The sequence below is a fragment of the Lagenorhynchus albirostris genome, chromosome 8 (assembly GCF_949774975.1).
Source record: "Lagenorhynchus albirostris chromosome 8, mLagAlb1.1, whole genome shotgun sequence".
In the NCBI taxonomy this organism is placed as follows: Eukaryota; Metazoa; Chordata; class Mammalia; order Artiodactyla; family Delphinidae; genus Lagenorhynchus; species Lagenorhynchus albirostris.
This window is the reverse complement of record NC_083102.1, coordinates 11874514-12106889: the sequence shown is the minus strand read 5'-3', so window position 1 is coordinate 12106889 and position 232376 is coordinate 11874514. Positions and strand designations below refer to the sequence as shown.

Below are 232376 nucleotides of genomic sequence, written 5' to 3'. Positions count from 1 at the left end.
ACCAAATGCCATCCGTGACTCATGTGAACCGTATTGTTGCATGTATTAAAACTCCAGCAGATTAGAAAAAATAGTGACTCTGGGAGGCACAGACCCCCAGGAGGCCAGGCCACTGCTGGGCCGCGACACAGACTCTCTTGGAAGATGGGTCTGCAGCCTCACCCTGCTCTAATTCCCTTCTCCATCTATGGAGTGTCCTGACACCAACTTAAATATTGTGCAGCCCCAGGTCCTGAAAGAGTAAAGTTTTGTTGCTAGACCCCTCTGTGTCTCCATAGCTCTGTCTATAACATGCTGAGGTTGTAGCCACGGTAGGTGTGGGTCTTTTAAATCTCATTTCCCAGATAATTGGTTACCAAAACTCGAGGCCTCTTATCAATGTTAAAAAGTATGAGAACTTGTGATTTGAATCTCAGTTGATTACTAAGGATAGGAGATTAAAGACCAATAAAAGCCACTATATGTTTTTATCGGAAGTTTACAATTGCAATAATAGAGGCTAACTCATTAAGCGATTAGTCTCTGCCAAGTTTTACTCTCAGAAATGTTCATGTATGAATCCACTTACTCCTATGAAATGGCTTTCATCATTATCTTCGTCTTACAGAGGAAGAAACCGAAGTCCAAGTTCACACTGCCAGTAAGTGGCAGCACTGTGTGTTGCTGGGAAAATACAATTAAAAACAAAATCCCCTCCCAACTCAGAAAATCTCTCCACAAAGGTAGAAGAGAAAGAAAACAGTTTTATTATTGAATAATCATTAAGTCAGAATGTGATACACACCACAAGCATTTTGTTAAGAGATTGCAGAGACAAAAAGAAATTTCGGCCTATCGTACAGACCAGCAGATCAAACCCACTACACACGTGTTCTCAAGATAAGCAATAACTAGTCCCCGAATGAGAGGACTCGACAGGACCTTTTGTTAATCCACAGTTCACGCTGAAGTCACTTGGTAATTGGGCTGTCTATCTGTGTTTGCAAATTGGCTTTACCAAAGGAGAGATAAACATGTTATATCTTTATGATGAAATCATTTTGCAACTCGGTGCCAGCCGTCTGCTCTAGACTAAGTTAAGCTCATCTTCCTTGATGTTTATATTCCGAAGAGATGGTTGCAGGCCCTTGAGAAAGATATTCCTGGGTCTTAATGCTGGCAAGAGGTGATTTAGCTTTTAAGAGTGTATGCATTTCAAAGAGACAGAGAAAGAACTTACAAGTTTTCTACAGTAAATGCTCTAAGAAAATGGAGGGGAGGGAAGTCTCTTCAACAGGAGAACTGAGCCTCTTCCATTTGGTTTGTATTTGCTTTTACAGAGGAAAACACAGGTCACTGGAGATGAGTGTCCATTGCCGACTGCCCAACACTGACCTGCAGCAGCCTCTATGCCTATGAGAAGATGTCTTTGTTCAATCTGCAAGTGTGGCTTCATTGCAATGAGTTATTTTAATTCCTTGCAAAAACGTGAGGCACGGATTCAGCATGGAATCTCTGCGAAGCAGCTAAGAGGGTGCAGGGCCAGGCACCTTCACTAAGGCCCCCAGTGAGCCCTGGGAGTGTGTACGAGTGAGTGCGTGTTGGTGTGCCGAAACAGGAAACTCCAGTTTGAGGTTTGAGCCTCAGTGAGAAGATAAGATCTTGAGTTTCCTGGAAAAGCCGCTCCCTTTTGAGTGTCGGGCCCAGAGAGTCTCAGACACCAGTCGCCACCTTACAGGCCAAGATGAGCTCTCCTGCCTAGGCTGTCCCTGTCCCGTGGTCCCCTGTCCCACTGCCCTGCCGGAGAGGCCCAGGAATGGCCCTGTTTCCCATCCTGTGGGGCTGGGTTCTCATGGGTGCAGTGAGTACAGGTCAGAGGCCAGGCAGAGACAGCCACTCGGTGGCTTGAGGGAGGGAAAAAGGGACTGGGTCACTGGGGCCCCTGTGGGTACAGAAGGTTTTGCTCCCTGATCCCAGATCTGCGTATCTCCTCGCCCTGTGAGAGTGCCCGTCCTGTTCCCAGCAGCCTCCTCTCCGCCTTACTCATAGGACCCCCTCTTCAGGCTTCGGCTATAACTAGTTATTTCTGGCAGTGACCTTTAGCTACCTTTACTACCCCCAGGACCTTTAGCCTGGCCTGCTTGTGTGTTTCAGATGCCGACACAAGCTTCGTGGAGCAAAGCCCCAGGTGGGTCCTGGTACCTCGCGGACAGGCTGAAACACTGCGCTGCATCCTGAGGAATTCCCAGTACCCCTGGATGAGCTGGTACCAACAGGATCTCCAGGGGCAGCTACAGTTGCTGGCCGAACTGCGGAGTTCTGGGGATGAGAAGGTCATATCCCTTCCTGGAGCAGATTACCGGGCCACGCAGGTCGGTGAAAGAGAGCTGAGCCTACATGTGGCCAATGTGACCCAGGGCAGAACCCTATTCTGCACCTGCAGTAAAGACACAGTGAGACATCCTTCTTGGGCAAATGAATAAAAACCACCCCTGGTTCCCAACCACAGACCCAATGTCCTCCTCTGCCCTGACGGTCCCCCAGCCTGCTTCCTCCCCACCCAGAGACTCCCTTCTGGCCTCTTTACTACAAGCAGACCTCCCCTGCCACTTTCCCACTGCGCTTCAGAGACACTCGGCCAAATGAGCACAGCAATCGACCCGTGGGCTCTGCAGGGCTGGGGGCAGCCTTGACTCTGCCACTTGGGGCTTTGGGGAAGACCTCATCTCACTGAAACTTAGTTTCTGTGTCTGCAAAGTACAGACAGTAACTCTACCCAACTCAGAAGGTTGCTGCTAGGATTAACAACGCAATTCAGGTGAAGCCTTTAGGAAAATACAGAGGCACGTAGGAAGCATTTAATCACTGTTAGCTATTTTCTCCACAGTATGCGTGTATAAAAGGCATATTGCGGGCTTCCCTGGTGGTGCAGTGGTTGAGAGTCCGCCTGCCGATGCAGGGGACGTGGGTTCGTGCCCCGGTCCAGGAAGATCCCACATGCCGCGGGGCGGCTGGGCCCGTGAGCCATGGCCGCTGAGCCTGCGCGTCCGGAGCCTGTGCTCCGCAACGGGAGAGGCCACAACAGTGAGAGGCCCGCGTACCACAAAAAAAAAAAAAAAAAAGCATATTGCATTTCAATACCAGTATCAGTGCCCAGAGGGGTGCTGAAAAGAAACCCAGAGAAATTCTGGGAGCTCAGAAAAGGAGTAGAGTGAATATCTCAACGTATGACCCCCCACTCACACCCCTGGAATAAATAAGCACACGTTTTTTCCAATTAGATCCACGTTCTCCGCACTCAGCACTGCCTAAATTTCTCACACCTCAAGCTCAAGTCGATCTTTCTAAAATTAAGATCCACAGAGAAGGCCTGACCTAGAAAGGACCAGCGTCTGGGTTCCATAGTGGAGGACTTACCAAATATTGACCTAAAAGCCGTGGCTCAGAACTGGGTCTGCAGCCTGAGGAAGGGCACACATGGAGTGAGGGCAGAACAAGGAGACTCAGCCCCAGACAAATGGCCGGGAACCAGCGGGAGAGGCGTTATGAGAGAGAACCCCATCCTGAGACCCCTGCAGAGATGGGAGACCGGACCGCAGCTAATCCACTCTGCTTCCAGCTCAGCTAATCCACTCTGCTTCCAGCTCGGAGCTTCTCCATCCTAGACGGTGTGGACCACGTGAGCAGGTAACTGGGGTGCAGGGTGGGAGTGAGTGAATAAGGAGGCATTTCAAAGGCAGCCCCGTCTCTGATGGCGGGGTCGGGGGGGCGTGTGGTTTGCGGTGCAGAGCTGCAAGCACTTGCTCTTTCCTCAGTGCTTGTGGGCAGTGAGAAGTTTTTTCCATCAGGGAGCGCCATCTGCCCACGGATCTCCACGACCTGCACCAAGGGCATGACAGCAGCCATAGGTGTTGGTCTTCTCTCAGCCCCTTTCAGGTGTGGTGGTGAACACCTGCCCAGCTGTAGAGGACAAGGACAGGGATGAAGAGGAGGTCGAGAGCCTGGCCCAGAGCCCTGGGGGCATCTGGAGACCTGTGTTCTCTCATTTCTCCAGGAAGGGTACCTCTGTTTGAGAATATCACTGGGAGGTCCGCCGTCAGAGGCCATCGAGAGGCGGTTTAATACAGAGGAAATGGTAGGGCAGGGAGGCCCTGGGCCACCGGCTCTTAAAGGAAAGCTGGGGCCCTCTGCTGGCAGTTCTTAAAACAACTACAGCCAAGCATCTGGCTGGAGTGATGGAAAGGACCATTGCTCCGATGGGTTCCCTTCAACCTCAATCCCTGAGAGCTCTCTGGCGACTTCCTGGATGCAATTCTGCTCTCTCAGACCCTGAGCTATGCCTTAATACTATTGCCTGTATCCTTGATTCCATGGTGATGAAACTAGCCGTCGCAGAATGGCAGATGGTAGGGGTTCAAACGATGCTTTTTGACTGAATGGATAATGTTATTCCCTGGTTACTCAGATAGGAAATATTGATCAATGTCCTGTGAGTCTCCCGTCTTCAGGTTGATAAGTGATTTGTCCGTTTCTTTGCAAAGTATATTTAATTTCATTTTCTCCTTCAATACTTTAAAATGCTCTATTAGGCAAGTACATACCACCATTTTTTTAAAATAGGGAAATGGATGCTCAAGAGTTTGTATGACTTGCCTGATGTCACATAGCTAATAGTAGTAGAACCAGGTCTCAACAAACAGGAATTCTGTTTCTACCTCTAGGACTCTCAACACCTCTCTCTGCATAATGAATGCATCACTACTGGGATGGGGGAGGTGTTACCTGGCCGGCATCTTTGCCCCCCTCCGGAAAGCCGATGCACGTAACATGGCTAGTGATGTGGGAATTCCCTGGTGGTCCAGTGGTTAGGACTCGGTGCTCTCACTGCTGGGGCACAGGGTTCAAACCCTGGTTGGGGGCAATAAAAAACATTGCTGTGATGCCATCGGGAGAGGCCGTTTGGCAAACATGGTCAGAGAACGCAGGGAAGTCTACACACCACGTGGAGTAGGTCAGCTGAGTGGCCCGAGAAGAAGAGTGAGGAAAGGGCCAAGCTAGTCACCCTGGATGCAGGATCAGACTGGAATAGACAGAATTGTACTGATTAAATCTAATCACTTGGAGGGAAAAGCAGTGTATTTTCTGTTCGTGTAAACCAGCTTCTGCCCCGTAGTTGTCTTCACGGTTTGGATTAGTCTGAAGATCGTGGAATTGAAGGACTGGCACGTGAATACAGTCACCAACGACAGCTGTCTACTTGTTCTCCTTTGTCTCAGTCACTCTCTCAATCAGTCAATCAATGTATAAAAATGCCTGCTCAGTTGTCAGTATTTTACTAGGTAGGGTGTGACTTTCAAGAAATATGAGGCATGTTTCCTCTTTGCTTCCTCCAAATTTTACCCCTCTTATTTCCTTCCTTATTCTTTCATTTAGAAGGTCCTCAGAGAGCAGAAAGCATGAGCTCAAAATTTCGCTTGTAGTTCCGAGCGGCAAAGAAAGGAGTTATATATCTTTGTGTAACATCTTGGTTGTAATTCAGACTCCTGAGCCCCAAGCAGAAACACAGCTAGTATTTAAGACCCATATGCCATCGTTTCAGGGCCCCTGAGTAGGGGAGGAAGAGGGGGTCTAATGTGAAGGTAGGGGGGATTAAATACAGGCGGGCTTGAGGAGAGGGGAGTTGATAATGAGTTAATAATTGTTAGGGTTTCAGGATTCACGCAAGGGTCCCTTGAGCTTAGGCATACACACAGAGTGCCCTGGTGGGAGCTTGTTGATGATAAACTGGAGTGAGCTGGATAAACTGGGTTTGGGATGAATCCTGACATGTTTGGACATGAAAATAGTTTTCATTCTTTTTTTTTTTAAGATTTTTTTTGATGTGGACCATTGTTTTAAAGTCTTTATTGAATTCGTTACAATATTGCTTCTGTTTTATGTTTTGGTTTTTTTGGCGGCGAGGCATGTGGGATCTTAGCTCCCTGACCAGGGATCAAACCCGTACCCTCTGCATTGGAAGGCGAAGTCTTTACCACTGGACCACCAGGGAAGTCCCAGCAAATAAGTTGAATTCTAATTGAAGAAAGAAGCACAGGTGTAAAGAAATGGTGACAGATTCCCAGTCATCCCTTGGTAAAGGCTTCAGTGGAATTATGAGCTCTTGAGTGCCTACCATGTGCAAAGTATTATGCTACATGCCTTACATAAGTTATTTATTCCCAACAATCCAGAAAAGTATTATGGGTCGCATTTGAGAGATAAATACACTAAGGCAAGAGAGGTTAAATTACTTAATTACTTGCCCAAGGACACACAGCTAGTAGCTGTTGAAGCTCGGATTAAATACCAGCTTGGATCCCAAATCCACACTCTCTCAACTACACTAACCCTAGGTCACTCTTTGGGGGAATCTATAAATTAAATGAACTTGCAGTGGTGGGGCAGATGGTAGAAGTCAAAGAGGGGGGATGGGGTTGACAATAACAGGAGGGATTCAGCTAAGCTAACGCCAAAGCATACTGAAGTGAGGGTTGAAGGGCAACCAGGCAGGCTGTCAGGGCCAGGTGGCCGGTAGAGGCGTGGCAGGCCAGGGAAACTTAAGTGTATGGCAGGCACTTAGCAGCAGGACGTTCTGACAGCAAGAAGCTGGCCTCTTACGGGTTTCTAGCACCACCTGGGGAGAGTAAGGCAGAGTCCAAGCTTATAGGAGCCAGAGAATCAGACAAGGTTGTCAAGTCAAAGACAGCATTAATGCAACTGGGATACAAAGGGTGACTTTACTGCAGGAACAGAACAGAAGCCCAGTCATTAGAATTGGGCCTGTTAAGGTAGAAAAATGTAATAGCAAGTTTGGGTTGGTGATGAGTCACTTGAATAAGGAGGATGTTTAAACTCCTTTCACGAAGGACAGCATTGGACCCCGGTCTTGGGCTGCTGTTGTAGATGGAGCTCTACGGATTATAGATGTGCCAATTAAATTGATCAGGGTAGGGGTTTGGGGCTTCAGAGAGGCAGGGACGAGCCAGTATAGACTGGGGGAAAGACAAGGGGAAGACATTTGTCTCTATGGCATATTGGTTTAATTTTGGTCAGAGTAGCTGCCAGAAAGCCCAAAGTAAGATAATCAAGCTGCCTAGTGCTGTGTGAGTTTTCAAAGGGCCTGGGAGTGATGGCCTTGGGGTTTCTTGTTAGTGTCCAACCCTGGCCCAGCTTCTCAAAGCCCCATCTTTAGCTTCCGCTGGGCAATTTGATTCTATTCCAATTGTTTGAGCCAATGACTTTAAACCAGGGCTTTTTTTTTTTTTCCCACCCTCGTTCCCTATTGAACAGAGCTCACTTTATGGTTTCTCAGATCCTCCCATCCTTGAAGTAAATACACAAAGGAAGAAATTCTAAATTAAGTTCTAAGACGTCTTGAAAGTCTCATCAGTGCAGTAGCTGGTGTTCATTTCTGTGCACAAGAACAAGCTCCAGCCTAACCTTCACCTAGTTTTTGTGAGACCCTATCCATTCACATTTCACTTTGGGGATCTTTTCAGCCTTGAGAATGGTGGTTTGGGGCGTATCACCAATCCTGACGTATTGTTAGCATTTGAGGAGGCTATAAGGAGGGACACCCCCATTTTCTTTACATAAATTCTGAACGAATTGAGAGAGATAAAGGAGTAGGGCAGATGAAGAGGGAAATTCCTAGCAATGTTACTTATGGAGCTGATAGAGAATGCGGCTTAGATATATGACAACAGGATGCCCAGTGCTGCAACTTAAAATGAGGAAGACTCATCCCGCCCTTCAGGATACTGAGGGGTAGCCTCCGTCCTATTTTCTGTTAAAAACACAAAATGCAAATGAACAGAGAAGCCTTGAAGAAGAACGTTGTAGGTGTCACATTTTCTCCTCCTTCAGTGTCATTTATCTCCTGCTAAAGAACCTTTTACATTTTCATGTAACTTGCTAAAGGAACATAGACAACATCAAGTTATTAATTTCACCTGCTCCTCTAACTCAAAATGGAAATGAATGATATTACATGATGATGTTTTGGGGCCTTGAAGAGGATTCTCTCAAGGGTTCTCCATAAAAACGGGATCCCCGGGAATGAAATTGACAGGAAGTTCAAGTTCTTATTTGATTTACATAATCAAAAAACCAACCAAAAAACCACACCAACAGATCTGATAACAGTGGACCGATGTGAGTCAATGTGCGAAAGTATCACAGCCTCCTCTCTCGCTCACAGACCTGTTAGTTATATTAACTGTTTCGATGCCCCTTGAGCGGAAGGGAGCTGGAGAATGGACTCTATTCTAACACTGAGAGGCTTCGAGCTTATATAAAAGTGACCAGTGTCTATTTGCCTGGCAACTTGTGCTCCACGGACAAGAACATAGCTTAATTTTTTGAGGGAACCTGAATGAGTTCTAATTGGTGGTGGGGGGAAGACATGGTCCGTGCCAACCTCTGATCAGAGTGGGGCTTATAAAAATTGAGCGATTCATGGATTTTTTTTTTTTAACCTAAGTCTTTCCTAGAGCAATTCAATGGGGCTCTGGATTTATTTCCTTATTTCCTATGTGTACTGTTGCTGGGGGAGGTGCACTTTTTAATCTACAACTGGTAGAATTGCTACAACTATGACAATCTCTCCCTGGCCTGTGACCGGAGGGCTTTCGTTGTAGAAAACGCTAAGAGGAAGTTGACAGAAACTTCCTTTAGTAAATCTAATGCATGAGCACATTGCCGAGATCAGTACTACCAACACAGGCTTGAACTGCGCTGGGTGGTAATTTCTATTATAATCCCATTCAGTTCTTCAGCTTGGCCCAAGTCAAAAGAGTAGTGGGGAATGATAGTGTTCGATTATTGGGTAATCAGGTGGTAATGCCAATTATAGTTACTGTTCCATACGTAGCCTCCTTACCAGAGCAAATAAATACAGTCCTTCATTCTTGGTATGCAGCTATTCACCTAGCAAGTGCATTTATGTTGTTGTTGTTTAATGGCTTTATTGAAATATAATTGTCATATGATAAACTGCATATATTTAAAACGTACAATTTGATGAGTTTGAAAGGTTTGTTAAACATGTGATTAAATTGTCACCACAACCAAGATAATGAACATATGTATCACGCGTAGAAATGTTTCCCTTTGCGTTACCTCTCCCTCACTCCACTTTCTGCATCCTTGCCTACACTAGACCACTGCCTTCAGTCACTGTAGATCTGTGTGCATGTAGATAAAACTGGAGTCATACTGTACGTATTCATTTTGTCTGGCTTATTTCACTCAGCTTAATTATTTTGAGGTTATCCATGTTGATAGTTGTATCGAACGTTCATTCGTTTATATTGCTGTGAAGTATTCTATTGTATGGCTATACCACAACTTTTTTTATTTAACATTTTTTATTTATTTATGTTTACCCATTTATGATCATGGCAAGTGCATTTTTGTACGTTGTCTTTGAGAAGTTCAGAATTACTTAGCTTTCATTTGGCAGAAACATCAGTATATATTTCACCTCCAGAGCAATCATGATTGCTCTGGCCCTGTACCTGAATGTAATCTTTAAGGGACTTGGCAGTCTCAAAGGGTACCATACTGGTCTGCTGTATTGATGATATCCTGGCGATAGGACCAGACAGCAAGTAGCAAGTTTCCCAGATGTCTTGGGAAAACAGATGTATGGTAATGAGTAGGTGATGCAACAAGTAAAAATAGAATCACCTGCTTCTGCAGTGAAGCTTGTGGGTGTATGATTGGTTCCTCCACTGAAATGAACGCATTGTTGAAACTTGTGCTCTCTACCATTAAGAGTGATGTCCGAAGGTCTCTAAATTTTATGAGCAACATATATCTCATTGGGATATCATGCTCTGAGCCATTTAATGAGTGATCTAAAAAGTTGCTAGTTTAGGGAGAGACTAAGTCAGAAAAGATTCTCCAGCCTGCACAAGTTGAAGTACAATTGGTTCTGTTTCTTGGGTTTAAACTCTGTAGCTCCAATAGTGCTAACAGTATTTTTAGCAACCTAGATGAAGTGTATGACAAAGCCTAATAAGAAAATCAACACAGAGATCCCTAAACTAGGTAGCAAAGTCACGGTAGCTTTTTGAGAAATAGCTTCTGGTTTGCTACTAGGGTCAGGTGGAGATTAAATGCCAGACTGCCGACCACCTGTTGACCATGATACTTGCTCTAGGTGGGGCTACCTTCCTCTCCTTGTCATTAACTTGGATATGCTCAGTAGCATTACATTCTCAATTAGAAACGTAAATGGAACAGAGGTAAATCAGGCACTGAGTGTCCAAATTAGTTGCATAAGCAATTGCTCTGGGCAACCTTTCCTCAATCCACACTTACGACCTCAAAGAGATTTCTCCCTGAACAGTTCGCTGAGGGTGAAAAGACTTCACCTTGATTATGCATAACTTTGGTTGATATATTGGTCCAATTGCACGTGTACTGTTGTGATATTAAAACCCTTCAGAGGGATGCCATGAAGGAAAAAGGAGAATTGAATTCTTCTCAGGAGACAAAAGTTCAGTCAACATATCTGGTTCTCTTTCTTGAGGTCAAGATTTATTTGAATTTCTTAGGAGTGGCTGGTGGTCTGCCCTGGTAGGCACTCAGAAAGAGCAAGATGGGGGAGGGGATAAGTTATTTGAGGAAGAATTATGTACAAGCGTTTTTCAAGGTCAGCTTGGAGCAGGAAAATGTGTCCCATGAGAATTCTCACCAAAATGCTCTCACTGCAGAAGACTTTAACGATCAGATAGACAAGCCGGTCTATTCTGAAGTCCTTCCTCATTGTTCTGAGTGGTTTTTAAATGGCTCTACAAACAAAGTGAGCAATGGAACCAAACGGAGTGTATGCAGAGACTTCTTGCAAAGACCCAGTTTGCCAGTGTCAGTGACCAATCTCACCCTTAATATAATGATGACATATCACTGGTACCTCAGGTCTCCCACCAGCCATGTGGTGGGAGATGAGTTCCTTTTTGTCATAGAGGGAGTAGCTATTTGTTCTCACTGCACATGACACATTCTATTTTTTTTTGGCTGTGCCACGTGGCTTGTGAGATCTTAGTTCCCCGACCAGGGATCAAACCCACACCCTCAGCAGTGAAAATACATTGTCCTAACTACTGGACCACCAGGGAATTCCCGACATATTCTAGATTTGGATTTTCTTTCTTTTGCCATCGTCACTCTCAGCACCACCATCCTTGAATCCCTTATATATTCCACAAAAATGGAATGTACTTTCCAACCAAGGAAGTTACCTTACAGTGGTAGCAGTGAGACAGTAGGCTGATGCCCATGGAATTCAGTGACCTTACCATCTGCTTCATCACCTGGGATCAGTTGGCTTTTTAAGATATCAGTATGATCTGTTGAAACTGTAGCACCATTTCAAATGGAAACATCTACAGAGGCTGAGGTGCTTTCCTCCAAAAACCATCTGTTTCTTCCAAAGCAAAAAAAAAAAATTCAACTAATAACATACATGAAGGTGAAGTGCTCACAATAGCACTGAATAATCCACACACAATGTTGCTGTTCAACACCACAAGCTAGGCTTTATTGACTTAGAGGTTTTAGAACCCTAGTGAGCACAAGATTTACTGCTGGAACTTCTGCTTCCTGAGAGGAGTTCTCTTCTTGCCTAGCTAGACCGTAAGGGTGTAATAGTCCACTGGTAATGGCCACAGACAGAACTCTCTAGAACTCGGTTTTGTTTTTGTGGTTTTGATCCTCAGTCAACTGACCAAAGGCCACTCCCCGTAGAAAACTATCAATTAAAACTCTCAGGTGGTAAATGGAGCTGCAGAGGTGAAATGAAAAGAAAAGGAAGGAAGAAAAAGGCAAGAGTGATAACTGGGGGAGAATGCAGTTCCCGGGGCAGCTGGCATAATAGAAAGAGCCCACGTGCAGGTATATTGGCAAAATCCATCCTGGACTCCCTGTTCATCTGCTATGTCCTAAGCCCCGGTTAACTTTTGTATTAACCTCTCAGAGCGCAAGTCCCTACTGAGAATCCTGCAAAATGAATGTCCAGAGTCTCTGTCTGGTGCTGAGAGTTGTGTGGGCAGGGAGAAACCAAGCGCCATTCCTCCAACAGCCCCCCTCCTTAGACCTTCTCCCTTCCCTGTGACTTCTGTGTAGCGCCATCCTTCTCAGACTTCCGTTTGCCGTGTGTAACTTGCCAAAAGCACATGCTATTGAGTTCTGTGCAAGTAGTAGGGGTTTTGTCGCCCAAGATGGCAATCGAGTGGCCTTTTTTTTTTTTCAATAAGTCAATGGTCGATTCGTTAGAGAGGACACAATTGCCACTCCATAAATTCCAACTGCCTAAGGGGTATGTAGTTTGCCATCATCATCATTAGGTGAGGAGGGAGGGCTGCCATGTATAATCACAGTACAGGTAGGTACCAGTCACCCACTCTGTGGGGCAGGAGTGAGACAGGTATGTGCGATGCAACTCAGGACACTGATTAGATTTAATTCTGAGGCTGGACTTGGGGACAGGTGGTGTCATATGGTCTAGAATTCCCATCATGAGAGCTCAGTTGTTCGGGACGGTATTTTCAATCCAGGGTATGTAGTTAATGATTCTGGTATAGATGCCAACATCGGCTCTCAAAACACATCCATCTACAAAAGTCAGGATTCCTTGAAGTACCCCATGGCACAGGGCAGGGGCAGCTGTGACTTCCTGCCAGGGAAAAGGAAACTGGGTTATCCTTCTGGCAAAGGACACAATAAAATGGGAAAATTAAGGCATGGAGAGTACATTACCTTGCAGGGCAGCCTCCTTCCTGGCACGATGCCCACGCACATCATACTATCTCTGATGTTGTAGGTTTTATAGGCTTCACGGCACTCAGTCTTGGAGATTACAGAGATATTGACATTCTGCAGTGAGTCAGGGTCCTTGTCTAGAGGAAAGAAATAAATAGAACTTGAAGAGTTATGAGGTACCAAACTTTCTTTTTTCCTTTCCCTCTTTTTCATCATATTTCATCTCCTGGTAGAAAGGAAGAGTTCAAACACTGAGAGAAATCACAGCTATGACCACTAAGACCATAGGAAATGATCAGATTAACAATTTCTCATGATACAAAGTGTCTATCTACTTATAAAAGAGATTAAATTCTTGGAAGTTAGATGTAAATATAAGACATTTCTGCGATGAAATGAAATAAATTACTTAAAACATTTCTGGCAATTCAAAGGTTTAAAAAGTGTCCTTTGAGTTGGAATCTTATTCATTCAATTTTATTTTACTTTTTGAGCTTCCATGCTTTTCATTTGTCCCATATTTTACATTAATCACTGTCTCCTTTCTAATTTTTTAAATTGAAATATATTGACGAGAAACACTTTATAAATTTAAGGTATGTAGCGTATTGATTTGACACATTTGAATACTGTAATATGATTGCCTTTGTGGCAACAGTTCACCTCTACCACCTCACATAATTATCATTTCTTTTTTGTGGTGGGAAAAATTAAGATCTAGTCCCTCAGCAAGTTTGATTATAATACAATATTGTTATTTATATTCACTATACTGTGTATTAGATTTCCAGAGCTTATTTATCTACTAGTTGCAGGTTTGTACCCTTAAACAAGGTCTCTCCTATTCTGAGAGTTTGAAGGAATTTAGTGAGCTATAAGCCTAATTTTTCATTTAAAATCACTCAAAAAGTGGTTTTCTTAAACCCATAAAACTAGGATTTGAAACTAAGTCTCTTCATTCCTAATTCAAGTTATTTCCTTTATATCAGTAGTTCACACATACTATGAACTGTGCAGACCCATAACAAAATGTTTCCAATCTGCAACAAAATGAGAAAAACAAGAGCAAAGTAGTATCTCCACAAATGTTAGTTTTCTTGCCAAAGATTCCTCTTTAGGAGGAAGTATTTTAGTTTAAGATTTTGTTTTTTTTAGTGGGTGTGTGTTTATTTGAGTGTCTTTATTTGAAAATAATATATTAATTCTTTAAAAGAAAATGATTGAGATTCTTTGCCTTATTTTCCAGCCCAGCAATAATTGTATAGCTCCACATTTCTTTTGGGAATTTTTTTTTGGAAATGCTTACTTAACTACCTCATGAGCCGGATCAAAATAAACTGCACTTTTTTGTAAGTTACATCTCTTTTTGACTCAAGTGACATACCCAGATGAATCAAACATACTGCTTAACAGTAGGACTTCGCCTATTTCCAAAACTCAAATTGTCTCTCAAAGGACAAGGAAATTCTACATTTTTTTAAATTGGAGTATAGTTGATTTACAATGTCGTGTTACTTTCTGCTGTACAGAAAAGTGAATCAGTTATATATACATATACACTCTTTTTTAGATTACTTTCCCATGTAGGTCATTGCAGAGTATTGAGTAGAGTTCCCTGTGCTATACAGTAGCTCCTTATTATTTGATATATAATAGTGTGTATATGTCGATCCGAATCTCCCAGTTTATCCCTTTCCCCCTTCCGGCCCCCCCGACCCCCGGTAACCATAGATTGTTTTCTACATCTGTGATTCTATTTCCGCTTTGTAAATAAGTTCATTTGTACTATTTTTTTTAGGTTCCACATATAAGCGATATCATATATTTGTCTTTCTCTGTCTGACTTCCTTCGCTCAGTATGACAATCTCTAGGTCCATCCATGTTGCTGCAAATGGCATTATTTAATTCTACTTTATGGCTGAGTAATGTTCCATTGTATATATGTACCACATCTTTATCCTTTCCTCTGTTTATGGACATTTAGGTTGCTTCCATGTCCTGGCTACTGTAAATAGTTCTGCAATGAACATTGGGGTGCATGTATCTTTTTGAATTATGGTTTTCTCTGGGTATATGCCCAGGAGGGGGATTGCTGGATCATATGGTAGCTCTATTTTTAGTTTTTATAAGGAACCTCCATACTGTTCTTCATAGTGGCTGTACCAATTTACATTCCCACCAACAGTGTAGAAGGGTTCCATTTTCTCTACACCCTCTCCAGCCTTTATTGTTTGTAGATTCTTTGATGATGGCTATTCTGACCAGTGTGAGGTGATACCTCATCGTAGTTTTTATTTGTATTTCTCTAATAATTAGTGACGTTGAGCATCTTTTCATATGCTTTTTGGCCATCTGTATGTCTTCTTTGGAGAAATGTCTATTTAGATCTTCCACCCATTTTTCGATTGGGTTGTTTGTTTTTATGTTATTGAGCTGCATGAGCTGTTTGTATATTTTGGAGATTATTCCCTCATCAGTCGCTTCGTTTGCAAATATTTTCTCCCATACTGAGTTAATGTATTTTGTTTTGTTTATGGTTTCCTTTGCTGTGCAAAAGCTTTTAAATTTAATTAGGTCCCATTTGTTTATTTTTATTACTCTAGGAGGTAGATCATAAAAGATCTTGCTTCGATTTATGTCTTAGAGTGTTCTGCCTGTGTTTTCCTCAAAGAGGTTTATAGTATCCGGTCTTACATTTAGGTATTTAATCCATTTTAAGTTTATTTTTGTGTATGGTGTTAGGGAGTGTTCTAATTTCATTCTTTCACATGCAGCTGTCCAGCACGACTTACTGAAGAGACTGTCTTTTCTTCGTTGTATATTCTTGCCTCCTTTGTCATAGATTAGTTGACCATAGGTGTGTGGGTTTATCTCTGGACTCTCTGTCCTGTTCTATTGATCTATGTTTCTGTTTTTGTGCCAGTACCATACTTTTTTGATGACTATAGCTTTGTAGTGTAGTCTGAAGTCAGGGAGCCTGATTCCTCCAGCTCCGTTTTTCTTGTTTTAGAGGATGTTATACTGGGTGATATAAGCCAGAAACAGTAAGACAAATACTATCTCACTTAAATGTGAAATCTAAAAATGCCAAATGCATAGAAACAGACAGTAGAATGCTGGTTACCAAGGACTAGGGGGTGGAGGATATAGGGGTATGTTGATGAAAGGATACAAACTTTCAGTTGTAAGATGAGTAAGTTCTGGAGGTTTAATGTAAAGCATGGTGACTAGAGTTAATATTGTTGTATGGTGTACTTGAAATTTTCTAAGAGAATAGATCTTTTTTTTTTAACATCTTTATTGGAGTATAATTGCTTTACAATGGTATGTTAGTTTCTGCTTTATAACAAAGCGAATCAGTTATACATATACATATATCCCCATATCTCTTCCCTCTTGTGTCTCTCTCCCTCCCACCCTCCCTATCCCACCCCTCTAGGTGGTCACAAAGCACTGAGCTGATCTCCCTGTGCTATGTGGCTGCTTCCCACTAGCTATCTATTTTACATTTGGTAGTGTATATATGTCCATGCCACTCTCTCACTTCATCCAAGCTTACCCTTCTCCCTCCCCGTGTCCTCAAGTCCATTCTCTAGTAGGTCTGCGTCTTTATTCCCATCTTGCCCCTAGGTTCTTCATGACCTTTTTTTTAGATTCCATATATATGTGTTAGCATACGGTATTTGTTTTTCTCTTTCTGACTTACTTCACTCTGTATGACAGACTCTAGGTCCATCCACCTCACTACAAATAACTCAATTTCATTTCTTTTTATGGCTGAGTAATATTCCATTGTATATATGTGCCACATCTTCTTTATCCATTCATCTGTCGATGGACACTTAAGTTGCTTCCATGTCCTGGCTATTGTAAATAGAGTTGCAATGAACATTGTGGTACATGACTCTTTTTGAATTATGGTTTTCTCAGGGTATATGCCCAGTAGTGGGATTGCTGGGTCGTATGGTAGTTCTATATTTACTTTTTGTTTTTTGTTTTTTGCGGTATGCGGTCCTCTCACTGTTGTGGCCTCTCCCGTTGCAGAGCACAGGCTCCGGACGCACAGGCTCAGCGGCCATGGCTCACGGGCCCAGCCGCTCCACGGCATGTGGGATCTTCCCGGACTGGGGCACGAACCCGTGTCCCCTGCATCGGCAGGTGGACTCTCAACCACTGCGCCACCAGGGAAGCCCTCAATAATTTTTGAATGAACAAATGGTGAGGATGTTGCTAAATTTCTCATCATGTTTACAGTTTATATGATAAAGAGATCAGGGGCCACAGCCTAAGTTTTTAGTGTCATTTTTGTTTTTAATTAATTCTGTTCAAGAACAAGAAAGATAGAGCTGTGGATCCAGTGTAGAAATCAAGAAGCTACTGCACTGAAGGGATGGAGGGACAGAGGAGCCTCAGTAGCTTTCAATGGTGTTTATGATCCATCTTGCATAAGGATTAACTTCTGTGAAGAATCCTTCACTTCCCAGGGTGACACTTCCTTTTGCCCAAGTCAAGATGCCATGCAACCTCCCACCGCAGATGGCTGGAGCTGCTGAGACTTCCTGCCAGAGAGTGGGAACAGGAGATCAATAGTGCTTGGTCCTCATGGAACAAGAATTAATTGCAAGAAGTGGCACATTATAGTAGCAGAAGCATCTCACAGCCTGAAATCATTTTTCTTGAGAGGTGACAAAGCTCTCTTCACATCCACGCAGGGCTCACCTCTCTTGGTTTGAATTTGACCAAACTGAGAGCAAGTAGGAGGAGAAAGGACAAATGGCTCTCCCCCCCCCCCCCCAAATCTCTCCCACTGTTAAAGGAAGGCAGGGGAATTGATCAGAAATCCAGAGACTGAGGAGAAAGAGTAGAAGGGCTCCAGGCCTCCTTGTTGGGCACCATTTGGTTTCCCATGGGCACCTCTCCTCGTCATGGACCCCTTGCTATCTTCCTGTCTGGGGAAGGGAAAGATACCTTATTTTCAGATAAGTTCTTTAGAGGTTGTCCCACACACATGATGTTTATTGCCATTCTTTCATCCTGCATATTCTGGCACTCATCGTGGGGGAGAGTATATTGGTTTATCCAAGTCAGCTTGTCAGGGTCACTAACTGTGGGGAAGAGAAATGAAGGCCAGGGTTACTCTCCTTATCACATCTACTCTTGTGATCAGCCTCTATTTTGTGAATACATTAATACCCGAGAATATTTATGGCAGGTATCAGACATTCCATCCTTCTTAGAGTCCCCTGTTCAGTATCTCTGTGTCAGAGCAGTGGATTCAGAGCATTATGTGAGCCTTACGTCAGATATCATCAGATCTATAATTCTCTCTGTAGCGTGCATAACTTAGAAAGCTTGAAAAACCCACAGGAAAATTATGAATGATTGTGAGAAGAGAGAGACACAAAGCCATTGTCCCCAAGAAACCTTCATTTTTGGCACCTACTTCATCATCTTTACATTTAACCATAAAGGTAGAAAACTACCTTTAATGTGTCTAAACATGCTTTTTTAGTGAGATAATTTATAAATGGATTATTTATAAGTGTATGTGAGTGTATATGTATAAATATACATATATATTTTCCCCTAAGAAGTAATATTGCCCATCTCACTAATAGCAATTGTTACTATACTGTTAACCTCAGGATGCAAGGAGTCTAACCAAGGCATTATATAATTTTAATCTCTGGTAGAGAGTAACAAGGAGGAAGGAAACAAAAAATTAACCAGAGATTGCTCAGGCTAAGCCTAGTGTTACTTACAGAGAAGGATTTTTCTTATATATATCCAATCTAACGTCTTAAAGCAGATTAGACCAGAAAATGTCAAGTCAGAAAAGAACAAGATGAGTTATGTTGTTTTAAGTTTTTGTGGAAATTGAACTGAAATACATAGAACAAGCTAGGTGAAAGTAACCTAGTTACTTGAAATAATGAACTCAATACATATTGGGAGGCAGGCACCAGAGAGCTTGTAGAATTCGTTTGTCACTATGATTCTGACATGCAGAGCCTATGGGATAAAACATTTATGTAGTTTTATTTTGTTTTCAAATGCTGTGTAATGAATTACTTTGTAAAATGTGATACAGTTACTTTGAATAAGACTTAAAATCTTCAATTTGTTCAGAAAATATGTTCACTTAGATTCCCTGGAATGTTGCTTCTAAATTGAAAATGAAGTTGCCAAATACTGAGAATACAAAAGCTCCCACTTTCTACTTTTGTTTTCATGAAACAGACTGATAGACAAAAGTCTCCCACTTTTTTTTTTTTTTTTTTTTTTTGGTACGCGGGCCTCTCACTGTTGTGGCCTCTCCCGTTGCGGAGCACAGGCTCCGGACGCGCAGGCTCAGCGGCCATGGCTCACGGGCCCAGCTGCTCCGCGGCATGTGGGACCCCCGGGACCGCGGCACGAACCCGTGTCCCCTGCATCGGCAGGCGGACTCTCAACCACTGCGCCACCAGGGAAGCCCCAGTCTCCCACTTTTTATTTTTACAGAACATATGAATTGTTCTGTAACTACCAGAGAAGGGTTTAAACCTGATTAACACCCATGACAATTTGCCTCAGTGAACAGGCTTTGGCAAGCCAATCAATCAATGCCACTTTTTAAAGTCAGCAAATCAGACTCGCCTCCAATAAACATGCTGAGTGCCAACCAATCAACAACAATCTCACGCGGGTAACCACGCCTCTACAGATGACGTCAATTTTCTTAAGACCCTGAAAGTCTTCTAAACCCTGTACGGAAAGCTTCCCACAAACTCCATATAAGCCTAGTACTCTGCTCCTTGAGACTGTTGTCTGCTCAGCATTGCTCTTCTATAATAAGCAATAAATTTAGCTTTATCAGTTCATTTCAGATATCAAGTGGTGGTTCCAGCATCCTTTGATAATACTGAAAGAGAGTATAATGGTAGTGTAAGGCCCTGCAGTAATCCCTCTAGGGTCAAGAGCATTACCTCATAGCAGCTATTTCCTTCAGGTATATCTGTCCACGTTCCCCAGCGCCAAAACCTTCTCAGGATGAAGAACACAGAGTCAAAAAACACTTACGGTTTTTATATTTACTCCAGGTCCAGGTTGGGATAAAGCAGGAATTATTAACTGGTAAGGGTTCCATGGCTATGGCTATGGTTCCCACTTGGTTGTTGAGTGCAGCAGCCTTAGACAGTTTTATCATCACCAAGTCATTGTTCAGAGATCCTGCGTTGAATTCAGGGTGGGGCACCACCATTGAGTAATTCCGTACCTGCTCTTTCTTATTTTTGATGTTGGGTTGATAAACTCCCAATCGGATTTTAACACTATGGAAGAAAGAAGGCAGGCAGTTGGAAAAGAACAGGGTCACAGAACGTCAGAATTGCAAGAAGTGTCAGAGGTGACCTCCTCCAATCATCTTAATTTTATCTCTTAGACCTAAGAACTCAAGTGACCGGCCTTGGTCTGTAAAATAGTAATAATAATAGTTTATAGGACTGTTGTGTTAGACTCAATGTATAGACATAAAACCTGACATGGTATCTGCCACCTAGAACATACTCAGTGCAATCTAGTTGTGATGATGGTGATGATGGTGGTGATGGTGGTGATGGTGATGATGGTGGTGATGGTGGTGATGGTGATGATGGTGGTGATGGTGGTGATGGTGGTGATGGTGATGATGGATGATCTGAATGAAGAGGTAACAGAGATGGCACCACAATGCATCATTGCCAAGGTTGTTGCCTGCGCTACACTGTCTCAAGCAACTCTTGAGCAAAGCGTATTGTACCCTTTGTTTCTGGATATTCTTAGGCCCTTCCCAGCTCCTCTTGGGCCCATATCATTGTATTTACCATGTGCTGCCTACATTCATTATAGATTCACAAGACTCTTAGTAGTCTATCAGGACTCCCATTTACCATCTTCCATTACATTTCCTGGACAAATTAAAAACCCACAGGCTTCTAGTGTCAGGAGTCCAGTCACGTAACAGGCACAGGAGCCACTGCCTACCAGAAACAGTTCATGCATTAGGCCTGGCTGAGAGAAGAACATCCAGTTCACCAGCTCCAGTTCTTGGAGGGGATGAACTGTCTTTATTTCCTTTGTATTTCTCGTTAACACACAGAGCACGGCTTCAATCTGGGTCTGAGTAAACTGTCTTGAACAACCAGATGGCTAAGAGTTCTGAGTTAGAAATGACCCTTATATACTCCTGAAACTCTGGCTAGGTCCCAATCATACAACAGTTTCTCACACACAGCAGAGACACTGAGGTTTGTAAGGGACAGCAGCATCTCGTGCAGAGCTCCTTTGCCCTTCTCCTGTTACCTGCATCGCATGGCTTCTGCTAACACTTGGACCTCAGCCTGTGAACACCCACCCCTACTCATTACACTCACTCAGCACTGGTCTCTCAGTTTGGCAAACACTCAATTATCTTTACTGCTTCAGAGACTCTGTACACTATTCCCTCTGCCAGGAATTTTCCCCAGGATTTATTCACTTGGTTACATCCCCCTCTTCCTGTTGGTCTCATCTCTTCAACTAGGCCTGACATGATCACCCTAAGCAAAGTAGATATCTTGCTTTATTCCTGTATTTTTCAGCTTGGCACTCTTTTTAATGTTTTATTTGGGGACATGTATTTGTTTGGGCTTACTTCCTCTACCAGAATGTGAGCTCCATGAGGGAAAACGAATTTCTGTCTTGTTCCCTTGCTGTTTTTTCAGTGCATTAAGCAGTCCCTAGAATATAGTAAATGTTCAATAAGTATGTTGAATGAATGAATATTATTTACTCTCTGTGAGAAAGAGTCTTCTGACAGCTTCCTCTTCATCTCCTCCTAAACCACCCAAGTGTGTATTATTTTCCCCGTTGGGAAGACGACCCTCTCTCTTCCTGGGGCTTCTAATTCCCTAGGATGCCATTAGAACTTGCTGGGATGCCTCATCAGACCTGATTTTGTTCGAATAGAACCCTCATGGCTCCCAAGAGCAAACGGATACTTACGGTAAGGGGCAGCGAGCAGTGGTCAGTAGCCACTCAGGGTGAATGAGAGACCCCACACAGGGTTCCGGGAAGGACTGAAGATAGACCATGTAAGGAATAGTAAAATCTTCTGCTACGTTCATCTTCTCAGTGTTAGAATCTTGGGCCGGAATGACTCCTAAAGAATCAGTGGGGTCACAGGTAGAAGGAGAGACAGGGCGAGAGGTGAGAGTTGACTAGTTTTTGCCACCTTAAGGTTTTCAAGGACAATGTCAAGGTCTTCAAGTTATTTTTAAATATTCTTTTAAATCAAAGGGCAATCATGCATGTCACCTGAGCTCTACACATGAAGAAAACTGACACATGTCTTTGCTTGAGATGGAGGTATATTAAAGTTCTATGAAACTAATGCAAAGGCTTATCTGAGGCTGATCAAAAACCCTGATGGGCAGTGCTGTGTATTATAAAAATGAAAAAAAAAGACTTACTACTTTAAAAATAATAGTTTAAATTAACTTTTGCCAGGAATGAAAGGAAAAAGTTAAATACTGCCTGACTTTGGTGGTGAAAGGAGTGGAAAAGCTTGGGATAGGGCCACAAGGCTCTCAGAGCCCCTGACCCAGCCCCCCTTCCTTTCGGGCACTCACTCCTCCAAAGTCCATCTGCCCAGAGAAAGGGAAGATGTGCTTTTCTGGTGTCTGTCCAGGAGACTCGGCAATCTAGGAAATCACACGCTCAAGAGTCCTGGGAGAGTGCAGGGGACTTCTAGTGACGTATCCTAACATGCTCACAGGCACCGGAGAAGCTCAGAGAGACTGCTGGTGGGGTGAGCTGTGCATCGAGAGTGGTTCCTTTCGTTTGCATCAACAGTTACTTGAAGGAAATGCCCACCAACTCCTCTCTCTTCAGTTGTGGCTAGCTACCTCCCTCTCTGACCCTCCCACACACCACCGCATCTCTGCCTAAGCAGCAACAAGACCCCAGACTCACCAGCTGCGCTCATGAGTGCAAAGATGAGATAGCACTTCATGGCAGGCTGGGATCTCGCCAGGAGCAGACAAGTCAGATCAAGCTGTCAGCTGTCTCAATCTTTAGTCCAAGCGTCCTTGGCAAGAACAGCCGGGGTGGGGGGGGGGAGAAAATATTAAGTTGGCGGGTAGGGGAGAAGCAAGGCTTTTACAGATGTCTTCAACGAGCCCTGATCAAAATCCAGTTACATAAGGCACACCTGAGATCTGTCTCTGATGTGGGTGAAAGGGAAAGGGGCAGACCAAGTCCAGCCCCTGGTGCCTCTTCTCTGACCCTAAAAATCTCAGGAGTACCTGCTGACATTCTCCTCCCTTCTCTGTGACACAGTCTCTTTGTTGTCCTCTCCTCCCTTTGTGACTGTGAACCTCTCTCCCTGCCCTCACTTGCCATCTCCCTTTTCCTCAAGAGTCCCTCTGCCCCTCTCAGAGACTCTTCAAACATTGGGGTATGAAATAGATTTAACAAATCACCCTCCCCTCACCATTTTAGTGACGAGGATGCCGTAGGCCTCGTGGAAGTTAACAGCCAAGTCAGGACTCGGAACGGTGTTTCCAGATTTCCCCTGATGTGTAGAACTATACCTGAGCCCTGTGTTCCCAGAAAACAGCAGTGGGTGAAAAATTCTTGGAAATTCTGTATTCTGAGAAATGGCTCATCACAAAGAATGACCCTTCCCCATATGAGTTTGAAAAGGCTCCGTCCACTCTCTCATGGCTCCCGTAAGACCTCGGATGACTCCTTTGTGGACGTGTGACAAGGTCAGCCACAGACCTTCCCGCCTTTGCCTGAACCACACGGACCCTCCAGCTCCCTATTCTTTCTCTCATCAATGATTAGCTGAGCTTAGAACTGTTTTCCCCCGCCCCAATCTAACTACAACTAGAGATAAACACTTCCTGTTCAGCTAACTGAGAATTCCCCTGATGGCAAAACAACCTCAACTGTTAATCTCCCCACCTGTAACTTGTCTACATCTCCCTACAAAAGTCTTAAGGCGAAAGCATCCTGCTGAGGCACTCTGATCTCCAGATCTGGGATGTTCTTGTTGCAATAATCTGAATAAAATCAGTCTCCCTACCTGTTCAGCTTCTGTGTTTGACACTTAGTACTCTTTTTAATGCACCCCACTCCTTCTTTTTATAAGTTAGCCTTAACTTTCTGACTGCCCCCCCGCCCCGAGATATGTAACAAATAGTGGTTTCAACCACGGATATTGGTCTATAGTTTCCTTGTGTTGTCTTTCTCTGGCTTTGGTATCAGGGTAATGCTGGCCTTGTAGAATGAGTTGGGAAGTGTTCTCCCTTCTTCAGCTTTTGGAGGAGTTTGAGCAGGGTTGGTGTTCATTCTTTGAATGTTTGTTAGAATTCTCCAGCTAAGCTGTCTGGTCCTGGGGTTTTCTGTGTTGAGAGGTTTTTGATTACTGACTCAATCTCTTTACTCATTATTGGTCTGTTCAGATTTTCTATTTATAAAGTGCTTAGAACAGCAAGTTCTAATGGTAAATAGTAAGTGCTATATAAATGCTTGTTAAATAAAATAACTATAACCTTAGGATCCCCATATTTTCCAGGCCTCTGGGGACACATTTTTATCTATGTCCAAATATTGTTTTAAGTCCTTAAATCTTTGTAACATTTCCATGTTTATTAATAGCAATGAGGAGCATAGACTCAGGAGTCAAGCTCCTATAGGTAGGGTTCAATTCCTGGCTTCAGGACTCTCTAGGGCCTTGTCCTGATAAAAACATTTAACCCCTTTAAGCCTCAGTATTCTAATTTATAAAATGGGAGGAATATTAGCACCTAATTCATAGGATGGACATCTTGTTCGCTTCCAGGTTTTGGCAATTATAAATACAGCTGCTATCAACACGCATGAGCAGGTTTTTGTGTGGAGATACATTTTCAGCTCCTTTGAGTAAATACCAAGGAGTGTGATTGCTGGATCGTATGGCAAGAGTATGTTTAGAAAGTTTCCACAGCTTAGATGGAATGTAAATTAAAAAGGGATTAGACTGAGCTACTCAGAAAAAATGGATATTTTTATGACTACATAAAGACTTTTCTAGTTGCATTTTTTCAACAAGGCAGACATTCTTACTTGACTTTTAAAAGTAAGGCTAAAATCATACCAAGATAGTAAATATCTTTATTTTTTAAAGGTCTTTTAAAATTTGATTTTAACACTAAATTTACTTGCCATAAAAGATAAATGATTAAACTAGTTTTCATTTAAATAATGAATTAAATAAGATTTCTAGGGAAAAAAAGGCTTCTATTTGTCTTATTAAAACAAATATTCTTAGATAAATTCATCTTGAGTATACCTTGAAAATTTTTGCTCGTTAATGGGAAAACTAACAGATTATGGAGTATACCAATCTGAAGTGAAGTTACTTCTATCCAGCTTATATATCCCATGTGAAAAAATATTTACATAAGTAGCTAAACTTCCAAGTGCAAATATTGCTTTATTTTACATAGCTATCAAAGGTCCTAACCATGAAGTTGACAGTTGAGAGCCGTCTGAGAGTTTTCAGAGCAAGTGATAAGTAAATTAAATCTATCTGTTACTGTAATGAGATATAGCAAGCAAAAAAACCTTTCCTAATCTCAGACTGTTACCTTTTTACATTGCCTTATTTTTGCTATGAAATATCATGTCTTCCTGGATTTTATTGAATCATGAATTAGGTATTTATTTGTAGTAGATATCGTTTGGTGAGAGATATCTCTTCTGACTACAAAATGGGTTTTTAAATCATAGTATGCTTTCACAGGTCTTTTGATGTTTTTCTTTTGATTATACTTTGGAAGCAGATCTTTGCTTTCCATTTACCCATTCTTTGATCCAGTTTTCTTTTCCTGTGGCATTTGCATTGATTAGCATTATATTCTCTAGTCTCTATTTATTTGTTTTCTGTTTACCCAATCAGAATGAATACACCATGAAGGCAAGGTTTTAACTGTTTTCTTCCCTGCTGTATCTTTAGTGAATAAAACACTGTTAGGCAGGTAATAGGCCCTCAATAAGTTAAGCGGTTGGATAAATGAATAGAATAGTTACATTGTCTCCACTGTACAACATACCAAGTTTATTTAATCCATCTGCTGTTAATGACTATTTGAGTTATTTCCGGATTTTCAGTGTGGTGTAGACAATACATCAGTAAGCATCCTTGATTACTTTGGTGGAGACTGTGGCTGCCTCCTTAAAATCTACAGCTCCTTTTCTTGATAGCTAACCTTATAATTACTCAGTTAACCAAATATATACCAAGTAGGCTGTGTTTATTGCAAAATGAAAAGATTACTCGTGCGTTGATGGTGTGCCATGTAACTTAATTATAAGTTCGACAGCATAATCCTCTTCAGTTATTGGCTCAGGGATGAGAGAGTGACCAAATTCAGTTAAGGAGACACAATATGTTTGACAGCAGCTTCTGGGGAAAAAGCTTCTTTCTCCCTATACACAGGCAAGGGAGACTATGGCTCCAACAGCTGTCTTGATCACAAGGCTTTATCCTTAGGATAAAGCTGACAGTGATGCAGAGGGCAAAGACAGAAATAAATTGGGTCCCCTGATGGCATTTTTGAATTGCTGAATCAAACCATTCTTGCAGTGCTCACTATTTCTAAGCTTCCACCAGTGCATTTTAAAGTACATGTTAAAGTATGAGTTGGACATTCTGTTCCTTGCAACTGAATGATTCCTAAATGATACACTCACACTTACACTTTTTTTTTTTTTTTTTTTTTTTTGCCGCACGCGGGCGTCTCACTGTTGTGGCCTCTCCCGTTGTGGAGCGGAGGCTCCGGACGCGCAGACTCAGTGGCCATGGCTCACGAGCCTAGCCGCTCCGTGGCATGTGGGATCTTCCCGGACCGGGGCACGAACCCGTGTGCCCTGCATCGGCAGGCGGACTCTCAACCACTGCGCCACCAGGGAAGCCCCACATTTTTGTTTTTATAAGCACATTTTAATAGGATAGGATTCTAGAAGTTTAGTTGCTGGGCCAAAGAGCATATAGATTTCACATTTTAATATAATTTCACAAATTGTAACAAGTCAGATTTTAAATAAGAGATAGAAAATGCCAAGATATGCTGAAAAGGGACTATTGGATGGCGTCCAGAAAAATGATTTATTTGCCTTTTCATACTTTACTCTGGGCCTGCCCTGATCTCTCATCTTTTATGTTATCTCACTTATCTTTTCAGGTCTCTGAATCGTCCCTCTACCTGAGGTGGTTAGGTGAGTAGGTGTATATCGGTGGTGGTGATGGGTGGGGTAGAAGAACGTTTCAGAGGGAACAGGGAAATCTTTAAACTCATTTGTCTCTGTAGAGAAGCCTGAGATGTTTATTTAAGGTAGATATAAGGTAACATTTAAAAACAACAAAAAAAGAGGAGTTATATGTGAAATTATTTTAGGCCATAAGCAAACATAAAAGCAATTCAATAACAACTAAGGAAATACACAGGACAGATTAGTTATAACTGAACACTTAAGAGCCCTGAATGCAAGGCTAAGGAATTTGGGCTCCATCCTAGTGGCATGATAAGGTAATATTAAGGGCTCAGGACTGCTCCGTACAAATGTGCCACCCAGAGGTATACAAAGGGATGGAAAATTGGTAATAGGGGAATGTATCTTCCCATACCTTCCTCTTCTGAGATACCGGTTATGGACTGCATACCTGTGTCCCTCACCACCAAAATTCGTATGTTCAAACCCTAACACCCAAGGAGATGGTATGAGGAGGTAGGGCCTTTGGAAAGTTTAGATGAGGTCATAAAGGTGGAGCCCCCATGATGGAATTAGTGCTCTTACAAGAGGGAGATGCTGTTACCTAACACAAGTCTGTGTGCCTGACACAATGAGGCCAAACAGTACCAAAACATCAGAGTTTGGAGCAGAGAAAGGTTTATTGCAGGGCCATGCAAGGAAATAGGTGGCTCATACCTTAAAAACCCTAAACTCCCTGAAAGCTTTCAGCAAAGCCCTTTTATAGGAAAGCTGAGGGAGCAGCGTGGCTAGTTGTTGCAGATTTCTTGCTGTCAGATCCTTTGTTCTTGAGGTCAGGTCGCTGTCAGGTCACGATGTTCCTGTAAACCTCCACCAAAACAAATGTTGTTCTCTGTTCTGACAAGAAAGTGCAAGGTCCCAAGGCTCGACTTTCGCCCTCTGAGGTCCAGGCTCTGGCTAAGAAGAGGGGGTCCCCGCACAGGAGGGTTACCCTGCCCGGGAGTGCTCGTCCAGCACCCAGGCCCCGCCGAAGACGTAGTTCTCCGCTGACGATGCCCTCAGGGCCAGGTCCCCAGACTCTGCCCAGCTGTCATCACTGAGGGAGCCAGGCACCCAGGACCCAGCCAGTGCTCAGGCTCCTCAGGCCACCCAAAGTGGGGCTGGGGAGCAGGTCCTGTGGACCCATGCAGACTGCTGCGGCCATTAGGTCGCAGAGGCAGGGAGCGGGGAGAGGCTCCCCCCGCCTCAAGGCCTGCGCCCGGCCAGTGGGCTGCCGTGGCGAGGGCTCTGGAGCTCTGCAGGACACAGCACCCAGCCTGTCCCCGAGGCCCCCCCAGCGCACCTGCTGGCCCTTGATACACCTCTTACCATACGCCCTGCCCGCCGCGAGGACCACGACATGGCCAACCATTGGCCAAGGGCGACCCCCAGCCGCCAGGGTCTCCTGCTTCTGATCTCGCAGTAACAGTTGCTCAGTAACAGGGTAACGGCCGCGTGCTATTGGCTGCACGCCTGCCCCGCCCCTATTACAATACTAGAGTCAGTTCTCTCAGCCATGAGAGGATACAGCAAGAAGGCAGCTGTCTACAAGCCAGAAGGGGGCCCCCACTATCTCCTGTGTCACCTTGATCTTGGACTTTCCAGTCTCAAAAACCGTGAGTAATTAATGTCTATTGCTTAAGCCACGCAATCTGTGGTTTTCTGGTTACAGAGCACCAACTGACTAAGGTAATACCCATCCTTCACAGTATCACGTTATCCTACTGGGACTACAAACATTTTTACCTTTCAGAACTCCTCGACCTATTCCAATGCTGTTATGCTCAGACCATATTGTATCTTTCATCCTTGATTCATACCAAATACACATAGGAATCATGTACTGGGACCTGTACTCCTAATCCTCCTCTAGATGATCCAAGGAAATGAAAAGTTGCAGGGAACAACATTGAAGAACTAAAGCGGGGTGTCTGTGCTGCCTCTCTGGATAGGGCGGAAGAGAACAGAGAGCACCACCCGTATAGTCAAGACTTTTATGATCTCAGGGTAACAGATCAATTTTCCACAAAACTTATCTGCATTTGCACCTTTTTTTGCTTACAGTTCAAAATAGTACCTACGTTGAGCTGGGGTTTGGGCGGTCTAGTGTGGGACGGGGTACAGATTACCGGCAGAAATCATGCATGCCGTAGCGTAAAATTCCAGATGGAAAACAAGAGTATCTTGGAGAATAAAAGAAATAGGTAGATGAAACCTTGGAAATACAGGATCTGTACTTTTTAAAACATTCTCCATGTAGCCTTTCCCCTAGTCTAGCCTCACAGAGTTTCAGGTAGATTAGAGACAAAGGGAGAGCACAGGGTCACACAGCAGCAGCAAAGCGATGGGATAAGAATGGCTGGGGCTTCACTTCAGCCGCAGAGTGAACTAGTTGAGTGACTTTAGGCAGTTGATTTTAACCTTCTGCATTTTAGTGTCATTATCTGTGTAAAAATATAGTGGTAACAGTGATGGCTAACCTTATTAATCTTTATAGCCCAAACATCCACATGGAGTCTGGTGATGTAGGTGAGCAGTAATTTACTTATTTTTTTATTTTTTTGCGGTACGCGGGCCTCTCACTGTTGTGGCCTCTCCCGTTGCAGAGCACAGGCTCCGGACGCGCAGGCTCAGCGGCCATGGCTCACAGGCCTAGCCGCTCCACGGCATGTGGGATCTTCCCGGACCGGGGCATGAACCTGCGTCCCCTGCATCGGCAGGCGGACTCTCAACCACTGCGCCACCAGGGAAGCCCAGTAATTTATTTTGATGAGGCTGAATGAATGACTAAATAACCTTTCAAATTCCATCTTCATGTAATAGTTCAACTCTATATCCACCCTCTTCTCAGTAGCCACATTGAAGAGAAAGTACACAAACCAAGTAAGGACACTTCTTGGATATATCTGGTACAGGAGAAAATGTTTTTATTTAGATACTGTTTTCAGGATGGGAGGAAGGTGAAGCTGACTAACATGGAGGGTCATGAAGAGATGACGCCGTTTAGTTGTCAGCGATAGTCTTCTTAATCCAGTTCACGTAGTTGCAGACCTTAGTGTAGACACCAGGTTTGCCTTTCAGAGCGCAGCCATAGCCCCAGGAGACAATGCCCTGGAGCTGTCCTTTGCAGACCACAGGGCCACCAGAGTCACCCTGGGCAAGAAGGAAGAGCCAGTTAGAACTCACAGCTGTGCCCAGATGGGAGAAAGGCTCAAAGGTGTTCCTCCTTTACCCGGGGACCACCTTCCCAGGCTGCTGACCCTCCATGAAGCCCTTCTCTTTCCCTGGAAAACCAACCCTCAGTCTCCATACTGGACCCCTATTCTTTCCCCTCCTTTGAACTCCCTCTTTCCTTAGTTGCAGGGCTGTAGTGCCAAGAAGAGGTGGACCGGGCAGTGCAATGCTGCCCATCTAGCCCTGCTCCTTTCAAAGTTTCCTTCTGCTCTAGCCCTCCTCAGAAGCCCGCCTGGACATGATCTTTTTTCATGTTTGCACATGATCTTCTGTGTATCTTTTCCCCTGATCCCTAACCATTAATATGGCAAAATGAATTTATCATTTATCCCAAATCTATCCCTCAGCCCTCATAATCAGCCCCAGGGACAGCTTTTCAATTGTCTGAGTTTCCGAAAAGAGATATGTGAAGCTGAGCTGGAAAGAGAAGGCGTGCAAAGCAACTAACCTGGCAAGAGTCCTTTCCGCCCTCCAGGAAGCCCAGGCACATCATGTTTTTGGAGATCTGTTCGGGATAGGCACTGTGGCAAACGCTGTCAGACAGGATGGGAGCTTTCAGACACTGCAGGAGCTCAGGGAAGTTGGCTGTTGGGCGTGAGAGTGGAAATGGAAGAGGATTACCCATCCAATCTGGGAAATTTCTTTGTCAGTATCTCTCCCCCCTCTTCCCAATATCCCCATTCCTTCTCTCAGATTGCAGGTAACTTCTATTTTGGAAGAACAAGTTATATCTGGAGGGTCTTCCAAACGGTTTTCATCAACAGATTGTTCTCTCTCTGACACTAGCATCAGTGACCATAGATCTCAAATCTAGAGACTTTATTTCTGAAGCGGGGCTATGCTTTGAAAAGTTCCAAATCTCTTAGTCTCTGTTCTGTGTACCTCCTCGCGTTTTGGTTCCCTGCAAATCACTAATCACATTTTAGTTGCATACCTGGCAACTTTACCGTAGTGCTTTTTTGTTGTGTTGTCAAGCAGAGGAATGTTACGCATTTCAATTAGTATATTCTAAGACTCCATAGAACCCCACTATTCTCTGGGAATCAGCCTTGAGTGAGAGCTCGGGCTAACTGACGCTGAACACGTTTTTCACCTCTAGGATTCTCAGACTTGGTGATTCTGTTCCAGGTGACACTTACAGCCACTGCTCTTGGTGTTGCCCCAGCCAGAGATGAGACACTGGGTACCAGCAGCTGCACAACGTGTTGGCAGAGGGATAGTGGCTACTTGATTGTTGAGAGTGGCAGGTGGGTCCAGTTTAATCAGCATGATGTCGTTATCCAAGGTCCTTTTGTTGAACTTGGGATGGACGATGATCTTGGCTGCTTTGATGAATTGCTCATTGCCCTCAAGGACTTCAATGTTGTGTGCTCCCAGGCCCACCTTCATTCGGCTGGATTAAAGGGTTACAAGTTCTCTAAGTCTCCAACGTGAGCTCCTTCCCATTCCATTACAGCCCAGTCTTGAGCATAAGCACAGACAGAAGCCCCCACATACACACACAGGTTAGTGTGCACTTAAGGTAGTCCTACCACCTACGGCACAGGTTAGAGGATTCCTTAGGTAGGTGTCACTCCAAGGCCAGACTCACAACCCAACATCTTGCTAGATTCATTAGGTGTAGGAATGGGAACCAAATGATGCCAGTCAAGCAGTGGGAGGTGAAAAGGCAACTGGTGTTGATTAATCTGGTTGGGATTATCAGTTATTGTAGGGAGTCATGGCAGGCCTCAGAGATATGGCAGAATATTAAGGGAATAGAATGAGTTGTGTTTATCTTTAGGTTGTACTGGAAATGTCCTGTGTTTTGTTACTTGCATATGCCATGTTTTTCCTGGTTGAGCTATAATGATTAGAGCTGTTAAGGTACTCTAGGTATATTTAATCACTCACTATTTTTCTTGCTATGTCTTTATTGCCCTCATTTGGAAGGCCATCAGGGAACTCTAAGGGTATCTTTTTGTGGGAAAATCCCTCAATGCATACAACGCCTGGGCCGGTCGGGGGGGGGGGATAATGAGGTCTTGAAATCTGAATGCTCCCCCCTCAAGCATAACTCTGTAGTTCTCCCTGATTGTGCTTTGGCAGGGCTGGGGATGACCTGACCTCAGAGAACAGGGCTGTGAGTATTGGTTACTTACGACTTGTAGCAGTGAGCCGCAGACACCACCCACTGGTCACTGATGAGGGAGCCCCCGCAGAAGTGGTAGCCGGAGTTCAGGGACACCTGGTAGGGGATAGAATGCGCTTCACAGGTGTAGCCCCCGACAATCTTGTCATCATCATCAGTGGGGAAAGCAACTGACAGAGAGAAGTTGGAGCTATTGTGGAATTTCTACTCGGAAGCAAGGTTTTGCAGATTAACCAGAAAAAACATAGGTCATGTTTTCTTGTCATACATAATCAGGAAACAGTGATTTTAATATAATTGTTTCCAAAATCTTATCGTTCTATACATTTAACACATGTGCTACTTACACTATTATAAGTATCTCATTTTTAATTTATGCTTTAAATTTGATCAATAGACTGATTTTTTTACATATGTCACACACACACACACACACACACACACACACACACACACAAATTAGAGACTCCTTACGTAATAAATGCCTTGAAGCCCACTACCTGAGAATATAAAGAATACTTTTTACACAGAAGCTTGTTTGCTAAGGAGACATTTAAGTATGCGTTCAATAAAGCTTTGCCGTCACCATGATTGTGTTTATTTGTAGAGTTCAGTATAGGATAAACACCACATGAGGTAACAGAAAGGAAACTTAAATACCACCTGAGAATGTTCTGGCCTGGAAAAAATGGGGAGTTTTGTACTTTTGTTTCCACAATCTCTTCTTGGTTCTCACCTAAAATGTTAACTAAATAATCTCATAGAACATTATAAGGTTTCTCTCTCTAATGTTTCCCCTCATCCCAATTATATTTCCAACATTTTTAATTTATTCAGCACTGTAAATTTTGGACCACTGATTTATTATGATTTCTAAGGACTCCAAATGTCTGGAATTATATGATATATGCCCTGTTGTTCATATATTTTAAAGTAATTTGAAATAGACTTTTTTGATATGTAAATATGTGTATTGAATTTATTTATAACAACCAAATTCGGGAAAATTCTGTAGTAAGTTTGAAGTGTACAATAGTATTGAATAGTATAAAAACAGAAATAGTCATTTCTCTATTTCTTTTCATGATTGCATGACATGTTGTTTTACATCAGAGAGATTTCATTAGTGAAGATGTGGTAAAACCAGCCCATAGCTTTTATTCACGAGAAATAGAGTGTCTTTTCCTGTTAAGATCTCTCTTAAGATGCCCTTTAGTACAGAGGAGACTCTGGCTGTGATACTCACAGCCTCTTCAAGGAGAACAAGATTAGTCTTTAGTCCCAATTATTAACTCCAAGTTCTTATAAAGATCAAAACAACATTCCCTTAACATTGACTATCTTTTCTTTTTCACTCTTACTTCATAGACTGTACCCGAAATTCAGGGCAGATTCTTCCTCTTAATACTTTCTACACTGATCACCCCTGCCTCGCATCATCTTCTCCAGCAAGTGAGATTTAGTTATCTACAGACATATGTACTGTACACTGTTGTTTCAACATCTTAAGCCTCTTAAGTACAGAGATTATATTCCGCATTCATTATTGTCTTCCAGAGTAGAAAGTGCATCCTTAAAAAAGTCATAGACACCTACTGATCACTTATTGATCAAGACTCACCAGCGACTCCCAAGAGAGCAAGAAAGATGAAGGTCGTCATGGTTGCTCCCCGGATCTGGACTAGGGACTATGCTGAAGGGTTTCCATCCACAGCTATTTATACCACCAGGTTTGTCATTGACACCCATGGCCACAGGTGCCGGAAATGTGCTTTCTTCACTGGAAAGTCACAAATCCAAATTTAGAATTCAATTCTGTGCCACATTGAAGATGATTCAGCATCCAATTTAAACATCCACTTTTGTCCACTTTTGCAGAGGTTATGGGAATGGAAAAAATGAACCCACCTGGTAGAAACTGTTCCCCATAATAGAAAAGTAAGTTGGAGTAAGGTCACAGATCAGGGCTGCAGGTGTCCTGATTCCCAGAGAAAAAATTTAGGTACTTGGTTGTCTCAAGCATGAACTTTTATGCTGAGGATTATCTTGAGAGCTATACCCTTGATGTAATTAACATTGCCTGTTTTCAGAATTATATAATTTGTCTTGTAGTAGCTCTGGCCTTGTATACCCATGTTAATGTTTCATTATTGATAGGAACACTTGTTCTCCTAAAAAAAGAAGAACATTTCTGATTTGAAACCACAATAGTTCAAAATAGGAAAGGGAAAGAATGAGAATAATTTATCCTTATCTGAACTTAGTATTTAATAGGCATATGCTAAATACTTAGCCTATTTGTTAAACTAGTAATTCTCAGAACAAGCCTACAAGATCCCTATTATAATTCCCATTTAACAGTTGGGAAAACTGAGGCTCACAAAAATATAAGGGACTTTACCAAAATCACAAAGCAAATCCATGGTAGGGTCAGGATTCCAGCCCCGGAAATCTGGCTTCACTGCCTGTGCTCTCAAGCACTACGTAACACTTCCCTAGTCAGTTCACCAAAGTCTGGACACCAAGATAATACTGAGTTCTTGGCCAGCGAAGAGACAATGGGAATTTATTGAGTGCTTACTATAATATGTATCAAACCCTGGGGGTGGGATTTTGATACATCTACTCATTCAGTCTTTACAAACAACTTTGTAAGTGTTGTGCTCTAATTTTTGCCCTTTTATAGATGGGGAGGTTGTGGCTTAGAGAAGGTAAGATTTTTTTTCTCAAATGTTCAGTACTATGAGGTGATCCATACAGAGTTCAAACACAAGCAACCTCACTTCAGAGCCCACGCCCTCCATTGTGATGACGTACACATAATACAGGAATGATGGAATAACATTTATATTTTAAGGCAGGACAAGAAAAGTTCAACATTACATTCTCTCTGTGTCAGGTAATTTTATGCCCTTTCCTTCAATGAGTCTGTTTTTCCTTTGCTTTGGCTTCTCTAGTCACTTTCCTGGTTAATACATCACCAGTCACTGAGGCTGTGCTGTGCTGGCTCTTGACCACTACAATGTGTAGGGAAATTTTACATAAGAACTTCTCCCCTTGAAACATGATATACTAAGAAACTTACGGAAAAACTGAAGTAAACAATCAGGGCAAATCGGTGTTAGTGAATAGAATGTTCTTCCCTGGTAAAGTGAATCCTGGAACCAGGCTGTTTTCCCTGAGAATCGGCTCAAGGGTTCCATTGGTCTGGGGGCATTTCTCTTCTAGCCACATGTGGTTCTCTCCACGTTTCATGTGCAGGGTCAGAAACCTTTTCTTTTTCTTGTAAAGGGCCAGATAGTAAATGTTTTAGGCTTTGCAGGCAATATATATGGTCTCTGTCACTACTACTCTACTCTTGTCCATGAGCAACTCTAAAGAGTACATGAATAAGTGAGTGCAGCCCTGTTTTTTTTTTGGGGGGGGGAGGGGTGTCTGGACTTTAATAGCCTCATGGATAAAATGAATACCCAGAGAAAATAATGGGGAAATGGGAGAAGTTAATCTTTGATCCACATATTAGAGTTTTGTTAAAGTGCCAACTTAATTCAGTTATGTCTCTGTCAGAATTCACTTCACATTTCTCTCTCTTCCCATTTGCAGCCATATCCTACCTCCATTCCTCAAGATTAGGCTGGTAAAGCAGGCATAATAAAAGGACAATTAAGGGCTTCCCTGGTGGTGCAGTGGTTGAGAGTCCGCCTGCCGATGCAGGGGACGCGGGTTCGTGCCCCGGTCCTGGAGGATCTCACGTGCCGCGGAGCGGCTGGGCCCGTGAGCCATGGCCGCTGGGCCTGCGCGTCTGGAGCCTGTGCTCCGCAATGGGAGAGGCCACGGCGGTGAGAGGCCCGCGTACCGCAAAATAAATAAATAAATAAACAATTAAGTTTTATCATAGAGGTTCTCAGGTATGTAACCTGAGACCCACAGCTGTCAGAACAGCATGCGCAAATGCCATCTTGAAATAATTTGGAAACTTGCCACTTCTGAATATGATAGTGAGTGGCTAGTGAGGCATTTATTGAGAGAAAACATTCTATTGGATTGGAAGGCAATGAGATTAGGAAGAGAAACAGAGACGGATGAAGGTGAAAATGATGCTGAAGGTCAAAATAGAGCATCATAAATGGAAAATGACAAGAAAGAGGGAAAAATTAGAGTACACACCCCACATTAATTTTTTGACAAAGACAGTTTTCTTTCAGATATTTATATCCCCACCAGGAAAACTTTTTGTGATCTGTCTCCAAGCTCCATCATCCCAACCTTCTTCAATGTAACCACCTTGCTTTTATGGGATACATTTCCTAAATCAAAGTACACAGATATCCAAAGAGTTCCATTACTAGGCTCAGAAATATTTTTCTATTATAGTTTTGGAAATTCGGGGATTAGGAAAAACCTAGTAAGCACCTTGAATAGCTCCTGGGACATAGGCTAGTGAGCAACCATTCACAAGTGCTGTAACCCTCAAAACTCTCAGTCATTGTCACTTTGCTACTTCATCCTTGTGAGTGACAGTCATCAAAGTATTTAGCAATCTTAGTAGAGAAGACAGGTTCACATAGGATAAGTCATGTCAAGCTGATCCCATTTTCTTTTGGGTGAGCTCGCTAGATTGAAGAATTTGGAAGAAATTGGGACTAGCATGTCTTGTTTTCAGCAAAGCACTTGACAATGTTTCCATGGTAGTTTTGCAGTTTCCATGGCATTTTTGCAGGTAAGGAGTTGATACATGCTCTTGTAGCTGTACTCCAAGGTAGATTCCCAGCTGATTAACAACTTTTCTCCAAAGTGCTGTCTCAGAGCCCATATGAAATGTAGCAAGAAGTCCCTGAGGTCTCTGATTTGAGATCACAGAAAGCCATGTAGCTGATTTGCTAGTGACCCAGAGCTGAGAAGAATCAACACCACAGGTGACTGAATCAAGGCACCAAAGATGTAACATCCAATGTAAAAATCTCCCTGGTTTGTCCAAGTAGTTCTCCAATCATTTTACTCTCTTAAGTGCTACTACCAGACTCAGCTTTGACCCACGATTTGATATAATGCCATTCCTAGACAAATGGAATTCAAGGAGATCAAGGCTAATGACAGAGCATCAAGTAACATTGGCCAATCATCACCCTGGGCTCTTGTCTCCTCTCTGCTCAAGCATCTTAGCTGTCACCATTTCCTTGTGACCAAGTCCTCATTTGATCACCACCTCCAATTAATGGGTTTCTTTTGTTCTCAGGTTTTTGTGTCAATACCCACTTAGTATCCTAACTCCTTAGAAAAGTGTTCAGCTTTACCAGTCTGAAGCCAAACTGTCACCCCCAAGCCCAACCTACTGCCTTCTTCCCATCCCTCTGAGGCTCACAGCCATCTTCATGGGGGGTAGGGGATGGGTCTATTCCTCTCAGTCCTGCCAAAGTAGCCCCAACCCACCTTTTGAGGTGTTGGCACAGGTCATAAAAGGGAAAGAGGGAATGTGAGCTGAAGAAACAAACAAGGGCAGGGATTCCTCAAGCACATCCCCCTCAGGACCAGGGAAGTGCACTGAGAAGACAGGAACCTGGGCAGGGAGACACCGGGTCCCATCCTGTCTGAGCTGAGGAGGGCTTCAGGCCCCTCTGCTGTGTGGTCCTTTGTCTCCTGGGAGCAGGTGGGACAGCTTTGTCTTTGAACTTCTAGCTTTTTTCATGGAGCTGCCTCAGGAGACTCTCTGAATGTGGTTTCTTAATTCCTCAGGCCCTATGGACACTGGAATTATATTGTTATTATAACTTTTGAATTTTGTTGCAAGATTTGATTTCCTTGTCATGAAGACAGCTAGATTTTGAGCTCCTGAAGCAAACATTTTGTGTTTACATCCCCAGTTTGTAACTCTGTCTCTGGAACGGAGTAGATACTTAAGCACCTCTTTGCCCCTCGGGCACTTGAGCCCCATCTACAATATCCCCACCAAAGGTCATCCAGCTTCTGTTGCAGAGAGGAGATCATGGTATCTCCTCAACCATCCAGTTAGAAAATTCTTCCCTGTGTTGAACCAGGAAACAGTCTATTTAAAGCTCTGACCATTTTTTCTTAGTCTTGTCCCTTGGGAAGATAGAACCAGGAGAGTCATAGTAAGAAAATAAGTGGTCACTAGAGGCCAAAACCAGCAGAAGATTGTGGGTTCTAGAATAGTATCTTGATAAGCCAGGGTTCCAGTCCGTTAGAGACTCCTTTACCTCTGTATATAGCAGGGACACATCTCAAAAGGCAATCTCAAAAGTTGTTTCACATTACTGGAGAAAGGCATGCCAGATAGTACTAGCTGAAGCTAGAGGCTAGCTTCATTTTAGACAACCTAGCAGAGCTATTTCTTAGAATAAATTGGTATAGGACTAGTTAGAGAGCTTAAAGATCTGGTTAAACTCCTCTCCTTCAAAAACCCTTTTCCAACTCTGGCAGACCCCAAATGATAACTGTTTTTTCTATATATTCTTTCAGTGCTGGTAAATACAGTTTATACCCCATTATTTTATTTATTTATTTATATTGAAATATAGTTGGTTTACAATATTATATTATTTTCAGGTGTACAGAATAATGCTTCAATATTTTATAGATTATACTGCATTTCAAGTTATTACAAAATAATGACTATAGTTAGATAAGCAACAAGGATATATGGTATACCCATTATTTTACGATCGGTGAAATATACAGTTATTTCTTCAGGTGCTTCATCTTGATATTGGCTCTGTTTTACTGTCTAGAATATTCACGTACACCAAAAACAAATCTGTATATTCTATGGTTTTTGTTTCTTATTGTTTTATTTCTCCTTTCCACACAGAACCCATTGCTATCAGGGCACTTCTATTGATTCGCATGGAATCAATATGGCTGTTTGGTGACCAGAACATAGCATGGGACCAGTCCTTGAAGAAGCTGAGACTTCAGTCAGGCTCTCAAATGATGAGAAGAAAGCATCTGGTTGTGGTTCTAAAGCCTGGGATCCTAGCAAGATGAACAGGTGGTGATTAGACTGTTTGCTCATCTGGGAGTGTTGGAAGGTAACCCCTAGGGAGGAAATAGTGAAAAGCATGTAGTGGGCTCTCAGGAATAGCTGTTGTTTCAGGCAAAAGGAGTACACCTTTAATATGTCATGCAAGACTGACAGGTAAGAAGGGGGGTTTTGATGGGAAGGAGAAAAAGAAAATAATTAAGATATGTATATTATCTTGATTGTGGGGATGGTATAGGTGTTTTCATATGTCCACACTCCTCAAATGGTACACATTAGATGTGTACAGTTCTTTTCATATCAATTATACCTCAATAAAGCTGTTAAAAATAAATAAAATAGGGACTTCCCTGGCGGTCCAGCGGTTAAGACTCTGCGCTTCCAATGCAGGGGACGTGGGTTCGATCTCTGGTCGGGGAACTAAGGTCCCACGTGCCGCTCGGTGCGGCCAAATAAATAAATAAAATAAAATTATGGAGGACAACATGCAGGAAATTTTAAAAAGGAATTGGAAAAAAAAAGATACAGCCTGTGACCTTAAAAAGAGAAAATTCAGTAGGGAAGACGAGTACCCACATGACAAAAATGTGTTATAATAGGAGGGGAAAAAAAAAAAAAGGGAAAATCTAGGACTTTTGGAACCAAGAAACTGGCATTGCTTCCTGGAGGACAGGGTGAAAAAAATGAGAAATGCAAGTTGTTCAAAGAAGTCCAGGTAAATTAAGTACACGTTCATTAGCTATAATCATCACCCTGTCTGGATCTGTCTAGAGCGTATGGGAAACAGACAAGGTCTGTGTGAGGTTCTGCAAATTATGCAATAAGCATCCTGTGAAGTGAAATATCTCTGTTGTCAGAGGACTGAACTGGTGCATTTCTTTGTATCTCTGCAGGAAGGAGCCCAGTGCAAGAAGACAGAGACCATGCCAAGCGAGGAGGGCATTCCTGAGTGAGTGGGGTGTTGGAGCCCAAGTAGGGTGAGGCCAGCAGGCTGGTGAAGCCCAGCAGATTGAGAAGGGCACCCACATGGGGAAGGGCATGCCTGTTGTGGGGTATCGGAAACTGGACTGCAGTAAGGAGGGTTCTGACGTGGGTAGACGCTCTGACACAGGGTCAGACCCAAGCAGAGTGAGAAGGACATTTACAAAGGAGCAAAGGTGGCCATTGCAATGGACAGCTGGGTACCTGCAAGGATCCAATATGTAAATCTATGAAGGATAACAGGAGCCAGGTTTCTCAGTATTGGATAAGGGGATTGCAAATATGGAAAGGCAGAACACTAGAATAAACCTTACAATATTGGAATTGGAAACAGAAGTATTTCTGTAAACTCATGGTTTTTCCATATGCATAGATAAATTTAGAATTAAAGATACATGTAAATGTGTGTACATGTATGTACATATATATATATATGCGTATTTTTCCGAACTCTGTCCACTGTGATGATCCTAAAGTAGTCACCCCCAAAGCCCAGATGTAGTGCCCATGTCTTATTTTCTAAATACCATTATCCAATGTATTATCTATGTATGGTGATAGATGGTAACTAGAATTATTGTGGTGATTATTTTGTAATGTATAGAAATATTGAATTGTTGTGTTATGCACCAAGAAATAATATAATGTTGTAGGTCAATTATACTTCAAACCAAACAGGCGAACAAACAAACAAACAAACTCATAGCAAAAGAGAGCAGAGGCAAGAGGTTGGGGAAGAGGGAATTGGATGAAAGTGGTCAAAAGGTACAAACTTCCAGTTATAACATGAACAAGTACTGGGCATGTCATGTACAACATGATGAATATAATTAACATTGCTCTGTGTTATGTATGAAAGTTAAGAGAGTAAATCCTAGAAGTTCTCATCACAAGGAAAGACAATTTTCTTCCATTTTGTATCTATGTGAAATGATGGATGTTCATTAAACTTATTGTGATAATCGTTCCATGATGTATGTAAATCACATAAGTATGCCGCACACCTTAAACTTACACAGTGCTGCATGTCAATTATACTCAATAAAACTGGAAGAAAAAACACACAAAAATAAATAAATACCATAATCCACTCAAAGGAACCAGGACTTTGCAGAAACAGCTGATACCAAGACGGAGACAGGGAAAGTACAAGATGAGACTTGAATGTCTTCTTGTGCCATGAAGGAAGGAAATACTCAAAGAATGATGGAGACCCTGACAGGAAGGAAGGTTTAAGAAGGGAAACAATTTCCCTATTTCCATATCTCCTTTGGATAATACTTGATACACACTGAAAAATTATTATTCTATACCTATCCTTTAAAATTAAAGAAAACAATAGTACCAAAAGCTCACCTCATGCCAGGCAAATTAACTTTTAGCATTTACATTTCAGCCTTGTATCCTAACTTCCATAAAGCCGCCAGTAAAAATACACTAACAGCAACCATACCACATTTGGAACACATTTTTTAAATGGTTAGATTGACTCATTACATATGGTCTCTTACTATTTTCCATTATATTCATTTATGCATTTGTTCATTAAATAAGCATGTATTAAGTACCTGCAAAGTGTTGAGTATAGTTAGATGAGCTGAGGACACTGGGAGGTCCTGGCACATCAGCCTGGTAAACGGCGGGGGGGAGTTTACCCTAACTGGCTCATGCTGTTTCAGACTTGGACAGAGGCTCGGAGGCCATTATTTCAGACTCTCCCCTCGTCCAGGTTTCATGGATGAAGAAATGAGAAGGTGAGAAGATGAAATGATTGAGCCATCTAAAAACCAATTATATTTTAACCCTCCTAAAATACACACTTTAAAACTCTCCAAACTATACATTATCTGAAAAGCCTGATTTATTGCTCCTATAAGTCTAGTAGCATTTTGAGGATGAGAACATTGTCTTTTTCACAAATGCTTGTTGAGCTAATTAAAATAGTCTATGTGCTCCATGAGGGTCTGTTTTACTCCCTTCTCTATTCCTAGTCCTTGAACAATACCTGGCATATATAGTACATGTTCAACAAACACTTATTGAAAAATATTTTTAAAAAAGAAGAATATGCTAAGCAAGTGTGTATATGGTGGTGGTAGTTGACGATGTTTCACCAGCACGTGATACGGTGCTTCAGATGTCTCCTTGCCTGTGTATTTCCCTGCCTTAAACGTCTCTGCTTCATCCCTACCCATCATCTCTGCTCTCAGTGCTCTATCAGGAGGACTGGGGTCCCATGACTGAGATGAGGTTAACGTGCCTCTTTGACCCCTATGAGGAGCTGTGACTTTACTGAAACTCCCGGCTAGAACGGAGCGGGGGTGGGGGTGGGGGGAGGGAAGGTGTGTGGACAGTTGAGAGCACTAAGGTCCATTGCACGTGGCACCTGCCCAACCTCAGTAGCAGTGTATCTGCTGTCCCTTTGGCTCGCAGCCCTCAGAGCCTTTTGTTTTGCCCCTGCATCTTCCTCTGTGTATATCTGCTCCATATTCAGGCTCAGCAACCCAAGGAGGTGAGATGCTCCCTGGGGATACAGGTTGCAGCGTATTCCTCTTGTATTCCCCTCAGCCCCCACTGAGGGGTGCTTCCTATCTAGTTAGCCCCGAATTCCTGGGTCTTAAAATGACATACAGCTGGTTCCAGGGACGGGCTCTGACGACCTGCGCAAGGCAGCCTGTCTGAGTTAAATCAGGATGAGGCTGGAAGGGGATGGTCCCGCATCCCCGAGAGGCAGCAGGGGAGGATATCTGCCCAAAGTGGTGGTGAAGGGATGTGTGTATGAGGGAGGAGGCGGCACTAGACAGTAGAAAAAGGGAGGGAAAACCCAGTTATTTGTTGGGCGTGGGGAGCTAATTGCAAACAAAGCAGCTGAGAAACCTCCTTGGGAAGCTGGGGCTTGGTGGCAGGTCTCCTCCTCTGCCCCTGCCTCTGTACACCCAGTCCTGACAAGACAGCCCCGACGCACCTCTGCAGGTGCTGGCGCAGGGCATGAGAGGGGGAGAGGGAATGTGAGCTGCAGAAACTAACGGGGCCGTGACTCCCCAAGCAAATCCCCTTCAGGACCAGGGAAACACACTCAGAGGACTGGGACCTGGCAGGGAGACACCGGGTCCCATCCTGTCTGAGCTGAGGAGGGCTCCAGGCCCCTCTGCTGTGTGGTCCTTTGTCTCCTTGGAGCAGGTGAGTCCTGGGAACAGGTGGGACAGCTTTGTCCTTGAACTTCAAGTTTTTTTTATGGAGCTGCCTCATGAGACTCTCTGAATGTGGTTCCCAGAGGCCCTTTGGACACTGGAATTACCCAGACCCCAAAACACCTGGTGACAGTGTTGGGGAGCAACGGGACCCTAAAGTGTGAACGACATCCGGGACGTAATTCTATATACTGCTATACACACAATGCTGAGAAGTCACTGGAGCTCCTGTTTTTCTAACAATAGGCCTCATCCAGATTGAGAAATCAGTCCAAGACGGGAGAGCCATGGGCTCCCAACCCTCTGACTGTAGGGCCCCCTAAGACCTCTTACTGCCTTTCTGTCTTGGTCCAGGACAGAAGAACTGAGTTTTCCATTTGGCCACAAGGGGGCACTGTGACTCTCCTGAGATTCAGGGAGAAGAGGGAGGTCGAGAGAACTCCCTGGATGGGAGAGGGTTGAGAGAGAGTCCGGGTTTGTTCACAACACAGGAGAATGTGGTTTGCGGAGGCTGTGAGTCCGTGCTGAAATGTTAGGGGTTAAACACAGACTATTGGCTTTGTGTTGATCTGCAGGGGTTTTTTTTTTCCCTTATTAACAGGAGGTACTTTTATTGTTTTTTAAACATCTTTATTGGAGTATAATTGCTTTATAACAAAGTGAATCAGTTATACATATACCTATGTTCCCATATCTCTTCCCTCTTGCGTCTCCCTCCCTCCCTCCCTCCCTATCCCACCCCTCTAGGTGGTCACAAAGCACCGAGCTGATCGCCCTGTGCTATGCGGCTGCTTCCCACTAGCTATCTATTTTACGTTTGAAAGTGTATATATGTCCATGCCACTCTCACTTTATCACAGCTTACCCTTCCCCCTCTCCATATCCTCAGGTCCATTCTCTAGTAGCTCTGTCTTTATTCCCGTCATGCCCCTAGGTTCTTCATGACCTTTTTTTTTTTCTTAGATTCTATATATATGTGTTAGCATACAATATTTGTTTTTCTCTTTCTGACTTACTTCACTCTGTATAACAGACTCTAGGTCCATCCACCTCACTACAAATAACTCAGTTTTGTTTCCTTTTATGGCTGAGTAATATTCCATTGTATATATGTGCCACATCTTCTTTATCCATTCATCTGTTGATGGACACTTAGGTTGCTTCCATGTCCTGGCTATTGTAAATAGAGTTGCAATGAACATTTTGGTACATGACTCTTTTTGAATTATGGGAGCCTTAGCATGTGGGTTCATTGTTACCGTGCTTGGTCTTTCCAGGGTCTCCGTGGGAATCACAGCATATGCACCAATGTCTCTCACTCTAACTGGGTCTGTATGCCAATGTCTTCCAGCTGAGTGTCCTCTGAAATCTCTGCTCAGTTCTATAGCCTTCCAGAACCTTCTAGAGTCCCACCCTGTGTAGACACAACTGGCCAAGAAAAAAGGTAATTTCCCTTCATGTATTCTTGGGGCTCCCATAACCCAAATCCCAGCTGTCTTGGAATCAGTTATGTCTTTTCTATATATCTTCGAGGAGCATATACTATTACTATTTGATAATGGGCAGTGTTTGAATTTACCTACATGTTTACCATTCCACTTCTTCACTATTTGTTCTTGCAATGCAGACTGTCCTTAGATCATTTTCTTTCTTTGGTCACATCCCTAATTCAGATAATTTAAACTCACCTTTCACCCCACTCCTTGCTTTGGGAAATGCTTATGTTAGCTAATGTTCTCAGGGCAATGGAGCTTTTCACTTTTACTCATTGTTTGGGGTTTTAGTTTAAATTCCATTGCTTTTTGTCATCTGTGAAATTTTGCATATGTACTGACAGCCTAACAATGCAATAACATTTTATTTATTCATATTTTTCTGTTTTCTTGTAGAAGGGCCAATCAGTGTCTTCTTACTACAGGGAATGGCCATCATAATAATGTTAATAGTAACAATGTTGGCCTTTTAACTAGGGTTAATTTTTGGTGCTTTTCTAAGAATGGAATATCTCCAACGGCAGTGGATTTAAGGTCCATCATATATGTAACCTGTTCAGGAGGAGAATATCCAACCCACTTTGCTCAAATTCTAACCCATATACCCTTACATTTTTTTGTTTCATGGGCCACAGTGAAAAATCTGATAAAATTTATTACATTAGAAAAATATTAGTATTTTCTTCCTGACCCAGCACATCCCTGGATTAAAAAACATTTCACTTATCAACTCTTGACTTTACACATGGATAAGTACCCTCCCTAGTCCCAACATAGATTTATATAGATTCTTGTTATTCCAACTTGGTAATAAATATCTAATATAACAATAAACAAATGTTATAGTTAGCAACTATAGATCATTTCATTTTTGTGTTTATTCATATCTTCAAATTTTCTAGAATGAAAACTCAATACTGGCATAACAGTATGTTTTAAGAAAACGGATGATATTCCAATAAGTAAGTGGACAAAAGGCATAAGCAATTTATAGTGTGAAGTAGGAAAGACTCATGGTGGATCACGCAAGCTAGTCCCAGATTGGAAAACTGTCTGTGGATCGGATGGGCCTGGTTTGGTTTCTAACATTTTGGAAATGCACGGGGCTTTGGAGATCATTTGCATTCAGTCCCCATGTTGTAATAGCTGAGGAAATATGCTATCACATTCATGAAGTGATTGAAATACTGGACACATTTCTCAAACTTCATATAAGCTACATTTGATTCCCTAGTGGTTGTCTGTGACTATACTGAATTACCCACGGCAGTAGAATTCTGGGGGTGAACGTGTTGAAGTTTTGTGCTTGTTCCTAGCTGTTGCTCGGTGAGTATTTGTTGAACAAATCAAGATGGTCTATAAGCTCCACAGGGGCTGGGGTAGTATCTGCAGGGCTGCATTTTGTTCATTCCTAAGAATCCAGAAGTAACCAATCTCCATTGAGTAAAAATTGAATGTCCTAGATAAGTGGATGAATGGTGTTGTTGCCGACTGTTTTGGTTGTTTCAGGTGCTCCTTTCTTCTTCATGATTTCCTGGAGTTTCTACCCATCACAGCTGCTCCGGGTCTGTGGAGTGAGTGAGGGATCTGGGCTGCCGACGCGGGCTGGTAAGAGGCCTGTGATCTGGGAAATGCGCAGCTTTGGCCACAAGGCGGCGCTGTGGCTCCACTGAGACCGCCGAGACTGGGGTGGGGGAGGGGCTGGGAGTGAGTAGAGGGAGGGCGTGAGGAGGGGAGCAGGGCATTGAGGCTTCATGCTTACATCAGTTGCGTGCATCGTTTGCAGACTTCTCAAAGATACTAAACTGAAGTCATTTTCAAATGGATTTCCGTTTGTCTTGCACCGGACGTCTTGCGCTCTTTTACTTGGGGCAACTTGTTTGCTTTAAGCCCAGCCAAGCCCTGCACCCTCAATACAGGGCCAGAGAGTGGCTTATTCCTTGTTATGGCCCCCTCTCAGCACTCTTCCCAATGTCTGGTTCCTGGCTGGCATCACAGTCGTGCCTTTTTTTTTTTTTTTTTTTTGCTGTACGCAGGCCTCTCACTGTTGTGGCCTCTCCCGTTGCGGAGCACAGGCTCCGGACGCGCAGGCTCAGCGGCCATGGCTCACGGTCCCAGCCTTTCCGTGGCATGTGGGATCTTCCCGGACCGGGGCACGAACCCGTGTCCCCTGCATCGGCAGGCGGACTCTCAACCACTGCGCCACCAGGGAAACCCCACAGTCGTGCCTTTTTAATGATGAGCACTGGTACAGAAAAGGACCACAGCCTTCCAATCTTCCTCCCTCCATGCAGCTGGGCAAAGGGGCTCCAGCCAGCTTAGACACTGAGGGAAAGGACGTTTTAAGTGTTGTCCTGCCTCGGACTGAGCAGGGGAGGAAGGAGATCTCTTCAAGGGGGTATGGTCTGTTGCTGAGAGGGGCTCTTGGAAGGGAGAGAGGACAGAGGGAGAATCTATATAATGAGGAGGGCAGCTAATAGCAAAAGAGCAACTGTCAGAGGACTATCTCAGCCCAGTCCATTCAAGTCCACCTTCTATAAAAATCTATGTAAGGCATAAAAGGGGAAGGAAGAAACATCGCTTGGGGCTGGGGAAACTGACAAGGACACTGATGTCACAGGCAAAAGCACCAACCAAGGCCAAGGAGACCAGAGGCCACCCCCCACCCCCGGGGCATCCTAGTTAGATGATCCCACTTCGACCCTGACACCGCCATGGGCTGCGGGCTGTTCTGCTGTGTGGTCCTCTGTCTTGTGGGAGCAGGTGAGTCGTGCGTTCACATGGGCTGCCCCCGGACCCCCAACAATTTCTCTGCAGCTGCATCAACACCTCCCCTTCTGGGCTTTGTCTGAATTTTGTCCCTTTCTCCCAGCAGCCTCTGCGGACACGGAAATAACTCAGATACCAAAATACCTAATCATGGAAACTAGAAATAAGAAATCTTTGAGATGTGAACAACGTCTGGGTCACAATGCTATGTACTGGTATAAACAGAGAGCTCAGAAGCCGCCGGAGCTCATGTTCGTCTACAACTACCAGGAACTTGCTGGCAATGAGACTGTTCCAAGTCGCTTCCGGCCTGAATGCCCAGACAGCTCCCGCATCTACCTGCACGTGGACACCCTGAAACTGGAAGACTCCGCCCTGTATCTCTGCGCCAGCAGCAAAGACACAGCCCTGCAGAGCCAACTCCTTCCTGTGCACAAACCTCCAGGGGCCAGCCAGGAAGCTAGGGGGCCAGCCAAGGCACCGTTTGCCACTTCCCATTAGACCCTAGACAGAAATCCCAGACCACAATACTGCCCGCAGGTTCATGGGGCACGGCAGGGCTCAGATCCCCACAGACGCCAGCAGTCTGTGCCGGGCTCGTCCTGACCAAGATTGTGCCTCTGGGTGAATAGAGGACAGACGTTCAAGTTTAAGTTGTCCCAAGGATTTTCCAATTGGCTGGCGCCCCTGGGAAGTCTTTCATGAGACACTTGACCTTCTGGCCGCCGCAGTACTACTAATCCTCCTTCTAAAAGGTGTCTTTCTCTGACTTCCCCTTCCATCCAAGTTAGACCCTGGATCTCAGCCCAGATCCCAGCTCCAACTATGCTCAGACCTTTTTCAAAGCACCTCATTCCCTCACCAGGGTCTCCAGCTGTTCCTGCCCCTGAGGACCACGGATCCCCCATCCCGCTGGGATTCCTATTCTCTGGTTCACTCCGCCGGCTGCGCGTTCAGGGGCTCAGCCGCTCGCTGGCTTCTCCTCCACTCCAGCCTTAACGCTTTCAGGCTTGCTCCTTTTTCCTCCTGTCTTTGTAACCCTAGCTCTTCGGGCCTTCGCCTCCTGTATGATCAGCCATAGAGTCCGACGGGCTTGGATTGTTGCTTACAGCAGGCAGTGAGGAGTGATGGGCTCCTGACATTTCAGAGCAGGACTTCGTCCCCAGGGCTGAACCCTGTATCTTCCGGCTCTGCTCCTTGTAATGGCTCTCTGGGCTGCACAACCCAGCAGCCAAGGGCTGACAAAGCCCTGCGTCCTGGAGGGTCAGCTGTCTGCATGTGCACCAAGGCTCCCTCCTCTCTCCTGCAGAGGATGCTCCAGGGACAGGGAGACCCCCCACAGAGCCTCAAACCATAATACCCAAGTCGACCCCTGTGGCGGCTCTCTATTCTACGTCTTTAGAGTGGGGGGTTTTTTTCACCCGAGTGTGACTCTGCCCTGTCAACTGGTTAAGAGATAAACACATCCCCATCTACTATTTCAATGCTTTATTTGTCGTGAAATAAACAAGCCTGCTGTAAAGTGGATGGTTTGGTTTAAGGTTTCATAGGGATCCTCTAAACGAATGCCTGCACGCCAGGACTCACACCCTACACGGGCCCAGAGGATAGGAAGGACGCCGCCCTGTGAGGAAGTGCGTTGCTGGGAGCTCGGCAGGTACCTGACTTCTGAGCTTCTTCTTTTCAGGAACCGAGGATTCCCTGTTGCCGAGGCTGTGGCCTCCCAGGGCTGAGCAGCACGGAGCTTTGGGGAATCAGAGAAGGACTTCCAGGCAAGGGTCCCAGGACTGGAGACCCCGCAAAGGACAGTAAGAGACCCAGCCTTTGGGAAACGGGTGTGAGAAAGATGTGTCTCTCTGTCCTCACCAAATCCATATTCTATAACCTGGCTCGTCTGTTCTCCGATTTCTCTTTTTCCCACCCAAGGCTAGACCCCGAGTCCCAGCCTGATCAAAGCGCCAAATCTGCACAGACGCTTGCTCTCCACCCCTCAGGCAGTCAGCGGGCCCCTGCGCCCCCCAGTTCAGAGCCAGCGTGCTGGGCTGGGTGCTTACTTTCTCGTCCACCCTCCTTCCCTTGCTCTGAAATGTCATTTTAGGTTTCAGGTCTCAACGTCTCACTAGATTTCCTCTCCACACTGACACTCGTAGGGTTATTTTTTGTTTTCGTTTGATCTCTTCACTCCCAACATTTTAGTCATCAGGCTCAGGATTGTGACACACAGAGTCCACGCCTCTGGACTGCGGCTCTGAATTGGCCATTAGAGAGGGGAGTGGGTCCCGCCTGTCTGTCTGGGTCTTCATACCTGGCCTCACTGTCCCGAAGCTTGTATTCTCCCAGGGTCCCTCTGCAACTGCAGTTTTTCACTCGGGGCGTGGGAGCCTGAACGCTCCAGGGCACACGGGGGCTGAGCCTTGGAGCACCCTGTGTCCACGTTGGCACGAGGCACTTGTGTGGGCACTCCTGAGTCTGTGGGTGCTGCCCAAGACTAGGACATCGTCACAGAGTCTCTTCGCTTGGGCTGCTAAAGACCTGATGCCCCCCTGGGGAGACCTCAGCCCTGCCCCGCCCCTGCCGTGGACCACAGGTTCTGCTGGGTGATCGTTTGTCTCCTGGGGGTATGTGGAAAACTCCCATCTCATTCCCTGGACCTAAGGCCAGTTCCAAACTTTTGCCTCATTCTCTTTCTGGACTCTGTCCTCCCACAGGACGCAGAGAATCTGGTGTCAGCCAAAGCCCTTGCCACTATGTCACAGGGATGGGATGGAATGTGACTCTGGGATGTGGTCCTGTGCCCTGTTGTTTGTATCTCTTCTGGTACCAACAGAGCCCAGGAAAGGGCATGGGGTTTCTGATGTCCATCCATAACAAAGTGTCTTCAGAGAAGGCAGACTTTTTGAAGGATCACTTCTCAGCTGAGATGCCTGATGACGTGTGCCTCACTCTGAAGACCCAGCCTGCACAGCTGGGGGACTCGGCCCTGTGCCTCTGTGCCGGGAGCTCAGCCACGGCCTTGCAGAGACGCTTCCTGCCCTTCCACCAACCCTACAGCTTCGCTGCTCTCCCCAGGCTCTCAGCCTCCCTGCCCTGCCCAAGGCGGGTGGGGAATGTGTGGTGGGACTGCAGCTGCTCCCCAGTAGCAGAGGTCAAAATTAACTTTAATTTGCAGAAAAGGAAATATTGCACAGGATATCTGGGGCTGTGGTATTTGGGAAAGGTTCCCAGACACCACAGAATGTGGCCGGGGACCCCAACGATGGGACAGGTGTAGCCAGTGAGTGACCTGGGGAGCCTACAGAGAAACCTGTGTATTCTCTTTTGGTCTCTGTGTTATTTCCTATTTAGCAAAACACGCCTTCCTTCCATCTCTGAGTGGAGATTGGCTTACTGGAGAGGAGGGGAGGGGTTTGCACGGGGATACCTAGGAGCCCCAACTGGGAACTTTCCAGAAGGTGAAGGATCTCAACGCCAGAGCCTAGTACCGGTAGGAGAGGGGTGTTCTGGGACAGTAAGCAGCTGAGGCAGAAGCACCTCAGGACCCTGCCAGCCAGGACAGAGAGGTTCTTTGGGGAACAGTGGTTGCCCCTGTGAATGTGATCTCATGCTCTTGGGCCAGCAGGGATCCAGGCCAACAAGAAGGTCACCACAGAGGACACACTGGGCAAGAGCAAACGCCCACAGAACTTCCCGTGCCCGCAACTGGCGTGAACTGCTCACTCTGGGCATGATGGGCGAAGATAGGACTGACTTCTCAGAGGCTAAGACCTGAGGGTTCCTGAACAACTGGCTGGAGGAATGATGCAGAGAATACTTCACAAGGGAGATACTGGATGTCCCATTAATAAGGCAGGTGGACCTCAAGTATTCAGTTAGAGACATAAATCGGTACTGTTGTGCTAGTGAATTAAGTATTTTATATTGGTTACACACTTTTCTTTCTTTCTTTCTCCCTCCCTCCCTCCCTGTCTCTCTCTCTCCCTTCCTTTCATTCTTTCTTTTTCTTTCTTCCCTCCCTCCTTTCCTTCCTTCCTTCCTTTCTTTCTTCTTTCTTTCTTCCTTTCTTCCTTCCTTCCTTTCTTTCTTTCTTTTTCTTTCTTCCCTCCCTCCCTCCCTCCTTTCCTTTCTTTCTTTCTTTCTCTCTCTCTCCCTCCCCCTTCCTTCCCTCCCTCCCTCCTTCCCTCCCCCCTTCCCCTTTCCTTCCTTCCTTCCCTCTTTCCTTTCAACAAAAGTTTCCTCACCCCAAGATATGGGAAGTATGGCTAGTGCATCGCAGGGACCCCATGTGTCTCAGAGGAAGAGTCAATCACAGGGTCATGTATGATGAGGGCTCAGCCTACCCTAAAGAAATCTCCTTCATGTTATGAAATCACCAGTTCCTCTAGAAAAGATGTACTGGGGCTACTAAGACAGAAACACCATAGAGAGAACATGCAAAATGAGGAGGAGATGTATAGTATCATATTGTTAGGGGAGTGAAAGTGGTGCTGTTAATAATTACCCTTGAACAACAAGGTGAGACCTATACTTACCCCACCTGTGTCGCAAACGTGGGCTTCATCTCAGAGTCCTGAACAGGAGGAGGCTTCAGGCTTGGGCAAACAGCTGTGGCTAATGGGAGACATGTCTGCTAAGAGCGGTGGTCATGGTGGCTCATGGGGTTTTGCTGGTGGATCTACCTAACAGGGTGGCCCAGAGTGAAGGGGCGCCTACCCTTCCTCCCTGAGGGACCACTAGTGGCTGAGCACGTGCCCCCCTTTTCCCCCCACATTCTGACCCCTGGAAGCAGCAGACAGGGCCGGTTTTCCAGGCAGCTGGGAAGAAACACAAGCCCCTGAGGCAACCTGAAAGACGGTGGCCTGAAGGGTCAACCCCTGCTGGGTTCAGCTTAAGGTGAGTCACAAACAATAAACAACCCTGGGGCTCCGTAGGAATTCATATGGAATCAAGCCGTTGGGTAATGTGGGTACTTAGGGCTCAGAGCTAGCACATTTTGTGTATTTGTGAATATGTGACCTTCCTGTGTAATGTAAAAAATTAATAAACAGAAGCCCCAATTAAACAGAGTTGGGAGACCAGGAGGTGGAGCTCTCCAGCCCTGTGATGGTAGCAGAGCCCAAGAGAAAGAAAAAGATTCCTCTTCTTTCCTGGCAACGACTCAGTCAGTGAAAAGCCTTGGACCCTTTTTTACTGCAGACCTCCCATCTTCCTTTTCCTGTCTGTAAAATGTGCAGGAACTTGCATGTGGCTTGCCATGGTTGCAGAAAAGCCGTGAGTCAGGTTTCTTCAATGTCTTACCAAGGGATATAGCCGGGGAGACAGACTCTGAGAGAGCTCTGAGAAACTGCTCTGAAAGGCATGGGCGGGGGGATGTGAGCGTATCTGTGATTTTGGCAAAGGGGACCTGCAACCAAGCTCACATCTCGGTAGAAGGCTGCTGCTGGTCACAAGGAACAGACACCTTAGTTCATCGTTTTAGTGCTTTTCTAAGTATGGGAAGATGCAAGAATCCAGGTTCTTGAAAATTTCTCCTGACAATATCTATCTGAAGGCCTGTTCTGCCAGTTTTCCCAGAGCACAGAGTGCCCCATTCCTGATCTTTGCTAGGAAGGTGAGTTTCAGTTGCTTCCGTTTGTGTTGGAAAAGAAGCAGAAGCGGGGGAAGGGACGTCAATATGGTGATTCGGAAGAGTCGTGATTAGTGCTGCCTTCAGCTGGGAAACCCCGCACGGGAAGCCGGGAAGGCTCCGGAGAGGATGCTGGTGAGACATCCAGGAAATTACCGGAACCTTTCCTGCCCCAGCTGACGCTGTAAACACTTCCAATTTATTAAGAGGAGGCACTGTGGTTCCACTGAACCGCAAGATGCTGTGGGGAGAGTCAGAAAGAGCTGCACGAAGTGAGGAGTTCAGAAAGCTTTGTACTTTTGTCGGGCAGATCGGTTGCCAGTCTTGAGCCACTGCGAGAATACGAGCATGTGGGAAATGCTTCAAAACTGGGAAGAAAAGTAGACAGGGAGGGAGTTTGAAGGAGCATACTGGGTACCCAGGGGCAAGTGTATACAGAGGAGTGATAGCCTCAAAGGAAGATCAGAGAAGCTAGGGCATGAGCGAAGTCCCCAAACCCAGTTTCACGGAGCATGGCCCTACTTCAGAAAAGAGAAAGAGACAGTGACTAATTTTGAGCCGCATAAGAGGGGATTCTGGGCTTGGAGGACCTGTAAGAGTTCTGATGTCCCAGGAAGACCTGGCTATCAGATCGTGAAGAGGCTCAGAGAGCCAGTTCTCACCTATGAACACCACTGGGCAGGGGGTCGCCCCTCCCTCCCTGACCTGCCCTGGGTGCCAGGCTTCTCTGATTTGTGGCCTCTTGTGTCTTGGGAGCAGGTAAGTCCAGAAAACAGGAGGGAAACTCCTGATGTGGGTTTCCCAATTCCAGATCCTTGTTATTCCCTTCATCTGCTTCCTTGTCTCTATCGTAGCTTACATATCCTTTCCTATCAAAACCCGTGGATGCTCAGGTCAGACAGATACCAGGATCCTTATGGAGATGGAAAAGAAACTATCTTTGAACAGTCTTAGACGATGCACCATTTTGCCTTGTGCTGGTATTGACAAGACTCGGGACTGGGACTTAGGCTGATCCGTTAGTCAGAAAGAGCAAACCTTACGGTCCCTGGAGTATCTGAAGGTTACTGGTCTCAAAAAGATACCGAGATGTTCCCCCCGACAATGGGGTCAGCCACCACAAGCCGGAAGTCTCCGCACTTCTGTGTCAGCTGGGATGCCACAGGGCTGCAGAGTCACAGGCACTCAGTTCTGAGAAGGAACAAGGTGGTTCTCCTTCAAGAGGCACCTGCACTAAACAGGGGAAAAACAGAAGCCCTTCCGCCACCACTCCCACCCCAGGCAAACAGAGAGTGAGAGTAAAGAAAATAACAGAAAACGCATGTTGGTGAGGTTGTGGAGATGTTGGAACCCTATTGCGTTGTTGTGGGAATATAAAATAGTGCAAACACTATGGAAAACTGTGGCAATTCCTCAAAATACTGAACATAGAATTACCATATGATCCAGAAATTCCACTCCTGGCTATATACCCAAAGGAGTTAAAGCAGGAATTCAAACAAATATTAGCACACCTGTGTTCATAGAAGCATTGTTTGCAATAGCCAAAAGGTGAAAACAACCTGTCCAACGAAGAGATAAATGGATAAAGCAAATGTGATATATACATCCAATGGAATACTATTCAGCCTTAGAAAGCAATGACTTTCTGATTCGTGTTACAACATGAATCAACCTTGAAAACGTTATGCTACGTGAAATAAGCTGGACATAAAAGGCCAAATTGTGTTTGTATCCATTTATATGAGGTACCTGGAGTAGTCAAATTCATACAGACAGAAAATGGAATAGAGGTTTCCAGGGTCTGGGGTGAGGGAGGGAATGAGGAGTTAGTATTTAACAGATAGAGTTTCATTTGGGGAAGATGAAAATGTTCTGGAGATGGAAAGTGGTGATGGTAGCACAATGTGAATGCCACTAAACTATAGACTTAAGATGGTAAGTTTTATGTTATATATATTTTATCACAATAATAAAACAAAAGAACAGCTTAAATTAAAATTTAGAAACAGACAGTCTTTGAATAGAGATGAGTTCCATTCAAAAAAAGAATTGGTTAACCATAATTTTGAATGCAGAAAAGTTAAATTTTAGTGTCTTAAAGAGATTATACCCTATTTCTTAGGGAGGAAAGTATTGTTGATGAGAATATTTTAATAGAAGTGCTAAGTGTGCAGGGTAAACTCCAAGGACACTGTTCAATATAATACAGGTAGAATAATTTGAGATTCTGGGAAGTCTTGGAAGGGAGTGCAATGGGTAAGGATGAGAGGCAAATGGTGAAAATCTGTGTTCCGCATCATCCGATTCCTTTACAGAACCACCCAAATCTTCATTAGACTCTACTAAACTCACGGGATCTTGATGTACATAATTTTGTTGAGGAAATCAAAAAGGTCTTAGCTTTATGGACAGGTAATGAGACAGGGTTAGAGAAGACCAGGAGAATACAAGTGTCCATGGGCATGGTCAGAGATCTCTGGAAGGGCTTTGAATTTCCATAGCTTTTGGAATTTATAACCTCTAAGAAATTTCACCTAGTTTTCAAAGAAGAGAGAGCTTCACAGATCTTATCTGGGTTATAAATGTATTAGCTGAAACCTTGTTTTTATAAAAACGGGGGAAAAAAATCCCCTGATGATAGGAGTCATTATTTTAAGAAAAGGGTAATATATATTAGTTCCTACTGGAAGGAAAACTTCGTGTTTACATGAAACATTGGCTTCTTTTACAGAATTCGAGAACATGAACATTCTTCCCCATAATACAGCACTTTGAAATGCTGATGTAAAATATACTAGGTGGGCTGCTGGTAAGATCTTCGATAAGTTGACCTTAAATTTTCTTATGTGGTAGACGTCTTCTATATTCTTGTTTATATCGCAGATCTTCACGTAGTATATTTGTCATGCTTGTTATAAATTCTTGGTTCATCGGGTTCAGTAATTCGCTTTCTGGGGATATATACTGTCCAGTTGGTTATCTTTTTTGTTTTCAGTCCTTTAATGGTATCACTTATCCTGCTATTGATTCCTGCAGTAAAAATGCAGGTAAGATTGTCTCAGAGCAAAGAAGAGGTCGGGTAAGAGCAGAGCTTCACTTATTTTTACCATCTTGCTGTCTCACTGCTCTTCTGGGCTCACCTCTCATCTTACTCATATTCCAGCCCCAAATAGACTCAGTCTTTCCAGAATATTCTCTTGGTTTTGGTGAGTCTCTAGTGTTCATGTTTGCTTCCTGCCTCATCAGGTTTCCCTGGAGAAGGAGCCAGGAGATGGCGCTAGTTCACAATTTTAGCAGGATGCAGCACTCAGTGCCCTCATATTTCACGCGTTGTTACAATATCGGCTGGGCTCCTCTTGTCTGAAATGTAATGGCTGTTTATCATGGGGTCTCAGGCATCTCTTAAGCAATCTTAGATGTTCTGTTTTTTTTCAAATATCAGTAGTTAAGAACTGATTGGCAATCTGGCAATTTTATCTAACTAAAGCCAAACCATGCCAAGTGTTCCTTAAAACTGAGAAACACACTTTGCTTAGTGTGATTTATAGTGATTGTTTATACTTCTATGATTTTGTGTAGAAACTTCTCCTTCTCTACCATTAGAAACTCCATAAGACACATCAGCTGCTATTGTGAAAGGTTTTGAGTTACGTATGCACAAAATTCAGAAAAAAAATTTAGTTATAGGACATTCCCATCTGGGCTTGAGATAATTTTATCTAGTTTATATCCATGGGGCATCACTCAGGGTGGAATTTTCCTCCACTGGGTGATCTTATAAGAGGTACTGGTAACTCTTGGCTCGTTGGCACAGCAACTAGTCATTGATGACATTGATACATCGCCCATCAGTGTCACATGCAGCTGGATCAGTGATCTCTTCTCAGTGGTATTTGATGGACTTGTTGCCTTTGGACTTTGAAGTAAAGAAATAGATTCCATTAGAATATCTATATTTACTCTATGTAATGCACTATGTAAAACTGAATAACAGGTAAGTCAAATGTAAATATGTAAAGAAACTTGGGTTGGAAGTAAACTAAAAGTCAGAAGTAGCAAATGGGAGATACTGGCTCTGGAATCGAGTCCTTCTCAGATTCTGTTTTCCCAAATCCTTCTGTTTATTTTGTTATCCTACATTAATCCAGACTGGCCTTTCCTTTCTAGCATACTAATTGCAAAAGGTTAGAATATTTTATTTCCCACACGGGCATCAAAGAAAAACCTAGAGAAATATAATTTATCTACACACATATTTATTCATAGATGGGCAAATGGGCATTATATTATTATCCATTAACAGAGGCAAAAAGAGGATTTCTAAAAGAGAGACATAGAAGATAAAGAAATTCTCCAGCAGTACAGAAACAGGGAGTATTATTTTCTTCATTCTGGGGTAAGCTGATTAGTGGGGACCTTGCAAAGAGACCTAAGTGGTCTGCTTTGAGCGAGCTGTCCTAGGTTATCTAAGGAAAAACAACTTTAGCATCTCACCTAACCTAGACCAGGTTTGTACCATTTCCCTCATCAAAAGCTTCTCAAAGTCAAAACATTTCCACCATGGCCACATTTCTTTTTTCTCTTAAAATACAAAATCACAAATCAGCTAGGGCCTGTGTGTGTGTGTGTCCTTTTAGGAAAAACAAAGCAAAAAGCCCCACAAAAAACAAACAAACAAAAAGTGCAATAGGCAAACAGTGAAATAGTTTCTAATTTAAACACATCCCATAATTATTACATCACGGCAAAGACAATGTCTTGGTTACCACCCATAGACCGCGTGGGGGCGCTGTGGAATTGCCAAACTCCAAAAGGTTCTGGGGCAGAGCAAGCTGACAGAGCTAGGTGCCTGGGACCAGGAGGGTTAAGAAACAGCTTTGTTTCGTGGCTTTATCCTCCGGAAGGCTTAATAGCATAGACACTAATTTACAGGTGTGCTGTCCCAGATGGGAGCCATGAACTTCACCTATGCAGTGATGAGGGAGTCTCTGAGGTTACAAGGGAAAGTGAAGGGTGTGGAGCTGGGAGGGGGCAGGTACAGGTAGAGAAACACCTGCCTCAAAGGAAAAGCAAAGGAGCTGTGGGGATGGGCACGTGGCCTACACCCAGCCTCGCTGAGGCCAGCTCAGTCCAGCCCCACATGTCACATAAGAGGCTTTGCAGGACAAAGCAGGGTTCCTGAATCAGCTGACCTGGAAAGGGAGGCCAGGCTCATGGGAACCAGCAGAGGCAATGACGTCAGAGCAGTGACATCACTGCCTAACCTCCGAGCAGAGAAAGGATGCCCAGAACTTCAGCTCTCAGAGAACCAGAGCTCTGAGCAAGGTGACACCTGCCCAGCTCTGCCCCTTCCTGCCATGGGCTCCAGCCTCCTCTGCTGTGTGGCTCTGTGTCTCCTGGCAGCAGGTCCATCCTTGGTAAAGGCGTGGCATCTCTGTTCTAAGCCTGACAGTGCCTGAATCCATTGGGGTCCATCGGGCTCTCTCCTGCATTCTTTCTCCAGCCCCAGTTCCTTCCCTCACAGGTGCAGTGGATTCTGGAGTCACCCAAACACCAAGACGCCTGATTAAAGCAAGAGGACACCAAGTGATACTAGGTGTTCCCCTATGTCTGGGCACCGCACTGCGTCTTGGTACCAACAGGCCCTGGGTCAGGGCCCCTAGTTCCTCTTTGAGTTTTATGAAAATATGCAGAGAGCAAAAGGAAACTTCCCGGGTCGATTCTCAGCACAACAGTCCTGTGATGCTCGCTCTGAGCTGAACGTGAGCTCCCTGTACCCGTGTACCAGCAGCTTAACACGGCCCTGCTGAGTCACCCGCGTTCTGTGCAAACCTCCCTGCCCCAGTGGGGGCAGCCTCAGAGGTGACAGATGCACGAGAGCTCAGAGATCGCAGTGGGAAAGGAAAATGACTGAGGGCGCTGGAAAGCAGCCACGGGCTCTTGTGCTGCTCAGAGGAGGGACCACAGAGGCCAAGAAGATATGTTCAGAGGCTGGGGCTACATCAGCAGGTTCCCTCCAACATGACCTTCTGGGCCTGACACTCGATGCTACCAGGGAGAGGAGAGTTTGTAACTTAATAGCCGGCGGGCTCTTTTTCAGGGAGAGAGAGTTCATTGGGGAGCAAAATTACTTGATAAATGTGTGATTCTAATAGAATCAGGGGTTTGCTTTATATAATTTAGGGAGAAGAAATGGAGATTTGGGGAAAGTCTAGGACAGAAAATATGGCTGAGATGCTTGAGAACAGAGCTAGAGCTACAAAATAAGCAAAAACTGTGTTATTTGTAACATGATCTCTTTCCTCCTTTCCTCTCCCAAGGTCTTCAATCACCAGAAAATACTAAGCCAGGCCTTATAACAACCAGCATCACCTGGGGGCTGGCCCAGGTGAGGTCATCACCACACAGATGATGTGATGATGGTGTGAGAAGCCTGGACATGATTCTGACTTGTCCCTTCTTGACCTCTTACCCCAGTCCCGCCTCCTCAGGGCGAAGACGGGTGCCTCCCGCCCAGAGATGAGGGCAGGCCTCCCCTGATTATAAACAGGCAAGGGCTCCCCACATCAATTCTGCTTCCCTGGAATCGCTTTTTAACACTTCACCACCCAGATTCTATTTGCTCCAGGGCATCAGGATGTGTGATACTCTGAGACCAAATATCCCTGTAAAATTCCCTGAAACACCGATGCCTTTTCAATCCTCTTCATCTGCCCTTGCTCTGCCCATGGCCTAGGGGGCCCTCTCTCCTCCTGAAGCAGGACCAGGCACTGCCCATCTTTCAAGCACTGGCTCGGACATGCCTTCCTCTTTGCTTTTTATCCTGACATTCACGGCTCTATACTATTGATTAGTTTGCTCAGGCTGCCAAATTAAAATACCACAGACTGTGTGGCTTAAACAACAGACATTTATTTTCTCACAGTTCTGGAGGCCTGAAGTCCAAGATCAAGGTGCCAGGGCTGGTTTCTGGTGAGAATTCTGTTTCCGGTTTGTAGACAGCTGCCTTCTCCCCATGTCTTCACGTGGCCTCTCTGTGCTTCACAGAGAAAGAGCTCTCTTGTGTCACCTCCTCTTCTTCTAAGGGCACCAGTCATGTTTTATTAGAGTCCCACCCTTATAATGTTATTTACCCTTAACTGCCTCCCTCAAAGCCCTAAGTCCAGACACATTCACAGTGGGGCTTAGGGCTTCAACATATGAATTTCGGGGAGACACAATTTCATCTGTAAAAACTACCTTGCTCCCTCTACTTTCATAGGAAAAGCTAAGTGTGTATATACTGGGGTTGGCCAAAAAGTTCATTTGGTGAATGAATACATTGTTCAATAGAATTCTTGGTGAAAATGAAAAATGTGTCTTTTATTTTTACCTAAAACTGAATGAACTTTATTTTTACTAATATATAATTGATACCCTTTGACACCTGTGAAATGAATTAAGTAATGCCCACTTATATATAGCTGCGTGGAATACTTTTTTCCCAGCACAACTCAGGCATTTATCCTAGTATATGAACAACTGGACCCAAGCCCAGGCTTCCAATTTGTGTGAACATTTTAACATTTTCTTTTCTGGGTATGTTTATGTCAGTGTTAAGTCTGATCATAATATTCCATATTTAGCCCTCTTCAGATCAAAGTACATTTGTTGATATAGTTCCCAGTGAGTATAGTGTAAAGTGTTAATGGAACGGTAACATAGAATTTAAAATATATATATATATGTAGTGGAATAACTGAGGACGTGGAAAGGAGACGTGACCCATGAGCCCCACACCCGCAGCAAACTGGGGGCTGGCGAATAAGCCAGAACTGCAAACAGTCCTGAATGCTTTGAGGCCCCCCCCCCCCGCCCCGGCAAACCGGGGGCCTGCGAAGAAGCATTGAGTGCTTTGGGCACTGATCCATGAGATGTCCTCAGTATAATCAGAATGGTGGGAACGCAAGGAAACGTCCTTGTACTGCTTCAGTATAATCAAAATAATGGTGGGAACTTTGTGCTGCTTTTGCGCTCAAGGACGAAGCCCGGCATGTCTTCAAGAAAGCCCATTGTTGCTTGTATAATCAATAGAAGCATATGTTGCTGCTTTGGCATTTCTGAAATGTTAAAAAAACAAGTCTTAAAATGTAAACCTAGATAATGCTTTAATAAAAGCTACCACAGCAGGACAGACGGCACTGTTCTGCCTGAGCGAGCGGCAGCCCTCTACTGCGGTGCTTCGGCACAATTCATCTCGTGCGATGAGCTTGCTTTCGGCCCTGACATGAGGTAAACTACAACTATATATATATATATATAGGTTTTATAGTTAAACGTGGGTTTGAATCCAAACTGCCCCTCTCTTGCAGTTTCCCTAATCTCTCTGAACTATAACAATTTCAGAATTTAGAGTTGGGATGTTTTCAATCTCTTCTTTGCATTTGTCTGTATAGTTGATTTACATTGTTGTGTTAGTTTCAGGTGTACAGCTCAGTGATTCACACACACACACACACACACACACACACACACACACACACATATATGTATATATACTTTTTCAGATTCATTTCCCTTACAGGTCATTACAAAATATCGATTATTGTTCCTTGTGCTATTCAGTAGGTCCTTGTTGTTTATCTCTTTTATTTATAGTAGTATGTACATGTTAATCCCAAACTCCTAATTCATCCCACCCCACCTTTCCCCTTTGGTAACCATGAGTTTTTTTCCTATGTCTGTGGGTCTATTTCTGTTTTGTAAAAGAGCTTATTTGTATCTTTTTTTCTGTAGATTCTACCTATAAGCAATATCATATGATATTTGTCTTTCTCTGTCTGTCTTACTTCATTACTATGGTAATCTCTAGGTCCAGCCATGTTGCTGAAAATGGCATTATTTATTCTTTTTTATGGCTGAGTAGATACCAGATCTTTATCCATTCATCTGCCCATGGACATTTAGGTTGCTTCCATATCTTGGCTAGTGTAAAAAGTGCCTTATGAACATTGGGGGTGCATGTATCTTTTCAAATGATAGTTTTGTCAGGATTTATGCCCAGGAATGGGATTGCAGGATTATACGGTAACTCTATCTTTAGATTTTGAGAAACCTCCATAATATTCTCATAGTGGCTGCACCAATTTACATTCCCACCAACAGCGGAGGAGGGTTCCTTTTTCTCCGCACCCTGTCCAGCATTTATTATTTGTAGACTTCCTGATGATAGTTATTCTGACCGATGTGAGGTGTTACCTCGTTATAGTTCTGATTTGCATTTCTCTGATAATTAGTGATGTCGAGCATATTTCATGTGCCTTTTGGCCATCTGTATGTCTTCTTTGGAGAAATGTCCAGTTAGGTCTTCCGATGACATGGTTGTTTATTTCGGGATTTTATGAGTTCAGAAATAAATGGGATAATATGCATAAAACATCTTTATAAAATGCACTACCTAGAATTTGGTAATAATTTAAATATAAAATCTGGAAACTACGGATCCGATTAGTCAGAAGGAGCTATGGAATCCATGTTTCCAGCCTGGTTTCACTTGAAATCATCAGAGTGTTTATTTTGATGCCCTATTATTCCACCTTAGCATACTGCCGTCATTGCAATGGTGCGGCAAGTATTTGCTTCTTAATGGAAATGGATCATACAATCTTTCACCTCCACAGGCTAAGAGTGGATTTGAAGATCAACCCTAATTTAGCCAGGCTGGGAAGGCAGTAGAACAGGGGTGTGTGTGTATGTGTGTGTGTGTGTGTGTGTGTGTGTGTGTGTGTGTGTAGTGGTTTGCAGGTGGGGTTATGGGGAATTTCTATTCCTGATTTAGACAGAAGCTGTAAATCCATGATACCGTGGACGGTTGGCCTCTCGTAGGCACTGTGGGCCCAGGGTACTCATGGCGCGGACGGGGTTGACAGTCACCCAGGAGAGGGCAGCTTAAGGGAACCTTGGCTACATGCCTGCATCAGGGGCCTGGTTGAGTTCACTGAGTGGGCCCAGGACAGGAGGAGCGAGCACGGCCTTCTCACTGCTCAGGGAAGTGGAGATGCATCTGGAGCCCCAGGATACGCCAAGCAGGAGTCTCTGGGAGACTGCAAAGGAAGCGGAAGGTGAAGGGGTGGGGATGGCTGGGGAGGACGGGGTGATTGTTATCAGGCAGGGGCAGGCAGAGGAGAACAAGTGTGTCGTGGGCACACGGGGCTGTGGCGATGGTACTCACCTCACACCCACCCTTTGCCGAGGGGCTGTGCAGGACAGGGAATGGCATAGAGTAGCTGGCCTGGGTCCTGCCAAGAGGTGCAGTGGACCAGGAGGCAGCCTGCAGAGACATCAGGGCAGTGACATCATGGGCGAATCTCCTACCAGGGAAACAGGAGGTTCAGCTCTTTGGACCACTCACCCCAGGACACCCGCCCTGAGCTAGGAGTTGTCTGGTTCCTGACGCTGCCGTGGACTCCAGGCTCCTCTGCTGTGTGACTCTTTGTCTCCTGGGAGCAGGTGAGTCCTGGGCACAGTGTGGAAGCTTCTGATATGCCTTCGCCATCCCGAGATACAAGCCGATGAGGGCTGCGCCAGGGGGCTTCCCAGCGCCCTGCCCTCAGCTTCCTTCTGTCTCCCCGCGACAGGCCCGCTGGATTCTGGAGTCACCTAGACCCCCAAATACGTGATCAAATCAAGACAACAGCAAGAGACACTGAGATGTTCCCCTGTCTCTGGACACCTCTCTGTGTCCTGGTACCAACAGGCCCTGGGCCAGGGCCATCAGTTCCCAGCTGAGTATCACAGAGGGGAAGAGAGAGGAGAAGGAAACATCCTAGATAGATTCTCAGGCCAACAGTTCAGTGACTCTAGCTCTGAGCCTGACTTGAGCTCCTTGGAGCTGACGGAGGCGGCCCTGTATCTCTGTACCAGCAGCCAAGACGCGGCCCTGCATGATCAGCTGCCTCTGGTACAAAAACCTTCCTGCCCCAGCTCAGGAGGTGGCCGTGAGGGCGTTGACTGCCAGCCAACCACTCCCAGGCCCTGGTAAAGCAGACAGCCTTTCGCAGGTATTATTTCTTTGATATGTATGAACGCTCCCAAAGAGCGTGCATAATAGATATTATTTTACCTGTTTGTATATCTGCGGAGAAGTGTCTTGCCCAGATCTCCTATTTCGTAACTGTCAGAGCAAGGAAGCAGACTCAAGTCTGTCCTCGACACCTGTGGTCCCTGCCCTATAGAACAGTCCCCCCATAGAACAAATATATATATATGTGTGTGTGTATATATATAGATATATGTATATATACATAATTTAAGGGAGTTGGCTCACATTTTTTTTAAGGCTGATAAGTCTAAAATCTGCAGCTGGGCTGGTGGTACTAGAGATCCAGGGAGAGCTGATGTTTAAGTTCAGAGGCTGTTAGGCAGAAGGAGCCGATGTTGCAGTGAAGGCCATCAGCTGGACAATTCTCTCTTACCTGGGAAGATTAGGCTTTCTGTTCTCTTCATGTCTTCAACTGATGGGATGTGGCCCACCTACATTATGGAAAGTCATCTGCTTTACTAGCTCAAATGTTAATCCAGTCTAATATTAAAGTCTACCTATTCACATGTTAATCTCTTCCAAAAACACCCTAACAGGAACACCCCAAATAGTGTTTAACTAAATACTTGTGGCCCAGCCAAGTTGACACATTACATTAGCCATCGCACCATCTTCCAAGGTTGCATAAAAATTTAGTAAGCGTGAAGTACCTGGCACATAACAGAACTCTGCATTTCTTGACTCCCTTTGCTACTCTCTGACAGCCTCTTCCACCGTTTCCCAGGGGCAAAGTTAGAGATGGACATATTTTGCCTGTAGTTGAGGACTTCAGAAGTCACAGAAAGGTGAATATTTATGCCCGATGATTCAGTACATGAAATTAACCAGAGCATGTAATACACATCCCTCATCAGGCATTTTTAAATCAACTTTATTGACGGATGAATTATAGTTAAGCCTTGAACAATGTGGAGTTTAGCAGAGGCTAGGGGCTCTGAGCCACCCCCAAGCCCACAGTCAAAAATTTACATATAACTTCACACTTGAATGTCCTTATCCACGGTTCTGCATCTGAAGATTCAACTAACTACAGATCCTGCAGTACTGTAGTATGTATTTATTAAAAAGTGGACCCACGCAGTTCACACCTGTGTTGTTCAAGGATCAACTGTATATACAATAATCATTACACACTTTATAATTGACAGGTCAATGGTTATGCTCAATATATACATATATACCCATGTAATATCTACCTTATTAAGATATAGAAACATTTCCATCTCCCAGAAAGTTCCTTCATGCCCCTTTCCCATGTCCCTGTCCATCCCTGAAAACCAAATAAATGATTTCTGTTACTATAGATTCGTTTTGCTCAGGCATCTTTTTAGTGAAAATTTAAGGTCTCTAACCATTGAAACAATTCCTCTTTAGCACAGAGCTAAATATTTAAGGCAGTTAGGTGCTACTGGAAAGTGTTATGGTTAAAAACAGTGCTTGAAATCATGTGATACGCAATATCCACTTCAGGGACAATCCTCGCTGGGGATGGAAAGTGTGATAAAATGACCATCAGAAGGTCTTGCCAGGTGGTAGAGGCTGTTTTTGTAAAATTCATTTATTCACTTTTAGAAATTTCTTTTCTCATGCACCCATTCCCAGAAATCATTGTATAATGATATTTTGATAAGAAGTCATCATCTCCCAGGAAATTATTTTGAGATTCCCATGAGACACACACAGAGCAAGGCTTCATGTTCACACACTGTGTGCTGGGCTGTGCAGACAACAGGCAGTAGCAATTTCGGGGAGAGATCGTTTCACGTCAGGAGAAGGGTTCCCTTGGCTTTTACCCCCAGTATCCAAGACACAGGCCTTGATCTGGAAAGTCCCCCTTTCTGTTCTGGCCTTGCCTGTGCACCGGTCTCCCATGCTGTGTGTCCTTCTGTCTCCTGGACTAGGGATGTCTGAGCACAGATGCGGAACCACTCCGGGGCTTGCCAGGCCCCAGATCAAGGCTTCTTGTTGTGGTTACATCAGGATCCTTCTTTGCTTCTGACTTTAGTTTCTGTGTCTTTCTCTCCCAGACCCCAGGAACGCCGAGTCACCAAGACCCCAGACATGTGGTCACGCTCAAGGGAAACCGGCACATCAGGCAGTACCCACAGGTCCAAAATCATGTACTCAGGACCAGCTACATAATTTGCAGGGCCCGTGATTCTAAACTTATTTAGAATGAATATCACGGCCACAGAACATTGCAGCAAGTACGGGGTCCTTCTCAGTGTGGGGTTATGTGCAACAAGGTACAGTTTGGGGCTCTGTGATATTTGTGACTCAATTAATGGCAGCTGCTACACCAGGAGGTATTCCCCATGGAATGGATGTCTCAGGTGAAAACAGAGCATCTTTCATTTACCCTGGAGTCGGCCACCTCTCACCCCGTCCCTCCCACGTCTGTATTCCTCTGTGCTAACATGTCATCTGCGGTGCTGGGCAACCATCTCTCCACAAAGGAAGGTCGGTCATAGGCGTGATGTGGCTCTGCTGCTGCTAGATGTCCCCTCCTGACACAGGAAGCACGTGCTCAGGTGACCAGGAAGGAGTTGCAGCTGCCCCTGTCGGTGAATTGATGAGAAATAGAGCCAAACGATTCCTCAAATGTTGATGAGCCTGAGGTTGGGAAACCAGATACCAGAAGAATCACTGTAGGTGGAAGGACAGGACCAGGACTGTGATGAATTAAACAAAGTAGAAACAGACACTTGAAGAGTATTTGGGATGCATGAGTCATAAAGGGCTGCAGGAAGCCATAAGGATTTTCCCCAAAATTCAAAACTAGATTAGATAAATGAAACCAATATACGTATCAATGAAGAATTATCTCTGGGATAAAATACACATAAAGTTACAAAGTGTTTTACAGAAAAGTTAACAAAACTTGTAAGACAGGCATCCATTCAGAGGAACGCGTTCTTCCTGTTCTGAGCTGTTCACTGGAGATTCATGTTTCATTTCAGCCTCTGGGGGAAGGGGCGTGGCCCCCTGTGACGGGTTGGCTCTGGGGCTAGGCAGGGACAGTGACACCTCAGAATGACTCCCTGGAGAGCCCCTCTGCCCTCTCCTCAACACACAGAAGACCCCTCTGCCTGCCGGCCTGCCCTGCCATGGGCACCAGCCTCCTGTGCTGTGTGACCTTCTGTCTCCTGCAGGCAGGTGAGTCCGGGAAAGGGTCCCTTTCGGGGTCCCGGCACCAAGCGTGTCCCCTGTGTCTGCAGCATCAGCTTCTCCTTCTCCACAGGTCCAGGGAATGCTGGTGTCACTCAGGACCCCAAATTCCGGGTCCTGAGGACAGGACAGAGCACGACCCTGAAATGTGCCCAGGATCTGGACCACAACTATATGTACTGGTACCGACAAGACCTGGGACACGGGCTGAGGCTGATCCATTACTCAACTAACACTGGCAACATCAACAAAGGAGACGTCCCCAACGGGTACAGCGTCTCCAGATCAAACCTCGAGAACTTCCCTCTCACACTGGAGGCTGCCACCCACTCCCAGACATCTGTGTACCTCTGCACCAGCAGTTACTCCACGGCACTGCACAAAAAGGCAGGGGAGGCCCTGCACCCCGGGACTCAGCAGAGCCCCTTGCAGGCTCCTAGCACCTGGAGCCTTGGAGCGCTGGGTGCCAGGTGCCTGCAGTGTGACCCTCAGTGTGTGGTCTCGGCCGGCCCAGACCTGACTCCATGGCCTTGCGGATGTGTGCCCACCATCACTCTCTGTCTTTCCTCTGCAGCTGCCCAGAAAGATGCTGCCCCAGCTCTGACTCCTAGCCATCAGCCTGAGTCTGAGGCCTCCAGGAGGGAACGTTATTGGTAAATCACATACATCTAGATCCTCTTGTCCATCCCCAGGCACCTCACTTCTGTTTCTCTGGAAGGTTCTCCCCCAGACTGGCCCTTACGTGCTCTCTGCTCTTTCCTGCCTTCCCCTGGCGGGGCAGGTCTTCCCACCTCCCTGATCTCAGATTTCCGGCCCTCTCTACTCCAGCCAGGCTGCTCCTGCCTCATCTGGGTCATGTCCCGTCCCATCTAAGAGACGTCAGAAGCTACTGCCTCTGCACTGGACACAGACCATTCCTTTTGTTGTGATTAACTCCTGCCCATGTTCCTGTTCAAGGTCCCACTGGGTGGTCAGGCAATTCTGGGCACCCCTGTTTCCCAGGAGAATTGTGAACACGGTCGGGGTGTCTCTGTTCGAGCTTGTCCAGGTCCGGACCATGAACTTTCCCCTTGTTACTGTGGACTACGCCTCCTTCCTACTCATAAGCGGGCCTCCGTCTTCTGTGTGTGTGTGTGTGTGTGTGTGTGTGATGATTACAAGTATGTTCTTCCTTACTGTCCCCCACTTCTGTCCCCACAGGTCACACAGGAGCTGGACTGTCCCAGTCCCCCAGGCACAGGGTCACAGGGAGGGGCCAAGCTGTAGTTCTCAGGTGTGACCCAATTTCTGGTCATGTTTCCCTTTATTGGACTGGCAGACACCGGGGCGGGGTCCAGAGCTTTTGATTTACTTTCAAAACAAGCCTGCACCAGAGGCATCGGGGATGCCTAATGATTGGGTCTCCGCTGAGGGACCTGAGGGCTCACGCTCCCATCTGAATATCCAGCCCGTGGAGCCTGGGGACTCCGCCGCGCACCCCGTACCAGCAGCTTTATCAAACAGCGCCACACAGTCGCTTCCTTCTTGTTCACAGGCCTCATCCTTCTCTCTCCTTGCAGCTCCTAGAGACCTTAAATAGGCTGTTTTTTGCTTTCCATTCACCAAAAAAAAAAAAAAAAAGAGGTTGATTTGGACATCAGCTGTTCTTTGGATAGAAAGAGACCACAGGTTAACTCCTGAAATACTGTGGGTGTAAATGTTGGTGGATAGAAATCATTATGGCTCCTGTGTTCTAGGAGTTCTAGGAGTCCCAGGGCCAGCTCAGTGCTCCAAGGCAAGGACCCAAAGTCCCGGACATAACAGTCTTCCGTGGGTCCTTCGGGAGGCTGCCCAAATACCTGGCTTTGGCTGCCTGTCTGTGCAGTGAGCAGAATCTCCTCTGTGCTTGTGGCTGGCATCTGGAAAGGTTTCAACTACCTCCTGGGGCATATTCTTTCTTCTAGAGCCTCTTCTGTCCCTGTCACATTGGAAGTTTTCCACAACATAGCATCAAGACTCTCTTCCTCTTCCTGTTTTTTTTTTTTTTTTTTTTTTTTTTTTGCGGTACGCGGGCCTCTCGCCGTTGTGGCCTCTCCCGTTGCGGAGCACAGGCTCCGGACGCGCAGGCTCAGGGGCCATGGCTCACGGGCCCAGCCGCTCCGCGGCATGCGGGATCTTCCCGGACCGGGGCACGAACCCGTGTCCCCCTCATCGGCAGGCGGACTCTCCACCACTGCACACCAGGGAAACCCTGTCTTCCTGTTTTAAGTAAAGTCCTTACTACTTTTGTGCCAGTTAATTGACAAACGCAATGTTGAAAACAATAAGACTTCATTTCCTCTGCCTCATTTCAGCAGCCCACTTTATTTTGTCTTCCTGTTTTCACTGCCCCAGTCCCGACAGGGACACTAGAGCATACTTTTACAACCTCTCCAGTTTCATCTTGATTTCCTGAGTAAATCTGTTCTCGAGAGACTGTTTTATGTCATGCCCTAGCCTTTCCATTTGAAATAATTTCCCTGAAACCTTTACCTTATTTTCTAATGCCCCTATCCCTTTTTATGTATTTGCTATATTATATATTGTCATAGATATTCATTATAAGCATAAACACCTCTATTGTAAATAACATCTTCCATCCATCTGTGGGCGAAGCTGCGGTTTGAAGGTATGAAATCTAAGGCCCTGGTCAGAGTGGATATGATTATGGACCATGTCTTCTGGGAGTCCTAAGAGATAACCCAGCTCCGGGACTGGGATTGAATGTCACGGCCATGGTAGAGGCTCCCTGAGCCTTGCATAGCAGGTAAGGGGAGTGACAGTTGCCCCAAATCCACTTATCAGAAGTTGTCGTGTCTCTGTACAACAAAGCTCTTTCCCCAGGGAGTGGGCATCCCTGGGAGGGAGTTTTCCTGGTCTTTAATTGTGACACCAGCAAAGCTCCCCTTGCTCTGTTGCCCTGTGCCTCTGGGGAGTGAGGAGAGCCAGGGCACACGTGGGAATTCCCTACTCTTGGAATCCCATTCCAAGGACTCCCTTTCTAGATTTCATCTTCAATTTTTTTTTCCATTTTTTTCCCCATTTTTGCCACATGAACCTGGCAGATTCAGCCTCCTTATACTACTATTTTGTACCGATGTTTTCACATCTCCTAACTCCTCTGCTTCTTCCAGAATCATCTCTTCCCTCCCTGCTGCTCAAATCAGCAGAGGCACGTTGTACAAGTTTTCATTTAGTGGAGACTGTCCCTTGCTGGTCTTAATCCCTTCCATCCTTATTTCCCCATCAGATACTGTTTCCTCCATGATTGCTTAATGCCTTGTAAGATGTTCTTATTTTTCTTACATTCCAGTTTTACTTTTTATTCGTGCACATTTGACCCCATCTCGAAGGTAATTTCATTACCTTCCCAGTCCTTTGCTAATCTATATTTTGGAGTTAACATTGGTTGTCTTTTATTTTTCTTCAGCATTTTTCTTTATCTTTTGTAATGAAGGCAAAAGAACCTCCTTACACTTCAAGGTCTGTGTTTTTCTTCCTACTTTGAACATTAGTTTAAAGTAAACATTAGTTTAACTAAACATTAGTTCCTTTAATTTCTCCCATTCTATCCCTCTCCCTTTCAGAAGATAATTTTAAGGGGGAAGAACTCAGTTGGCCTATAACTGGCAGACAATGCGATAGTGGTTGAGCAGAATGAGGGCGGCCTCTTAAGCATGATAAATCAACGGAATAGTTTGGGTTAGAACTGGTGTTGGGATTAGCGTTGAAGGAAGTTGAGCATAAAAGGTCATCGTGCAGACACTTCCAGCACCCCTTGGGCCACTGCAAAGAAACAGTGATGAAACTTCAGGTATTGGCCACAAGATGGCACTATGGCGCCACCGAGATCTAAGGGGCTCTGGGCAGAGTCTGGGAGAGCAGCCTGGGAGGAAAAGGGTTAAGAAAAACTTGGGCGTGGATCCACTACTCGACAGCTGTTGAAGAAGTTTTCAGTTATTGCCAAACTACCTACAGCTATGGAAGAAGTGGGAGGCCCCTCTAAACTGTAATGAGATCCACAGTTGAAGGATTTGGGCGAAGCAGCCTTGATGTCAGGGGCAGGTGCAAACAAGGAGCAACTGTGTCAGAGGAATATGGGAAACCCAGGGGGTGGAGTGCACCCAAAAGTCAGTGCGTCGCAGCCCTACTCCACCTCCCCTGCAGGCAAGCTAAGCAACATCTAGGAGAGGAGACGCTGACCTCACCTGAGCCAAGTCACAGGGGGATCCTCCCGGGGCGGGGAGAATCTGCAGGGGTAGGGGGAGTGACATCCCAGGCAGCCCCACCTGGCCATTGGAGAAGAGCCCCCCAGCTCCGTCTCTCAGGCCTGTGGAACAGAGCATTTAGTGGGGACGGCCCTCTTCTCGCCCTCACCCTGCCATGAGCCCCAACCTCTTTTGTGTGATTCTTTGTCTGCTGGTGGCAGGTGAGTTCGGAACTCAGCTGAAACCTCTGCTGTGGGTTTGCAGAGCCCCAGCTCCGAGGCTTTCCCTTTCCTTTGCAGATCCACGTTACTCATTGAGCCTTGTCTTTACCGTGTGTCTGCCCCTTCAGCAGGTCCCAGGGATGCAGCAGTCACCCAGAAGCCAAGATACCATATTATACGAGCAGGAAGCAAGATGGTCCTGGATTGTTCTCAGGATATGAACCATGTGGGAATGTTCTGGTATCGGCAAGATCTGGGACAGGGGCTGAGGCTGATCCATTATTCAAATGGCGTCGGTAGCACTGGCGAAGGGGATGTCACGGAGGGGTACAGTGTCTCCCGAAAGAAGAATGAACATTTCCCCCTGACCCTGGAGCCGGCCAGCACCAACCAGACCTCCCTGTACCTCTGTGCTAGCAGCTTACCCACAGCACGGCACAGTCAGCTGCTCTCCGCACAAAAGCTCGGCCACAGGCGTGAGGTGGACGCTTCTTCCTGAGGCCGCGTCTCACCAGGGGAGAAAAACTGCTCTTTCTGAAGCTCTCACCAGACTAGTGTGAACTGAGGTCCATCAGCGTGAAGGGTGTGAGTGTGAGTGTGTGTGTGTGTATGTGCGCGCTCTAATTTGAAAAGACACATGACCCCAGTGTTCACTGCAGCACTATTTACAATAGCCAAGACATGGAAGCAACCTAAATGTCCACTGACAGCTGAATGGATAAAGAAGATGTGGTGCATATACACAATGGAATATTACTCAACGATTTAAAAAAAGTGAAATGATGTCCTTTGCAGCAATATGGATAGACTTAGAGATTATCATACAAAGTGAAGTCAGAGAAAGACAAATATCGTATGATATCACTTATACATGGAATCTAAAAAAGGATATAAATGAACTCATTTACAAAACAGAACTATAACACACCATTGTAAAGCAATTATACTCCAATAAAGGTGTATAAAAAAAAACACAACAGAAATAGACTCACAGACATGGAAAACAAACTTACGGTTACCAGAGGGGATAGGAGGGTTGGGGGGGGCAGGGATAAATTAAGAGTTTGGGATTAACATATACACACTACTATGTATAAAATAAACAACAAGCACTTACTGTATAGCACGGGGAACTATATGCAATGTCTTGTAATAACCTATAATGGAAAAGAATCTGAAAAAGATGATATGTATGCATATATAACTGAATCACTTTGCTGAACACCTGAAGCTAACACAACATTGTACATTAATGATACTTCAATTTAAAAATGGTTAGAAAAAGTAAATGCAGATAGCACTTAGTGTTACGTCACTCAATTCAGAATATTCTGGTAATTGAATAAAGCCGAAGGACAGCAGCGTCTAACATGAAATTTATATTTCACTTCCTTTTTCAGCGCAGAGCTAAGCAGAAAGCGGCCGTGCAGCTTTAAATTCCCTGAGCGATCTGGGGCTCTGGAAGCTTGAAACTGTTACACAAAGGTGCCTGGGGCTCATTGAATACCAAGCAAGAATTCTTTGGAGCAAAACAATTTTCAGTAACAAATTATGAAACACGTAAGTAAACAAACCCCTTAGGGGAAATGTGAGTAGATGCATCAAACAGCAGCATTAAACCCCGAGATGATCAACTGTAGAATTATCAAAAGAAAGATGACAAACTAAGTCTCTCCTGTGGGCACAGGGCAGTATTTTGCGTCTTCTGAGGTTATGAGGTCTTTTGAGGTCACTGAGAACTTCTCACGTTCTCAATATCTTATGCCTGTGACTGTTCTCATCTTCTCTTATTTGTGTGTGATTCATTTCTAAGTTGAACTACATGCATAAAATTGTATATGATTCCCATCTTTTAGGCAATTTGTAAATTAAGAAAGAACCTCATTTTTATCATCCCTTTGGCTTGGATTAAAATCTATGAGCTTTTCCATTTTTTTTTTCTTGCAAAGTATTACAAAATGATATTGGCAACAATTTATTCCCCCCCAGCCTGTATCCCTCCTCGGCTTCTTACAGGTGGAAGTCCATACACAAGAGCAGGGTTTCTTCACGTGGGATCCAGTAAGTCCAAGTCTGGGGGTCCATAGTTGGGCTTCACAGGAAGGGCAAACCCCATGTGCTGCTCACCCCTTGACCTGCTATGCCATGTACACCCTGGGTTGGGGGAGCGCTGGCTGACTCAGGACCTGATTACAGACAAGGGAGCAGGCTGCTCGCTGGGCAAAAACTGAACTCACTAATTGCACAATCTGCTGAAAGTCTAAATGGTGAAACTGACAAATGACCAATTTTGCCAAATTATGGCATTTACAGCAGTTCAGGATGCTTGGAATGATTTCAACAGACTTTGAGGATTTTTTTTTTTTTTGAAGTTTTTGTTTGGCTACAGCTTTCCTTCAGCCATTGATCCTCAGCTATTTCTGAGCAAACTTGTCAGTCCAGCTTATTTTGAGGTCAAATTTGGATGTTGTACACTCCAATCACTGAGAACTTCTCATGTTCTCAATATTTGATGCATGGAATTGTTCCTGTCTTGTGTGTGGTTTGTTTCTAAGGTGGACTACGTGGAATACACGCAATGAAATTGTATGTGACTCCCATCTCCTGTGTAATTGTTTATTACTGTTTTAGTCATACTTTATTTAAGGTGTAAATAGGGAGAAAATGCTCAAATTAATACACATATTGCTTGGTAAATTTTTTTTGGGGGGGGGCTTGGTAAATTTTGTCAAAGGCCTACACCAGTGCGACCATGACTGAAATCAAGATAAAGAACATTTCCACCACCCGAGAAAATTTCCTCATGCCTCTTCCCAATCAGCTTACTTCCCAGAGCTATAACCACTTTTCTGACTTTTATGACTATAGTTTTGTCTGTTCTTGAACTTCATATAAGTGGAACCACACAGGAAATACTGTTTTATTGACTTCTTGTTCTCAAAATTATTATTTCTGAAATGTACTCATATTGTGTTTATCAGTACTTTTTTCTTTATAATACTGAGTAGTATTCCATTGCATATCACAATTTGTTTATCCATCCTCCTATAGATGGATGCCTAGGTTGCTCCAGTTTTCAACTATTATGAATAAAACTGCTCTGAATATCCTTGTACAAGTCTTTGTGGGTAAAAGCATTCATTTCTCTTAGGTATAAACATGAGTGGAGCTATGGATTCACGGGGTAGAGGCATATTTGACTTTATTAGAAGCAGTTGAATAGTTTTCCAAAGGGACTGCACCAATTTACAACACTAAGGGGTGGGGTTCCCTTGACCCCCGTTCACACCAACATCTGGTGTTCTTTTTATTGTTAGCCATTCTATTGGGTTTGTAGTGGTGTCTCATTTATACTTCACTGATCAGTAATGATATTTACTTTTTTCATATCTTCCTATCTCCTCTTATAAGGTGCCTGCTTTGCAATTCGTCCATCTTTAAAAATCAGGTTGTCTTTATATTATTGATTTGTAAGGGATATTTTAATATTCTAGATAGGAGTCTTTTGACCATTAAATAGGCTGAGTTGGTCTTCGCCCACAGTGGCTTGCCTTTTCACTTTCCTAATGTTGACTTTGGTTAATTGGAGATTTAAATTTTTATAAAGTCTAAATTAATAGCTTTTTCTTTTACACTTGGTGCTCCTTGCATCCTGTTTGCCTACCCCAAAGTTGTGAGCCTTTTCTTTCTATTTCTTGCTCCACTGCTTCACTTTAATAACAATATCCCTGTTCCTTGCCATCAGCTGGAAAGGACCCACCTCCAAGTTCATGAGTTACTCATCCCACTCTGCCCACAGCTTCCTATCCTCCCACACCTGTTCTTTGGCATTACCGGGATCTCCTATCCATTGGTAACTATTCTGTCTTTCTTCCTATTCCTTAGGGTCCTTCCAAATTTTTATCACCTCCTGAGAGAGTAGAATTGATGATGTTATAATACATTCTTTTAACCCTATCTTGCAAATTTCATTCTTTTACCATGATCCTCTTAGGTTGCCCTCTCATTACAGAAACCCAAACCCGAGTGAATGCATGGATCTCTCTTTTTCAGGGCAACAGCTGAGAGCTGTCAGAATAAATCACACCTGCACAAACTGGTATCTAGCATGATAAATCGGGTCACGAACTTTACCTGCCTTTACATCTGTTTTGAGATTCCAATTAGCTCACCCTCTCACTCAACAGAACATTATCTCAAATATTTCAGACATTTCCCACTCTCTGTAAACTTTACCCTCTTCTTGCTTTCTTGCCTCTTAAATCAAAGGTGATCCCTGCAGTGGAGGGCAGTGCCCACTGAGGGGGATCAGAGAGAGTGTCCTGAGGAGGGACCTGCGTGGAGCCCCAAGTTCTCCACTGCATATGTGAAGAAACACACCCTGCTGTAGACTTCCCTGGACAGGAGTAGCTGAGGAATGGAGTCATACTTCCCTGGATCCTCTTCAGATTCTGTCCCCAAGTAATACTATTTATTTTCACATTGCATATTTCTCTATGCTTCTGCTGACTGTCTCAGCAATGCTAACTGCAGAATGTTAGAAATTTTGTTACTGCTAATTGCAGAATGTTGGAACTTTTGTCACTGCTAATTGCAGACAGAACTTCTGTTACTGCTAACTGCCGAACGTTAGGACTTTTGTTACTTTTCAAAAGGGCCCAATGCGTTTTCCAAGCTCGTTTTTCCTTTTTTCCCTGGCTACATCTACTGTCTACTCCGCAGGGTGCTGGGAGGGTTGAGGAGGACCAATGAAGAGCCTACTTATAGAGGTGAGACAGGGTTTAGGGGGACCAGTAAGGGAAGAGAAGGGTCCTACGACAGCATAGATGGGCGGCTCTTATCCCCATTGGCCTGAAAGGAGTGGGGAAATGGTTCCCTGGGCAGTTGGCTGCTGTAATTTAGGGAACCGGCTGCCTTCCAGGTGCTGCAGCCTTTGGTGAGAACGAGTCGCTAGGCTGAAACGTAACGGGGAGAAGGAAGCCAAAGGGTACGTATTTATTATAAACCAGGACAGTGGTGCCCTGTCTCCCTTCACTCGCCTGCCATTATGTCCCATAAACAAAACTCAGTCTAGAGAAAGCCCAGTTACTATAATCTGTAAAGGTCAGCCTCACAGGGCCAGGTGAGTCTGGAGGGATAAACAGAAACTCTCCAGGATGCTACACTGAAGACGGGCTCGAGGGCAGTAAACCCCAAGTTGACTAGGTCTGTGCCACGAGCCCATAAAGGCAGAAACTTGTTTCTGGAGAATCTTCACTCCCAAGAATTTATAGCCAACCCAGGCCCCCTTCGGACCCAGTCAGATGGACTAAATCTTGGTGTCTGCATCGCTGGCCGCTCAGGGAGAGGGCTGGGATTGCTGCCCGGGAAAGGAAAATATCAACACAAAGCTTGGTCTGACCCCAGCATCACAGAGATGGGGGTACCCAGGCAGAGAAGGAACTGGAGGCTTACAGACCCTCCCCCTTGGCTGCTGTGCCGGTGGGTGAGTTCCGGCACGGAGTCCTGCAAGCAGAAGCGGGGCGAGGGGTGAGGAAGGTGAGAGGGGACGGGGCTTCCTGGCTGCTGGGGTGGGGGTGGGGGGCAAAGAGCATGTGCCTCACAGAAACATCAGCACAGCTGGGTGGGGACAGACTTCGCCCTAAGTCTGCCTCCTGCCCGGCAGAAGTGTGAGAAGAGTCTGGCGTGTGGGCAGCACAGAGCGCAGGACCTCGCGAAGCCTCCAGGGGGAGGGCAACAGGGAGGGGCCATCACAGGGTAATCCTCCAATCAGGGAGAGCGAAGCCGGAACTCAGCTCTTACCCAGGAGGACCAGAAGGTGAGTTCGAGGCGCACACTGCCCACCCCGCATGCCCTGGGCTCCAGCCTCCTTCCCTGGGTGATGCTTTATCTCCTGGGAGCAGGTAAGTCCTGTGAATAGACATTATCGCCTTTCTGAGCTTCCCGACTCCTGAATCCCCCACCTCACCTTGGGGGTAACCATCAAGCTCTCTCCGGTGCTCATTTCATATCTGTGTTTCCCACAGGCCCTTTGGAGGCTGGAGTCACCCAAACTCTGAGACACCTGATCAAAACAACAGGACGGACAGTGACACTGAGATGTTCCCCTGTCTCTGGGCACCGCAATGTATCTTGGTACTAACAGGCCCTGAGTCAGGGCCCTCAGTTCCTCTCAGAGTTTTATGAAAATATGCAGAGAGAAAAAGGAAACTTCCCAGATCGATTCTCAGCACAACAGTTCCGTGACACTTGCTCTGAGCTGAACGTGAGCTCCTTGGAGCTGAGGGACTCGGCCCTGTACCTCTGTGCCCGCAGCTTAGCCCAGCCCTGCTGAGTCCCCCACGTTCTGTGCACAAACCTCCCTGCCTCGGCTTGAGCGCTGAGAGAGCGTGCAGCCTCCCACCCAGGTTTCCCTCCTGCAAGGGATGTTTTTAGCCGTTTCAAATCCACTTCCTGTTATCTGCTGAGCCCAGAGCACTCCCAGCGAACAGAACCCAGGTTGCCCTGCGTGCACTGAATATTTCCATGTCTCCCAGCAGCAGCCAACTCAATGGAAGGGAGGCAGCTGAGCCCTTAACGTGTGCTAGATTCTTTGTACATATCATCCTCTTTAAAACTTTGCAACCATTGTGCAAATCAAATATTCTGAGGCCCACTGTATAGATAAAAGGGCTCAGGGACATTAAAATATTTTCCCAATGTCTCACGGTTTAGAAGAAGCAGAACCAGGAAACAAACATGTCTGTTTACAAAGTCCACAGACCAGGGGCTCCATCATTAGCCTCTGCATCCCAGTCAGTGAGAACAGAGGCCTGGCCGTGTCCTCGTGTGTCCCGTGGAAGGCTCATACCTCATCATGGTTGTTACTATGGCCTCCTCCTTGGCAACACTGAGGAACTATGATTTCACACTGATTCATTATCCTTTGTAGGCAGCCCTCACACCTTTTATCAGTCTTAGCTTACGTTTTCTTTTTTTTTTTTTTTTTTGCCGTACACGGGCCTCTCACTGCTGTGGCCTCTCCCATTGCGGAGGAACAATAATGGCTTCTCTATTATGTGAGGGAAGGTCTTCCCAAGGCACAAATCCCTCTTGGATAAATTAGAGGCCATGAGGCCTGATACACTGAACCGTGTCGCGGATGTCCACTTCCATGGATCGTTGGACAACGCCAGAGACACAAAGCTGAGGGTCTCTCACCCCCAAACCCCAGCTTCAGCCCACACCCTGCCTGTGGGGCAGGATGCAGGGCAGTGCCCTTTCCAGCTCTCCCTCCTCGGCCATTTCGGAAATGCTGTTTGTGACAGCAAAGGCTCCATTTATAGAGAGAGGCCATGCATTAGTCCTTGAAGAACTGTGTGAGTCTTTCTGGGCGGAAATAATCAAATACACAATGGCCTAGCATGGCCCAAGGATAGACCAAAGCCCCGGTTTTGCCTGAATGGTTCACATCAATGCTTAAGAGACGAATGCAGCTTCATCTCCTTAGGCAGTGAAGACCAAAAATAGACTATTTCAAAGAGTCAAACCTTAGAGAGACCGGAGTTAGAACATGTTCCCTGGGGACAGCACCCCTCACCCACTTGAGAAAGCTGTGAGCTGTTGATGAACACTGGAAGAACGTCACAACCGACCCTGGAGTGAACAACACTGCTACTTGAATTAGGAGTAAAAGACAAACATTTCTAGAGCCTGTGAAAACATCACTGATTTTTATTGAGTTTGAAAATGCAGGCAGTAGGAGGCGCTCATTTACCTTCCTCTTCAAATAAGGGGATTATTCAAGGCTTGTTCTAGAATGAGCGGTCAGAGCCTCCACTCCCGGTGGTGGCCGTTCTTGCAGAGGCAGAAGCCACATTAATCCACAGTCAGCACAAACGGAAGTCACCGTCGACCTCACCGCTTACCCAGTTCACCGGTCAGGGGCCGTCCATGTGCACAGGGTGCTGTGCTCCTTCACCCTTGGCTTATTTTTAAAAATGGGCATTTAGGGGCTTCCCTGGTGGCGCAGTGGTTGAGAGTCTGCCTGCCGATGCAGGGGATGTGGGTTCGTGCCCCGGTCCGGGAAGATCCCACATGCCACGGAGCGGCTGGGCCCGTGAGCCATGGCCACTGAGCCTGCGTGTGTGGAGCCTGTGCTCCGCAACGGGAGAGACCACAACAGCGAGAGGCCCGCATGCCACAAAAAAAAAAAAAAGGGCATTTATACCCATTATATATACACACTGTATATATACAATGTGCATATACAATGGAATATTATATAATATATACAATTATATAATGTGGCATATATATATGCCACACCTTCTTTATCCATTCATCTGTTGATGGGCACTTGAGTTGCTTCCATGCCTTGTATATAGTGCTAAGCTAAGTTTTATAATAAAAAAGCATCAACAATGTATAAGGAAAATGTCAAATGTTAATAATCCTCCTCCCTCTGCAAACACAGCCCTATCCAATCCCACCTTTAGGGGTGTGTTTCTTACCTTCTTCTCTATGCTCATGCAAACCTGTCTACCCAAATACCCCTACAAAAGCGGGGCCACCTGCACACATTAACTGCAACTTGCATACTTTTTTCTCTTAGTCTACTTTGGACTTTATTTTTTCAGATCGGTAAATAGAGATCTAACTTGCTTCCGTTAGCTGCTTCATATCGCATAACGGGGATAGACAGGCAGGTTAATGGCCTCGTGCGTGGTCTCAGAGTTGATAAATGGTGGAACCAGATTACAGACGACAGTCTGTTTACATCTGTGTGGGACCCCCTGGGAGCCTGGGGGTTTTCAGTCTGCAGGTAGGAGCGTCCGTGTGTGTCCTACAGCACTGCAGGTAAAAACATCATGATGTTGGAAGAAGAGAAGTTCTAGAGATGGCTGATCACGGCTTAGCCCCGGAGAAACTGAGATTTGAGCAAATTATTCCAATCCCAAGATGCATCACAGGTACGAATGTGATTTAGGGAAGGGACCTTTGTGAGAAGCTATTATTAAAATGAGAAAGGCGGGGAGAGAGGCAACTAAGTGGTCGCTTCACACATGTGAAATGTAGAGGAACACAGTGTTAACTAAACTCCAAGCTGGTTCTGATCGGTTTTTTAAGGGGGTGGAAATGGATAATTTATTTCACATGTGAAGTTACCAGCTGTACTGCCCCTTTTTCCTGTGAAGGCTGGTGACGAAGAGAGAAGCGGTGAGGCTGGGGGCCACAGTTTACCTGTTCAACGGGGCACACTAATAAAACAGGCAGTGCCCAAGGACACTCTCAGGGGCCGGAAATAGGTCAATTTTCCTGCTTAATCAGGTTGGAGGAATCCCATCTTCTTCTGGAAAGGATCGTGTGTCTTGTTCCTTTTCTAAAGGGGGCCACCAGTCAGGTTTTGAGAGTTAGCCTAGGAGTGAAAATGAGAAATGAATTACTCATAATGCAGCCTGTTAGGAGCCCCAAGGATCAGTTCAACCCCCCACCGCGTTTTTATTGTATGACTCTCACCCGAACGTTAAAGGTAAAACAGTTCTGTCTCCTCCAGGTAAGGTTCTGTAACATTTATTTATGTTAGAAGTGACTTAGAAACACAGGAGGCACCATGATAGGGAGTTGAGGACAAAAACTGTACGGAGATTCATGAATTAATCAAGGGAACTGTTTTTGTTTTAACCTCCAGAATTACTAGAAGATTTGAACTTAGATCGGTACACACCAGAGGCGCTGTTTCATCCCTTGCCCAGAGCTGTGAGTGCAGACTGCCTTTGGGACAAAGACGTGGCGATTCCACCACCCACCTTCCCCCCCCCACACACACACATAGCCCACTCCTGCCCAGATCATGCATGGCACCAGGCGAATGCAGGAACGAGGTCAGAAAGAGGAGTCTCAGCTGGAGTTGATAAAATCAGCATTTCCTACCTCAACTGTGAGGGGCTGTTGAAGCATCCAGGTGGAAATGTCCAGCTGATGATGAGAAAAGAAGGAGAGAAGCGAGAAGGCCAGGTAGGGAGTCTGGGATTCAGGCCCCGGGACACTGGGGCGACAGTGAGGACCTAACAGAATCAGTGCCTATTTAGACCCACTTCTGAATTTCCATTTTTCTTTTTTTTTTTTTTTTCGGTACGCGGGCCTCTCACGGTTGTGGCCTCTCCCGTTGCGGAGCACAGGTTCCAGACGCGCAGGCTCAGTGGCCATGGCTCACGGGCCTAGTCGCTCCGGGGCACGTGGGAACTTCCCGGACCGGGGCACGAACCCACATCCCCTGCATCGGCAGGCGGACTCTCAACCACTGCGCCACCAGGGAAGCCCTCCATTTTTCATTAATTCTATGCCTCACAAGTTTTCACCTTTTAATGTTTCTGATGATGACTGACAGTCATATTTTTCTTTCTTAATCGTACATAATAAATGGTGCATCTCCGCATTGCAGACATCTTAGATGTACTTAATTAATTAATTAATCCTGAGGCTCAGTGATGTCACCATGGGAACTGCCCTGTGGGGACATGGACGCCCCTCCTCCTCTGCTCATGCTTACAAGGACCCTGAGCTGGTCAACCTCCCACTGCTGCCCTGACCCTGCCATGGGCTCCAGGCTCCTCTGCTGGGCTACCTCTGTCTCCTGGGGGCAGGTGAGTCCTCAGCAAACCAAGCAGTTCTGTGTGTGTGTGTGTGTGTGTGTGTGTGTGTGTGTGTGATGATTACAATTATTTTCTTCCTTACTATCCCCACAGGTCACACAGGAGCTGGAGTGTCCCAGTCCCCCAGGCACAGGGTCACAGGGAGGGGCCAGGCTGTAGTTCTCAGGTGTGACCCAATTTCTGGTCACCAAGTATTTTACTGGTACTGACAGATGCTGGGGCAGGGCCCGGAGTTTCTGACTTATTTTCAGAGAAAAGGTGCACCAGATGCATCGGGGACGCCTAGTGATTGGTTCACCGCTGAGAGGCCTGAGGGCTCGTACTCCCGTCTGAAGATCCAGGGAGCAGAGCCTGGGGACTCGGCCGTGTATCTCTGGGCCAGCAGCTTAGCCACAGTGTGGCACAGTCACCTCCTTCCTGTTTACAAACACCCACGTGCTCACCTCTACTCACAGTTCCCAGAAATCCCCATATAAAGGACTTACCCCACGCTTCCCTCAGCAGGGGAAATAAGTGGACTTGGGGCTTCGGCTGTTCTGATAGTAGGAAGTCAGAAAATAACCTTTGAAAGACTGGAGCATCTGGGTTTCTGAGATTCCTTTATACAGTTTAAGATTCTCTAATTGGGGTTGAATATCAGACCACAGTCTCAGGTAGAGTGAAGTATCCTCTGGTAAGACTATCTAGTTTCAGCACGTTTATAATAACCTCCTCACACTGAATGTCACCAACTCAGACCGCACAGTGCCCAGATGTGGGCCAGCCAACGCAGAACACTGTTAAGGTCATCTGTAGCCACCAACCTTAAAAATAAATAAATTACAATCCTTAGCAACAGTTGCCACTGAAATAAATTATCCACAGGGAACTGTCATCCGCAGTAATGCACGCTAATGTATGTCCCTATATTGCTTTTTTATTGCTTGACAATCCTGCTGTCATTTTGTGTCTAATTTTCTTCTCTATTTTTTTTTTTTTTTTTTTTTTTGCGGTACGCGGGCCTCTCACTGTTCTGGCCTCTCCCATGGCGGAGCACAGGCTCCGGACGCGCAGGCTCAGCGGCCATGGCTCACGGGCCCAGCCGCTCCGCGGCATGTGGGATCCTCCCGGACCGGGGCACGAACCCGTGTCGCCTGCATCGGCAGGCGGACTCTCAACCACTGCACCACCAGGGAAGCCCTCTTCTCTATTTTTTAAATAGAAACTCAGTTTGGCTTTCATAAAAGGTAACCCCGCTTGAGAAGGTGTTAAAGGGGAGTAATTCAAAGAAGACTGGAATAAGTGATATCATCCATTCAGGGTTCTGTGAGGTTTCCAATTTACACTCCTACCAAGGTATATGAGCCTTTCAACTGGCACGCACACACATGCACACACACATGCACACACATATGCACACACATATGCACACACATGCGCACACACATGCACACACACATGCACACACACACATGCACACACATACTCTTTGGGTTACTTTTTCACTCTTAGTTGTGTCCTTTGATGAGGAGAACTTCTTAATCCAAAATCAGTCCATTTTCCCCCCTCTTTGGTTTATATTTTGTATTTTGGTGTCTAGTTTAGGAAATCTTTGCCTATTTCAAAATGATCATGTTTTCTTATATTGCCTTCTAAATTCTTTATATTTTAAACTTTTACATTAAGATGTGTAATTCAACTGGAGTTCTTTGTATATGACATGAGGAAGAGGTAAGGTTATGGCTTTCCATGTAGCTATCTGATTGACCCAGTATTATTTGTTGAAGAGTAATACTTTCCTCACCAATTTGTGATCTCACTTTTGTCATGTATCAGTCATTGCATATGCGTTAGTCTGTTTTGTCAGTTCTTACACAAATAGCACACTGCCTTATTTACTATAGCTTTACAATTCATCATATCAAATACTATCAAAGGAAAACCATTTGATCATCTCTATAGATGCTCAAAAAATTTTTGATACAGTCCAACATCCATTCCTGATTAAAAAAACAATTAGCAAATTAGGAATAACTGGAAACTTCCTAATAAAAAGCATTTATGGAAAACCTATGGTTAATAGAACATTTTTACACATAGACCATGATAAGTTACAGATGCACATTGTAATCCCTAGGTCAAACACTAAAAGTAGCATAAAGAGGGGAAAAATAATCTTTTCAGCAAATGGTGCTGGAAAAAAATATATATCCATGTGGAAAAGGAATGAATCTCAATTTTTATCTCAGTCCATGAACCAGGAGTTGGCAAACTAAGGCCCAGAGGCCAAATATGGCCTCTGCCTGTTTTTATATGGCCGAGAAGCTAACAATGGTTTTTACATTTTTAAATGGTTAAAAAAATAAAAAGAATAACATTCTGTGCCAGGTGATAATTATACAAAATTCAGATTTCAGTATCTGTAAGTAAAGTTTTGTTGGAATAAAACTAAGCTCAATCATCTACGTATTGCCTATGGCTGGTTTTGCACTGCAATGGCAGAGTTGAGGAGTTCTGGCAGAAACTGCATGGGGTGCACAAAACCAAACATATTTACTATCTGACTCCTTACAGAAAAGGCTTGCTGACCCTTGCCAAAACCAAAAATGAATATGAGTTGGAACAACATTTCCAATGATCTATAAAGCTTCTGAAATATAAAGGGTCTGAAAGAAAACACAGCAAATTCTCTTCATGACCTTGTAGTAGGCAAAGATTTCTAAAAGAGGATGAAAAATGTTCTAATTTTTAAAAGAATTAAATTATTCTTTATCAAAATTTTAAAAAACTGTGTTTGTCAGAAGATACTAAGACCCAATACAGTGACCCAATGCAGCCAAAAATAAATAAATAAAATAAATTTTTAAAAATTTGAACAGGATATTCAGATAAGAGAAGATATGTAAGGAGGCAGTGTCCTCTTCAAGGACTTGATGGGCTTCTTTCCCTGGCTGCTTGGAAGATGTTTTGGCTGATAGAACTCCACTGTCAGCCTCTCCAGGAATTATCTTTGGTTAAAGAGAAAGCTTTGCCCGAGGTCCCACCCCTTCCCAGGGCAACTGGCAATTGGCCCGTATCCCCTTTCCTAGAACACTAATTGATGAGGTTTAGAATTTTTATTCCGTCTTGGAAAAATCTTTATTTCATGCCTCCCTCACTACCACGTGCTAAGGGTGAGCCCGAGACAGATAAAGAGCAAATCAGCAAGACCTGTGCCCTGCATGGCCCGGTGGATCCGGATTTCGATCCTAATAGGTAGCACTCGGCCTGCCTGGGCTCTGGCAATTGCGCTACTGCACAACTGGCCACTTGAGGGCACTGTGGAGCCACCGAGCGAGCCTCCGTCAGCAGCGTCCGGGAGGGGGAGGGAGAGGGGGAGGGAGACGAGGAGGGGGCGGGGTTAAGGGCGAGAGAGTCCTGGCTCGGTCCCTGTGTCAGGGAGATTATTTGATGAATCAGAGTCAGTGTTGGCATTTGAAGAGCTGATCACAGGCTTCTCGCATTAACAAACATGCAGGTGTGTTTGTCCCAGCAGGGAACCGTGAACTTCGCCTGGCAGGGAATAAAGGCCTCTCTGGGAGGCTACACTTAGTGAAGAGTGTGATGGGGCTTCAGTGGGGCAGCCTGGATAATCCAAGACAGGTGTAGGGAAAGGAGCTCCTGCCCTGGGGCAATAGAGAAGCAGCGAGGGTTGATCACCTGGCCCAGCCCTGCACAGCCTAGCTCAGCACAGCCAGCCCCACCTGCTCCATGGGTGACTGGACAGCATGGGAAGACCTCGATCAGCTGAGCCTGTCTGCGGGGGTGCAGGGCGCCTGCGGGAGCCCACAAGGACAGGGACTTCAGAACAGCGACATCACAGGTAAGCCCTCCATACAGAGAAAAGGGAGGATCAAACATCTGCTCTCTCACCCTGGAAACCAGAGCCCTGAGTAGGGAGAAGACCAGTTTCGTACTGCCTGAGTCGCCTGGGGCACTCGGCTTCTTGGCTGTGTGGCCCACTGGGGCAGATGAGTCCTGAGCTCGGGTGGGACAGCCCTGGACCCCAAAGCTTTGACTGTTGCTAGTATCAGACCCCTTCCTGTGCTAGGAAGCTTCTTAAGTACGTTATTTCGATTCGTTTTCTTAAGAACCACGTGAGATAGAGCACCACGTTAAGGGGGAAAAAACTGATTGCTGGAGAGTTTAGATAACTTGCTGAAGTAGGCACAGCTAACAAATATCAGAGCTGAGACTCAAACCCACCCACGCTTTAGATCCCCCTCTGCGTTTTGGTAGAGGTAGACAGCTTCAGAATCGGAACATTGACCCACAAGTCCCTTTCAGAAACACTGACTCTGACACAAGTTATCATCACAACATCTTTCACCTGGGAGGCGAGTTCTGACTTCAGAGACTTTGGTCTGTTTTGCCTTGGACTGTTCCGACCTGCCTCGAGCTGGTGACTTGGAAAAGATTTGGCTAAGTTTTCCCGTTTGTAAACTGAGACCAATGACACCTGTTTTGCAGAGGTTTTACGCAAGAAAATGAAACAAATTGCGTAGTACAAAGTACAGGCTTAAGAAATCTTAGTTCCCTGTTAACTCTCTGACACAACTCTGGTCTAGCACAATTACTGGCTGTGTGCAATTCTGGGATCAAAGGCAGGCACGGATTACTTTTGCCTGAGTCACCTGTGCTCCAGACGCAAAATCATCTGAAATGCAAATACAGTCGTCTGATAATTTATTATGTGAAACTAACTACAAAGGGTTGCCTCTTAAGGGAGTTGCCTCTTAAGGGAAAATGAAAATGGGACCCAGGACAGCCCTTCCTGTTTGATATTAAGTCTGATATTCAAGAAGGTGTGGTGCTTCCAGAAAATTCCGGCTTCCGAACCATTAGTAGTCATGAGAAAGATCTGCTAGAAGAAGGGACACTTTCACTTGAACAGTGGCCATCAAGGATCCTCTAGGGCTTTCCATCACATCCTCAGCCCACCTCTGATTTCATCCTTGACTGCGGTTAAGGGTTATGTGCAAGCCTACGTCCATGTGCCCCATGCTGACGGCTCCCCATCACATGCATGCTGGGGGTCCCTCTGCTTTCTGCCCCAGGGTCTTCTCTGATGTCATAGGAGCCCCATTGGCCCGTATACAGGGCAGCCAGAGCTGAAGGGGTGCTAGAGCTCCTTGTGGGACAGGAGCCAGGGGACGAAAGCTCCGGAGTCAGCATTCAGGAATAGTTCAGAGACGCATTTCCTGGGCTTCTCAGAAGGTCCCAATGGAATCCATCTCCTGTTGTCCCAGCACAACTTCACTATGGTGCCTTATCCTGGTTTTCTCCTTCCCTGCTTCATTCCCCCTGCTCTCTGACAGTGATGGAATGATGTCACATCAGAAGACCCTTCTCGGGCTTCCCTGGTGGCGCAGTGGTTAAGAATCCGCCTGCCAATGCAGGGGACACGGGTTTGAGCCCTGGTCTGGGAAGATCCCGCATGCCGTGGAACAACTAAGCCCGTGCGCCACAACTACTGAAGCCCACGTGCCTAGAGCCCGTGCTCTGCAACGAGAAGCCACTGCAGTGAGAAGCCATGTACCACAACGAAGAGTAGCCCCCGCTCACCGCAACTAGAGAAAGCCCGCGCACAGCAGCGAAGACCCAATGCAGCCAAAAATACATAAATAAATAAATAAATAAATAAGAAGATCCTTCTCTTTGGAAGAGGCCACCATTTTTCTTTTCTTCATACTGCCATTCAGTCATTCAAAAAGTCTTATAGAACATATATGAATGAATCTTTCTCAATTCATTTTGGTTTATTTTGAATTCCCAACAGACTTACATGATCTCTGCTCCCTTAAAGCTCTGAACCTATTGATATTTGCGACTGAATAGACTAGAGTTATGTTTTATGAAAGTAGAGTCGGCCTGGACTCAGATAATCATTTTTTTTCTTCAGTCATTCAACAAACACTTATTGAATGTGGAGTAGATCCAGGTTTTGGTGTGGCCTAAACCTTATCAAATGTTAGGGTGCTCTTTGAAAAAGAGAATAGAAAAAAATTTTTTTAAGTCTTGGAAAGTTTCTGTGCAATTGAGAGGGCCTGAAGTTATTTTATTCTTCACTGACTTTATGGACAGTCTATTTCATTACTTACCGTGTGTAGGTACTGTTCTATACTGTTCCAGGTGCCTAGAAACACCAGTGCAAAAACAAAACAAAAAAAACTAAAAACCAAAAAACAGACAAAGCTTCTAGATGAGGTGTATGTTTTCAGCAACACCAAATTTGTGACTTGATAATTAATTAATTTAAAAATAAAAAGGAAATATTCCTGGTAAATACTTATTCCCTAAAATTTAGCGTATTGTTGAGAATATTAATATTATAGGTAGATCATACCTTATCATGAGAACAGTCCTCAGCTTTCTAGGACTCCATGTACCCTACCCCAAAGAATGTGAGTCCTAGCTGAAAAACTCCCTTTTTTTTGCACACACCCAGCCGTGGTCAGTAGGCTGCTTTGCTGTCAGGCTCTTGGTCCCTGGGACAATGTGGGTCCTGGGCATAGATGGGAAAGCCCTTCCCCAAGTTTGCCAGACCCCAGTCACAAGCATTTCCATGCAGTGCTACATCAGCCTCCTTCTTGTCTCTGATTTTGGATTCCATATCCCTTCTCACTACTGTGTGATTATAGGAATTACCCACCCAGATAACACGGAGATATATAATCACAGAAATAGGGGAGCCACACACACTCACATGACCTATGTTTGAAATGACAGTATGCCCTGATATTGTCTAGCTGTAAGTCTTGCACTACAGCAATTTATGATTCAATGTAATAAAATATGATTCAATCATTTTTCTCTCATTTGGAGTGTATGAGACCTTTCAAATGGAGACAGAACATTTCCCTGTGGCCCTGGAGGCATCACGCATGTGTACGTCTGGCTGGGTCTGTCATCCACATTGCTAATGCGCCTCCTTTCTTTTTCACAGAAAGCACGGTCACAGGGGGTAAGTGGTCTAGTCCTCCCATGGCCTCCTGGGGGGGGGGGGGAAGGGAGGACTCTTACCCCCAAGGATATAGAGACCTGAGCACAGATAGTGGAGCTCCCAATGTAAACAATTCTTCAAATTCCAGTGACTTTGACCTTGAGACTGAAAATATTCTGGACATCAGGTAGTTCTTTTTAAATGAAAAGATCACTGTTGGCTCATAGTCAATTATCCAGCGTTTAGGCAAAGGGAAAAAAACTAGTAACATTTTGAGCAGAGAGGTCACAAAAGTCTGGGATTGCCATGAGAACATTTCTTAGTCTACAGAAATATGACAAATCTTAACAGCGTCCAAATAAGGAATGTTATTATGCAGAGAAGAAAAAATTTCCTTACTAAAAGGCAGGGAAAAAGCATAGAGACATAAGATTTCTTTTTAAAGCAGACTTACTAATTCTTCCTGTTCTGAGCTGTTCAACTTTATATATATTATTGACTTCTTCCTGTGGGAAGGGCTGTGGCAGTTGAGCTCTGCAGCTCAAGCATGTGTCAAGGATAGTGACATCATTGAGTTACTGGCAGCCCAAGTTGTTGTTTTGGCCGGGCCTCGAGGCTTGTGGGAGCTTAGTTCCCGGACCAGGGATAGAACCCAGGCACACCACGGCAGTGAAAGTGCTGAGTCCTAACCACTGGACGGCCAAGGATTTCCCAAGAGCCCAAGTTCTATTTCCCCAAAACAAAACTGGATGATATGAGCTTCTGTCCAGGACCGGAAATGGTCACCAGGCTCTTCTTCGGCATGGCTTTTTATCTCCTGTGGGCAGGTGAGTACAGGTGGGCTCCCGTCCCTGGAATTCTCAAGACCTCAATACTAGCCTTCCTCTTGGGATGACAACATCAGCTCTGTCTATCACAGGACCTGTGGAGGCCGGGATCACCCAGAAACCAAGACACAAGATCACAGTGACAGGAGAGACAGTGACTCTGGAATGTCACCAGACTGATAACCATGACTATATGTACTGGTACCGACAAGACCTGGGACACGGGCTGAGGCTGATCCATTACTCCAATAGTGTTGGCAACATTGAGAAAGGAGAAATCCCTGATGGGTACAACGTCTCGAGATCAAATACAGAGGATTTCCCCCTGACCCTGGAGTCTGTTATCCCCTCCCGGACATCCGTGTACTTCTGTGTCAGCAGTGACTCCACAGTGCTGCACAGCTGCTTCCTCTCTGCACAGAAAGCGTGGTTACAAAGACTGAGGGTTGCCTGCACACGTGAGGTCTGGCCCCAACCCTCAGAAGCCCCTGTCTCCATCGAAGGCACAGAGTTCTTGCCAGCATGGGGGCGGGACAGCAGAGGGCAGTGTGACTCTCAGTGCTGAAGTCTGCCCCATGCCCGTCCTAGCCTGACTGCGGGTCAGCTCAACACTACAGCTAGCTGGTTCTCTCTTCTGAGGTCCCCTCTGCTTGCAGAAAGGAAAGTGCATCTTTACTTGAGATACATGAAGCTCCCCTTGATAATCTCAAAGGCCCACATCCTTCTCTCCCCTGTGAGCTTTGTGACGTCTTCATCTACGGCCTACCCCACCCTCTACTATCCTTCACCTTACAAGTCAGAAACCTTCACTCATGGGGACTTCCCTGGTGGCCCAGAGGTTAAGAATCTGCCTTCTAATGCAAGGGACACGGGTTCAATCTCTGGTCGGGGAACTAAGATCCCACATGCCACAGAGCAGCTAAGCCTGGGCGCCACAGCTAGAGAGCCCATGCGCCGCAACAAAAGATCCCATATGCCGTAACTGAGACACGACGCAGCCAGAAATAAATAAATAAATATTAAAGAAAAAAAGAAATGTTCACTCACATGGTCTCTGCTCCTGGCTGCCTTTCTTCTACTGGGTAATAGCCCTACAAGGTCCTATAACGTTTGCTTCTGTCTGTCCCTCACCATCGTCTTGCACAAGTTTCCCCTGACTTTCCCTGTTCCAGCCACATGCATCCACATTTAGTTTTTTCCTCTTCTGTGCCATGTGCTTTGCCACCCTAAGATCTTTTCTGTAGGCTGTTTCTCTCACACTAAACATATATCCCTCCCTCTTCTTTCTAACTCTCTACTTCATTCTTTACATGAAAATCTATTTCAGGTATACTTAATCTTAATTGTGAAGAGTAAAATTAAATTTTACTAGGAGAAATTAAGAAAAAATATTCTGGGACATTCATCTGAGGAAGGGTTTGTTGTTGTTTTTTTTTAATGGAGACACAAAAGAACACAAACTGCAAAGAAAATATTCATAATGTGAGTTGCATTCAATTAAACTCTTGTATGTCAGAACACACTGTAAAAAATGAAAAGGTAAGCCGCAGACTGAGAAAAGACATGAAGACTTGCAAACACATGATAAAGAATCAGTGTGACAGAGATGAAATTCCTGTGGCTCCGATGTGATTCCAACATCACTGTAGTTGGAGGGCTGGGAACCTAAGACTAGGTTCTGAACAATGGGATGTGCGTGAAAATTATGCAAGCCAGTTTCAAGCCGTGTCCTTTATAACATTCCGTGGCACTGTGATGAGGCCTCCAGGTATCCTCCCACTTGGAGATTTGCTAAGAGACTCACGGGATACGGCATAGAGTTGTAGCCATGGCTAAGATATATTAGTGACCAAGGAGATATTCAGTGGCAGATCATAAGGGAAAAAGACATGGAGTCTAGAAGAATCCATCCATACACAGGCTTCGTTATGCTCTCTTCCTCCTGGGAGGGCTCACACAGAGCTCACACTTCCCCCAGCAAGAAAAATGCAGCAACATGGGTATGATATTTCTGCCAAGGGAGCCCACTGAGTACTCAGTGCCCAAGGTTTTACTGGGAGCTGATCCCATAGGCACCCACTGCCTACCACGAATGGAAGATCTAGTCTTCCAGAAGGAAATCCAGTGTTCGGCATAAACTATGTTGTTCACACCAATGGTCCAGGCACGGTGAAACACTCTTCTCAAAAAAACTTTCTATCAATATAGATAGCTGTTCACCAGCCAAGTTCCCAGATGCCAGCCGAAGGCCAGACTTGCAAGCAGGCTTTCTAGACACAGCAGTTTCAGACCTGCTGCATTAGCTTCTTTCTGCATGGGCACGCCTCAAGTCTCTTTTGCCATGCTTGGAGGAACTTGGAAGGTACCCTTTATTGTCTGGCTAATTAAACTGTAGAAGCAGCCTGGCTCCCTGGATCCTAATTTGGTGGACAACCACAGAAAGAAGCTGTTCATGCCACACTGGACTTCATGGTCATGGGGAATAGAATGTTTTAGAGTTAAACCACTGGGATTTTAGGGTTTGTTTTATTCTCTGTAGCATAGCTGGCCTTGTCTATTAGAGTTAGTATCGAAAATGAATACATAATTCTTATTACTTAATAAGGAAAAGATGACCCAGTAAAAATGGCAGTACTTAATCTAGGTAATTCTAGGTAACATGAATTCTCACTAAACATGTGAATACATTCTCAACCTTACTTAGAATCAAACCCTTGCCAACTGAAACAGTAAGTTACGACCTCAAACTTACCAGACTGGAAAATTTTCAAGAGTGACAGTCTGAAATTTGAGTAAAGGTACCGATTACTGGAAATTCTCTTACACTACAAAAGAAAAATTACAGGGCTTCCCTGGTGGCAAAGTGGTTAAGAATCCGCCTGCCAATGCCGGGGACACAGGTTCGAGCCCTGGTCTGGGAAGATCCCACATGCCACGGAACAACTAAGCCCGTGCGCTACAACTACTGAGCCTGCACTCCAGAGCCCGCGAGCCATAACTACTGAGCCCGTGTGCATTAACTTCTGAAGCCCGCATGCCTGGAGCCCGTGCTCCACAACAAGAGAAGCCACCGCAATGAGAAGCCCGCGCACCACAACGAAGAGTAGCCCCCGCTCGCCGCAACCAGAGAAAAGCCTGTGCGCAGCAACGAAGACCCAACACAGTCAAAAATAAAATAAATAAAAGAAAATTACAGCTATATCAGAGAATATTTTGTGGGATATACTCTGACAACAACACTTCAGGATAAATTACCAAAATACTCAAATTACTTAGGTTCCTTTCGCTGTCTTTATATAACAGCTGCACAGGACCATTTTCCCTGTGTCAAGAGAGGCTGAGTGTTCTAAAGGATAGTCAAAAACTCACAAACTTTGGGAAGTTGACTGAATGTAAATGGAGGAAAAGTAATATTTATCCCAAGTTGTAGTTGAACAGTATGTATTAGCGTAGTGAGGAGGGAACAGGAGCTGCAGAGGAGCTGGGAGGATTTGCCTTCACAAACACTGCCTGTCGTCAGCCCCAGTTCTAATGCGAATAGTGGAGAAGTCGCACCAGGCTCCCTGGGCCACTGGATGAAGGGCCTCAGGCCAGTGACCCCGAACCACTGGCCATCGGGAGGCATTGGTTTTGGATGGAGAAGCAGATCGGGGGTTTTTGTATTTAATTAATTAACTAATTAATTAAATGATTTATGTATTTATCTACTGAAGCATAGTTGATTTACAATGTTGTATTAGTTTCTGGCGTACAGCAAAGTGATTCAGTTATATATGTATGTTCTTTTTCATGTTGTTTTCCATTACGGTTTATTACAAGATATTGAATATAGTTTCCTGTGCTATACAGTAGGACCATGTTGTTTATCCTTTCTATATACAGTAGTTTGAGTCTGCTAATCCCAGACTCCCAATCTATCCCTCCTCTACCCACCCTCCCATTTGGCAACCACAAGTCTGTTTTCTATGTCTGTGAGTCTGTTTCTGTTTTGTCAATACGTTCATTTGTGTCATATTTTAGATTCCACATCTAATTGATATCATATGGTATTTGTCTTTCTCTTTCTGACTTATTCACTTAGTATGATAATCTCTAGGTCCATCCATGTTGCTGCAAATGGCATTAGTTCATTCTTTTTTAATGGCTGAGTAGTATTCCATTGTGTATATGTACCACATCGTCTTTATTCATTCATCTGTCAATGGACATTTAGGTTACTTCCATGTCTTGGCTATTGTAAATAGTGCTGCTATGAACATAGGGGCCCATGTATATTTTTGAATTATAGTGTTGTCTGGTTATATGCCCAGGAGTGGGATTGCTGGATCATATGGCCACTCTATTTTTAGTTTATTGAGGAACTTCCATACTGTTTTCCATAATGGCTGCACCAATTTACATTCTCACCAACAGTGTAGGAGGGTTCTCTTTTCTCCACACTCTCTTCAGCATTTGTTATTTGTAGACTTTTTAACGATGGCCGTTCTGACCAGTGTGAGGTAGTACCTCATTTTAGTTTTGTTTTACATTTCTGTAATAATTAGTGATGTTGAGCATCTTTTCATATGCCTATTGGCCATCTCTATGTCTTCTTTGGAGAAATGGCTATTTAGGACTTCTGCCCATGTTTTGATTGGGTTCTTTGGTTTTTTGTTATTGAGTTGTATGAGCTGTTTGTATATTTTGGAAATTAAGCACTTGTCAATCACATCATTTGCAAATATTTTCTCCCAGTCCGTAGGTTGTCTTTTCATTTTGTTTATGGTTTCCTTTGCTGTGCAAAAGCCTATAAGTTGTTTTTTTGTTTGTTTGTTTGTTTCTAGGTGAGAAGTGGATTTATTTAGAGAGAAACACACTCCACAGACAGAGTGTGGGCCATCTGAGGAGGTGAGAAAATGCCAAAAGCTTATAAGTTTGATTAGGTCCCATTTGTTTATTTTTGCTTTTATTTCTATTGCCTTGGGAGACTGACGTAAGAAAACTTTGGTACAATTTATGTCAGAGAATGTTTTGCCTATGTTCTCTTTTAGGAGTTTTATGGTGTCATGTCCTACATTTAAGTCTTTAAGCCATTTTGAGTTTATTTATTTATTTTGGGGGGTTGAATTATTTTTTAAATTTATTTATTTAATTTATTTATTTTTGGCTGTGTTGGGTCTTTGTTGCTGCGCACGGGCTTTCCCTAGTTGCAGCGAGCAGGGGCTACTCTTTGTTGAGGTGCCCAGGCTTCTCATTGCGGTGGCTTCTCTTGTTGCAGAGCACAGGCTCTAGGCATGCGGGCTTCAGTAGTTGTGGCTCGTGGGCTCTAGAGCGCAGACTCAGTAGTTGTGGTGCACGGGCTTAGTTGCTCCGCAGCATGTGGGATCTTCCCGGACCAGGGCTCAAACCCGTGTTCCCTGCATTGGCAGGCGGATTCTTAACCACCGCGCCACCAGGGAAGCCCTTGAGTTTATTTTTGTGTATGGAGTGAGGGTATGTTCTAACTTCATTGGTTTACATGTGGCTGTCCAGATTTCCCAGCACCACTTGCTGAAGAGACTGTCTTTTCTCCATTGGATATTCTTGCCTCCTTTGTCGAAGGCTAATTGACTGTAGGTGTGCGTGGTTATTTCTGGTCTCTCTATCCTGATCCATTGATCCATTTATCTATTTTTGTGCCAATACCATGCTGTTTTTATTACTATAGCTTTGTGGTGTTTTCTGAAGTCTGGGAGGGTTATGCCTCCTGCTTTGTTCTTTTTTCTCAGGATTGCTTTGGCAATTCTGGGTCTTTTATGTTTCCATATGAATTTTAGGATTATTTGTTCTAGTTCTATGAAAAATGTCATGGGTAATTTGATAGGGATCACATTAAATCTGTAGATGTTTTTGAAACAGGGCTTAGTTCTGCCTTAGAAGTTGAGGCAAGAAAAATGCAACTTCATCCTTGCATCCAGCCTCTGGTTTGCAGATGTGAGTGGCCAGTGGAATGTGAGGAATTAAATGGAGACTCTCCTTCCTTTATGGATGCAGGTGGGTTTTGCATAGCAGTGAACCTGAACTGTAAATCACCAAGTGGAGCAAATCACGGAGTGGAGAATCTTCTGACCCTGCTGGGGGTGTAGACAGAGAAGAGCCAGGAGCCGGCCGAATTCTCAGAGACCCATGAGATGGAAAACATCTGCCTTGGGAGACCATTAGAGAAACTCTAGATATACACCTGTACCCCAAACTTAACCCCTACTAGTTGTGTGTCCTAGATACTGTATAGGATGATGTAAGGGAAATGCAGGGGAGGAGAGTAGATAATTCAAGACCTTGTCTAGGCTAGTCTCAAATTGCTGGCTAAGACACTGCAAATATCCTTAATGAGTATCAGATCTCCCAGAACTCCTGCCTTTCCTCCCTTGAGCAGTAAGATACCCCATCCCTGCCTGGATTTTGTTTTGGATTTGTTCAGTGCTGCAGGTGAGGCCTGGGAAGACAGCAGGGATTTCTTCCCTGGAATGGGCAAGCCTCAATTGCAAGCATTTTGTATGTAGCCTGATCAGCCCCGTGTCCTGCCACCCTGAACGCTGCCATCACTCAGAACTTTTAACCCCTGGGCACAAGAATGGGACAAGTAGTGACACCTCAATGTGAAGAAACTTCCCATCATGGGATGATTAACTGGTACCAACATTAAGCTGGACTCAGACCAGCAGCTTTTCTATCTCAATAATAGAGAATTTACGAGGGAAACGGATGGCTCTGATAGTTCTGCATCTGTGGGTCTTAACTTGATAGCGTTGGCATATAAGCCCTAGGTTGTGGGTATTCAGAAGATTATCTCTGAGAACACGACTCTACTGTTTCCACCTCTCTGACACACATTTCCTTGTTTTCTTGTTTCATACCAACTCTTCGGGCCTTCTCCAGTCCTCTAACCCTTTCTACCTCACCACTCAGACAATGAAAAGAAATCTTTCAGAACAAATGTTGCCCTGTTAAAAAAAAAAGTCAGATACTAACCAGTGCAATTCAATTGTATGTTATGCTATGTTTTTTAAGATTCCAGAATATTCAATTTTGTATTTACTGTTACTGTATCCATCCTGGTATTTTCAGGGATAAGAGAGTTCTCTGAATGCATCATGGAGATGAGTGAAAGCAAAGAGGAAACTGGTCTTTGACCTTCAGACAGAATAAAAGCTTCCAACTCACATCTACACTCAGGGCATCATTTTATCTCTCTACCTTCAATTGTGTCAGTTAGTTCACTGTGCTTCTAGGATAAAGCGGTGGCAATTACCCTGGCTTTACCTTGTCTAAGTTCATCTGATTGGGAAAATAGAGAACCTGGTAAAAGAGACACCTCCAAAGAAAAGGATAATTACAGATAACACAAAAAGGTTATTAACTGATATTTCAAACGTGAGTCACCTTTGACACATCCAAGTAGAAACATCCAGCAGAGAGTTAGAAGGTGGTGATGGGAGATCCAATCGCTCAGCCCTGGAGCCATGCGTGGGGACAGTTGGATGAATTCACATGCAGTCAGTCTATGAACATGTTCAACAAACTTCTAGATATGTTTTAGTTAATAACAGTTGGTTTCTAAGACTATGGGCATTTGCGAGACAGTGATGTCACCATGGGAATTGCCAGTGGGGACAAGGACGCCCCTCCTCCTCTGCTCATGCTTACAAGGACCCTGAGCTGGTCAACCTCTCACTGCTGCCCTGACCCTGCCATGGGCTCCGGGCTCCTCTGCTGAGCGAAACCCTCTGTCTCCTGGGGGCATAATTGTTACATAAAGTACAATTGTAAGTCCTGAGAACACCAAGCTCTCTCTGCGTTTTCTCTTTCCAGTGATTATTTCAATCATCTCCTCTTTCCATTTTCAAATTCTGTCTTTTCCTGATACAGAACTCACTGAAGGTGGAGTCGCCCAGTCCCCCAGACACAAGATCACAGAGAGAAGACAGGCCATGGCTTTGTGATGCGATCCTATTTCAGGCCACAGTATCCTTTACAAGGGGTCTGGAGCTACTGATTCTCTTTGAGGAAGAGGCTGAAATAAATGTTTTGTAGTTGCCTCAGAATCGATTTTCTGCAGAGAGGCCCCAAGGAGCAGACTCCACTCTCAAGGTCCAGCCTGCAGAGCTGGGGGACTCGGCTGTGCATTCCTGTGCTAGCAGCTTAGCCACAGCCTTGCACAGACCCTTCCTTCCTGTGCACAAACTGCGCGATTCTTCCTCTCTGTGCTGCTTACGGCAGCTCCAGACAGCCCTCCCCTTACTCCTCATTATGCAAGGGGAAGAAGTGGGTTTGCAGAGATAAGCTGTGATGCATATAGATGGAGGACACACATTATTTCTTAAAACACGAGAGCCGAAATTGTTGTTTGAAAATAATTATGACTCAGGGATGAGAAGCGTTCTGTGGTGAAAACTCAAGAATCCCAAACTGAAAGTACTTGTCACAGACTCAGCCCTCAGGGGCTAGTGATGGTTTTTCTCCTATAAAAATATGCCGTCACAAAACATGTCCAATAAACTTGAATAATACAGATGGCGATTCTATGAGTGTAGCAAACAGCAGGCTCGCTGAGGTTTTCTTCACCATCTGAATGATTCAAGTTGATATCCTTCTCTCTCTGCTTTTACCCAGGAACTTTTAGGCATCAAAGTCTCAACACAGAGTATGTGGTTGGAAAACACTTTTTTCCCATTTTTATGGAAATGTGTTGATGATAATGACGTTGGTGGTGGGATGATCATTTTAGCTATTTTATTCAGCCCTTTTCCAACTTCAAAGAAATATACACAAATGGGTATCCTGGCAACCAGTCTCAAATCTTAGCTCAAAACAAATTCTTACTCTGGAGTTTGTTACTGTAACCAACACAGCTCAACACTGCATGTTGAGGGTATTTCAGCTGTTTGCCTTAGTGCATTAAAATATTCCTTAGTAAGAACTTCTAAAACAATCAATCACCCCCGATCCAATCGCTCCCTCTGATAATGTATCCTCTACTCTAACTTCTGCCTGGATTCTCTAAGATAATTCTAGAAATCTTTCTGAAGCATTGGTTGGAACTCTTTGGAAAGCAACTTACTGAGATTCTCCTAAAGGCATGGTCACTGCCCCTCAATCTCTGCTGGTTTCACTTCTCTCTTTACCCAACCAAGACTGCAAGTAATAATATACGTCCATTCACTCAATGCATATCTCCTCGACTGCTCTGCCCATATCCTGATCCAGCTGACTTGTCTGATAAAACCTCAGTCATTGATGACCATCTCCTCACAGCATTTTTATTTGGTTCTTTTTCCAATCTCCTATGTCACTAATTCTCTAATAACAGTTTCCAAGATTACATCTTATCTCTTTAAACATAGGAGACAGTTGTCTTAGGGTGTGTCTGGTAATTTTCACATCTGAGATCTTTGTGGGACTATTTTTGTCGATTTTCTTTCTCTGCTGCTTCTCAGTCGTGATGTTTGTATTTTTATGGTGTTTATATTTCTCCTCATGAATCTGGTTATCTTTGACTTTGTGCCAGGCACTAGATTTGTAGGAATAATTTTCATCTTGGATGGACAGATCATCGACCAGAGAAAGTTTTGCTTCTGCCAAGTGTGTGGGGTATAAACAGTCCAGGGCTACCTGATTTGGAATTCAAGGCTTGAGGTGTCCTGGATCACCAAGAGAGAACATTGAGTTTCTCAATGTCCCATGTTTGGTACATTCTGGTCTTTTACTGTTGTCCCCCTGGACTGTAAGTCAGTTTCACGAGCACTGAGTCAGGGAAGGCAATTGTCCTTAAGGGCACAAGGACTGCTATGCTCCCCTCCTTAGATGCTCACCTCTTCAAGATTCCAGCCAAGAATCTCTCACTATATTTTAGACTTTAATTAATTGAAGTTTTTTTTTAAATTCTTTTCTTTTTTTTTTTAAACCCCACATTTGTTTATTTATTTTTTTTTTTTTGGCTGTCTTGGGCCTTCGTTTCTGTGCGAGGGCTTTCTCTAGTTGTGGCAAGCGGGGGCCACTCTTCATCGCGGTGCGTGGGCCTCTCACTATCGCGGCCTCTCTTGTTGCGGAGCACAGGCTCCAGATGCGCAGGCTCAGTAGTTGTGGCTCACGGGCCCAGTTGCTCCGTGGCATGTGGGATCTTCCCAGACCAGGGCTCGAACCCGCGTCCCCTGCATTGGCAGGCAAACTCTCAACCACTGCACCACCAGGGAAGCCCAATTGAAGTTTTTGATGTTGATTTTTTTTTACCCAACTATTTAGACAGCAAAGAAGGGTTACCTTGAGTGCTCTCATTTATAATTACTGGGATTAAAGTCAAAAGAATTTTATTTGGAATTTTAAATAAAAACCAATTAATGTTAGATTCTTAGTCTGAGATTTCTTTGATATTTAACTTAAATGACATAGAGATGTTACACTTGAACTTTAATTTCAACCAAAGTATTTCTTTTAAAAACTTAAAGGGTATTTATAATCAAATTGAGACATCTATTTGTTTTTGTCATTTTTATTATTGGAGTTTTAAATTTTTCTTTCTTTTTTTTTTTTTTTTACTTTCATTGCATAACCTCTGATGTTCCATTGGACCGTGTGGCAGGATGGGAAATGAAACAGGGAGTGACTCTGTAGACTTGATCACAGAGTACAGAATGGACTTGGAATCTGTTTCATTGCTATGCTGTCAGGACACATCTGTGCCGTTTTTCTGCGAGTATATTCAAGGAGCAGTTGTTGGAATTGGGAAGAATAACTGACATGTGTCTATTTTTCTCCTCTCCTTAAACCCAGTTTCCTAGGACAACACTTTATTTGACATTTCCCATTTTCGGGGACTTCCGTAAAGTAATCCTCCTGTTCTCATCTTCCTATTCCTTGCTGAATATTCCCTATGGGAAGGGAAATAGATTATCTTATTTAATCTCTTTATCTTCTTTAGTCTCTCATCTTCTTGCCTTGTTCCTGGCTACTGAGAAAAGAGATAGATTCTTTGGTGTTTTCTCAACATGAACCAAGAATAGCGGAGAACTTTCTTATCCATAGAGGGTCGGCCTGTAGTTTGGAGGGGAGAGAAAGTGAGTTAAATTCTGATTCAGCATAGTGTCAGCCAGCCCATTTGGTTTCACATCTGAGCCCTGTTATTTACCAATATCAAAACTGATGTTATTATCTCTGCCTGACTCTGATGTCTAACTCGCAGGTGTTCCGTCTTAGGCCATAATAAGTCAATATTATTTATTGACCCTCTAACACCAACAAATCATAATACCCACACCCCCTGTACTCAATGGAACAACACACAACCCCCCTTATGTGCTGGGCAGACAGCATATTTGTGTTGCTTCCGCCCACCGGCCACTAGGAGACACTGTGGCTTCATCGTCATCTAGCATCTATGTGGCCTGGAAGGATGGCATTAAGGGAAACCATAGGGTTGGGTTTAGAGTTAGGGAGTTGCAGGTGTCTTGAATAATGGCCGAGAATGAAGGAAATAGAGACCAACCCTTCTTCCTCTGCTGTGTAGGTGGGTTTTGCTCTGAGCCGGCTTTGAATGGTAGGTATGCTCGCAGTGGGCATTCCTCCAAGTTTGCTTAAGACGTGGCTGCACAGGGAGCTGGGTGGTGAAGCTTGCACGTTCTGGGCTGGGAAAAGCAGAGAAGCAGTTTGAGGGTCAGAGTAGCCTAGTGAGCCTGAACCAAACCAGCCCAGGCCAGCCCACCGGCTCTGCTGTACCTGGAGTGTAGGGTCAGGAGAACAAGTGCTGCCCCCAGGGAGCTGACAACCACAGTGACACCACCAGCAAATCCATGTGTCAGGCAGGGGCTGGGGTGGATCAGGACAACAGAATTTCTCCCCAAGAACTTTTGCTCTCAGCAGGAAGATGCACGATGGGGTTCTGCCGGACTCCGATGTGTCTCTTGGAAGCAGCTGAGGTCTGGCAGAGATAAGAAGTCTTTTGCCCGGGCTTCCCGTGGCCTGATTTCAAGTTCTTACTGTGTGATTAAACCTCTCCCCCTTGTATCTGGTATCTTGCTACGGCCTCTTTCACTCATGACCCCCAAGGATACTGTCATTTATTAGATTCCTATCGCTGCTCTAACGAATTTCCACACACTTTGTGGCTTAAAACAATACAAGTTTATTATCTTACAGTCTTGAAGGTCAGAAGTCCAAAATGGGTCTAAGTGGGTTAAAACAAGGTGTCAGCCCGACTGCCTTCCTCTGGAGGCTGGAGTGGAGAATCTGTTTTCTTGCTTTTTTCAGCTTCTAGAGGCCACCAAGATTTCTCCACTAGTGGGCCCTTCCATCTTCAAAGCCAACAATGATGGATCCAGTCTTTCCTCATGCTGCATCGCTGTAACCCTAACTCTTCTTTCTCCTTCCACATTTTAGGGCCCTTGTGATTACATTGGGCCCAGCTGGAAAGTCCAGTCTAGTCTCCCTCTATTAAGGTCAGCTGATTAGCAACCTTAATTCCATTTAGAACCTGAATTCCTTCCCCCTTGATGCGCAATGTGACGCATGCACAGGTCCAGGGATCAGGCGTTGAGCTCTTTGGGGAGCCATGATTCTGTCCACCATGTCTATAGGTACCCGGTAACAGGGAAGGAACAAACAATGACCTTTTATAAAAATACGATAACGGCCTCAGTTTTACATTCAGGGTCCAACAGAAACCAAGGGGACGGAGCCCACAAGGGAAACAGGTACCTCTGGTAACAAAATCCAGCTTGTAAACTATCTTCGCTTTAAAATTGGCATGTGCTCCTCGGGTTCAGAAGACTCAGCAGTGTGTCTCTGTGCTACTCACAAAATATGGATTTGAACTGGTCCTTCTTCCTGGTCAACAAATAACTTGCTCGAACAACCCAGTAAACTGAAAGCTTCCCACAGCTTTTCATAACCTCAACCATGAGAGGGGGTGGGTTTGTGGCAGCTAGACCCCTTTCATAGGGAAAGGGCCCAGTGTTCATTTAAAAACACCGAGCTTTTCTAGGAGTAAGAATACAGTTTAAATCAACTCTAGAGAATCTGATTTGCAAAGAGAACATGAAAATCATCTGCTTATTTCACGGTGGGGACAGAGAAATGAGGGAAATTCTATGCTACGGGCTTTGAGAATTTAATAGCGCTCAAGGATAAATGAACGCAGAAAGGTCTTTCACTGCAAAAAAAAAAAAGAAGAGCTTTCCAATTGAATCAGTTCTCCAGGCATCAGTTTGGTCCCTGAAGCCCTAACAATGCAGCCGCTCTTCTTGTTTTTCCTGGAGAGCCCAGAGCCCACCTCCTAACTGATGGATGACTTGGAGTGTGATATGACCAGGAGCATCTAGCCACCAGTGAGAGGAATAGGAGGGTTCACAGAGAAGCTGGCTTGCAATGAGACAATTTAAACTTGGAGTTTGAGGTTCAAGTGGAAATAGTTGGCAGGCTCTAGCTAAGAGATTGTATAGAGAAGGCATTATGAATTGATAATATCAAAACATCTGCAGGGAGACTCTGGATGTGTAAATCTCTATCTTAGATCAATTATAATTGAGTTCAGTCCCGCCTGATTCCTCTCCTGGAGATGCAGCCTTCTTCTCTGAAGGGAGCTTCTGAGTTGCGGCCCGGGGGGAGGGGGCGGGGGGGTGGCTCCTTCAGTGGTGTCACTGACAAACACATTTGTGGGGATAAGCTGTCCCAAACATACTTCTCTGCTCATTTCCACAGGGGCCCTGGTCTGGACAATTCCACATCGTTGTTCTCATCCTGCCGTGGGCATGCGAGCCCTCTGCTGTGTAGCCCTTTGTCTCCTGCGAATAGGTGAGTCCTTGGAATATTCAATGTCCTCATGTAGGGTTTCCCTATTGTGACTCTGATATTTTTCGTATTCTGTTTCCAAATTCTTTCACAGAGCCCACAGATGCTGGAGTCATCCAGACACCCAGGCATGAGGTGACAGAAATGGGACATGCAGTAACTCTGCGTTGTGAACCGATTTCAGGCCACACCGGGCTTTATTGGTACAGACAGACCTCGGTGCAGGGATTGGGGTTTCTGATTTACTTCGTCAACGAATCTCCTACAGACGAGTCAGGGATGCCCAAGGACCGATTCTCAGCTGAGAGGCCTAAAGCATCATTCTCCACCCTGAAGATCCAGCCCACAGAACCCGGGGACTCGGCCACGTACCTCTGTACCAGCAGATAAGACACAGTGCTGCAGAGTCACCCACCCCGTGCAGAAAGCCTCCGCTTCCGCTTCGGGCTCCAGCCCCCAGCCATCCTGAGTCCTGAGCGAAAGCTCCTCCCCTAGAAGCGCCGGGGGTCTGGCGTTCTCCTGTCCCTAGGGAAGGCAAGAACCGAATGTAACGAGCCAGCACATTAGGAAACGTTTGGTGGGAAGGCAGTAGGGGTCTGGTTCCTGGCATTTCTCACAAATTTCTCACAGAGGGTGACAGTCCACGGCTAAGGGTAAATGTTACCCACTGAGCTTTCAGTTTAAGATTGAGTAAGCATCAGATAAACCCAGTTTGAAAAGTATTCTACAAAATACTTGACCGGTGATCTTCGAAAGTGTGCAAATCATTAAAAACAAGAACAGACTGAGAAACTCTCATGGGTTGGAGGAGTCTAAGGAAACATAACAAATGCTATGTGGTATCCTGGATTAGATCCTGGAACAGAACAGTAGAAAAACCAGGGAAATCTGAGTTTCGCCTGTAGCTGAGTTGTAGCAATGTTAAATTCTTGGTTTTGTGCAAAGTATCATGGTTACGCATGGTGTTAACATTAAGGAAAGTTGGGTGAAGGGTATAGAGGAACCGTAGTATCTTTACAGCTCATGAGAGAGAAATTGTCCAGCGTTGGGTCTCCGGAGTCCCTGCTAAGCCAGCTTGTCATGTTGCTGTTAATTGTACTTGCTCCCCGAGCTCAGAGCACTCAGACAGACCCAGACGCAGCTGCTTCTCCTTGGCCTCCGTTCCACTGCTTCCTAAACATCAGGCGGGGCAAGGTAGGCTGAGCAGAAGCCTGCAGTGCAGAAGTCCACCCCAAGGCTGGCCTGATGCTTCTCTGAGGCTCCCCTTCTGTCCCCTTTGCACACAGCCCCCAGATATGCTGGGGTCACACTGACTCTGCCATCGCTAGTTTCTGCGAGCTAACAAACGCTGAAGCTTAACAGTGAAGAGAATGCCGGTTACAGACTTATACACGAAGGATATAAAGTTGACTCATTAGTATTACAGGAAAATGATACCCATAAAAATTTCCAAACTGATCAGCAAGACATTTTGTATTGTGTGGTAGGCTGAATAATTACCCCGAGCTCCCCATCCCCAAAGATACCCATGTCTTCATCCCTGGAACCTGTGCATGTTGCCTTAGATGGCAGAAATGGACTTTACAGGTGTGATTAAGTTAAGTATTTTTTTTTTTTTTTTTTTTTTTTTGCGGTACGCGGGCCTCTCACTGTTGTGGCCTCTCCCGTTGCGGAGCACAGGCTCCGGACGCGCAGGTTCAGCAGCCATGGCTCACGGGCCCAGCCGCCCCGCGGCATGTGGGATCTTCCCGGACCGGGAGGCGAACCTGCGTCCCCTGCATCGGCAGGCGGACTCTCAACCACTGCGCCACCAGGGAACCCCTGGCACTCTTTTAAAGCTTTTTGAGGGGCTTTACTGTAAGCCCATAATTCGGGATCAAATCCGACAGAATCTTGCCATTCCCCCTTGGTTGTCTGTGAGTCTTAGGTACTCCTAAGACTGTACTTGCCTGTTTTCTGCCAGGCAATAGATCTCATTGTCCTTGGGATAAAGCAAAACCCAGGCACGTGGCCCGCTGCTTACATACCTGGACCTTTTCTGGAGAGACTTTATATCCATATTCAGCCAAATAGTTCAGAGGTTTAATGATAGTTTGTAGATACTTTCCATACGTGGGGTTCGCTATCAGCAGCTCATCCACATATTGGAGCAAGGACCCTTCATCTAGTGTTACATTCTGGAGGTCTTTAGCCAGCACTCCTCCAAAGAAAAGCAGGAGAATTTTTAAGCCCCTAAGGTAAGACTGTCCAGAAATATTGTTGGGTTACCCATGTTTCTGGTCCTGCCATTCGAAGGTGAATAGCTGCTGTGACTCTCTGCAGTAGGGATGCAAAGGAAAAGCATCTTTCAAGTGTGAAACTGACCACCAGCCATATTCTCCCAGAATAGTTGTGAGCAGAGTATACGAATTTGGGATCACAAGGTGCAGATCTTGGACTGTCTCAGTAATAGCCCTGAAGTCTTGAACAAAGTGAGACTCTGCTGAGTTGGGCCTTTTAACTGGGAGGATAGGGGTCTTGTATGGGGGCTTGCAAGATCGAATTGGTCCCGTTTTTAAGAATCTCTCAGGAATTGGCTATATTTCCTCTGGGCCTCTTGCATCCAAGAATATTATTTTAGATTAGGTGTCCCAGCATCCTTTCTTAATGGGATTTGTATTGGCCTTGTATTTTTGGCCTTTCCTGGGGTGTCACCACCCCATACTTTTGGTCTTTTCATAGACCTCAGCGGGGAGGAAGTTCCATCTCCTTCTCTGGGTTTTCTATGAGAGCCATCTGTAGGTTTAAAAATGTGTTCTGGTGGGACCCATACATCAAGATGTCCTGGCGAAAAAGTCACTTGAGCATTTAGTTTACAAAGGAGATCTCAACCCAAGAGAGACATAGGGCCTTCAGGCACATACAAGAAACTGTCGTGTCTCCTAATTGACGTTCCAATGATTGTAAAAATGATCAGGGGTGGACTGAGGTGTTCTGTGTTCCATGTGGGTGTTTAAGCGTGGAATGGGTTGCACCCATGTCTACTAGAAGGTCAATCAATTTGTTCCTCACTGTCAGTTTGAACTGGGGCTCTGGTGGGGATATTTGAATTGGGTGCCACAAATCTAGGGGAGCCCCTGGGCTGCTTTATTCATCATCTGAACATTCCTCTCTCTCTACCATCTGGGAGGCCTCAACTCTTTTCTTTTCCTCAATCCTCTTTTTCTTTGGTCTGGGGCACCCCCTCTTCCAATGCTCCTCCTCTTTATAATACATGCATATTTCCTTGCCTAGTGATAGTTGACTTTTCTTTTGGAATCCAATGTGGCAGCCAGAAAAGTGGCATTTCGGGGTTTTTTTTAATTTTTATTGGAATATAGTTGATTTACAATGTTGTGTTAGTTTCAGGTGTACAGCAAGGTGAATCAGTTATACATATATCCACTCTTTTTTAGATTCTTTCCCCATATAGGCCATTACAGAGTATTGAGTAGAGTTTCCTGTGCTATGCAGTAGGTCCTTTTGAGTTATCTACTTTATATATAGTAGTGTGTATATGTCAATCCCAATCTTCCAATTTATCCCTCCCCACCCCCTTTCCCCCAATAACCGTAAGTTTGCTTTCTACATCTGTAACTCTATTTCTGTTTTGTAGATAAGTTCATGTGTACCCTTTGTTTTTAGATTTCACATATAAGTGATATCATATGATATTTGTCTTTCTCTATCTGACTTACTTCACTCAGTATGAGAATCTCTATGTCCATCCATGTTGCTGCAAATGGCATTATTTCATTCTTTTTCATGGCTGAGTAATATTCTTTGAGCCTTCCTTTTTCTGCTTCTGTTCTCTGCTGTTAAATACCTTTAAAAGCAATGTCTACCAACTGAGAAGGATTTGTTTCAAACGTACCATCTAGTTGCTGTAATTTCCTCCTGCTATCTGGGGCCCTTTGTCTGATAAACTCATGTTTACCATTCAAGTGTTTTCAGGGGCCTCAGGGTCTGCACCAGTGTAATGTTTATAGGCGCAGTATATTCTTTCCAAAAACTCAGAGGGGTTTTATTTTGTTTTTGCTGAATCTCTTGAATGTTGTTGACACTCTTTTGTTTTGGTGCCCGCCTTTCTGAAGCCCTGCCAAGATGCACTTACAGTCGCGCTCTGTTAAGAGCATCCCTCTTTCACTGGAGTCCCAGTTTGGTTCAGCAGTGGGTACTGCCGAGTGGGTTTTGGGTGTACCATTTGGGTCCACTAGGTGGAGCTGGTGTGCTACCTCTCTAGCTTTATCCGTGACCACCATCTTCTCATCGCCCGGTAAGCATCATGTTGGGAATACAAATGTCTGCCTGTGAAAGCTGGTGGGTAGTGAAAATGGAAGTGAACAATTCTGTCATTTGAAAAGGATCCTTTCTATATGGAGGGTTTCAGTCCTTCCAGTTAAACAAATCTGAGGTTGAAAATGGACTGTGCGTCCTTAAATACCCAGTTGGCTGGCCATTCTCATTGAAGCTCCCTACAGGATAATGGGAAATTGCCCTGCCCTGGAGGTGGCTCCGGGTCTAAACTGAGTGCCCAGTTGGGTCTTAAATGACGATACCAGACCATGTCGTTGTGCCCTAGGAACCAACACAAGATTTTCCAATTGATCCTATAAGAAGGGACTTCCCGCACCTCAGTGTCAGGAGCTGGGGTATAGAAACAGGAGGCAATGGAAGGGATGGACATCAGTTGCATGAGGATGGTTAGAGCAGATGCAGGGACAGCCAGCATGGCCAGAGGAGGATTTAAGGTTTGCAGCAATATCTCCTCACTCTCATTCCCTTCCTTGTCCTCCGGTAGAACAGATTTTCTCTTGGGTTTCTTTTCAGACCCTTGTACCATAAGGTAGCAACTGTCTGACTTTTTCTCTTCCTGATGTAACTTCGTAAATGCTTGCATGTAAGGAATCTCATCATTTCCCCCGCTCTTTCACAGAATAACTCTAACTGCAAGATTGTATAATAATTCAGAGAACCATTCAGACGCCACCGTTCCTCAGATGCCAATGAATAATGTGGCCAGACATTTCTGCAATAAAATGTCATCTGTTTCTGTCATAGGTTCACAGCTATAATCAGACAATTTTTCCACATGCGACCAGTGAGTTTTCTTTAGGGACGGATGAAATGTTTCCCATCTTTTAAAAAACAGAAAGGCAAGAAAAACAAAGCACAAGTGGTGCTCCCAAAACCAAATGCTAGCATGTAAAGAAACAAATGAACTGGTTCACAAATCAGGTAGCGTCTAACAACTATTTACCTCTGCATTTGCACACAAATGCAAAACAAATGGGCTTATTCCAGACAGGAAAAGCTCGGGGTGGAGGGGAAGGGAGTTTTCGGTTGTACACACTGAAGTGACTTGCCGTACTGCATTGAGACTGCTGACTCCCAAATGTCAAGTGTTTGCTCCAGCTGCTAAGCGCTAGGGCAGCTGATGCTACTCTGAGGACTTTTGAAGGAGGATCCCCAGGACAAGAGGTCCTGGCTGCATCTAGGGCCCTGCCAAGCAAAATTCCCTGACCAGGGCCAGCTGGCCACGAGCAGCAAGATTCCTGGCCGGCTTGTCAAGTTTTGTTACCAAGTCCAAGCTCTTACTGCCCCACGCACCACAGGCCAGAAAGTCAAGAGACAAGGTATTGGGGCAAGAATAGCGACTTTATTCGGAAAGCCAGCAAGATGACAAGATGGTAGACTAATGTCCTAAATTTTGCAGTAGAATTCAGGCTGCTTTTATGCTAAGGAAAAAGGGGAAGCCGGAGGGTTTAATGATAAAGGGTAAAGGCAGATAGCAGACTTCCTGGAGCCACCTGGCCTTCAAGGGAAGCATAACATTTCTTTGTTCTTCTGCTTGTTCACAAGGCTGCATCACGAGGCTTCTGCAAAACTCTGGTACGTCTGTCAACTAAATAGACTAGACGTAGCCCTGGGCAGCGGCCATGTAGCCCTTAACTATTTGATGGTCCGGTTCAAAAAAGATGATTAAGCCTTGAGAGCAGCTTAATCCCAGAACTTGTGCGTTCCTTGCTGCTTATGAGGAAACGTTTCAGTGAAACCACCAAATATATTGGTCCTGTCTGACTCTGCTGCATGGCGGTTGACTTGGCGTACATCTAGCCGAAAAGGGGAGCCAGAGAAATATGAATATACCAGAGTTGCTCAGTTTCCAACTTAAGTTACATTAACCAACTTAAAGAGGTTCGTAGTATAGCTTTCCTTTGGTAGGTATGATGTCAAATAGATTGAGGAACTATGTCATTTGCAGTGCTTGTATTGGTTTAGAATATAGGATTCGAAGATCTTCCAACACTGTACTAAAAACATTTCAATAAAATCATGCTCCTTCTTTCAAAAAAAAAAAAAAACTTCAAGTTGTTAGCAGTTATTTTTACTTTACCACTCTTATCTCTGCTTATTCACGAGGTTTCTAGGCTGAAAGCAAACTTATCTACAAGTAATAGCCATAATGAACCTGGGACTGTGGGATGGGGACTTTCTTAAGGGAACTTAATGAGCTATTTGGGCACAAGCAACATTTCTCTAATGTTTAACTCTTGATGTGCAGGGCTAAAGTAATAGAATACAGGGGCTAAAGAGTAAGGGAGGCAGTTTCAACCTGGTGTTCGTTCTGTTCCTCCTCTGCTACAGATCTGGAGCAGTAACTATGGCAGCGATGGGATTAAAAATAAACTCTGCATTCTTGTGTGACCAGAGCACCTACTATGCTCCCATAGTAAGCAAACGTTACCATAACGAGGAAGGTGAAAACCCGTGGGCCAATCATTTCCAGGCTCTGGCCTGGAAATGTGGTGGTACCACCCATCCGGACCAGACAAAATGCAGAGTTCTGGGGAGAGAGGCACAAGGGGGGTGCAAGTGATTCAGATCTCTGTTCTTAATCTCCTCATCTACAATATTAGGGAGCCTGTCTTGAATATCTCCAGGATTCTATCCAACTATCCTTTCTGGCCTTATGACAGATTCCACCCATTAAGACAGGGGGAGCCCCAGAGCTAAGTTTCTTTCCTCATTTGTCTGTGCTCAGAGCTACAAGGAGACCCCCTTTCCACTATGGGCAACCAGGTGATCTGCTGTGTGGCCCTTTGTCTCCTCGGAGCAGGTGAGTCCTGGGTTCAGGAAGCAAGTTTCTGTCCCAAAGGGGCTGAGCTCCAGAGCTAAGCCTTTCCCTCATGGCAGCAGCATTAGACACCCTCTTGGGCCGTGTTCCCAGAGCCACTCCCTTTCTTCCATAGGCACTGTGGATGGCAGGGTCACTCAGACCCGAAAATACCTGTTCCAAGTGGAAGGACGAGATGTGACCCTGAAATGTGAACAGGAGTTTGGTTACGACGCCATGTACTGGTACCGACAGGACCCAGGACAAGGGCTACTACTCTCAAATTGTAAAGGATGTTCAGAAAGGAGACATAGCTGAAGGATGCAGTGCCTCCTGGGAGAAGAAGTCACTGTTTCCTCTCACCTTGACATCGACACCAAAGAACCAGACGGCTCTCTGTCTCTGCACCACTAATACAGACACAGGGAAGCAAAGCCACCTCCTCTCTCACATAAATGCGGCCCAAGCCCCGCTTCCCCACCAGGTGGCGGGGCTTTTCTGTCTTTAGTACCCTGGTCAGCCCCCTTTCTTCCTCCTCAACCAGGCAGCCACAGCAGCTACTGCAGCAGCGCACGCTGTGGAATTGGCACCATCACAATTCAGCGATCCACTAAGTTGATTTTTAAAATTACATAAACCTATTTATCTATATCTACCTACATCAGAGAGAGAGGAGAGGGTAATTTCACAACACAGATTTTTTTTTTTTTTTTTTTTACCGAATACTGGAAAACAAAAAATGAACAGAAAATGGTCCCTTCCTTCAGAAAGATAATAAAAGTCTAGTGGGGAGAGAAATGTGTAGAAACATATTGTAATCAAGCATCATAGAATGTGTGCTTTCATCAGAGGTATTAGTGGCGTGTAGGAAATAACACAGTCAGTTCTGTCTGTTGACATCAGGAAGGGCTTCAAAGGAAAGGCAAAATGTGAACTGAAACTCGAATGTGAGTAGGATTTCACCACCAGATGGAAAAACACCAGCATAGTGATACAGGCTCAGGGAACTACGGCAGGAGAAAATCGCGAGATAAGATAGGGAAAAGATGCTCACCACCTCCTCCCCGGAATATGGCAATAGGAGAAAATTTGGGAAAATGGGTGGAGCAACGTTATTAAACAAAACTGGCCTTCTAGTTCTAGTGGGCCTTCCTTGGATGTGTGCGTAGGAATACCTACCAGGCTCTTGTAAATGTAGGCTTGGCACTTGGAAGGGTCAGGCTTCAGAGAAATGTTTGCATGACTAATAAGCAGACCGGTGATCAGTATTATTTTGCAAATGGTCTTTACATTTTGTGTATCTTTTCTCCTTTTGTGGTCTGCCACCAATCTATCAAATTAGGAGGCAAGTGTGTTAATTCTTGGAACTTCATTTTGTCACAAATATTTATTTAATCACATAGTTCTGTTTCTAGAAAAGATTGACAGCCCATATTATTCAGACTAACCCCCCCACTGCATACAGCTAAAAAGACTGTATGAAACATATTTTTAAATCATTCTTGGAAGCATTTAAGAGTCCCAGTCTCCTCGGCGTGACCCTGTGTCTCTTGGGACAAGCAATTTTGGGGAACACGTGGGGAGTCCCTGACCATTACGTACAAGCCTTGGCACCAGGCATTTTATTCGGGTTCCTTCTTGAATTTTGTGTTAACTTTGGCTTTCTTCTCCCATATATTCTCCCACATATTCACACTAGCACCAAAATACTGAGAAACAGAGATGGAAAAGAGATACTAACCCCTTGAATAGTATTTAAAGCACTAAAATGTGACATGATGAGAATTCCAAGCCCTCACTACAGCTAGCGTTCTCTGAAATGGTAAGGAGATAGTTGGGAACGGATGCATCTAAGATCCTTTACTTTGTCCAGACCATGCTCACAGATGCCTCCAAATCAGTCCTCCCCTGAGCTAGCTGATGCAGTGATAGACCAGTAGGAGACACAGCCCCTCGAGCTCTCTGCTCCCTGTGTAGAAGCCATGCTCCAGAAATCCTGGGAGGGGGTGAGGCTATCTGTCCAATGAAAGAAAGGAAATTAAAGGGAGGACAGTCAGAGATAGGTAATCTTAAATGTAAAATAGATAGTAGTGGGAAGCAGCCGCATAGAACAGGGAGATCAGCTCGGTGCTTTGTGACCACCTAGAGGGGTGGGATAGGGAGGGTGGGAGGGAGACACAAGAGGGAGGGGACATGGGGATGTATGTATACATATAGCTGATTCACTTTGTTATACAGCAGAAACTAACACACCATTGTAAAGCAATTATACTCCAATAAAGATGTTAAAAATTTAAAAAAAATTTTTTAAGAGATAGGTAATCTTGTTTTTCTTTATCTTGGGCATAACCAGAAAGGATATGGATTTTTTCCCGTCGGTGGAAGAACTTATGAAACAAAGCAGATGGACTTTACTTGATTTTAAAACGTCCACTCTAAAACTATTGAAACATTTACTTTTTCAGAGTGGTCCTAGTACTGAAAAGAACTCTTTAGTTGTGAAATTTCATAATAGCCCCCATTCCCATAACCAAGTTGTAAAAGAGTTACTGTATGAAATGAAAGTCAAAAAAGTTAAAGTATCACTAAATGCTTTCTTAGCGAGTTTTAAGAAGCCATTGCATCTATCACTTAGGAAGAACAATTTATGGAAAAATAAAATCCAATTTCTGAATTTAAATATACTGGAAGCAATCAGTAGTAAATTAGGCAAGTCAGAAAACCAATTTAACTGTACACAAACTTAAGGAATATTCCAGAATTTTGAGGAAATAGAAAAGGATATGTGAGAAAAACATACTATCCCAGCAGCTTTATTCGTGACAACCTCGAACTGGAAAACACCCAATTGTCCATCAACCATGCAATGAATAAATAGAGTTACACTTAGTAATAGGATAAAATATAGCAAAAAAAACAAATATTATTTGCACAGTCATGGATGAATCTCATACACATAATCTTAAACAAAAAAGAAGCCAGAGTACAGACAATATACAAAGTTAAAATAGTGGCTACATTTGAGGGCATTTTTAATTTACTTGGAGAGAAGCATGAGGGAGGCTTCTGGGGTTCTGAAAATGTCCTATATCTTGATCTGGGTGATAGTTATATACTGGGTTGGCCAAAAAATTCATTCGGGTTTTTCCATAGGATGCACTCATTTGTGAAAGTTCACTACGCTGTACACTCAAGATTTGTGCAATCTATTATGTGTACTTTATGTCTCATTTTAAAAGCTTAGAAAGACAATGATAACGACAACCACTTCAAACTGTGGTGACTTAAACATGTATTATGTCTCATGAGTCTGTGGGCTGAGTGGGCTCGGCTGGGCAGTTCCCACTTGGGGTGTCTCATGCAGTCACGATCAGGTAGTCCCTGAGGCTGGACACATCTTAAGGCTCCAGTTACCTGCACATCCAAGGTGGCTTCTCTCCGCACATGCCTGATCCCTCGCCTGAGGTGACGGGAACGGCTGTGGACCAGCCTGGCATGTCTCTCTTTCTACATACAGCCCCTCAACGTGGTTAGGTGAGTTTCCTCACAGCATGGTGGCCTCAGGGTAGTGAAAATGACTACCTAGTGGCTGGCTTCCCCGAAAGTGAGAATTCAAGAGACCCAGGTGGGATCTACAGGTGGAAAATCATAGCATCACCTCCATTCAGGCAAGCCCAGATTCAAGAGGAAGGGACTCAGAGGAATGTGGATACTGGGAGGTGTGCTTCATCTGGTAGCATCTTTTTTTTTTTTTTTTTTTTGTACGTGAGCCTCTCATCGCCGCGGCCTCTCCTGCCGCGGAGCACAGGCTCCGGACGCGCAGGCTCAGCGGCCACGGCTCACGGGCCCAGCCGCTCCACAGCACGCGGGATCCTCCCGGACCGGGGCACGAACCCGCGACCGCTGCATCGGCAGGCGGACCCTCAACCGCTGCGCCACCAGGGAAGCCCGATCTGGTGCCCTCTTTGAAGAGTAGCTACCATAGTATGAAAAATTGGTACTTCTGATCCTGTCCCTCACTGCCTTGGACCAATGACGACTTCAGAGCATCATGACAGCTGCTTCACTTGCAAATACTGTTTCTGAGGTCAACTCTAATCAAGAACTATAACACGAAGAAAATTCTGGGAAATCTGTTTCCTCCTTAGTTAAGTTGATACAGTAACATAAAACACTGCAGGTATATACCTAATGGCTGGTGGTCCTCAAAAGGAGTGGAAAGATTGTCTTCTGATCCAGGAGCTTCCGGCCACTTCATCCCATATGTCATAATATTGTACCAGAAGTAATCCATTACAAGGCACATTCACCTGCTCTTTGCAGAAAAAGCACAGTTATAATGGGGGTGATCCCATTCTAATGTGATCTACCCCATCATAAAAAACCAACCACAAGAGCATGTCAGATGGCCTTTAATACATATATCAGTATTACGTGTATAGTAATATGTAGTATGCAGTAATTTCCATGATAAAAATCTATGTCACTAGAGCACTAATACAATTTGATGGGTCGAATTCTAATTCCACCTTTTTAAGTTACCCATTCCAGGTAAAAAGAACTAAATATTAAATGAAAACACAAGTAGGAGGTTGTTATGAAAATGAAAGTATACTGCCTTGGAGAAAAATCTTTAACCTCTTTGAAATTGCTATCCATTTCCAAGCCTGAGCCGTTTAGAACATATTCTAGCATGTTCAAAACAGAAATAATTCCCTAGGTCTCCTATAAGCTATTTCCATTGTCCAATGCTTAGCTGACGACCTGTATCATGATGAAATAGCTATAAATTATCCTCATAGCCTCCACGTTGATTTACACAGACATACAGACTGTAATAAATAGATATGTTTAGCATTAAGTCCATCGGTATGAGGGGCCTGGCATAAGATAGTCATGAAATACATACTTCTTTGAGAAGATGGGGAAGTGTCCTTATCAGTGTGAAGAAACATTGAGCTTCTAGTCTAGGATTTCTTATGTTCAGCCATAGTTCTAGTGATTAACGTAGTTAATCACTCGTTCTAGTGAGTTGTCTTGGTTACTTTGAGGATATGTTATAGAAGTAAAGAATTAACTATAATGTCATTTACTACACAAACATATAGCTCTTTCCTTATATAAGACTAAGAAACTGAAGTCATTGCAATGATCTAGGTCTCAATTTATGTTCTATAGAATTGGGAGTTGAGTTAGAACATCTCTGAGGCCCCTTCCAGCAGTGTTTGTAGAGTTCTTTGATATTCAGAAAGAGCGATGGATCCTGCATCATTGGCAATGATGGCCACCAGGAGGCAGAGTTGAGCATCTTTAGGATTACATAAACAGTCGTCCCTCCTTCTAGGGGTGGAAAAAGGAAGATTGAAGAGCAAGGTCCCACCTCTCTTCGGAGACGTGTGGTGTGAGGCTGGGTCCTGAAGATGTTGGTGTTTCTGCTGCTTCTGGGACCCGGTACGGGCCTTGTTATCTGAGTAGTTTGGGCAAGTGTGCGTGTGTGTTGGCACAAGTGAAGTGACAGCCAGAGGTTGTGGGGTTTTTACACTGATCAAAATGAGAGGGAACATCCGTGCTCTCCGGAGCTGTAAAGGGTGAGGTGAGAAGTCACCCGTCAGGGGAGACGGGGGATTAGGATAGGCAGATTTCACAAAACAAACAGGATTCTCTGGGAGCTGAGAGAAAGGTGAGCGAGCGTGGCTGTGATTTTTCTGCCTGTGGTCATGTCTGTCTGTCCTGCTGGCCTCTCATCTCCTTGACCTCTGTCTCAGCAGGCTCTGGGCTCAGTGCTCTCGTCTCTCAACATCCCAGCAGGGCTATCTGTAAGAGTGGAGCGTCTGTGACCATCCAGTGCCGTTCAGAGACACTTCAAGCCACAACTGTGTATTGGTATCATCAGTTCCCCAAACAGGGCCTTGTGCTGATGGCCACTTCTAATAGGGGCTCTGATGCCACATACGAACAAGGTTATACCGAGGACAAGTACCCCGTCAGCCACCCAAACACCACATTTTCATCTCTGATGGTGACAAATGTGCATCCTGCTGACAGCAGCCTCTACTTCTGTGGTTTCAGAGACACAGCGCTGGGCAGAGATCAGAGACCAAAACAAGAACCTTTGTAACAGCTCCCACCCCCCACCCCACCAAAGCCATGGAGCCCCGTGGAAGGAGGTGTGGAGAGAGAAAAACCACAGCCTCTCTGACTGAGTCAGCTGTGATCGTGTGTATGCAGAAAGAGAGAGAAAATATCTGAGTACGGAGCGTGGAGAAAGCATGGTGTTAGAGATATGGGAATGGAGCTGGTCCTATACATGGCCAACCAACCTGGAAAGTTCCCTGGGCTGAAAATTATAAAACCTGGATTTTTCTTCTGACTCTGCCATGTGTTAATCATATCTTCTTAGATAAATCAACACATAATCCTATAGGCACATCTCAAAATGCTTCCATAATGCACTGTGTATTTTTATAATAAACTCTGGCATTTGTCTCTCCAAGAAAATTCAGCACTGTCTTGTCACCATCCTAGGCCCTTAAGATAAACAGAATCATTAGGAGGCCAAGTAGAGATGTTCACTCTTGAAAGAATTCAGGGATGTGCTATATATAGTATTGGGGTTGATGAATGAACAGGGTAGGACTGCATGGGGTACACCCTTTAAACCCAGGTACAGAGCATGCCCCGAACCTTCACAGGGAATGTGTTTCTGTCTCTCAACAAAGGTGTCAGAGGGAAGAGAAGACAGAGTAAATAAGAAAGACTTCAGACAACAAGTCTTGTCTATAAAACCAGAAAGTTCTGTCGGAAGCCACAAGATAGTAAGTGGAGCAGTGAGTGTAAACCCCTCAAAAAAATCCCTTTCTAGGAAAAATCACACATTGACCACAAATACTGTATGGCCCGCGAAAAAAAGCAAAAGATATTAACATACACTTAATAGAAGAATCATCTATGATCAATAAACACATGAGGAGATATTTGACTCCACTGGTGATCAGGAAACATGAAGCAAGACGCAATGATATGTAAGTTGATACCCATTTGATTAGCAAAGAAATGTAAACTGTTAGAGGGGGTCTGGTCCACAGGATTACTGCTGTGAGCATAAGTGATGCAAACAATTGGGAAACACTGGCATTAACCCATATAGTTGGTCATTCCTTTATTCCATGACCCAACAAATCCACTACATCAAGGAAGCTTCTGCATGTGCTTATCATGCAGAAGACATAAATAAAAATCTGTTCTCAGCAGCACTGTTCACAATAGCAAAACCTGCAACCAAGGCACCTATGCATTGACAAGAGAGTGAATGAATAAACTGTGGTATATTCATGTGGTGGAAAACTACATACGTCCGTCAAAATGAATGCACTACAGGGATGAGCCATGTTATAGGTAATCTTAGCAATATAATACCAACTACAAAAACTAACCCTGGTAAGATTTTGTAAAGCATGACACAGTTTTTATAAAGCTAAAAGCAACTGAATCAAGAAAATAATTTTCACAACCTCAGATATATTAGAAAAAGATTACATTAAAAGTAAAGCAAGAAACAGCTGTCGCTGGAGCTGGATTTTACAGCTCACGAGGGCCCATTGTACACATCTTTCCCAACTTTAATGTCAGTGACATCATGCTAATAGCTTGAAATCAGCCATAGTAGGGATGTTTACACCACAGTAATCAGCAGACACCACAAATCAGGGCTTGTTGTATTTTCCTCCAGAGAGCTGGTTGTCAAACATTTACCAACACACAGTGGCAAGCGAGGGTGATGACCCAAGTTCAGGATGATGTTTAATGTGGGACTTGGATGAGGAGTGGCAGGAGATGAGATGGGGGTAAACCACATAGTTTAAATATTTAAATATTGTCAAGGTCTACCTTGCATATCATTGGATGAGTGGGGCAGATGTTTCATAATTACCCACTATATATATATATATATATATATTTTTTTTTTTTTGGCGGTACGCGGGCCTCTCACTGCTGTGGCCTCTCCCGTTGCGGAGCACAGGCTCCGGACACGCAGGCTCAACGACCATGCCTCACGGGCCCAGCCGCTCCGCGGCATGTGGGATCTTCCCGGACCAGGACACGAACACGTGTCCCCTGCATCGGCAGGCGGACTCCCAACCACTGTGCCACCAGGGAAGCCCCTCCCACTATTTTTTTAAATAAATAAATAACATGCATCAATAAACAATGCCTGTGTGTTATGAGCCAAGGGTTAAGACTAATCAAATCCTATGTATATGAGACCAAAAAGGAGAGAAAAATAAAAGAAATAACTGAAGGGATTACAGTTTGTGAAAGAGCAGGATGAAGGACATTATATAGTGAGAACCAGGGAGCTGATGCTTAGACACCAAGTGTGAAAATGAAGACATGAAGATAAGACCTTGTCCCTGACCAGGTGGAACTGAACAGAAAAAATGGGAACCAACTCAGCAATGGACCTGCTGCCACTTTATATCTACATGATGACCATGTCCATTTGTTACTGTGATTAAATACCCCACATAAGTTCAGTCACCTGCCCTCAGACTTTGTTCATTTCCACTGAAACCAGGGACCTATTTTAGTAGCAGCCCCCTGCTGTGTCAGCATTTCCAGCCTAGAGAGCTAGTAAAATATTTTTTAAATATCTCACTGCTTCCTTCACCAACAGCAAGGAACAGATAAGAGCATTTTATGCTCTGGCATGAAACATAGTTAAAGTGATAACATCTCTATCTCAAGCTGTCATTTATTTCCTTCCTCTACATTAAGCGTAAGAGGATCATATTCCAGTGTCAGTTAGCATGGATGGATGCTGCGTCCGAACTTACCTTTTCCAATCCAGCTGACTATCAAGGTCAGCCTGCTGCTCACATGTGTTATTTTAGGGGAGTATGGTATATTCTGAAGATGATAGTAGTAGTACTACTACTATTATAGTAGTACTGAATATAATCCAGTCCAAATTTGTGTCCTGTCCTCCTTGAAATAGGACCATGAAAATAAAATCCTACATTACCTCCAAATTTTTCGGGATACAAGTGGGAAGTTTTTTAAGTGTAATGCTTTGTCTTCGTGCTCTGAGTCTATATTCTACTCTCTGGGCTATGTTGTATTTGAAACCAAGTCAGCCTCTGAGAGCCCGTGACGGATGGAGTAAGAGATAGACTCTTATCTCCCCCTCCCCCCAACACACACACACACGCACACACACACACACAACAGAGGCACAGTGTTCTCCAGTAATAGAGAGGCCATGGAGAGAATTTCAGAGGCTTTGAGGGAGTCAAGAGCCTTTAAGTCTTCCATATCCTTGGAGATCACCATTCGGAATGTCCATTTCTTACTCAATACCCTACTTTACACATAAGAGATTGGCAAGGTTGTGAGTCAACTGGCATTGAAATTCAACATCTCACAAAAATAATTTCTGGAACTGGTTTACAAGACTCTCAACACAATTGCTGCAGTATATAATATGCATTAGGTGTCTGAAGGTGATCATTTGATTGGCTGCTTCCCTGGGTTTCCATTCTGCAATACGGAAAGCAAAGCAATTAGACACTTTTGAGTGATCAAGAGTCAATTTCAAATAGTGTCTAAATATCTTACTGTTTTTTTATCTGTAATTCTCTCCCTGGTTCCATTTTTAAAAAATCATTAAGATGCTTTTGTTTTTTTAACACAAATGGACTATTGACTAATTGACTGCTGGTGACAATCAATTTATCCTCCCTTTGGGAAAGGTATGAGTGAAAACACTAAAAATTATTCTTATATGCTTTACACCAAGATTTGTGTGTCCTTTTACCAGAAACATTACTTTCTCCTCATTACACAGGGGGCAAAAGATGTTTGAAAATACCCTTAGAAAGATTTTAGTCTAAGTTATTACTGAGGAACCTCAACATATATGATGTGGAATTTAACATAAAATTGAGTAGGAGCCATTGAGGTTTTCTTACAGACAATTTTTTAGAACAGTTTCAGGTTCACAGCAAAACTGAGCAGAAGGTACAGAGAGTTCTCATATACTCCTTGCCCTGCCATTGAGGTTTTAAGTATTTGACTTCTGTAGTAATTGTTGTTTGCTGTTCTTGCTGTGTGTGTGTGTGCACTGTTTTGTTTTGTTTTGAATTATTTTGTTATTTGTCATTTTGTTTTGTTATTTGAATTATTCTGGCATTCCACAACAACGGGCAGTGTGGAAAGGATGAAGCAGAGAATAGAGTCATCCAATGCCATTGCCCAGCCAGGCGATAATGAAGCTATAGGACAATGACGGTGGTGCAAAAATACAGGGAAATGAGAGATTTAAAACATAGGAAATAAAATCAAAGGATGGGGTAATTGATTAGACACAAGAGGCAATATATAGGGGGGATGGTTGTGACCACCAGCCAGATGGTTAGGAGGACCCAGTGGAAAGAAGGTCATGATTCACTTCACATTTGGGGTGCCTTTGAGACAGAAATCTGACCAGAAATATGCAGAAAGCAGTTGTATGTATAAGTCAGGGACTCAGAAAAAAGGACCTGGATGAAGGTAAAAATTCAGGACAATTTCCATAATTGGAAGAATGAAAATGTATATGGTCCCTTGATGATAGAATATACAAAGAAAAGAGCAGAGAACTTAGGACAGAGACCTGAGGAACCCACTCACCTTGAATGTGGCTGCAAGAGGTTAAGGTTAATTATACTGATCAACAACACCAATCAATGGGATTAGTGACTACTTGCGCAACTAAGTACTAGTAAATCTCTGCAGTACCCCAGCAGGTCACCACATCGATGGCCGCGTGTTTCCTAGTTCTGCTCTGATACTTGGTGGCCCTGGCTGCGCAGTGTGGAACCAGCAACTCCCCACTCACCCACGAAGGGGGTGCAGGCGCTGAGAGACCAGAGGGCATGTGAGAAATGTGCCCCTTTGACCACTAGGGGGTGATGTGGGTCTTTCTGTAAAACACCTCTGCGCATAAAGGGCAGGCACAGACCTTCCTTCATCTGACAAGACTTGTTAGATACGTGAGGGAACTCAGGTGAGACCCTTTAGGTAGTGGTTTGGAACTGTGGGTAATGATTAGTCAAATCCATTGCACCTGCCTTCATTAATTAAGGTTGTTTTAAGACTTGCCTCCAAGGGGCACGTAGCCTAAATAAGATGTTTGCCTGAGTTATTTTCCAGGAAACTTCAGGTAGTTCAGCTGGGCCCAGAGTCAGCTGTGTCTAGTTTGAGCTGAACTTGTTAAGACTGGTGAGAAGCAGCGACCCTCCTTCTAGGCCTGCACAAGCGTCTGCTTGGTGACGTTTTGACCTCAGAGGACCAAAGACTCCATGCTCAGATCCTGGTAAGCACTTCTGTTATGAACATGAGGCTTCAGCTTAGTTACACCTGTGCAGAAAGATGGTTCGCGCACCTTTTCCCAATAACCTTTCCCCAAGCTTCCCGAGTGCCCCATGCTCCCCATACGTCAGACCATCCGGCTTCTTCATTCATGACCCTATAAATACCCAGTGCCCCTTGCCTTTTGGGAGGTGGATTTGAGGTCTTTTCTCCCATCCTCTTGCTTGGCTGCCTTGAGAATAAACCCTTTCTTTGTTGCAAACATCAGAGTCTCCACATTTTGGCTCCCTGGCTTAGGGCAAAATGAACCTCGTTCAGTAACTGTTGCGAGAATGATTTGCAGATATCCTGGGATGCTAATACGTCCTTAAAATGGGATCTAATCTTCCACTTTGTAACGACCATAGCATGTACCACATATCCAGTACCTGTAGTTGTCCTAGTCATACGTAATTGGTAAGTAAATGAATGCCACCTCCATTTCTATTCCACGTTGTGCTGAATTCCCAGCCCGTAGAACAAGAAAAAAGGGTGAGAATGAGAAAAGAAGGGGAAAAAAGTGATTATAGACAGATGGCAAGTTTAGAAGACACAAAGGAATCTAAAGAAGCATTGCATTACTTATAACAACATTTAGTAAGTTAACTAAAATTAAAATAAAGTCAGTTTATTTCCATATACTAGCAACAAACAGTTGAAAAATAGATTTTTAAAGAGAGATCATTTACAAATAGTAACATAAAATATAAAATACAAAAAAACACGCAAATCTATTAGAAGATAAGCAATTAAGAAACTTATTAAATTTCAGAGGAAGGCATTTTAAATGTGAAATAAGTGAAGTTATATGGCATTATCATGAATAAGTGAAACTAATACTAAAAGCATTCCGATACTGCACTATCACCTACGTATTCAATGCAGCACTAAGCAAAATCACAAGATATTTTCATGAAACTTGACAAAAGTAATCAGAAATTTAAGTGGAGAAAGAGGAAAGAATACTCAAGATAATATTAAAGAAGTACAAAGTGGCGTGAATTCCCCGTCTAATCATCAAATTATTTTAACTATTATCAATTATTTTAATTATTATCAATAATATTTTAATTATATTAGGATAATTAAAAAGGCATAAATAAATGAAAAATCATAGGTTTAAAATAGCACCATGCATATATAGGCAATTAATATATGGTAGAGCTATCATTGCAGGTATGTAGGGGAATAATGCACTACACAGCAAGTTCTTCTGGGACGAGTGGTATCCACAGAAGGAAAAATTAAACTCTTTCTCACAGCATACGCAAAAATAAATTCTAAAACGATTAAATGCTTAAATGCAACATTTAAATTATTAACTATTTTGTAAATAATATGACAGTACATTTTTATGAACTTGAGCTATGGGAACATTGCTTATAAAGAATTGAAGAATGCATATCCTCCCAAAAAGGAATGATAGACTCTACTAAATTAGGAATATCAACAAAAACAATTACAAAGAGTAAAAACACAAGCAACAAATTGAAAAGATATTAGCAAGATATATAAATGACAAAGTTTGGTATCCAGAATATACAAAGAACTGTTACAAATAAATGACAGCTAATCAAGCAGTGTACAGAAAAGCACTAGTGGCCTATAAATATACAAAGTATCCACCCCCTTAGCAATCCTAAAACCGCAAACAAACTACGGTGAGACACCATTTTAACCTAATACACTGGCAAAATTCAAACTGAGTCCTAGTTGTGGAACATTTGGAAACAGTTCATGAACTGTTGGACTGTTTTTTTAAAAACATCTTTATTGGAGTACAATTGCTTTACAATGGTGTGTTAGTTTCTGCTGTATAACAAAGTGAATCAACTATACATATACACATATCCCCATATCCCCTCCCTCTTGCATCTCCCCCCCATCCCAACCCTCTAGGTGGACACAAAGCACCGAGCTGATCTCCCTGTGCTATGCGGCTGCTTCCCACTAGCTACCTTATGTTTGGTAGTGTATATATGTCCATGCCACTCTCTCACTTTGTCCCAGCTTACCCTTACCCCTCCCCATATCCTCAAGTCCATTCTCTAGTAGCTCTGTGTCTTTATTCCCATCTTACCCCTAGGTTCTTCATGACCTTTTTTTTTTTTTCCTTAGATTCCATATATATGTGTTAGCGTATGGTATTTGCTTTTCTCTTTCTGACTTACTTCACTCTGTATGACAGACTCTAGGTCCATCCACCTCACTACAAATAACTCAATTTCGTTTCTTTTTATGGCTGAGTAATATTCCATTGTATATATGTGCCACATCTTCTTTATCCATTCATCCGATGATGGACACTTAGGTTGCTTCCATGTCCTGGCTATCGTAAATAGAGCAGCAATGAACATTTTGGTACATGATTCTTTTTGAATTATGGATTTCTCAGGGTATATGCCCAGTAGTGGGATTGCTGGGTCGTATGGTAGTTCTACTTGTAGTTTTTTAAGGAACCTCCATACTGTTCTCCATAGTGGCTGTATCAATTTACATTCCCACCAGCAGTGCAATAGTGTTCCCTTTTCTCCACACCTTCTCCAGCATTTATTGTTTCTAGATTTTTTGATGATGGCCATTCTGACTGGTGTGAGATGATATCTCATTGTAGTTTTGATTTGCATTTCTCTAATGATTAATGATGTTGAGCATTCTTTCATGTGTTTGTGGGCAGTCTGTATATCTTCTTTGGAGAAATGTCTATTTAGGTCTTCTGCCCATGTTTGGATTGGGTTGTTTGTTTTCTTGCTATTGAGCTGCATGAGCTGCTTGTAAATTTTGGAGATTAATCCTTTGTCAGTTGCTTCATTTGCAAATATTTTCTCCCATTCTGAGGGTTGTCTTTTCATCTTGTTTATGTTTTCCTTTGCTGTGCAAAAGCTTTGAAGTTTCATTAGGTCCCATTTGTTTATTTTTGTTTTTATTTCCATTTCTCTAGGAGGTGGGTCAAAAAGGATCTTGCTGTGATTTATGTCATAGGGTGTTCTGCCTATGTTTTCCTCTAAGAGTTTTATAGTGTCTGGCCTTACATTTAGATCTCGAATCCATTTCGAGGTTATTTTTGTGTATGGTGTTAGGGAGTGTTCTAATTTCATTCTTTTACATGTAGCTGTCCAGGTTTCCCAGCACCACTTATTATCATGAAAGTTTTTAAAGCAATTTTGAGGCATCACATACCCACAATAAAGTGCACCCATTTTAAGTATATATTTCAAAACACTTTGACAAGTTTTTACACCCATGTAACCACATGACAATCAAGACACAGAATATCTCCCCCTCCCCAAACATCCCCACATGCTATTTTACTGAGCTCTTTTTTTTTTTTTTTTTTTTTTGCGGCACGCGGGCCTCTCACTGTTGTGGCCTCCCCCGTTGCGGAGCACAGGCTCCGGACATGCAGGCTCAGCGGCCATGGCACACAGGCCCAGCCGCTCCGCGGCATGTGGGATCCTCCCGGACCAGGACACGAACCTTTGTTCCCTGCATTGGCAGGCAGACTCTCAACCACTGTGCCACCAGGGAAGCCCCTACTGAGCTCTTTTTAACTTCTCTCAGCATGGCTTTGTATTTTTTTTTATCGAACATGATGTCCTGTACATATTTTGTTGAATTTTTCCTTAGTGTTTCCTAAAATTATTTTAAGAAATGTATTATGAATGCACGTTTTAATACTCATAAGGAATTTATGTATTAAAATGTTTTTGCCAAGGCTTCACATTAGCCTACTTCATTTTAGTCTTCACATTTCTCAACTGATGTCTCAACTGAATAACAAAGCTCAACAAAGCTTAAAAGCTTTGAACAGCAAAGGAAACCACTGACCAAACAAAAAGACAACCTGCTGAACGGGAGAAAATATTTGCAAGCTATATAACCAATAAAGCATTACTATCCAATATATCTAAACAGTTCAAGCCACTCAATATGAAAAACACAACAACCCAATTAAAAAACGAGCAGAAGGCTGAGAGACAATTTTCCATAAAAGACATACAGATGTCAATGGGCATGGAAGAGATGCTCATCATTGCTCATCAGAGAAATGGAAATCAAAACCCACAGTGGGATATCACCTCACGATTGTCAGAACGGCTATCATAAAAAAGACCACAAATAACATATGTTGGCAAGGATGTGGAGAAAAGAGAACCCTAGTACCCTTTTGTTGGGAATGTGAATTGGTGCAGTCTCTGTGGAAAACAGTAAGGAGGTTCCTCAAAAAACTAAAAACAGAGCTTCCATGTGATCCAGCAAACCCACTTCTGGGTACATATCTGAAGAAAATGAAAACACTACTTTGAAAAGATACATGCACCCTCATGTTCATAGCAGCACTATTTACAATACCTAAGATATGGAAGCAACCTACATGGCCATCAATAGATGAACGGATATAAGAAGATGTGGTATATACATACAGTGGAATACTACACAGCCATAAAAAAGAATGAAATGTTGCCATTTGGTGGCTGCCAAGGTCAACTGGAAGGGGTAAATGGAGAGATATTAAATTGATATAAAATTTCAGTTATGCAAGTTTAATTCTAGAGATCTGCTCTAGGACATACTACATCTGATATTGTGCCTATATTAACAATGTTAACAATAGTGTATTATGCACTTAACAGCTTAAGAGAGTAGATCTCACGTGAAGTGTTCTTACCAGAAAAGACAATAAAATGAAACAAAGGGACACAAGGAAACTTTTGGAGGTGATAGATATGTCTATTACTTTGATTTTAGTGATGGTTTCATTGGTGTATGCTGTCTCCAAGCTCATTAAACTGTATACATTAAATATATACAGTTTTTGGTACATCAATTATACTTCAATAAAGCTGTGAAAAATGGATAAAAGGAGCAAAAATCTAACAAGTTCTGCTTAAAACAATAACTTACGTATTAAAAGGACTTGGTTGGATGGATGCTGGTTGAGCTCAGAGGGACGTGAGAATCAACTGCAGTTTAGTGAGAAGGAACCTCTCTTCCCATGTCCTTAAGGCATAGGAGCTCCTAAGTCTTCTTTCTAAAAGACAGGCATAAAAGGCCTCAGCAACCACTACCTTCTGTCTCTGTGGCTCTGTTAAAGTTTCAAACTCATGGGAAAAATAATACCTGTTGGGATCTGGTGTCTCGGCCCTTATCTCAGCACACGGGCAGGGTATTATATGAACCCAGTTGCTACTTTTTATGACGCAGGGAGACCTAAGGGAGTCACAGAGCAGTTTCCTTAGAGAATGTCATGTCTACGATGACATCCTAAAGATGAGCTAGAGTTCATTAAGTGGGACCGGGGATAAAGAACCGATAAGAACCATTAGCATGGTTGGAAGCAACCTGTCAGCCAGCATTCTTTCTCAGAGTTCTACACCAGGGCTGCACTTTCTAATGATTCTCATTCTCACTCATTACATCATTTCCTCTCTCTCTCTCTCTCTCTCTCTCTCCCTCCCCCTCACACACACACACACACACACACACACACACACTCTCTCTCTCTCTCTCTCTCTCTCTCACACACACACACCCCTTTCTTCCAGAAAGTGGAAGCAACAGTGTCTGAGCCACCACACTCCAACCAAGTTTCATCATAAAAGTGTCTTTTATTACAGATAACCCCAGAAATAAAAATAAAACATTTATCTACCAACATAACAACAGGTGATAAGAAATCATCTATGATTGTATTTTTATTTATCTAAGATTCTTGAGAAGAAATGATGTTATGCAATGAACATCACAGCTCATTGAATAAGTTTCAGTTCAGTGCTGGGGAATGATAGCTTTGTTAGCTTACACAAGCCTATGTCAGTAAATATCTGAATTCCCTTGACACAGTATTAACTTCCTAAATCCTCTGGATTAAATAACAGATCCAGAAAGTAATAATAGCAAACACAAATATTGTGCTTTTTCTGTGTTAAAAACTGTTCTAAATTCTATATTTATATCATATTCACAACTTTTTCTTTTTTTGCGGTACGCGGGCCTCTCACTGCTGTGGCCTCTCCCGTCGCGGAGCACAGGCTCTGGACGCGCAGGCTCAGCGGCCATGGCTCACGGGCCCAGCCGCTCCGCGGCACATGGGATCTTCCCGGACCGGGGCACGACCCCGTGTCCCCCGCATCGGCAGGCGGACTCTCAACCACTGCGCTATCAGGGAAGCCCTCACAATAACTTTTGAAGTAGATATTCATTATACCCATTTTACAGATGAGAAAACCAAATCAAAGGGAGGTTAAGAGACTTGCCCAGGGTTACACAGCTGCTACTCGGCAGGGTCAGAACTCAAGCCGAGGCTGTCTCCCAAATCCCTGCTCTAATCCACCTCCATAAGGGGAGGGTGGGTTTAGGGCCCTTTGTAATTGCTAAATTGCTGGAGTAGCCACTATGCCATCTCTACTGTACCAATTATAATAAATACAGAGGACAGAGAGAATTGGCTCTATTTTATAAAACAACATCTGAACCTCTTCTTGTGTTGGGAGTTTGGTGGGAAACAGAGCAGTTGATAGACAGGCAATAGACTCTGAAAATTGTAGGCATTTCCTTTCCTAGTTTTCATCACAATGAGGGCACAGGCACATGGCATTCTGAGCGTGACTTTGACCGGGAAATGGGGGATTCAGTATCCTCACCATGTGGGCACTTGTCCATTTAGAAGGGCTATAAAGAGCTCTGTTAGGCAGAAGAGAAGATGCAGGTGTCTTGATCTCTCTTAGCCTTTGTTCCCCATGTGCGAAATCAGCTGTGACAGTCAGTCACCTTATAGCAATTACCAATTCTGTATATTGAGCCAGGGGGAGCCCTAGCTCCCAGCCCCTCCCCTTGGCCTCTCTCAGAGTCTATGTCTGGAGCTTTACAAATACCTAGTCCTTGCCATGGGTAGCTGGGCCTTCTGCTACGTGGCCCTTTGTCTTCTGGGAGCAGGTGAGCCCAACACCCAGACAGTAAATTCTGACCCTGTAGGTGCAGATCCCCACTCCAGCACCCTCTTCTCACGATAGTGTCAGGCTCTCTTCTGGACGTTTGTGTCTTTACCCCACAGGACCCATGGATGCTGAAATCTACCAAGTGAGATTCCTGCTCGCTGAGGCTGGACGGAATGTGACCCTGGAGTGTAAACAGAATCTGACCTACAACTCCATGTACTGGTACCGGCAGGACCCAGGGCAGGGTCTGAAGCTGATTTACTACTCCACGGTTGTAAAGGATGTTCAGAGAGGAGACATATCTGAAGGCTACAGTGTCTCTCGAGAGGAGAAGGGGCTGTTTCCTCTCACTGTGAAGGCGGCTCACACCAACCAAACAGCCTTGTACCTCTGTTCTGGTAGCGTCACAGTGGAGCACGGCCACAACCCACCTGTGCACAAACCCGCTCCAGCCCTGCAGCTCCCAATATAGCCTTTATCTAAAATTATGAAAAACGTCCCTTCCTTGCACTCCCAGAATTCTTCGTCAAGAATTCACGAGAGGGGCTTCCCTGGTGGTGCAGTGGTTAAGAATCCGCCTGCCAGTGCAGAGGACATGGGTTCGAGCCCTGGTCCAGGAAGATCCCACATGCTGCAGAGCAACTAAGCTCGTGCGCCACAACTACTGAGCCTGCGAGTCACAACTACTGAGCCCACGTGCCACAACTACTGAAGCCCATGCGCCTAGAGCCCATGCTCCACAACAAAACAAGCCATCGCGGTGAGAAGCCCGTGCACTGCAATGAAGGGTAGCCCCCGCTGGACACAGTTAGAGAAAGCCCGCACGCAGCAACGAAGACCCAATGCAGCCAAAAAAAAAGAAATAAATTTATTTTAAAAAAGAAACTATAAATAGAAAAAACTTCACGTAAATCTGGAAAAATGTTTGCGAAAAAGTGTTTAAGAACACTTTAAAAATGACTTATGTTATCCAGTTTGATCAGGAGCCCAGCCAGAGGGTTACATTTATAAACTCCTTGTAATGGTGTCAGTTTGACAACAGAGATCAAGAACTTCAAAAACGCAGTAAGCATTATAGTAATTCCATAAGTATAATAAAGATAAGTTGGGAATTTGGCTTTGGGTCAACATGGATAGTTGTTACTTACTTATCCTACATCCTTAAGCCACTACAAAACCTGACAAAAGTTTTAAAGCAACAGTTTTCAGACATTAGACAGCAGGCAGTAGGGGGCTGTCATTCCTGAGAAGAGGAAACATACAAGTCTCTGCTTAGTACAGTTTCTAGGCTGACGCGCAAGGACGTGGAGACCAGGCAGAGCCTAGTGGTCTGACCGAGTCGGGGAGACAGAGACCAGAGCTCGGGGCCGTGGAAGCTGCTGATACTGCAGGGTCAGCTGCTGTAGAGAAGGGAGCTGGGCAGAAACAGAGCTCCCAGCATTGCATGGAGTCCCCTTTATTCTTCGGTTAAATGGTAACAGCAGGTGCATAACAGAGGACGCCCCCCTTCCCCATGTCCTGGCAGAGAGGAGTTGCTGGGGAGCTGTGAGAAAAGTGGAGATGCTGGCATCACACAGTCGTGGGAAACACGAATTCTGACCAGCCAGAGTGGAGACACCTCGCTGACACCCTGGGAAAACACCTGGCACCCCTGGTGGGGGTCACACCTCGGGAGAAGGGCTACCCAAGTCCTAGAGTGAGAGCCACTCTAGAACTGCCCCAACAAAGCTCAACAAACCTCAAAGGGATCTGCCTGATCTGCCAATAAACTGCCTTTTAGAGAAAAATATCGCAGCACTTTGTTAAATAAAGGCCAAAGAAAATCTAGACTCTCAAAAAGTAGCATCTGCAATTTGAATCATGCAGTAGAAAAAGTATTAGACATGGGAATAAATGGGAAAATATGAGTTGTACATAGAAAAAAACTGGCGATAGAAACCAACCCTAAATAACACAGATGTTGGAAACTTCAGACAAGGATTTTTAGGAGCCATTATAAAAATATGTTCATGAATTTAGAGGAAAATACGATAATAATTTGATCAACTGATAAAAGTGTTTAGCCCATAACAATCAAGACAAAAAGGAAGAAAACACAAATTACCATATCAATGATGAAAAAGGAAAATATGGACACAACAGACATTAAAGTGATAGAATATCATAAATAAGTATATGCCAAAAAATTCTACAACTTAGATTATTTGAAAAACACAATTTACCAAACTGACTCAACATGGAATTAGAAATATGAAGAATCTGATATGTAGGAAATTGAATTCTTTATCAAAAACATTCCCTCAAAGGAACTACAAATCCAGATTCCTTTACTGGTGAATTCTATCAAACATTTGAGGAAAAAAACAATGTCAACTTTACCTAATTTTTTTTAGAAGACAAAAGAGGAAGAAGCACTTCATAACTCATTATATAAAGCCAGCAAAACCCTAATGCCAAAATCTGACAAAGATCTTATAGAATATCCTTTATGACCACAGATGAGAAAAATTCTTCCCAATATATTAACAAACCCAATCCAAAAGAATCTGTGTCTATGTATGTACGCACGTGTGTATGTGTTTATACATAGATAGTGGTAATGCATCATGACCAAGCGGATTTATTGCAAGAGAAACAATGGGTTGGCATTCAAACGTCAATGTAGGTCGTCATATGAGCAAAATAATGAAGAATAATCATTTGACCATCTCAATAGATGCTGAGAAAACATTTGACAAAATCCAGTACTCTTTCAAAATGAACACTCACAGCAAACTGGTAATAGAAGAGAGCTTTTTCAATCTGGTAGAGATTATCAGCGAAAAATTTACGACTCACATCCTATTTAATGGTGAGTATTGGACACTTTCCTCCTATAATAGGGAACAAGGCATGTTGTTTCTCTCACTACTTTTCCTCAACATTATACCGGAGGTCTTAACCAGTAACATAGGGCCAAAAAAAATGAAATAAAAGTCCTAAATATTGTTAAGGAAGAGGTGAAATTATCAGCTTACGTGATTATTTATATAGGAATCAATGAACCACAACTAGAAATAATTAGTGAGTTTAGAAAGAGACAAGGTCAATATTCAAAAATCAAGTGTCTTTATACTGGTTGCGAACAACTGAAAAATAACGTTCAGGAAACAATTCCATATACGATAGTGTCAATAACAAATAAATTTAGCAAATGATGTTCAATGAAAAACTACAAAATGTCACAAAGAGAAACTAAAGAAAATATTAAAGATGGAAAGGTATCTGTTTATGGATTGAAAATGTCAATGCATTAAGGTAGCAATTTTCTCAACAAATAAAGTTGAAACAAATGGTTGAGCACATGGAAGGAAATGAACTTTACTGATACCTCATGTCATAAACAAAAATCAATTTGAGGTGGGTGATAGGCCTAAGTGTAAAGGCTAAACTACAAATCTTCTAGAGGAAAACACCTTTGTGAGTTGAAGGGAGGCAAAAATTTCTTATGACACAGAAAGCAGTAACCAGTAGTAAAAAGTCGTTTCTCCTTTGGCATCCTTTGTGCCAAAGGATGTTCGTTATACAGATCAGTAGTTCACAAATAAGAGCGTTTTCAGCGTCCCGAGGATCACATCCATGAATACACAGCACACAGCTGGCAAAGAGCTCGGCGTGTGGGTGAGAATGAGAGGTCTGTGCTCTGAGAGGTCTGAAGATAAGTCAGAGGAAAAGTGGGTTATAAATAAGCCTGGAGAGCCATACGAGCTACCCAGAGTAGGGGGAATATTGGTCCATGCCATCAAGGACCCTCTTGGTTGCCCAGAAATAAGTGTCTTTTTCAACTCCATTCCCATCCAACAGGTGTCTCTTCCATTCATTCCTCTGATAATAGTCTCTCATTCCTCCTCAGGCATAGATTCTGCTCCCAGATGATTTCTGCTTCTTCTCTCCTTGCCGTGCATCTCCAAACTGCTCCTACATGTAGGGCTCCACTGGACCTGAGTCCTCTGTTCTCTCAACTGTTGTGACCCCCCCCCCAATAATAGGTTATATTCAGCTCTCAAATCTCTCTTCTGCTCAAATCGCTGCCTACAGCAGGGGGCAGCAAAACGGTACATTCAAGAATTGCAAATGAGTGCCGTTATATTTTACCATTAAGGACAAACCCAAAATGATGATCTTTATTTTAATTACCCTGTTTGTGTTCATTGAACCCCAGGATAAGCAATTTACTGGAATAAATTCACCCTTCTATTGGTATGATTAATGGAGACCTCTACCAGAAAGAGAGAGAAGGGAGAGAACACTGGACTAGATCATATGGAAGGATGCACTGGCTGAAAATGCGCTTGGGTGCTCCTAAATAAATCAGGAACTCTGCAAAATAACACAGGAGAGAGAGAAGCCAAGTGGGGATAAACGAGAGAGGCCATGAGTTGGTAATTACTGAAGCCAGGTAATGTGGGAACATGGAAGCTCATTATACGATTATATCTACTTGGAGTATGTTAGAAATTTTCATAATCAAAAGGAAAAATATTTTTAAAAAGGCTTTCCCAATGTGAGGTGTAGCAGGATTGATTGGGGTGGAGCCAGGACAAGCACAAGTGGCAAACAATGTTTGCTTATTACATCACAAAGGGTTTCATGCCGTTGTTGTTTAACTGTGTTATTATTTGTAATTTGTTGCCTTGAAAGACCGAACACTTTCCTCCTAAAATCAGGAACAATTTATGTTATGCTAAAATTACCTGTCTTTAAGGAACCACTTACAGTTAATTCAAGATATGAGTGAAGGTGTTAATATTTCTTTGAAATCCATACACACAATTAAATGACTATCTTCCTGCAGTGAGCCAATGCTTTCAGTAAAGATCTGCATCTTGAAAACATTGACCAAAAAGGCAGCAGCCATTAAAGAACAGTGTCAATTTGGAACAAAGTTACAGTGTTGCCCTTCTTTTAAAAAAAATCTCAAATTGCATAGCTTATCTAGACCTGAGTTAGAAAAATAAATAAATAAGTGCAGAAAAAATAGACATGTGACAGTGTCACAACCTTCCAATGAGACTGGACTCCTTTTATTTGAGAGGGTTCTGAATTTTCCCTGTGGCCTAGCCAATTAGGAGGATGACACTTCCTTGAATAGGAATATCCACTTCCTTGAAGTAGATAAGGTCTGAGAAGAGGGAGAGAGACTTCTCTCTGATAGATGGCAGAGAAGCAGCAGGAAAAGAGGAGGGAGTAAGGGTTTCAGCATCTGCTGGTGGATATACACTAAGCTAAAGCACCACCCGCCTGAGGAGTAAGGGAGTGAAGCAGGTTAGACCCTTGGGGGATGTGGTGGGAAGGGGTGTGGCTGCATCTTTCTCCAAAACCCACTAAGTTGGGAGGGACAATGACATCACTGACTGAATCCTTGCAATTTCCTATTTCCGTGTCCTGTTCCCCCAACACTCAAAGCTAAGACCATCTTCTTCCTGCCTCTCGTCACCATGGTCTCCATGCTCCTCTGCTGCGTGGTCTTTTGTCTCCTGGGAACAGGTGAGTTTAGGAAACAGGGGGAATCCCTGCCTTAAATTTTCCAGGTCGTGGCCAAAGCTTCTCCCTGAAGACTGTGGCAAGGACCCTTCCTAGGTTCTGTCTCCAGTTTTTGTCTTGTCTCCTCACAGGCTCCATGGATGTTGGTATTACCCAGACTCCAAGGAATAGGATAGCAAACACAGGAAAGAGCACTGTACTGGAATGTTCTCAGACTAAGGGTCATGAGTCTATGTACTGGTATCGACAAGACCCAGGACTGGGGCTCCGGCAGATCTACTACTCCCACGGTGTCGATGATATTAACAAAGGAGATGTCTCCGATGGGTACAGAGTCTCTCGTAGGGAGCAGGCGAAGTTCTCCCTCTTCCTAGAGCCCGCCACCCCCAACCAGACGGCCCTTTACTTCTGTACCAGCAGTATTTGCACAGTGCTTCCTGGCCACCTGCTCTCTACACAGAAAGACGGGCACCTTTGCTCATAAGGGTACAGGGTCTTCCTAGATGTGGGATGTGGCATCCTTCGAGGTCGTTCTATGCTGTGTGAGCCTCAGTCTGAACTTAGGGCCACCTTGGGTCAGTGTCCCCAGGCCATGGGATGACTCCGAAACCACAAGCTAGACTGAACCTACCTCCCCTGCCTACTGACCCTCTTTATCTATTCTAGTGGGGCTAGCCCAATATTGTCCTCCCAGGAGAATGAACCTGAGCATCTGGGAACACCATCATGATTTGCAATAAAAGCATTTCTTATTAGCGCATCCACAGTGTGGCTTTTAACGGTCCTTTGGCCTCTGTCTCCACCCGCCTTGCAACATCCCCATCCATTCTGTTCCTGCTGATGTCACCTTTATCCTGCCAGCCCCCTCCCGTCCCAGTCCTTCCAAGTTCTACAGTTTAGCTCTGTAGTTGGTTGCCTTTATACCAAAAACAAACTACCTTGTTTTCTAAAACTTCATTCTAAGTAAATTTAATCACCATTAAATCTGACTCAGAAGGTGAAATTCAAGTACGAGAGGCTGTGATCTAGAAAAGTTATCTTACATCTACAGCCCGACACTTGGATCTCTACCGAGATCAATCTTAACCTGCAGGAACAGATAGACTTGCTTCATGTTCTGGATATACTGAACTCCAAAACATTTGCCTGCTGTCCAGCATAGAACCAAAGCTAGGAGCTTGGAGATTCCCTTTTCTCTCAAGGCATTGGGAAATAACCCTGACTGCCCTGCAGGGAGGATCCTCCTAGGAGCCAGTGAACTCTAGACACAAAAATACTTAATCAAGGGCTGCAAGCATGGTGCAAAAGTCTGCCTGAGAATCAGGCTGAAGCCTTCCTCATGTGCTTTGTCTTCTTAACTCATAAACCTCGATAATTTCCACAGGAGAATCCACAGGACCTGGTGACAGTTCAGACACAAAGAACCCAATTTCTTTCATTTTCTACCTGTTCTAATTGGAAAAAAGTCATACTTCTTTTTTTCCTGTCTCCTTCATGAGTTCTATCTCATCTGCTATCCCTTTAAAACATCCATTTTCTGTGGAGTTTTGTTGCCAGGTTTTCTATGCACACCTTATCAGCAGTCTCATCTGTAACAATAATTCTTCCCTCACGAGCTGATAACTGTTCCATTTACTTGTCTACTAGACATTTTTAGTAGATTTCCCTAGACTTTTCTTCTGCCTTCTTTTTTTCCTCAGTATAAATATTCTTCCTTAACCTTCCCATCCAGGATGATGACAATTTCTTTCATTAGTTCTAACTGGTAAATTCAGGCTTCTACTGGACACTTCCAGCTCGATGCTCCACAATTCAAACTCAAGGGATTTATTGCTGAATTTATTGCCTTGCCACCCCCACCTGCATCCATTCTGGCCCATATACTGTGTTTCCATCTCAGTGACCTGAATGATGGTTGTAAGTTCCTCTTTTCCATTAGTCCTCACATGAACTCCATTTATAAATCTATTACTTCTATATTGCACATTGTCATAGATCTGCTTTTCTGGTAAATGGTCTGTGCAGGGGACATTAGTGTACAGAAGGGTTATTAGAAAGTGCCCTTATGATCCACATGGATACAAGGGAAAAGAAGGAAGTCGGAAGAGAAAGAGGGGACGTGGGTCTGTCTTGCAGCCTCAACAAAGGCCTAAGCTGAGTCCACAGGGAGCTGGGAAGCTGGGGTGGCCCTTACCATCATCCGAAGTTGAGGTGAGGGGGCCAGGTCTTATGCCCACTTTACTGCAGCCGTGTCATTGGACATGGTGGCCCTGAGAAAGGGCATATGCCCTTGGGGGAAGAGGTGCCTCTTTAGCCGAGACAATTCACAAGGAGGGCCGTCAGCCAGCGGCACTCCTAGCAATGGGGGGAAACGTCCTTCATGCCTAAAGGGAGAGACACGGTCTCTGATATACAAGTTTATCTGGTTGAGCTGCTCCTTTCCTTCCTCGTTGCTTCTATGTCACGCAGGCCCTCATTACCTGTTACCTAGAAGAAAGGCAACACCCTTCTCACTGCTCCACCAGCCTCTTACTGCATCCACTTTCTTCTGACCTGGACATTCCTACCAGCCTGATTGAGCCTGGCACAAAAAGCCCTTCACAGACACGTCTCTGTCTAGAAATATATCCAGGTCTTCCAAAGCCACTCAGCACTACAGGATCCAGCTCTACTGAACGTTTTGTATTTCCCTGAACGGACCAAGCCACACTGCACAGCTGTACCTTCGCCAGCGCTCTCTCCTCTTCCTGGAATGGGTGACCACTGCTTGACCGCCTGGCTCCCTCTTGAGCATCCCTTCATTCTGAGCTCAGAGGTTAGCTTACAGGCTCTTCTGACTCCTACAGACAGAGAAGACTCAGCTCCTATTCATTCCCAAACTACTATAGTTAGTGTATTCTTTCATAATTCTTGCTCATTCTTCCCAAGATTCCATATTCTTTCATTTGAGAGTGATGTCCCTCCAATTATATATCCCTAGACTGAGTACAATGTTTCACTTAGTGAAGAAAAGATAGAAGAAAGGGAGGACGGGGGTTTCCCTGTGGCGCAGTGGTTGAGAGTCCGCCTGCCGATAGCGACACGGGTTCGTGCCCCGGTCTGGGAAGATCCCACATGCTGCGGAGCGGCATTCTCAGAAATTCTGCTGAGAATTTCTACATGTCAACATTTGAGGATACAGGAATCATCAGAGATAACTGTTACATACATCTCTATACATTTTTCATCCAGTAAAAGCAGCCTCTCTCATTTTCCAGTCTTCTTATATAATTCTGCTTAAAAGGACTTATAGGTCAAGGGGTGTAGAGGACTTAAATACACACGCACTGGAACTCAGAAAACATGTTACTTGGAAGAAAATCCTGAAGAGCTACTTGAGACATATTTGAGTCTATTTTCCTTTCCTCTCTTCTTCCCTCCCTCCCGTCCTCCCCCCTCCTTTTTTTTTTTTTTTTTTTTTTGCGGTACGCGGGCCTCTCACTGTTGTGGCCTCTCCCGTTGCGGAGCACAGGCTCCGGACGCGCAGGCTCAGCGGCCATGGCTCACGGGCCCAGCCGCTCTGCGGCATGTGGGATCTTCCCGGACCGGGACACGAACCCGTGTCCCCTGCATCGGCAGGCAGACTCTCAACCACTGTGCCACCAGGGAAGCCCCCTCAATAAATATTTATTCACTAAATAAAAGATTCAAATATGCTTTATGGAATTGACCCTGAATTTGTGCCCCACTATCGTCTATTCACCCACCCAAATTATTTATTTGCTCAAAATCTCTCATGTCTCAGGTCTCATCCTCCTTCCCAGATAAACAAAGGCCCTGTTGCAAAGCAGCTTAAAATGGGAGGCTGATGAAGAGACCGCTGTGGAAAAGGCTGAAAAAGAAGCATGGAAATAAAAACAATATTGTTATTCTGGTGACTCCAGTTTGAAGCACAGATAACTCCAGAATTGGCCCATTTCTGTAAATGTCACACCTCCACAGGTTCAGGGATAGAATCTTCCATCAGGGGACTCCACAGTGATCCCCGGGCTCCACTGGGAGCTACTCTCCAGGGAGAGTCCCCTCCCTGACACTGAGTGGGCCATCATAGTGGCAGGAATCAACTTCATGGTACTATTGAGAGGAAAGAAAGAAGGTGTGACAAAGGGGCATAGGAAGTAACCCCCTGAGGGACTTTCAATTTGGAATTGGTTCTCTTTATAACCAGCAGAGAGTAGCCCGCTCATTTTTCCCATCCCATACCCCAACCTCAAGTGACTTCACTGTATACTAGGCATTGTTGTAACCACTTAACATATAAACTTATTTAATCCCCACAGCAACACTATAAGGTACATACTTTTATTAGCGCAAATTACAGATAGTAAAATTGAGGCCCAAACAGTTCATTTACTTGCTCAGGATGACAGTAGGTGACAGAACCAGTATTCAAATCCAGGCAGTCTCTCTCTAGAACCTTCCATGCTATCGACTAACCTCGTGGCAATGGTAGTTATTAAGAAATGTCATGGATGAAGAAAGAAGTCTGAGTCAGAAAGAACGCAAAGGAATAGCATGTATTAACCCCAAAGAGCAATTGTTTTTCCTAATCTGAATTGATCAGGAAAGTCCAATGTCTGGCGGTGCTCTGTGAAGGGAAGAAAAGATTCCATCTCTGTAGATGTGGAGCTCTGCGTGTGGGCAGAGACAGTGACATCACAGGCAAACAGCCAATAGGCTGTCTACAGTTGGAAAAAGACCTGTTCCTTCTCCCATCCCGCGGTGAGTGTCGGGCTTCTGTGGGGAATGGCCTTTTTGTCTTTTGGAAATGGATGAGACCTTGGAGCACAAGGAAAAGTCAGATTCTGGGATTTCTAGGCTCCAGCACAGGGTTTTTTGTTTTTGTTTTTGTTCATGGCTCAAATGTTGGGCCTCCTGGTGGACACTGCTTGTAACTTCTGCATCCTTCTCCCACAGGTCGCCTGGATGTTAGCATAATCCAGAACCTAGATATCTAGAGAAGAACAGAGGGGGAAGCCTTTTTGGAATGTCTTTCAGAATGTTCTGGTATGACCAAGACCCAACATTGGGGCTACAGCTGATCCAGTTTTCACTTGCTGCTGACAGCACCGGAAAAGTTTCCCCGATGAGCGCAGTGTCTCCCAGAGGAAGGAGGGTTTCTTCCTGGCCTTGGAGACATCGTCACACTTCTGTGCTCGCAGTTTATCCACAGCAATTCACTGCCACATCCTCAGGAGACCTAGAATTAAAAAAAAAAAAACTTCCTAGAAATAATGTTAAACAGCACAGAGCCACATCAATGACATTTGAGCTTCAGTTCATCTGTGGCGACTAACATCCCACAATTTCCCTAAAATGCTTTTCTTCCCAAAGTGCTCCTTTATTCAGAGCAGTTACGAGATCATTCAAGAGGGAGAGGCTGCTGGAAGTCCTTACATCAGCATTTGTCCACACCCAGTTCTAACGGGTGGAACCTCTGGTAAGATGAGTTACTACACCACATGAAAATCCTCTCTAAACACCTACAAGATTTTCCTAAATTTGTATACATTGTGTTGCTCCATTCCCTTCACCACACTTTTTCACTCCCTTAAGAATTAGCCTAAAGGAAAAGAGAGGACATAGGACTATATGGAAAGCATGTAGAGATTGTTTAGCATTCACACAAGTGAATAACATTAGGCTGGCTAAAGAGATTAGAGCGCTTCTAGAGTGGAAATCGAGGTTGGGCATAAGGGCAAAATGGAAGAGTTCTAAAAGTGTTCAGAGAAAACACTCAGGGGTCCCTGGAAGACTGTTCAATTTACCATAATAGCCTAGTAAAAATTCAAAAGATGCAAACCCACCATGTCAAAAAGGATATATTGTATAAGAAAAATGAGAAAATTCATAAAGGGAAACAACGGCCGTGCTAATTCTTCAAGAGAACAGCATAAACAATTATGTGGCCCGGATAAATGAAACTATCACATCCCGTCAAGTCTAAGAGGCTGTTCATTCCTTTCTGAAGCAGTGGGGTAGGAGGGTGTGGTCTCCGGCCAGGAAGTAGATGAAACCTGTTGGTTTCAGAGATTAAATTCATCCCAGGAGCAGACAGCATTCTTCATCTGACGCTGCCATGAGCAACAGGCTTCTCTGCTGTTTTGTCCTTTTTCTCCTCAGAGTAGGTGAGTCCTGGGCACAGGTAAGGAACCCCTGTCACTGGCTTCCCAGGCTCCAACTACAAAATGTTTCCTCCTGTCTTTATGTGATCCCTGCTTTATCTCTCACAGACCTCAAGGATGCTGTAGCCACACAGTTCCCAAGACACAAGATCTCGAAGACAGGAAAGGAATTAACTCTACAGTGTTCACAAAAACAGAATCATTATTCAATGTACTGGTACCGCCAAGACCCAGGATTTGGACTGCGGCTGATCTATTACTCAACTGATACCAACACCACTGAGAAAGGAGGTGTCCCTGAGGGGTATCGTGTCTCTCGAAATGAGTTGGAACATTTCCCCCTGACCCTGAAGTCTGCCAGCACCAGCCAGACGTCCGTGTGCCTCTATGCCAGCAGTGAATCCACAGGGCTGCAAGGCTGCTTCCTCTCTGCACAGAAAGAGGAGCAAACCAGAGACGGAGGGGATGCTGTCCTCAAGATTCCTGACTCCAACTAGAAGTTTTTTTCAAAAGCCTGCACTGAAGCCCTGCCCTAACTTTACTATTCTTTACTTCCCTGTTCCCATTCTTGTCCCTCTAACACCCTTCCTATTGTAATCAAAATCTTTGCTTCTGGGGCTTCCCTGGTGGCGCAGTGGTTGAGGGTCCGCCTGCCGATGCGGGGGACGCGGGTTCGTGCCCCGGTCCGGGAAGATCCCACATGCCGCGGAGCGGCTGGGCCCGTGAGCCATGGCTGCTGAGCCTGTGCGTCCGGAGCCTGTGCTCCGCAACGGGAGAGGCCACAACAGTGAGAGGCCTGCGTACCACACACACAAAAAAAATTCTTTGGGATGAGGAACAAAATTGTTTTAGTCCCTGAGTTGAGAAAACGGATAAAAAAAAAAAAAATGAGACAGAACAGCAGTCAAAGGATGCAGTGAGACTTGAGAGAACTTTTCCAAAGAGAATAAAATTAGTTGCAGAGGGAAAGCAGTATATAATTAGCCTTGTCCTTATGAATTTTGAGTAACCTAACATGGAAATAGTTTATTACCAGTTGACTAATTATTGGGGGAGAAAGCACAATCTTTTGAAATTCAAATGAGTCAGAAAACCAACACCTTCAAGGTGGGGCCTCAGAAAAACAACACATATTAAGGTCCAGTTTATATGATGATATATAATGTGATATTGTTGTTATCAGCAAATTTGTGAAAATTTCCTGGAGAAGAAATTTGGGATAATCTGGGCACTGTTCTAATCTTGGGAAGCAAATTGTTTTTCTTGTGAATTGACCTACCCTTCCACAATGAGACAACAGGGATCGTGTCAGGGTAACAAATATTAATGAGTGAAGCAGAACTGGCTTGCCACCTGCTGCTGTAGATGGAGAAAGTGATAAAAAAAAATAAGAGGAGGAGAAAAGGTACTTTCTTAAAGACAGAGAAGAATTCTTAAAATATTATTAGTCTCTTCTGTTTCCTGCTGTTACCAAACCAGACTTGGGTCCACTTGCCCTCATGCAGTTCAAGTCAATATACTGACATCAGGTTGTGTTGAAGGAAAGTGCAGCATTTATTGCAGGTGCCAAGCAAGGAGGCCAGGTAGCTAGTGTTTAAAGGCCTGAACTCCCGATGGCTTTCAGGGAAAGATTTTTAAAGACGGTGTGAGGGAGGGGGGTTGGGGACATCACATCAGCTCATGGACATCCTTCTGATTGGTTGGTGGTGAGGTAATTGGGAGTCAACAGCATCAACCTTCTGGTTCCAACCAGTCTGGGGTCTACGTGCTTGTGGGCAGCAAACAGATAATTTCTTCCCCCTGAAGGGCGTTTCAGTCTCTGTAAAGCAGCTCAAAGCAGCTCAGAATATTATCTATAGCCCTTTGGGAGGAACTAAAATCCTTGACATTGTTTAATGGCTAAACTATCAATATTATTATTTTGTCTTGTTTCACTCTTTTCCTTTGCTTCTGCATATTCTTACTTCTCTGACCAAATTTATTCTTTGGAACTCGGAGAAGGCGTAGGAGGCTAAGTTTTTCTATAAACAAGAGGCAGGCAGAGGACATGGGCAGGGGTTAGGGGGTCTATCCTGGGAAGGCCCCATAGGGTCCTGCTTGTTTTCATCTCTGTAAGGTAGTTGCTATCCATTATTCCAAGATGGGGACTGGGGCGCAAGAATCCCACCTGGTAATTAATGAATCCTAGATCTGTATTCTCCACCCTGATGCCTAATTTGAACTTAAATCCATTCAGGACACGAACTGAACACTTCACCCTGCAGGTTAAACACAACATGTCATCTTTGCCTCTGAAGCTACCCTTCTGGTTTCCTGATTTGGTGAAGAAGAAAGTATGAGTTATTTACATGCACAAGATTGAAAACAGAATTATACTAAATTTCTCTTCCTCCTTTACCCTGGACATGATATATATGTATATATATATGTATATACATATACATATATCCCCATATCCCCTCCCTCTTGCGTCTCCCTCCCACCCTCCCTATCCCACCCCTCTAGGTGGACACAAAGCACCCAGCTGATCTCCCTGTGCTATGCAGCTGCTTCCCACTAGCTATCTGTTTTACATTTGGTAGTGTATACATGTCCATGCCTCTCTCTCACTTCGTCCCAGCTTACCCTTCCCCCTCCCCGTGTCCTCAAGTCCATTCTCTACATCTATGTCTTTATTCCTGTCCTGCCCCTAGGTTCATCAGAACCATTTTTCTTTTTTTTTTTTAGATTCCATATATATGTGTTAGCCATATGGTATTTGTTTTTCTCTTTCTGACTTACTTCACTATGTATGACAGACTCTAGGTCCATTCACCTCACTACAAATAACTCAATTTCGTTTCTTTTTATGGCTGAGTAATATTCCATTGTGTATTGAGCTATAAAATCTTTATGGTAAAAAGACTTGTCTTTCCTTCATTCCTTCCCCAGTAGCTTCCTCGGGGCATGACATACAAGTTCAATGAATGATCAAACATAATCAATATGTCTTTTATGTTCATGTCTGTATTCCCGTAGTCTAAAACAGCAACTGACGCATAACCATTATTCATTATATGTCCTTTAAAGAATGGATAAATGATTCAGCAATGTCTACAATGATTTGTTCCTGCACTTTCTTCCTCTACTCTCCTGAAAAAATTATATTTCTTAAGTTTAACCAGTTTCTGGCCTTACCTTCCTTTATCTGGCTAAGGGTCCCTGATAGGCAGAATAATGACACCTCCCCCAACCAACGTCCATGTCCTAGTCCTTGGAACCTGTGAATACGTTGCATGAAAAAAGAGAATTAGGTTTGTAGATGCAACTAAATCTGCTAATCAGTTGACCTCAAGATAGGAAGAGCCACCTGGATTATCCAGGTGGGCCCAATTAAACTCATGCGTCCTTAAAAGCGGCTGACGTCAGCGTGATGTGAGGATTTCGTCCACTGTTGCTGGCTCTGAAGATGGAGGAACGGGGCCAAAGGACGTGAGTGGACTCTAGGAGTTAATAAAAAACGGAGAAGTTCTCCCCTAGAGCTCCCAGAAAGGCAACAGCCCTGCACGCTTTGATTTCAACCTAATGAGACCCGTGTCGAACTTCTGACCTATGGTAAGATAGTTCATCTGTGTTGTTTGAAGCCCCTAAGTTTGGATAAGTTGTTACAGCAGGAATAGAAAACTAATACAGAGCCCTACTTCCAAGCAGCTGCAAGGAGGCGGCTGATGAAGAAAGCCACTGTGCAAGTAGCCTAAGAGGCAAAGGGCTAAGGATGGGAGTTTGAACCAGACGATGCATTTTTAAAGGCAGATGCTACCAGTTTCTGCTCTTGACATACCCCATTTCTGCAAATACCTCATCTCCACAGGGTTAGGGTCAGAATGTTCCAGCTGGGAGCCCCACAGTCATTGCTAGCCCCAGTGGGGGGACTGTTCTCCCGGGAAGAATTCCTTCCTTTGGTCTGACAGTCGGTGGCCGGCACAGTGCGCATGGCCTCTGCTAAGGAGCGCAGAGCCACCGGGGTGCTCTGCAGAGGAAGGCAAGGGGGTTGTAACACAGGGAGTCACCCTGCAAATAGCAGGAGGTTGGAATTTTTCCTTGTTACTGAGAATATCAGAGAAGTTCATCCACTTTCCAGCTTCATTCCCCTGTAAGGCGACCACACAAACACACTCAGGAACCCAGAGGGAAAGAAGGACAGGGAGACGGAGACTGGGAGAGAGTGAGAAAGGAAGGAAGAAAAGAATGATCTCCCCTTGGTCCTTGAATCTTCCACAGACATCCGAGTCCCTGTGCACCAGCAGTTTATCAACGCAGCCACATCTCCTGCGCAAAAACAGCAGACCCAAGGTGTGCAGGGACCTTGCCCTCGTGAGCTCCCCTCACCCACACAAGACCGCCCAGAGCCCTGCCCGCTGGTTATCATCCTTTCCTCTGCTTTTCCCATCTTTGACTTTTAATTGAAGTATAGTTGATTTACAATGTTGTGTTAATTTCAGGTGTACAAAAAAGTGATTCAGTTATATATATTTTCAGATTCCCTTCCATTCTAGTTTATTACAAGATATTGACTATAGTTCCCTGTGCTATACAGTAGGACCTGGTAGTTTATTTTATATATAGTAGTATGTATCTGTTAATCCCAAACTCTTAATTTATCCCTCCCCCTCCCCTTCCCCTTTGGTAACCAGAAGTTTGTTCTCTATGTCTATGAGTCTGTTTCTGTTTTGTAAATAAGTTCATTTGTATCATTTTTTTGGATTCCACATGTAAGTGATATCATATGGTATTTGTCTTTCTCTGTCTACTTATGTCACTTAGTATGATAATCTCTAGGTCCACTCATGTTGCTGCAAACGGCATTATTTCATTCTTTTTATGGCTGAGTAATATTCCACTGTATATATGTACCACATCTTTATCCATTCCTCTGTTGATGGACATTTAGGTTGCTTCCATGTCTTGGCTATTGTAAATAGTGCTACAATGAACATTGAGGTGCGTGTAGTTTTTCGAATTATGGTTTTCTCTGGATATATGCCCGGGAGTGGGATTGCTGGATCATATGGTAGCTCTATTTGTAGTTTTTTAAGGAACCATCATACTTTTCTCCATAGTGTCTGTACCAATTTACATTCCCACCAACAGTGCAAGAGGGTTCCCTTTTCTCCACACCCTCTCCAGCATTTATTATTTGTAGAGTTTTGATGATGGTCATTCTGACTGGTGTGAGGTGATACCTCATGGTAGTTTTGATTTGCATTTCTCTAATGATTAGTGATGCTAAGCATCGTTTCATGTGTTTGTTGGCCATCTGTATGTCTTCTTTGGAGAAATGTCTATGTAGGTCTTCTGCCCATTTTTTGATTGAGTTGGGTTTTTTGATAGTGAATTGTATGTGCTGTTTGTATATTTTTGGAAACTAATCCCTTGTCAGTTGCATCATTTGCAAATATTTTCTCCCAGTCCATAAGTTGTCTTTTTGTTTTGTTTATGGTTTCCTTGCTTTTCCCATCTTAAATGCTTTTTTTTTTTTATCACATTGTGCCACAAATTTTTAGTGTTGGTGATTGTTTTCTGTTGCTTCTATAACAAGTTACCACACACTTAATGGCTTAAGGCAACACAAATTTATTACCTTATAATTCTGGAGGTCAGAAGTCCAATGCAGGTCTCACCTGGCTAAAATCAGTACATTGGCGAGTCTCCGTTCCTTTCTGAAGGCTCTCCTTACATTATGACTCCCCTCCTCTAGTTTCAAAGTCAGTAACATTCGGCCTCTCTGACTCTTCCATACTCAAGTCTCCCTATAAACATAGCTGGGTAATGTTCTCTGCTATTAAGGACCCATGTGATTCGATTAAGCCCACCTGGATAATCTAAGTTACTGCTCAAGGCCACCTGATCAGCAACCTTAATTGCATGCACAACCTTAACTCCCTTTTGCTATCTAAACATTCACAGAATGCAGGGATTAAGACTTGAACATCTTTAAAGAGCCATTACTCTGCCTATTGCAGTGTTATTCCACTAGAGGGCACTAACATATTCCTTAATATAAACGCATTTCAGACACTGATAAGAGGTTTGATAAAATTGAATACTGTATCACCAATTAAAAGAAAACTCAATATACAGCTATTTCTCTCAAGGTTTTTGAAAAGTTAATCATATAGTATAGAAAAATATACAGGGTAAAGTGACTTCCTCAGAACCAAAAATGGCCTGAGCAGAAATAAAATAGGATTTGAAGTGTGGTGAAAATTCTGTAGTCTGTTATCTGTGCTCAGGGTCACCCATAGAGAAAATATTGTTACATATTTAAAGGGACCAGTGTATTCTACTTGCAGGGATTTTAAAGGAATGTTTCCTTAATTGGGTAGAGGCAGGCATAATTATTATTGTCAAGAGACTCTCACCAGGAAGGATGATAAGAGATGCAGCAGATTCACTGAGTAATGCCTCAGAGGAGAGGCTGAGAGCAAGTAGGCACAGGGAAAGACATAAAGGGATGGACAGTGTAGAGTGAAAGGCATTACACTGAAGTGCGAAAGATGGAGGGGACATTTCAGAGCTCCTGGACATCTAGAGGATTCTGTTTTCTTCCCAGTGCTTTTGTTAGGGACACAGGAGCCTGGTCCACATTGGGGAAGTGAAGTTCCCCAGACTCTTGCATGTGGTGGCCTTGGGAAGGAGAGGTCAGAGGGAAGGTTCCAGGAAGGAAGGGTGGGGAAGATACAGGAAGTGGCTCCTAGTACAAGGATATCAGGGACTCAGGTCAACAGTATCACTTTGGTGTCTTGGTTGATGTTGAGAAAGAAAGAAGAGACCAGAGCAGCCTCACAGCCAACAGGACGGGGATGCGGGGAGAAGCTTGGGTCTGAGGAGAGTGAATTAGCTCGTGGGGGGGTTAGGAATATAGAAGCAGCTGCCTCCTAAATCTTTGGTTAATCTAATATGGAAAGTACTTGGGATAAACTATAAATCTTTGAGTTGTAATTGTCCACCTCGATGACATTGGAAGTACCGTGGAACCTTGGAAAATCCAATGGGCAGGAGTATAAACAGTGAGTTTAGCTTTGTGGATGTGGGTAAACTGTGAAAGATTTCGAAAGATGCAATTTGGGATGACAGGTTAACTGAATAATACAAAGTTATTCACTTGAGGCAGGTTCTTGAGAATTAAACCTGCTTAATTTTTTTCTTGAACACTTGTACCCATAGCTAGGATATGGAGGGCTTGCCTAGGACTGAAATAGAGCCAAGTTTGCTCCCACAGTCTTTTCCGAAAGGGAATGGCACAGAAATATAAAAAGAAAGAACACTCCTCCTTAGAGCAGAGTTAATGTCATGATAGCAAACTGCATCTCCCTTATTTGTCTGGAATAGGGAGTGCTGGACCTGAACCTCCATCATGAAAGGGGTTGGGGGCAGAAAACCGTCTCTGAGGTTTGAGGGCAGCCCAAGAACTGGGATGAGGACCTACTTCTTGCCTGGAGATGATAATGATTCAGCAAAATTCGGCAAAATACAGCTTTGCGAAGCTCTAGCTGTGGCTGAAGCAATTAGGAGGATGGGACAGTGTCCTTCCCTCTCTTCCTCCCCACACCCCCAAGAATACTTTGGTTCCAGCAAAGCTCAAGAAAAGTTCAAGGGGGGAAATACTTTCAGCAACACCTGGAACGTCACCTCAATGCAGGAAAGACATCATGACCCAGAAAAGAAGCAATATGTGAGTGGCTGGAGGAGCTAAGAAGATGCGGTGACACCCCAGCTACAGGCAGAGCTCCCTGTGACTTAGATCCGGAGCAGAAAAGACAGCCCGGCTACAGTGAAATCTCCAGCGACAGAACCCTTCCGTGGGGAGCTCCATCTGGAGAGCACAAGACAGCAAAGCACACCCCACAATCAGCAAAGAAACTGAGTTGGCTGGTAAAAATAAGAGGTTATTGAAGAAGGCAGATCTCTCCTGTGCCTTTCACGGCCCCTTTAAGAGGAGAGAGAAGAGAAGGAAGAAGGATACATCCAACACCAGCCTTGAGGAAAGCAGCTACTCATACCTGCTACTAAATTTAATCTGCTAAGGAGAACAGCCCTGAGTCTAGGTTCATGAACTGGATACAAACTAATAAAATAACCCATGATGCGGATCTGGCTAAGTTTTTACACATGAGACTCTTTTAAAAGGTAGTGGCTAAAAAAATATATCCGTGGAGAGACAAAGATATGAATATATCTTGGATTTTTTTTCTACAGAGTAGAAATGAGGACTTCTAAAGTAAAAGAAGTGTTGTTTTGATGATAGCATGAGTTTCATGTTCTCGCATTTCTAAGTGATAATCAAATATACCAATTTTCATCATAAAGATCCAAAATACAGAACTATTTTTCAACTTCGACAAGAGCGTGCTAATAAGAAGACATTGTCAAATGCATAGAAACCAGCAGCCTCAAAGGAGGACAAGGAAAATGACAGTGATCACAAGTTTGCCAGCCCCCATTGGCCACGACTGATCCCCTGTGTTACCCTTCAGCCTTCTAAGGAAGGGGGAGTGGCTTCTCCCCTGAAAATGAGGATCGAGTAGCGGCAGAGAGGGAGAGAGCCATCACAGAAACCCGCTAGGGCCCCCAGGGCTGGCAGAGCGATGCTGCCATGGGCCCCTCGGCTCCTGGGCTGTGTCCTGCTTTGTCTCCTGGGAGCAGGTGAGTCGTAGAACTCATGCGCATGCCTTGGCCATAGCTTTCAGGTCTTAGCTCAAGCCCTTTCCTAGAAGCTGCAGCGCAAGGCGACTCCTCAGCTGTCTCTAGTTCTGTCTCCTTCTCCTACAGACCCCCTGGAAGCCGATGTGACCCAGAGCCCGAGACACCAGATCACAGAGACGAGAAAGCGGGTGACATTGACTTGTTCTCAGAATATGCAACACGATGCTATGTACTGGTATCGACAAGACCCGGGGCTGGGTCTAAGGCTGATCTATTTTTCAAGGAATACTGAGTGGGTTGAAAAGGGAGATGTCCCCAATGGATACATTGTCTCTCGAGAAAAGAAGCCAGATTTCCCCCTGACCCTGGAGCCGGCCAGCACCAACCAGACCTCCCTGTACCTCTGTACCAGCAGCTTACCCACAGCACGGCACAGTCAGCTGCTCTCCGCACAAAAGCTCGGCCACAGGCGCAGGGAGGATCCTCCCTCCGGAGGCCCCACCCAACCAAGAAGACAAACTTCCCGCCGTCAGTGCCCACAGGAGTCCTTCCCTGACTCTCCAACTCTGTGGACTCCGGGCAAGGCAGCCCCTCTGCAATGTGTCCTCCTCTCACTTCTGGTAACAGTGAGCTTTTCAAAGCGCAGGCAGGACAAGCTACCTGTGTTAAGTCTAGCACCATGAGTAAAGGTAAATTCCTAGAAAAGGAATTTTACACGCACTGCAATCCTTCCTCCTTACTGAGCGCCATCGTTGCCCAAACTGAAGATTTCATTTTCAATCCAATCACTCAACAAAATTTCATCCCACCTTCCGGGTCCTCTTCCTGGAGGTTTTGTCACCTGGAGGAGTAGCACATCGGACTTCTTTACTAGATCTGATATCTCCCATTTTTCTCATCTCTGCAAATGGTCTGCCATCCACCCAAATGCCCGAGCCAAAGATGTAGGAGTCGTCCTCACCGTTTCTCAGATTCTCTCCTTCCACACCCAATCCATCCATCCCCTGCAGACTTCTCAGTATTAAATTCCTTGCAAATTTTACTAATTTAACCTCACGGACAACACTGTGATCCAGAAAATGTTGTCTCTCACCTGGATTCCTTAACCACCTTCCAGTTTGCTACCCGCCCCCACCCACAAACCACTCCGGAGCTTAAAACCCATCAGTGTTTCTCATTAACTTAGCTAAAGTCTCGAGTTTGTGGTACTTCACATGCCTCCCAACACCCTCCAAGATGCAGTCTTTGCACCTGTCTACCTTCCTAACGGGAGTGTCCTCTTTCCTTCAGTTACCACAACTGCTTTCCATTCTAGCAGACAGAGTCCACCTCCCTCAGGTCCCCAAATATAATCTACAATGACGCACTCCTGGGTCTTCACCAATGATGTTTACTCTCCCTAGGGCACTCTTCCTCTCCCTCTCTAGCCGGATCCCTAACTGATGATTTCTCCGCATACCAATTCAGAAGTCACTTCCTCCACGAAGATTTCCTCGAACCCCTGACTGGGATAGTTCTTCTGCTATGTGCTCTTAAGACAGCCTGAGCTTCTGTCCTCAGGGACACTTGATTGTTTGCTATTTAAAATTTATGTGAATAAATGTTGAAGTTAATGAGAGCAGGGACCGCGCCTATACTGGTTACTTTTTTTAATCTCCATATTTACCAGAGTGCTTGAAGAGAGTCGTGTTAAGTGAATGAAGGAATCAGTCTTCTCTTAGATCAGCTTCCCAATACCCCTCCTACTAGTGCAGGGTCTAAGCTCCCTGCAAAGTCCTCTCCCACACATACTCTGGGGGGATGCCAGGGGTTTTCACATGGGTATGTAAACAAGATAAATCATGTACTCTAGCAGAGTTTTATTCTTCCTCTCCTCCAACCCCTGTTTACTCTGTGCTATATGTCCTCCTGACAAGGATGTCGCCTCTCTCAGGTACCACTGTATCCATGGGATTCTTTTCTTTTTCTGCTGGGCCCTAAAATACCTGCCAGCCATGGCAGAAGCTTCTACTCTGTACCATTCCAGCTGCCAAGCTATGCAATGCAGCAGACCCTATTATTGCTCCCAGTGAGTTCCGTCATCACTCCCAGGTATAGTTCCCTGCAGAGTGGCGCCTCTATCGATGAAGTACAAGAGGAAGGCTCAACCTTTTCCTTGCTGGTGTTAGAGGGGCAAGACTGCAGGTCTGTGTCTTGACCCCCAATGACTTACTGAGATTTTAGCGTAAAGGTTCATTCAATTACATACATTCCTTACCAACCGCTAATATAGTAATTATAACCTGGAACAAGGGAATGCAGAGGACCTCATCCAAGACACAAATTCTGGCAATAAAAACCCAGCTGAGCTTAGAATCTGCTCATCTTTCCAAGAACTACGGTTGTATGACTGGGTCAGTCTACCCTGCCACGCCCCCATCCCCACCCTTACTTCAAGGTGAGCTCTCTCCTGGGAGCATCGCATGCTGTCATACACAGAGACTTCCAGGGGACCATCCTCTCCTTTTTGAAATACTTACCCAGACATTTCTGAACTACAAAAGTTGCTGCTCCTTAGGTCCAAGCTGGGTTTCCATTATAACTTTTATCATATTCTCAATATAAATAGAATTATACTAATTCAATCAAATATGTCATTGGAGGTTATAAGACCAAGACTGTTCCCTGTGAAACAGAGTCTACATCCAATAACTTATTCTTAGTTCCTGGAAGTCATCACAGGTGACTCCCATCCCATGAGAGCCTCTGAGACAATGATGCCGACAGACTCCTTCATACTTATGAAGAATCCACAAACCTAGTTCCCTCCGTTATTTCAGAGCTTAGAGCTGGGATACCCTTATTCTTGACTTAGACCTGCCCTAGGCACCAGGTTACTCTGCTCTTTGTTTCCTAGGACCAGGAGAGTTCTGGTTTTAAATTGCTCCCTATAAGAGGAATCCAGTCTCAGTCTTCTTTATGGAATCTTTTTCCAGCGCCTAACTTCTACCTCAGTCAGTTTCACACATGCTAAAGAAATATCTACAAAATTTGGTGAATTTTTAGAGTTAAAACATGCTATGGCCTGGATATTTATGCCCCCCACCACCAACAAATTTATGTTGAAATTCTAATTGCAGATGTGCTGATATTAGGAGGTTGGGCCTTTGGGTGATGATTCGGTTATAAGGGCGGAGCTCTCATGAATGGAATTAGTGCCCTTATAAAAGAGACCCCAGCGAGCTCCATAGCCCCTTCCACCACGTGAGGTTACAACAAGAAGTCTACAACCAGAAAAGAGCCCCCACCAATAATGCAGGCATCCTGATCTCAGACTTCCAACATCCAGAACTGTGGGAAATAGTTTCTGTTGTTTATAAGCTACCCAGTCTGTAGTATTTTGTTTAGCAGCCTAACAGACTAAGAACACTATTCATGATTTGTCTCCATCTTAATTTTTGGTTCACTCATTGTCAATGTCCTTGGTAGACAACCATTTCTATATTCTTCCATTAAAAATGGTTTTCTCCAGTATTCCATCCTTTTCCCTCTTCTTATTACTTGATACACTTTCCCTGAGCAACATCATTCAAGTTCATCACTTTAATGAAACTCTCTGTTCTAATAACATCAAATTCAGTATTCTAGTCAGATATCTAATCTGAGCTTCAGCCCAATTTATGCAACTTTCTACATGGTAATGTCACTTGAAATCTCCACTGGTACTTCACACTCAATTCACCACATTCTACAAATGTAATCCCTGTGCCAGTCTTGATGGAAACCAATTCATCCGGTTTTTCATGTGACTAACCAAGGAGTTTTGAAGAACAGTCAGGGAGCACAGTTTCACAGCAATCCTTAAAAACTGGTTCCTGTATATAACTGAGTTTTAATGTACTTCATATTTGAGAAAAAAAGCAAAACGATTAAAACTAAATATACCCAAATTGCATGCAAAAATAAAAAAATAAATTAAAAAGAGGAATAAACACACACATAGAATGACACACAGTTACATGGACACACACACACATATGAAATGTTAGGTTTTCCCTAGACATCCAGAATCCAGGTCTCTCTACTCTCAGATGGAAAAGCCACAGTTTTCTCCCAGTTTCTTTGTCTGGGATTACCAAAAAGTTCCTCAAGTGCAGGAAATAGATATGAGATATGTTCTTAGAAACATGTAGAAAAAGTGAAAGGAAATTTATAAGAGTAGAAGATGAAAGTATTAAACAGAAAGCATATTATAGACCTGGGTTAAGCTGGGGGAACAAAGGCATCTCAGCGTTTGGACTAAATAAAAGGATGGTAAAAAGAGAGCACAAATGGTGCACAGCAAAATGCATGAGCAGAATGGTGGTGTGGATCTGAAGAAAGAAAGAGAAAAGGGGTGTGGACTCTACAGTCATTTCCCTTCTTCTACATCATAGTCCTAATAATTGACCTAATTATCGAACTGCAGAGGGACAGGTACCCCCAGTGTGCGCTCAGGGTGAGGGGAACTTTGGCAAGCCCTTCACTAAGGGGAAATCATTGAAGATGGAAATCTTTGTAACAGGAGAGTCAGTGGGATGAAAGTAAACTTGCACATTTGGGTAAATTGATAAAAGCAATTTTGAGGAGGAGTTTAGGGAGACAGTAGGGATGATGAAGAAGCATCCTAAGGACCCAGACTATGGAAATAATTAGAAAATTCAGCCACCATACATTAATGAAAATTTGTGATGCTGAAATAATAATGTGTGTAGAGATTTAAGAAAAGACAAAAGATAAGAATACACCACTATGAACCTGCGCAGACAGAGGCCACCAGCTTCTTTTCAATCCAAGTTGACCAGTTGTACGTGAAAATCTCATTCCTTGTGATGGAGAAAATGGGCATGCCTTCTGGTCTTCAGAAGGGGCAACTGGCAGACAAGATATCACCGACTGACTCCCTAGTACCCAGGTCTTTTTTCACTAATGCCAGAGCTAACACGGACACCCCACCATGAACTCCCCTTCCATGAGCACTGGGCCTTCTCTGCAGTGTAGCTCTTTGTCTCCTTGGAATAGGTGGTTCACGGGCACAGGTAGAATGTCCTTGAGCTTGGTTTGCCAGACCCTTACATTAAGCCTGTCTCTGGTGGTTGTACCTCAGCTCTCTCCTGAGCTCTCTCTCCAGGTACCATCTTTCTTTATCCACAATGTCCCTGGATGCTGATGCCAGGAAAATCCCAGCTTATCAGGTTTCAGGGTCAGGAAAGAAGGTGATGGTGGTGTGACAAAAATATGTACTGTGACTTATATGTAATGATCCAGGTGAGAGCCAGGAATGGGGCTACAGCTAATCTATTGCTCACTTGGTGCAAGGAGTACCAACAATGGGAGTCTCTAAGAGATATGTGTCTTTTAAAATAAGGCTGAGCATTTCTCCCAACCTGAAGACGTCCAGCCCTTCTCAGACACTTCTGCCAGCTGTTAACCCACAACCCTGCACAGCCGCTTCCTCTCTGCACAGAAAGGTTGTCACAGCAGGAAGGTGGCTCGGCTTTCCTGGGCCTTGCCCCTACCAGGGGAAGCTACCGCCTGCAGAAGCTCGCGGAAGCCTTTCTCCACCCCCACCGGGGAGACATTTCGAGCTCCAGGGCCCCAGTCAGTAGGAGTCCATCTGCAAGTTACACAAAGGACAGCACCTGTGGGTGAGCTGTCACCATCCTCTTTTCCTTTCTTCTCTTCTGCTGTTTCAATAGGCTCCCTCCACCCAGGCCCTTTACAGAAGTCACCTGACATCAGTCCAGCTCCCCTCACACCACCTGCTGCAGAGCGCATCTTTCTAGCTGACACGCTTGGTCTTCAAGAACTCTCCCCAGGGCCACCCAGGCTGTCCAGCCCATTGCATTTCCCTGTTCCCCTCTCTCCACCCTCTTCCAAAACAGCATTTGAGTGTCCTGTTCTACTCCATTTCTAAACAAACTGCCTTTCCAACTTCAGGTCTTGGCCCTTGGATTTCACTTCTTCAGGACTCAACACCTTATATGGGGTTATTTGATAAGTGCATTTCATCACCTGTCTACCAAGGTAACCTCCAATTGCCCATCACGTTTCCTCCACTAGGTCAACCTGCAAACTCATGCTCTTCTCTGGATCTCATGACCGCTTCCCAGGTTCCCCAGGAGGTCTCTGGTCATTTCCTGAACACAACACGCCTTTTACGCATCATAGTTTTGCAATAGTCTTAGTGAAGTAAGTTCTTGTTTGATGTAAATCTCCCCATTGTGTGTGATATAAGGGTTGATGAATTGAATGGAAGCTCTGTGAGGCGTGGACCTCTGTGCCTCTGTGGTCCATAGCTGTACTCCCAGTGCCTGGCATATAGCCAGAGTTCAATAAGTATCAATGCAAGGACTCTATGATGCCTTCCAGAATTCTAATCAGAAGATGTCCTCCTTATCTCTCTTTCCAGCCAAGAGCCCTTTATAGAAGCAGCTTAGATAACAAGGCCGATGAGTAAAGTCTCTAAGAGATAAGCTTTTCATGCTGCCCATTTCTTCTCTAGACTTACCGATTTCAGTGAAAGCCTCACCATCCCAGGCTCAGGCATAGAATTTTCTAGTCTTCGAATCCAGTCATCTCCAGCCCCAGAGAGGAGGCGTGGTGACCAGGGGTAGGAGGGGAGTTCTCCTGGGGAGAGGCCCTTCACATGAGCTGCTGGGGTCACTGGGCTTAGCGCAGGCACGTTGACCCTCTGCCACCAAACTGCTGCCGTGAAGACAAGAAAGAGCTTGTGACAAAGGGACGCTGTGAAGGTAATCTCTTCCTGAGTATCTTTCAGTTTGGAATTTCTCTCCTTCATAACAAGTAAGAGAAAGGCCCAGAATCCTTTCCCTCCTGCCACGGCGTTATCTAGTCTATTTGTCTGCCAGAGCAAATAATATTTTAGCATCACCCTCCCCCCTCCCCTTTACGACAATGTTATTTTCATTAACAGTCATGTAATAATCACTAAAAATCAGCATATTCTTGATTTGTTCTTTAGATTTAAAAAAAATCAACAATTACAAAATAAGAATGTATTAATGCATTTCAATGTTAAAAATCTTACTCAGATTCAATGAAATAGCTCATGTATGAACCCAAACTTGTATTTATCAAACAAAAATCTTACCCTTCACAATAAATATTGTCTCACTGTTTAAAATTTTAAACATAATCTTAAATTGCGCATAGAGTATGACAGAAGTGACAAGTTTGTTTCTTCATCTTGACAAAAATTAGGCATATTTTAATTTAATGTTTAAATAGAGAAATATATAGTACTGAGGGGCTGGGGCAGAACCTGTGCCTGAAAGGAGCATGAATGATCCCAAACTTCAAGGACCTTAACTCTTGAAACAGCCAGGGTGTGACTGGGGAAGCTGCGTAACTGGGAATTCTCCAAATCAACTTCTGTGGAGAAACAGTGCTTGTTAAGAGAGAAATTATATGCGTGTGCACACACACATATACATATGTGTGTGTTTATACAAAACATACATATATAAACATGGAAATCATTTCTCGCTTAGACCAATGAAAGATTTTTATGGAAGGAGTTTTTTTTCTTTTTTAATGAAGAAAAATTCTTATTTTATCTCTATGCGCCAGGGAAGAATTTTAATCTTAGCCTAATGCCTTTCATTTAAACATGTTGATTACATTGCATATTTACAGATTTCACTATCTTGTAAAAAAATAAAAAGGAAAACACATTCTAATAGAAATAAGAATGATGTATTGAGTTGAAACCCTTTGTATAAGTAAATAATGCAGTAAAACATGTTCAAAGGGTTTCTGTGTTGAGTAACTGGGTCAATATTCTTGTTTATAGCAGGGTTTTGGCTGTTGGATTAGGTATCAGATCTTTACAGTAGTGTCAAATGTAAGGAATTTAATCTGAATCTTTATGATTGTATGATTTTATATAATTGCAAAAAACCGTAGAAGTCGGGCTTCCCTGGTGGCACAGTGGTTGAGAGTCCGCCTGCCGTGCCAATGCAGGGGACACGGGTTCGTGCCCCGGTCCGGGAAGATCCCACGTGCCGCGGAGCGGCTGGGCCCGTGAGCCATGGCCGCTGAGCCTGCGCGTCCGGAGCCTGTGCTCCGCGACGGGAGAGGCCACAACAGTGAGAGGCCCGCGTACCGGAAAAAAAAGAAAAATGTAGAAGCCATTGCATGATTACAATTGATTTGTGTTGTACACAGGCAATTTTTCAACAATTTATATGCCATTAGAAAATTTTAATAGATGAGGGAAGAGGAGTAACTACAAATAAAACTTTGGGACATACAATCCTCATAGTGGCGTCCGCATCTGACCCTTTTGTCATGATGAGTGTTCTGAACATGCACCAACATCACCTGGTGAGTTGTTTTTTGTTGTTACTATTATTTGGGTTGGGTTTTTTTTTCGGTTTTTGGGGGTTTTTTGGTGATGACGCTTAACATGAGATCTCTTTTAACAAATTTTTATGTGTACGATTTGGTATTGTTGACTACAGGCACAATGTTGTACAGCAGATTTCTAGAACTTAATTCTCTTGCACAACTGAAAATGTACACCTGTAGAACAGCAACTCCCCATTCCCTGCTCCCCGCAGCCCCTGTAAAGATTCTTCTTTCTGCTGCTCAGGGTCTGACATACTAAGTGAAAAAAACCAGTCACGGAAGGACAAAGCACGTAAGGGGTCATTTATCACCAAAGTTGTTAAGAATTTCTAGCACATGGTGATAATAAAAGCAGAACAACTTGTAATTGATTATTTTTTTATGTCAGTGTGTTTTACTTTATTTATATTTGGCAATTGTCCAAATAATGTCCTTTATAGCAAAAAGGGGGAAAGATTCTGGTCCATGGTCCAATCCAAAATTACGTCTTGTGCTTAGTTTTTATGTCCCTTTACTCTTTAATCTGGAATGCTCCCCAGTCTGTCCTGTCTTTTGTAATCTTGACATTTTGACATTAATATAAGTTAATGTTGTGGTAAAGCATTGCATAAAAATAATTTGTACTTTCCATGTTTCTCTTGGTATAATATTTTCAAGGTTTTTATTAGGAAAATTTCTATCGCAAAAGCAGAGAGAATAATAAAATGAGTCCTAGTACCCAGATTCAATAATTAACATTTTGCCACCCTTCCTTCTTCTATTCCCGGCATTTTTAGTTGATGTATTTTGGTGCAATTTCCAGACATCGTAATATTTTACTGCAGATTTTAAGTAAGCTCTAAAAAAATGACATTTTCTTATCTTACCATAATATTACCTTACCTAACAAAATTATTTCTAATTCCTTAATACTACCAAAATTATATACACATTTCTCCTGTCGTTACTGAGTCCAAGCTCGCACTGCTCACCACACAACAGGCCAATAAATCAGGAGAAAAAGTGTTGGGGCAAAGAATAGTGACTTTATTTGGAAAGCCAGCAGACCAAGAAGATGGGAGGAACCGTCTTACCCAAGTTAAAACTCAGGCTTCTTTAACTAAGAGGGGAGGGGATATTGCTCGTTGTTTCAGACTTCTTGATGCTGGCCAGGCCCCAGCAGGGATGCCATAATCCTTTGCTCTTGCTGTTGTCCAACTCAGCGGGGTCACAGTGTTCCTGTAAACCTCCAACAAGGTAAATGATATTCTCTGTTCTGCAACTTTGTATCTCTATGTGAATGAAAACTGTTATACCTTTAAAGGTCAAGCCTGGGAGGCAGAGCCTTGAGAATGGGCTATCATGTATATTTCAGGTTATAGGCAACATTCTCTATAAAGGTGCAGAGTCAGCGTGACTAAGCACAGGCAACAGAGCACAAAGGTTAGCGCTAAAGGAATAGATCCAATATGGAGTCAGGTTTGTTCTTCTCTGTTACGATACTCTGCAATGCAAGACGCCAACCTGGATGCACAGATGTCCTGGGGATAGCTGGGAGCTATTAGCAGCCTGATAAAAATCTCCTAAATGCTAAAACCAATCATTTCAAAAGCAAAGAGCAGCCTAACAGGAAGATAGAACTTGAATCAGGACACAAAGTCAGACGTACTTCTTCTGACCACTTCTGGTTAAGGGATTTCATCAGGAATTCAGGGGAGAGAAATTGATGGTTAGTGTTAGAATTTCCCTGGAGTTTGTAGCTTTTCCTTCCTAGCAGGTAAGCAGAGCCTGATGCATTTGTGTAAGGTGACTGTTACAAAAGTATCATGCAGCTTAGAGAAAAAAATCAATAGAGATGATGTAGGATATTTGGTAATGAATGAAAGTTTAACATCCATGGAGGCTAAAGAAGGCATATTAAGTGTAGTTTTAGTTTTATAGATTAGATTTCATTGAAAACAATTCCTGCAGAAATATTTTGGAAGGTCAATCTAAACAGACAAAGACTTACATAAGGGCAGATGCAAGAGGGGCTGACCCTAAGTCAGGGCTGAGCTGTGCTGCTCTTACAGCACGTGTGCCCATTAGAAGAAAGGTGGACAGTTAGGAAGAACTGAGCCCATAGCCGCACGTCTTGGCCAGGACAGCACGGGGTATATTTTAAGCCCCACTCACCACTCCTTTCCAAGTCAGGGGCCATTCTGAAGTGAACCTGACCAATCTTACATGTTGTTTCCAACCTAAATTCATGAGACTCCAGCCAGGAGGAGGAGTCCTCTCTCAGAATCACGCTGAGGAAGCCCTGCCCTTTTTTTTTTTTTTTTTTTTTTTTTTTTTTTGGTGTGTGGGCCTCTCACTGTTGCGGCCTCTTCCGTTGCGGAGCACAGGCTCTGGACGCGCAGCCTCAGCGGCCATGGCTCACGGGCCCAGCCACTCCGCGGCATGTGGGATCTTCCCGGACTGGGGCACGAACCCGCATCCCCTGCATCGGCAGGCGGACTCTCAACCACTGCGCCACCAGGGAGGCCGTCCCCTAACATTTTAAAATCAACCTTTCCTCCCATCCCCTCCCCTCCCCTCCCCTCCCCTCCCCTCCCCTCCCCTCCCCTCCCCTCCCCTCTCCTTTCCTTTCCATCTTTTTCCCTCTTACTATACATTTGCTACTCTGCTCAGTATCTTTGCTCTTTTTTAAAAATTAATTTTTATTGGAGTATAGTTGCTTTACAATGTTGTGTTAGTTTCTACTGTACAGCAAAGTGAATCAGCTATACGTATACATATATCCCCTCTTTTTTGTATTTCCTTCCCATTTAGGTCACCACAGAGCACTGAGTAGAGTTCCCTGTGCTATACAGTAGGTTCTCATTAGTTATCTATTTTATACATAGTATCAATAGTGTATATATATATATCAATCCCAATCTCCCAATTCATCCCACCAGGCCCCTTCCCCCTTGGTATCTATACGTTTGATCTCTACGTCTTTGCTCTTGATTGAGGGCACTCACACATTCTAAACCCTTTGTTGAGGTAAATGTTATTGTCCATGTGCTGATTCCAGAGAAAGTTTGTGGGATTTGAATTCTGTTCATTCAATCTATAAAGAGGAAAACTCTGATAAAAATATATCTTTCTCCAGGTTCTCTGAATGGTCAGTAATGTTTTATTGAAAAATTCTGATCAGGGAAGGAATAAACTATGATGCAGGAGATGGTAAGAATTAGGCTATATCTGAAGTTGCAGTGGGGCTTCCTTGCTTTCGTTCTCACATGCAGGGAGAAAAAGGGAGTTACTCCCAGAAGCTGTCTGTCCTGGAAGAATGAGAAAAACTTTCCCCAAAGACCCTGCAACCTCTCATAGCATCTCATTGACCGGAATTATGTCTCATGTTCCTTCCTGAACCAATTACAACCAGGTTAAGATGATTTTGATTGACTTAAGTGCATCCAGGTCTATTCCTAGAACAGGAAATAGAGTCAGATTTGCCTAACTTAATGGGCAGCATGGGAGAGAGATAGATAACTAATCGAAGTTATCAGCATCGTCCTAGGAAGAAGACTGAGGAGATGTATATTGTATAGGTGACTCTAATAACCATTAATGCTGTTCACCAAGTATTTCTGGGGCCCACCTTCCTGGCACACGATGGGATTGTACCTCCTGGTTCCTGGAGGTTGGGCAGGGGGTGGGGCATGAGACGTTGCAGTGAGTGATTAGTAAGCAGAAGTGACATGTGTCACTGCCAGGCCAAAAACTTTAACAGCCAATGTGAGGCCTCCAGACCTATCTTCAGTTCTGCTTGGGAGGCGAGTGAGTGCTTGAGTTGGTGACTCCTGCTTCAGCCTACGTTCCTGAATGAGGAGACCTAGGGCAGAGCCCCCAGACAACCCGTGGTGGAGATGAACAAGAAATAAACCTTTGTTTTTAACTCCCCCCACCAAAAAAAATTAGGTTATATCCCTACTCACAATCAACTGGAGAAAATATCTGTTTATTTTTAAGAATGAAGCATCTACTATCCTTTCGCAGCAAACATTGTCCTGACTCAGAAAATCAACTGCAAGAGAACAGAACAGGTATGAGCCTGTGAGTCTGTTTCCAGAGCTACCTGGGTCCTTCCCCATTACAGCTGCCATCACCTCAACTGAGCCTCTGGTAGAGAGAGCGCTATTCCCAGACCCAGTTCCTCTCCACATCTGTGCTGATCTGCAGTGCGCCTGCTTCTTCCAACATCTCTCCCTTCGCTTAGTTTTGGTTACGAAGCTAAACACACACCTACCTGCAGGTCCACAGCCAGCGCACTGCTGTCTTTGAAGGGAGCTGTATTCAAGGACTCAGACCCCCGGGCTGGTCATTTTTTCATAACATTTGCGTTCCTAGCCCCGAAACTGCATTCCTAGGTCTCTTTATCTGAGGCCTTGGGCTTTGGGTAGAGGGCTTTCTCAGGCCCCTTTGCCACGGCCTCCTCGTGGGAGGAGGTGGGGGAACCCTGGGACACTTCCCCATTCTGACTCAGCGCCCAGTACTTCTCCACTGCTCGCGCCCCCTTCACACCCTTCTCCCACACCCCAGGGTCCGAAAACCTGCTGGAGGCTTTTGTTCAGGCTTCTCAACAGCGAGAAGACGGCCCACGTCTGTGCTGATCCCCGGACCCTGAGCAGAACGCCATTACCTCAGGGAAATGGCACAGGGAGTCTGTGCTTTCTTCAGTCTTAGACTCTTGCTTATGCCATCACAGTAAGTAATTAGGCAATTTTCAGAAGCATTTAGGATTGCTAAAATAGAAAAAGATTTGGGTTTATTTTGGAAGAAAGTGTGGGGTATTTGACCAAGAGATTTTAATGTACTTAATGTTTCATGTCAAGAAAAATTGGATTATTCTATACTTTTTACCAGGATACTACTTTGTAAGGTTTATTTTGTTTTTTGGGGTTTTTTTTAACAACTTTATTGGAGTATAATTGCTTTACAATGGTGTGTTAGTTTCTGCTGTATAACAAAGTGAATCAGCTATATGTATGCGTATATCCCCATATCCCCTCCCTCTTGCGTCTCCCTCCCACCCTCCCTATCCCACCCCTCTAGGGGGACACAAAGCACTGAGCTGATCTCCCTGTGCTAGGCAGCAGCTTCCCACTAGCTATCTATTTTACGTTTGGTAGTGTATATATGTCCATGCCACTCTCTCACTTTGTCCCAGCTTACCCTTTCCCCTCCCCGTGTCCTCAAGTCCATTCTCTACATCTGCGTCTTTATACCTATGTAGGGTTTATTTTGAACCACTGTCTCTAGTATCTCCCATAGATGTAGGGGCTATACACACACACCATAGAAAAGGGTTACTGGAATATTGTTATCCCTAATATACCACATTTTCTCTATTATAAGGTAAATTGTTTTTCACAATTTTATTTTTCTAAAATATTGGCAAATCCTATATTCAATGTTCATTGCTAATGCAATAGAATTAACAACCACTTAAAAATAACAATTATGTTTTTAACAGTACATCTTTTAATAGATGGCATCTCAGAATCAAAGAGATAAGTTAGTTTTGCAAACATTTCTTTCTAGAGGTTCCTCGCTTCCTTTAGGGTATTTAGGCCTATGGTTCTCAGTCATCCACCGGCTTCTGCTCTACTAAGGCACAAGCAACGGCAAACGTGAGGCAATCCCTAATAGCACCCTTGTTAGCTTTTGAGCTTTGGTGTCACATAGACATGGATTTGAGTCGGGCCTCTGTCACTTAATCTCAGATTGTGTGAACTTGTTTAGGTTATATAAAGTCTTCGTGTCTAATCTGTAAAATTTCTTAATCTGTAAAAATGCCTAAGTCGCCTAATTCACAGACTGAAATAACTCCTATAAAGCACAGAGTAAGTGCTCAAAAACATTAGCTCAGTTTTTATGCAAGTGTTAAACTGCTTCAGGAAGCTACGTGACGGAGGAAATCAACTGGATGATGAAAAAGGACCATAGCACTGTTGTCAGATTTTACAGAGGGGTGGTCTGTCCCACAGTCCATAATGAGCTGAATTAGAATAGAAGAAACTGTATTACAAATAACCATTGATGACCAAAATGAGGCGGAGATATGACAGACAAATAGAGATACCACGCATATGAGTTGTGAATTAATTGTGAGAGACCTGAGAACAAAAGAGGCAATAAAGATGAATTTCTGGGGACTTCCCTGGTGGCACAGTGGTGAAGAATCCACCTGCCAGTGCAGGGGGCACGGGTTCGAGCCCTGGTCCGGGAAGATCCCACATGCCGTGGAGCAACTAAACCCATGCTCCACAACTACTGAGCCGGCGCTCTAGAGCCCGCGAACCACAACTACTGAGCCCGCATGCCACAACTACTGAAGCCCGTGTGTCTAGAGCCCGTGCTCCGCAACAAGAGAAGCCACTGCAATGAGAAGACCGCGCACCGCAACGAAGAGTAGCCCCTGCTCACCACAACTAGAGAAAGTCTGCGTGCCCTGCAACGAAGACCCAATGCAGCCAAAAATAAATTTAAAATTTAAAAAAAAGATGAATTTCTGAGCCTAGACAACAAGATGAGTGGGGATACCATTTATTTTTTAACTAATTTTTATTGGAGTATAGTTGCTTTACAATGTTATGTTAGTTTCTGCTGTGCAGCAAAGCAAATCAGTTATGTGTATAAATATATCCCCTCTTTTTTGGACTTCCTTCCCATTTAGGTCACCACAGAACATTGAGTAGAGTTCTCTGTGCTATACAGTAGGTTCTCAGTAGTCATCTATTTTATACATAGTAGTGTGTGTATGTCAGTCCCAGTCTCCCAGTTCATCCCACCCCGCCTCCCCCCCTTGGTGTTTGTTCTCTACATCTGTGTCTCTATTTCTGCTTTGCAAATAAGTTCATCTGTATCATTTTTCTAGATTCCACATATAAGCGATATTATACGATATTTGTTTTTCTCTTTCTGACTTACTTCACTCTGTATGACAGTCTCTAGGTCCATCCATGTCTCTGCAAATGGCACTATTTCGTTCCTTTTTATGACTAATATTCCATGTATATACATGCACCACTTATTAAGAGGAATGTATTCAGCAGTACGAGCCAGTTTACTGGAGTATGTATCAGGGAAGGAAGAATGCGTTCAATTTGGGACAACCAAAATAAAGACTCAGCAGACAGTCGATATTCTGAATTATGTTTCCCTAATATTCTAAAATTTTACCTTTAGTTATCTAAGGTCCATATTGCATACCTAGTCTTGCTTTACACCCAAGGAGTAGCACATACGTGGTGCTCAGTAGTGATGGATGGGGAGGTGGTGGACGCGTGGTGGATAGACTGCAATTGCAGGCTGAGAGACTTGTGAATGAAGATCCAAACTAAGTGAAGAGCCACACATCTCCACTAGGGGGCAGACAAGTCTTCATATTCTGCAGAAACTCGACTGCCTATGACAAGAAGGGAAGAGAGAGCCAGTAGGGATGAGATACACAGTGGTGACAGAAGATGAACTTGAATTTGATGTCTTAGTGCCTTTTCTCTGGGAAGAGGCGAGGCCATCACCTAAAGATATTGACTCTTCTGCCACTTCTCCTGGGATTAGGTATGGCCTTATACTGCGGGGAAGTTTGGGGTAAATGTGGATGTTGGGGAGAGGAGTAGGGTGTCCGAGGCCACCAGTCAGAGGATGGGGGAGATGTTGGATTAGAGGATCCTGACATAATAACAGTTGGCAGAACAAAACCAAAGTGCAGGCAGTGCTACAGGTTTCTTTGGGGGCCAAGGTGGTATTGGAGCAAATAGTAAAAGACCTTCCTGCCTGGGGACAAGCTTGTCAGCCCTCGTGGGTTTTTCTATCTCTCTGGAACTAGGCTCTGTGTTTGGTGCTCGCCTATCTCAAAAGCCAAGCAGGGACACCTGTGAATGCGGGACCTCCGTGATGATCCAGTGTTATAGGTCAATGGCCAGCTCACCTTCATGTACTGGTACCGTCAGTTTCCAGGACAGAGCTTGGTGCTGATGGCAACTGTGAATCAGGGCTCTGAGGCCACTTATGAGAGTGGGCTCACCAAGGACAAGTTTCCCATTCGCCGCCCAAACCTGCCGTTCTCATCTCTGACTGTGAACAATGTGAGCCCCGAGGATAGCAGCTCTTTACTTCTGCAGCGCTGGAGACGCATGCTGGGCACAGATCGAAGGTCCCAGCAAGAACCCCTGCAACCTCCTACCCGGCTCCATCCAGGTGAGCCTGAGAACCCTGGGAAGCAGGCTGGAGGGGGGAAATCACAGCTCTTGGGCAGATGCAGCTGCCTGTGTACTGGTGGGTGGGGATGGGTGTGAATGGGTAGGCTGGGATGGGGAGAGAACTGGTAGGATCCGCCGGAGGGCCCCATCCACAGACAGGAAGAGTAGCTACTGGAGGGTGAGGATAAAATTTCTTCCAGAGGAATGTTTAGAAATATTCAGTAAAGACAATCAGATACAATTTGCCTTCAAGTGGCACACTCAGAAGTACCCTTTAAGTATTTTATCTCAAGTCTATATTTAGCCTGTTCTCTATCGATATAGTTTAGAAGGCCCTTAGCCATCTTGATATCCTACTGGTCCAGTACACTGATGGCATTATGCCGATTGTTCTTGGTGAATGGAAACTGTAAAGCACGCTAGATACCTTGGTACGACATATGCATGCCAGACCAATGCAGGTCTGCAAAAATTCAGGGACCTGCCGACTTGGTGAGCTTCTGAGGAGTCCAGAGGTGTGAGATATGTTGGAATGTCCTCCAAAGCGAGGGGCGAGCTGCTGCATCTTACATCATCTGCCGTGGAGAAAGAGGTGCAATGCTTCATGGGACTTTCTGGATTTCGGAGTTAACATATACTACAGTTGGGTGTGCTACTCTGGTCCATTTACTGTGTCATCTGTAAGGCTGGGCCAGTGCAAGACAGAGTTCTTAGCAGAATGAGGCAATGATGTAAGCTTCCCAGCCACCTGGGCCACAGACTGAGTAGCTCAGTTATTCTTGAAGTGCCCGTGGCAGATGGGCTGCTCTGTAGAGCTCGTGGCATTCCCCAGTAAGAGAATCACAGGCAAGGATGCAAGGAGTTTTGGTGTAAAGCCATCCTGTGTGTCTTCTACCTGGCAACAACTATTCTTCCTTTGAAAAGCTGCTCCTGGCTGTTTGCTAAATGCCTTATCACGGCATTCAGCACTGGGTGTTAGCTGATTTGCAAAACTGTGAAGTTGAACAGCACAGAGTATTCTGTTACTCAGTGGAAAATGTGTAATTAAGACAAGATTCAAGCACAGCTGGAAGGAGGCACAATTTGATTTCAAGAGCAAGTCCCAGTTTCATGGTCCACACTCCTATTCCACACCCACCTTACCCTCAATCCGTACACAAGGTTTTGTGGGAATTCCCTATTTGCAGCTGAAAAACTATGGGGCTGTTTTCTGGGTAGGGTTGCATTTTATTCTGGAATGATCATTACAGTTTAACATAAGTATGGTTCTGAAAGGTAGTGGTAAAGGAAAATCTTCGCAAGGGCCAGAACCTAAGTCCTGAAGAATAGATCTAGCCTGTGTTCAACTTTCCCAGTATCATCTAGATTCTAGCCATGCATTCACATTTTCCCTCTTTTTGCTTCCCTGTGCTGTGTTAGGGGTAATTCCTTTAGACTCTCTGTCCTATTTACTAATTCACACCTCAACTCCATTAAGCCATTTCACCTTTCAACTGACTTTTTTTTTTTCAATTGACTTTTTAATTTAAAATATATTTTCATTTCCAGGAAATCTACTTGGGTCTTTCTACAAATATAAGCAGTCATTTCTGAAAAATCTTACTCGTCCTGTATTTTTCAGTTATTTTATTTCTTTAAGGCTATCAAACTTATATTTGGAATTACCTGTTCATGCCAACATCTGATGACTTTATGCACCTGGTTTTCTTGTGGTTTCTGCTGCCTCTCACTCAGGGTGACTTATTTCCTTGTGCATTGTGTAATTTGATATTATAAAATATATCTTTGGGAATCCCCTAAATCCTGGCGTAAAGGTGGGCTTTCCAGGAAATATTTATTTTTGCCTCTGTCAAGCAATTGGGGTGCAACAGACCTGATGTTTTCTTTTATAATTCTCAGCGTCCATCTTCTTGGCCATACAGTGTCTGTGCCAAACCCCAAAGGGCTGACCTCTCAGTGGCCATGAATATTCAGAGGAAGCTGTTTGTTTTTTTTTTTTTTTGCGGTACGCGGGCCTCTCACTGCTGTGGCCTCTCCCGTTGCAGAGCACAGGCTCTGGACGCGCAGGCTCCATGGCCATGGCTCACGGGCCCAGCCGCTCCGCGGCATGTGGGATCTTCCCGGACCGGGGCACGAACCCACATCCCCTGCATCGGCAGGCAGACTCTCAACCACTGCACCACCGGGGAAGCCTGAGGAAGCTGTTTTTAATCCTCCACCCAAAGCCAAGACCAAGAAAAATAATAGTCCTTGTCAGCTGACTGGGGGGTTATTTTCTTTAGTTCGCCCTTTCACTATGTGTAGCTTTTCCCGTAGCCTGGCTTTATGAAGAAGCGATTCCCTTCACGGTCCTGTACAAGTTCCCGTGGGTCTTACCAGGTTTCTACACATGCTGATTCTCCTGGTCACAGGGATCCACATGTGCACCCATTTGATCAGATGGATCAAAAGTGCTGGTTTACCTTCCTGTCCCCTGCTCCCTAGGAAATGGGCAAATTCACCTACAAATAAGCCTTGGGCTGTGAGCATCTTCCTGTACAATGGCAGACTTTTCTCCTAAGGAGCAGTAAAACGCTGTGGTTAGGGGCTTGATTTCTGTTCCCAGGCAGACCTGAGCTTAAAACTTGACTCCACTGCTTTATCACCAGGTGTAACCTTGACAGGTTACACAATTTCATATGCATATATATAATATTGTTATATATAAAATAAGGATAATAATGATGCCAAAAAAGAAAGGCGTGAGGATTTTTATAAGCATGAGATGAAGTCTTCCATGTAAACCACATCACACTGTGCCTGGTAGAGACAAAACACACAATTTAGTTACTAGTTAAATGTATTTCTCACTGTAATGCATGAAATTTTACCATTAACAATTCCATCCTCAAGGTCAGGTATTGCCCTCTCTGGGAAAATTTTATTTATTATTATAATTGTTTCTCTTTATTTTAGCTGTTTTAATAACAAAATTAATGCATGTTTTTTTGTGAAATACACAGTTTATTAAACTGAGGAAAATTAAAATCACCCATTTAAATAAAATTAGATTATATGTATTTTATCATTTATTCTCTTAAGCCAACAATATTTCATGTCAAAAAATATACTTGACATTAACTTATAAGAATATTTCAGTGTATTGATCCTTTAAACCATGCTTTAAATGTCAGTTTTTACAACTAAAATCAATAGCAAGGTAACTATCTACATGCTAGATGATAGGGTAATTTAATTTAAAAAGCAGTGGTTGTTTGTGTCAATTTATTTCTGTTATAGACTCAGCAGGGAATGATGAAAGCCCTGCTTACCCCACCTTCACAGGGCTGGCATCTTCTTATTCAGGTTCTCAACTCAAATACTATCTCCCCAAAGTACAGTTTTCCCGACCTTCTTACCTAATATAGCACTTGTGGACCCAGCCACCAGTTACTCACATTTATTATCACTTTATCCTATTTTAATAACATCTAATCACCATAGTCTGATATAAATATACAGTTGATCCTTGAACAAGGTGTGGATTAAGGGCACTAACTCTCTGCACAGTTGAAAATCCATGTATAACTTTACAGGTGGCCCTCTGTATCCGAAGTTCCACACCTGTGCATTCAACCAACCTCAGATCATGTAATATTATAGTATTTATTGTAAAAAAAAAATCCATGTATAAGCAGACCAGTGCATTTCAAACCCCATGTTGTTCAAAGGTCAACTGTAGGCATTATATGCACATTTTATATGTATATATACATATATATGTATATATACATTTTTAATTTACTGTCTGCCTCTCATAGCTATACCTCCTTACATATGTGTGAACACGAACACACATAAATACACATAGATGCCATGAAAGCAAGGACCTTTTGTGTCTTCTTCATTGCTGTTTCCATAATGCTTAGAGAAATTACAGGAACATCACAGGAATTCAGTAAATATTTACTTAGTGTTATGGACTGAACTGTGTTCCTCCAAAATTCATATGCTGCAGTCCTATCCCCCAGTCCCTCAGAATGTAACTGTATTTGGAGATAGGATCTTTAAAGAAATAATTTAAGTGAGGCCATTAGAGTGGACCTTAATCCAATCTGGCTGGTGTCCTTATCAGAAAAGATTAGGTCATAAAAGGAGAGACACCAGGGACGTGCCCACAGAGGAAAGGCTACATGAGAACACAGTTAGAAGAAGGTCATCTGCAAGCCAAGGAGAGAGAGGCCTCAGTAGAAAACAACCCTGTTGACACTGTCGACGAAAATAATCCATAAACAATCTGTAATAGGAATAGAAACAAGTTTTATTTGAGCCAAACTGAGAACTATAGCCCAGAAGACAGCCTCTCAGATAACTCTGAGGAACTGCTCCGGAGAAGCACGATTTTCAACCCAGTTTTATATCTTGTCAGAGCAAAGAACATTAAACAAGTCAGGGATACATTCCTTCAAGGTTTAAAACAAAACAGATCAACACGTACAGTGAGTCAGTATGTCCTTGGTCCCTGAGAAGGAGTCTTATCATCGAAGGAGTATCAGCACTGGTGTCCCAGGAAAAGAGGCATTTTATGTTTTAACATAGACGTTTTTACTTCCAGTCAATGTGCCCTTTTCTTTAATAATTAAAGCAGATGTACAGTATATGTCTGATGGGCAACAAACAGGCTGTTTTAGTTAGCATAAAATTCAAATTAACTCATGTATAAGCCAGAATGACTTCTCCATACCTCAGTATGTGAAAGTTTCTTTTATGAACACCGTGATCGTGGACTTCTAGCTCCCAGAACTGTGAGAAAATAGATTTCTGTGGTATTTTGTTATGGCAGCCCTAGCAAACTAATACATTGAGTAAATAAATATGATTCAGCAGAAAAGAGAAAAATTTGCCAAGCCATGTGGACTTCCCTGGAGAAACACTGTACAAAAATCATTTGAGTTCAGGCAATGTAAGGCCATTAAAAATGAACTGGATTGTTCTAACAGGGAGGGGACAGAGGCTTTTCACCTTTCTGCTTGAGGAGAATGGTGGCCCCAAAACGTGCGCCAGCTCCCTCTACTCCACCACCCCACCCCGCCCAGGCTGGGAAAGGGAACAGATATGGCGGGTTCTAGAGAGGCAAGCCCAGAACCTGCTCAAACACAGTGGCCCTGAACTTGGACGGTCCCCAGTTTGGAGCTGTGTTGGTTCCCGTGTGGACTGAACACTCAGTTCTGAGACTTGGGAGCCTTTTGAAGATCCTCCTGGACAGGTCGGCCTATAGGAAGTGGGCTGACCAGTTGGCTGCCTTCCAAATGGACAACAGCGTCTAGAGTGTTTAAAAGCTAAATGAGTGGAGGGAGCTCAGTTGACTGGGCTTACCACTGAACTTGACTTGTGAGGCTCAATCTGGATCTAATATGATTTAGAAAAGTAAATACACCTGTCATTTATTAAACTCTGCGTATCATGGTACAAGTCACGGCTGCTACAATAACAGCCACGTGGGTATTCCTCCCAGACTCCTTACTGGCTCTCCTCTGAGTACTCGTCAGTAGACTCTGGAGTCACTTAAGCAGCGTTAATAAGCCCAGGGATGAGACAAGGAATGACTGCAATGTGAACAAAAAGACCATTATAGTATAGGAACCAATCTATCTTCAGATAAAAAGCTTCAATTGCTAGAGACTCCCCCATTCACCCCTCTGTATCAGCCTGAAGGCTAGACAAAATATGCAAGTAGACGTACCCATCTTCCTTGCTTCAAGGTGGGAAGCAGGAGAGGGCTGGGGAGGAGAAGCAGACTACTCCATGCAGCCAACCAGCCTATGCCCAGTCTGTGCCTCTAGCCTCTGTCTCACCCTTCAGTGTGTTTGGATCACACAGACCACCCCTTCACTACCCAGATTCAGTGATTCTCAGGTTGCACCATTCAAGAAAATAGTTCTTAGTGGATAAAGAGAAATTGCACAATGGGCAAATACGTAGTTTAGAAAAAATAATGGAGGTGGGAAGGAGTTGGGAGTTTGGAGGAAAGACAGAAGAGAATTTGACAATCTGATTGGAGCTGGTAAAGGACCCTGGGGGGCCAAGGAGGAGTTGACAAAGAGCTGAGGAGAAATACCTGAGCTGGGGGGCTGGGGGAGGGACGTATTTTTTAAAGAGAAACTAACGATTTGGAATCTGACAAAAATCTACTTTTCAGACCAATAGGAGATCTGAAAGACTCCTCTATGTAGCAACATGGTGGGAATGAACTTAGCTTCCATAGGGAAAGGTTCTGGTGTCATTTATGGATTCCTTAGCTGGGTGACCCTGGAGAAGTCACTTAACCGCTTAGCTTTAGAGTTTTCATTGGTAAAAAGGAGAAAATGGCATCTGTTGCCCAACTCATGAGGCTGTGTGAGGATCAAATAAAGGGAAGGGGAGCCAAACGTTCTGTGGTAGAGTTTACAGGCTCTGGAGTTGGCCTGCCATGCTTAAATCCCACCTCTACAGCTTACTGGCTGTGTGACCTTGAGAAAGTTATGTCACCTCTATAAAGCTCATCTTGTCATCTATAAAATGGCAACCCCATAGGTGGTTGTGACAATAAAGTGAAAAAGGTCCGTGAAAGACTCACACACATTTGGTATAGTAAAGCGCACAGAAACCATCCAGCATTATCATAATGAAAAGCCAGTGGCTTGATGGGCCAAGAGCTAAAAATCAACCAAGAGAATGTCTTTTTTAATTATTTATTTATTTATTTATTTATTTTTGTCTGCGTTGGGTCTTCGTTGCTGTGCCCAGGCTTTCTCTGGTTGCGGCGAGCAAGGGCTACTCTTCATTGCGGTGGGCGGGCTTCTCATTGCGGTGGCTTCTCTTGCTGTGGAGCATGGGCTCTAGGTGCGTGGGCTTCAGTAGTTGTGGCTCGCGGGCTCTAGAGTGCAGGCTCAGTAGTTGTGGCGCACGGGCTTAGTTGCCCTGAGGCATGTAGGATCTTCCCGGACCAGGGCTCGGACCCGTGTCCCCTGCATTGGCGGCGGATTCTTAACCACTGCGCCACCAGGTAAGTCCTAGGAGAACGTCTTAGAGAAATAGACAAAGGAATCCAAAATTCAGAATGAAGAGTGCCAAGTGCTGCAGAGTCTTATTCAAATTGAATCTGGGCAAATGTGGACTGGAATCCAACCTACACATCTGAGCCTAGAGTAGGAGGTAATGGTTTCCACCTATATCTATTTTCTCTGCCTGTAAGGTGACTCCTGATACTTTGACCAAAACTCACCTCATACTGTATCGCGGGTGTGATAGTTGATTCTAAGGGGGAGCGCAAAGCATCAGGAGAAGGCTAGTCTTAAGGCTTTAGACACAGAAAAGCCCAACCAGTTGGGGGTTCCCTTTCAGACAGAGTCAGGGCCACAAAGCACCAAGCGAGACTCCAGGAAAAGGAAAGCTGCAGGTGTGTTTGTACGGGGTTGGGGGTGGTGACCCTCCACCCTCACCTACACACGCCCTCCCTCTCCTCGGGAGGTATAAAGGCTCTCCGTCAGCCACTCAACTACACTTCTTCACCATGAATCCACTGCTGATCGTTGCCTTTGTGGGAGCTGCTGGTGAGTCCCATGCGTTGCTTTGCACCCCATTTGCCCCTGTCCTGGCAGAGACACATACTCCACCATTCCTGCTACCTTTCCTGTTCTACCTGTGCGCTGAGATCCTACCTTCCCTGTCCAGCACCCCTCCTTCCCACTCTGGGGGTCTCTTTAAGCCTCATTCTCTCACCTTCTGCCGGACTCCACTCCCATCCCCCTCATCCACCAGTTTCAGGGCTTTGTTGGGAGAGGCGAGAAAGGGAGACCAGGTGGGGACGGTTTGTGAAATGAGCCAGGACTTGAGGCTCTAGGATAGCTCCACGGCAGCTGTTCCTAACCTCGGATGCACCTGGGGAGGTGGAACGATGACTCATTCCAGTCCTATTAATTGGCCTGGGGTGTGGCCCATGCATTGACCTTTTAAGCCTCCCAGGTAGTTTTCAGACGCCCGGATGTAAAGCCACAGCTGCAAATCACTGTTCTATTGGCCAATAACCGTAACTACCTTTGTCCTGCGCAGTGGTCCCCGGCCTCACTGCGCAGATGTGAGCTACGGGAGGAGCTGGCTACAGCCAGGGCTTCGCGGTCAGATCTTCCTACTTAGGCCGTCCCATCATGACAAGCCGGGGCTGAAATTGCAGTGGGGAGTAGACTGGTGACGAGTAAGAGAGAGAAAGAAGCATTCGGTGGGTGAGAGGACCCCATTCAGACCCTATCGCACTGAATGCACTGTGAGGGGGTTTCTTGTCCTTGGCCCCAGGGGAGGTCTGGGCCCGAGCCCCTGCAGGGTCCCTAGCTCTGTGCAACTCGGGAGAACTACCTCTGTGAGACAAGCGGGGGATGCTCCCCCGTGGCCTCCCTCTCACCACTGTGCTCCTTCAGGAATCCTAATTAGCAAGGTCCAGCCGCGGGGCTCTGGGCTCCAACCCCAACCCTCCTGTTGAATTGGCTTCTCCCTTCCTGTCTCAAGTTGCTTTTCCCACGGACGATGATGACGAGATCATAGGGGGCTACACCTGTGCAGCGCATTCCATCCCCTACCAGGTGTCCCTGAACTGTGGCTACCACTTCTGCGGGGGCTCCCTCATCAGTGACCAGTGGGTGGTGTCCGCGGCTCACTGCTACAAGTCGTAAGTGCTGGGCCCCTGGCTACAAAGCCCACCACCCAGGGCCCTCTGGAGGAGCTGGGGTCTGTGTAGGGGTTGCTGAAGTTGGGAAACGATGACGGGGAAGAGAAGAAGTTGACGATGGCAGCTGACTCGCAGGAGCTGTGGGTAAAATGGGGCACCTGATAGGAAGCCGCTGACACCCCAAATCAATAGATCAAACAGCAAGGGCTGCGGGTCATAAAAGCAGGGACGGACCATTTTGCGGTAGGAGTGGCCAGCTTGAAAAGCAGGCAAGGACCTCACACCGAGTAACCTTTGCCAGTTGGCTACAGGTTAAAACCACCTGAGATATGTTAAAAAAAAAACAATAAAAACAGTTGCCTAGTTCCTATTTGACTCAGAATTTTTAGGAAGAGAGTCTGAGTATTGGTGAGTTTATAACTGCCTCTGGCAGATCTACTCTCTGGGCAGAGCTGAGAATCACTGTCAAGACCAAAGGCTTTCAAACCTGAGTGCGCAGAAGAATCACCCGGAGGGCCTGTTAAAACACAGATTGCTGGGGCCCACCCCCAGGGTTTCTGATGCAGTAGGTCTGGGGTGGGAACTGAGAATGAGTTCCCAGCTGAGGCTGATGCTGCCGTCCCGGGGCTGCACTTTGAGAAGCGCTGGATTAGCTTCTACGGGACGATGATACTTAGCAAAGCGAGAACGGAGGGAGTAGAAGTCACCGCGTGTAGTTCGCAAGGTTGCAGAGGATGAAGGATGCCCGGGGAACTCGAAGTGGCTCGGTGGCACCCACGGCCCTGAACGCATGAGAGGCGTGGGGGAGGCGGCTGGAAAAGCAAATGGAGGAGGATCCCCACCGGGACCCCTTCACGGCCTCCCTGACCCACTGCCCCTCTACTGCCCTGTGACATTCCCACACCACCACCTGCGAGCAGGGAAAACGCTGGGGGACGCAGGGATGTGGGCAAAAGGCCTTTACTGCGCTTCGCCCGCAATGGCCGCCTCCAGGTGAGGCTGGGAGAGCGCAACGTCGACGTCCTGGAGGACCGCGAGCAGCTCGTCGACGCGGCCAAGATCGTCCGCCACCGCAGCTCCAGCAGCTGGACTCTGAACAGTGACATCTTGCTGATCAGACTCTCCTCGCCTGCGGTCATCGATGCCCGGGTGCCCACCTTAGCTCTGCCCAGCGCCTGTGCGCCCGCTGGTACCCAGTGCCTCATCTCCGGCTGGGGCAACACCCTGAGCTCTGGAGGTGAGTGGGACCCTCACGACTTCACCCTCCAACCTACCGACATTGCCCAGAACTGAGCATCCCCTGAGCTGGGACCCCTTTGCTTCCAGTCTGCAAATTCACGTCAAGTGCCTACTACACAAAGGGCTCTCTGCTGGGTACCAGAGAGATGCAAAGTGTCAAGGAGTTGAACCCGAGAATCAAAAGACAGGACAGATGTAGCCCTTGCTATTAGCACCTCTAGGGAGGGGTCTGCAGTGAGCTTTCTGGGAGTTGAAACCCATCACTCCTTGGAGGCCTCTCCTGGCCGCCCTCAGGGTTCAGCACTGGATTGCCATCCCGTCCTGGCCTGACCCACATTTCCCTTTCCTTGATCTCTTCCTGCCCCTCAAGGTCAACTACCCCGAGCTGCTGCAGTGCCTGGACACTCCACTGCTGAGTCAGGCCGAGTGTGAAGCCTCGTACCCTGGACAGATCACTGACAGCATGGTCTGCGCCGGCTTCCTCGAGGGAGGCAGTGATTCGTGCCAGGTGACTTGACCCTACCACTCTGAGACCCCTGCCCAGACACACAGGCCCCCTGGGAACGGGATTTGATTGCCCGGGGCTGTGGGGCTGGTAGAGGAGGTCCCTGGGCAGTGGTTCCGTGGAGAAACAAGGGAGGCTAGTGTGCGTGGCATCTCTTCACACTGTGGAGAGATGTGGAACCACAGAGCCGACAGGAACGGGGTCTTGTAAGGTTCAGACTGTGTGTGGCTCTGGGTCCCTTCTTCTCTCTTTATAAACCTTGTCCCACCGCTTCCTCCCCAGGGTGACTCTGGCGGCCCTGTGGCCTGCAACGGAGAGCTCCAGGGCATTGTTTCCTGGGGCTCTGGCTGTGCCCAGAAGGGCAAGCCTGGGGTCTACACCAAGGTCTGCAACTATGTGGACTGGATTCAGCAGACCATTGCTGCCAACAGCTAAAGCCCCTGCCCCTCTGCCATCATTATGCTAATAAAGTGACTCTTCTCTAACTGCCCAGGTCTGTACCTGCTCCCTCCGGCCCCTTCACTCCGGGAAACATCTCCTCCCATCTGAGGTCAGACAGGGCTGTACCCCTTACAGATGAGCAGAGCGCCCCACTTCCCAAACTGTCTTCCATGGCACACTGGTATAGCAGCATGTAAAGAGAAGGAATCCAGAAAATCATAATCAGGGGGATGTTTTCTAGAGGAAAATCCATTTCAGAAAGGCTGCATTGGCCTTTGTACTTCTCTGGGTCTTGAGTGCAGTGCTGATATGTGCACACGTAGGCATGGTCTGTAAGATCCCATACTTCATCTCACTGCTACCCACACCTAGGGAAGCACCTGTGCCAATCACCTTGGCCTCTTCTGAGTCCCCTCCAAGCCCCAGCTTATGTTCTCTCCTGGCAGCAGGGGACCCCATTGGCCCCTATTTCCCAACGACCATCTCATGTGTCTGAGGAAGACGAGAGCTCCCTGGTCTCCATCCCTCAGGCTCCTGAGAAATCTGCCTTTTGTTCTCCCCATGTGATGGTACTGACATGAATATGCCATACTGAGTACTTTATAGGCACTTTCAGATTTAGTTCCCTCTCCCCTCTGGGGTGGTTATTATTCCAGCAGTACAGACAAGGAAACAGAGCTTCAGAGAAGGTTATTAATTTACCCACATCCCTCATCCAGCAAATGGCAGATCTGGAGGGTTTTTTCTAATTTTAATTATGCTTTATTATTTGACCTACATGCCATTTATGATTGTATTGATTAATTTTTAATTCTTTCTTTTTTTTTTTAAACCCCACATTTGTTTATTTACTTACTTTTTTGGCTGTGTTGGGTCTTCGTTTCTGTGCGAGGGCTTTCTCTAGTTGTGGCAAGCGGGGGCCACTCACTGTCACGGACTCTCCCGTTGCGGAGCACAGGCTCCGGACGCGCAGGCTCAGTCTTGTGGCTCACGGGCCCAGTCACTCCGCGGCATGTGGGATCTTCCCAGACCAGGGCTCGAACCCGTGTGCCCTGCATTAGCAGGCAGATTCTCAACCACTGCACTACCAGGGAAGCCCAGATCTGGAGTTTTGAGTCCCTATTTGCCTGGTCCCAAAGCCCAGCCCCTGCTTCCCCTACCCCATCTCATGGGCTCTCCAGCTGCAACTATGGTCCATCAGCTCTGCTGTTCACCGTCTCTCCAGCTCATCCCCTGCCTCACAGCACTTCCTGAGGGATGCTGGTCTCCTGCCCGCCTTCTAACCCTGCGCTTAGGTCCGGCCCGTTATCTGATTTCTGGTTAATACCTTTCCTGATCTCTCACATTTTCAAAGTAGAAGGCAAGTTCCTCATCGTGGAGATGTAGGGTTCTTCCTGCTCTGCCCCTGCTTATGTTTCCAGCCTTGGTCTCCTCACCCCTCCCCTCCCCTGCTGTGCTCCAATGCTCAGAAGTCCTGGGGGTTTCCTCCAACAAGCATGGACCTCTGACCTCTAGCTCTGGACACTACTGGTCCATCTGGTTTGATGCCTTCCCACCCACCCCTTCACCCTCTTCAGAAAAGTCTTTGACCCTCTGGTCTGAGTAAGGATTTTTCCTTCTCTTCCATGCTTTCTTCTATCACAGTTCTTCTCATGCTGCTGAATGTATATGGATGTATCTACCTTGGCCTTCAACCATGAGCTTCTTCCGGAAGAAATCTCGCCTTACTGGTCCTGGGAATCCTACTGATTAAACAACAGCTGGATTAAGGTAGGCACCCCAGGATCGGATGAATGAATGAACGATGAGCTAGGAGTGGAGGCAAATGTACTGAAGAAAGGAAGAGCCTTCCAGAAGACTAGTTCTCAGAGTGTGCTCCCTCGACCAGCAGCACCAGAATCACGTGGGAGTTTAGGAGAAATGCACATTGTTAGGCCCGACCCCTGACCTATGGGTCAGAAATTCTAAGATGGAGCCCAGCACCTTGCTTTTAACAAGACTTCCAAGTCATCCTGAGGGATGCCAGAGCTTGGGAACCAGTGTGGTAGAGAGACCCCTAGACCAGTACTCTCTGTGAAAACACCAGTAGAGAGACCCCTAGACCAGTACTCTCTGTGAAAACACCAGTCACGGACGTCTCCACTAACTGTAGGCAGGCATCGTGATAAAACTTTACGTGTATTATTTATGTCTCACAAGAGCTCCATAAGGGTGATGTTACTTTATTTATCATCATCATCATTCCCACTTTACAGATAAGGAGACTGGAGTTTAAAAAGCTTCAGTAACTTGCCCAAGGTCCACAGATGTAAGTAGAGGGCGTGGGTGGGAGCCCCGCAGTCTGGCTACAGGAGATGAGCTTGCCGGAGGAGCGGGACCTCAGCGGCTCAGGTACAGTGCCCAGCGGAGCCCCTGGAACTTAAGTGAGGAAGCCTGGGTGCTGGTCCCAGCCCTGTCTCCTCACATCCCGCACCCTTTAGCCTCTTCAGATTTCAGTTTCATCTGGGGAAATTAGGAGACAAAGTTTGGGTTCAAATGGGTCAATTAACGTACTTGAAAGTTTTCAAAAATTACACATAGGTGTTCTTTGCGTATCTCCTCCCTACATCCCAACACACAGCTTGAGAAAGGCACACAGGTAACTAACCAGCTTCCCCTCGGATCCCCTGATCACTACCCACATTCTTCTCACCCCCTCAGGTGGCCACGCTGACAGTGCAGCCGCTTAAGTCTAACAAAAAACAAGGAAAGGCTTCCCCCTGCTGCCCAAGATGATGAATGACCTCACTCGGCACCTGCCTGACCGGTCTAAACTCCTTTCACCCCACCCCACCCCCCAAATAAAAGCTTCGCGGGCACTTGGGCTACTAACAGTGTGTGACACGGTGGCAAAGATCTGGGACAAACCCCATCAGGATAAAAAGTAGTTGTGAAACCAAGACAGGGTGGTATTCTCTGTAAGTCCAAGTCGGGTTGAGAGTCCCCAGCTAGATGGTCAAAAGGAAACTCTTACTTAGGGGGTAAATTAGTGACAGGCAAAAAGGGTTAATAAGGAAAATACTATATGGAACTAGATCAAAGTAAATCAGTACATTGATGAAAGTTCCTCCATGTGGAAAGGGAACAAGGAAGAGGCCTTGCCACCTTCCGACTGATAAAAGCAATGGATGACCTTTTATTGGGCTACTGTGAGACCTGTCACTATTCCTGAGTTAAATAAACAGACTGTCTCCCCTTTTTCCCTAAATTCTAAGAGCTATGCCAGTTGCGGCTCTCGCACCACTAGACAGCGCTCTGCTGTGCTTCCAGCTGACAGCTGCCCTTCTCACGGACAAGCAGTGGATCCCAGGACTGGTGCAGAAGTGGAAACACCCAGGGTCATTTTGTGCTTAATTGTTTATTTAAATGCAAATTAATAAACCTAGAGATTTTGAGCTCAAAGTATCCTGGGGACTACTCAGAAATAGGTATTTTTCACTAGCCTCCTCGGTGATTGGAGACTCACTGAGCAAATTCAGGACAGTACAACAGCTTCTTGTATAAACTGGTCTTCTTTGGAAGAAACGAGTTTGTAAATAAAACAAATATCTTTTTTCTCTAGTGGCAGATTTTAAAATATCGCTTAAAGCAGTATTTTGCTGTTGTTTTTCTTTTTAAATTTTATTAAGTTTTACTTTAAAAGAAAATAGATAATAGCTATGTTATCTATTTAAAATAAAATAGCTATGTATGACTCAACACAATAAAGTTGACACTGAGAAATGTTAATTTTCCTTATACTCTGTGTCCTCCACTCATTCTTTTTTTTTTCTTAACGTCTTCATTGGAGTATAATTGCTTTACAATGGTGTGTTAGTTTCTGCTTTATAACAAAGTGAATCAGCGATCCACTCATTCTTAACAGGTAATCATTTTATCCATCGCTTTTGTATCCTTCCATTGTTTCTTCATGCAGCATCAAACAAACAGAAGTATAATTCGTATTTTAATAATAAGTATTATTCTTACTTTGTTAGACAAAGGTAGCATACAGGAGCCTTATTCTACAACTTGTTTTTATCCAGTTAACATTATATCTTAGAAAGCTTTCCACGGCAGTATGAAACATTTTCATTCTTCTTTAGCATTGAATAATATTCTGTGTGAATGTTTCATAATTTACCCAATCCCTTACTAATGGGCACTTGAATTTTTTCCCAATCTCTTTGCTATTCCAAATAATGCAAATACTTTACACACTTTTTTTTATTTGTATGCAAGAGTAATTACAGGATAAACTGTCAAAGCTGGGATTTCTAGGTGAAAAGGTAAGCACATTTGTAATTTTTATAGATATTTCCAAATTGCTCCCATGAAGAGTTGTATTATTTCGCACCCACCGGCAATCAATGTGTAAAAGGGCATATTTCACCAGAAACTAGCCAATAGAATGGTCTTCCATAATTCCATTTGTCAATCATATTGGTGAAAAGTGACATTTCAATGCAGTTTTACTTTGTATTTATCATTGCAAGTTTTCTTTTTCCTATGGTTAAGCACCATTTGGATCTTTTTTTTCCGGAACCTCTGTTCTTTGCCATTTTTATTGGGCTCTGGGTTATTTTCTAATTGATTTCTAGGAGTTCATCGTCATGGGGAGATCAGCCCTCATGACGAGAATCACTAATGCTTTCCCCATACTGTCATTTATCTTTTGATTCTGCGTCTGTTTCGCCCTGTAAGCGTGTTATCATTATGTGATCGAGTGTCCTTTTTTCTTCTAGATGTTGTCATAGTTTAAAAGGCAACGAAAGGAAGCACCTTTCCTTTCGTGAGATGAGATGCAGACCACTCAGCTGGAGGCTCAATTTCAAGGTCATCTCGTGCAGGGAGAATAAAATATCTACCAAAAACTTAAAATGTTCCTGCCCTTCAGGGAAAAGAGGGAGAAGACCTTGCCCGTGATCACTTGGCCGTGTGATTGTATTTGAACGTCCCTGAGGCTGTATTCATTCAGTTCTCCACACCTGGTTCCCCCAGTGCCCTCCACTGAACTCGAATGTCTAAAGTCCACAGTGAGAAGTGCAGCAGCTGATGACACACGTGGTCCCCCCTCACCTCACACTGGTTAGAAATACAGCTCTCAGCTATCACTTTATCTACCCCTGGGAAAGCCCTACCTCTATGTAGCTTGTGGCCAATTCTCCTTCAGACCACCCTGGAGGTTCAGAATTGGGCCAACGGGGCAGAGTCTGGGTACTGAGTGCTGAAAGGTGTGACCTCCGGTGTGGCCAGCATCGGAGCAGTCCCGAGATAGAAAGGGGCTGCTACTATGACGCCAGCTTGCAGAGGGGCAGATACCGGGGAAAGCAGCCCCTGATGCAAAGACACACGGCTCTGAGGGGCTAAGAAGGTCCTGAAGAAAGGGCATGAGCACAAGGAGGGAGCCCCCTGGCCTGGTCCGTCCTCCCCACCACTTGCACCTGGGGCGGTGATGTCACCGCCTCGCCCTCCAGTGCCCTCACAGGGGCAGCTGCTCTGGTGGTTTCTCCCAGACTCCGACTTGGAGGGGCAGACGCATGGGAGGAGCCGTTTTTGTATAAAGCTGTAACGTTGTGAGGACAGGGGGGCCACAGTGATTCAACCCTACGGGAATCCTTTACAAAAACCTTTCTGCCTGTCCCAATTCCCACCGTCCTTCCATTCTTCTCCCGGGTCACAGGCCCAAGGGTGGTTTGGGTCAGAATGTCTCCACCTTCCTCCCGTCCACCTGTCAAGCCCAGGCCATGGAGAAGCACAGGCCTGGATCAGAGCTGAAGCTTGCAGGCAGAAAGGCCAGACATAAGAAGATGCCTCTGTGGCCTCATGGGTGAAGGCCTCAGAGAGACCCCTTTATCCCACCCTCCTCCTCCCCCCACCCAAGGACAAGGTCAATGGGAAGGTACATGGGAGGTGACCGTTCTATGAAGGAAGAAGCCAGCACTACCCAGCCCTCCGGGGACAGTCACGGGTCTCTGGGACCCTGCCCTCCTCGCCAGGCCCACATCCTTCTGATGGACCCTCAGGAAGAATCAAAAACCAGGGCACAGGGCTCTCTGGATGGACTCTGCCCATGCTCCGTGGCCCCAAGAGTCAAAAGTCGAAAACATTCTTCTGTACGATATCTGTAGAGCACAGGAGGGGATTCCTAGTCCCAGAGGCCAGCAGGCACCGACCAAAACCCCCTCCTCTCTGCACTCCTCGCGTTTGTTTTCCTCCTTACTCCGCGTCACTGTGCAAACACTGAAGTCTTCTTCGGAGAAGGCACCAGGCTCACGGTCGTAGGTAAGACATAATCCAGGCCTTTCCTGGCCCCTTGTAGGGGAAGGCGGGTCCCAAGTGTGCATTGTAAGGCGGCTGTATTCTGATGTGCTATGACTATACCTTCAGCCCAGGGACCAAGCTGACTGTTGTAGGTAAGGCCAGGGTGTCCAGGTGGGTACCACGAGGGAGCACTCTCTCGGGGAATGTGGGAAGGAAGGGATGACCCAGCTCCTGGGTCTTAGGGCCCTGGAAAGTTCTGGAATGGTATGCAGAGTGTTTGAAGGGGGCTGGTGGCTCTGGGAGGGAAGGCAGCCATGAAGACCCTAACCTCTCCCAGAATCCCAGCAGACAAGGAGAGGTTTTGAAGTGAATCTGGGAGGCTGTGCTTTGCAGACACCTACTATTTTGGGGAAGGAAGCCGGCTCACTGTCATAGGTAAGCTAGTCAGGGCTGGAGGGCTGGGAACCTACAGGGAGGGGCAGGGTCCAGGTGGAGCCTCCGATAGGGGTGCCTAGGTTAAAGCGTGTTTTTATCAGAAAAATCTGAATTCTCGTCTTGATGAATTATTATCTTGAGGAGATGGACAGCCTCCATCTCCAATAGTTTCATAGGCTCGCTGTGCCAAGCCTGGGTCTCCCTACCAAGAGTCTCAGCTGGAAAGGGGTCTCCGTGTCCATCTTCTGTCTCCTTGGAGGGTGCCCATCATGGCCACGGTAGATGGGAGGGCGTCTGGCCTTGGATCCGTCAGTCCTGCCGTTTCTCTCCCTCGCGTAGAAAGGAGATGGACACAGGAGAAGGGGGTGAGAAGTCTCACAGGGGGCCAAACTGGTCCTCTGACCGCAGCTTTTCGGGTTGTACAGTTGTCACCAGCTCCACCTCCGGGGTTTAAAATTCCGCCAAGGAAGGGGACAGGAGAGCTGCAGGTGGACCGGCAGAGGGGTGGGGAAAGAGTGGGAGGCGCAGGCACCGTTTCCCTACCGGGCTTTCGTGTTCTGCGACTAATGAAAGCCTGTATTTTGGCAGCGGAACGAAGCTTTCTGGGCTGGGTAAGTAAAGGTCTTCCCTGGGAATGATGTATTGTAAGGCTGGAGTTCTAGAAGTTCCCTTTAGAGAAGGCAGGGACTGAGAACACAGCAGAGAAAAGGCGGAGAGTGTGGGTGAGTGGAGAAGGTGCTAGGACCCCCAGAAGTTCTGGGGAGAAGCTCGTTTCTGGAAAGAAGGGCCCCATACCGGCCGCTCTGGGGTTTGCCACGCCCGTGTTATACTGTGGGGCAACCGGGGGCAGCACTTTGGAGGTGGGACTCGACTCCCTGTCCTGGGGAAGACATAAGAGCTGGGAGACGGGGGCCACTGTCCCTTGGACCCGGAGTGTCTACCTCTCCGTCCAGCCCCGGTGGGAGAGGGTTGAGTAAACCCTGGTCCCTGTGGGGCTTCCGGGTCTGCCATCGCTTTAGATGACGCTTGGTCGATTCCTGTTTGTCCTCTAAGTCTTCGGCCCATAAACTGCTTCCTTACTCTTCTGTCGGTGGTCCATCCCTCCTTCTTCTGTGCGTGGATCGGCCCCTCCTAAGTCTCTTCCTCTTTCCCCTCTTTCCCCAGAGTGTGCTTAGGCCTTTCTCCTAGTGGGATCCCTTTGGTCCTGAGCCGTGAATCCAGGCAGGGAAAGGTGGCCATCTCTGCCCTCAAGGAGCTAAGACCAGCGCTCTGGCTGGAGACCTCTGGGGGGGGTTTCCTACAGCCTCCTGCAGCTGTGTTCCTATAATTCGCCCCTCCACTTTGGGACCGGCACCAGGCTCACCGTGACAGGTATCAGACAGGGAGGGAGGTGGAAGGAGGGGGTCAGAGCTGCCCTTTCCTTCCGGAGCATCTCCAGCTCGCTCCGCTGTGTCGGCCGAGGGCTCAGAGGAGCTGTGCTTCTGTGCTTCGCCTCCTGGCTTTGTGTTTTCTCGTTCTCCTTCTCGTTGTTCTCCAAGACTCCCCTCCTCTCTCCCGATTTAGCGGGTGTGCTGCTTTACTTTCCCCTTCTCATCTGATCTTCTCCATTTCCCCCCCTCCTTCTAACTCTGATTCTGCACTGGTGACCCCGTTTTGGGGAACAGCTCTGTCTTCTATGTTAAAATCCACCCCCAACACCTCCCTCCAGCTCAGAGCCCTGTCCTCACCTTACTTGAGTCCTTCTCTGTCTCCAAGATCCATGTGTGTCTTCCTGAGGTGGTTTGAGGACTCAGGAGGCCATAGGGGAGCAGCTTGGTGAGACTGAGAGGGCTTGAGGGGGACTCCTGAGCCCTGAAGGCCGAGGTCCGTGTCACGGCATCATGTGAGCTTGCAGGGGTGGCCCTGGGGAACATTGTGCTTGCTGGGGGTCAGAGGAGGTAGGTCAGAATAAGCTGTTACAACTGGAAACTTACACCATCTTAGTAACAGCCAAGGCAGAAAGAAGAGAAGCAGGTTGAGGCCCCGTGCTCTCAAACCTCAGGATCTGTGCTGAGCTCAGCGAGTCAGAGGCCCATCGTGAAACGCTAACACACCATCACCACCCTCTGGAGGAAGCAGGCAGGTGGGAGAAGCAGGGCGAGGGTGAGATGGGCCTGGGCTGGAGTTATAGACACGGCCAGAGCAGCGGGCCACAGAGGTTCTACCAGACTGGTTGGCTGGGGCAGGCTTTGTCCTGCAGATGGAAGCACGTGCCAGGGAGTGTCATGGAAATTGGAAAGTACAAATCACGGGGATTCAAAATGCCTGGGTTCTGGGGAAGGAGGGGCTCACGCAATTTGCAAAGTCACCTAAACTGTCTCAGGCCCTCTGAGATGTATAAAACAGAGATGACAATGGTAGTCTCTTGGGGTCCTGAAACTGTAAGGGACTAAATCACGTGAAAATCCTTTGTAAAGGATTTACCCTCTTGTAGCCATCCTTTTCATTCTTGTTGTTTATCCTCACTGTGTCACAGAGTATGCCTTTTTCCAAACCTGTGTGTCAATTTTGCCATTAGAAACATTTCCCAAACTTGGATAAAGTGGAGACATCTGGGTTTGCCATACTTCTGCTCATTCCTAGAACAGAGCCAGAGGGCACAGTGCATTCTGGCAACAAGGAGGGTGCTTGAAAGGTAGACGTGTTTTTTTCCCATTCCTCCGTGTCTTCACGTGAGGGCCTGCCTTCCGACAATTCCAGAGATTCTCTCCCTTCTGTCAGGCACGTCAAAGGGCCTGGGACTTTATCATATGAACCCTCTGACGAACTGGCCCTCGGACTTTGGGATTTGTTCATTTCCAAGCTTTTGCTGCCTTTATGAATATAAAACGTGGCTGGAGCTAGGATTCAAAAGCGGGGAGAGAGGTTTGCTGGGCACTGGAAATAAGAAAGGGTTCAACCCGTGAACATTTCCTTTCATGGGATTCCAGCCATCCTCGACACCCGGAGCGCCCTGGTGTAGCAGTCGGTGTGGAACATCAGATAGGACAATAGCCAGAGGCACGGGGGCTCCACAAAACAGGTTGCATGAAAATCAAAACAAAAGGTGAGTTGGGTAGAGTATAGAGAAAAGAATATGTCAGATGCAACGGGAAAAGTATCTCTTCTGGGGAAGAATGTCTAATTCTAATTCATAGGTGCTGTCACTCAAACAGATAAGCACGTACACCCTGCAAAAAGCAGGAAAATGATCATTGGAAAAAGTCAGTTTAGTTCTCAGGATCATGCTGCTAGTAGGAATCCTCTGCCTCAAAATCCAGGCTTATTTCAACTCTACTGTAATTGCTTCTAAGTCTGCAAAGTTAGTCATGCACCAAAGAGGGATTTAAACTAGGAAGAAAATAGATATACTCATTCGATGGCTAATCCTACAGGGCTTTTCAAACACGGCCAAGAAAATCAGGGTATAATGCCACCTTAGGGACTCGTGGGAGGCAGTCAGTAGCGAGTGCCCGTTGAGGGGAGAGAGAAGGGGCAAGGATGAGGGAGACTAACAGCAGGGAATGCGGATGGGGACGCCCAAACGAATCACCCCTGCCTCTCCCTGCTCCACACTAAGCTTCCCAGGAACGTGGAGCATCAAAACGTTAAAGAGGGATAATCATAAAACTTCTCACAAAACTTGCCCTTTGACAAAGCACTTGCAGGTGTGTAATTTGTTAAGCACTCACAACAGCGCTGTGGGGAAGATATTACCCCATTTTTCAGTTGCAGAAATGAAGGCCAGGGAGGTTGCAGGTCACAGAAGTAGTAAGAGGCAGGGTCTAGCCTGGAACACTTCCCCATCCAGCAAAATCTCCATCACAAATACCCCTTCCAATTTCACAACCGCTGTAAATCCCCAAGCCAAGCTCATTGTCTGCAAATGGGGGATGACCTCAGGCAGGGCCCAGATTTCTGTGTCCAGCTAGTTCTGAAGAGAGGTGGGAAGAGAGAAGCCAGGGAGAAGGAGGGTGGCCCCAGTCTGTGCCAGGGGAGGAGGGGAAGAAGGAGGAATTCTTGGTAGCCCCTTCCCATTGTGCTCCTACAGTGAGCAGTACTTCGGGCCAGGGACCAGGCTCACTGTGCTAAGTAAGGAGATTGCTCCAGGGGGGAAGGAGGATGGGCTGCCCAGGCTGGATAACCCCTTGAACCCTAGCTTTGGGGGCGTGCGCGCTGGACCCTCCTAGGCTGCTGTCTGAGAAGGCAAAGTTTGCTCCTGGGTCCCAGGGCTGCGTGGATACCACACAGCTGTATTCTGGGGATGGTTCCAAGCTGACTGTGCTGGGTAAGGAGGGCAGCTGGGGTCCCTGAGCGCTCGCTCGGGCGGGCTGGAGAGAGGTGGGCTGCTGCCCATCTTCATTTGGGGCTGTGCTCAGGGTCGGTGGGGACTTGGGCTGAGTCCCGGACATCAGGAGAGGGCAGCGGCAGTTTTTGTCCTGGGCCTCAGGGCTGTGAGCCAAAACACTCAGTACTTCGGCGGGGGCACCCGGCTGACTGTGCTAGGTGAGCGGGGTGCCCTGGGGCGTTAGGAGCGGAAAGGGGCGTTCAGGACGCCAGCAGGGCCGCGGGACCCCTTTTTGTGCTGAGCCCTGAAGCTGTGAGCACTGACACTCAGTACTTCGGGCCGGGCACGCGGCTCCTGGTGCTAGGTGAGCGGGGACGCTGCCGCCGGGGACGCGGCGGGACGCGCGGCGGGTTTTTGCGCGGCGCTGGGGGGCCGTGACTCAGCCCCTGTACTTCGGGCCGGGCACGCGGCTCCTGGTGCTAGGTGAGCGCGGGCGGCGCGCCTCGGTTTGGGTGGGGAGCCCCGGGGCTGTGCTTTACAGGCGCCGCCCTGCCCTTCGGGGCCGACAGCCCCTGACCGTGGTGGGTGAGTGTCCGCGGGCCCGGCAGCGGCGGCGGGGCGGGTTGGAAGGTCGGACCCGGGCACCTGGTCCCCTCCCTGCGCTGGAGCCGGGCGCTGGGACCCGGAGGGCGAGTGGCTGGGCGCTGAGGGGTTTGCGTGCTGGACTGGGACTCTGTGCTCCAATGAGCGGTATTTCGGCCCAGGCACCAGGCTCACGGTCACAGGTGAGATTTGGCTGTCTGCCTGCCTTCCATTCGCAGCCCACCGTGTCCCCGGAGATGGGTGGGGAGGGCTGCAGCTGGGCTGTGTTGCCAGTTGTCCGTCTGTGGCGTCAGTTCTGCAAGGGATGAGGGGCCTGGGATGGGGTACTCCTGGTTCTGGAACAGAAACAGAGGGCAAGGGTTGGGTGGGGGGGGTGCTTTGGTCTCTGTTTCTGAGATATTTAGGGACAGGGTGAGCATTGGAGAAAGAGAAGATTTATTGGGACTCTGAGAGCTGCTTGATTGGAGAAAAAGACCGAGGAGGGCAATCTGGGCTGGGGGAAGGGCAGGAGGGTGTAGCTGATGCAAAGGGGAGAATGAGCCCGAGGGGCAGAAACAAGCAGGGATGAGCGCAGGATGCGGCCCCCTGCACAGCCGGCTCCTGGGAGGTGCAGGTGGAGGCTTCCACTGAACACAGGAGAAAAAGGATGACAAACAAGAGTGTGGAACAGAGAGGTGAGAGAGAGAAACGAGAATCAAAGTCAGCGGGGTTTGTTGATTTACTGTTTAGAAGTTTAGATTTGAAATTAGCTTTAAAACCTTTTCCTCTCTTCCTAAGCCCCAGACCCCTGAGGGCCAGGCTGTGTGTACAGCACACGGGGGCTAGATGGGAACCTGGGCCACTGGGTGGATTTACTCACCAAACGTACCCCCCTCATCCCCTAGCTGGAAATCTCCCTCCTCACACCATGTCTTCTAGGTTAAACAGCCAGGTGGGGCAGGACATACATGAAAATGCAGATACTTTGCTTGTGAGCTGAGGAACATTCCCTGGAGGATCTTAGGCTCTTTGTGCTGGAAAAGGACCTTAAAGGTCACCTGCTGTGGGAGTATTGAGCTTCCAGAGGGGAAGAAACCCTCAATACCAGTATATTTACCTGGATGATTTGACAACAGCAAGGGTGCTTGCAGTTAGGCGAATTAAGATGGAGCCAATGAGGATCAGCTGAAGTGTTTGTTCCCAGAGGAAAGCTGGGTTTCTGTAATCAGCCAGGGTGGAGAAAAGCAGGAGACCTCAGAACCAGGTAAATCTGGGTCCCAAGCCCTGGCCCCTTAATGATCCAGGACCTCGGAAAAATGAATCTGTGTGCACAGGTCACACACCCAAGAAGCCAGCCCGCTAGTCAGGTCACATCCAGGGAAATGTGAAGAGTCGGTTAGAAGAACATTTTCTCCATCTTCCAGCCTAAACTAGATCTCTTTAGAGTGAGTTGTCTTCCTTTTAACAGAATTGCTCAGAAACAAACAAAACAATCGATAAAAAGCAAAGAGCAGAATAACATGATTGTAGGAGGGCCGAGAAGCAGTGAGCCAGCCAGATGGAAAGGCCGCAGGGGCATTAACTGGACCGCCTTCACCTGGAGCCCTCGAGGACGCCAGGCACCAGGGGCTTAGTTGCAGCAAGACAGCTGAGAGCAGAAGTTGCTCTGATGATCTCATGCCTATTGAGGAAGCTTGCTGGTAGGGTGAAGTAGAACACGTGGAATCAAAGGGACAAAGAAGGTTGAAGATGCCTGCATTTGAAACACAGGGGGATGGCTATCTGCCTGAGCTGAGGAAACTCAGGGGTACCTGGAGGCAGAGGAATGGCTAGGATGACCTACTGAAGCAGCAGAAAGAAAGAAAACCTCCCATTCTCATGAGCGCACCCTAATACAAAAGGCTGTCCTCACGTGGTGCCCCCCAATATGCCATCTGTATCCTGTCATCTGAAGAAAAACCCCACCCCCAAATGACCCCCTTAGCCCCAAATCCCCTTTACTCCTCGACCCCTGAGACTCACATACAAGTAACGCAGCTGAGGGCAGGGGCTTTCTGAACCCTTATATCATTTCATCTCCACCCCGGCGCTGCACAGTCGGTGTTGGGATTCTCCCTTCACAGGCAGGAAAAATGATGCAGAGACAATGAGAGACTGTCTAAAGTCATGTTGGTGGGCAGAGTCAGTTCCAAGCTTTGAATTCCGTTCTTCTGCCTCCAATCCACTGCTCTATTTAAATAACTACTACATATTATGGGGAGAAAAAGACAGGTAAGCTTTTCTTGATGGATAAGAAATCAAATAAGGGGAAAGAAGAGACATTACGCAGAATGTTGGGCAGTGCCATTTGTAAGGCCACCTTAGGGGCTGGGGACACAGGAGACAGGGCTGTCGTAGGGTCAATACAAAGGCCAGGCAGGCCGAGGGAGAACAGTCACAGAGGAGCGGGTGGTGACCCCCAAACAAACAACCAGGACCTACTACCACGTGATTTCCTTTTACGATGACCCCGTGGCCCCCTTCCCTGTGCCCCCAACTCACACGCACAGCCGGCCCTCCGGGCACCCGTGCTCCCAACCCCCTCTCCCTTCCAGACGACCTGAGCAAGGTGACCCCACCCAAGGTGGCTGTGTTCGAGCCGTCAGCAGCAGAGATCTCCCGGACCCAGAAGGCCACGCTCGTGTGCCTGGCCACGGGCTTCTACCCCGACCACGTGGAGCTGAGCTGGTGGGTGAACGGGAAGCAGGTCGAGACAGGGGTCAGCACGGACCCTCAGCCCCACAAGGAGGACCCCAGCCGCAACGACTCCAGCTACTGTCTGAGCAGCCGGCTGAGGGTCTCCGCCAGCTTCTGGTACAACCCTCGCAACCTCTTCCGCTGCCAAGCCTGGTTCCACGGGCTCTCGGACGAGGACGAGTGGAAGCAGGACAGGCCCAAACCCGTCACCCAGAACATCAGTGCCGAGGTCCGGGGCCGAGCAGGTGAGCCGCTCCGGGAGGGTTCGGCAGGGAGGGAGGCAGAGCAGACAGAGGGGGAGGTCCAGGGAGGAGAGCAGAGAGACTAGGTGCAGAATAAAGGGGAGGGTGTGGGAAGCCCCCCGTGAGGGAGGACAGGGCACCTCGGGCTACTTCCTCCCCCACATCCCGGATCGTCAGCCCAACTCAGCTGTGCTGAAAGGTCCCCCTCCCTACGCGCCTGCACAGCTCAGGGTCTGCGCAGTGGGTCCTCATCCCCTTCAGTGCTGCCATGTTCCATGACCTTCGAGGATGCTGTGACCACATCGCCAAAACAGAAGGAAGGCGCTGCTGGGACTCTGACCAGAGGCTGCCCTGAGCCTGGGAGTCCGTGCTGACTACAAGTCTGGCTTAGTTTTTTGTTTTTCTTGGTTCTTTTGGAAGCAGCTCAAAATCCCACACATTTGTTATTGTAGAGTTTTGATGGGTCAGGAATGTGCGCATAACTGAGCTGGCTCGTCTTCCTCAGGAGGCTGCAATCGGGTGTCAGCCACAGCTGGAGTCTTCTCTGAAGGCTCAACTGGGGAAGGAGCCACTTCCAAGCTCACGTGGTTGTTGGCAAGAGTTAGCACCTTGCCAGCTGTTGGGCTGAGGAAGGCTGGCTTAGTTTTGAATCTGCTTTTGACGATGGACTCTCTCATCCATTTCCCTCCCCCTTTTTTCTTTCAGACTGTGGCCTCACCTCGGGTAAGTGGCCCCCTGCTCCTTTGTCTCCATCTCCCATGGTCTTTGCTCTGGAACCAGAGAATGCAAACCCCATGAACCCTGGTGGGGCATGGAAGGGTGGGTGGTGCGTGCGCAAGGAGACCAGAGATCCCTGCTCACAGGTACCTACCTGCTCTCCCTTCCTGCCAACAGCGTCCTACCAGCAAGGGGTCCTGTCTGCCACCATCCTCTATGAGATCCTGCTGGGGAAGGCCACCCTGTATGCTGTGCTGGTCAGCGCCCTGGTGCTGATGGCCATGGTAAGGACGAGGGCAGGATGGGGCCGGCTGGTTGGAGGTGACACTTGAAACACAGCAACCGACACCCAAGAACACAGAGACCCTGCCGGGACCAGAATGGGCAGAGAGGAAAGGGGGGAGTCACCCACATGCCTCAGAAGACACTTATATCTGGGATCACAATGCAAGTACCATGCTGTGAAGGAGAAACTGGGGTCACCTGAAAACATGATGGATGTTAGGGGAACCCTGCTATTTGTCTTGTCAGTGGGAAACCCTACGTCCTCTCAGTCCCCAGCACTGCTGGCTCCTGGTAACCCCCAAACTTTCTCTTCTTCAGGTCAAGAGAAAGGATTCCTGAAGCCAGCTTAGAGGTGGAGCCAGGAGCTTCCAGCCTGTTATGGCCCTGATGTGAATTCTGCTTTTTCCATTCCTACCCAGTGCTTCAGAAGAGCTGCTCTCATCTCTCTACGCACCCCAGTATCTACCCCTGTGTGCATGCCCCCCAAACACTCATGACCAAAATCTCCCTAGCCCAAGGGGGACCCTGGCGGGCCTGAACGGATTCAACCAATAAAAATGGCCTGATCTGGCTTGAGTCTGCCTTGTGAGTGCCTAGATATCTCCTCCGTCCATCTCTGAAGTCCCATGTGACTCCAGCCAGGGTGGAAACAAGAGGCATTCAAGAAAGTGCAGGCCCCTCAGGTAGGAGGGTCAAGGGACCCAGCCTGTGGGTGGTACTACTCCACACTGCCAGCAAAACTCAAGTACACGTGAAAGGGTGTGATTGGTGAAGAGAGAGGCTTACTCTGGAACAACCTAGAAAAAGGTGTGATGCTATCTATAGGAAATTTCTGTCCTACCTGGACAAAGGTGCTCTGAGGAAGAGCTGTGTCCACTTGCTGAGTGGTCATGTCCCCACGGCCACCAAAGCTGGGTGTCATGTGCGTCACCCACGCTCTCTCCACTGTCTCCCTGAGGGCGCTACTCAGCTTTCTCCATCACCAAGGAGTGATTCCAGGTGAGAAGAAGAGAAATTACTATCTATTCTCATTATCAGATGTACCTTCCAGTTTAAGTTACGAAGCTGGATATAAATTTCACTCTAGTGAATTAAATGTGTGTGAATATGGCCCTGATCAGTCCTGAGAGGATACAAAATCAGTTTCCCTAAAACCAAGGATCAGCCCTGTTGGTATTTCTAGAAATCCTTCCAAAGCTCTTTACTGTCTCATTGTCACCATGGTGATGTAACCCAAAGTCCGCAGGATGGCATAAAAGACCCACCTTTGTCCTCCACCACTTTATCCACACTCACCCTCACTCCCGTCACCCTGAACCCCCGAGTCACTGGCGCTCAGGCCATCTTGCACTCCTCTACCTGGAATGACTCATGTGCGCTCCCACCCATCCTTGCGGATTCAACGGTGACGTCTTCCCCAGCAAGTAGCCGCCTCTGGAGGATCTTTGCCCCTTACTCCATGCAAATGGATGAAATTCTCCCTGCATTTTGCTATCACAGTACCCTGTGTGCATCTCCTTCCTGCCACTGACCACAGTTGATGGAAACTACCTCTTTCCTTGTCTGGCACCCCCACTAGAAGGTCCGCTCCTTGAGGACCAGGTTGTGTGGTATTACAGTATCCTTGCGATGTGGCACAGTACCTTGGTTCAGTGTACTAACCCAATAAATTCTCTTTAAAGAAATGAATGAATCAATGAGTTTGCCCAAAGTGACCCAATTCAGGAGCAGATACCACCTAAGGGCTGCCTGGAACAGCCATCTGTCCCCGCCCCCCACAGGCCTGCAGCACACAGCCTCCTCCCACTACTGGAACTCTGCGTGCATTCTAACGTGGGTGTCTGCACCTATACCAACACACATGCACAAACACGTATGTCTACATGCATGCATGAGCAGAGGCACTTACTCGTTAAGCACATACCATTGCAACATTTGCTAGTAACCTTCAAGAAAACAAAGATATCCAGGTCACAGTCCCCAAGAAGCTTCCCTGCTCATAGGGGGATAATTCATGAATAGAAAGTTAACACACACGGTGATGCTTGCAATAGCAAGGTGATCTGTCTCCGACAATGCAGGCAGAGGCTAGCACGAGGTTTCTGACGGGGACCATCAGGGGAGAGTCTGAGACGGTGGCAGTTCTTCAAAGGAAGAACCGGTCTCAGCCACGTGGGAAAGAGGTCGTGATAGTCGGATGTATGAAGAGGATATGAAACTACAGGGTCAGGTACTTCTGCTCAGCGGGTCTGCGAGGTCCAAGATGGAAGTCATAAGGCTGAAAAGGCAGGTTGGGGCTTCCCGCTTTGAGAGTGGACTCTGTCCTTGCAACCAGCGTGAGGCCTGGCATATAGTAGATGTGCATTTCGTGTCTGTGGACTAATGAAGGGAAAGGAGCTCGGACCCTATTCAGGAAGCAATGGGGAATCGCAGAGCTTTCCAGGCTGTGTGTCCTCCTGCCCTGAGTTGCCATCCCCTGCTCTAGGGATGCTCCTCCCACGTGCCTCACTATAAATGCCAGTCTGTGCAGGTGGGCACAGTGAGTCCCAGAGGGGAGCCCTGATGACATAGGAGATCTCCTCAGGGTGGCGTAGGTTCCAGGAGGGGCCTCTCTGTCCCCTTCCCCCTCCACTAGCACCCTAACATTCCCCAAGCCCCTCCCCACTTTCGATTACTCTGAGGTTTTTTTCCCACCCCACTCCATCAGACCAAGCTCTGCCACCTGCACTTCCTGCCTCCGCACAGTCGTTAGGGGAGGGGGACAATAGGAGAGGACATTTTTGTTTCATAGTGTAACACTGTGGGGACTTGGGGGTGGGGCACGATGATTCAGTTAGAGGAAGGGCTTTTACAAAAAGCCCAGCCTCAGAAAATAGCTCCACCTGCCCGGGTGGGGCTCCTGCATGGGGAGAGGAGCTGGGAGAGATCTCCTGAGCGGGTCCCTGATGTGATCTCGCAGGGATCTGGACTCCATGATCACCTCTGCCCCTCCCTGCTCCACACTCAGCTTCCAGGAAAGTGAAGAATCAAGCCACAAAGTGGAGTCATGATTCTGTGCTTTTCACAAAACTTGTCCTTTGACAAAGTACTTAGTGGTGTGTAATTTGTTAAGCACTCGCAACAACGCTGTGGGGAAGATATTACCCCATTTTTCAGCTGCAGAAACGAAGGCCAGGGAGGTTGCAGGTCACGGAAGTAGTAAGAGGCGGGGTCTAGCCTGGAACACTTCCCAATCCAGCAAAATCTCCATCACAAATACCCCTTCCAATTTCACAACCGCTGTAAATCCCCAAGCCAAGCTCATTGTCTGCAAATGGGGGATGACCTCAGGCAGGGCCCAGATTTCTGTGTCCAGCTAGTTCTGAAGAGAGGTGGGAAGAGAGAAGCCAGGGAGAAGGAGGGTGGCCCCAGTCTGTGCCAGGGGAGGAGGGGAAGAAGGAGGAATTCTTGGTAGCCCCTTCCCACTGTGCTCCTACAGTGAGCTGCACTTCGGGCCAGGGACCAGGCTCACGGTGCTAAGTAAGGAGGTTGCTCCAGGGGGGAGGGAGGATGGGCTGCCCAGCCTGGATGACCTCCTGAATCCTGGCTTTTGGGGAGTGGACGCTGGACCCTCCTGGGCTGCTCTCAGGGAAGGCTAAGTTTGTGCCTGAGTTCCCAGGGCTGTGTGAACACCGAGCTGTATTTTGGCAATGGTTCCAAGCTGACTGTGCTGGGTAAGGAGGGCAGCTGGGGTCCCTGAGCGCTCGTTCGGGCGGGCTGGAGAGAGGTGGGCTGCTGCCCATCTCCATTTGGGGCTGTGCTCGGGGTCGGTGGGGACCTGGGCTGAGTTTGGGACATCAGGAGAGCGCAGCGGCGGTTTTTGTCCTGGGCCTCAGGGCTGTGAGCAACGACCCTCTGTTCTTCGGCGAGGGCACCCGGCTGACTGTGCTAGGTGAGCGGGGTGCCCTGGGGCGTTAGCGGAGCGGGGTGTTCAGGACGCCAGCAGGGCCCCTTTTTGTGCTGAGCCCTGAAGCTGTGAGCACTGAAACTCAGTACTTCGGGCCGGGCACCCGGCTGTCGGTGCTAGGTGAGCGGGGACGCTGCCGCCGGGGACGGGGCGGGACGCGCGGCGGGTTTTTGCGCGGCGCTGGGGGGCCGTGACTCTCCCCCGGTTTTCGGGCCGGGCACGCGGCTCCTGGTGCTAGGTGAGCTCGGGCGGCGCGCCTCGGTTTGGGTGGGGAGCCCCGGGGCTGTGCTTTACAGGCGCCGCCCTGCCCTTCGGGGCCGGCAGCCGGCTGACCGTGGTGGGTGAGTGTCCGCGGGCCCGGCAGCGACGGCGGGGCGGGATGGAAGGCGGCGAGCGCGGGGCGGGGCGGCCGCGGGCACCTGGTCCCCTCGCAGCACTGAAGCGGGGCGCTGGGACCCGGGAGCGGCCTGGAGCTGCGGGGGTTTGAGTGCGGGGCTTCTCACTGTGCTCCTATGAGCAGTATTTTGGCCCAGGCACCAGGCTCACGGTCATAGGTAAGATTTGGATGCCTCCCCTCCTTCCAGCCTGGCTCCTGGGGGGTCCCCAGAGATGGGTGGTGTGGGCTGGAGGTGGGGCGCGTGTCCAGTTGTCCATCTGGGGGTCAACTCTGCAAGGGAGGTGGGGAATATTGGGTGGGGAGGGTTTTGGGTAGGGATACTCCCGGGACGGGAATTTGGACAGAGGGAAAGGGGGGCTTTGGTCTCTTTGTTTCTGAGATATTTAGGGACAGGGTGAGCATTGGAGAAAGAGGATTTACTGGGACTCTGAGAGCTGCTTGATTGGAGAAAAAGACCGAGGAGGGCAATCTGGGCTGGGGGAAGGGCAGGAGGGTGTAGCTGATGCAAAGGGGAGAATGAGCCCGAGGGGCAGAAACAAGCAGGGATGAGCGCAGGATGCGGCCCCCTGCACAGCCGGCTCCTGGGAGGTGCAGGTGGAGGCTTCCACTGAACACAGGAGAAAAAGGATGACAAACAAGAGTGTGGAACAGAGAGGTGAGAGAGAGAAACGAGAATCAAAGTCAGCGGGGTTTGTTGATTTACTGTTTAGAAGTTTAGATTTGAAATTAGCTTTAAAACCTTTTCCTCTCTTCCTAAGCCCCAGACCCCTGAGGGCCAGGCTGTGTGTACAGCACACGGGGGCTAGATGGGAACCTGGGCCACTGGGTGGATTTACTCACCAAACGTACCCCCCTCATCCCCTAGCTGGAAATCTCCCTCCTCACACCATGTCTTCTAGGTTAAACAGCCAGGTGGGGCAGGACATACATGAAAATGCAGATACTTTGCTTGTGAGCTGAGGAACATTCCCTGGAGGATCTTAGGCTCTTTGTGCTGGAAAAGGACCTTAAAGGTCACCTGCTGTGGGAGTATTGAGCTTCCAGAGGGGAAGAAACCCTCAATACCAGTATATTTACCTGGATGATTTGACAACAGCAAGGGTGCTTGCAGTTAGGCGAATTAAGATGGAGCCAATGAGGATCAGCTGAAGTGTTTGTTCCCAGAGGAAAGCTGGGTTTCTGTAATCAGCCAGGGTGGAGAAAAGCAGGAGACCTCAGAACCAGGTAAATCTGGGTCCCAAGCCCTGGCCCCTTAATGATCCAGGACCTCGGAAAAATGAATCTGTGTGCACAGGTCACACACCCAAGAAGCCAGCCCGCTAGTCAGGTCACATCCAGGGAAATGTGAAGAGTCGGTTAGAAGAACATTTTCTCCATCTTCCAGCCTAAACTAGATCTCTTTAGAGTGAGTTGTCTTCCTTTTAACAGAATTGCTCAGAAACAAACAAAACAATCGATAAAAAGCAAAGAGCAGAATAACATGATTGTAGGAGGGCCGAGAAGCAGTGAGCCAGCCAGATGGAAAGGCCGCAGGGGCATTAACTGGACCGCCTTCACCTGGAGCCCTCGAGGACGCCAGGCACCAGGGGCTTAGTTGTAGCAAGACAGCTGAGAGCAGAAGTTGCTCTGATGATCTCATGCCTATTGAGGAAGCTTGTTGGTAGGGTGAAGTAGAACACGTGGAATCAAAGGGACAAAGAAGGTTGAAGATGCCTGCATTTGAAACACAGGGGGATGGCTATCTGCCTGAGCTGAGGAAACTCAGGGGTACCTGGAGGCAGAGGAATGGCTAGGATGACCTGCTGAAGCAGCAGAAAGAAAGAAAACCTCCCATTCTCATGAGCGCACCCTAATACAAAAGGCTGTCCTCACGTGGTGCCCCCCAATATGCCATCTGTATCCTGTCATCTGAAGAAAACCCCCCACCCCCAAATGACCCCCTTAGCCCCAAATCCCCTTTACTCCTCCCCGAGACTCACATACAAGTCACCCAGCTGAGAGCAGGGGCTTTCTGAACCCTTATATCATTTCATCTCCAGCCCCGCGCTGCACAGTCGGTGTTGGGATTCTCCCTTCACAGGCAGGAAAAATGATGCAGAGACAATGAGAGACTGTCTAAAGTCATGTTGGTGGGCAGAGTCAGTTCCAAGCTTTGAATTCCGTTCTTCTGCCTCCAATCCACTGCTCTTTAAATAACTACTACATATTATGGGGAGAAAAAGACAGGTAAGCTTTTCTTGATGGATAAGAAATCAAATAAGGGGAAAGAAGAGACATTACGCAGAATGTTGGGCAGTGCCATTTGTAAGGCCACCTTAGGGGCTGGGGACACAGGAGACAGGGCTGTCGTAGGGTCAATACAAAGGCCAGGCAGGCCGAGGGAGAACAGTCACAGAGGAGCGGGTGGTGACCCCCAAACAAACAACCAGGACCTACTACCACGTGATTTCCTTTTACGATGACCCCGTGGCCCCCTTCCCTGTGCCCCCAACTCACACGCACAGCCGGCCCTCCGGGCACCCGTGCTCCCAACCCCCTCTCCCTTCCAGACGACCTGAGCAAGGTGACCCCACCCAAGGTGGCTGTGTTCGAGCCGTCAGCAGCAGAGATCTCCCGGACCCAGAAGGCCACGCTCGTGTGCCTGGCCACGGGCTTCTACCCCGACCACGTGGAGCTGAGCTGGTGGGTGAACGGGAAGCAGGTCGAGACAGGGGTCAGCACGGACCCTCAGCCCCACAAGGAGGACCCCAGCCGCAACGACTCCAGCTACTGTCTGAGCAGCCGGCTGAGGGTCTCCGCCAGCTTCTGGTACAACCCTCGCAACCTCTTCCGCTGCCAAGCCTGGTTCCACGGGCTCTCGGACGAGGACGAGTGGAAGCAGGACAGGCCCAAACCCGTCACCCAGAACATCAGTGCCGAGGTCCGGGGCCGAGCAGGTGAGCCGCTCCGGGAGGGTTCGGCAGGGAGGGAGGCAGAGCAGACAGAGGGGGAGGTCCAGGGAGGAGAGCAGAGAGACTAGGTGCAGAATAAAGGGGAGGGTGTGGGAAGCCCCCCGTGAGGGAGGACAGGGCACCTCGGGCTACTTCCTCCCCCACTCCCGGATCATCAGCCCAACTCAGCTGTGCTGAAAGGTCCCCCTCCCTACGCGCCTGCACAGCTCAGGGTCTGCGCAGTGGGTCCTCATCCCCTTCAGTGCTGCCATGTTCCATGACCTTCGAGGATGCTGTGACCACATCGCCAAAACAGAAGGAAGGCGCTGCTGGGACTCTGACCAGAGGCTGCCCTGAGCCTGGGAGTCCGTGCTGACTACAAGTCTGGCTTAGTTTTTTGTTTTTCTTGGTTCTTTTGGAAGCAGCTCAAAATCCCACACATTTGTTATTGTAGAGTTTTGATGGGTCAGGAATGTGCGCATAACTGAGCTGGCTCGTCTTCCTCAGGAGGCTGCAATCGGGTGTCAGCCACAGCTGGAGTCTTCTCTGAAGGCTCAACTGGGGAAGGAGCCACTTCCAAGCTCACGTGGTTGTTGGCAAGAGTTAGCACCTTGCCAGCTGTTGGGCTGAGGAAGGCTGGCTTAGTTTTGAATCTGCTTTTGACGATGGACTCTCTCATCCATTTCCCTCCCCCTTTTTTCTTTCAGACTGTGGCCTCACCTCGGGTAAGTGGCCCCCTGCTCCTTTGTCTCCATCTCCCATGGTCTTTGCTCTGGAACCAGAGAATGCAAACCCCATGAACCCTGGTGGGGCATGGAAGGGTGGGTGGTGCGTGGGCAAGGAGACCAGAGATCCCTGCTCACAGGTACCTACCTGCTCTCCCTTCCTGCCAACAGCGTCCTACCAGCAAGGGGTCCTGTCTGCCACCATCCTCTATGAGATCCTGCTGGGGAAGGCCACCCTGTATGCTGTGCTGGTCAGCGCCCTGGTGCTGATGGCCATGGTAAGGACGAGGGAAGGATGGGACAGGTGATTGAAGGGAGAGGGTGGAATGTCATGAAGGGTAACTGAGGGGGTCTCAGAGTCATGTCCTGGCACCTCAATGGAGTTATAGTGGGGCTGCCAGACGGGGGACAACATCCGAGGTCATCTAGAATGTAGCTTTAGAGGATGGGGAGAATCAACTAGCTCTACCCGAAATCAAGCCCTAGAGTCAGCTTCCTCTGACCCACTCGTACTGTTCGGTGACCCCTGGCCCCCTGACAATGTCCTCTTTTCCTCAGGTTAAGAAAAAGGATTCCTGAGACCAGCTCCAAAAGTGCATCCTGAGTCATTCTTCATCCTCTCCTTGGATGTTCCTTAACATGTTTCCAGTCTGTGTTCCTCAAGGGTTTCTCTCTCTCCACCTTCTTTTATCTCCTTCCTACTTGGATGTCTGTCCCTTCTCTCAACTTCCCTGCAGACTGAGCTCCTCCCCACTGAATCTGAAATTGATTAAAGTAATAAAAGTGTCATGGTGGGCTTGACTGTGTCCCAGGAGTGTCTATGGAGTTCTGCCCTTCCCTGTTCTACCTCTGATTTAGGGAAATCACCACCCCTCAGGCATACAGAGTGATGCACCCTCCTCTCTGACCAATGTCAATTCCTCCTGTTTGTCCTGATGGAGGATGGACCCCATGGTCCACACCTGGGTATTCTGGGCCCCAGTGGGTAGGGTTAGTTTGAAGGGCAAGGAGCTGGACTCTGGAAAACCTGCATGTTGATGGCATAAGGATGAATGGAGGTGAACCGTAACCCCCAGCTCAGCGCTGGACGGAGGACAGGGCGACCTGTAGGTTAGAATGTCTGATCATTTCTCAATTCCAGATTCGAGTTTCACTCTTTACGCATTTAGAGTTTATCTGTGTTGGTTCTTAACACTTCCATCTTGTCTGCTTTCAGAATTTGGGCATAAGATTTAGTTCTACTTTGCCTGAGTTAGAATCCTAAAGAAGGCATAGAGTTGAAAACACTGAAGTGTGAAACCTGGAGATTTCACGGAGGTGGGACACATAGGGTCAGGCCTTGAGGAGGAATGGCGAAGGGGAGCAGGGTCCATTGGGGGCTGGGGTGCTGCACCTGAGTGTCTCTTCCAACAGGCTCCTTCACTTGATGGAGTGGAGACCGGGTCACCCCAAATGTAGTGTGTGGAATGCACCCACTTGGGTGGAGACCGTTCCCTTACTGGGGTAAATGCTACTGCAGGTTACAATCACTGTGGTAGAACACTGCACCCAGGGAGGAGAGGAATGCCATCGGGACAGAAGACAGACCATTGAGAGAGGCTCTGGGTAAGTTAGTTGAGGCAGAACACTGGGGGTGAGAAAGTTCTGAAAGCTGGGAGAGGGTGGGGAAAGTGGAGTCCTCATAGCCTGCTTTGTTCCAGGATTCGGGCTGGCCCATGTGTTGTCCCGGCCAATTCCCACAATGATCCCAGAAGCAGGTGTTTTTCTCCCAACTTCATAGGTGAAGAAACCACAGTTCATAGATCAAATGACTGGTAAGCTGTGAAACTGTGGCACCTTATTCTGAAGACGGCAGTTCAGGAAGTTTTTCCCAAGTCGTGACCAAGAAGTGATTGCTCACAAAATCGCTGGGTGACCTTAGAGCAGCTGCTCCCAAAGTGTGGGCCAGGACCTGTAGCAACAGACTGAGGACACCTGGATTCCTGAGTATATTTGTTCCCCAGTGGTGCTGTAACAAAGACTTGATGGTTTAAAGCAACAGAAATGTATTCTCTCACGGTTCTGGGGGGCAAAAGTCAAAATCAAGGTGTTGGCAGGGCCACGGTCACTTCCAAAGTTCTCAGGAAGAAGCCTTCCTTGCTTCTTCCCATTTCTGGTGGCTCCTGGCCTCCTTGGCTCATGGTGGCATCACCCCAAGCTTCTATTTCTGTCTTCATGTCTCCTTCTTCCCCGTATCTCTGTGTGTAAGCTTCCTTCTCCTTTCTCTTACCAAGACCCAAGTCATTGGGTTTAGGGCACACCCTAAATTCAGAAGGATCTCATCCCAAGATTCTTAAATAATATCTGCAAAGATCTTATTTCCAAATTAGGTCACGGTCTGAGGTTCTGGGTGGGCGTGAATTTGGGGTGACATTATTCATCCCACTACACTGCGTATCAGGAGTGGGAGACGAGGGGTTCTCTGGACCCAGCTCACACAGGCCAGGAAAGGACATGGCCCAGGGGAGGGATGGCCTGGGAAACTTATCACGTGCCCATCATTTCCCATCAGTCATGAGTATCTCAGGATTTCTCAAACTGCAGACAGTGTTTTTACTTGTTGCTGCTGTTGTGTATTTGTTTTGGTAATGACTAAAGAATCCCCAAAGGAGACTGCGTTTAGACTCTAGACCAGCACCCACAAAAGCAACCCCTCCCATTCTTTAGACACGTGTGGCGGTTCCTCACAAGGGCGGGACAGGGAGATAAGCAGCTCAAGAGACAAGCAAATGCCTCAGACGGAATGAGGCCTGGAACAGAAGGAGCGGGCCAAGCAGGGCGTGTTGGAGCCAAGGGTCTGTGCAAGCAGAGCTGTGAGGAGGGTCGGGGTGGAGGCAGGAGAGGAGGGTCTGCGGGCTTGGTGGCTGTCATCTTTGGGGTGCTAAAAGCAGAGGCGTTAGCAGGTGGGAGGATGTGGGGGGGAGTTGCTGGTGGGCACCTGGGGTTTGTCAAAGTGAGGAACGAAGGAACGAATGTCCCCTGGAGGATGGATGACTCTGTGTATGTCACCTTCTCACTCCTGGAAACATAATAGAGATGAAGAAACTCCATTTGGTCCCCACCCTACATTGACCCAGGGAGGCCCCTCTTCCCAAATCTTTACAGCCCTTTCCTTGTCTCTCTCAGACAGCTCTGCCCCCAGCATTCAATTCACAGGCACTGGGAAGTTAATTTCTTCTGCCTCTACCTTTTTCTCTATAATCGAAATAGATCTTTCTGGACCAATTCTAGCCAACCCGTCCATTCTTCCTCAGGTGAAACTGAGCCAAGATGGATTAGATATAGGGCAACCGTATCGTTTATTATGAGAATGAGGATGCTATTGAGGGTGAAAGATAAGATGCTGGGACAGGAAGGGTAAGCCAGGATTGTCCTGGCAAACCAGGACACATAGTCGCTCCAATTAAAGGGGCTCAGAGGGCGTTTCTGAGACCAGAGTCACTCCTGGAATGGGAAGCACTAAAGCAATTGCTCATTGACCTGCGCCTGTCGACCTATTCCAGTCTCCAGGCTAATCCAAACTTCATCCCATTAAGGAAATCTGCGGGCAGAATGTAGTACAGGGGCAAAGCGTGCTTACTGATTGAAGAGACTCAGAAGCCAGGCATCTCTAGAAGAACGCCTGTGGTCCCCCAAGCTCTCACCATTCCAAGGGGCACAGCTCGACCCCCACATGGGTAGCTCTCCAGGAGAGGAACCTCAACCCTGTGACCTTTAGAGATTTACTCAGAAATTAGGAGGGGGAAGGAAGCATCCAGCTGGTCATGTTGGGTGACATCCTGGTGGGGGGAATGGGACTCCTGTGGGGAAGGGCTGTTTGAGTCACTGTCACTTGGCCGGAAGAAGAATGTTCCTATCAGCACCAGGATCTAGTAAAGACCTGCAGCCTTTTCTACTGCCCTGGGGTTGCGGGGGCGGGGCAGGCTACGTAAGGTTGGGTAGTAAGGATGCCAGGGATGGGGCAGGTAGAGGACATTGAGACCATCCAAGAGACAAAGACTTTTTCTCTCTGAAGTAAATGACTAGGGACGAGTAAGGAAGAGAAAAAAAGGATTTTAGAACAAGAGAGGTCAGGATAAGAACAACGGATCTTGATAGATACTAACACTCGCGTTTCCTGCCCTGAGCCATTTCCCTGTTTTGCTTCCTCCCTAGTGACCCAGAGAAGGGGAGCCTGCCCAACTTCAGCCCCTCACAGTGTGTGTGACACACAGCCCCAATGGTCCTATACAGGAAGAGCCTCCTGAGGCTGACCTGCTTAGGGATGGGTGTGGGAATGGAAGATTGGTACCTGAGACCTCTCTGGAAGCTATATGTGTACAAGGAAAACACACTCACACCTCGGTGTATTACATTTAGGGATTAGGAGATGCTGATGTAAGTCAAGAAATGGCTAAAGACCCCAGGTCAGTTCTTAGCATTGCACTAACCTATGGATGAATCTGTCATCTGCAACCCCACTGACCTCTTCTTAAACTTCCATCACCAAGTTCCCTTTTTCCATGTCCATGGAAATTGCCCTGTAGCAATTGAAGGGCAACACAGTATTGAAGGCCACCAAGCCTGGGCAACAATCGTAACTACAGTTCATTCTCATGACTTGCGGCGGACTCCCATAGTTTCCAGAAAGGTGATCTCTGGGCCTTGCGACCCCATAACGTGAGATGTCATACACCCGCTCCTGGCCCCCAAAATAAAGCATTTCCTGCCTCAGTCTAAGGTTGGATATCCTCCCCTCGCATCCTGAGTACTTTCTCCTCCTTTGCTGCTTGTGGGTCTGAAATCCCTGGGTTCTTAGCACACCACAGTCTCGGGCTCTCCTGGGAATTTATTGTCTGCAGCAAATGACATAGTCTCTGCTCACCACCCCACCCCGCCCCCAAGGTCCCAGCTGCATGTCTTTTCTCCTCCATCTCCATCTATTGTTGCACCTGGACTCCTCGGAGGGCTTCTTGGGGAAATGGGTGAGTGGATGGATCTGCACATCAGCAAATAGAGCTGAAAGGGAGCCAACAACTGTGCCTATTTTCACAGAAGTTTTGTCTAACTTAGCTCTAACTTATCTCAGCTGTCCTCTGTGAGTGTAAGGGTGGTCTTGACAGAAGGATTGCATGCCGGAGTTTCCCGTGGTTGCATCGCCTGCCACATCCTGACCAGATTCGCTGACATGAGGAAGTGGGTTTTATAATAGTGACTTGATGGCGGTCCTGGGCGTGACCCCACCTGCCCACGTTCTAGGCCACTCCAGTGGTTACAGCTCAGCCCTTTTACCCTCACTCCCACCATGGGTCTTGACTTTGACTGGATATTGGACCCACAGACACTCTGGGTGGTAAAGAAGCAGACATTTCAGAGTCTTGAATCCCCCCAGTTATCCTTGATCTGTCCTGGGACAGAGAACTCTCCACCTGTCTAGGTAGGCCCCTTCGTCACTGGACAGTGCTGTGAAGAAATCTGTCCTCTTTAGGTTTCCATAAATCTCACTGCAGTGCTGAGCATTGGTCATAATTATATGCCTGTGAGAGTCCTTCTTAAGACAGCTAGCATGCCCACCTCTAGTGGAGTCCACAAATCTGTGAGAGACAGAACAAGCAGAACCTTTAAAAGCTTGAGTTTGCAAAATGGAAAAAGTACGCAGTAGATAGATGAGACCATTATGCCAACAAAGAACATGGACTTTAAAGCCAAAGGGACATAGTTTCAAGCCTTAGATCTGCCCTTATCAGCTCTGTGATCTTCGGTAAGTGACCACCTCTGAGACTCGGCATTCCTGCCTACAAAATGGGCTCAATCACAACCCCGACTTCGTAAGGTGGTTTTGTCTTATTTAGTCCACACAACATATAAAGCTGTGATCACAGTGTCAGTAACTATTAGCTGCTGTTATGATAATTATTGCTAGTCTAAAGATTTATTTTTCAAGCTAAACATTTACAGTTCTCTCAATTTTTGTCTCATATGGGACAGTTTTGAGCACTCCTACTCTCCAAAGCCCAGCCACTCTCTTCTGAAACGTTTACATTTGTTTTTAATAAATTTATTTATTTATTTTTGGCCACGTTGGGTCTTCGTTGCTCCGCGAGGCCTTTTCTAGTTGCGGCGAGGGGGACTGCTCTTCGTTGCGGTGCGCGGGCTTCTCATTGTGGTGGCTTCTCTTGTTGCGGAGCACGGGCTCTAGGCGCACGGGCTCAGTAGTTGTGGCTTGCAGGCTCTAGAGCGCAGGCTCGGTAGCTGTGGCGCACAGGCTTAGCTGCTCTGCAGCATGTGGGATCTTCCCGGACCAGGGCTCAAACCCGTGTCCCCTGCATTGGCAGGCGGATTCTTAACCACTGCACCACCAGGGAAGCCTCTACATTTGTTTTTAATCCTCCTACTTTTCTAAAAGTGTGCTCTTCTGACCTACAGAGGGGAAGAGGGAGCTTCACATCCTGTTCTCGATACTTTCTGCTTTGATCCCATGAGGGCAACTCTTCAGTGTCTGGACCCACATCATCCTATTGGCTCACAGAGCTCACTTTCGACTCAAACCCTGGGTCTTCTCCACATGCACTGCTTGTGAGCCCATAGTCCCCTTCCTGTGTTCAGACAGTTGGTTTCCTCTCTTTGCGGGGGGGTGGGGGTGGCAGGGTGGCAGGGAGTACTTGTTTAATATTATCATGTTTCTTCAGCTCATCTCTCCAACTCTCTAGTTTCTGCAGAATTCTAACTCTGTGTTCATCATAGTTACCTCCCATCCTCAGGCCATCTCGGATCTGATCATTGTGTCTTATTTATTTCTCTATAAGTGGTTCATAAAATTCACAGCAAGATCACCACTCAACATACAGCCCACGTTCCCCTAAGCTTTGCCTGAGATCCAGGAGCTGCTAAAACACAGGACGTTGGCCTCTGGTCCTCCTCTGTCCACAGCTGCATAGCTCGGAACAATTTTCTTCTCTGGGCTGCTATCTCCTCCTCTGCAAAGTGAAGAGACTGGGTCAAATGATCTCTAAGGAATCGTCAGGCTCTGCTCTTCAGATCCAGTGACCCAAAGTCTGCAGGCCCCAGATCACCATGCAGAAGGTAGCTCGGGGAATCTAAGCTCTTCCCAGACACAAACCAGTCCCACCTGTGACATAGTCTCAGAGGCTGTCTGTAGTGTAAGGGGGTCAGTGCTGACCCCGGAATCCCACGGTTCACAAGAGGCACCTGGAGCCCTGGCACCTGGAAAGAGGGCCAGGGCCTTGAATGAGGAGGGGAAAATAGTGTTGAAAGGAGAATGGCCTTGAATCCAGGAAGTAAAGAGCAGCGGGTTGGGGTCTTTTAGAAGACAGCTGGGGAAGAGATGGGGTGCCTGAACCCAGTGCTGGCTGTCAGGCTCTTTATCGCTAAGTAACATCAGCGCAAGTAGCAACAGCAACGCACCTGCCGCTGCACCATCTCGGGGACTCACAACAGGATGTGGTTTGACATTTACCAGGTCCTGCCTCTGGGGCGCCTGTGAAAGTCCCTCCTGCCCCCCCCCATCTTCTGAGTTCCGTGAACACCAGGCTCACCACATCCTGTCCCAACTTCTTCCCATGCTGTCCTTTCTACCTGGGCCTCCAGTGAGCACCCTGGCAGTGGAAATAGAACTACAGAGGGAGAGGCAAAGGTCTCTGGAGGGGGATCCAGGCACCTCAGCTAAACGTGCAGACCACCCAGCCCCCAACACAACTCCCACACCTGCTGGAGGTTACGCCCAAGCTCAGAGGCTGCAGGGAGTACCTTGGGGACGGTGAAGAATGCAGAACAGCTGCAATAACTGCTGTGACCCCACTGGGGTCCCTTCTGGCCCCACGTCATTCAGGAAAATCCCTCCCCCATCTGTCTCTAAGCACCCTCCCCCCAACCTCGACACATACACAGCCTCTCACTTCCTTCCACTCATCTAATGAGCGGGTACTAATGAGTCATAGGAAAGGGAGCCCTAGATCGTCAGCAGACTGCGAAACGGACAGTCGCTGGATCTCCAAGCTGGTGTCTGCGTGCTGTAGTGACCGGGTTTCTCTAAGCATCATCCCCACCACTAAGGCCTGTGAAGTCTGTGTGATGGGCAAGGTCTATCTCATCTGGGCAAGGAGTGGAGGGAGAACACAGTGCAGAGAGAATAGAAAAGCACACAGCTAGAATAAACCCCTCCAAGGAGGGAACAGGAAACAACAGGACAGGTAACGGGGCAAATCTGCTTTGCAGCAGCTCAAAGCGCCATAGTATATCCTCAGCTCAAAGTGTATAATCCTGGACACAACTGTGAAGTCACCCAACTTTAATATTGCCAGCTTCCCCACCTGGGCATTCCTCACCTTCCTCAAGCTGCCTAGAGGCCCCAGAGTCTCTCCCTATAAATCCCGTGAGTATCTCAATCCAGACGTGAAGCCCCAGATCTTCCAGTGGCCAGGGAATGACATGTATGGGAAGAATTGTCCGGGCACATCTACGAAGTCAGAGCCAAGAACAGGGTCTTGGAAGGTCTCCTGGAAAAGAGACAGCCTCGCCTCTCCAAAGGGGCGAGTGAGGCTGATGGATTCCTGGCAAGAGGTAACATTTCTGAGCATATCTACCCTCCTGAGCTGGTTTCCTTTGTCTCCTGAGATGACGATGATTGTAGATTTCTGATTCCCAGACGCTATGGAAGCAGTTAGGGGAATAGGATTCTTATTCATGAATAGGGTAGATATCATGGCGGATAGCAACTTGTTTTGATGAATTTAGATGGCTTTCAAGCCTTGCCTTAGCTAGCCTCCCCTTACCTATTAACGCCCTCCTGTCTCTATTGCCTTGTGCAATGATCAGGACTGTTTTCTCACGGCTTTTCTGGAACTTTCAATATTGATGGAGATCTCCACATTTCTATTCAAACTGACTCTCCTACTGGGAATGTCATTTTTCTTATCTAAATACTAGCCTCCCCCAAACTCAACATCGTTAAAATTCTATCTCCTTCTGAAGTTTTCTAGAACTTTTCTGAATTTCTTACAGGAATGAAAACTCTGTTTTAACTCTCCTACCAACTTCTCTTGAATAGTCGTGAGTCCCTGGAAAACACCTCTGTTAAGAAGGATTCTGGGACTGCATAAATCCCCAACAGAAAAGATTAATATCTGAACAAGCAGAATGTAGGGTACAAGTTTCATGGGTTTGCCATCGAAGTACACTTAGCATTTTTAAATAATGACTACAGAATTTAAATTTAATTATTTTTAAAAAACAAGTCTTTCTTTTGGATAAGTTGTAATCCAAATATCTTGTAAACTTGGAGAGGAAAATAATATCTGTTGAAAATTAGACCCTGTAATAGGGTTTTGTAACATAAATACCATCTAATTTAACACATTTAATGATCCAATAAGAAAGGTTTCACAGGTGAGGAAAATGAGTTCTAGAGAGATTGGATAATTAGCCCAAGGTCATTAGAGCTAGTAAATTTAAACTCAAAAACCAAGTGCCTTAAAAATATAGAGACAATAAAAGATCAGTGGTTACCAGGGTTTGCAGGGAAAGAGGAGAGAAATTAGTAGGTGAAGCCCAGGGCATTTGTAAGGCAGTGAAACTATTCTGCATGACACTGTAATGGTTAATACAAGACAGGATACATTTGTTAAATACCACAGAAATGTACAACGCAATGAGTAAATTTCAATGTAAACCATGGACTTTAGTTAATAATAATATATTAATATTGGTTCAATAATAAACATACCACACCCATGTAAGATGTGTTGATTTACAGTGTTGTGTTAGTTTCTGGTATACAGCAAAGTGATTCAGGTATACATATATATACGTATCCTTTTTCATATTTACAGAATATTGAATATAGTTCCCTGAGCTCTATAGTAGGACCTTGTTGTTTATCCTTTTTATATGTAGTAGTGAGTATCTGTGAATCTCAAACCCCAAGCGCCTTGATTAAACCATGTTGTGACCATGCCCAGCACCGTCTTGAGTGTATTTCACTTTTCTTTTTAATCCTTGTGATGGCTCAGAGTGTCCAGCACGTATAGCTGCTTAATACAAGGTAGACCTTAAAGTGCAACAAGGACTCTTGGGCATTATTCAATACTGTCTTGATCGCTTTGTGTCTCTGTCTCAGAGTTTGTGCTGCAGATTAAATGATTCTGAAAGTAAACAAATGTCTGAATTGTCCTAAATGAAATGATGCCAGGAACAGAGTATTTTAAGACTTCTTGTGCCCCCTCGTGGAACAGAAGGGACATTAGACAAGAAAATCTTTTTAGGAATGAGGAGGAAGAGGGAGGGATGAGGGGCTGAGGGACGAGGAAGATGCTCAGTTGCCTAGGTAACCGTGGTATCTCTTTCCAGCCATCCTCATAAGCTTTGCCTCTCCTTCATTTCCATCCAAGTAATTTCTCTTTTTTAGGGTTTTGCCATTACATATCCTGTCTCTTGTATCTCTTTCATCACCATCTGCTTCTCTGCTCCCTTCTTTGCCATAAGGCGAGGGATGAGACACAGTAGAACAGGACTAAAAAAAAAATCTAAAACCCGAAACAATACTCAACATCCCTAAGTGCGCGTTTCTGATACTAACAGAGCCACACTTGTAGCCCCTTTGAATTAACACCTTGCCCCTTCCCCGGCTCAAAGCCTCATCCAAGCCTCCAAAAGACGTCTAGTCTCTTCAGAAAGAGCAAGGATAGGAGACTTTCCAGGTGATGAAAATTAACTAATTAAATAACCCTAGTTGGCAGCCTCACATTTGCTCACCAGTCCTCCGTCATGTCACATATCACTGCGGGTGCATCCTGCCCCCTCATCAGCATATGTACAACCTCAGTCCCCAGTGCAGACCCACGGGAACGTGAGAGAATAGGGTGTTGGGCAAGGTATAGCACCCTTTGAGGACTGGAGTATGAGAGCCTAGGACTAGACATCCACACATCGGGAACTTGACCCTGCATATGCGATTCACAGGTTCTACACGCATACATTTTTTGTTCTCCCTAAGAATGTAGGGAAGGTCTTTTGGAATATCTGGCTTGACTCAGTTGCCCTCACATCGGCTGACAGTCAGAAACCCAGTGACAAACATGCTCTGCCCAGTCCCTGAATGAGGGCTCCTGGAGCAGGTGGTGAGGACTGGGGAGGGGATGAGGTTTTTGCACAGATGTCTGCCCTACCCAGCTCAGTGTGAGATTCCAGGCGCAGAGGTAGAAGCCAGAGTTACTAGGCAGAAGTTTCTTAGAACTCAGGATGAACAGGTCTTCCCGGGGCCTGGAGGCTTCGAAGTTCTGGGGTTCCTCAGCATCTATCTGGTTACTACTGATGGAGTAGTAGAGCAGCTGGAGGGCCCCTCCTGCCTCCTGCCGGTACCAGTACAGTCTGGGGTTTGGTGTCCCCTTCACAGTACACTCCAGGGAGAGCGGGCTGCCTGCAGGCTGCACCCTGATAAGTGGCCATTGATGGATGGTCTGAGCTCTGACACCTGCGGGAAGCATAAAAGGTCATTTAGAGGGAAGAACCCCAGCCCAGCTCACCTTCCCTCCTGAGAGAGGGATGGCTCAGGCCCTTCCATGACTCAGGCACATGGGAGCCATTGAGGGGAGTAGACTGGGAAGGCCAAGGGTGCAGAGGGTCAATGGGCAACGGGAGACCAAACTCCTTCCTGGGGATTGAGGAAACCAAGACGCAGCGCACCAGCCACTAAGATTAAACTCCCATATTCATTGCAGGCCATTGAAGGAATGTACCAAAGAGAGTCAAACCAATAGCTGAGACTCCAGATTCAGAGAGTTGTGGTGAGGGTGAGGTTTTGAGAGGAGGACCCACCTAAGAAAGTGCCCAGGAGAAGAGCAAGGAGACAGCAGGGCATAGCTCCAGCCCGCCTTCAGTTCAGCTAGTGTGGCCGAAACCTCCTCTGGGCCCAGAGATGGCCAGGCCCCTCCCACTCAGAGATCACAAAATAGAGCGTGTATCTCCTCAAACTGGGGAGGAAATGAGGCTTGTCTTTTCTTAAGTGTGTGATGAATCATCCTGTCCTCCCTGGGAACCAGCTTTACCCTGCACTAGTTATCTGTATTGAAATCCCTCTGAAGTCCTGGTACGTAAATCTATTTCATGTCTCATTAACCTGTAAACAAGAGGTGACTCTCTGGCTCCCCCAGGAGACCATCTCCGTAACCGTCAGAGAAACTGATACTGGCAGGATGATGATAAGGGATTTTAGTCTGTCTGAAGCTGGAAACCAGCTATAGGACATGTCACCTGTCCTATAAGGAGATAAAAGCAGATCAAGGTCCAGAGATTTAGGTCTTCAGTGTATTCAAAGCAAAAAAGCTCAGCTCTGAGGGAAAGAAGCTGCTCTGACAGCCAGCCAAGGGCTCTGACGCATCCTCTTCATCACCGGCAGACAGGATTTGAGACCTAGACAGGCAGAACCAACTACTAAACTGATCAAAGTCGGCCTCTGTGCTCCATGAGCCTCTAACGGCCTCACTGGATCTAATTTATCCTTTAAGTGCAACATGGGGTAGAGAAAAATTGAGGCCTTGGAATCAAATAGATATGGGTTCTAATCACAGCTCTGCTTCTTAGGAACCCTCAGTGAACTGTCATCCTCAACGTTCTCATCTGTAAAATGAAAAGGATTGTAATACAGTAAGTCCCCTACATACGAACCTTCAAATTGTGCACTTTCAAAGATTCGAACATGCGTTCCACCAACATCAGGCATGAGTGAAATGGCAGCTGGCCCTCCGTCTCCTTTGCTGACGATCCTTCAGCTCTACCATCTCCCACCTCCTCTCCCTCCTCCAGTCAGTAACTCTTCTTTCCTGTTCGCTCGATGCCAGCCCCTGGATGCCAGCTGTTGTACTGCACTACTGTACTTTTCAAGGGACTGTACTGTAAGACTTAAAATATTTTCTTTACTTTTTGTGTTTGTTTTTATGTATTATTTGGGTGAAAAGTATTATAAACCTATTACAGTACAGTACTATATAGCCGATTGTGTTAGTTGGGCACCTGGGCTAACTTTATTGGACTTATGAACGTGCTCTTGGAACGAAACTCATTCATATGTAAGGGACTTACTGTACCTACAAATGGCTGAAGATGCATTTTGCCTGGTGCACTGCACGCACTCTTACAAGTGTTGGCTGTTTTGGGTACCCCCAGTGCTTGCGGTCAAGAATGGGAGATGTACCATGGGACGGGATGGAGGGTGGAGCTGGAGGATGACAGAGACACAAAAAGCATTGCCAAGCCATCAATTCATAGGAGCTAAGGGTGAGAATCTGCTAGGCAGCTGGTATAACCTCATTCTATTGAAATGAGACATAGGACCCCAAGATGCCTGGAGGACAGCCATTGGGTCCCTTGGAACCTCCACTTCTCTTTGCCTTTGCCAGGCCTGTCCTCTGATGGATTCATTTTCCAAACAATTACTCAGTTTGGGCTGGACGTGGTGAAGTAGTTTAAGGTGAGTCCCTGGGAAAAGGAGCCGTAGAAGTGGCCTAACAGGGAGAACAAGCCTGACGCAAATCAGGCGTCTGTGATGCTTTCCCATCCCATCAGCGGCTAGTGATGTAAGAGATGTTATTGTTGCTGTTGCTGCAGTAACACAGTTCAAAGTTCACGTTGGGGTTCTTGCTTCTAATAGGGTTTCGGCTGCAGCACATGTGTTTGGTTTGCATTTGAAGGCACTGTATTTGTGGGAGAGGGTTTTGGTTTTTGATCCTGTCCAAATTTAATGAGTCCTTTTATGTTATTGACTTAAGTGATGATAAATCAAGTGGTAGGCATAGTGTGGGTTCCATGAACACTTAGAACATGTGATGAAAAATAGCTAGAGCCAACTACAGTTGTTCAATCTCAGTTTTTAATAAACCTCTTAATAGGACCCAATATGCCTCTATGCTCGTCAGATTGGAGGGGTTGAACCCAAGATGGGTATGTGCTCACATGCACACACACGGCCTCTTGTCTCCTTTTCTTTCCCTTTCTGTCCTTCATCTTTGCTCCTGGAATTTTTATTGAGTTAGTCCTGAGTGGGGATGCGGGTGGAAGGAGGGTAGACAGAGAGCGGCAGCAGATACCGGGAGGAGGGACTTGTCCTTACTTTTGATGAGAACACGTCATGCCCTCATTCGGCTGGCAGGCTCTCACTCCAGCAAAAGCTGTGTGGGTCCTGCAGAGCCCACGAGAGCTGATGTAACTCATGGGCTGCCTTGGCTGCCAAGCATAGAAAGCAATGTGACCTTCTTCCCTTGAGATAGCACAGCAGATTGGAGAGTGAAGAGACATTCAGAGGAGCGTAGCCAGCTGGCTCCTGCCTCCCTAATCATTGTCACAACTCACTAGCTTGGAGCTCCTTCCATATGGCTGATGCCATGGAAAAACATCTCCTCGTTCTCCACTCCCACCTGCAATATTGCTTATTCATTCAAGTTATTCAAGTCATTCATATACTGAAATGTGGATATGGTCCCTCTACTCTGTGGCGGCAGATCTCCAAGAGGGAGGAGCCATATCTCTGGCCCCTGTGAGGAGGTGTCAGTCACAGAAGCTGAGCTGACGCCCAGGTTGAACTATGGCAGCTCTCTCCTTGCCCTTCCTGGACACTTTCTTAGGTGGGTGTTCTCTCTGGCAACCCTCCCTCAAATCCTTTGGTTACCATGTTGGGTTTCTCTCCCCACACTGAATTCTTAATGATTCACTACTGACAGGATAAAGCTCTGTACGTGAAGAGAATGGCAATACATTTAACTCTTCTCTCTTTAATTTAAAAACTGAAATCCGTCCCTAAACGACAGATTTGGAAGATACTTTGGAAGAAACTCCTCTGCAGAAGAGTTAAAAATTACGTGGGCTGAGGGGAAGAGAGGAGAGTCACCCAAGGAGGTGTTCCTACATCTCCCCAATCTCTGTCGTCTCCACATCCTGCCCCTGCCTGGCTACATCTTGATCAAGCAAAGAGATGGGGGAGAGGCGGGGAGGGCAGAATCGGAAGCTCAGAAGTTCGGAGGGCAGAGAATTGTGCTAATTTCCAGGGTGGGGAGAACAAGACCCTGGGACCTATTTGCCACACCAGAGATCCATAAGTAGAAACGGCTTGTGGTAAGAGGATAACGCCTCCAGAAGATGTCGACATCCTATTCCCCAGAACCTGTGAATACGTTGGGTTACATAGTGAAGTGGAATTCACGTTGAAGTTGGAATTAAGGTTTCTAATCAACTGAGCTTAAAATAGGGGGATTATCTTGGATTATCCAGGTGTGCCCAATGTAATCACAGGCATCCTTAAACGTGGAAGAGGAAAGTAGAAAAGAGTGAGAGAAAGAGATGTAGCGATGCAAGCAGAGTCAGAGAGGCTAGGGACTTCCCTGGTGGTCCAGCGGGTAAGACTCTGCACTCCCAATGCAGGGGGCCCAGGTTTGATCCCTGGTTGGGGAACTAGATCCCGCATGCATGCCACAACTAAGACCTAGCACAGCCTAAATAAATAAATATCAAAAAAAAAAAAAGAGAGAGAGAGAGAGAGAGGCTATGTTTCTGGCTTTGAAGATAAAAGGGGCCATAAGCCAAGGAATGCAGATGGTCTCTAGAAGCTGCATAAGGCAAAGCAAGGGATCCTCTCCAAGAACCTCCAGAAAGGTACACAGCCCAGCTGACACCTTGATTTTAGCTCAGTGAAACCTGTGTCAAGCTTCTGAACTATATAGAACTGTAAGATAATACGTGTGTGTGCTGTCTCAAGCCACTATGTTTGGAGCGATTCATTACAGCAGCAACGGAAACCAGTACATGGCTCTCAAATGTTTCTTGACAGAGGGACCCAAGGTAGTCTCCAAGAATCCCCAGGGAACGCAGGATAACCAGGAGAAGCCCCTTTCTCATTCATGTGAAAACAGATGAACTGAGAGAAGAAATCAAGCCCGAAGAGGCCTCCCTGTTGAGACATGGAATCTATAGAGCATCCTGCATGATCAACAGGGACTGAAGAACAGACACACACTAAAAAGGCAGCAGTTATCAGTGGGGCCAGATGCTGAACACCTGTATGAATGAGAATTCTGAAGAAAAGATATACAAGGACTGAAGTACCCTCCGATGATGCCTTGATACTTGGTAAGCTCCCCAGAACTTAGATACCATCAGGAGGAAAGGGGTAAGAGGAAAACCACGAACTGCCTGAGAAAATCCTGAGTCAACCACATGTACCCAAAGGAAAGGGGACTTAGATATAAAGTTATTTTCATTATAGAAAATAAAATTACTTTACCCACCCATGTTTGAAGCCATAAATTTCATACCCAATGCATATTAAATTCAAGGTTAAATAGGTGCTGTGGAAAATGCAGAAATAAATAAGCTGTGATACTTGTCTTCCAGTAACTATTATCTGTTGAGGAAAGTAAGGGGTGGAAAGTTATCCAGATAGGAAAGGTTAAAAGAGTTTGGAAACTTCTGCTTCCAGTTCTGATGGAGAAACAGGTATCCACCTAGTCCTCTGTATTAGTTTCCTTGAGCTGCTGTAACAAAGTACCACAAACCGTGTGGCTTCAAAAAACAGAAATTTACTGTCTCACAGCTTTTGGAGTCCGGAAGTCCAAAACTAAGGTGACAGTAGGGCCGTGCTCCCTCTGAAATCTGGAGGGGAATCCTTTCTTGCCTGTTCCTAGCTGCTGGTGGTTTGCCGGCAATCTTTGGCCTTCCTTGGTTTGTAGCTGCATGACTCCAGTCTCTGCTTTCATCATCACATGGTGTTCTCCCCGTGTGTGTCTGTCTTCATATGGCTGTCTTCTTATAACGACACTACAGTACTTAGTACTCAGGCAGCCCACACTCTGCCAGTATGACTTCATCTTAACTAATCCCATCTGCAATGAATCTACTCCCAAATAAGTTCACATTCTGAAGTACTGGGGGTTAGGACTTCATATCTTTTCTGAGGAGGACCCAATTCAACCCATTATACCCTCCAACTATAAAGAACTAGAAAACCGGATAATATACATGAGACAATTGTTTTCTGATATTAGACGATAGCTAGTACAAGACTGTGATGTATAAGACAGGGAAACAAACGAAGTGAGCTCTGTAATCATTCCAGTTTTCTGCTTGGTACTTTTTGGGCTGCTTTGCCAGGAGAAGGAACCGAGACAGAGCACAGCAAATCTTGAAATCCTACTGAGCTGAGGAGACAGCTCAGAGAGGAGGAAAAGAGCCCCAGAAATCTACAGAAGGGGCTCCTTGAGTCTTTGGCTGAATACTAAGCTGTGTGTGACCAGGGTGAAACTCCATGAGGCCAGGCAAAGAATACCTCCTGGGAAATTAACTACTGGTGAAATACAGGGTGAGGAATTACTAGAGCTTGCACAAGGCTGAGACGTTCAAGCTGTGTCCAACCAGAATAGATGTTGTTTTTTTCCCTTTTTTAAATTTATTTATTTTTGGCTGCGTTGGGTCTTCATTGCTGTGCTTGGTCTTCCTCTAGTTGTGGTGAGCGGGGGCTACTCTTTGCTGCGGTGCGCAGGCTTCTCATTGCGGTGGCTTCTCTTGTTGCGGAGCACGGGTTCTAGGTGCACAGGCTTCAGTAGTTGTGGCTCGTGGGCTCAGTAGTTGTGGCTTGCAGGCTCTAGAGCGCAGGCTCAGTAGATGTTGCGCACGGACTTTGTTACTCTGCGGCATGTGGGATCTTCCCGGGCCACGGCTCGAACCTGTGTCCCTTGCATTGGTAGGCAGATTCTTAACCACTGTGCCACCAGGGAAGCCCCAGAATAGATGTTTTTGAATTCCCAGTGCATTCAGTTGAGACCCCAAGCCCGTAGAGTAGGATTCAACTAGTCCTGGAATACGGCTCTACTCTACCTTAAACCTAACAAAGCTTAGAAAAACCCTTGAAACGAACAAGCAGACAAGCTGATCTGCAAGTAAATTCATGGCCTGCTAGAATGAGGCTCCACACTGTTTGAACAAAGAAAACAAGATCCAGACAATAAAAACTAAAACATTCAAAATTGTAAGGAACGGCACCAAGAACCGGGGGAGAGCTTAAACAGGCTTTATTTGGGAACGCTCCCGGGACCCTGGTCCGAAAGAAAGGGGCCAGAGAAGTCGCGCCCCGGGGAGGGTTTGGGCAGAATTTATAGGGGAAGAAGGGAAAGGGGTGTGGTTATTCCGGGAGGGCGTGGGTTATTCCTTATTTGGTGGTCTCTTCGGGTACCGTGGCAATATCCGGTGCCGGTTGCATCAGTCTTGGGACCGTCAGTCCCGCCCCTCGAAAGGCGGGAAGGCTGGGCCGGGTGGAAAGTCCCCAGGTCAGTTCCTGTAACTGGGTGGTCCGGAAAGTCTCCAGGTCAGTTTCAACCTGTGAGTCTGATTGCGTTCCCCTGCCTCGGGCCAGTTGGCCTTACATCCCGACATCTTTGGTGTAATGGGGCGGGCGGCGTTCTGATCTCTGGCTACTTCTTGCTGAATGGGGGCGTCGAAAGGGGAGTCGGGCGACCAGAGGTCCGAGGCTTAGGGGAGACCAGTGGGGGGTTCTGTAGGAAGCAAGGTGTAAGGACCGAGGAGCATTTGGTTTGTGGCCACCCGAGAGACTTCCTCCATGCGCCTGCGATTGAACCTAAGAAAACAGGGAGCAAGCATGCTACGAAGAGGGTGCGGTCCGGTTTTGAAAGAGGGGTGTCAAAGAGTCCCTCTCTCGGCGGGCTGAGGGCCTCTACGACTTGGGGGCAGGAGTGGGAAGGGGAGGTCCCGGTGTCGGAGATAGGCAAGAGGGAGGCCGGGTTTAGGCGCGGGGAGAGGTCGAGGGAGATAGCAGGGTTTTCAATGAACAGCAGGTGGAACTCCTGGATGCGGGAGGGGCCCAGGAGGGAGAGAGACTTGCGGCCTAGGAGGTCGGCCAGCCGGTGGGAGGAAAACACGGTTAGTGGGTGGACCAGAGTCAGTTTGAGTGTTTGTTTGGTCAGTTCGGCAGCTGCTAGGGCCCGAAGGCATGGTTGCCATCCCCGAATGGTGGGGTCTAGCTGTTTGGAGAGGTAAGCCACGGGGCGGTAGGAAGGCCCTACAGGCTGGGCAAGGAGTCCAGTGGCTATTCCGGCCCGTTCATCCACAAAAAGGTGAAAAGGTCTGTTTGGGTTGGGCAGAGAAAGGGGAGGAGAAGATATCAGAGCGTTACGGAGGGTGAGAAAGGCCTGTCGAACGGCGGAAGGAGAGGTGAGGGGTCCTTGAGGGGTTTCTTTAGCAGCTAGATATAAGGGTTTAGCGAGGAGAGCAAAGTTAGGGATCCAGTGTCGGAAAAATCCTATAAGGCCCAAAAAGGAGAGAATTTGTTCCGCTGTTTCCAGAGGCTGCAGTTCACGGATAACCCGGGTGCGGTCGGCTGTTAGGCCTTTTGTGGTAGGGGTAAGGTGGAGCCCCAGGGAGGTTACAGAAGATTCAGATAACTGAGCCTTGGCTGGGGAGACCCGATAACCGCGAGGGCCAAGGTAATTGAGATCTGCAGTGTGTTGTCTTGGGAGGCTGAGAGACGGGCTACAGAGGCGGAGGTCATCTGCATGTTGGAGGAGCGTGCTGGGGTGAGGGGGCGGGAGGTGGGGTCCCGTGCCAGCGCCTGACCGAGGAGGCGAGGGCTGTCGCGGAAGCCCTGGGGAGGGCTGTCCCGGTGAGCCGACTGGACGTATGAGCATCCGGATCCGTCCAGGTGAAGGCGAAGAGGAAACAGGAGTCGGGATGTGGGGGATAGTGAAAAAGGCATCTTTGAGATCCAGAACCGTAAAGTGGGCTGTGGCTGGGGGCATATGGGAGAGCAAGGTGTATGGGTTTGGTACTACTGGGTGGAGAGGAATTATGGCCTCACTGATTAGACGGAGGTCCTGGACCAGGCGGTAATCCCCAGAGGCCTTGCAGACAGGCAGGATGGGGGTGTTGCAGGGAGAGTCAGTGGGGATAAGGAGTCCCTGGTTTAGGAGTCTGGTGATAATAGGTTGTAGGCCCCTAAGGTGAGTCTCAGAGATGGGAAATTGGGGCCTTGATGGAAATTTGGAGGGGTCCTTTAGGCGGATGAGGACGGGGGAATGGTGTGTTGCTATTATGGGCTTAGAAGTATCCCAAACTTGGGGATTGACTGGGTTTGGTGTGATTGGAAGAGGGAAATAGGAGGGGAAGGGTTCTAGAGACAGGCCGAGAAGAGGAAGCAGGAGTTGGGAGGAGGGGACCTTAGGGTCAAGTCTAACCAGCTGGAGGGAGGCCCCTAAGTGGAAAAGGACATCTCGGCCTAGCAAGGGAACTGGGCAGGATGGTATGACTAAGAAGGAGTCCTTCGATATGACATGGGAGTGGACCGGTCTGGAGTGGGAAGGATGGTTTGCCATCAATACCCATGACCGAGATCTGGGAAGGAGAAACTGGCCCGGAATAGGTAGGCAGGACCGAATAGGTAGCCCCCGTGTCCACCAGAAATGAGATGGACTTACCCGCTCCCTGTAGCGTTACCCTGGGCTCGGCGAGGGTGATGGGGGTCTTCGAGTCCGGGCGCCGTCAGTCGTCAGCCAATCCCAGCAGTTCGAGTGGTAATGCCGTTGGGTCGGCCTGCCTCCCGCGTGGAGACGCTGAGGGAGGGCCAGTCGTAGGGCACTCAGTCTTCCAGTGGCCCATTAGCCCGCAGCTGGGACAGGGCTTAGAAGGAGGTCGGGGATTGGGACACTGGCGAGCCCAGTGGTCTTCTTTTCCGCATTTGAAGCAGGCCCCCGGTGGGGTTGCCTTTTGCGGACCCCATGGACGCTGTGACCCATGGGAGATGGCCGGCCTCAGGGCGGCTACAAGAGCTTGGGTTTGGAGGGCCACCTTCTGGTGCATCCGAGCCTGTCGGCTGGATTCTGCCAAATCCTCACGGCCATTGTAGACTTTAAAGGCCATTTTTACCAGATCTCGAATAGGGGTCTGAGGGCTGTCTTCTGCCTGTTTTAATTTCTTTCGGATGTCCGGGGCTGATTGGGTGATAAAATGGGTGGCTAGGACCGCTGCCCCTGCCGGGGTGTCGGGATCCAGCCGGGTGTAGAGAGTTAAGGCCTCTGTAAGGCGATTGAGAAAGATAGCTGGATTTTCGTTAGGTCCTTGGGTTATCTCTTTTAGTTTTTCAAAATTGACTACCTTATGAGCGGCAGCCTGCATGCCAGCCAGGAGGCATTGGATCATGAGGTCGCGTTTACGACGGCCATCTTGATAAGTCCAGCCTGGATCGGTGCCGGGTACGGCAGTCGCTCCGACAGGCATGGAGTTGTCGGTAAGGTGAACCTGATCTGCATGGTTTCGGGCAGCAGTTTGAATTCTTTCCCTCTCGTAAGGGGTTAGAGTAGAAGATAGGATCACAAAGATATCGTGCCAGGTTAGATCGTAAGCTTGAGAGAGGTAGCGAAATTCTTTGATGTAGCGGGAAGAGTCGGCAGAAAAGGAGCCTAATCGCTTTTCTATTTGAGAGAGATCTTGGAGGGAAAAGGGAACATGAACTCTAACTAATCCTTCCGCTCCTGCTACCTCCCTCAGAGGGCAGAGGAGATTTGGATCTTGGGAGTCGTGAGAGCGTGTATGTGCACTAATTGGTGAAGCAAGGGGCATGGGAGGAGAAACCGTTGAGGGAGGCGGGGGAGCGGTTGGAGGGGCCGGGGCGGGTTCCGGAGGAGGAGGGACCGCCTCAGGGTAGGGTGGAGGTTGGAGAGGAGTTCTGGAGCGGGGAGAGGCGAGAGATTCGGGTGGGTCGGCTAGTGGAGAGGGGTCATGGTCAAAGGAAGTTAGGGGCTTGGATGTAGGAGATGTCTGTTTGGCAAGAAGGATCTGGGAAGTGGAACAATCGACGCAGAGGGAAGGACGGGAGCGTAAATACCAGAAGGCCTGGACATAGGCGACCTCGGACCATTTGCCCGTCCTGCGGCAGTAATTATCTAGATCACGGAGGATGTTAAAATCGAAAGTCCCTTCGGGAGGCCATTTGGATTGATTGTCTAGAGGATACTGTGGCCAGGCCACAGTGGAATAGAAAATAAGCCGTCGGCGACGGAGATCTTGGGAGAAACCGAGGGCTGTAAAATTGGCTAGGAGACACCCCAGGGGCGTCTTAGGATCTGGTTTCGATTGTGAGGTTCCCATGACCCCCAGTCTGTCCCTGAGTGAATGGAGAGGGAGAGAGGCGTCCCTGGTCTCCGTCTCCAATTCACGGCAGGTCGGAGGGCGGTCAGGCGATTGGGACGTCTCCACAGTTGCCCGAGGCCCGGAGAGAGGACGGAGGAGTTCCTGACGCGGCCACGATTACGGACAGGGAGTCCGGTGGGCAGGGACTCTGGGGGTCGGAGGGAACAAGGGAGGGGGACTTACCCCGTTTTCTGCCGGATCGGGTGGATGAGTAGTGGTTGTCTCCTGGGGGAGGGGAGGAGCGGCCCACACGGTAACCCGCGGGGCTTGGTACCCCTCCCGGGTTTCGGCACCAAATGTAAGGAACGGCACCAACAAAGGGGGGAGAGCTTAAACAAGCTTTATTTGGGAACGCTCCCGGGCGAGGTTCACTGGTCCGAGAGAAAGGGGCCAGAGAAGTCGCGCTCGGGCGAGGGTTTGGGCAGAATTTATAGGGGAAGAAGGGAAAGGGGTGTGGTTAATCCGGGAGGGCGCGGGTTATTCCTTATTTGGTGGTCTCTTCGGGTATCTTGGCAATATCCGGTGCCGGTTGCATCAGTCTTGGGACCGTTAGTCCCGCCCCTCGAAAGGCGGGAAGGCTGGGCCGGGTGGAAAGTCCCCAGGTCAGTTTCTGGAACTGGGTGGTCCGGAAAGTCTCCAGGTCAGTTTCTGGAATTGGGTGGTCCGGAAAGTCTCCAGGTCAGTTTCAACCTGTGAGTCTGATTGCGTTCCCCTGCCTCGGGTCAGTTGGCCTTACAATAATGTCGAGTATTCAGTTAAAAAGTACTGGGTATACTAAGAAGCTAGAAAGTGTGACCACACTCAGTGGCAGCATCAGTCAACAGAAACTGACCCAGAAATGTCACGCAATGATAAGTTAGGTAAGACTTTAAAATAGCTATCATAAATATGTTCAAAGATTTAAAGGAAAACATAACATGAGGAGAGAAACAGAGACTTTAAAAAGAATTAAATAGAACTTTTAGCACAAATAAAATATATGAAATGAAACAGTTCCTGCATAAGCTTAACATTAGATCAGATACTGTAGGAGAAAAGTACACATAAAACCAGGACAATAGAAAAAAAGAAAAAAGGGAGTAGCAGAAGGCTGAACAAAAGCAAAAAGCAAAAAGTCTTAGCAACCTCTTGAACAGTATCAAGCAGCCTAACATAACTGGAATCTTTGACACAGAGAAGAGGTGAGGCGGCAGAAAAAAAAAGTTTTCAACATAATAGCCGAAGTGTTCAGATTTGAAAACTAATATCAACCTACAGACCAAGAAGCTTGGCAAAACCCAAGCAGGATGAGCCCAAACACTTTGGTCAATGGACTTCCCTGGTGGCGCAGTGGTTAAGAATCCGCCTGCCAATGCAGGGGAAACGGGTTCAAGCCCCGGTCCAGGAAGATCCCACATGCCGCAGAGTAACTAGGCCCGTGCACCACAACTACTGAGCCTTTGCTCTAGAGCCCGTGCACCACAATGAAGAGCAGACCCCGCTCGCCACAGCTAGAGAAAGCCCGCACGCAGCAGCAAAGACGCAATGCAGCCAAAAATTAATTAATTAATTAATTAAAAAAAAAAAACTTTGGTCAAGAAAGAGATTACTTCTAGTTACGATGATCAGTGTAACTTTCATGTAAGAGACAGACTCTGAGTTTGGCATAGAGTTTTAGGCTGAGAAAGATGAGAGAGCAAAAATCAGGAAGGGAGGAATGGATTAAGCGAAGGTACAGAGGCTAAAAGTACAGGACATAAGTGAAGAACACAGAAAGATTAGTTTAGGGGGAGTGGAAAATAATGCAAGAAGATCGGTTACAATAAAATTCCCTAAAGCTTAAATGTCAATATATGGAAGGAATTTATGATAAAGTAACAGGGATTGGACTTATCCTCCAACTCAAAACAACTAAATATCCAAAATATATGAAATAATAGTTTTTAGAAATTGGACAACAGGTGGCACAAGACAAGGATCCCTGAGAGAAGTGAAACAAATGAGGCGACCCTGTGATGGCCCCAGCTTACTATCTTGAGAAATATTTCAGGTAGCAGTGGTGAAAAATAGAACCTTTCTGTCTCTCTGAGTTGAGAAGACTCAAGTTCGGAGTTTAAAGAGGCCAAAGTGGCTAAAACTCCAGGGCAGTGAGAGGAAAGCTGCAAAGAAAAAGAGCCCTAGAATCTGCAGAGGCTCTTAGTGATGCCTTGGCTGTTCTGATAAGTACACGCATATAAGGAAACTACTTTCAGGTAGGGAAATGCTACTGGAAACGATCAGGCAGAACCATCCCAGAGCTCACATAGGGCTTGAAATAGATGATGTTTCCGCCAGCAAGAGTTGAGAGCATTGAGTAGAATTCTCAGAAGAGTATTGCCTCAGTAGTGGAGGCAAGTTAACTTTAGACTAAAGGCTATTCTAGACACAACATACAAAGCTTCAAAGCAAGACTTGGAAATATCAAATTGTTTCCATAGAAGTTAACTGTGTCACAAAACGAAGTTCAGAATTTTTCAAAGAGGTACAAATATCCCAGAATGTAGCAACATAAAATTCAAATATCTGACATCCAATTTAAAAAAAATTAGACCCTCTCCAGAGGGTCCACCTCTAGTATGTAGCGGAGCACTGATCAGAGCATAGATGTGAGGAAACTATCTGAAGCTGGGAAAATAACTACCCAAAAGGATTAAAAAAATCAGGACCTGAATTTCACTTTGGGCCAGGAATATTGTATATACTCACCAGCCAGACTAAAAACACTTAAAATTCATGCGGCATCGGGTAGAGAACTTATAAGTGTTTTGACTTAGGAGTGGAAAATAATTAACCCTAGACTCCATGCTGCTCTCGACCCACCAAACAAATATTTAAAGCCAAACAATAAAAAAAATCAGACTGCGTCCAAGTAACTTCTAAAACAGAGTTCTAAAACAGAGCTCAAGAATATGTATAGGAATATAAAAATTCCAACACAAAAGTAAAATTCAATGTGCAGCATGCAATAAAAAATTACCAGGCATGCAAGGAAGCAGAAAAATATAATTCATAATGAGAAAAATAATGAATAAATCAAAACTAACCCAGAACTGACACAGATACTAGAATTAGAAGATAAATATATAAAAATCGTTGTTATAACTGTGTCCCATATGTCCAAGACGCTAGAGGAAAGATTGAACATGTTAAGTAGAGACATAGAAGATATTTTTTAAAGGCTCAAATCAAACTTCTAGAGAGGAAAACTATAATGTCTGAGATGAGAAAAATACATTGTCTGAGATTGATGGCAGATTAGACAATGCAGAAGAAAATATTAATGAACTTGAAGGTAAAGCATTAAAAACAAGCTGAGATGAAATAGAGTTTTTGAAAAGTAAATAGACCATCCAGAGTTATAGGACAACTTCAAGTGTCCTAATGTAATTGGGGTCCCAGAAGAAGAGGAAGGAGATGAGAAGAAAGAAAAAAAATTGAGGAAGTCATGACTGAAAAATTTCCAAATTTGATAAAATTCTAAATCCACAAATCCAAGAAGTCTGACAAGGACAAGAAACACACACAAACACACACACACACACACACCGAAGAATACCACAATCAAATTGCTCAAAACTATTGTTAGAGAGAAGATCTTAAAAGCAGCCAGACAAAGACATATTTTATACAGTGGAACAAAGCAAGGAAGACAAAAGCTTTCTTGATGAAAATAGTACAAGTGAGAAGACAGCAGAGCGACATCTTTAGGGTGCTGAAGGGAAAATATTGTCAATCTGTCATTCTACACCAAGTGGAAAGCTTCATGAAGTCCTTCCTAAGCATGTCTGTTCTTTGGCCAAATTTCCATTCTGGACGCTAGCTGCCTTTTCCCTTCCCTTTCTTTCCACAGCCACTCCCATCCTGAGTTTTTCCATCCTGAATCGTCCCAAACAATTCAGCTCTTGAAGAGAATATCCAGCAAACAAAAGTGTAATAGCAGATCAGCCCCATTTGGAAATTAATTTCATGACCACCACTTTTTATGTAAGCCTGATCCTTTCAGATGTTACCCTCTCACCTAGCCCCCTTCACCGGAAGGAACTCATCAAAGTATCTAGTAGACAAAACAAATCTCTACTGAGGGAGAATTCTGCTACTTAGAAAATAATCTTTTCTTTCTCTTGTTACCTATAAAAATTGGTAAAATCGCAACGATTGGTTTGGGAGAGAGGGGAATAATAAGTGTAATTCAGTGCTCTGATCTGCGGGCCTCTCGCTCTTGTGGCCTCTCCCGTTGTGAAGCACAGGCTCCGGATGCGCAGGCTCAGCGGCCAAGGCTCACGTGCCCAGCTGCTCCGCGGCATGTGGGACCTTCGCGGACCGGGGCACGAACCCGTGTCCCCTGCATCGGCAGGCGGACTCTCAACCACTGCACCACCAGGGAAGCCCTAGCGCTCTGATCTTGAAGTTACAGTGGTCCAATTCAAGGGGAAAAGCACAAGTGAAAGACTGGGTTTTTAATGAGACATCAGGATTAGTGATAGTGATTTGAGAGTTAGTTACATGGAGATAACAGTTAAAATTTTGGGAATGGGTAAGATTTCTAAAGTAACAGGTGAAGGCAAAGCACAAAGGTCCAAAAACAGGAAAGGCTAAAAATTCATGCTTTTTGGCAAAGAAGGAAAAAATGCTTGAGAAAGAAAGAAGGTAATCCTAGAGGTAAGAAGAAAAATGGGAAGGTGTCTTGGCAGCTAAGAGAACATGCTGACCAAAAAGAGATGGTGGGGACTTCCCTGGTGGCACAGCGGATAAGACTCCGCGCTTCCAATGCAGGGGGCCTGCGTTCGATCCCTGGTCAGGGAACTAGATCCCACATGCATGCTGCAACTAAGAGTTCGCATGCTGCAACTAAGGAGCCCATGAGCCACAACTAAAGCAGCCCGCCTGCCACAACAAAGGAGCCAGCTAGCTGCAGCTAAGAAGCCCACGAGCTGCAACTAAAGGAGCCCACCTGCCACAATTAAGGAGCCAGCTAGCCTCAACTAAGGAACCTGCCTGCCACAACTAAGGAGCCTGCCTGCCACAACTCAGGAGCCCGCCTGCTGCAACTAAGGAGCCTGCGAGCTGCAACTAAAGTAACCCACCTGTCATAACTAAGACCCGGCACAACCAAGTAAGATAAATTAAAAAAAAAAGAGAGAGATGGCAATGGGATTTAAAAGGACATAACAAGGTCAACCAAATTAGGACTGAGTGAACTCACTGGTATCATTGATTAGAGGAGCAGATGTGAAGCATTCATCTGTTGAGCACAGGGGTGCAGAGAACAAGGCAGGAGTTCAAGGGAACGATACAGTTGAATAAAGTCTTATCCCAAGATGATTGTATCTGATTATGTTTGAAAGCCAAGAGGAGTAAATCTGTGAAGATGGGAAAATTGAAGGTGCTAAAGAGAGAAGTTAATTGAGAAACAAGGGAAGCCTGAGGAAATTAATCTTGGGGCACAAGGAGATGGGGATCTCTTCCTCTAAACCAGGAGAAAAAGAATTAGAAATGTCTAAAGGATAGATTTGCAGTGAAGAAAGCCAATAAACATAATGAAAAATGCTTAATCTAACTAAAGTTCAGTGAAACGTGAATTTTTTTAAGTAAAACACCATTTCACCCATCAGATTGGCAAACTTAAAAGAATCGATAATATCCGACGCTGGGGAGCATGTGGGGAAATACAGACTCTCCCGCACAGCTGGAAGGTAAGCTCAGTCTTTGTGGAAGGCCATTTGGCAACGTTTATTAAAAATGCACATAACATGTTACTCAACAATTTACTTCAAAGAAACAATTCCGTAAAAATATGTACAAGTAGGCAGAAAATTCTGTCAGGATTTATGTGATAGCATTGTTTATAAATGGCAAACTATAGGAAAAACGTAAATACCTATCAGTATAGTAATGGATAAATAAATATCTATAACATACTATGCTATGCAGCAGTATTGCTGAATAAAATAGAGCAATATGTGGTGGAAATATTCCCAAGATACGCTGTTAAGTAAAAAAAGAAGGCTGCCAAATAATATGTATGAAGCAATACGACTTATATCAAAACACATTGACAATCCCATGTGCAAAGCAGTTGATTCGTATACACACACACACATACATCTACATGTGCATTCATCCAACCAGTTGTAACTGGGTACCTACTAGACATGCGTGTAGCGTATTTTGATAAGACAGTCAAATGTATAGAGAGAAAAAGGGCTGGAAAAACGCACACCGGATTGATAATAATGGTTATTTGTGGGAATAAAGCAGGAGAGGGAAGTGTCGAGAAAGCCTTCGTTTGATCGTCAGTGTTGTATTTTTGAGGTAGATGTATTTGTGTGATGTGTATTGAGTACAACTGAAGGAGCCCAACTCTCACTAAACTTTTGAGCAGGTAACTAAGTGAATTACAGTCATTAGGCTCAAACTCCATCTTTTTTTTCTTCAGGTCATAATAAATAACCTATTGAGAACAACATCAAAAAAGGTGCCTGAGTACTTCAGGTTGACAGGAAGTCTGGATGCCCAGTGAGGGATAAATACGTGAAAGTCAGAGAAGGAATGGCGTGAGTGAATGATCCAGGAGAGGGAGAGGAATACGTGGAACATGGAAATGCTGACAGAAAACATGTTGAGAAAGAACTGTCTGGTAAGTTGAAGACACTCAGTGTTTGGCCCAAGTGGTGTGAGGTCTAAGCTCTTGGGGGGTCACTCAACAGATAGACTGTGCTCATTAATGAATGCCAGGACATGAATCAGTTACTGAATCATCTTTGGATGTTCAAATGGGTCAGCAGAGGTTGCTAAGCTATAGATTTCAGGAGGGCTGTGGACATAAAAGGGAAAGACTTAAAATAACGAGGAGCAGAGGAAGGGTGGTAGAAATGGCCCAAAGTAAGGTCAGTCCCACCCACCCCCTACCTCTTATAATGCTGGTTTGGGGGAGCTCTCAGTGGGAGAGAAAAGTAGGAGGAACAGTATTGAAAGAGGAGGACTCAATAGGCAAAGCTGTGAATCTAGAAAAACGTTAAGGGAAAAAAACAGTATGTGCAACAGAGCAGACACCAACTGCATAATATGAACACATTGCGGAGGAGACTGGGTGCTACCAGCGGGATGGCTAATAAGAACGAAGTCAAAGCAGCCAAGGAGAAAGGGTGCTGCCCTGAGCTCTGGGTGTGGTTCACTGGGATATGGAGACGGTTGGGGAAGGGAGCGAAAAGCAGAGCCATTCAGGGAAAGTCATAATGAGAACCAGGGTGTCTGCTTGCCGTCATTCCTGGAGCAAGGTGTCTCAAAGCGGGAAAATCAAGTTCAGGAGGGGAGAGACCACGCACACACACGCTTTCTTTCACACACACACCCTAAGATTCCAAATGCAAGACTTGTGATGAGTCATATCAATAGCAACAATTATTTGACCGGTCAGGTATGTTTTTTTATTTTTTTTAACATCTTTATTGGGGTATAATTGCTTTACAATGGTGTGTTAGTTTCTGCTTTATAACAAAGTGAATCAGTTATACGTATACGTATGTTCCCATATCTCTATTTTTGATACCATTACAAAGAGCAGTGAGGATGTGAGAAAACTTCATTGAGATCTCCCTTTAGAATCTTGCTGTGTTCAAAGGTATGTACTAGATTATAACTGTGTTATCTTTTACTGAGGGAAGTTGAGACAAGCCGTTTGGAAAAGTTTCAGGAAAGTAAAGAGTCACTTTAAAAAGTGTCTTATAAAAATAACAGTAAAATTCATGTACCAGTTGAAAATAAATGATAAATTCCCCAAACAAGTTTTAAAAATGAGTGGACTAAAGAGATATAAGGAATGGGCAATTTCTTTTTTCTAACAGATAACTTTTTTTTTTTTTTTTTTTTTTAGCGGTACGCGGGCCTCTCACTGCTGTGGCCTCTCCCGTTGCGGAGCACAGGCTCCGGACACACAGGCTCAGCGGCCATGGCTCACGGGCCCAGCCGCTCCGCGGCATGTGGGATCTTCCCGGACTGGGGCACGAACCCGCGTCCCCTGCATCGGCAGACGGACTCTCAACCACTGCGCCACCAGGGAAGCCCCCAGATAACGTATTTTGAGATTTGCTGTGTCCAGGTGCAAGCAAGTTGTTTTCACATCTTGTCACCCTTAAGGTAAAGCTCCACCATCCTGACAGGTGGTTGGGATTTGTCCCAGTTAACCAATGAGGGCACTGAGGCTTGGAGAGACTAAGTCACGTGCCCCAGCTCACACCACACCGGCGACACCTGGGCTCCGCCTACTGCCAAGCTGACCGACTGCAAAGCTCCTGTGTTTCACTGTCTGCACTACGTTACTCCCCAGCATAGAGTGAGGGCAGCAGATTCACGTCGCTGCTGTGCAGAGAGGTATGCATTTCTCCCTCCCTAATATCTACCAGTGCTTACTCTTCCTTGGGTGCTGTTCATAGTGTTGAAACAGCTTGATGCTGACAAACACCCTATGCTGCAGCTATCAGCCCCCTCTCTGCAGATAAGCCCAGGCACAGATGAGTTTGATGATTCTGCCCACGGTCACAAGATTAGCAAGTAGTTGAGACAAGAGACCCAGCCGGGCAGTCTGTCTCCCGAAGCTCGTCGTGGTGGTGAAGAACCATGGCAATGCGAGTGGTTGATGTTGCTTCCCCCATGGAGAGAGAAACAAGAAAACGCTAGGATCGGAGGCAAGAGATGAAATTTCTTTTAAATTTTCCTCTTCACAAGAGTGTTGAGGAGACAAAAGAACCACAAAATTGGGTTTTCTGTTTACATATACATTTCAGATATTTGAAAGACAATGGGGATTTCACAGAACTGAGAATTTCAGGATTCCCAGG

General features: G+C 45.8%; 3 protein-coding genes and 2 gene segments (V, D, J or C); 3 read left to right on the top strand and 2 right to left on the bottom strand.

Moving 5' to 3' along the window:
• Positions 1-17196: 17196 nt before the first annotated feature.
• Positions 17197-22796, bottom strand: LOC132524097 (probable inactive serine protease 58). Its single transcript, XM_060155938.1, has 5 exons — positions 22757-22796; positions 21788-21944; positions 19847-20097; positions 17756-17892; positions 17197-17346 (listed from the first exon to the last, which is right to left on the bottom strand). The coding sequence occupies exons 1-5, from the start codon at positions 22794-22796 to the stop codon at positions 17197-17199; spliced, it is 735 nt and encodes a 244-aa protein (XP_060011921.1).
• Positions 22797-29992: 7196 nt separating this feature from the next.
• Positions 29993-34112, bottom strand: LOC132524096 (trypsin-like). The gene is made up of 5 exons (XM_060155937.1): positions 34069-34112; positions 32458-32617; positions 31456-31709; positions 30765-30901; positions 29993-30235 (listed from the first exon to the last, which is right to left on the bottom strand). Exons 1-5 carry the CDS (start codon positions 34106-34108, stop codon positions 30086-30088), a joined length of 741 nt encoding a protein of 246 aa, XP_060011920.1. The 5' UTR covers positions 34109-34112; the 3' UTR covers positions 29993-30085.
• Positions 34113-47807: 13695 nt separating this feature from the next.
• On the top strand, positions 47808-193854 carry LOC132524504 (T cell receptor beta constant 1-like). The segment is given in 7 exon segments: positions 47808-47872; positions 47985-48329; positions 184402-184443; positions 191926-192312; positions 193015-193032; positions 193204-193310; positions 193630-193854. Coding segments are annotated over 7 exon segments (969 nt in total).
• Positions 174393-177720, top strand: PRSS2 (serine protease 2). Of its 2 annotated transcripts, none has more exons than XM_060156505.1 (5): positions 174393-174432; positions 175382-175541; positions 176498-176781; positions 177155-177288; positions 177568-177720. In XM_060156505.1, exons 1-5 carry the CDS (start codon positions 174393-174395, stop codon positions 177718-177720), a joined length of 771 nt encoding a protein of 256 aa, XP_060012488.1. The 2 variants fall into 2 exon arrangements, with proteins under 2 accessions (XP_060012488.1, XP_060012487.1); XM_060156504.1 differs by having other exon boundaries at positions 176483-176781.
• Positions 193855-195508: 1654 nt separating the features above from the next.
• On the top strand, positions 195509-202087 carry LOC132524964 (T cell receptor beta constant 1-like). The segment is given in 6 exon segments: positions 195509-195541; positions 197269-197377; positions 200204-200590; positions 201292-201309; positions 201481-201587; positions 201868-202087. Coding segments are annotated over 6 exon segments (675 nt in total).
• The last annotated feature ends 30289 nt before the right edge of the window (positions 202088-232376 follow it).

What these genes read in the sequence shown, in the direction of transcription:
- LOC132524097 (XM_060155938.1), bottom strand. Translation starts at nt 22,796, where the DNA reads ATGAAGTGCTATCTCATCTTTGCACTCATGAGCGCAGCTG. An exon ending in TGCACTCATGAGCGCAGCTG is followed by an intron (nt 21,945 to 22,756) that starts GTGAGTCTGGGG and finishes CTGATTCTTTAG; the next exon opens with GAGTCATTCCGGCCCAAGAT. An exon ending in AGAACTTATCTGAAAATAAG is followed by an intron (nt 17,347 to 17,755) that starts GTATCTTTCCCT and finishes ACTCTCTGGCAG; the next exon opens with GAAGTCTCAGCAGCTCCAGC.
- LOC132524096 (XM_060155937.1), bottom strand. Translation starts at nt 34,108, where the DNA reads ATGACGACCTTCATCTTTCTTGCTCTCTTGGGAGTCGCTG. An exon ending in TGCTCTCTTGGGAGTCGCTG is followed by an intron (nt 32,618 to 34,068) that starts GTGAGTCTTGAT and finishes TCTCTCTGTCAG; the next exon opens with TTGCTTTCCCCACTGATGAT. An exon ending in GCGGCTCACTGCTACAAGTC is followed by an intron (nt 31,710 to 32,457) that starts GTAAGTAACCAA and finishes CCTTTAATCCAG; the next exon opens with CCGAATGAAGGTGGGCCTGG.
- PRSS2 (XM_060156504.1), top strand. Translation starts at nt 174,393, where the DNA reads ATGAATCCACTGCTGATCGTTGCCTTTGTGGGAGCTGCTG. An exon ending in TGCCTTTGTGGGAGCTGCTG is followed by an intron (nt 174,433 to 175,381) that starts GTGAGTCCCATG and finishes TCCTGTCTCAAG; the next exon opens with TTGCTTTTCCCACGGACGAT. An exon ending in CACCCTGAGCTCTGGAGGTG is followed by an intron (nt 176,782 to 177,154) that starts AGTGGGACCCTC and finishes CCCTCAAGGTCA; the next exon opens with ACTACCCCGAGCTGCTGCAG.